The 278,100-nt window shown below is 39.1% G+C and overlaps 4 protein-coding genes and 1 long non-coding RNA gene across 5 annotated transcripts; 1 reads left to right on the top strand and 4 right to left on the bottom strand.

Moving 5' to 3' along the window:
- Positions 1-44,967: 44,967 nt before the first annotated feature.
- On the bottom strand, positions 44,968-52,396 carry LOC125240572 (probable NADH dehydrogenase [ubiquinone] 1 alpha subcomplex subunit 12). The gene is made up of 4 exons (XM_048148522.1): positions 52,280-52,396; positions 49,134-49,259; positions 46,538-46,730; positions 44,968-45,040 (listed from the first exon to the last, which is right to left on the bottom strand). Exons 1-4 carry the CDS (start codon positions 52,394-52,396, stop codon positions 44,988-44,990), a joined length of 489 nt encoding a protein of 162 aa, XP_048004479.1. The 3' UTR covers positions 44,968-44,987.
- A 10,646-nt stretch (positions 52,397-63,042) lies between these two features.
- LOC125241142 lies at positions 63,043-70,647 on the bottom strand. Its single transcript, XM_048149475.1, has 7 exons — positions 70,424-70,647; positions 68,284-68,411; positions 67,364-67,429; positions 66,381-66,653; positions 65,723-65,843; positions 65,249-65,266; positions 63,043-63,186 (listed from the first exon to the last, which is right to left on the bottom strand). Exons 3-7 carry the CDS (start codon positions 67,395-67,397, stop codon positions 63,120-63,122), a joined length of 513 nt encoding a protein of 170 aa, XP_048005432.1. The 5' UTR covers positions 67,398-67,429; positions 68,284-68,411; positions 70,424-70,647; the 3' UTR covers positions 63,043-63,119.
- A 21,505-nt stretch (positions 70,648-92,152) lies between these two features.
- LOC125240526 (inositol polyphosphate-4-phosphatase type I A-like) lies at positions 92,153-197,417 on the bottom strand. Its single transcript, XM_048148418.1, has 22 exons — positions 196,799-197,417; positions 144,126-144,281; positions 141,430-141,621; positions 139,656-139,807; positions 124,657-124,818; positions 123,027-123,370; positions 121,405-121,589; positions 120,733-120,889; positions 119,712-119,905; positions 117,731-117,843; positions 116,375-116,613; positions 115,675-115,771; positions 113,668-113,809; positions 110,516-110,688; positions 106,790-106,998; positions 105,536-105,629; positions 97,043-97,321; positions 96,549-96,636; positions 95,242-95,364; positions 94,582-94,749; positions 93,722-94,241; positions 92,153-92,711 (listed from the first exon to the last, which is right to left on the bottom strand). Exons 1-22 carry the CDS (start codon positions 196,914-196,916, stop codon positions 92,579-92,581), a joined length of 4,038 nt encoding a protein of 1,345 aa, XP_048004375.1. The 5' UTR covers positions 196,917-197,417; the 3' UTR covers positions 92,153-92,578.
- A 1,689-nt stretch (positions 197,418-199,106) lies between these two features.
- On the top strand, positions 199,107-265,674 carry LOC125240592 (importin-7). Its single transcript, XM_048148544.1, has 15 exons — positions 199,107-199,280; positions 207,044-207,592; positions 217,091-217,275; positions 222,525-222,698; positions 226,970-227,115; positions 227,928-228,142; positions 229,384-229,972; positions 233,164-233,387; positions 237,578-237,754; positions 238,996-239,132; positions 258,001-258,203; positions 258,893-259,032; positions 261,056-261,167; positions 263,412-263,555; positions 264,831-265,674. The coding sequence occupies exons 1-15, from the start codon at positions 199,197-199,199 to the stop codon at positions 264,884-264,886; spliced, it is 3,135 nt and encodes a 1,044-aa protein (XP_048004501.1). The 5' UTR covers positions 199,107-199,196; the 3' UTR covers positions 264,887-265,674.
- LOC125240594 lies at positions 224,866-226,267 on the bottom strand. The gene is made up of 3 exons (XR_007178643.1): positions 225,771-226,267; positions 225,579-225,693; positions 224,866-225,367 (listed from the first exon to the last, which is right to left on the bottom strand). It is a non-coding gene; the product is annotated as an uncharacterized LOC125240594 (long non-coding RNA).
- Positions 265,675-278,100: the final 12,426 nt, after the last annotated feature.

Raw genomic sequence — 278,100 nt, 5'->3', positions numbered from 1 at the left:
CTGATTGAGTGTTACGCGCTGTCAGTTTGAAGTCGCTTTAAACGATTCACTTCAATAGTAGAAAGTAAACTATTTTTTTTATAAAGCAGTGAAACGTCTACGAATTATTCGATTTTTACTTCAATTTGAAATGTAAGTGTACCACTTGGAGTAAATGACAAGTCAATACTCAGGGATAAATTGAACATTTATTTGAAGACACATCGGGTTAGGGTACACTGAGAGAAAATACAACCAGTTTTCATGTTCGTTCAACAAGTTTTTTGGTTAAAATAATTGATTTGTTTATAATTTGGATGTTTAGATTATTGCAATCTGATAAGAAATCTGAATTCAAAGGTTTGTTATTTTTGGCTTTTTAGTTTCTCCGTGTTTTGTAACGCGCTTATTTTTGAAGGCGGTTTTATTTTTTGTTAAAAAGTTAATTTATTTGTTGATTTTTAGTGGTTCCTAGTGATATTATATGTATCAGTCCGAATATATGTATAGTAGTGAAAGAATTATCCTTTAACTCCTAACCATTGAGGAGTTGACCTTCCATCATCAGCTCAGCCACATAAAATTACTACCGTCAGGCGTAAATACTGGTGTACCTTTGAAAAATACACTAAAAAAACCTTACATGTGCCTATAACATTTGAAGAGTTCCCTCGATTTCTCCAAGATACCATCATCAGACCCTGACTTGGTGTCAATGGGACCATCTCGGGGTTATACCCGTTCGATCAAAAATTTTGAAAATCGATCCAGGATTCTCGGAGATATCGAGTAACATACATACATAAAAAAAAAAAAAAAAAAAAAAAAAAAAAACATTCAGTCGAATTGAGAACCTCCTCCTTTTTTGAAGTCTGTTAAAAATAGCGCCTACGTGCTCTTTGGTTCAAACAACAAGCTACTTGTCATTTGAATCGGCAATATATTTGAATCAACAAGTCGATTTTATAAAAACAACCTGACACATATTGTTTTAAACATACGTTTGGCTGATTCAAACGGATAAACCGCAACAAGTCGAACTTGTTAAATTCACAATGCAAAGTTCTCTCAGTGTAATATCTAATTATCGACAAATGTGGGTTTTATCATGGTATCCATTTCAGAGGTTTATGCGTGTAAGGACTAAAAGGAAATATGGCGATGTATAAAAATGTCTACTTGAATAATTTCGTCTCTATATAATTTTGACAAAGTATAAAAATGTCCACATGTATATTAGACGAAATATAAAGATGTAGCATCAATGGACTATATGGAATTATGACGATGTATACTAATGTCCACTTGAATAATATTGTCACAGTGTAACTATGACAGAATATAAAAATGTCCACATTGTATTGCTATATACATATATCTGGCTTTAGTCCCTTATTTTTTGTTTTTCAGGCAATATTTAATTTCAGTGGATTTTATTAACCTCTAGCGGCCCACCATAAAAAAAATTTGCTAAACAAAGGATAAGGGAAGAAAAAATGCCCTTTAATGATTAGAAGCTGGTTTTTTTTTTCTATAGTTACTTACACTTAGTAGTACGATTGTGCAAAGTTTTGTTGAATAATTCCCAGTGGTTCAGCCAGCAGAAAAAAAAACCAAATTCATGAAATATGACTTTTCTCTAAAACTATTTAACTTTATCATACAATCTTTTTTTCATTTTGGTTAACTAAATAGTACTTATAACCTGGAAGAAAATTGAGTCTCCAACTATAATATTTCTGCAAAAAGTATGTAAGTCAACATTTAAATTTTTTTTTTAGTTTCTGAAGGAGCGACCACTCTAAGAAGTGATACTTCTAAAAAAGCCTTATTTAATGACCTGTCAGTCATATAAGTTTGACAGTTAAACTCGAAAAGCAAGTGTCGAAATTAAAAAATAATGTTGGTTGGATTTTGTTACATTTTATTGTTATACCGTTCTAACACCGCCAAATAACTTAAAAATTTATTTCCTGGTCTAATGTGTAAAAAAACAAATTTTCGACTAATTGGCTTTATAAAGATATACAGGGTATATTTTGATAGCGGGTCAGTGAGGGCAACTACCAGATCCCGTGCTGCTACGCGAAAACGGTCTAAGGAGACATTCCATCTATTTCAAATTGATGAAGATTGGCGTTTACAGATTTTGGAAAAAACCCTACCCTGTACCTAGGTACATAGGGTAGGGTGTGAGAAAAAAAGTCATTTTTCACCAACTTTTTTTTGATGCTAAAAGATCCCATTCCTCTCAAGGATCAAAAGTTTGTATGGAACTATGGAACCAAAAAAATTTCGGCTAGAAAATCCACAAATCGAGAAAAACTTTTCCCATACAATTTGTGTGAAAAAAATATTTTTTTATTTTCCAGGTTATAAGTACTATTTAGTTAACCAAAACGAAAAAAAGATTGTATGATAAAGTTAAATAATTTTAGATAAAAGTCATATTTCATGAATTTGTTTCTTTTTTTCTGCTGGCTGAACCACTGGGAATTTTTCAACAAAACTTTGCACAGTCGTACTACTAAGTGTAAGTAACTATAGAAAAAAAAACAGTTCCTAATCATAAAGGGCATTTTTTGTTCCCTTATCCTGCTACGGCCTTTGAATCAAATCAAATCAAATTTGTATAACAGGAGCCTTTTAAAGGGTTAATTTTATTTATAGATAAGTGACTATATTATGAACGGCTTAAGTAAAGAAAGTAGACGTTTTTATACCTAGTCATTTTTTATATAAGACATTTACATACTGTGAATGTAGACATTTTTATACTTTGATAGTAGTCATTTTTATATTCTGACTGGACAATATTTAAACGTTTTGAAGTACTGACTTTCTAATACTCAGACAAATTTATGTTTTTAAAGTAGACATTTTTATACATCGCTATATTTCCTTATAGTCCTTACACGCATAAACCATTTCAGATAGGATATACTCTTATTTCAAAGGTTTATAATTGTACTTGATACTCTTGATAGCATATCTTAATGTTAATTTAATGATCTTTAAAGGTTATCTATCTATGTGCGAGTGTATGACGCTGCTATGATTGTGACCTCGCTACAAATTTATAAAATAAGTAGTAATGCATTTGTTACTACTAGTAACAAATGCACGAGGGCGCCTCTTGCAACGTAACTGTCACATTTTTGACGAGAAATTCTTTAACATAGCAAAAATTTTGTATGGAATTATTGAAAACCATTTTTTGCAATTTCTCTATAACGACGTATTCAACTTTTGCGTTACCTACCAAAGAGAGTAGAGTAAAATACTTAGTACCTTATTCTCAAAACAATTCTTGTTAATCATTAATTCATCATACATTTACTGCCATATTTCGACGTAGAACCTCAATTGATTTTACCGACAAATGTGCAGTCGATGGCAAGCTTATTATCACAAAAAAAAATGTTTGAAAAACCTTATTTACTTTTCTTATTCAGTCTGCCACCATGCTGGCACCGCCGCCATATGCACGACAAGTAAAAGTAACGATGTTGAGTTATTACCCTCTTACGTTTTACCCCGAGACGTGCCTCGAGCGCTAACGCATACAGGGTGCCTCTTTCTTTATACAGGATGAAATGAAAAGGACCGATCTAACCACAGTATAATAAAGAGCACTATCGTGCAGTATGGCCACTCCCACTCCCCGCCGCCCGCCCCCCCTCTCGGTTACCTTACAGTTACCGCCTGTCAAAAACGCGAACAGTCGACCTGTCATATCTCACTCATACAAGCATGGCACGCGTTCACCTACACGAGCTTAGACTGTGTGCTAGGAACGCGCCTCTTTCATATATTTGATCGCCAGTGTCCGAGGTGTGGTTTTCACTTTGCATAGTGATGAAAGCTGAAATCACAAAAAAAAAATTAGCTGTTCCATAGAAATGAGCGGCATCACGACGGTCGAATCTCGAAATGTATGGGACAGCCGATTTTTTTTTCGCGATTTCACCATTGTCAAAAGTCACTTAGCAAAGTTTGAACGGTCCTTTTTATTTTACCGTGTAGGTACATCTTAACTTGGGGCGTAAATGATCATTTTGGACACACAGAGGAAGTCATTCTAGCCAAGCAAGCACAGTCACCATCAACTTATGTTATAGAATAGAATAGAATAGAATAAATTTTATTCGTAAACACACAAATGAGAAAAATATTGCAAATAGGAAGATAAGAACACATAAAAACGAGAAGGTGCCACGAAATGGTTTAACCTCAGCATATTGCTGGCGACTTCCAGCGCTGATCTATATCTGATCTGATATTGTACAGTCGCCATCAGATATATCGGAGCGGCCAGAACTGAACACTCTCAGTGCGTTTTCACATTATCCGATCCGATATCGGATGTAGGAAAGATTTCAACGGCAAAAATCCAAGATGTGCAGCTTTATCGGTCGTATATCCGCGATATCGATCTCATAATGTGAAACGTGTATAACGTCTTCACAATAGGACTGTACAAAATTCGAGTTGATAAGACTCATTTAGAAGAAAAGACGAAGTGACTGTTGTTGATGTTTAATAACCTTCTTACTGAAATGAACCGGCGTATGCATTTTTATTGATATTTCCAGGATACGTTTTTTTTTCTCAGCTTCGCTTGCACTATGTGTAAGTGCGTGTTCACATTATCCAATCCGATATCGGAATTTTGCAGATGTCGTCCACCCACCTCGGCAACGGATGCCAGGTGCCGTAGCCGAATGGCATTTCTGCGACGCGAAACGAAAACGAAACGCCGCGAAAGGTAGTCTGGCTCTGTCGCGCCAATACGCACAAACGATAGAGATAGATACCTACGAGCGTTTCGTTTCGTGGCATTTCGTTAGCGTTTGTGCCATTCGGCAACGTACCTACCCTGGTCTCATCCAGTTGTGATCCGCAATTTTGCGGATGTCGTGCACACACCGCGCCAACAGATGCCAGGCACTTCTTATATTTGTAAGGGGCCACCATTCCGTTAACATGTTTTTAGTCCACCTGCCATACCTATATGTCCCATACTGACCGCTAGCTTGTGTTTCCTGGCCGGCGCGGCGGCGGCGGCGGCGGCGGCCGGCGCGGGGAGTCGCAGCCTCCTTGCCCGCTGCCACATCCTCAGCACAGGCTACCCTGGAAACACACACAACTACCATAAACACAGAGACACTACAAATGAAGCTTTAGATTCGAAAATTGTGGAATGCTCCATACAAACTTCCACCCCTCATTTTAGGGAAGTAGAGGGTTAGAAACAGACAAAAAGTAGCCTATGTCACTCTCCATCCCTTCAACTATCTCCACTTATAAAATCACGTCGTTTCGTCGCTCCGTTTTGCTGTGAAAGATGGACACAAAGATGGCGGCTTCAATGTATGGGATATCGGTCCTACATCCGATATAGGATCGGATAACATGAAAACGCGCTAACTCGCTCGCACTATCATCACGTCTCTTTTATTTACACTGGAACGACAGTCATTTATTCGTTTCTATCGCTGATAAGTCATCGCTTGCTCGCTTTTGGTGAGACGAGTGGCTATCAAATAGCATTGTCAAAAGCATCTGATTAAGCTCTGTTTTTATATCACAAATACTAATGACAGTAGAGGACGAATATTAGTACACTTTTTGCTATCCAAGTGTGCCAGAAGTAGTTATCATAAAATAGAATAAATATCGTAACGAACACTCGTCAGACCCCAATGATATACTCTTCCTAAGTGCGTTTTCACATTATCCGATCCGATATCGGAAGTAGGACCGATATCCCGTACATTTAAGGCACCGTCTTGGATTTTTGCCTTTGAAATCCTTCCGACATCCGATATCGGATCGGATAATGTGAAAACGCACTAAGGATACTGGTATTACTGGTGCTGCCATGTAGCGGTCGTTTCAATATTCCATCCATACGTTTTATATGGAGACGGCCGTTATAAAATACCTATGTACCTATGTATTTAAATACCTATGTACATGTGACGTGTAAAAGTGCCCCTGTGGCCTATTTGCTGAATAAATTATTTTGATTTTGATTTTTTTGATTTTGATAATGACGGCACTGCTTACACTGCTATCTTAGGAACACGTTATTTTATAATTTTTCATTTTCCAGTCTGCGGGCCTTGAGTTTCACGCGTTCGAATTCAGAAAATTGTCACTGAAAATAAGTTAAGCATATCTACTAGCGTATCGTTTCGTAAGCCTTTGTGCATTCGGCTACGCACGCAGTTTAGTATAAGGAAAATAGTTGTAATGAAATTCCGCAACATGGCGCGTTAGTCATATATTTCAGGTCAGGCTTTAATCGCGGTCTATATCCTGGTCAATTTAAGTCTAATGATGAAACGTCAAACCCTCGTGGTAGCAGTCAACAAATTGGAACCCTAGGCCACCGTCACAGTATAATAAAGAGTACTATCGTACAGTATGGCCACTCCCGCTCCCCGCTGAAAGCGCCGCCCACCCCTTCTCGGTTACCTCACAGTTACCGCCTGTCAAAAACGCGAACAGTCGACCTGTCATATCTCACTCATACAAGCATGGTACACGTTCACCTACACGAACGCGCCTCTTTCATATAATTTGATCGCCAGTGTCCGAGATGTGCCACCGTAGAACGTCAGTGACGTTATAAATCAGATTGTAATGTAGAAAGATGTTACTTTGTCGATTCTATTATCGATAAAATACACGCTTACTCATGTTCTCACCTTAAAAATCATATAAACTTGATACATATAAAAGTAACGAAAACATACAATATCTATTATAAATATTTCATTAGGATTATTGTGGCTTTTTGACCATGAAAGTCACATATTCATACTGTATTCTTGGCTAACCAATCTAACCATACCTACGGATTGCAAATAAATGGTTTGTTTATGTACTCAGTACCTACATAACCGCTCATTATTCTTCTCTTACTAAGGCCCACTGGCCCATATCACATTATCATATATATTTCATCATAGATGTGTATGTCTCCCTTCTTCTTTAACGCGAAGAAAAAGGACGGCATGTTGTCTGTGATCATGTGATTTCCATGATAGTGCAATATCATAATATAAAAAATACGAGTATATGAGAAATAAATACATTCTTCTCTTCTCATTACGCAAAGACCTAAGTAAAATGCTTTTATTTAGCATCTATCTCATGTGAAGTCCACCACTCAGAATCTACTTACCTTCTCTACCAAATGGAAAATAAAACAAACGGCAGTGTAGGTGACATAATTTATTATTTCAATAGTTTCAACTATTTTTAGTTTCTTTTAATCATCTATGAGAATATCTGGAAAAACTAAAAAATATTAATGGTTGAGTTCGCTAGACCTGTTATATTACCAGGTCCGTGATGCCTACCAATAAACATTCATGTCCTTATTATTGAATGAATGTCGATAGGGTTATTATCCCTGACATCGATAAAAATTACACATTTTTACGCATCACTATCATATAAACATAACCTAAAAACAGTTTGAAGAAATATCGAAAAAACATGAATAAAACTATGCAGAATTTAATACGGCATTAGTTATATATAAACTATCAATATCGTTTTTTATGTTTCGTTTAGATCCTACAAATAATATTATCAATAATTGAACGAAATTCGCTAATGAAAGGTTACATGTTCTTGGCAGTTTTTTCACCATGTACGTGAATTACAGTCCTTAATCACACAGGTCACAGTCACATAAGGCACTTGAACACATCACAAATAGTAACACAGCAAGTTAATCAACTATCTATTAGGAATAAACACAATATAATTAAAAATCGGCCAGATGACCGCCGAGATATTTGACTTAATATAATACGACTATGTACAGTTGTCAAAGGTGGACACCGACTGTGAAAGATAAACACATATTTAATTTAGCCGTATTGTAACTACTAAAAGGCAACCAAAAGGCAACCACTTGACAATCGTTTAGTGACCACCTTCGGGAAAACGAAAGAAGTTCCGGATTTTTGTCGCATTCGCTCATAAACAAAACGTGATAGTGTGTTGTGAGTAAGATTCATGTCACCATGCTCTTATTTTAGCATGGCTTCCATGCTTTAGTTATACTTCCGTGGTAGGAACTAGTACCATTATCTATTCCAACGAGTAGATTGCGTCCACATGTTTGAACTGGGCGCGCCGCCATTACTCGATGGGCGATAACGTCACGTCATACTAATTTGATTACATTAAAGGGTAAGGACGATTTATACCGATTTAAGAATTTCACCACCCAAGGAAAGGTCCTCTCCTGGGTTTCGCTGTCGTCGACTGTGGGATAACGCAAAAACGCAAAATTATTAAAGGTTCCAGTGCTGACCTCTACAGGACAAGTGAGTAATAGAGGCAGTGTTATAAAAATAACGTGGTCGTGGGGGCACGACCTTTGGCGTAATTACTCCGAGTGGTACTGATGGGGCTTCCCTGATGATTAAGTGGTTCGACCACCAGCCACGAAGACGAGGATGTGGCACACACACTGCACGATTTCAACGTTAAGATAAGAGCGAATACCATGAATTTTTCACGTTTTAGTAATATCATTGTGTGGGATGATAATTATTAATTAATTAATAACATTTGTACTACAACAAAAAAAAATTTTTTCGTGATTTTTAAGCCATCGAGTAACGTCTTTTTCATCACACTCGCTCGTAAAAGGTCTTATTACATGCCTGCATACTGATACGTAAAGAGCGTGTTTTGGCGCCCATGGGCGGTAAAGTTTATACCTGGATGGAGGCTTCAACGACCTGTCAAAAATTACAAAATGGCGTACAAATGTTAGAAATGTCAGCGTAGGTATTTCGATACATTCAGTTTAGGTTATTACTTCGCGATTGTAATGAAAAACATTGTGTACTTATATCACGGGCAGCTGAAGGATTACAAACTCAAGTCATAATACTTTGCGCTCTTGTGGATAAAATGTAACTTTGTCATTCGTTTTTGAAGTGTCATGTGCCTTTTCACCACACCAACTGGTAAACGCTCTCTTTGCTATTCGAAAAGAGATAGCAAAATTCATTTTATCCACAAGAGTGCAAAGTCATTTCATACAAATTTTAACTTGATATCTTAAACTGGCTGGTAGATTTTACCTATAAATGATTTTGAATCATAAATATTAAATAAATAGATAGATTTGATTTAGTTTGATGTTTAGTCAGTATTTTGTTCGTGTTGGTGTGCTGAAAAATGTTGTGTTTCACTCGGTGGCAAAGTTTGTTTAATAACCTACGTGCCTTGAAATGAAACCCTCTCAACGCTCAAGATTCCACGTTTTGGAATTTGGAATCTTTCGCTTGCTCGGGTATCAATATTGGCACGATCGGTTAAACAACAACTTTGCCCCCTTGTAAAACATATAACTATTACCAGTTGGTATGTCGCAATGAAATATAATACCACATGGGGCAAACTGTAAATGTTAAGGTAGGTCTAGTGGGATCGTTAGAAAGAGCTCAAACTGTATAGTATATCAAAACTATTTTTTATATATTTTTTTGTAGTAGAAAAAAGAATACCGCATCCAAATTCACCAGCTGTATGTAAACAACGTGTTCGCCCCCGTGCCTTTTTCATCTCGCGCTACTCGTGATTGTTACTGCCTTCAAAACAAGGTATATATTACCGCAACAAGTGTTTATTCGAGCTTCGCAGCCATCAGCCATGTGAGCCATCAAACCTTATTAACAAAAGCTCTCCGAAGTTATGTGACACGTTTAGGGTTGCAAAAAAACGGTTTTTTTTCTGGCTTGAAAAAAAACATGATAAAAAAAAAAAAAAAACAGTTTTTTTTATGGAGTACTTATGTTTTTTTTCTAAAGTACGAAATCTCAAAATTTGAAAGTAGTTAATACTTTTATACGGTTTTTTAGACTTGATGTTAACTATTAAACGAATTTAATCAAATAACTTTAATTTCTGGTCTTATTAGTAACATTTACGAAATCTGTAGTTGGTAGTTATCACTATTTACTGTTGGCAACACCACCGCCTCTCCACGCTACACGCAGCATCGGGGATTCCCCAATAAACGTTTGTATACTGAATGTTAATTGAATTAAAATTTACGTTATTGTTATTGAAACACGTTACAACTCAAGAAAAACCGTTATTGTCGTATTATTTGTTCATCTGAAAAAAAAACATATTTAGAAAAAAAACCAAGGTGCTGGGTTTTTTTTCATGTTTTTTTTTACCATTCTGAAAAAAAACATTTGTTTTTTTTTCTATTTACAACCCTAGACACGTTAAAATATAAAACAATGCGACCTTACCGCATTACACCATAGATTAAATATAAGAAGATCATACCATCCCATTCATTGAAATGTGACCGCCTAACGCCGTGGCTTGCGTGGGCGACGGTCGCGCGATGGTCGCGCGACGGCGATGCGACGCATACGAAATCAAACCTTATCGATATGGAAGTAGACGATGCGATATGAGACGCGACGGCAAGACACGCTGTGAGAACGCGCATACACTATACCACACATAGATGGCGCCACAAAAAAATGCCTTGTTGCCATCGATTATTTGTAGATTGGCGTTAAATGTCACTTTCGAGTCATAAATCTATGTCAAAAGTGACACTTAACGCCATCTACAAGTATAATCGAAAGCTACAAGACATTTTTTTAGTGGCGCCATCTATGTGTGGTGCAGTGTACGCGCGTTCTTAGGCGGTCGCATTTTAATGTGTGGGATGGTACGATTTTCTTATATTTAATCTATGATTACACGTATGTCTAACAACTTTTCAACGAAATGGGTAGGGAGTTATATTCCTTGAATACATATGTAGGTATTTATTTCAATGTTGAGGTTAGAAAAATCTGAGTACCTACAAAGAAATACAAGTATGTCGAGTATGTCACCTCTTTTTGCAAAAGCTTTGCGGTGCACCATGTTAATTTGTTTAGAAGTTCTTAGGGTTTTAGAAATTATGTATGATTGATAACGTGAATTATTTGCTTTTCTAACTGTTTAATCCAAACGGAAATCACTAACTGTATCCTATACTTATAAATACAACTTTTTGTTATGAAAAGTACGATTAATCCGTTAACTTAAATTGAGTAGGGCGCTAGCGGCCGCTGCCTGTCATCAAAAATGGTCACGTTTTTTCATTAGTAGTCTGCCTCTTTTCCACTTTTCCACTTCAGCAGCCTTTAAGCGTAAGCGAAATGATAGGTCTGTGCTTTCGACCACAAAATGTGCTACACACGTAGATATGATTGATATCCACCAACCAATCAGCTGAGTTGAAATGTGCCATGCCATGTGGGCTAATTCCACCAACCAATCAGCTGAGTTGAAATGTGCCATGCCATGTGGGCTAATGATCATGATTGGTATGATAGCCAGCTAGCCAGACTAAGATAGCAACGGTTTTCATGATCCCGTCTGTGCAAGGGAGGGTTAAGTGAACGTCTTGTCAAGACTTTATCAAAGTTTCACGTTCAAAATCACTTTTTAACCCCCGACGCAAAAACGACGATTGACGTGTCTGCCTGTCTGTCTATCTGTTTGTCTGTCTGTGGCATCGTTTCGCTTCTGAACGGACAAAGACATATGTAACTCCGTATAGACAGATAAAGTCTAAGAAAAAAACGTACCTCGGAACCATAGAGAAAAAGGTACGGCGGTACGATACCTTTGGGGAACGCTCGACTCGGCTCGGCAGATGGCGCTAATTTGACATTTTAACACATATACAGCTAATAATATGGGCCAAATTGTCAAAACTGAGGTTCAAAAGTTTTAAGCCTGCATGTGTCGAGATATAATTATGCACTGTGACTACAGATTTTTCTTTGGCAGTAACTCTCTAGGAACTCGATCCTCTTTGGAACGGATGAACCAATTTATAGTTATTTCGTTTTTTTTTTTAAAGCTGAGTTAGTCGGGAGTGTTCTTAGCCATGTGTCATGAAAATCGGCCCACTATGTCGGAGGTTTTTCAAAAATATTATTTTTGTAGCTTGTAGGTACTTATATAGTTCTAAGATATCTTTAATGAAATGGGACCCTAATGCCATTGTGCTTTAATCTATGTTTGTACAAGTTGTTAAGCAATATGAAACAAGCACTATATTTAATTACGGGGACGTCGGCCAGTTAATAGTTAACTACTTTAACTAAATTGTAGTAAATTGGCTCCATAGTGTATAGATAATTATGTACAATGAAACCTGCTAATAGGACTATGAAGTTTGGGCTAAATATATATTAGGTAAGGTACCTACGGAGGGACAATTTCGACTGGGGGACAATTGGAACTGATCCATTTTTAGGGTTCCGTACCTCAAAAGGAAAAAACGGAACCCTTATAGGATCACTTTGTTGTCCGTCTGTCCGTCCGTCCGTCCGTCTGTCAAGACCCTTTTTCTCAGGAACGCGTGGAGGTATGAAGCTGAAATTTATATCAATTACTCAGGTCTACTGTCCCTTGAAGCTGTGAAAAAATCAAACTTCTAAGCCAACGCAATCAAAAGATACAGCCGTTTATGCCGCAAATTTTCGACACTTGCAAGGGAATCAAAACCTACAGGGTGCTTCCCGTGAACTCAGAATCTTGAAATTTGGTACGAAGCAACGTCTTATAGCATAGATAAAGGAAAAATTACGAAAACCATAAATTTTTAGTTACATCACATAATATATTTCTTTTAATAATTTTAACCTTACTACCCATTTCCTCATAAACGCGTAGAGGTATTAAATTGAAATTCTCAGGTCTATAATACCTTTAAGCTGTAACAAAATCAAACTTCTATGTCAACGCAATCAAAAGAAACAGCAATTTAAGCTGCATATTTTGAAACTCGCAAGTACTCGCAAGGGAATCAAACCTAAAGGGTACTTCCAGTCGACCTAGAATCTTGAAATTTGGCATGAAGCAACGTTTTATAGCACACATAAAGGAAAAATAAAAATACCATAGTTATGACTCGATTGTCGTAATGAACGAACTTTGTAAACCTTGCAGGTTTGTACGGAACCCTCGGTGCGCGAGTCCGACTCGCACTTGGCCGGTTTTTTACAATTATGACACTACTAGTGACATTACTAGTGAGCGATAAGTTGAGTTCCAGTGGTTAAAGGACCTGGGCCCATAACCTAATAAAACACCGCTTTGAGATTACCCCTCCCAGCTCTTAAGAACTACTTAAAAAAATCATTGATGTTAAAGGCTTATTACAGAGTCGAGGACTATTTGACAGACAAACATGCATGGCCCGAACCAGAAACTACAAAAAACGAATAGCAATTAAAATAATTGTATTATGTATAGAGGACACAGTTCAGATAAGAAAGCACATCAAATATTTTATATTTTATGTTGTGTAGGTAAATTACATATTTAATGATATTGAGATTCATATTATCTTTTTCTTCTGTGACAATTTGATATGTTTTCTCTGAAGAAGAACGACGTATTATTAAGCAATAATATAATTTATTGAAATTAATTTCCATAGAGTACCTAGTCTGTTCATATTCTTTGATGAATACTTTTGCATGTTAAATTGTATCTTGTTATTTAATGCATGTTAGTTATAAGATGTAATGTTTTGAAAAGAAGTTGCCCGCCGAGTTTCTTGCCGGTCCCATAGTGGATACCCCCCTCCCAACTGAGGGGGGACTGAAATCTTCTCGAGGCTGAGGCGTAGGGTTAGAGCCGGCGTAGCTTTATTTGACGTTCATATGCGCATTGTAATATGCCTACTTGAAAAATAAATATTTCATTTTCATTCATTTTCATTTCATTTTTCATTTTCCGTGAATATTCGCAACAGACTGATTTATTTGACAAGTAACGGTACTCAATAAGTTTCATACATTGGGAGCATAGATGGCGCTAGCAGTCACTAATCAACTACAATTCACATTTTGATATACATACCAATATTACCAATACTATTCAATAACGCAAACATTGTAAAACTTGGAAATAATGGATCAGCTGCAATTATCCCCCGGTCGAAATTGCCCCGCTGTACCTTATGTTAAATTTGAGACGTGAGACGTGTTTGAATATTTAAATAAAAGTAGGTACTCGCGTACTTGAATACATCCGTTTATTTAAATATTTGAATAATCAAACTATTTTTATTCGATTTAAGTTGTTATCTGTATAGATTAAATATAAGAACATCATACCATCCCATACAGTGAAATGCGACCGCCTAAGATACGCGCATACTAAGTACACCACACATAGATGGCGCCACAAAAAAATGTCTTGTAGCTTTCGATTATACTTGTAGATGACGTTAAGTGTCACTTTTGACTTAGATTTATGGCTCGAAAGTGACACTTAACGCCAATCTACTAATAATCGATGGTAACAAGGCATTTTTTGTGGCACTATCTATGTGTGGTGTAGTTATAAATCGTCTGCGGTGGTTGGGACACGTGCATAGGATGGAGCCCTCTCGTTTGCCACGTAAGACTCTCCTGAGTGAAATAGCGCACGGGAAACGACCGGTTGGGAGACCAATGCTTCGTTTCAAGGATAGTGCGAAACGAGACATGTTATCCTTCCGGATCGATCCCAGCGCTTGGGAAAAGGAGGCAGAAGACCGCGACCACTGGAGGAAAACCCTGGGCCACGGAGTTGCTGCCCACGATGAAGCATGGTTCAACCTCCTTCACTCTAGGCGAACACTGAGACACCAACGCGCTGATTTACCACCTTCGTCATCTGGCATGATATTCTCCTGCCAGCTGTGCGGCCGCGGCTGCCGCTCTCGCATCGGACTTACCAGTCATTTGCGTAAATGCCGCAATCTTACGGACGCTGCTTAATACATCAATATCTGGGCGACCGAGCTTCGCTCGGTTCTATTTTAATATATCACGTCTTTAGATAAAAAAAAACTCTTATAAATACAAAAACAAAAAAAAAAGACAAGAAACAAAAACTTAATTTCTGGCCGGGATTCGAAACCCTGACACCTACGATCTATCTGCGTACATTAGACCGACCTCGTGCGACTGAGCTAAGCGGAATCGATGCGCGCGCGGCGAAATTAAGGACCATATTTTACGTTTACAAATGCGAAAGAAAAACTCATGAAAACTCGAAAATTCGCGTTTTCCGGGATCTAAGGCTACGCTAGATCGATTTTTCACCCCCGAAAACTCCCACAAAACAAATTTCAGCGAAATCGTTAGAGCGGTTTCCGAGATCGTCGGTATATATAAATAAATAAATAAATAAATAAATAAATAAATAAATAAATATACAAGAATTGCTCGTTTAATAGTATAAGATATAATTGATGTCAAAGGCCCATGATGAGTTATAAATATTCTACTCTAAACATGACATCACGTAGACATTTGCACCTTGCTTGTCTTCTCTTCAGTGTTATAAATTGCAAGTCACCTGAATATTTGTACTCTAAAATAAATCAATCTTCTTTTCACCATCGACACGGCACTAGATCTACTCGACGCTGCATCTTAGAATCACATCCTCATAGGACGATTGCCTTTACAGGTTGTTTTCGATATCTTGCGACCAAGTGCTGGAATGATATCCCCCGCCTTTAAGAGACCTAAAATCCAAAAAATCATTTAAGATTCGATTTAAAAATATTCTCCTCAAGAAGCAAACAAATGGGATTCCATTCGGGTACTTGGTTGCAGATTTCAGAATATAATCTGGTGGGAACAGTAGTCAAACTAGGCTTACATACTTGCGATTTTAACATTAACACTATCCAGAAAACATCACACGATATGCACATAAGATAACATTCACACTATACACTTTACACTTGTTTCCATTTTAATGTTATAGAAATCGTTATTATATAAGTAATTATTTATCTATTGTGATTGTGACCTGTGTTCCGGCAGAAAATCAGTGCTTCGGTCGAAAGAGCGAAGCGTATCACTGAGCCGCGACCCTTTTGTCCTGCTGCAACGCACACAGTTTGTATTTTCTTTTTCTTTTCTCTTTTTTGTTATAGTTTTTTTTTTTTTACTGTCTCAATTGTATTTTACTGTTCTGTCTCTTTTTTATGTTGCGCCTAATTTGTGTGTTTTAAATTGTGTATTGTATTGTGTGTGTTTGCAGTCTGCCAAATAAATGACTTATCTATCTATCTATCTATCTAGTGTATGCGCGTTCTAGGCCGTTTTCACATTATCCGATCCGATATCGGATGTCGGACCGACATCCTACATCCGATAAAAGCTTCCGATAGTGTCGGATGTAGGTCCGATAAAACGCATTGTTCCAAATCAATGAAGTATGATTTTGTATCAAAAAATATTTAAAAAGTGTTTGATATTTAATAATTACGAGTATAAGCACTATATTCCACATATTATATTGTAAAATTAAAATAACGAGCATAAAAAATACTCAGAGTGTCAGGCAAAATAAATAATTTTACATTCAACTATATCTACTAAAATATGAAAAAACTAGTATCCGCAATTCGGACCGATGCATTACAACCTTTTTTTTTTCAATGGAAATTGTCAACTAATTTGAATTTCGATCATTAACAGCTGTTTAATAGACGCCATTTTTGTCACGCACACAAACAAATATTATCGGCCGACAACTGGCGGGGGTCCGGCATGCCAAAAATAGTCGGAAGCGTCCTGCCGATATCGGCAGTTCGATGGTGCCTCGTACAAAAACTGTTGTAGGAGAGTGCCATCGGCATTAAATCCGCAATATTTGCGTTTTATATCGTTTTTTAGTAATAATGATCTATTAAATACATAAATGAAGACCTGGAAGCGCATAAATCTTACATTTTACATCCTTCCTACATCCGATATCGGATCGGATAATGAGAAAACGGCCTAAGAACGCGCATACACTACACCACACATAGATGGTGCCACAAAAAATGCCTTGTTACCATCGATTATTAGTAGATTGGCGTTAAGTGTCACTTTCGAGCCATAAATCTAAGTCAAAAGTGACACTTAACGTCATCTACAAGTATAATCGAAAGCTACAAGACATTTTTTTGTGGCGCCATCTATGTGTGGTGTACTTAGTATGCGCGTATCTTAGGCGGTCGCATTTCACTGTATGGAATGGTATGATGTTCTTATATTTAATCCATGTACGGTGTTACAGTATATGTAAAACCAACAACTACTAATTATTTTGTTATCTCGCCCCACTCACGATTCTAAATGTACTCCTTGTATGCATTCTCACGTGGATCGAGATACGAGCGTACATCGTGAGAAATAGATCATTTGCTCTGAATTAAACATCAGTTTTATCTGTACGGTCAGCCAATACCAAGAAAGTGGTTTACCACTTTTCGACTCTATATATTTAACCCCCGATGCGACGTGTTATAAGTTTGACGTGTCTGTTTGTCTGTCTATCTGTCTGTGGCATCGTAGCTCTCGAACGGATGAACCGATTTTGATTTAGTTTTTTTTTGTCTGAAAGCTGAGTTAGTCGGGAGGGAGTGTTCTTAGCTTTGAGTAATTATGTTAACTAGAGAGGGCACCTCAACTTGATTTTGTGTAACAACACTTAGAGCCGATCGGCACAAACGCGTTTAGTCTGTGCCGAACGGCTGAGGTAGATTGACGTATCGCAATGAAAAATATTTCGTCTAAATAATGCCGTCATGTGTAGTGAGGTACTGTAGAAACTGCTCAGGAAAATCTAACAAAAGCCAAGGAGTGACTTATCATACGTAGGTTTACTGCATTTTTGTTTAAACACGCTTACTTTAAAAAAAATGTATTAATATAAACTCATGCCGATGCGCCATGTTGCGGCAGCCATGTTTCGTTGAAACCAAAGACTAAAAAATGCAACAAAAGTAGACGTGACAATATCGCAAGTTAGTTCAAGTTTCCTATCATACATTAAATTTATTATTTATCGACGCAAAAAAGGTTATTTAATTATTATTGTCAGAATTGCACAGTTTTCCGACATGTCCGTCTATAACAGATTCTCAATACGCGTGTCGAATTTCATGTGAGTATGTAAATGTAAGTGCAGTACCTAACCTGCCTGAATGAATTTGGGTAGGTAGACGGTCAAGCAAATTATGAGAGTATAAAAACGCGCGAAATTCAAATTTTCTATGGGACGATAAACACGCGCGCATACATACATGGATGTAGATAAAGTTATGTATGCGACTATACATAATTAGGCATTAAAACACTCATGTTATTAACACAACAAAAACAACACTCATGTTTTAATGCCTACCAATCCTACCATTATGCAAATGTCACATAAATAACTAATATCCAGTTGCGGCTACGTGTACACATGTACGCTCAGTCCGTATGCAGCTTTATATGTGGGCATTTAAAAAAATTGGGACTCACAGAGTTGTTAAAAAAAAGTTAAATCCCTGTCAGTTTTGCAACGATAATTAAGCATGGAATTTCAATAAAAACATCGTTTTTGTTTTAATTATGTAAATTATACTAAGCTATAATCTAAATTCAGAACGTGAAAAAAGTTTAGTTTTAAATACAGATTTCAAGCTTGATTGTCGTTACAAAACTAACAGCGATTTATGTTTTTTGTTAACAACTCACGCTAATTTGAGAGTCATAAATTAAAAAAAATGCCCATGTAAACCCATGTCACTTCTATACTACGACTTCTAATCTATGTACTCTATGCAGGGCTCATCATCGCGACCGAAACGTCGTAAGCGTCGAGTAAAATCGTAGCGCTTGCGACGTTACGGAAGCAGGCCATTGGTTAACACCCCGCCCCCTTCAGCTTACAGGCGGTGACACGTTCGTTGTTTGCTATAGCTCCTCTATACGAAGTAATAATTACTCAATGGTTCTTAGCCATCTTTCATAAAAATCGGTCCACTATGTCGCGGTCGGGGGTTATTCAGAATTTTAACTTTGTTTACAAATAAGGTCGAAAAGCCGTCAACTACTTTTTTTTGCTACTGTACCTACATGTACACTTGCCATTAGATATATTTCTCTTGAAATAGTACCTATAAAAAATAGAACAAGAAATTGAAATATATTTTATTTGAAGCTCCTAATTTTATTTTCATCAAAAATATCTAAATATCATATTACCCAAAATGTCGCCAAAGAAAACACAGAATCTTAAAGAAATAAAAGCAACCAAGGGTACAGTCAGCATCAAGAACAGAATAAAAATATAATTTTTCACCACACCAACGGTAAAGATCAATTTTGCTATTCGAAAACGGATGGCAAAATTGCATTTTATCCACAAGAGTGCAAAGTAATTTCATACTTTAAACTTGATGCCTTGAGCTGACCTATAAATAATTATTTTGAATCATAAATATTGAATAGATTGCTGGATTTGATTTGGTTTGATGTTTTATAGTCAGTATTTTGTTCGTGTTGGTGTGGTGAACATTTTTGTGTTTCACTCGGTGGCAAAGTTTGTTTAACGCGCCTTGAAACCCTCGCAACGCTCAAGATTCCACTTTTTGAACCACTCGTTCTGTTCGCGGTTCAATATTGGAATCTTCCGCTTGCTCGGGTATCAATATTGCGGTTAAACAACGACTGTGCCCCCTTACGCTAATACTAATATTATAAATGGGAAAGTGTGTGTGTCTGTTTGTTTTTCGGTCTTTCACGGTAAAACGGAGCGACGAATTGAAGTGATTTTTTTAGTGGAGATAGTTGAAGGGATGGAGAGTGACTAGTGATGTGCCGTTCCCGGGAATATTCCCTAGGTGGGAAAATACCCAGAAATATTCCCGGGAATATTCCCTCAGTAAGGAAATATTGGGGAATTTTGAAATTGAATATGTTTATATGTTATGTTGTCGAAGATTCTATTGAAACATTATAATAAATATATATACCGAGACATTAACTAGTGTAACTCGCATACAAAAGTAATTTCCCAATGTTCCCCGGTAAATTCCCATTCTTCCCGGGGTTTATTCCCAATGTTCCCGGGTAAATTCCCATAGTTGCTGGGAAAGTTGAAATAAAACCCAATTTAAAAAAAAATATTTTTTTAATTCACTAAATTAATACATATCATCACAGTTGAATTTAAAAATCGCAGTAAATTATGTGCCTTGTTTGATTAGATTAGATTAGATTAGATTATATTTATTTCTTGATGAAAATTACATGTTATTTTAACTTAAAAATAGCACCAATTCACAAAAAGATCGTCACAACATAATAATAAGAAAATAATTGATACAAACAATAATAACCATCAAATTAAAAAGTAAACCAATAATAATATGTCATAATAAAGCAATTAAATTAAAAAATAAAATTACATTAGTAATGTCCAAAAAACAAATGTTTGTATATAGTACTAGGGCTTCCTAGTGAATATAATGTCAAACGTCATAAGTGCTAAAAACAATGTCAAAAATCAAAGATAATAATAATAATATAAAAAAAGCAATTTTATCAATGTCCATTAATATTTGTACATTTCAGTGTACTCTTTAACTGAGTACAGTGGTGTCGATAGTAAAAGTTCTTTTAATTGGTGACTAAATATGTCGTCGGAGGTTACATTTCTGATACTGGCGGGTAGGCGTTCATAAAGTGATGGACCTATTACTCGCGGGTTCTTGTCGAGAAGCGCTAGTCGGCGCGGCACGGGCAGTAATCGCCCCGTTTGACGGGTTATTCCGCCAAGCATATTTGACCGTTTGAATTTATGAATATGTTTTCGCGTAAACATTATAATTTCGTACACGTAAAGCGAGTAATAGGTCATCATATTGAATTTTTGAAGAGCTCTCTGCACGAGTGCCTCGGATTCACACCAGCCAATATCCGTACAGCCCGTTTTTGCATCAAAAATACTCGGTCTGAATCTGTTGAGTTTCCATACAAAATTATGCCGTATTGCATCAGTGAAAAGAAGTACGCGTAGTATATTTGTTTTAGAGCGTCATTTGAGACAATTGGTTTCAGTTTGCGCAGAGCAAATAAAGCGCTGCCCAAACTTCCACACAAATTGTCTACGTGGTCTTTCCACTTCAGCTTGGCGTCAATTGTGAATCCGAGGAACCTGCATGACTCGCAGCGTGGTATCGGACTCTGTACCAGTGGAATGTGTGTGGTGTTTCCAGCTGAGAACAGCATTATGTTCGACTTTGTAGTGTTTAAGACAAGGCCGTTTGACGAGAACCACTCGTGTAGTTGGTGGTAAGCGTTTGAGATATTTTGCTCGAGTTGTGTATACGTGTGAGCAGTTACTACCACGGTGGTATCATCAGCAAACAACACTGTCATACCTTCGGTAACAGAGGTAGGGAGGTCATTTATAAATATCAAAAACAGGGTGTTTCCGAGCGCAGATCCTTGTGGGATACCTAATTTGAGTACTCCTGCCTTGGATCTAATGTTTTCAATGGAGCCTGATATCTCCATTTTGACCTCTACCGTCTGCCTTCTATTTTCAAGGAACGATGCAAATAAATCATGAACTTTATTTTTATTCCGTAATGCCCTAACTTTTCCAGAATCAGTTCATGACTTATTACATCGAACGCTTTCGATAGATCGCAGAATACCCCTGCTACCTTCTCCTTTGCATCTAAAGCGGTTGAAATGCAATCGTATATTTGATATGCCGCTGTTGTTGTAGATCTACTTTTTCTATACGCGTATTGTCTGTCCGTCAGTAGGTTATTTGTCTCGAGATGATGCATTAAAGTATTAGATATAATTTGTTCTATAATTTTAGATATATTAGGTACAATGGTGATGGGCCTGTAGTTGTCGACTGAACATTTTTCCCCTTTACCTTTATATACTGGACATACACGAGTGCATTTCAACACGTCAGGGTATACTCCACAAGTGAACATGGTGTTTATAAGATGTACTAGCAACCCTGCAACGATTGGCCAAACACACTCGAGTATGTCCAGAGATATGTCGTAAAAGTCCAAGGTCGTGTTTTTTCATCATGGACCGTAACACACGGTTGAGGTCTGTCAGAGTAATTTTAGGTAGGACTAATTCAGGTACGTTTGTGTTGTGTAATTGTTGTTGTACGTGATGTACAGAGTCCGATTTATTAATATTTAATTTAAACTTCGAAGCTACTGTGAGAAAGTGTTGGTTTAAGTGTTCTGGTACTTCCTGAGTTGGTATATTTTTTCCGTTGTCATCCTTTAGGGACATGGTATGTTGCGCTTGTTTTGTGGATGCTTCCTGGTTAACGACACGCCACATTTCTTTCGACGGATTTTTGCTGTTGACAATGCGATTTGCATAATAATCTCGTCGTGCTGTCAAGGTCTCGGATTTTATACGATCAGCTTGATAGCTGATGCGTTCCGTTAGGGTTTCCAGTTCCGGGTATTGACGTTTCATTTCAGTTAAACCGTTATAATCTAAAATGTGTTTCGCGAGGGTTTCATTAAGCCATGGGACCGACTTATTTTTCTTTAACAAAATATTTTTGATTGGGAAATGTACATCAATATAATACTTTAAAACGTTAAATAATTTATTAAATTTATTGTCAATAGAAATAATGTCGTCAAAAATAAAATTCCAATTGTAATTTTCAATGTCAATATAAAACAATAATAAGGATTGGTCAGTATATAGCCTCTTTTTGATGTGAGTGTTTGGCTTGATTTTTTGTCTCACCTCATCTACGGGCAAAGTAAACACCTGAGCGCTGTGGTCGCTGATGGGGGTGTCGAGCGGCGCGGCCGCGACGCCCCTCCACCCGCGCGCCACCAGCCCGCAGTCGATGCTACTTGCACTGTGCGCGGTCACACGGGTCGGAAACTCAACACAGTTTCTACACATGTAGCTTTGAAGGATCTCATCTACTCGCCGTTTAGAAATGTTATCCGATAAAAAATCGACATTATGATCTCCGACCAAAATGAACTTTTTATCCTCATTTGTAAGTTTATCTAATAATAAATCTAAGTTATTTAAATACATGTCAAAATCACCATTTCCGGTGCGATATAAAACAATAATAATCAAATTTAAATTACATATTTCAATTGCAGTGAATTCAAAATGAAACTCGATAGCTAATGTCTGTAGGTCATTTCGCGGCCGATATTCAACATCGCCCCGTGTGTACAGCGCGACGCCGCCGTGTGCTATGTTTTTACGACAGTAGCTGTTTGCGAGCCGATAGTCACATAACCTAACTCGCTCGATTTCGTAGTTTTTGCACCATGTCTCACTACAAGCTAGTACATCGGGCTTTTCTGAGTTTAATAATAAGTCTAGTAACCCGGATTTGCCGCATATTGACCTTACATTTTGGTGGATGACTTTAAAACGTGAAGATTGTGCTAGCGTGGCGGGCGGTCGCCGCTGGTCACTAGGTAGTTTTTTGGCTTAACCGTGTTGAAGTGCCTGATGGACACGCCAGCCGGCCAGTGCTTGTGACTACGTACTACACCTACTTTATTCGCCGCCACATCAATTTTGAAGGACGAGTAATGACCTCTCGTGACCTTCAGCTGTTCACACCTATCTACCTGGACTCCGATGCTGGTTTGGATGTGATTAACGACGTCGTCGCAGCTGGTTTCCTCGTTCAGGTTGAAGATGTGCAGGCTAACGGACCGCGGCGAAGCCGCTCGCAACCCACCGTGAGGCTTCACCGAAGCCATGACCGTCGACATCGGGGGTGCCACCGGCGCGCACGCGATGTCACGAGGTGCCACCGGCGCGCACGCAGCATCATGAAGTGCAGCTACTTGTATTGGAGCGTATGCAGCATCAGAAGGTTTGTTTTTGTAACGGTGTAGCACTAGCACTTAAATTAAATAATGAATGCCGGATCTGGCATTATTTTGTGCTGTCGTATTGCACCGTTATCCAACCTGAACAAAAAAAGAAATCATGTTATGTTGGTCCTGAAAAACACGTGATGGTAATTTTTTTATAACAGTGGCAGTGCAACATGTGATGTTTAATTTTATAACTACTGAATAGCGTAACATTCTATTTACATCAAACGACAATATTATGTTTATATATATACCCTCCTGTACGATTGGCATGTTTAGCTAGGCTGTTAATGTTAATTTAAGGAATAAATAAAGAATATTGTATTATTATCTCGTTTTTAACGCAGTTAAATTACCACGTGTTGCACTGTTGTGGACATTTCTGTCATGCAATTTGTAAACTTACTGTTTCTGAAGTGCTCATGCTGCTCATGGATGTACTTGAACTATCTGTGATATCGATCACAGCAGAGGCTTGGCTTGTCTCTCGATTTTGACTGCCGGGTGGTGAAGAACACGATTCACCGTACGATTCACTAAAATCACTGGTGGACTTAGGTCTTTCACGGTTTTTAAATAAACACTGAACGTCACAAGGTGTTTTGGGACATTTGCCTAAATGGCAAGCGAATTTTGTAGCGTTTTTAAATAAATACACATTATTGCAGTATTTACAACAATACGTGACTTTATTGTTCACTGTGTGAGTAGTAAAATGTTCAAACACTTTACTTTTCGGTCTCATGGTTTGAGCACATCTACGCACGTGTTACAAGCACCAGATATATTGGATAACTAAATAAGTGCAACACGGTAAATGCTTTTGGAGGAAGCGAGATAACCTATATATCGAAAGAAAGAGATAGAGACATGAAAGCTCTAGTAACAAAACAAAGAAATATTGCACATAAGTGCATCACGAAAGGGAAAAATTATTTTATGATTGAACAAAAACTTATATTTAATTATGTATAATATTAAAGACGTTGTTTTTAATGAGAGTCAGTTAATAATTGAACATACTATTAATTTCAACAATTTTTTATTTATTTTTAAATGTATTTAACTTGAATTGTATATTCCCCTGTTTTGGGAATATTCCCGGAAACAAGGGAATATACCCGGGAATATTCCCAAAGAGTGACACAGGCTACTTTTAGTATCTTTCTATAGCGAGCGAAGCCGCGCGCAAAAGCTTGTTTACTTATATATATATGAGCTTTCCTAACCTTTCTTGTGTCATATCGTAATACCTCCAGAATGGTTCAAAAAAAGTTTGGTGGCCAGATGGTGTTTTTTTTACGCACTAGTGCGAGAAGTGGTTCATTATATGCCAGGTCGAAACTTCGGAGGCTCATCTGTACTGAAAAACGTCGTACGATACACGTGCGAAAAGGAATTTCGTAACTCGTGTCGATTTAAACGACTTCTTTTTTTATGCACTTGTATCGTAATGTACTATTAGTTAAAAAAAAAATGACAGCTTATTCTGCGGACTGTACAGTATATTAGGTATAAGGCAGGCAGATTGGCTGCCTCGTCGATCGCTGCTCACTCGTCACCGAGCCCGCTTTGCATGCGAAAATAGACTATCATATATTCTAGAGAAATCATAATATGTGACGATTCGTAGCAAAAATTCTATTCCACTAAGATAACCCCTGCCCCATATTGAATTTTCTACCTACCGTGGTTGTCGTAGAAGTCGACAGTGAGATATGAGTTCAATAATTTAAGTGAAATTAACATCCTGTTATTGCAATATCACAAGATTTCGTTTCTTTCAACCCCTTTTGGATGGTGGCACTGACTACCAAAACGGCTATAGTTCCGAGCTCATATAACCCGGCAACCATCGAATCAAGGGTGAACAGGGTGGCTAGCCGAATGGCACAATCGCTCACGAAACGAAGCGCTAGTAGATATCTATCTCTATCGCGCTTGCGTATTGGCGCGACAGAGCCAGCGGCGTATCGCTTTCGTTTGGCGTCGGAGAAATGCCATTCGGCTACGGGGCCAGGTATCTTCTGGGCGAGCTCACATCGTAGGCCACGTCTTTGCCTTTGGCTAGTCTGTGGCCAAGAGTAAACCCATTAATAAAAATAGCAATGTACAAGGCAGAAAAATTCTCAGAATAATAAATTACTGGAAATTTTCATGAGAAAATTGTCATGCAAGTTACCATTCACATTCAGTTGACATTCTCTTTAATTTAAGATGTATTGCGCAATGTTCTCAATAGATGATGATGATGGTGCCTACAATTTTTTTTTTTTTTCAAAATGTGTATTGACATCATGATATTAAAATAAAGAAATATGTCATTTGTTCTTATAAAAAAAAACGCAAAAATATTTGGGAAAATATGATTTTGGCTACTTCCAGGCTGCGAAACAATGCCATCTAGTTTTAAGCCTAAAGGGCCCATACATTTCAGAGGTACACTTTTTTGTATGGGCTTTGTCAGTCCAGTATTAAATCGATCTTGCCTAGAACATTCCACGAGGGCATTCGCAATTTTGGAAACTTCGGTTTGGGCCATTGCTAGCACGGACACTTGAGCAGTATACAAGTTACGAAATTCTGGAATTACTTGCTTCGTCTGGTATGAATCAAACCGACTCTCGGAAAAATCATCTTTTTTTATGATACCAATCGAAAGAACCAAAAAATAAAGTATTTTAAAAGGAAGGAAGGAAATCGGACACGCCAAGCGATTTGTATTGCATTAGCCTGTCGCAAGCAATCGATTTGATGCTCCATAGCCAACACACGCTCAGAAGAGTAAGAGAGAGAGAGAGAGAGAGAGAGAGAGAGAGAGAGAGAGGGAGAGAGAGAGGTAATAAATAGGAAGGAAGGAAATCGGACACGCCAAGCGATTTGTATTGCATTAGCCTGTCGCAAGCTTTTGAACCCACACACGCTCCTATGATGCTCCTTTTGGGCTGTAGCTATAGCGCATAACATGCACATCATTTCCATGTATGTATGGGCGTTTTCAGAATTTGGGCCCTCCAATTAGCGTAAGTTGTTAACAAAAATTAACTCGCTGTCAATTTTGTGACGACAATTAAGCATAAAATCTGGCTAAAAATTTACTTTTTTCACATTCTGAATGTAGATTATCGCTTAAAGTTTATGTAATTAATACGAAAACAATATTTTTATTGAAATTTCATGATTGATTATCGTCACAAAACTAATAATTGGGGGGGTCCCAAATTCTGAAAATGCCCGTGTACGTGCGACGCAGCGAGTGGTGTCATCACGCACGCACACAGCAACTGTATGCTCAGTGAGCTAACAACTGCGACACACCCGCTTTCGGCTTGTCCGCTGCACCACTACGCGCTGACGATAGTTCTCTTGCCTACGGGCCCTGAGCCATTTGAGCGCTTACGATAAAAACTCATAAAACTTATCAGATGTAGTAATAAAAACTTGGATAATACCATAAAAACAACCGCCTACTAACATAAATACGTATTTGCTGTGAAATTAATCAAAAATAATGTATCGTGCCTTATTCTTCTGAAATTGCGTATGTAAGTACAGTCGAAGATATAATTTTGGATAAGTGGTGCATACTTTGATTTAAAATTGGAACCCTAGGCCACTCTACAACCATGTCAAAATGAGAAGCAGTAAGAGATTTCTTACAATCTGATTTATAGCGTCACTATGACACAGTTCTACAGTGGTCTAGGGTTCCAATTGGTTGACTGTACACAGATCACATTGCGAGTTCGCAATCCGTGTAAATGGACCATAAATAACTTTCGAGGCAATCATGCGCATATCCAAATTCGGCAAATTGAAAAAGTGTATGATCGTCGAAAGAAATAGTTATTTGTTATACAAGAATGCAAAGTTGTATTTTAACGCCGAGTGTGGAATTGAAAAACGAAGAAGTGAAAGGATTCTATAGTTGAACCACGAGCGAAGCGAGTGGTTCGAGAATAGAATCCTGAGCTTGCGAGTTTTTCAATACACGAGAAGTAAAATACATTTGCACTCGTGTGTAACACAAAACTTTTCCCCTCATCTACAGCGAGGAAAGTATAACGCCAAAAACGCGTTTATCATTGCTTCCAGTAGTTCCACAGGTGGTAAAACATCTTCATCACTAGATTAACCCACTTTTATCAATTTTAAAGCAGAAAATTTGCCTCTATTCAAGGTCAAATTACTTTATTCACTAGTGGATAAAATGCGTTTTTACCCGCTGGTATTAAAAGGACAAAACAACGTGTTTCCGAGCTAGTGAGGGGAAAATAATATTTTGCAGTCTCATTTGTGTAAGTATTTAATAATAATGATAGGGACCTATGTAGATTTAAAAAATACGCAACAAAACGTAAAATTTCACATTACCGTTAGTTCAAAACTCTTCATTTTCAGAACAACCAAGTACTTATGTACCAAAATACCTGAAATCATAAAGCCTCATCGCTCAGACCTTAACCTCTGTAATCGATTATCATTGGATACTAGCCACTTGTACTGAAAAAAATTAGGCATTTTGAGACCGTGACATTTTGCTTTTCCGGTATTCTCAGGGTATTCTAGACTTACGATATTTTAGAATTTAGCCCTATATCTCATTCTGTATTTGAGTTTTTAGGCATTTCGAGAAACGGTGGTTTTACGAAAAAATCAATGAGACTTTTTGTCATTTTAACAGTAAGACATTTTGTTATTAAGGATTTATAACACCATGGCTATTTTAAATTTTGGCGAATTAGAGAATTAGGCATTAAGCAATTTAGGTAGAATAACACCAAAGCAAACAAAAATTGTGAAGTAGGTAACAGGTTGCCAGCCACTCGCCTACGCCACAAACCCATATCCCGTATCCAATAGTTTACTTCTACGACACCCACGGGAAGAAACTCAACCCGGCATCACGCGGGGAATAGGGGTATGTCGTTCTCTGAGTACAGTCAGTCACAACCCTAGGCCACTCTACAACCATGTCAAAATGACAAGCCGTAAGAGATTTCTTACAATCTGATTTATAACGTCACTATGACATAGTTCTACGGCTAGCAATTTAAATTTCACTAATACAATAGAAACGAGTACATAGTCAAAACTACAATTTTCCGTGTGCTACTCTGCGGCGGCGCCACCATAATGAAATTCAACTAATTATATGTTAAAATGATGTTCGTAAGACGTACAGTATGTACGTATAATTTTATGACTGTACCTATAGCGGGAAACGAAATAATGGGCTTTTATTGTGGCGCCGCTGCAGAGGATGCTCTGCAGCGGCGCCACTCAGTTCTCATAGATAGATATGACATCATCTACTTTTTTCTCATGGAAATTGATGTACCAATGCTGTTTATTATGTACGTATTGAAAAAATCACTATAACTTAGTAAATTTATGTACTTTCAGTAATTCCGCATTCCGCCTGAACGGTATGAGCTAGTATGTAAGGAGGTGTACTTACGGGTAAGCGAGAGGGAGATATGTTCCTTCCCGCTCGCTCCCGCGCTCGGCGCGTTTCGTTCTAGGTTTCAATAATTATTATTAAATTTATGCCCCTGTTGTACACTTTGCTTTTTACTTCGATTGCGAGGAATTAATTATATTTTTCTCGGCAATTTACACCACGAAATTGTCGTAAAGCGAAAGAACATAATAGGTAGGTACATAAGATAACCAATTCCCGCCAACTTTTTTTCAACATGTGATCAGAGTTTCAGACGCTTGGTTTTTTGCCAAGTCAAAAAATTTTTAAACGATAAGTAATCGAATCCTATTTTATTTAATTTACTTAATTTAATGACAGAAAATACGGAATTCTAATAAATTATAGCAAAAATAAAATAACCTATCAAAGTTTTGTCACCTACACAATTTTATTGCTCAATAAAATTGTGCAATATGTTTTAACTGTTTGTCTCTTGAGACCGATTACCTTAGTCTTAGGCCGGCACGGCAACAGACAGTCTTAAAATTCATAATCTTAAAAAACAAGAGTGTGTGTGGACTAGGGCTTCCAAATACCGGACCTTATCCAATACCGGTATTCATTCCGGTATTGGCGATTTCAATTCCGGGATCCCGGTATTGAAATCGGGAAAATATAAAAACCAAGTAATTTGCTTAAAATAACAAATTTTATTCAAAATCTCGTTACTTTTCATGCGTGTTATATACTACAGCGGAATCTTGCCAATCCGACTTAGTGAGGTGTCAAATCGATTACATTTCCAACTTCATAAGTTTCGATTTCAACCCAAACGGTTCGCAAACTTATGTGGCCAAGTCCGTTCAACTTCTATTGTTTTTAAGTATACATAGTTCAAAGGGCTACGCCCTGTGCTCTTTATTTTTGTTATGAGTCCTCAGTCCCAAGTACGCAGTATAAAAGCAAACGGGAAAGAGCGCCAGATCTCTACTCAGGTGATTCTGTAAGTTAGATATCGCCGCCATATCGGACATTTCACAAGAAGACGCGGCTATAGCAAACCATGTTTTCTGCCAAATCGATCTCTTTAAGCTCGTGCGGAATAGAACCTTTTATATTTTAATAATAACAAGCCTTTGCATATATAACCAGATGGTTCAAACGGCATCCTTGCGACACTTACGTTTGTGGCTGTACAGCCCAATTCGATAGAGGATCCCTCGTCCGCACACACGGCAGGCGTATGCTCCCCCAGATGAGCGGGGTTTAGAGGCTTGCTCGTGACGCCTCATGCGTTTATCATTCAAGGAGGAGAACCAGGCATTGTCGTGCTTGGATTGAACGTCATGGACAACACGGCGCCACGTGGTTCGATCTTCGGCCAGTCGTTGCCACGGGTCGCATGGAATATCAAATGTGACCATGTCACGCTTCACGCAATCTTTAAAGCGCAGCGTTGGCCGTCCGACCGGTCTTTTTGCATCTACAACATCTCCCAGCGTGGCAAACGAGTCCGCTCCATTCGATACACATGCCCGAGCCACCTCAATCGCATCTTCTTTAGTATGGCTGTGATACTAGGAAGCTGCTGTGGCTCATTCATGCTGTGTTACATTTTATAGTCAGTGTTAATGGTGTAGTTGTGCTGTAGGTTTAACTATAATATCACTTTATTAAATAACAAGCATTAAGAAGCATTTCTCGATTATAGTTTCATCATTGACTTTTGAAATTAGAACATGAGATGATTTTTTTTAGAAACACATTGTAATCAATATCTGTGGTACAATTTAGTGGTATTTTTGTATTTCGTGGCGCTAGAGGCGCTAATGCACTAATAAAATAAATCCGCCAAATCATTGAACAATTAGCCAAAAAAGCTGAATTGTCCGACATAGATTATCAAAAATCACATTAATAAATAATCTATGGAATCACACATTACTTTGCGGAAATCCATGATAATCAAAATCAAAAAGATTATCCGCGGAATAGGAACACTTAATTTACGGATTAGAAAAGTATTTTTCTTGATTTTGATAGTTAAGGAGTGATTTCCCAATTTCGGTACTAAGTATAGGGAATGTTATGTACGACAAAGTTTTGAGCTAGATAGAGTTCAACACACTAACGCACACGCATAGTAAAAATAGAGTAGCTACGGTATACGTTAGTTCGTATGCATTAACCAATTTTTTGAAAAGTTATATCTATGATATAGATGCATCAAGGCGATTTGTTTACAGAGGATTTGTGTCCTGTTGCAACTACGTTTGATATGTTGCTCCTCTGTCACACTTACGTGCGAATTCACAAGTGCGACAAATGTGTCAAAAAATGTTCGCGGCCGACCCTCCTCAATGAATGCTTTTGACACGTATCTTTAATTCTTTATCTAGCTAATCATCGAAAAAACAATCATTTTCATACAAATATTGCAAAAACACCAAACAGAGAATGTGTCAAATCGAAAAACGAGAGCAAGAAGAAGATTTACGCGTGTAGTAACCATCGTGATGCAGAAATTTAACGTTTTTGATGAGTGATTTACGTTCATTTGGTAGTTACTAAAAATACCGGTATCCCGGTATTACTAAATTAAATACAGGTATTGAAATGTGCCCAAAAAAAGGCGTATTGGAAGCCCTAGTATGGACGGTCGCGAAATTGTATGGAACTCCGTGCACTCGATCTGATTTTTGTACTGATTATGGCTTCCCACAGACAGTCTTAAAAATTCATAATCTTAAAAAAAAAATTGTATGCAAATTGACACTGACAGATCTGTCAGTGTCTTGTCAGTGTCAGTTTGAACTGTCAGATTGCATACAAGTTTTTTTTAAGATTATGAATTTTTAAGACTGTCTGTGGGAAGCCTATGACTTTATCAAATTATGAATTTTAAGACTGTCTGTTGCCGTGCCGGCCTAAGACTAAGGTAATCGGTCTCAAGAGACAAACAGTTAAAACATATTGCACAATTTTATTGAGCAATAAAATTGTGTAGGTGACAAAACTTTGATAGGTTATTTTATTTTTGCTATAATTTATTAGAATTCCGTATTTTCTGTCATTAAATTAAGTAAATTAAATAAAATAGGATTCGATTACTTATCGTTTAAAAATTTTTTGACTTGGCAAAAAACCAAGCGTCTGAAACTCTGATCACATGTTGAAAAAAAAGTTGGCGGGAATTGGTTATCTTATGTACCTACCTATTATGTTCTTTCGCTTTACGACAATTTCGTGGTGTAAATTGCCGAGAAAAATATAATTAATTCCTCGCAATCGAAGTAAAAAGCAAAGTGTACAACAGGGGCATAAATTTAATAATAATTATTGAAACCTAGAACGAAACGCGCCGAGCGCGGGAGCGAGCGGGAAGGAACATATCTCCCTCTCGCTTACCCGTAAGTACACCTCCTTACATACTAGCTCATACCGTTCAGGCGGAATGCGGAATTACTGAAAGTACATAAATTTACTAAGTTATAGTGATTTTTTCAATACGTACATAATAAACAGCATTGGTACATCAATTTCCATGAGAAAAAAGTAGATGATGTCATATCTATCTATGAGAACTGAGTGGCGCCGCTGCAGAGCATCCTCTGCAGCGGCGCCACAATAAAAGCCCATTATTTCGTTTCCCGCTATAGGTACAGTCATAAAATTATACGTACATACTGTACGTCTTACGAACATCATTTTAACATATAATTAGTTGAATTTCATTATGGTGGCGCCGCCGCAGAGTAGCACACAATTTTCCCGCTCGTATTTTAAAACAATAGGATCTCTCCGTTTTCCACAGATTTTGAAAAAACAAAATCATGCGCACGAGTACTGGGGCCCATTCCTCGAAACTACAAGTGGTAGTCAATGTCTAATATGACAAGTTGGAAAGAGACTTCCGCTAGTATCTTTCAGTTTTGAGAAATGAGCCACTGATGTGCTGACTATGAGTGCGTTTTCACATTATCCGATCCGATATCGGATGTCGGACCGATATCCCATACATTACAGGCGCCATCTTGGATTTTTTGCATTGAAGTCCTTCCGACATCCGATATCGGATCGGATAATGTGAAATAGACTGACGGTAAATTTAAAAAATTGCGTTTTCGTTATAGGAATATTGTGAATTTTTCCCAGTTTTTGTATGGAAATACTTTCCATTTAATAAAATTTCTTATATTTCTACTGAAACTCATGGTATTTCCGAGAACTTTTCAATTTACTTTGAAAGCTTTCGCAATTTGCACATAAGTAAACAAGACATTTAAAAATCGACCTGGAACTCGAAGAAAAATGCCCAGCTGTCATTCGTCACGGAGCCAACGTGAAATTTAAAAAAAAGCTTACCTCAAAAAGTGTCATGAGCGCGCGAAAAGCAGTAGAATCGCGGTGCGTTCGGAAATCGCCCGACACGAGCGCGGAACGCGGCGCGAGCGTGTCCACTGGCCGAGCGTGCGTGGCCGCAGATCGCCTGTCAGTTGCCCTAGTAGATGGCACGTTGCTTAACCCTTTGCTGATTAAAAAAAACACGTGAAGGATTTCACTAGATATGTAGTGCGAAAAGATATGCCTTCGTATTGTTACGGAAAAACGTACGAACGTGTCATGCCATTTGGACGGTGTTATGGAATAGCGAACTAAGCGCCAAAATCCGAAAAAAAAGTTATGAATGCTGTTCGGATATAAATGTGATAATCTATAGTATTGACTATTTCTTTGTTGAAAAATCATGCTTACAGCCTTATTTTAAGGGGTAGAATCAAGCGACACGTTAAAATTTGTATGGCCCTATGCACTAAGTCGTTTCAAATTTCAAATTTTGTCAGTCTCAGTACAAGATGTACTGACATTGTGATTGACTGAACTAGCATGACAAATACGAACGTTTCCGCAAGGACCATTTAATACTAGACTGATATAGCCCATACAAAAAAGCGTACCCCTGAAAAAAGCTTAGTTTTTGCTTTAAAACTAGATGGCGTTGCTTCGTAACCCGGGAGTGGAAAAAAACATATTTTCACACATATGTTTACTTGTTTTTATATTATACTATGAATAACTATCAAAAAACTTTATTTTAATATCAAAATATTGGCTCAAAACATAATTTTTACAAATTATATTTTTTGGTCGGCCTCGACGTAGTTGTGATCGCTTCGCTGGCTAAGTTTGTTCGCATGTTGTCTAACTATTGCCAAATAAAATGACTAGATGACGTTGGTGGACTAGGAAAATGTCACATCCGTTTCGTTGTTCATTAATATAATATACTTAGTGATAATAAACCTATATGTTGAGCTCAAATACGTTCAACAAAACGCAATCATTGTGCCAACAGATGTGACATCCAGTGACATCTGACATCCATGTCACATCACAAATGTCATTGTATGATTTATTGAATATTCATAATATATGGATATTAAATATTTTAGAATCGCAGCAGCAATGCGAGTAGAGATACAGAATTAATAACTGTATAAATTAATAATTGTATGACCAATGACCTCATACATAAAATTACCAGTTTAGGTGACAGAAGGCGAATCCAATTTGTAAACATTAAATGTGCTAAGGAAAAGAATCTTTCCGATTTTCAACGGGACACGGCTGAAAGGGCGAGCTGGTTTCGACTGCGCCCATGCATCTCAATTGTCCAGAAAGTTCATTCGAAGATCATTTTGCTTATAATAATCTGAGTAATCACAGTGAATGGTTTGACAGTATTTCAGCTAACATGTAGAGAGACTTGCTAGCTTCGTCGGTCAGGCTTCGTCTTGGACACAACGCCGATAGTTAGGCCGCCAGGTGTGGCACTTTGGATTACGTTTTTATAATAAATTAATGATAGTTTGTATTGTTTTGGTAATATATTTTCTACTCGTATACTATACTCGTTTGGTACTCGTATAAACCTAAACTGAGATAATAAATGAATAAAAGGAAATAATTAGTGAAACTCTGATATAAGTAATAATTAATGAGACTAAATGCGTTTTCACATTATCCGATCCGATATCGGATGTAGGACTGATACCCCATACATTACAGGCGCTATCTTGGATTTTTTCCATTTAAATCCTTCCGAATAGATACCTTGTTAGTGTTATATACCTATGCCTATGTATATCCCACCAAAAACATTCTGTAAAAAATAGCCGTCTCGATGGAGCTGCTTGTTTATCTCTAAAAAGTAATGAAATCTACATAAAGTTCCTTACTGCGATTTCTTTATTATTATAGTTAACTAGCCTTTGCCCGCGGCTTCGCTCGCGTTAAATTCGAAAATCTCTCCACAAACTTCCATCCTCCATTCTAAGGAAGTGGGGGATATAAAAAGAGACAAAAAGTAGCCTATGTCACTTTCCATCCAGTCAACTATCTCCAGTTAAAAAATCACGTCAATACGTCGCTCCGATTTGCCGTGAAAGATGGACAAACAAACAGACACACACACTTTCCCATTTATAATATTAGTATGGATGTTGTGTGACTTGGCCGTTGAAGTGTAGCGGTGCTGGCGACAGATTGGTGCAATGGTGTCATGGAGCACCTGGTTATAAACTTCTTTATACCCTTGTGTATAAAGAAGTTTATAAGTTTCATATTCGATGGTCCGAGCTAAGGTTCGTAAAGCCATGAAGCCGAGCTGATAATCATTGACGCTAAACGCCGATCGAAACGCAGTCTGAAGTGGGTGATAAACGTACGATACGAGCAGGTATGCGTACTTATGGCTCGACCACCTTTTTCGATTGTGTGTCACCGTAAGTACGCGTAAAAACCGCTGCGCATAGTAGTCGACCATCCAACGCGTACTTGCTCGTACGCCTATCACCCACTTGACGTCGCGCCAACACTTTATGGAAAAAGCGGGTTTTCGACAACTAAGTACCAATAAGATTTTAGACATTCAAAAATCTTCAGTAATACTCAACTGTTTCGGTCGCACTCGTTCAAATATAGGATAGGATTGGTATGAGCGAGACGGTCAGGAGATTGATTGTCAACATGATATCTATCATAAACACCGTTCGAAATGGCCTCATTAAAATCTAAATTTTAAATATATTGAAAGTAATATTACTAATCATTGACGTCACGCTCAAAATGAAAGAGATAGAAAATTTGACAGTATGGTACTCTTTTGCATGATTGTCATAATTCAAAATAAGAACGATGGCTTGCGTTGTAAACAGGGAGTGAAACATGACACGGGCCCCTAGCGTCATCTATATACTTTTCACTGTATCACTTGTATTGCCGTTGAACTACCGCGGGCGTATTTTTAAAAAAAAAACGACATTTTTATTCAAATGACACTCTTAGTGACATCTAGTGACATAGATTTACGGCTGCCAACGGGGTACGGTATTTAGTATGGACTCTGCTGGTCCTTTATAATCGTCCTTGGTTTCCGGAAAAATATACGAAGCAAACCCTATTCGCACTAGATCTGTACCCCTTTTCCTACTGTGTGTTTCGTAACAAGATACATATATGGGTTAGCAACCTGATACAATACAATTTAGTTTTATTTCAACCCTTAAATTACTAAGAACGTCAACCAGACTAGTGATGTGCAAGTTGCGGAATTTTTACAAAAAAGAATCTTATATTTCTTGAAAAATCAAAAGCCGCGGTCCGAGGTTCGAATCCCAGTAAGGGCATTTATTTGTGCGACGACTTGACGAGCACAGATATTTGTTCCTGATGAGTCATGGGTATTTTCTATGTATGTAAGTATAATGTCGCCTAGCACCCATACCCATAGTCCCATAGTATAATCTTTGCTTGGCGACGCACGCACGCACGCACGCAAGCACACACACACAAACACACACGCACGCACACGCGCATAAAAGTAATAATGTAATAGATATTTTGATAATGTAAGTTACCATTATTATTTTATTTCACATCTCAAATGTTTAACTTTGTACAAATAAATGTAATTGAAAACTGAGGAAGAGCGGGGCGTCCTGTCACAGGTACGGCGCACCCAAAACTTACTAAATACTTACTAGGAAGTCTCAACCTGCGAGTGTTATGTTGTATATTAGTTTATGAAATAAATGCTTTTTGATTTTTTGATTGTTTGCTTGGTTTGGGTCTAGGTTGATACGTGTAAGGTGTCCCCCAATATGTATTTAATTATTTCTATTTTTTTACGATTCAAAATAGTAATACCTAATACCTACTGCAAATAATACTAGAAAGGTTATTTAGCCAACCCTTATTTTAAACGGAGCTTTACTTGACACTGTGCGGTCTGTGCGCAACTTTTATAAACAGATTATAAAGAGTCTAATAATGGCAGTCTGTGTGCGTATAATAAATGTATCTCCGTAGCCACGCTAAAGTTTCGCGACAACCAGTGTAATCAGAAACGTAGTTTACGTAGGACATTGTTTCAGTGCTCGAAGACCACTTTATTTTCATTCCGACTTCGTTCACCCGGAAACGAAAATTTTGTTTTCGTTTAATGTTTTTTTTAACCCCCGACGCCAAAAAGGAAGGGGTGTTATAAGGTTGACGTGTCTGTCTGTGTGTTTGTCTGTCTGTCTGTCTGTTTGTCTGTCTGTCTGTGTGTGTGTCTGTCTGTGGCATCGTCTCCCGAACAGATGAACCGATTTAAATTTAGTTTTTTTGTCTGAAAGCTGAGTTAGTCGGGAGTGTTCTTAGCCATGTTTCGCGAAAATCGGTCTACTATGTCGCGGTCGGGGTTTTTTTCAAAATTTTAATTTCGTGGTTAGGTTATTATGTGACGGGAGGCAAACGAGCACACAGGTCGGCTGATGGTAAGCAATCACTGCCGACTACCGCTGAAGGAGAAGGGCAGTTACCTTACCAGTGCATTTTTTTTAACATTTAAAAATTAGACGGCCAAATACCTCAACCACCATGACCGTGTAATAGCTATAGAGATGTCCTCTCACCCCTTTTCGCTTTGGCTTTGGGTTTAGGGACATCCGGTATGTATATTTGTATATACATCTTTAGTATTATAGCTTAGCTTTGCCCGTGACTTCGCTCTTATTAAATTTAAAAATTGCGGAATGCTTCATACAATGCAAAACTTCCTCTCACCCATTTTAGGGAGGTGGGGGATTAGAAAGAAACAAAAGCAGCCTATGTCACTCTCCATCCCTTCAACTATCTCCACTTAAAAAATTACGTCAATTCGTCGCTCTGTTTTGCTGTGAAAAACGAAAACCAAACAAACACACACTTTCCCATTTATGATATTAGTAAGTATATCGTCACTACTTTGAAAAAAATCTCGTATCTCACGCTGTTCCTCAAAGTTAAAACGCAGTAAGTCTATATATGCATTCCATACATACTTACTACAATTTTCTTTTCATTGACAGACGAAGATACAAGTTTTCAAAAGTAGTGACGATATGGATATTACGTAGGTACATTACACATAGATCACATACACCCACGCGACTTGTTGACGGGGCTAGCATGGACATTTATGACTGATGAGCTTCACTTAAATTGTTGCGCAACTAATCCCTGGGATTTTTCCAGACTAGATTAGATAGGCTGTGCCTAGATTACCTAGCATTTATCCACTATACATGCATCTAGGTATAAACTGTTTTTTTTTACGCACAAACGACGATTTAATACGGGACTGACAAAGCCCATACAAAAAAGCGTACCCCTGAAACGTATGGGCAATTAGGCTTAAAATTTAATGACTGATGGCGCTGTTCGCAGCCTGGAAGCAGTGGCCAAAATCATATTTTTCCCAAATAGTTTTTATTTTTTATAAAAACAAATCACATTTCTTTATTTTAATATCAGGATATCACGTCAATACACATTTCGAAAAAATCATTTGTACGCGTCATTAGTGTAGTTACGATAGTATTTAATAGGCGGCGCTAAAAAATTGAGCTACTTTTCTTAGTACGAAGATCGTCAATCCTTTTCGATGACCAATCGCCTGACGCGCATAGTGGTTAACGACATGATATGAACCTTCGTTAAAGTCAGCTGATGTTCCGTTGGTGGGTTCGGGAATGGGATCGGGATCATCGGGAATCCTAAGGAATGGAAAGCGATGATCGTCCATATTTTCACCCGGCAGGCGGTTTTTAGGTAGTGCAGTGTCAATCTAAAATGCTCACTATTTTTCTATGAACACTATATTGTCCGAGGTGATGTGAGGGAAAGCCGCAAATCTGTATTTGAATATATCGAACTACATAATATATACAAATCCAGATCCTTATTTATATGGTGAGACACCAGAGTTAATCGACCCACATTTATAAAGCCAGGAATGTAGGTATCCTGGCATTCCTGATCAAAGAGACGGGGTTATACAGTAATTATTACAGATTGGTCAACCAATAGGATGTATTGTTTTTATTGATTTCTGTTAATTTTGAGGGAAAGTTCTTTAGTCTTGATACAATTAATTTCTCTAAGAAACTATAGTGTCCTAACTTATTAAAACAAATCTTAAGTACAAATAAGGAATAAATCAAATTATTTTATTGAATATTTTTTGATTTGTTCTTTTTTCAAGTGGCGGGCGGGTGGTCTAGCGGAGAAGACGTTAGCCGCGTAAGCTGAAGACCCGGGTTCGATTCCCGGCTCGGCCACCAGTGGGCCTTGTCGTTTTTTCTTTCGTGTATGATATCTATTTAAATTTGTTTTTAGCTCGAGGCTCGGTTCTATGGAAGGGTGTACCCGAATATTTATACTAAATTGATATGTTGCGAAGGGTAACTAGAGGTCACATTTCAAGGGTCTATTGTTTGTCACATTCATATTAGTTGTTTTATCGGTTATTTACTATAACTGGTAAATTCAAACATCATATCATACTTATATTATAAATGAGAAAGTGTGTGTCTGTTTGTTTGTCCGTCTTTCACGGCAAAACGGAGCGACGATTTGACTTAATTTTTTAGTGGATATAGTTGAAGGGATGGAGAGTGACATAGGCTAATTTTTGCGAGGCGAAGCCGCGGGCAAAAGCTAGTAATTTATAAATGCAGACTTTGTGTATTTTGGATTTCGAAACTAATAAAACTAAAACATGGCTTCCTTCCATCAACAAATCAGCATACCACCACACCACCCTCGTCCCACGCCCCCTTTAACAAAATTTTGCTGCCCCCCATCAGTTTGATAAACGCTATTCTTGTCTGTACCAACCCACTATCAGTTATATATTATACATGTTCGCATTGTTCGCTGGCCAAAATGGCAACCGTTGACGCTAGACGCCTCTCGAAACGCAGTCATGTTCTGCCTCGTCAATACGGAAGAACAATCTATTGATCTAGATAGGAGATGAGATAGCTAGATAACGAAATTATCGTTAGTGACGTCGACGCAGTTGACCCTGCCTGCTACGCCGAGGTCCCGGGTTCGAATCCCGGTAAGGGCGTTTATTTTTGTGATGAGCTCAGATATTTGTTCCTGAGTCATGGATATTTTCTATGTATATTAAGTACATATTTATATATTAAATATATCGTTGTCTGAGTACCCACAAGCCTTCTTGAGCTTACCGTGGGCCTCAGTCAATCTGTGTAAGAATCTCCTATGATATTTATTTTATCGTAAGCGTTGTGCGTATGGCTACGTACCCTGGGTGCCTAGAGAGACAAACAGACAATCGCTCACACTTGAAACACACATATTGGAACGCTGTGAGCCCTCGTCCACGGCGACTTTTTGTTGCAGACCCTAAGTTTTGAACTCCCGGCGCAAAAACGACGGGGTGTTATAAGTTTGAAGTGTTTGTCTGTCTGTTTTCTGTGCGTGTGCGTCTGTATGCGGCATCGTAGCTCGCGACCGCAAGAACAAAAGAAGAAAGAAAGAAAAGCTGAATTAGCCGGGAGTGTTAGCTAGTCTTAGTCATGTTTCATGAAAATCGGTCCAATATGTCGGGAGTTATTTTAACATTTTTATTTTGAGGTTATTGTTTATGGGTTTAGAATAGCTGGTACAGTCAGCTGCTATAATATATTACACATCGAAAAATATCTGACAGGGTTTTATTTGTAGAGCCATAAAATCGCGTCACATATTTTTGCGACCTTCGAAGATGCATATTATCACAGACAGTTCAGTTTAGTATTAAGAAAATAGTTGTAATGAAATTCCGCAACATGGCGCGTAGTCATATATTTCAGGTCAGGCTTTACGTTACTATGACGTATACGTGACGGGAAATGTATGTAATTTTTGATTATATTTATTATAAACTTTACAGTAAGTACATACCTAACCGTTTGGGGGAGCTGCACCGTTCACTTTGTCCATAGTCATCAATGAATATCATTTTCCATGTCGTTCACGCTAATAACGTTTAACAAACTGGCAAAACATGAAAACAGAGAAATTAAAAAATGGCAACATCATGGTGTCTCATTTTACCACACATATTGATAAGAAACGGATGTCACGAGGATGTCGCCACATTGTAATGTCTACCCTTTTCACCGAGTTGTATTCCAAAACGTCAACACCCATGGTAGCGGCTCAGTGTGCGTAGCCAAATGCACAAACGCTCACGATAATATCTCTTTCGGAGCTATCTATCTCTATCGCTCTTGCGTATTGGCGCGACAGAGCTAGACTGCATTTCTGTCGGCGTCTGGCGTCGCAGAAATGCCATTTGGCTAACAGGCCTACGTGCGTACCCGAATGGCACAAACGCTCATGAAACGAAACGATTGTAAATATCTATTTCTATCGCTCTTGCGTATTGGCGTGACGGAGCCAGGCTACCTTTCGCGGCGTTTCATGCCATTCAAATGCCATTCGGCTACGGGGCCTGGCATCCTAGAGGTCAGTGGTTCCAGGTCGGTGGGCAAATCCGCAGGGCATGTAATAATATTAAACCAATACAATTGTTTATATTCAAGACAAGATTTATGGAGCCACGGTAATTTAGTTTTCGTTGAAACAGGTCCTCTACCGGTCAGTGGAATTTGTAGTATTGTCTTATTTCAATAAATATACATGGTGAAATGTAGAGGATCGTTCTAATTTTGCATAGTAACTTTTGAAGTTATAATGAACAACTTTTATTATGGGACCAATACTGAAATTGTGAATTTGGATGTTCCGTAGAAATGAGCGCCATCATGACTTTTCTTGGATTTGGATTTTTTAATGTGATATAATGATTTTATTCACTAAAAATCGCGAGCTCTTTCAATCCTTTCAATAGGAGAAAACACAGACCAACCCCTATAGACATCTATTACAAGACGACTCGCGGTGGCCAGCCTTCCTAGTATTTGCACTGATATAAGCGCGGGCGCTCGCCGTGCCCGATCAGTATCGACCAAGTAACAGACCCGAAAGCAGCGCGTGTTTTTCGCACAAAAAAATTGGAAAAGGGTATTTTGATGCCTTAAAGATGTCCACCTGTAGTGTGAAATGGTGTGGAAAGGTAACAAGAAGCTCAAATTTAAAAACAGACGGCATTACATTCCACAAATAAGTCATATTTATAATTTATTCAGAGCCGGCATAGGTCAACTTACATTGGCCACTTACGCGTCAGTAGAGGGACAGTCATACTTCTGTCCCTTTTCATCTGGCGCGACTGCCCGCCGTCCTTGAAACGGCCAATCACAGCGCGCTTAACACATTCCCCGCCCGCTCCTCGCACCCCAAACACTGGTGACTCGTATCGCGAACCAAATATACAAGACTGCCACTCTATAGGAGGTTCTCTGTGGGAGAAAAAAAGTGTCCCGGGCAAGGTATTTTTCCCATTCCGTTCATACATTTTGTATGGCGGTACCGGAATTGAAGGTTTAAAAATTCGACTGTCACGAAATGTATGAAACAGCCAAAATTATTTTTGCGATCAGCATTGGCCCCGTAATAAAAGTTGTTCATTATGACCTCAAAACTCAAAAGTCACTAAGTATGCAAAGTTTGAACCGTCCTTTTTATGGGCCATGCAGTTTTTCTAGTTGTCCATTCCACTTTTTTTTTGGGTAACATGGGTATTTTTTTACTCGATTTATACTCAGAATCGCGAGCTCTTTCGATCCCGATAGGAGAAAAAAAATGTCCTAAGATTTCAAACCTTCCATTCCGGTACCGCCATACAAAATGTATGAACGGAATGGGAAAAAAATCTTGGGACACTTTTTTTCTCCTATTGAAAGGATTGAAAGAGCTCGCGATTTTAGTGAATAAAATCATTAAATCACATTAAAAAATTAAAATCCAAGAAAAGTGGCGTGGACAACTTTGAAAAAAAATAGCCCATCTCAAAGTTATTTATATTCAACATCTGATAAAAACAAGTAGCATCACCCAAGCTACCACAAAGAAAACAGGAAAATCACTATCATGATTGTTTTGGAAGGAATACTGCCCGCGGCGATTGGCAAACGGATCGAGTCGACTTTCCTAATTCAATCATTATGTTTACCCGCCGAGGCCGAGGATGGCTGGAGGGCATTCGAATACCAATCTGTTCCAGCTATATTATAAGGTCGGTATACATAATATGTATTACATATGGAAACAGACGAAGAACAGGAGCGCTGGTGGCCTAGCGGCGGCGGTGATTGTCGCTAGATGTCACTTAACTATGCCTATACAAATAACCCGCATTTACTGATGTATGTACAACTCTTCTCTTACTTAGTCCTCTACTAGCTTTTCCCGTGGCTTCGCTCGCGTTGGAAAGAGACAAAAAGTAGCCTATGTCACTTTCCATCCCTTTAACTATATCCACTTAAAAAATCACGTCAATTCGTCGCTTCGTTTTGCCGTAGTACTAATAACAGAATTTTAAAGTAGTGCCTTATTTGACTGTTTTTTCGAAGTAGGTACAGACACACGAAAAAGGCTGCATAAATATCTGACTCGCTCCTGGTCTAGAAATAAGATTTTGTCAGAATTTTTTGCGGCCTTCTCTTTATGCGATGATTTGCCGGTGACTGTACATTGAGGTGCAAAATTGCATGAAGAAAATATGAATGAATTCATCAACAAACTAACCATGGACTTTTGCAGCTCACTCTACAGTCAACTAATCTGAATCCTAGGCCACTGTATTAATCCTTTCACAGTACTTAGCCACTGGTCCCACCGCGAGTTACTAAGATATGAACTATCGGCTATAAAAACGAACAAAAGATAATCACTCCCGCGTAAATAAAAGAGACACGGCGATGTTTATAGTTACTCGCCCAGCGGTGAGCTATCAATATCGCCGTGTCTCTTTTATTTACACGGGAGTGCTTATCTTTTGTTCGTTTTTATAGCCGATAGCTCATAGCTTACTAGCTCGCGGTGGGACCAGTGCCTTTAAAGTCAAAGTGACTGCTATATATCCATACTAATATTATATAAATGGGGAAAGCGTGTATGTCTGGTTGTTTGTCCGTCTTTCACGGCCAAAAGGACCGACGAATTAACGTGATTTTTTTAAGTGGAGATAGTTGAAGGGATGGAGAGTGGCATAGTTTACTTTTTGTCTCTTTCTAACGCGAGCGAAGCCGTGGGCAGAAGCTAGTAACAAATAAAGCAAAGTGTCAATACGACAGGGTTCTAGAGTGGCCTAGGATTGACTGGCTGTACCTACAAGAAGGCTACAAAATTATTTGACCCGAACTTATTTATTTCGTGGTCTCAAAAGAGCGTGTCACATATTTTTGCAACCTTCGAACCTATTAAATAGATTTCATTTAATTAATCACACAACAAATTTGAATGTATCTCTTTATTGTTCCACTATTGAATAATTGTTAAAATTAGGTAATAACGATGTCGGGCGAATTTTTATTTAGGTTCGCAGCAAGTGGGGGCACAGGGCAACTGGCATAGAGAGGAACCTGATGAAAAATATTCATTTTAGATGAGAAAAATGAACTTAAAATAAAATAGGTATATCAACCGTCAGGACAAAGTGAAAAACCCCCCGAAACGGTTACTTACTTACAGTCTGATCAAAAAGAGTAGAAATTAAAAACTGGCAACATCGTAGTGTCATCCCTTTCAAATCAATATGTGTGAGAAAACGGGACGACACTACGATGTTCCCACTTTTTAATGTCAACTCTTTTTGGTCAGAAATTATTTACTTCAAAAATTACTTACTCCAAAAAATATATAAACTCCAGGCAGGCAACTATGGTCGCTCGATAAATGATAAAACATCTGGCCGTTCCTATCGCACTTACTAATAGTGCGATAGGGACGGCCTGACATTTTATCGTCTATCGCGCGACCATGCTACCCGTGCTGCACGGGAAGCATGGTCGCGCGATAGACGATAAAATATCAGGCCGTCCCTATCGCACTTACAAATAGTGCGATAGGGACGGCCTGCTATTTTATCACTTATCGCGCGACCATAATTGCCTGCCTGGTGCAGATAAAGGCTCTGATGGATGTCAGCTTAGGTATTGGAAACCAGATTTTACTTCATACTGCTTTTTTTTACCTTTTTCTTTATGGTCTTTTATTAATAGTTTTATTTTTAATGGGACAGTTTCAGTCTCATAAAAATCACATGAAAATAAAAATCAAAATAGTTTGCCATTTCGGAGTTAAAAAAAGTACCGATTCCAAAACCTGGATGCTACTAACCGTCCCACACAGTAGTAGGTACCGCTTGGGGGGTAGCCATCATGTGTCCATATGTCCAGTAATAGCTCTTCTATCAAACGTATGAGAATGAACCAGAACGTATGAGAATAAGTGGATGAGAATGAACGAGAATGTATATTTCTCTTGCGCTTAGATGTGTTGCGTACGAACACGGCGCGCATACATACATACCGCGTGGCGTACGTTTGTTAGAAGTGTTACTACTGATCTTATACTGTTGTCATGTTCTGTAACCACGAGTTGTGGCTTGTGACACTACATACTAACCATCCCACACAGTGACAGCCTGTCTCACGGTAGAGTACGGGTAGTACTGCTGAGGGGTGGCAGTGAGGTTCTCTTCACCGGGAGTAGCTACTGTTGTGGCATGTGACACTAACCATCCCACACAGTGACAGCCTGTCTCACGGTAGAGTACGGGTAGTACTGCTGAGGGGTGGCAGTGAGGTTCTCTTCACCGGGAGTAGCTACTGTTGTGGCATGTGACACTAACCGTCCCACACAGTGACAGCCTGTCTCACGGTAGAGTACGGGTAGTACTGCTTGGGGGTGGCAGTGAGGTTCTCTTCACCGGGAGTAGCTACTGTTGTGGCATGTGACACTAACCGTCCCACACAGTGACAGCCTGTCTCACGGTAGAGTACGGGTAGTACTGCTGAGGGGTGGCAGTGAGGTTCTCTTCACCGGGAGTAGCTACTGTTGTGGCATGTGACACTAACCGTCCCACACAGTGACAGCCTGTCTCACGGTAGAGTACGGGTAGTACTGCTTGGGGGTGGCAGTGAGGTTCTCTTCGGGCGGCAGCATCCAGCGGTGGTGGCACGCAGACTGGCGGATGCAGCACTTGATGGGGTGGCAGTCGGGGACCTGGTCCGTCATGTAGTGAAGCCAGCCGAACCATTCGGGGGTCACCTTGGGGAAATTACGTATATGGATTCATGCGTAGAAAACAAGATGAAAATTAAAAAAAAAAACCTGGCATAGTGGACCGATTTCTAAACAACTGGTCTGACAAAGAGCGAAGAGACCCTGCCTGCTACGCCGCGGTCCAGTGTTCGAATCCCGGTAAGGACATTTGTGCGATGAGCACAGATATTTGTTCCTGAGTCATGGATGTTTTCTATTTTTCTATGATAAGTATCTGTATATTATATATATCGTTGTCTGAGTACCTACCCACAACACAAGCCTTCTTGAGCTTACTGTGGGATTCAATCTGTGTAAGAATGTCCTCTCGATATTAATTAATTTCTATCAAACATGGCTCCCGAATCGTAGCTCCCGAACGGATGAATCGATTTAGAAATCATGAAATAAAACTATAGAAACGGATTAAATCGCGTATAATGAATTTAAAATACATCCTGACGTTTCGAACTCTTTACAGCGTTCGTGGTCAACGGGTGACTGAGGAAAAATTAAAATGTGCAAAAGCTACCCACTTACAAGAAATATTAACGAACCATGACCACAAATAATATAGATTTCTAAGGCAGGTTCACACACTATTAATAAAGCTAGTTATACAAGATTCAAAAAATTTTACCATTACTCTGTTAAAAAAAATAATTAACCAATTAATCTACACAAAATTGACAAAGAAACAAACTGCAAATGTCCAACACCATACAACACAAATGCCTCACAGCCTTCGTCGTGCTTGTTCCATTATCAGATGTACTACTGGATCCCAAGCCGGTGGTAAAGTAAAGCCATCCTCTCTATTAAAGTTTGGATATTTCTTGATCTCAATGGCCTCTCGCAACATTCTGGGTATATATCGCTTCTCCTTAGCGAGAACCAGAGGCTTGTCAAACTTTATAGCATGATTGACTTTATCCATGACATGTTCAGAGACTGCAGACCTTTGCCGACGGTGCTTGACATCCGCTATGTGTTCCTTCACCCGTGTGGAAATGCTTCGTTTCGTCTGTCCCACATATCGTATTTCGTATGTTCGTTTTTTGAATCTTGTATAACTAGCTTTATTAATAGTGTGTGAACCTGCCTTAGAAATCTATATTATTTGTGGTCATGGTTCGTTAATATTTCTTGTAAGTGGGTAGCTTTTGCACATTTTAATTTCTCCTCAGTCACCCGTTGACCACGAACGCTGTAAAGAGTTCGAAACGTCGGGATGTATTTTAAATTCATTATACGCGATTTAATCCGTTTCCATAGTTTTATTTCATGAGTAACTATCGCGGTAACCGAAGACAATATTACGATTTAGAAATCGTTTTTTTTTTGTTTGATGGCTGAATTAGTCGGGAGTGTTCTTAGCCGTGTTTTGACGACTGGTCTGGCTCAGTCGGTAGTGAGCCTGCCTGCAAAGCCGCGGTCCTGGGTTCGAATCCCGGTAAGGGCATTTATTTGTGTGATGAGCACAGATATTTGTTCCCGAGTCATGGATGTTTTTCTATGTATATAAGTATGTATTTATCTATTTAAGTATGTATATCGTCGCTTAGCACCCATAGTACAAGCTTTGCTTAGTTTGGGGCTAAGTTGATCTGTGTAAGGTGTCCCCAATATTTATTTATTTATTTATTTTTCATGAAAATCTGTAAACTATGACGGGGTATTTTTTCTAAATTTTGATTTTGTGATCAGGTTAGGTTAGGTTATTAAACTACCGATTTTTTTTATTGGCAAGATTTAGTCGAGCTATTAGGAGCTCACATGCGGCCGATCATGTACCGCTGGTTCATTGCACATAGTTATAGGTACAAGGTACAAGATGTGGTCGAGCTGTTAGTCATTTTCCTACTACCATGCCCACGCTAGCCCGAGCTGCCGGTCGCCTTCACTGCGGCCCCGAAACCTGGCCCAGCTCAAACGGTATCACCAAGCTAGGGGTAGCAGTGTTGGATAACTAGCACTCACCATGCAGTAGGCCCAGTCGTCCCCAAAACGAACAAAAGATAAGCATTCCCGCGTAAATAAAAGAGACACGGCGATATTGATAGCTCACCGCTGCGCGTGTCACCATAAACATCGCTGTGTCTCTTTTATTTACGCCAGTGATTATCTTTTGTTCGTTTTTATAGCCGATAGCTCAAAGCTTACTAGCTCGCGATGGGACCAGAGCCTAACGGCTCAGCCACGACGTTGATCTAAGCGCGACATTGGAGCGAGACACAGCGATGGGACTTTTCATTCGCACGTATGGCTGCCGCTCACTGCTGTCGCGCTTAGACCAATGTCGTGGCTGGGCCGTAAGACCCACAAGGATGGGGCCGATACAGCCCTCCCAGCGCGGACGGGGCCACTCACACCCCAGCAGTGTCGAACGCCAACACAGCAGCAGCTTACCTGCGAGCCGTCGTACTCCCACTTGTAGTACTCCGCATACTCGACCCAGCGGCTGCGGCCGATCATGTACCGCTGGTTCTCGTAGTACTTGTTGCCGTTCTCGTCCCAGCCCATCAGGGTGCCGTGCTGGGGAATTGCATAACCCGTTATAGGCACAAGTATACACCGCGTGCCAGAATAACCCGATACATTTTAACAGTGTATTCCTGACCACATTTAAAAAATATTATGTGATATAAACTTTTCTGTATATCGCCTAGTTTCAGTGTTATAACCGAAAATAAAATTCTTATTGTCGCTCGGTATAAAAGGCCTATTTAACGTCGTTGATACCGTTGTGCAGTAATAGTCTTATTGTCCTCATTAATAGATGTCAAAAAGTGCCAAGTAAAACTATTCAAAAATGAGGGTTTTAGATAGAAAACGTTAAAACTAATTTAAGTGCCAGTTTTTTAAGTAACATTTACTTTCTATGTAAAAATACATTCAAAAATAGTAAAAAAATACAATTTTTTTTTTGTTAAAAAATTACAAAAGTTTCTTAACATTATTCTTCATCAAAAATGCGTGGTTAAAATCTTTCGGGTTATTTAGGCCCACGGTGTATACATAGGGATAAGTACCTAGGATACAAACATAAGCACTGGTCCCGCCAAATGAGCTATCGGTAACAGAACGGGTAAATAAAAAAGATGCGACGAAAGCGCGAGCAAGGTTTGTCGCCGAGCCGAGCGATGACCGATAAATCGCTCGCTCTCTCTTTTATTTACACGGGAGCGACTATTATTTTGTTCGTATTTCATCGCTTACTCGCTTCTGGTGAAACTAGTGCCTAAAACAGGTATCAAGCAAAACACTGCTTGGTTTCATAGGGGAACTGGGGAGACATAGAGGTTGTGCTACCTCGTCTATTTCACGCAAATAAATGCTCGCGGAAAATGCTCAAATAAAACCAACTAATCCTTTAAACGTCTCAGAAATCGGTAGATTCAAACTAAACAGGTAAGCATGGTCGAGTGATAAATGATAAAACATCAGGCCGTCCCTATCACCCTTATAAATAGTGCGAAAAGGACTTCCCGACGTTTTATCATTTATCGCGCGACCGTGCTTGCACGCCAAACCAAGTTAATATATCGCGATTGACGACATGTTTCCAGTCATTTAGGAGACCCGTTCTCAGGTGCACGAGTGCTTGTGGCAGCTAGACTTCATGCACACGGAGTCTCTATCGACGCGGAATCTTTCGCCAACCAAAAATCGCTCATTAGTAAGAACATGCGTAGTGTACGGCTGCGTTCTGCGTTCAGCGACGTGATGACAACGCGTAAGCGATTTTTGGTTGACTAGAGCCGTGAGTAACCATCTCCTAAATGACTCGAAGCATGTCGCAACAGTCGCGATAATAATAACCTGAGTAGGTACAACTGTATATTCATTAAATTTAGACAAAGGCACACAGCAAAGGGGAGTGTACAAGTTTCTAATGGGATGGCAACGCGCATGTGACACTCTTTGAGTTGCAGGCGTCCATAGGTTACGGTGACCGCTTTCCATCAGGCGGACCGTATGCTTGTTCGCCACCAACGTAGTATTAAAAAAAACGGTCAGGCGATGTTGGTTTGGCAGTGACCTTGCCCGCTAAGCCGCGGTCCTGGGTTCGAATCCCGGTAAGGGCATTTATTTGTGTGACGAGCACAGGTATTTATTCCTGAGTCATGGATGTTTTCTATGTACATAAGTGCGTGGAACGCGCCTGTTTTACGCTCACCCCACGCACACATGCATATAAAAAATGTTGCCAGAGAAAAATGATTTCGCTCGAAGTTGGGATTTTTACAAAGTCGTTGTACTTGGTTATAATAATTATTAATAATTTTAGTGCGTGTTCCATGGAAATGTTGTAAGTAATGGTTGAAATGAATTTATTTTAAAAATATACATATTGAGTGCCTATACAGATAAATTTCTGGTTGGTTACCTGTTAGGTATAGCCTGTCAAGCAAATTTTGGCAGTAGCAATGTATATCAAACTAAAGTATGGTATCCCTATGAAACGAACAAAAAACAGCAATGTACGTCGAACAGCCACAGATATTTTTTTTCAAGGGGCTCGCTCCTTCCTTACGAATTAGATAATGTATTAAAAAGAGACGGATATGTGCTAGTTATTTCTCTTTTTGGTAGGGTAGAGATTTCCACAGATAACATACAAATGACACGCGAATTTCCACCGATTTTCAAAACTAGTGTTGCTAGCCCGTGATTTTTCAAATTTGCCGCCTTTTTCTAGTGACAAGATTTGGTTGACGGTCTATATATAAAGTAAACAGGTACAACAACAGGCCGTCTGTATGTCTGTCACATTTCTAAATATCTTCAGAACTGTTCTACTTATGCTATCGATTTGTTTTTACCATCTACGAATTGGGAGTGTTATTATAGTGCTATTATGCTGTAATTCTTAGCTAGAATTAGAATTTCGATAAAACAACAAAATGTTTGTCTTTAAACTTAGAAAAATATTTTTTCATTGCAAAATGTATTTCATTAAATATACATACAAAGAACCTAAAATTGTTGTTACTTATATTTTAAACATCATTTGGCGGAAAAAAAAATCATTGGACTGGCAACATTTATAAGAAATGGCGAACGACGAAAATTTCAATTTTAGTATTTACTATTTCGTAAAAATATCACCTTAAACTCTATACTTTCACGTGGAATGTAATATCGGGCAGTTTCTTTTGTATTATATGTTGTGTTATAACATCCATTCTCGACACAAACTACCATATTACTCGCAAATTAATTTTTTTTCGGGAGATGTTTCTAGAACGACTTTAAATTGAGTACTGCGAGGGCCGTTCGGACACAATCACACAAGTGCGAAAAAAATTCGCACTTGGCATGGCTGCACTAGGATGTTCGGAAACACTATCTAGTGTTATAATTAATCTGAGTACATAAGTATTTATATAATTATATTATGTATATCGTTGTCTGAGGATACCCACAATACAAGCCTTCTTGACGTTGCCGTGGGATGTGGGATTGAGACAATCTGTGTAAAAATGTCCTATAATATTTATTTACTTTATTTATTTATTATTAAATATTTAAATCTATAAAATATTACCTACCTTAAAAGTATCAAACCTCCACAGCTTGTACAAAGTTGATATAAACCCGCCATTCGCCCGGACGGTGGCGAAAAAGTGCTTCAACTTACTGATCTGATGATATTCCGACAGCGACATATTTATTCTTTTAAATTGTTTATTTATTATTATTCCTGTTACTTTTGTTCAGAAAATATGTGACAAATGATTTCATTCAATGTGACACTGATTGACAAAAAAATGAAGGAATATATGTCAAATTATCATAGAGGTACAATATTAAGGTGCGACCACACCGCTGCTTAAAAAACAGCGACGGTACGGAATCGCAGTGATGCATCGTATCCGTACAGTTTTTATCGCATGCTCCCCACACCGCCGCTCAAAATACGTAGACGGTACAGAAACGCAGTGACTTTCGTATTAGACCCAGAGCCCAGGCCCGCCAGACCTTCCTCAAATTCTCAAGGATGAAACTTTGGGACAATGTAGAGTTCATATCGGCGGTTAATGTGTGCATATTTTCTAGTTCGGCCCATCGGCCAATTTTTTGCTATCAAGTGATGAAGGTGAAAAAAAAAAGTGCTTACTTTCCTTAAATTCTCAAAGCTGATTTTTATATATGTGTTAGAGCACGTTGTTAGAAATTGGTTATCATCAATGCCAGACTGTTTCCGCCGGCCATAACTTTTACCAGACGCGACAAAGTTGGCAAAAAACGACTCTAACTTACCTCATTTTCTCAAGCCTGATTTTGATATATGATACGCAGGGACCTGTAACTAGACCGTTTGTAAGCAGCCAGACCAATCGGATGGACCCAACCATCCGCCAGACCGACTTAAAGTTTCGATATGAGCATTAGTAGATTTGAAATATTCCGGGTCTATAAAAGCTAAAAACTTGAATTTTCTACATTAAGCTACGTGTATATTGTATACTTGACGTAATAAGCGACTTTCAAAAATTTTACTTCTAAGGAAATAAAAAAATGAAAGTTTATATGTGGTGCAAGATTAATTTTAAGCTATGAATTTTATTTACACTGCGTAAGTACATGTGTATTTTATTATAAATATAACTTTTACCAGACGCGACAAAGTTGGCAAAAAACAACTCTAACTTACCTCATTTTCTCAAGCCTGATTTTGGTATATGATACGCAGGGACCTGTAACCAGACCGTTTGTAAGCAGCCAGACCAATCGGATGGAGGACCCAACCATCCGCCAGACCGACTTAAAGTTTCGATATGAGCATTAGTAGAATTGAAATATTCTGGGTCTATAAAAGCTAAAAACTTGAATTTTCTACATTAAGCTACGTGTATATTGTATACTTGACGTAATAAGCGACTTTTAAAAATTTTACTTCTAAGGAAATAAAGAAATGAAAGTTTATATGTGGTGCAAGATTAATTTTAAGCTATGAATTTTTTTTACACTGCGTAAGTATATGTATATTTTATTATAAATATAACTTTTACCAGACGCGACAAAGTTGGCAAAAAACGACTCTAACTTACCTCATTTTCTCAAACCTGATTTTGATATATGATACGCAGGGACCTGTAACTAGACCATTTGTAAGCAGCCAGACCAATCGGATGGACCCAACCATCCGCCAGACCGACTTAAAGTTTCGATATGAGCATTAGTAGAATTGAAATATTCCGGGTCTATAAAAGGTAAAAACTTGAATTTTCTACATTAAGCTACGTGTATATTGTATACTTGACGTAATAAGCGACTTTCAAAAATTTTACTTCTAAGGAAATAAAAAAATGAAAGTTAATCAATGTTACAACGGTATATAACTAAACGAATTTCCTTTCTCCTACAAAACATGCTAACATACCTAAGTGACGAACTTTAGAATTACAAGTTTAGGAAGTTTAAACATTTTTACTCAATACGAACATCATCAACCCCGTTATAACCCATGTCGGAGATGCTGAATTTTCAGACACGAATACATTCTTCAAATACATGTATGCCGTTATAAAAAGTTTAGAATACTTTACGTGTGTACACAACATATACACTTAAACTTTCCACCTCATTTTAACTGAACTTATATAAATGCTTAAATAACTTTTGTAGTATGCGAGGGATTTGACATTATATGCAACATACCTACACATAGTGCCTTTATACATAGTGTGAGGTCCCTCGCCCACAAATTAAAAAGGATCGATCTTAAAACTAATTTTAAACCACCTTGTTCGACGATCGAAAAAAAAGTTTAATTTACTTTTCTTCTTTAAATTTATAATAAAATACACATGTACTTACGCAGTGTAAATAAAATTCATAGCTTAAAATTAATCTTGCACCACATATAAACTTTCATTTTTTTATTTCCTTAGAAGTAAAATTTTTGAAAGTAGCTTATTACGTCAAGTATACAGTATACACGTAGCTTAATGTAGAAAATTCAAGTTTTTAGCTTTTATAGACCCGGAATATTTCAATTCTACTAATGCTCATATCGAAATTTTAAGTCGGTCTGGCGGATGGTTGGGTCCATCCGATTGGTCTGGCTACTTACAAACGGTCTAGTTACAGGTCCCTGCGTATCATAATATCAAAATCAGGCTTGAGAAAATGAGGTAAGTTAGAGTCGTTTTTTGCCAACTTTGTCGCGTCTGGTAAAAGTTATATTTATAATAAAATACACATGTACTTACGCAGTGTAAATTAAATTCATAGCTTAAAATTAATCTTGCACCACATATAAACTTTCATTTTTTTATTTCCTTAGAAGTAAAATTTTTGAAAGTCGCTTATTACGTCAAGTATACACGTAGCTTAATGTAGAAAATTCAAGTTTTTAGCTTTTATAGACCCGGAATATTTCAATTCTACTAATGCTCATATCGAAACTTTAAGTCGGTCTGGCGGATGGTTGGGTCCATCCGATTGGTCTGGCTGCTTACAAACGGTCTAGTTACAGGTCCCTGCGTATCATAATATCAAAATCAGGCTTGAGAAAATGAGGTAAGTTAGAGTCGTTTTTTGCCAACTTTGTCGCGTCTGGTAAAAGTTATATTTATAATAAAATACACATGTACTTACGCAGTGTAAATAAAATTCATAGCTTAAAATTAATCTTGCACCACATATAAACTTTCATTTTTTTATTTCCTTAGAAGTAAAATTTTTGAAAGTAGCTTATTATGTCAAGTTTACACGTAGCTTAATGTAGAAAATTAAAGTTTTTAGCTTTTATAGACCCGGAATATTTCAATTCTACTAATGCTCATATCGAAACTTTAAGTCGGTCTGGCGGATGGTTGGGTCCATCCGATTGGTCTGGCTGCTTACAAACGGTCTAGTTATAGGTCCCTGCGTATCATATATCAAAATCAGGCTTGAGAAAATGAGGTAAGTTAGAGTCGTTTTTTGCCATCTTTGTCGCGTCTGGTAAAAGTTATGGCCGGCGGAAACGGTCTGGCATTGATGATAACCAATTTCTAACAACGTGCTCTAACACATATATAAAAATCAGCCTTGAGAATTTAAGGAAAGTAAGCACTTTTTTTTTTCACCTTCATCACTTCATAGCAAAAAATTGGCCGATGGGCCGAACTAGAAAATATGCACACATTACACGCCGATGTGAACTCTACATTGTCCCAAAGTTTCATCCTTGAGAATTTGAGGAAGGTCTGGCGGGCCTGGGCTCTTGATCTATATGGGGCACGTCGTGTACGGATACGATGCGTCACTGCGATTCCGTACCGTAACCGTTTTTAACCGCTACAAGTTACAATTTACAAGTTAGTCAATGTCTAATATCAAATCTAAGATAATTAGTTTTGAGCGCTTTAACAAGATAATTATGTGCTGATTGAATTATGACTGATGCCCTTAGCCACAGTAGGTATATTAAAGAGTAATATCGTACAGTATGGCCACTCCCGCTCCCCGCTGAAAGTGGCGCCCACCACCGCTCGGTTACCTCACAGTTACCGCCTGTAAAAAACGCGAACAGTCGACCTGTCAATATCTCACTCATACAAGCATGGTACGCGTTCACCTACACGAGCTTTAGACTGTGTGCTAGGAACGCGCCTCTTTCATATATTTGATCGCCAGTGTCCGAGATGTGCCTTAGCTATCCCTTAATCAAACAAGGGGAATATTATATTTCCCATCGCCATTTTGACTCTATCATACAAGTTGATTGGTTCAAATTTAATTAATTTTGACCACCTAGCTGTCTATCCGGTTAAGGTAGTACGATTCTGTCCTGTTTATCGAGTCAATTGTGAATAGGTATAGTTACAATTCACAATAATTGACTCGATAAACATAGATAAGGTACAGCGGGGCAAATCTCGACTGGAAGGGCAATTGTAACTAATCCATTTTTTCCTGAAATGTAGGAGGTACCGGAGGTAAATAACAAGACAAGACTGTGGTGAACTCTGTATATTTGACTGAAGATACATCGTGTTTATATGTATAGTAGGATATTATCTAATTATCTATTTATGTGGGAGTTATCATGGTATCTATTCCATGATACCATGTTCTCATATTTCAAAGGTTAATTGGTACTTGATACTTTATTATCTTATTGTTAATCTAATGTTCTCTAAAGGTTATCTGTTTAAGATGTGTGAGTGTATGACGCTGCTATGACTGTGACCTCACTACAGCTTTCCCTTTTTTTTTCAAGACAAAAATAGTTCAGTACTTAACTATTTTTGACTTACGTTTATGTACTTAATTCTATCGATTATACATTTTTGGTTAACACATTAAAATAATTCTTATTACTTAATTCTATTGGTTATACATTTAAATAAGTATTAAAAGAAACCTTAATGCTAACTGAATACATTATTCGCTTACAAGTATATTATTAACAATTCAGTTTTAAATATGGTTTATGGTTAATTGAATACATTGTTGCGATAGGGTTTTACTGTTACTGAGATGTGCACTTAGATATTTAATTTTTTCGAGTTAGAGATTCCTTATTTGGAATGTGTCATCCGACCATATGTTTTAATAACAATTCATAAAATTAATTATTGAATTTTATAGCTTTAATTTTAAATAAAAGTGTAACGTAATGTAACAATATGGACTGTTCTGTCTGAAATAAACGAATACAATACAATACAATAAATGTTTTATAAACTTCAATAAGATATTTGAATGTAATCTTTTGTCTTTATCTGTCCTATTTACTTATGTAGTTATGTGAAAGGGATTAAATAAATTAAAAAAAAAAACAATATAACCGTATTTTTGTGTGCAGTCTAAGTGCATCACAAACGGCAAGGGTACGCATTGTATTGTTTTAACATAGATATTAATTATGGTTCATTTAGGTCAGGCCTTTACAATGCTAAAACAATCTAGATCTTAAACATACAATTAAAAAAAAGTTAAAGCTATCGGTAGGTATACTTATAGTACATAATTTACTTACTAGTCTATATATAACACTTCATTCATAAGATGGTAAGTGATAACATTGTTGCATGACAGGTGTTTGCTTATACTGAGATATGTAATATGATATGTAATTGATGCGCTTTAGCGATTCCTTATTTGGATAGCGTCATCTGTTGATATGTTTTAATTACTAGTAACATTATTCAGAAATGCTTTATAAATCTTAATTAGATAATAATATTTTGTTATTATCTATCAATCTATTTTCTTTTTTTTTTCAATTAGGTATTTGTGCTAAGGGGATAAAATACCATCAGTAAGTGTGCTGCAGTCCAAGTGCATCACTAACGATAAGGGTACACAACGCATTAATGGCTGTTTCTCTGCTTAGTACCTTGGTCTGGGTACCGAAATAAAATATTTATTTGTCGCTCACGCTGGCAATTACAACATATTATATAATATTTCATATATTGTGGCATCACTTTTAAAACATCACACAATTTCACTAATAATTTCGTGTTTGTTCCGCGTTATGCTTTAGGTATTTTTTTTTAAAAGTATTTTCTATTCATAATTTTTTTTTTTTTTTTTAGCTGCGTTGTGTTTGTGATTTTAGTTTTACTACTACATGCTATAAAAGAAAGGATCTAGTTGCGTACAATTACACTTTTGGTTTTGGGTATTTAATATTTATATTGTGGTGAAAGTAGTTCGACTTCAAAAAAAAATTTTTTTTTTAATTTTTGATACCGATTAATTTGAAATTTATTGTTGGCTGCTTTTTATTTGTATTAAGTTGGTTGTTTTTTTTTTTTGTTAACGTGTTTGTACGTGAGTTGTATTCGAGTTATGTATATCTTTGTCATTTTATTTTAGTAAGGTCTGATTGTTTGTGGTATTTTTATAGATGATTTAAACTATTTGTATAGCGTAATCACGCTATAGTTTTTTTTTTACAAGAGAATGCCAAGAGGTGTTAATTTATTTGGTAGTTCAGTTGTTTTTATTTTTTTGTGCTCGAGATAAAATATAATACATTAGTTAGTTTATTTGAACTTTCTAATTTTGAGGTAATAATATATATTAACCCAATGGTTGACTGGTAGAGAATGCCTCAAGGCGTTAAGTCCGCCATTTGTACTCTTTTTTGTAAATTTGTGCAATAAAGTTTAAATAAATAAATATATGATATTTGTATTCTAGTTACTTTTGTGAGTTGTGTATGCAGCAATTCTGACTTGTGATTTGAGTTAAAAAAATGTTGTACGTATAGCGATTGACGTAGTGAGTATTGTGGTTATTTTTATTTTTCATATTCTTATCCCCTCTTATTTTTATGGTGTTTTTTTTTTTTAGATTTAGATAGATAAAAACTTTATTGCGTAAAAATATCATGACAAAAAAATTAAGAACTATAAGAATACAACTGAGGTCTACAGAACTAATGCTTACTATTTGACAATTTAGTTTTTTTTTCTTTTTATCACAATACAATTGCGAAAAGGCGCCGACTCAGCATGTGCTGCTGCATTGCTGTCGCAAGTGCCACAGCGCTGATATTCTGTCGGGACCTAGCAGGTGCGCGCGCTGATCTGTGTGGATCTATCACCAGTTACAAAACATACAAAAACAAGAGAGCGTAATGCATAACACGATCAGGAATTTCAATTTTAAATACCTACAATCTGATTACAAACTATGAAATAACAAAATATGTATGTCTAGCTATAACATAAAACATATCATAACAGATATCAATACATGAAAATTAGAAACAAAAAGTCGAAAATTGAAAATTGAGAGCTTTAAGTATTTGCCTGATTTTGGACTGTTAGTAAGTGTTGTTTGTATTTACGCTTAAAGGAGTATACCGAGGTCGCGTCGCGAATTGGTGGGGGAATGTTTCCTGTTTTAATTAATTTTTATACCTATGTCGTTTTGTGATATCAATTTTGTTTGGGATAAAAGTATTTGTTTTTTTTTTTTTTTTACTACTGGCGATTACAATTATACTTTTAGTATTGTTCATACATTCAGGCATTGCTTTTAAGCATCACACTATTTTGTGTGTCCAAGAGTCTCCACGATTGATTCTCGATCGAATCATGGTCAGCCATCAAGGATTTCATACCTGCTTGTATTATATAGAAATCAATTCCCATGAGCCATAGTACCTTAATGTCTGCATTGGGAAATAATGTAAGCTTCTTCGTGATACATAAAGTTCACTTTTCTTTTAAAGAGTACACTGCGCATTTCAGCGCATCCGGTCGGCCGACCCTACATTACAATATATAAATATTAAGGATACAAAAAAATATATTTATTATAGCGCGCTGATACATACTCAAAAATGTAGTATGTTTTTCCAGACATATGCTTTCACACATTAGAACACAATAGCTTTGCGTGTGCCCAAGGACCTTCACAATTGAGAGCTCGCTCGAATTGGTTTTGGTTTCAAGGGGCCTGTGTCTGGTTTGTATCCTGGTGTACTCTGCTTACATTATAATTTACTAGCTACCCAGTATTGTTAATAATGTCGGTTTGAAAACATAAAAGCATTTAAGAGTCACAATAACTTTTAGGTGATCAGGCTAATCGTTGTTTGCGACACTTAACTGATTTTGCTTTCCCGACAAGACGTTTATCTTATGTTTTTTTTTTGTTACTTGTAAACATACTTATGTATTTTTTTTTTAAGTTTATACAATTTATATTATCCTCTTTTTACTATCATTAAATAATATTAATTTTACCTATCAGCAGTTTAATTTTTTTTTATATATATATTGATATTGTCCTTGTCCTTAGTACCTTACAGCCTGAGATCTGTCCGATCTCGCTACTACTGAGAGAGAAAAAAATAAATTATAATATCTATACATTACTTTTTTATTTTATGAATATTAAGTGATTACAGGATTTAGGCTATGTCAGTTTTTTTTAACTGCCTGCCTGATTATTAAATAATAGTAAATACATACGTTTGATAAGGTGTTTTTTTTTTTTAAATATTTACGACCGGAACCGTACAATAAATTGGAAAGAAAAAGATCTATTCGATAAAAATCAGTCAATCTCAATAGCACGACTTTTATTTTGTATTCGATTACTTTAATTTTTATTACAGTACTTATAGTACTGCAACAAAACAGAATTATATGAAAAAAAAAGTTTTTATTTTCATACCAATGGCATGGGACCATTTCTCGATTTACGAATTTCTTTTGGGTCCCATATAAGCTTTTGATCCTGTACAGTAATGGGATATTTGAATTCAACAAGTTGTATGTTGTATAGATACTTTATATCTATATGATTTTTTTTTTATCATGGAACATGAGTCCTGATTAATTGATTATAAGATGTCCTGACAGAGTTGTTTCACCTTTTATAGGTAGTTATTAATTATGTGAAACTTGATAGTTTCGTATGAATTTTCCGCGATCTACTATTTTACTTTTAGAAATTTTTATTATGATTTGTTTATTGAGTCTGTTTGTCTTTTCTTTTGTTATTTTGAAGTATAGTCATTTATGAACTAATCGATTTCTGGAGTCTGATAGACTCAAATAGTCTTAAAAAAATCTAATGTTTTTATAACTCTCTATAAACATTTTTTTTTTTAATACCTACAAGAACTTTAATATTCTTATTTATTATATATATATATATATATATATATATATATATATATATATATATATATATATATATATATATATATATATATATATATATATATATATATAAGAAAAAAATTAAAATATATTATGGAAACATAATAACGATCAGTGTGAATATGTAATGGATTTTATATTTTACCATGATCCATCTTACACCTACGCGTCTGTGTGTATCGTGAATGTGTTGTCATTTGAGACGTCCAGGCCCCGTAGCCGAATGGCATTTCTCCGACGCCAAACGAAAACGAAACGTAGTCCGGCTCTGTCGCGCCAATACGCAAGAGCGATAGGGATAGATATCTACTAGCGTTTCGTTTCGTGAGCGTTTGTGCCATTCGGTTACGCACCTGCCTATCGTAATGATGGTGGACTATTGATATCTTTCTATTTTTAACTTTGTAACTACATCTTTACACTATTGAGTGTAATCAAATTCTAGATTTCTATTTAAAGATAGTTTTTTTTTTATATATAGTTAAGTGTCTTTTTAATAACTCCATTTTTGACTTTGATATTTAAATTAAAATTATTGAAAGTGTCTTTATATATCGTTATTTATATAACACACAACTAAAAAATTTTTTATTTAAATACAAGAACCTTGCGTATAAAAAAAAATAACTTGAAATATATTTGGCGAAAAATAATAACCACTATTATAAATATTGCGCTAGCTAAATTATAATAAGTTTTATAATATTATACCTCGATTCGGTGTATGGTCGGATGCGCTGGGCTTGGGCTGACACTGCGGCGCGGTGCTGTTGTAGTGCGAAGCCGTGGGTGGACGATGCTGCGGTGGACGTTGTGGTCCATGGTCAGCTTTTTTCGCGCTGGGCTGGAGCGGGTGCGGTAGCTGCGATGCGGGACGGGGTGCTGCCTGCGGTGCGGAGCCGTGGCCGGACGACGCTGTGGTGGACCGGCTCGGCTTACCCATCTTCATCTTCTTAGTTCGGCATTTCTTCTTTGATGTTAGTGCTGCTGGGGCGGCGAGGCTTAGCGTGGCTGGTGTGACTTGGCGGCGCTCGGCTTACTCATGGTCGGTTGGGGCGACGTAGTAGCTGGGTGATGTAGTCTTAGAGCGGGCGGCGTGGTGCTGGTTCGATGCGGGCCTTGATGTTGTGGTGCGGAGCCATGTTGCTGCGACGGGGCCCGTGATGATTGGTGAACTCTGTATATTTGACTGAAGATACATCGTGTTTATATAGTAGGATATTATCTAATTATCTATTTATGTGGGAGTTATCATGGTATCTATTCCATGATACCATGTTCTCATATTTCAAAGGTTAATTGGTACTTGATACTTTATTATCTTATTGTTAATCTAATGTTCTCTAAAGGTTATCTGTTTAAGATGTGTGAGTGTATGACGCTGCTATGACTGTGACCTCACTACATTCCATTATTACACTATGATGTTAAGATCTAGGTACATGTATCCACTGAACACGCGCCTACCATATTTAACCGGTGGACACTATTTAATAATGCAAACATTGTAAAACATGGAAAAAATGGACCAGTTACATTTGCCCCCCAGTCGAGATTTGCCCCGCTGTACCTTACTTTCGAGTTATGGCTACTTTTTTTGTACATTAATATTAAAATTGTACTTAGACGACCCTGTAAACCACAAATATTACTTATATGTGTTGCAGGAGTAAAAAAAAGGATTGAAACATAGTTCGACATCGTAGCCTTGTATTTATGTTATGCGCCGCCGTCTTATTCTCCAGTAGCCCAGCGCCGGACATTAATAGAACGGTCTCAGTAGCCTTCTCTTTTCACAAAATGGTTTATAGCGAATCCAGCGCCACCCGCTGCAAGCAAACAAACGTAATCGTGTTCATAAGGGCCCCTTGCATCAACGAAAATGGAGGGTTAACCCACCATTTTATTTGACGACCGGTCTGGCTCAGTCGGTAGTGACCCTGCCTGCTGAGCCGCGGTCCCGGGTTCGAATCCCTGTAAGGGCACTGATTTGTGTGATGAGCACAGATATTTGTTCCTGAGTCATGGATGTTTTCTATTTATCTATCGAAGTATGTATATCGTCGCTTAGCACCCATAGTACAAGCTTTGCTTAGTTTGGGGCTAAGATGGTCTGTGTAAGGAGTCCCCAATATTTATATGGAATAAGCCCATTAGCCCACTAACCCTGAGAGTGGTTGGTGCAAGTGGGTCTAAGAGAACAGAAGATTGACATACCCCAGATCACATTTATTTACCGTCCGAGGCGGAGACATGTGATCTGATCTGATCTTTCTTATTAACTGGTCAATGTGTAGTACCTATTTTGAGAGTTTTCAATGATTCACGTCTCGTTAGACTTATATTGACCGGGATATAGACCGTGATTACGTTTTTGATTTTTGTCGAACTCCCGATGTTTCGACGAAGTTGCATGCATCATGAATATCATGATCATCGAATTGATGATGCGTCGAAATATCGGGAGCTCGACAAAAATCAAAAACATAATCACGGTCTATATTCAATATTAAGTCTAATGAGAAGAAAAATACTACACTAGACTTAAATATATTGACCGGGATATAGACCGTGATATCCCGGTCAATATAAGTCTAGTGTAGTATTTTTCTGTTTGACGGAGCCGGTAAACGGTAACTTTGTTTAGCGCAGCGGACTGTAATGTAACGCTTTCCGGCCGTAAGACAGAATAGTTATTTGTTTTATACAAGGGTGCAAAGTTGTATTGTAACGGTGAGTATGCAATTGAAAAACGAGCAAGTGAAAGGATTCTATAGTTGAACCACGAGCAAAGAGAGTGGATCGAGCATAGAATCCTGAACTTGGCCAGTTTTTCAACACACGAGAACAACAACACCTTTGCACCCGTAGGTAACACAAAAGGTTTCCCCTCACTATAGCGAGGACAGTAGTTCCACAGATGATTACGTTGCCGCCATTAAGAGGATACGGTAGCGAAAATGCTAAAATGGAAAGGAACCCCCCTTTCAACTTGGGAATTTTAGTTAAATATACAAGTGTTATTAACTAGATTTATCGAAAAAAAATTGTCCATTAAGAACAACTCAGTCAAAAGATATTTCAAAAAAATCTTTAAAATCGAGGTTCCGCTCTCGACTCTTTCCTCCTTCAAAACTTAATCAATCAGAACGAAATTTGAGAATCTGAATAACAATGAAATAATCTATGTCGGACCGTTTAGCTTTTTTGGTTAATTGTTACCAATCTTGAGTATCACAGCTTTTTTTGCGCCACAATGAAAAAGGCCGTTTTTGGAAATTTTTGATTGGCTCTAGAGTCTTTAAAAAGCAGAATATCAAAAAAATCAAAACGGTCCGACACAGATAAAAATAATAACAATCTGTGTTGAAAATATCATTACTCTATCTTCAAAAACCAGGGAGGAAATAGTCGAGAGCGTTTGTATGGAGAATTGACCCCTACCGTATCGTCTTAAGTTCAGGGAGCGTTTCAGAGTGGCGCGGAGACAACAACATCAACTTCATACAAATTGGTCGCGCGGACAGTCTGCGTGATACTAACACCAGTCTTAATGTGTTCTATTCTATTCTACATATTAAATGGGTGAATCAATTTTTTCTTGTCTGTTATTGTCATGGTTACGGTCCCCTGAGTCACGCTGGTTGTATTATGCTACTATTGCGAAATTATGCAACTTACACTATGCCAACATGTATTTTTATATTGTTAACATGGCCTTTCCTTATTTTGCCACCTACAAACATGGACTACATGCATGCTTGCATAATTTCAGTAGCATAATTTTGCATAAAACCAGCGTGACTAAGGGGACCGTAACCATGGTAATAGCAGGCATGAAAAAGTGCAAAAGTTGATTCACCCATATTCTATAATGACTATGTAACTTACTAAGATCTATCCACGATCCTGTAAGTAAAACAAAGATAGTTTAGCGTTATTTCGACACTCTTGTTTTGTCTGGTTCGTCCGTCCAGTGGCGATTGTGGAAAAAAACCCGTGGTAAAAAAGCGTACCTAAATTGACTTACAGAAAAAAAAACTGGCCAAGTGCGAGTCGTACTCGCCCACCGAGGGTTCCGTACAAACTTTCAATAGTTGACTAATTCATATAACTCTACAGACTTGACTAAGAGCCAGTTGCATCAATCACATTTGACAGACACATCATCGTCATCACGCAGCAGACGTCTATGGAACTTCCCATACAATAAAATTTAACGAACGCTTTAACGGTGACAGACAATGATGCACTCAGGCCTTAGTCCCCCCCCCCCCCCCCCCCCCCCCCATCTAGCGTCTAGCAATCGTAACGTCGAGCCAACTGTATGGGCGTAATATCCTTGCCCCGGATATAAATGCTTACTTCTCATCGAGGAGACCGTCGCGGGTGCGCACTACCACGGCCGCGTCGTACCACTGGCTCTCGTTCAGACTGGTCTTGTCCTCCGCCCACGGCTCGTACCCAATTTCGTGGAGGCTCTCGTCTGGAACGCAACCAAACCTTCACTACAAGATGATGACAAAGTTGTTGCAGCTCATTTACATGCAGCCCCTGCCGCTGCCCCTCGCGCTGCCGGCAATAATTCCCTAAACAATGCTGCAGCAGGATCAAGAGTATGTGTGTTTATATACTGCCTTGTCGCTCACTTCGCTTCAAAGTTTCAGCAACGGCGGACGTAGAAGTAATTACAGAGACCGCACTCTGTCTATTTCCGATTCGAAATTATGAGAGATATCGGATACAAAAAAAGAAAGTTCGTCGTAGTGTAGATGATAATATTGATAATTATATATCCATTGCAATAGATTAGATCGAACTCTGGAAATTCACTAATAATTATCTCTCCCAGGCGCTAGACGAATTTTGACCAACGGAGCAGAATGTAAAGTAAACACGCACTACCGCATACCTACTCTGTGATAATTTTATTGAAGCTTAGAATGGATGTAGTAAGTTATCAGATAGATATACCATGGCAGACTTTTTTGTATAACAATAAAGGAAACTATGGGACACTTACTATATCTGGTTTGATACAGATGACAATTGCATTTCCAATCGGTATAATAATCATTGACCCGAAACAGATCCGTGAAAAAATACTGGTTTTGCGCTTGCGTGTAGTTCACCTCCCAGAGGATGTCTTTGACAACCTCGTGCTCGACCGCGTTGTCTATGACCAGCAGCTCTGCGTCCAGCTCGTCGCAAAACGCTTTAGCTTCATACCAGTTTATGTAATGTTGCAACAACAAGCGGTAGCAGCTCCCGGTGTCCTTGATCTTGTTGATCCACGCTGCAAGTTATCAAAACTTATAGACATAACCGTACGATTCCCTAGTAGGCCTATCACAGCCATACAGATCATCACGAAGAGACGACTGAGGTGGCTTAGGCATGTGTATCAAATGGAGCGGACTCGTTTACCACGTCAAATCTTTCTGGGAGAGGTTGCAGATGCAAAAAGACCGGTTGGACGGCCATTGGTGCGCCTTTTATATCCCATGCAACCAGTGGCAGCAACTGGCCGAAAACCGACCCATGTGGCGTCGTGCTGTCCACGACGTCATTGGTCAATCCTGTGGCTCTAATATAAAAGGTCCCAGGTATTTTTGGGTATGCCGATGATAGCACTGTAGCGGACAGATATCTCTCCAGCGCGCGCGCTAATAAAGAAGAGGTCCAGTCCTGTCGACGAGCTTTGGTAGATCGTATGAATTCATCACTCAGCGCGGTGTCTGATTGGGGTGATGCTAACCTGGTCAAATTCAACGCTACCAAAAGGGCACAAGTCTCGCGAGACTTGTATCCTGTTTCACTAAAGCCTCAGTTTATCCAGGCACGACAATGCCTGGTATTGGTGGTGGTGTCATTCGAAATAGTTCGCATGGTGCTTAAATCACCTATCACAAATAAAGGTCTTGTATTATATACCCTTGGGGAAGTGGGGTTCCCTACTGCACACCTTCAATATTGACTGCGGTGTTTGATGATAAGTGTACTCACGGCGTTGCTTTTTGTCATTCGGATCCGGATTCATTGTGTCGCACTCGGGGTCGTAATATGTGCTATCTGAAGTGAAAATGGCTTAGTTAGTTTATCTAAATATTATCCGCACAAGACGAGGGCCCACGGCGCGTGGAGCAGTGCTAACATTATAGCGAGGCTGTCGTTTCCCTCGTCCACGCTATCAGGAAACGGTTCTTGATCGTAGAACAGGTGTGTTCGAACGTGCACACACGCGAGACACATCGCCGACTTGCCAAGCGTCAGCCCGCGGCAGTCAGAGTTACAGAGACGTTAATGGTATGATGGGCACAGGAAAGTGGCAGGCTGGCAGCACACAGGTCTCGGCGCAGTCGTCGCATGTTGTGGCGGCTTGCTCGTCGCCGAGAGCACTGCCGGCAGCACGCCGCGCTGTTACAAGCACTAAACCTGTTCTGTTAATAACAACTGTCGCCGAGTGTGGTAGGCCGGGATGAATGGTTACCGTCGCCACACTCGCCGAGACAGCGTCTGAGGCGGGAGTAGCGACTACTGTGAACGAATGGATGATATAATATTGTTCTGTAGTGTAGTTCAGTGTAGTGTAGTGACTTGTCCCCCCCTGCTCGAACTGAGATAAATCCTACCCTACGTCTACGACCCTCACCCCCTTATTCATAAACGTACTCTAGTTATCACGCCGATAAAGTTCGTTTGTCCCTTTCCGACGCATTGGCGCGATAGAAAGGGACAAATGAATTTTATCGGCTTGATAACTTATAGAGTACATTTATGAATATGGGGGTAAGAGTTTATATTAAGTATAACCCTAGTCCAATACGCCCTAAATTAGTTTTAGATTTTTTTACGAAAAGAAGTATCATATAAAAACTTGTTTGCACTTGCACTGGATTCTTATAAACTAAAAGTCAATTACGTACCTTTAAGGACAGGAAGGTGAGGGATATCTCAGACGCCATAATCTCAACATACGTACATCATACGCCTTCTCGTTTACTTACTACCGAGGTACGACAGTTCCTGATCGACGAGCTGCGAGGCGGCAATCCTAAAACAAGTCGTGTTTTACTAAATAAAAGTCCACCAGCGGGGAAGAAAAGTGTCACTAGCGGGGAAGAAAAGTGTCACTAGCGGGGAAGAAAAGTGTCACTAGCAGGGAAGAAAAATGTCACTAGCGGGGAAGAAAAGTGTCACTAGCGGGGAAGAAAAGTGTCACTAGCGGGGAAGAAAAGTGTCGCTAGCAGGGAAGAAAAGTGTCACTAGCGGGGAAGAAAAGTGTCACTAGCGGGGAAGAAAAGTGTCACTAGCGGGGAAGAAAATTGTCACTAGCAGGGAAGAAAAATGTCACTAGCGGGGAAGAAAAGTGTCACTAGCGGGGAAGAAAAGTGTCACTAGCGGGGAAGAAAAATGATAGATGATAGATAGATAGATAGATAGATAAAAACTTTATTCATTTCCACAACATACATGGTTTAAATTACAAAACAATTAAGTACATGCAACTTAAAATTAAGAAAAAACAATCTATTCTAAAAAATCTAAACTAATAATGATACGACCATGTGTCGTGGCAGAGAATTGGCGCTGGCTCAGCATGATGATGCGGCAAGCCCATGGCAAGCCACTTCGCTGATATTCTGCCAGAACCTTTTATAAAAGTTTGTGCAACGCTTTATTATAAGTACGTTCATGTAAGTGTCTGTGTACATGTTGTGTTAGTGTGAGCAAGTCTCTATGTGTATGTATCTGTATGACAGTCGCAGCAAATATATAAATTTTTCAATAGTGTTATTTGTATTTTAAAAACATAGTGGCAGAAGTACGCAATGCAACCAAAACGAAATGTCACTTGGGACCTTCTAGTAGGGGAAGAAATGTCCCGTTTCCGAATAGTGATAAACATCTTACAACCTTTCGACATTCGTCATTTTCCTGATCATCTTTAGGCAATAGGTACGTGTATACAATATACATATATATACATACCATATGCCCTAGATATTGTGCAGTCCTTTTTAGCAAACCGGTACCAAATAACGGAAGTGGATGGCGTCAGGTCTGATCCAGGATCTATCGGTGACAGGTCGGTTCCCCAGGGCTCCAATGTAGGGAACACTATATTTGCGTTACTTATGAACGATCTCCCATTTAAAAACGCAACCGTTAAGTTTGTCATGTACGCAGACGACATATGTGCGATTGTGAACGGATGCGACCACGAGGAACTTCAGAGTAACATAAGGCACGTAACACTTAAACTCCAATATTGGTTCGACGTCAATGGCATGCAATTGAACATAGGTAAAACGAGCCTAATACACTTCTCACTCAGCTGTGTAGCGCAGTCGACACTCGATATCAATGTCGATGGTGATCGAATCGAACCTGTGCACCACGCTCGCTATGTAGGTTTCACGTTTGACAAAAGTTTGCAATGGGGAGAGCACATTGACGCCATATGTCAGAAACTAAACTCTGCCTATTACGCTATATCTCGCCTGAAGCGGACGCTAACTCGGCAAAATTTAATGACAGCGTACTTTGCCTACTTCCACACCCATCTCACCAGTGGAATTGATTTATGGGGATTAGCCGCCGACAGAGACAGGCCGTTCTTAATCCAGAAAAAAGTTATTCGCTTAATATGCGGAGTTCCTCCGGATGAGGTAGCCAGACCACTCTTCATCCACCTCAGAGTGTTGACAGTGCCTTCACTCTATATCCTCGAGGTGAGTAAGTACGTGAGAAGGAATCCAAATGAGTTCCCCTTAGCACGGAGTAACTTCGCAAGGAGGAAACTTGGGCTGGCAATCCCTGCGCATAGACTACAGAAAACGGGTAAGTCTCTCAAGATAATGGGCGCTCAAGTATATAATAAGATTCCTGAGGCAATTAAGAATGTTGACAGTGAACGTCAATTTATACAAAAGTTAAAAATGTTTTGCCTGACGAAGGCCTATTACTCAGTAAAGGAGTTCCTTGATGAATAAGAGTAGAACATCCCCCAAAACGACATAATTGTATTTATTAATTCTAATTTATTATTATAATTTTTATTACCTATTATTTTTAATTGTGATTTTTTTAAATATTATATAAATTGTCCTATTGATCTTTTTTATATGGTTTTGTTTTAATGTACAAATAATATTAAGACATCTTTTGTGTAATATTTTAACAATGTTTGACAGTGTATGATCAGTACCAATAAACGTCTATCTATCTATCTACACAACATTGTAATTATTTAAAATAATCGCATTGATTGAATTTATAATTCAAATATTCATTTGCAGAATCAATAAATTGTTTTTATTACTTAATTAAAAATAACATAAAATGCATATAACGGCTACTTTCAATTACAAACGCAGATTATTTTGTAACTAGATGAAAACCCGGCTTCGCTCGGGTGAAATGGGACTCGCACAAATATGTAGCTAGCTACTAAATGTGGGCACTTCTCAAGTTATCGGTTCTCAATGAATATCAAACTGCAAAAGTTTTTACATTAATTATTTTAATTTTATCAACTTGTATCAACAAATACGTGACAAATACCGTGCAAATACCTTTTAAGCTTTATTCTTTCTTCCACTCATTATTTCCACATCTTCTGTTTTTCCCATTTCGCTACCATTCATAAGTGTAATGAAATGAAATATTTTATTAGTAGGTAACATAATGTTATAGGTCGCAAAGAAAGAAAGTATCAATTAATAATATGACTAGTGTAGATACCAACAGCATCCCTCTATGTACACTGCACAGTTCACCTATCCTAAGTGCATTTTTTTTTAAATTGGAGACACCTTACACAGATCAACTTAGCCCCAAACTAAGCATTGCTTACTACTTGCGTACTATGGGTGCTAAGCGACGATATACATACTTAAATAGATAAATACATACTTATATACATAGAAAACATCCATGACTCAGGAACAAATATCTGCGTTCATCACACAAATAAATTATGCCCTTACCGGGATTCGAACCCAGGACCGCGCCTCAGCAGGCATATAATCAAATATTCTACTTTAAAATTAATAAAAGTGGGTGAATCTAGTGATGAAGATAATTTACCATTTGTGGAACTGCTGGAAACTGATAAACGCGTTTTTTGCGTTCTACTTTTCTCGCTATAGCGAGGGGAAAACTTTTGTGTTACACACTGGTGCAAATGTATTTTATTTACTTCTCGTGTTGAAAAACTCGACAAGTTCAGGATTCTAATTTTCGAAGCACTCGCTACGCTCGTGGTTCAACTATACATATACAATCCTTTAAGTTGCTCGTTTTTCAATTCCACACTCGGCGATGAAATACAACTTTGCACCCTTGTATAACTATATGTAGATCGCTAGAGGTATATGTAAAAAACACACAAATAGTAGAGGTTCGCATCTCTAAATATAATTGCAAAAGGTGTTTTATGATTACGCCACGGTATAGTTAAGTACAATTCCTGATTTATATATAACTACACTTTTAAAATTTATTCCGCATGTGCATCAGATGCCAGCGTTTACTCGAAGACAGGGTAACATAAACAATGAACAATATATTAACCCCCCTATTCATAAACGATCACTAAAGTTATCAAGCCGATAAAGTTCGTTTGTCCCTTTCTATCACACCAATATGTCGGAAAGGGACAAACGAACTGTATCGGCTTGATAACTTTAGTGAAAGTTTATGAATAAGGGGGTAGGAATCCAACGCTGGATTTTAATTAAATAGATAGTTGGTCAAATAGGTACTTCGATCGTTTGGTGTATGCAACAAAACAGTAACTAAAATATCCATTTGGATATAAATGATTTAAATACCCGCTTACCTATGAATTACATACATAACCTTACAGCTAAAGACACAAATTAGTACATGTTATTATACTATGATAAATAGACGCATGCCCCTCCAGACGGAATAGGGCATAACATAACATAACACAGATTTATATGTTGTACTTACAGGAACAAAAACAATATTGAACAAGCTTAGGTACTGATTTACAAATGAAACATACAGTATACTCGTCGTATAATAGAGGCATTTTCACAACTTGGGACCCCCAATTAGCGTATGTTAACAAAAATTAACTCGCTGTCAGTTTTGTGACGACAATTAAGCATAAATCTGTCTAAAAATTTACTTTTTCACATTCTGAATGTAGATTGTCGCTTAAACATTATGTAATATCAAAAACAATATTTTTATTGATATTTTATGCTTAATTATCGACACAAAACTGACAGTGAGTTATTTTTTGTTAAAAACATACGCTAATTGGGGGGTCCCAAATTCTGAAAATGCCCATAGTCTACATTATTTAATAACGATTAATATTTACAGAAAGTACTTATATCGGCATTTTCCCTTTGCCTTAAACAAACATATGTGTAACAGATACTTTAGCGCTCATCCTTCTATTTACGTAGATACTTCACTTATACATACATATTGTAATCAATGCAATCATATACGAGTAAGTAGTCTTGAAGGATACAAGATATTGTAAATATATTTGTGTAGAAACTTTACAGACAGTTGGTAAAGCATTAGCAGACTTCACAAAGAAAATACAGGAAGCGTAGTTTAGTTTCAAATTGGGACGTAAATGCCCCTCCCCGTAATAAAAAAAATATAGAAAATATCACAAAGTTCTTGATTACTAAATTTTGCAATTTAGGAAAATGATCGACACACGAATACGGGTAAAATAACACTGGTTGTAAGTACTCGAACCTTGGAACTGAACCTAAGGCCTGATTTAGACGGCGTGCGAACTCGTATGCGATTTTAGTTACATTGCGGGTTGTTGTGGTTACATACAATTTTGCACAGCCATCAAATACCGCAATGTAATAAAACTCGTATGCGAGTTCTCGTACCGTCTAAATGGGCCCTTACTACATAAATTACATAATACATATATCTCATCCAATCCAATGGGCACGAGCACATAGAGACTAAACTATGATATAAAACATATACCTCCTGTAACAGAGAATTAGTCAGACTTCCTTCGTGTACGAAACCTTAAGACTATGTGCTATGTATCAGTATAAATAAATACTATACAAGTGCTAAGGTACAGCGGGGCAAATCTCGACTGGTGTGATGTGGAGCGTAAATGATAACTACTTCGTATGGAGTATACGTTTAATGTGTCTTAAATAACAAGTACATGCCAATATATACTAAGCTATGCACATGTGTGGGTAAGGTGTGGTACACACACTACACCTTCCCCCTCAGAGAAAAAAAAATATTGTTCTATACTATGAGTAATTTTTTTTTTCTAAATTAAAAAAAAAAGAATTACACAAAGTAAAAAGTAAGGAAGACTATGTAATGTAAGCAAAAGCTCTTAGTGAACGTATGTATTATACAAAATTAAATCATTTTTTTTTACATGTATTAGGTAGGTACAGTACAAATTACTTTGAAATACAAAGATAGAATATTTGTCGAAACAAAAAAAAATCAATTTAAAGAGATACTTATACAATGGAATGATAATTACAAGTTTTACTTATAAAATGTGTCTAAAATAAACACAAATTTCCATTATACGCTCAGGGCACTATACAATATTTTTTAAGTACCATGGGTACCCATATATTTTTATAAAGGTTATACAACTTATACACTTAGTTATCTATGCTTGCTTTGATGACGAATCGTTTAATAAACAATTATACATATTTGTATAAAAATAACCAGAATACAAAATGTAAACAACATCAAAGACTTAACACAAAACTTAAAACTACACTAAGTAAATAAAAAAAAAAATCCACAGTGAAATAAGTATCCGTCGATACAATTCAAATCCAAATAGATAGTACGTACAGTACGAGTATGAACTCCCAATCTAGGACACCTTGGGTGAACAGTCATATTTATTCATTATTAACTTGCAAGTCTTACTTTCATTCATAGACGTCTTAACTTTATTTTTATCATAATAATAACATTGTATTTACTTGTGCATCTAAAGCGTGCTTCTCTTTTTTATGGCAAGGGTACACAACGCATTTACTTACCTGGCCGGCCGACTTTACATATTTATTTATTTATTTGCTCAGGATACAAGGATATTTATTTTTAAGCGCGCACACATACAATATATTTACTCACACAGGCAGTTCTTTTAACACGTCCTTACATAATAACCTTCCATGTGTCCAAGGAGTCTTCACGATTGATGCTCGATCAAATCATGATCAGATCTCCAAGGATTCCCTACCTGCCTTGTATCCTGGCGTACCCTTGCTATACCATATCGTTCATGACCCCTCTCGGGCTGCCGATGATACGATAGGCATATTTATAAGTATATCGATTCAGTAACACTAATTAAAAAAAAAACATTCAATTACCAACCACAATCAAACCAATACCATAAAACTTCAACAAATAAGAATTTCAACAACCTTTGGTTGATCAGACCAGTCGCTCTTTGAAAAACTTACCTGCTTCAGTTTACTCGACTTCCAAAATCTCGCACACATACCTAATTTCAAAAAACAAACCATTCTTTTCTATTCCATCCTTTACATTAATAAAACCTCTAGCCATAACTCCGTCGCAAAATAAAACAAAACTTGAACACTCCTATACCTAAATAACAAAAACATTTCATATACCAACAATTCACTTTTAACATTTTACAAAATCATTAAATCTCAAATATATTTATTTTCCACAGTATAATGTCATTTGCCGTGATTATTATAATGATAATTCCGTGTAAACATATTATAGTCAATTCCGAGAAAAAAAAAATCTGAAACATCCAAGTACATTATTATTATTTCTTAACAATCTAGTTCTAAATACTAATTTTCAGTTTAATATGGTCAAAAGTCGGTAAGATTATAATTATATGCAATTGCCAAGTTAAATACGATAAATTTGAAATAATCTAAATTATTGCACAATACATTAATAATGCATTATGTTGAAATTGAAATTCGAGACGTAATAACAGAAGCTACATACCGATCCCTTATATGTGAACACGTGTCACGGATGACACGGCCCACCTGTACGCTATGACGAATGTTGTATCCAAGTGCACGAAATCATTTGTTAAGTTTACCAATTTGAATTACTGAATGCAAAGTAGAGATCGAATGATGTAATATTAAAACGTGCCGTACTTTTAACCATATTACTATTTCGTCATCAAACAGCATATTAAATCTTAAAAATAACAATTCTCAAAATAATTTTCCACATTTTTATCACCTATTACGAATTAATATTAGTACTTATTATTTCACATTACAGAAGTAGCAAAAAAAACACAGTAAAATAAAAACAAAACAAGGAATACTCGTATGTACGAAAAAGCCGCAATGTCATGAAATATTGGAAAGAATCGAAACCACTGAATTATCAACTGCTGCTCCTTACTGCCGGAATGATCCCCCGTGAACCAAACACACGTAGATGACGCAGGCCTCATAGTATCAAGGACACAACACCTTTCAGTTCTTTGAAGTACTTACTACATATATTATTGTCATCACTTTGAGAAGTCATTTAGAATTATCCATTTTTAATAAGTTGTATACATGTCACTTACAACTGTCCACCAATTATAATGTTTTTATTCACCGCTGAATGTCAGTACTTAGGTACGCACTTTATTTCCCATGTACTTTTATATTTTTGTAAGGAACTGCGAATGTCTATTTACATTGTTTGACGGAGAACATTTATTTTTAAAGTTCCGCGTTTTCACCATAACTTCATCGATCACTTTTTAATCAAAATTTATCGTCCTGTCGATTGAATCACTTTCACCGCTCGAAAATGTCAAAGTATTGCACAAAAAAAAAAGTATTACTTATTTACTAGACTGGCTGGCGCAGCGCGCCGCCAGTGCGGCCCAAGGCCGCACTGGCAGGATCGCCATGTGATGTGGAGCGTAAATGATAACTACTTCGTATGGAGTATACGTTTAATGTGTCTTAAATAACAAGTACATGCCAATATATACTAAGCTATGCACATGTGTGGGTAAGGTGTGGTACACACACTACACTGGGGGTCAATTGTAACTAATACATTTTTTTCATTATTACACTATGATGTTGAGTTCTACATGTATCCACTGAACACGCCTACACTTTTTTAACCGGTGGACACTATTTAATACTGCAAACATCGTAAAACATGGAAAAAATAGACCAGTTACATTTGCCCCCCAGTCGAGATTTGCCCCGCAGTACCTTATAGTATTTATTTATTTTTACACAGATTCAGCCCCACGGTAAACTCAAGAAGGCTCGTATCGTGGGTACTCATACGATATACACATATAATATACAAATACTAAGATACATAGTATGGCTTATGCGTTTGTTACAGTATTGGCACTACTTACATCTATCTATTATTCAGCATAATGTACATTATCTACTACAATTACTGACTTACCTAAGGAACGTTATACCTGCCATATTGTGCCGATTAATATAAATGGAATTATATTCCAGAAGAGAACAAATAACCTATATAGGTAAAAATCGAGGCAACAAAAGAGTTAAGTAGGAAGACAATTGTATTAATATCCTTACTGATAATCATGCTGTAAGGTTGAAATAAGCACATTTTCTTTGAATCTAAGTAAAACGGGTCAAAATCATTCGTGTAAAGAAATCTTTTCCTTAAAAAAAAGTGTAACAACATCGGCCTAAGAATTTGATGTCTGAGTAATAGCACAGTGTAATAAAGAGAACATCGTACATCGTACAGTATGGCCACTCCCTGCTTCCCGCTGAAAGTGCCGCCCACCCGCTCTCGGTTACCTCACAGTTACCTGTCAAGGAGGCGGGGTTATATTTATATACATTAAATTAATATTGTAAACAGAAATAAGTAAAGTAAAATAGTTCTAACGTAGTTCTATTTAATTAGGTACTTAACTAACAACAAAATGTAGACCGAACATTGTGTTTTGATAAATAGATGAAATGTATTTAACATTGCATTGCATCCCTGTAGATTTCAGGAGAGAAGTGTTTTAACTAAAATTGCTTAATTATAATGCCCCATCTAGCGACCTAAAGGCGACTACACACTACACAGTATATGTATACTAACTAAACTGAAGCTACTTTAAGTGAAGAAAAATATACGATGACACTTAGCGCGATATGAAATAAAAAAATAATGATGAATGGGTGTATCCATTTATTAAATAAATAACAACAGAGACTTCCCGTGTTATTTGACAGACTTTATAACAACTATACACTGTAAATATGTACATACTTACTAGCTTTTGCCCGCAGCTTCGATCGCGTTAGAAAGAGACAAAAAGTAGCCTATGTCACTCCCCACCCCTTCAGCTATCTCCACTTAAAAAATCCCGTCAATTCGTCGCTCCGTTTTACCGTGAAAGACGGACAAACACACAGACACACACTTTCCCATTTATAATATTAGTATGGATACACCGGGAGCGCGGGGGGATCGCCATTGTCCGAGGTGTCAGTTGTCGTCCCGTTCTTTAAAACTACTCTTTTCAAGCGAAACTACTCTTTACCGAAAATAAAGAAGAAGGAAGTTATATACACCGTGTTTCACTTAACACTAAAAACCTGAAAACAGTTTGTTCAGAATCGAGAGTAGAATCGATTGAGCTATATCTTGATGGGGGTAATATTTTTATTTAAATTAGTATTATTAGTTATTTTTTACGTGCCCATTCTATTGTACTCGTAATACAACATTGTGTACATCGCATGGCTAGAGGTTGTTTACCTTTTTCAGTATTTAGGGGTATTAATACTGGCTGGTTACTTGGACGATTATTTTTTCCGCTACTAGTTTGACGTTGTTTGTCAGTTTAATCTTAATGTTTATCATAAGTCATAACAAATTGAACTCGTACCTAATTACAACCTTGTCATTTTGAATATTGGGTTTAAATTTGCTTACTGCGATTACCTGTCCAATTTGAAGTTTACTGTGACGAAGCTTTATAGTGTTTTACAGTGACATCTTAGCTGTTTATTGGTAAACCTTATGTCGTTGCAGTAACGTACACAAATAAATAGTCTTATGGTTTATGATGGTAGTTAGCAATTATTTTATTGAGTGTAGAGCTAAAAGTCAAGTAGAGCTGTACAGAAAATTAAAAATTCAATTTAAAAAAAAGTAACCATCAGATTAAAAGATGAATACTCTAGATGAGTTTAAAAAAATAAAAATCAGTTGGGGTGTCTGAGGTTTTGAGTGATACCGGAAACACGTTGTATATAGGGTTCATGTTTCTTCTGCCAGAATGTACGTTACGCGACCAGGCCCCGTAGCCGAATGGCATTTCTGCGACGCGAAACGAAATCGAAACGCCGCAGAAAGGTAGTCTGGCTCTGTCGCGCCAATACGCAAGAGCGATAGAGATAGATAGCTACGAAAGAGATATCATCGTGAGCGTTTCGTGAGCGTTTGTGCATTCGGCTAAGCACACAGGAATATTCTACGCTATAATTGCTGAGTGCACGCTCATATTGCGCGTGCAGCGGAGCGGGGCGTGCGGCGTGCATGTCAAACAATTGAAGCTCATACAAAGGGCCGGATTAAGGGTAGAGCGAGTGGAGCGGCCGCTCTAGGCGCCACTTGGTAAGGGGGCGCCAAAATCGAGAATAATGAAAAATCCATACAAAAAATATATACATTGCGTGGGCGCACACATAATTATCACAAACCGGCGAAAGGAGTCGGGAATTAATCCAGCTACTTATTGAAAATCTAGATTCAGGTTGTGGAAAGTTGCACCACATTGCCAACATACTCGTATACCAACATTCATAAGGGCGCTGTTGCTAGGGCGTCGTAAAAGGAGGATTTTAGCCCTTGACGAACCACATTGTTGTGCGGCACAACGACAAAGTTACGTTATCCAAATGCAAAATTATAAGTCTATCCGATAGTCCATAGCGGAGTTCCTCATACCTAAAGCCAAAGGCGCGAAACGTCTCAGAGAGGCGCAATTTTGTGAGTCACAGGAGATGATGAGCGAACTTCAAAGGACTCAGATCCCGAAGGGCACTTAGTGGCAAAATACCGAAATGGGCATCCCGATGGTGACAATGTCTTAATTATAATAGTGATGGCGAAATATTAGCGCTGTGAAGGAACATAACATAGGTGCTGTGAAGTCAAAATACCCAAATATGCCAAAGACCGCAGCTCTGCAGTTGATCAAAGCTTGAAAGCTCGCTGCTTCCCCGCTAGCGGGTTGTCTCAATAAATTGCGTCAATAGGAAAAAAATCGCGCTCACTATTTAAATCAGTTCTCTTTTAGTTACTTAGGAAAAAATCCGCGCTCGCTTTTTCATTTCAACTCTGCTTTCCTGACTTGGCCACTATAGTACTCCATTTTGTTCGTTATTTTATGTACATGATATAAACGTTCAGCCCCACAACCATACTAGGGTGCGACTGCGAAATATCAACCCTTGCCCCTTTCGTACTCTGTATGATGAAATCCATAAATTCTGTAGGTATTGCGTTAATCTTCAAATTACGGTAATACTATGAAAAAAATTTCGCGCTCGCTACGCTCGCGATTTTTTTATCTGCATCGTAAGACTTCTTCCCAAGGGCGTCGAAACTCAAACTCGCTCTACCCTGATTGAGTGCACGGGCCGGCGCTGATACAAGTGTCCTCAGTCAACGCTGCATAGGGTGGCCACTGGCCACACGCTCGCCCGCGCCGCCGACCGCTCCGCTCCGTGCGGCCACTCAGACCTTACCACTAACGAATATTTTAAAGTTTATAAACACAAACACACTTTATGATCAAGAAAATATATGAAATTAGGACAACTCGGTTCACGCTGGTTAATTACCTACCTGCCGAAAACCATCGGGAAACGTCTGTCAAATAAACTAGGGGCCTCATATAAACTATGTGTCTGTATTTGAATTCAGAAAATATACAAATATGCCCAGGAATCCCAGGATGCATAAAACTTCAAAATGCATTACAGTATTTACAGTGGGCCGATTTTTGAGTCTCACAGCCGATTTTTGAGTTTAAACAGGCCAAATGTGAAAGCCATACTTCTCCTTAAGACACACTTACCCGTATTGACCTTAACTACATTTTATTTTGCATATCTTACTAAGACTTGTGAGAATCAAATAACTATGTAAGGTCATTACGGTTAAGTGTGCCATAAGCTGAAGTGTGTCTGGCCTCCACATTCGGCCTGTTTAAACCAATGATCAGTCCAAAGCCCGGATGACGGGAGAAATGATGTGTTGACATCTCAATAGTACGAGGAAACACATTTTATAAGTCGATAAAATGTCGATAAAAAGCACGATGTACTTGACCACCATTACGAAATAAATAAAAAAATTGGTAGTCGTAAATAATTTTAAAAAGAGCTGTTTGTATTTTTTTTTTCAATACTTTATATAATTTTCGTAATAAACAAATAGTATTATTTAATATATATTTATCAATTATTGATGATTATTATAGTATGTAATTAGTTTACTGAAATAATAAATAATAAGCTTACACATTATGTAACAATATGACATGTAAGATAATAACTATAATAAAGATCAATAAATTTCTGATTCAAAAATTGTTCGTATGGATGTCGATAAAATAGTCGATATTTAATTAAGCACTATTGAAAAGTGCATTTTTGCTCCCGTCGTCCGGGCTTTGATTGATCACTGTTTACAACTAATCGTAAGTAGCAAGTAACAAAAGTATGAACTCGCAAAAACACCTGTGGCAATGAGTAAAACGGTCAAATGTGAAGGCCAGACACACTTCTCCTTATGACACACTTATCCGTATTGACCTTACCTAAGTAGCTTTTGTTTTGTGATTTTTTTACTTGCAAGTGACCTCGAAGATTTTGAAATGAAAATGAAAATGAAATATTTATTTTTCAAGTAGGCATATTACAATGCGCATATGAATGTCAAAAGTTTTAAAAGGGAACCTCTGGTATATTGGGTAATATTCAAAATACATACCCGTGTATATTTTCTGCATTCACACAGACAATGCGCCACTCTCAAATAAAAGGTACCACATTCCGGCTTGTATAAAAAATACAATATTCAACCTCATTCAACCTTATAGCAGAATGGATTTACCCAGTTTTGAACTTAAGTGACACAACTGTGTGTAATTTTATTTTTCCCCTCACTAGCTCGGAAACACGTGTTTTGTCCTTTAATACCAGCGGGTAAAAACGAATTTTATCCACTAGTGGCGAAAGTAATTTGACCTTGAATAAAATCAAATTAACTGATTTAAAATTGATAAAAGTAGGTGAATCTAGTAATAAAGATGATTTACCACCTGTGGAACTACTGGAAGCAGTGATAAACGCATTTTTTGCGTTGTAGTTTCCTCGCTATAGTGAGGGGAAAAGTTTTGTGTTACACTCGGTTGCAAATGTATTTTACTTCTCGTGTGTTAAAAAACTCGCAAGTTCAGGATTCTATTCTCGAACCACTCGCTTCGCTCGTGGTTCAACTATAGAATCCTTTCACTTGCTCGTTTTTCAATTCCACATTCGGCGTTAAAATACAACTTTGCCCCCTTGTATAACAAATAACTATTATTTTGACCACCGAAAACGCTGTCAGCGTGTAGTGCCGTCATCGAATTCGAACTTACTTAATGTCAAAACAATCACTGACATAATGAACTTTATGCCTCATACTAAAAAGTCAGAAAATGTTGTTTTCGAGTAGAATTACCTGATGCAGATGCACAGATAATCTATAGATTAAACATGACTGTGTTGTTTTCGCCTGATTACGTAAAATTATACCCACTTTAAAAATATTTTTTTGTTTTTAGGTCCTAATAAAAAATGTTACCTAATATTTTATTTCGGTTAATTGGACATTACTTATACATATAAGTGTGTTTTCACATTATCCAATCCGATATCGGATGTCGGGCCGATATCCCATACATTACAGGCGCCATCTTGGGGCGTGTCCGATCTCCTTCCTAGATCCATGAATGGTAAGCGAGCACGTGGTAGGTTTTAGGCGAGAGTGGCGAATAACACTTAACTAGCAGGTGTTGTGCCCGCGGGCGAGTAGGTTGTATAGCCCCTGTACGGCGGCGCCCGAGCGCGGCCGTACAGGGTGACTTCTAGCATGGCCGACCAGGCAAGCGCTTAACCTTCCAAGTTGCTGGATTTACTTAGTAAGACATGCCGTAGGACTGTGGTACTAACAGCAACACTCTTAGCTAACCATCGCTAGACGTTATGCCCTTGTAATAAGGATTACAAATGTACAGCTAACAGTGTTGCCAATGGTAAGGTCAATACTGGTAAGTGTGTCACAAGGGGAAGTGTGTCTGGCCTTCTCATTTGGTTTATTTAAACAATGATCAGTGTTTTAACTATAAAACTCCCGTGAGACTCAAACATATTTAAAAATATTTTAAGCGGGTTACTCACGCGTTAAGTCGATATAGCGTTCGACATGTTTCGGTCCATTTTCGAGGATCTTTCTCAAGAGTAGCGACCCCGCCTTTACATATCGAGACAAGCAAGCGCCCCCAGTATGCGTCGCACTCTCGATGTGTAAATAATGATCAGTGTTTATTGAGAGTTCAATACGACTACCACTAATCGTGACTAGCAAGTAGCAACTGTATGAACTCGCAAACCCACCTGTAAGAATGAGTAAAAAGACAAAATGTGAAGGCCAGACAGACTTCTCCTTATGACACACTTACCCGTATTGACCTTACCTTATATAATTTTGAACTTTGTTATTTATTCCGTATTTTGTTTATTATAGGATCAGAACGATCTTCATTGTGTAACAATTATTTAGGTGCACAAATTCAACTACATCCAGCAACTTATGATAACAAATATGTAACTAAGTACGAAAACAACTAAAGCCAAAAATGTAAACAAAATCTACTCTCAGCAGGCTCCATAAGCCACTGAGGATAAATGAAAACATTACACGTCCAAATAAGAAAGACAAGTCTGTTCTGTATGTAACAGATCCACTCGGTTTTGTGTTTGGTCGGTTAACCAACAAATGTAACTACCGGCAAATGTACAAATTATTTGTTTACGTTTTTAAGGTATCTAAAAGTACATAAAATAGGTACTAAACAATTAGTAGGTAAAAAACATTCTCAGGTACTTAAAATTAAACTACATAATGACATATAACATTTATGACGTAACATTACATACAGATGTAGTGCGAAAAGGTTTTCCTTCGTATTTTTCCGGAAACGTTCGTATTTGTGATGCTAGCTCAGACAGTGTCAATACGTCTTGAGACTGACTCAAATAGCATAACACTTTCGTATGTTCCCGTCACAACACGAAGGAAAATATTTTCGCAAAACATCTGTATACTATTAAAACTAAAGAAATGTACCAAATAATGTACCAAAAATGAAAAAAAGGTACTGGCATCGCCCCGTGTCATCCCAAACATTTTTTGTTGTTCTTAAGACGCAACAGGAGGGGTTAATTCTTTATACAAGCGCTCTCGACTTCCTCCTTGGTTTTAAAAGCTAGAGCAATGATTTATTATTTTTATCTGTTATCCTAATATCCTATCCATCAAACATTTCCAAAAACGGTCTAATTGATTATGCCGCACAAAAAGGTGTAATATTTTAAATTGACTACAATTACACAAAAAACCTAAACAGATTATTTCATCGTTATTCACGTTCTCAAATTTCGTTCCGATTCGTTAAGTTTTGGAGCGAAAGCGCGAATAAAAGTAAGAAACAGCGAATCGACTACCATGGATTAGATATGTAAAGCGAAGGGGTAAAACTCATGTCATGTGACGAGAAACGTATAACGAATAAATGTGGAAGGAAGTAACGGGGAAGGGAAACCGAGGAAGTGGACTGTGTGAGAATGATATGAAACGGAAGCAAGTTAATGATGAGATGACAGGTGACAGAGATGTATGGCGGATGGCAATCTGCACCGACCCTGGACTGTGCTAAGGGCAAGAGAATGATGATGGTTAAGTTTTGGAGGAGGAACAGACGAGAGCGGCACCTCAATCTAAACTTTCCAAATTGAAAGGGCTCCTTTTCATTTTTAGTTTTTTCGCTCCTGTTGCCTCTTAATGTCGTCATTATGCTTTCGTCAGCCATTCTTTATTCGTCAGTAGTTTTACTCTTTAACCGCATGAGTTGTGCGACTTTTCCTTATTCGGGCTCGCTTCGGACGATCCACGATTTCCAAGAATTTATATATATAAGAAAATAACGAAATCTGAATATAGAATAATAAGTATTAAGTACATAAGGAATAAGGATGTTAATTTCGTTCCCGGTCGTCCAATACTACAAGAAATTTAATAACTAATTAATAGTATTTGCTTATAATATTATAGTAATTGATAATATACTCGTATTCACATTTATATGATGTGAAGCCAATGTCAAACGAACTCAGTCGGCATCGTATCGGAGCAACCGTGGTGCTCACAAACATCTGAACATACCTTTATTTTGTTTATTGCATAAAAGAGAAAATCTTACAGTACAAAAAGGCGGACTTAATGCTTACGACATTCTCTATTAGTGAAACTCGAGGCTAAAAAATTGTGAGCGGGGCTACAAATACTAACAGTAAAGTCGCCATCAGATTTATCTAAGCGGCCGGGGCGCGCAAAAACATCTGAACACGCCTTATCGCCTTCACAATAAAGGCATGTTCAGATATTTGTGAGCACCTCGACCGCTCCGATATATCTGATGGAGACTGTACAACGAAAACCAATTTAATACGAAGAATTTTTTTTGAAAACAATTAGGTAAGGTCGATATGGGTAAGTGTGTCATAAGGACAAGAGTGACTGGCCTTCACGTTTGGCCTATTTAAACCAATGATCAGTGTTTATTGAGAGTTCATAAGATTACCACTGACTGTAAGTAGCATGTAGTATGAACTCGCAAAAGCACCTGTGACTATGAGTAAAAAGGTCAAGGCACTGGCCCCACCGCGAGCTACTAAGCTATGAGCTATCAGCTATAAAACCGAACAAAAGATAATCACTCCCGTGTAAATAAAAGAGACACGGCGATGTTTATAGTTACTCGCCCAGCGGTGAGCTACCAATATCGCCGTGTCTCTTTTATTTACACGGGAGTGATTATCTTTTGTTCGGTTTTATAGCCGATAGCTCATAGTTTACTAGCTCGCGGTGGGAACAGTGCCCAAATGTGAAGGCCAAACACACTTCCCCTTATGACACACTTACCCGTATTGACCTCATTAGACATTGGCTTCGATGGCATAAATACACCATTTAAATACATTATACACCTATATGCATATGCACATAGCCCGGATTATACATGTCCTACGATACTGTAATTGTACTAACATTATATACATACACGCTTGTGCTTGGCATCTAATGTGGAAGCGCTCTAGATTTCGATTGCAATGTACATTTTCAACTCAAAATGAACACGAGGTGGCGCTGCTGTTTCATACAAAACGAATCCTCACTTTTCCCCGGCTGACTTATACACGGTGCCCATGAGGAAACGAAATAATTTTAACAGCATTCCTGATCCCATTTTAAGACTGAAATGCCACATAAACTTTTCTGGATTTCACCTAGTTTCAGAGTTATTACCAAATAAAAAAAAATCTTGTTGTTACTCAGTACAACAGGCTTTTTAAAGGAGTTGATGCCATTATGGAGAATACTCACTATCAATAGATGTCAAAAAGTGACCACTAAACCGTTTCAAAAATGAGGTTTTTAGAAAAAAGAACGTTAAAACTCATTTTAAGTGGCAGTTTTCTGAATAAAATTTACGTTTTATGTAAAAATACAGCCATTCATTCGCTCCAATATTTTTTGGGTATAATTTCCTCATCAGTATTTAATACATGATAAAAACTATTCCGTTCCCTTATGAACACCGTGTATGTATTCGGTCTTCCCCCATTTCCTTCAGTTGAACATGACAGAATAGGTTTATCCCGGACTTTTCGTATAAAGCGAAGTAAAAAGACGAGTACTTTCACCACGAGTCAATGATATTATCCTTAAAAAAAAATCACTTAATAAAAAGAATGTTTTTTGTTAAGTTAGTGTGGTTCGCGTATTGTAGTCTTGAAATAATACGTAAATGTACACTTTCCAAGTTATGGCACATTGATTTTTTATATATTTTTATTTAAAACCTGAATATTTGGCACAATCGGTAAACAAAGTAACAATAAGAAGTAGAAACGTTCAACTTTTCCGTATACTATAATAAAAAATTTTCATTATTTCTCTCTTTGCAATACTCCAGGGCCTACCTCAAATAAGTCATAACAACTACATCATTTACAATGGATATGACAATATGTTGAATATTTTCTACTCATATTACACTTTTACATTATAAGTATAACCTTAAAAGTGGCAAGAACTCGCCACCAAAGCTATCAAATTTATGATCATCAAAATGGCGGATAAGTAAACGTGATCCCTTATTTGCCAGATATAAACTCATAAGATATTCATTCATCATTGGACTTAGTGTGTAAGCCATAGGCACTGGTCCCACCAAAAGCGTAAGCTATGAGCTATAAAAACCCACAAAAGATAGTCGCTCTCGTGTTAATAAAATAAAGAGTGAGCGACTAGTTCACCGCTCGGCGACAAACTATAGCTCGCTCACGCTATCATTGGTGGGACGAGTGTCAATCAGGGGCATTCAATCGTACCAGACACATGTACACTCACCAGCATAAATAAGTGATGGTTTCTGTACCTTGTCACTTTAACGTCGTGTTTGAAATGTCGTACGAAATTGTCAAACGATTAAAAGCGACATGGTACAGAAATCATCACTTACTTATGCCGGTGACTGTACAATAAATTAACTGCCAACGAGCGTTTAACGCGCGTGTGTTTGCATTACATTGCGGACCGAATTCTTTTGTATGGATACAATTTTAATTTCAAGAAGTCATTTTCTTATTATCACCGTTAAGAAATTCACCCGTACTGACTTACACGCTGTATATTGACCGGGATATAGACCGTGATCTTTTTGATTTTAATCAAGCTGCGGTCAATATAACTAAAAACTAATCGACAATAATTCAAAACTCTTAAATTTATTAACCAATGGGAACACCATATAATCTATAAGTGTGTCTACTAGAACTATAATAAGTGTACGCACAATCATATAGACACACGGGTACCCCCGGAGGGGGCATTGGCACAACCACCAGTGACGCATTCCAATGCACAATGTACACTTATATCTACTGAAGAAACAAACCAAGAAAAAAATATTCCTAGTTCCATCACAATTTCTTATCAAAATGAAATCTAAAATTAGCAATCTTTAAGAATCCACTCGTATCGGGTGAATCCACGTCAAAGTAACGCGAGTCACGACTTCATTGAGTGTTTAACTACAGCTGCGAATGAAAGAATCTATGCATATATCGGGAAAGTAACACTTATTTAGAGATAGATTATCACTTGAACTTGTATCGTGAATAAATGGAACATGCCATAAAATCGTGACTCGCGTTACTTTGACGTGGATTGACCCTATCTACTTTGAAATAAATATGTACCTCTATAACAGTCTACTATCTAGATAATACTAAATGCACATAGCCTTATTCATTACCAGGTAAACGTCTATAAAAATCGCGGTCTGAGAGGCAAATACCTATTTCATAAGACCGATTTAAATAAAACTATTGATCCCTATTCGATTAAGTACGATTAACAGTATAATAAATATACTGATTAAATTACATTAAAAAATATGGTAACTTATGTTTATACATATATTATAATTTTCAATAAATTATAGAAACGGATATCATTTCACTACATAAGGGCGATGGCCCTTTTAAAAAGTTTCCAATGAGGCAAAGTCCCTGGCACTGCGATGGAGGGCTTAAGAGCGCTATGACAAAAAAAGGCGATATATTGTAAAATGCACAATATTTATCGACAAAATTGTACACTTTACTCATACTAAAAGACAGTGAAAGTACTTGTTTCAGTTAGAACATCTTATTAACTGTCGGTTAATTAAAAAACATATGGAAAAAAAGCTTTTCCAATTAGTAATGATTGTTTTCCTGATGCTCGTTTAGGAAAAACCGCGTGAAGCACAGAATTCGGAGCTCTTATTATCTACAATTTGATAAGCTCACTCTCATAAATGAGGTAAATTTAAGTTCCAAATATCTTGTACTTAAGGCCCATTAAACAATATTTATCATTTAATCCTTTGAAATTGAGAAATTGAAAGTAAAACGAACTCAATTTTGTCTTGAAAATACATTGAAACAAGTGATCATTTCTCCGAAAATCTACATGTTATCGAAGTTATTTTAGTATATAAATAATCTGTACAATCTGCTTAAATTGCTGTTATCCATTTGTCGTTATAATATTATATAATGATTTTTTGCCAATTTTTTGAAAACTAGCCTTCCTGTCGCTATTTGACCGGCGACGGACGCCTGCGATTTCAGTGCCGCGCCGGAGCTCGTATAGGTGAGACGTATGTCACTTCGCTCTCCGAGTTTTGATCGCAAACGTCGAGAATATTTATCGTTGTGTGGGTCGGACGCCTTGTTTATACACGGGCTATCCTCGCATTGTGTGTGTGTAAACAGCGACCAACGAATTTGATCCTAGATCCGTAAATATTTGCTTTTGTAATATTTTGTTATGTTTGAATGTTAAAGTATTACAACGTTATGATGATAAATATGTAAAAATTACAATACGGTCAAGATGATAAGACACATCAAGATGGTACTCGGGATCTGATGATGGAGCCAGAAGGTGGTCACCAGTACCAGTGAACCATGTAAGTAAACGACTTCGTGTTTAGGCTCGTTGGGTTCGTCTCAACAAGACCTTTGACAAGAGGTGGTACTCAGGGTCTGATGATGGAGCCAGATGGTGGTCACCAGTACCAATGAACCATATAACTAAACCCAGAGATGGGGAAATCGTAATCGATTCCGGATTACACGATTACTTGATTTTACTTTGTAATCCACTACTGGGTGTCAGATTACTTGTAATGTAATCTAGTGAAACGGTAAATTACCATTACATGTAAAGGAATCACTAATCATCTATACAATAATTACTATTACCAATAATTCGGAATCATAGTCGATTCAAAATAACTGAAATTATTGACTTGATTACTTTCAGATTACAAATATGTAGTACCTCAGATTGCTGACTGTCACTTTGACACAAAAGTCATCATGGGTGTCGTAAAATAGGTTTTAGGGGTGCTGATTCCAAAATTAATGACCAATGTGGAATCTGACATTGCTGACTGTCACTTTGACACAAAAGTCGTCATGGGTGTCGTAAAATAGGTTTTAGGGGGTGCTGATTCCAAAATTAATGACCAATGTTCAATCTGACGTTGCTGACTGTCACTCTGACACAAAAGTCGTCATGGGTGTCGTAAAATAGGTTTTAGGGTGTGCTGATTCCAAAATTAATGACCAATTTGGAATCTGACATTGCTGACTGTCACTTTGACACAAAAGTCGTCATGGTTGTCGTAAAATAGGTTTTAGGGGGTGCTGATTCCAAAATTAATGACCAATGTAGAATCTGACATTGCTGACTGTCACTTTGACACAAAAGTCGTCATGGGTGTCGTAAAATAGGTTTTAGGGGGTGCTGATTCCAAAATTAATGACCAATGTTCAATCTGACATTGCTGACTGTCACTTTGACACAAAAGTCGTCATGGGTGTCGTAAAATAGGTTTTAGGGGGTGCTGATTCCAAAATTAATGACCAATGTTCAATCTGACGTTGCTGACTGTCACTCTGACACAAAAGTCGTCATGGGTGTCGTAAAATAGGTTTTAGGGGGAGCTGATTCCAAAATTAATGACCAATTTGGAATCTGACATTGCTGACTGTCACTTTGACACAAAAGTCGTCATGGGTGTCGTAAAATAGGTTTTAGGGGGTGCTGATTCCAAAATTAATGACCAATGTGGAATCTGACATTGCTGACTGTCACTTTGACACAAAAGTTGTCATGGGTGTCGTAAAATAGGTTTTCATGGGTACTGATCTCAATATTAATGATCAATTTGGAATCTGATATTGCTGACTGTCACTTTGACATAAAAGTCGTTATGGGTGTTGTCAAATAGGTTTCCAGGGGTACTGTGCAATGTCAGGTTCCAAATCGGTCATGACTTTTTAAATCATTTCGTTAATTTTGGAATCAGTACCCCTAAAACTATTTGACTACACCCATGATTCCTTTTGTGTCAAAATGACAATTAGCACTGTGAGATTCCAAAATAGTTATTAATTTTGGAATCAGCACCCCGGAAACCTTTTTGACGACACCTATGACGACTTTTGTGTCAAAGTGACAGTCAGCAATGTCAAGATTCCAAATCGGTCATTAATTTTCAAATCAGCACCTCCGGAAACCTATTTGACGACACCCATGACGACTTTTGTGTCAAAGTGACAGTCAGCAATGTTAGATTCCACATTGGTCATTATTTTTGGAATCAGCACTCCCTAAAACCTATTTTACGACACCCATGATGACTTTTGTGTCAAAGTGGCAGTCGGCAATGTTAGATTCCATATTGGTCATTAATTTTGGAATCAGCACCCCTAAAACCAATTTTACGACACCCATGACGACTTTTGTGTCAAAGTGACAGTCAGCAATGTCAGATTCCACATTGTTCATTAATTTTGGAATCAGCACCCCGCAAACCTATTTGACGACACCCATGACGACTTTTGTGTCAAAGTGACAGTCAGCAATGTCAGATTTCACATTGGTCATTAATTTTGGAATCAGCACCCCCTAAAACCTATTTTACGACACCCATGACGACTTTTGTGTCAAAGTGACAGTCAGCAATGTCAGATTCCAAATCGGTCATTAATTTTTAAATCAGCACACCCGAAAACCTATACTCGTGGTATATGCACTTGAAATGTGAAAGTGAAAATGCTAGAATGACATGTAAACCAAAAACAATTTGAGTGACATAAAGAAGTAAAGTAATAAGCCTGGAATCGAAGTAAAGTGGAATTCAGATTACTTAAGTACTTGATTACCGAGGAATCCATATTACAGGAATCTATATTATACCGATTCCAAAGGAATGGATTACAGAGGTAATCATAATACAGCATTACAGTAATTTTCATATAACAAAAGCAAATATTTGGGATGGGATCTACTTTTATAATTAATTTTTTAAATAAATTTTAACATAATTGATATTATTTTGCGCTACATTCTAGTATTTTCGTACAAAATAATGTTTATTAGAAATCAAAAGTTTATATCGAGATAGTAGATTGTGGTTGTTATCAAAATTTCATAGAAAGGATCAAGATTGTTTTGTCCATTATTGTAGTGCGAGCGAGTGATAAGACGTGCTAGAAAGGGTCGGCATATTGGGCTCGCGCGGCGGGTAAAATACCTAATTTCGCCCGACGCCGAAATGTTATAACGCTCTTAAGCAATTGAGTTTACGAAGAGTTGACACCTTCACCAAGGAACAGTATAATAAAAAGTACTATCGTACAGTATGGCCACTCCCGCTCCCCGCTGAAAGTGCCGCCCACCCGCTCTCGGTTTCCTCACAGTTACCGCCTGTCAAGAACGCGACCAGTCGACCTGTCATATCTCATACAAGCATGGTAAGCGTTCACCTACGCGAGCTTAATGTTTGACAGATGACAGCCCACTAACCCTGAGTTAAGTGATTGGTGCAAGGGAGCCTAAATGAATACTAAAGTTAATAATAAATTAATAAAACACAGTGCAGGGAATAAAATGAACACTGTAAATAAAATTTTAGGTATTCTGAGAAAGTGTCATTTAGAATTTTGGTTATTATGAAACTTTTCGGATATTGGATGTACATAATAGGCCAATGTCATTTCTATGTACTGAAAATTGATATTTTTGTAATTTTACTACTAATCCATTTTAACATTGTGATATTCTAAGAACATCGTATTATAAAATTTGGTTGTAACGAACCGTGATCCTTCACAGACATACTTAGAAGAGTGCTTGTTTCAGTACTGGAGTTTGCGAAACCTAAATACCAGGGGCCCATAGCCATGTAAAGCCATCTGCTTCGTAAACCTCGAAGGGTGCTTAAGTTTGCGAAGAGCTGAAGGTGCCAGGGGGAGGCCTGTACTCCTCGGGCAGGGCTGCCACCTGCTTCTTCGTGAAGGCGTATTTCCTCACGCCGATGTTCTTGTATGTGTTCTCTCGTCGGCAGCCCTCGCTGAAATTACGATGGGGGTTTAAATTATATAACACTATAGATGTCTTCGATAAGTGTTTTTAAATAGGCTAGTTTCCTACTAGTCAAATCAGCTTCTTTTAATGAACTTTCAAAACGATTTGCTAATATGGAATTACTATGAAATACCGAGGAGTGACGTCACGATCAATTCATTTACTTTATATCTTTCTCTTTGACTTATTAAATAGAAATTATGTTTAAAAATAACTACTGTCCATATTTATCTTCTAATTATGTGATGCTTTATTTCGTGCACTGCATAAAATGTTTTATTTTGAGTATAGGAAACTAGCCTATTGCTGAACATGGATCGTTGAGATATTGGCCATATTAGGTATGTTAAACGCTAAAAAGTTAATGACATAATGACAAAATAATCACACTTCACACTCCCACAGTAAATGTACAATTGCACACAAGCGGAGCGGGAGTTATAGGTCAAATATCCTTGTCCCTAGGGAGTAATGAACTTTATAGCATCGTATTTTTTTTAATCATTTTACATATTCAAACGTCAATTACGTAAACACTTCTCGCAGGTACACCAACGTTGTTAGACAGTAATGGTTAAATGGGTACTATATATATGTATATATATGTATATTATATATTTTAGTTAGTTTATGTATGTATATGATTGTACTTATTTATGTATGTATACTGATGATGCATATAGTATTTAGATAGTGACTTATATCTATTTAAATTTCTGTTTTATTTTCCGCACCAATTGTAAGTTTCTGTTTGGTCCAATGGTTGACTGGTAGAGAATGCCTTAAGGCATTAAGTTCGCCATTTGTACTTTATGTTGTGCAATAAAGGTTAAATAAATAAATAAATAAATAAATAAATATTCATTATATTCAAAATGTAATGAAAAACATTAAATGTAAATCGGGGCGTAAGAATATATAATTTAGCAATAAATCGAGTCTTTAAATCACTGTTCCAGGGTCCCGGCCTGTGTATGTATGTATGTATGTATGTACCTCCTCATGATAGCCAGCGCCTTGCTCGTCTCGGTGTCGGCCAGGTGATACTCGGCCTGCAGTATGGAGCACTGTTCCAAGGTCCCGCCAGCCTGTGTATGTATGTATGTATGTATGTACCTCCTCATGATAGCCAGCGCCTTGCTCGTCTCGGTGTCGGCCAGGTGGTACTCGGCCTGCAGTATGGAGCACTGTTCCAGGGTCCCGCCAGCCTGTGTATGTATGTATGTATGTATGTATGTATGTATGTATGTATGTACCTCCTCATGATAGCCAGCGCCTTGCTCGTCTCGGTGTCGGCCAGGTGATACTCGGCCTGCAGTATGGAGCACTGTTCCAGGGTCCCGCCAGCCTGTGTATGTATGTATGTATGTATGTATGTATGTATGTACCTCCTCATGATAGCCAGCGCCTTGCTCGTCTCGGTGTCGGCCAGGTGGTACTCGGCCTGCAGTATGGAGCACTGTTCCAGGGTCCCGCCAGCCTGTGTATGTATGTATGTATGTATGTATGTATGTACCTCCTCATGATAGCCAGCGCCTTGCTCGTCTCGGTGTCGGCCAGGTGGTACTCGGCCTGCAGTATGGAGCACTGTTCCAGGGTCCCCCCAGCCTGTGTATGTATGTTTGTATGTATGTATGTATGTACCTCCTCATGATAGCCAGCGCCTTGCTCGTCTCGGTGTCGGCCAGGTGGTACTCGGCCTGCAGTATGGAGCACTGTTCCAGGGTCCCGCCAGCCTGTGTATGTATGTATGTATGTATGTACCTCCTCATGATAGCCAGCGCCTTGCTCGTCTCGGTGTCGGCCAGGTGGTACTCAGCCTGCAGTATGGAGCACTGTTCCAGGGTCCCGCCAGCCTGTGTATGTATGTATGTATGTATGTATGTACCTCCTCATGATAGCCAGCGCCTTGCTCGTCTCGGTGTCGGCCAGGTGGTACTCTGCCTGCAGTATGGAGCACTGTTCCAGGGTCACAGACATGCCCGTACGGTCTTTGGCGCTTTTGCACGACGTGAAACGTATCCCTGAGGAAAGATAAATGACGGTTATTAACAAAAATTAACTCGATGTCAGTTTTATGACGAAAATTAAGCATGAAATTTCAGTAAAAATATTGTCTTTGTGTTAATTGGGTGAATCAACTTTTTATTGCTTGTTATTGCCATGGTTACGGTCCCCTGAGTCACTCTGGTTTTACTCGAAATTATGCTACTTAAACTATGCAAACATCAACACATAATTTAAACTATACATAGAAAACATCCACGACTCAGGAACAAATATCTGTGTTCGTCACACAAATAAATGCCTCACCGGGATTCGAACCCAGGACCACGGCTTAGCAGGCGGGGTTACTACCGACTACGCCAAACCGGTCGTCTCGGCTTATAAGTAAAGTTAGCGACTTGCCTCGGCTAAGCATGATTTTTTTTTTATAAGACAGACTCAAAAATACAATATTTGTAAACTTTTTTTTTTATAATAAGGAAATGACACAATACAATTGGAATAGTCACCGTTCATAAGCCTGGTGGCCAGCGCGGCCAGGTGAAGGACCTCGACGTTTTTCGGCACCTTCTTGTGCACCGCTATCCTGAGGTTCTCCATTACTTCTTCCAGCGGCTTCGTTCGCGACGATGCTGAACAATTGTTACTATTACAATATTTATAACGGAAGTGCACTTACTTAACACCAATCCATACTAATATAGGCTACTTGACCCTTTTTTAAAGTCTGTCTTATATGATTAAGTACTGTCCAATTAACCGAAATAAAATATTACCATATTCTCTCTCTGATTAGCCTCGAGGTTGACTGGTAGAGAATGCCTTGAAGCATTAAGTCCGCCTTATTGTACTGCAACATTTTTCTTTTGTGCAAAAAAGATTAAATAATAAATAAATAAATATTTTATAAAGACTTAAAAACAGCAGCAATAATTTTTAAAGTATACTTTTACGTAATCAGGCGAAAACAACACAGTCATGTTAATCTATAGATTATCTGTCATTCTAATCAAAAACAACATTTTCTGACTTTTATTGTTTTGAGTTTTGACATGAGGTAAGGTTCCTATTCGATGGCGTCATTATATCTTTGACAGCGTTATCGATGATCAAAAAAATTACACACATTTTTAATCGGAAATACGTAGTCAACCACAGATGTCATATATACCATAGATCAAGCAAACGTATCTACTTAGCGTGTCAAATGAACTCAGTGAAATCCACTGAGTTGTCCGTCTTTACTCGTAGCTTGCAGCTTTCGGGCGTCAATTTTTGTAAGTTGAAGTCAACCAAAACATAAAAAAATGCCTCGTTACGTGATATTAAATTGCAACAACATAAAAATTATGAACAATCAAGAGCCTGAGACATATTTAAAATTACAGGCAAGAATCAACTTCAGTACAAAATTTGACACGCTCGGCCCCTATACAAATATATGAATTTGTTTCTTCTATCTAAATTAAGTTCTGTGTAGTCAACTAGTCATCATACACTTTTAATACCCAAAATATATAAATATTGTTTACTTTATGATAAATACTACAGAAGACAATCATTTATTGTGCCAAACAAATTCGATATGAGTCTAGTAGCCTATTATGGATGGAGAAGTGTGTGTGTCAGTGCAGACATAGAACAATAACAATAAACGCCAGTGGCGTACAATTTTTAGAGCGATTTTATTTATAGCCGGTCAAACAATTTGTCTTTTGGAACTAAAAACATTCGTGTCTGTCTACATTTTAAAATTTGACCAAAATATAAAACATCACTCGTGAATGAGCATTCCGCCCACCAAAACGCGTGTTACCTCTCGCCGTGTGGTCCTGCGGGCACACCTTGCAGTACTTGAGGTAGTACTTGTGCAGCCGGTCGAAGTTGTCGCAGTTGAAGATGTACTACAGTGCGGTCTCCTTGTTAACTAGATATTACTCAACACTCCGGCCACCAACATATAAAACATCCACTCATAAATGAGCATTCAGCCCGCCAAAAGGTATCATATCAGTATCATTTAATAACTGACCACTCCGCCCATCAAAATATAAAACATCACTCGGGGAAACGTTTTCATTAGTTGATAGGGTAGGAGATTTCTGGAACGCGTGCCACAGGGCCCGCATTCGGGGAAATTAAATAGTAATAGTAACTTTCATTGGTCATTATCTCGCCTGCGGGGAGTCCCCGTATGCTGCATAACGACCAATTAAATTGCACCACTTTCATTGGTTGTTATCTCGCCTGCGGGGACTCCCTGTATGCTGCATACCGAACGAGTTAACGACCAATTAAATTGCACCACTTCCATTGGTTGTTATCTCGCCTGCGGGGACTCCCCGTATGCCGTATACCGAAGGATGGGTCGATAACGACTGATGAAATTGCGCCAAAACGCGTGTTACCTCTCGCCGTGTGGTCCTGCGGGCACACCTTGCAGTACTTGAGGTAGTACTTGTGCAGCCGGTCGAAGTTGTCGCAGTTGGAGTGGTACTGCGGCGTCGTCTCGCCGAGCGCCTCGGCCAGCGTCGCCTTCTCGTTCACGCCGATGTTGAAGAATACGGCCGTTATTGTGAAAGTTAGGTGCTGAAAAAAAAACAGTGCGTGGAGCCCCTCCGGTCGGAAGAAGTGAAACTTCCTAACATAAATTTTGTTTTTTTATCATGCAGAAACGTCCGCGAGCGATATTACATATTTTTAAATTAAAGAAAAATGGAAAAAATCACACCTCCGCCTCCACAGAACTAGATTTAGATAGAAGAAACAAGTTCATCTATTTGTATGGCGGCCGAGCGTGTCAGATTTTGTACTGAAGTTGTTACTTGCCTGTGATTTTAAATATGTCTCAGGCCTTTAAGTGTTCATAATGTTTGTGTTGTTGTAATTAAATATCACGTAACGAGGCATTTTTAATGTTTTTGTTGACTTCAACTTACAAAATCTGACGCACGAAAGCTGCAAGCTGCGATTAAAGACGGACAACTCAGTGGATTTCACTGAGTTCATTTGACATGCTAAGTAGATACGTTTGCTTGATCTATGGTATATATGACATCTGTGTCCGCCTCCGCCTCCGTGGCGCAGTTGAAAGCGCGATGGCCCCGGCAAGGCCAAAGGTCGCAGGTTCGAGTCCTGCCGGAGGTGTGAATTTTTCCATTTTTCTTTTATTTTAAAAATATGTTCCTAACATAACCTCAAAAATGTTTTGTCAAGTGACCATCACGTTTTTACGTTTAGTTACGTCCATCTTTTTACTGTTATCAATAATTTACATTGCTATTTGCGCAAATTATTGAAAAATAAACATAAACTCATTTCGCATTCGATCTAAATATAAAACACACATTCCAACCAACCATTCCACCATTCAAAATCATTCTGGGCATTATGTTCTGTCACTGACTGTGTGAATAAGTGAATGAATGGAATGAGTGAGTCGCGTTGAGACAGAATGTTACGCGCTGAGTGAGCGGCATTCCACGCAAAGTAACAATGACTGAGTGTTACGCGCTGTCAGTTGGAAGTCGCGTTAGAACTTTCACTTCAAAAAGACGTTTTAATGATTTTTTCAGTACAGATGGTGCTTTTTTACGCACTAGTGCGAGAAGTGGTTCATTATATGCCAGGTCGAAACTTCGGATGGCCATCTGTACTGAAAAACGTCGTACGATACACGTGCGAAAAGGAAATTCGTAACTCGTGCCGATTTAAAACACTCCCTTCGGTCGTGTTTTAATTTCATTCATCATTCCGCGAGAGGGCGTGCAACGCTTAACACTGCTCTCGCGTTGCTGTGTAATTTTATATCAAGTTAACACGTTTAAACCTTAAATTTCAGTGCAAAATATATTCTATACGGTAAAGTGAACATTATTGTATCTAAATTTTGTAAAAGACTAAATAAATATCAGTGAATAGTGAAATAATGAAGCTAAAAATTAAAAAACGATTCATGGAACGGTTATAACAAGTGTTGTGTGCTGGCACTGATAAGAGACAGTGAATCGAACGTGTAACATGTATGGACTTCCGCGGCGCTAAAGACCTTTTTGCCACACTACGCCGCCGCTGTATTACTTGTGACCCAGTGCAATAATAAACTCTAACGCTACTATTTTAATGTCGGGAAGAGATTGTTGCAAAGCTACACACGAATTTTAAAGTGCTACCATCATATTTTGTTTTCGTTTTTCTTATACAGACTTTTGAACAATTACAATAAATATGAAGTGCTCTCGGCGACTCTGATCTGCTTGTTTGCTCTCTTTGTAAGCAAAATTACCACTATAAATGTGTAAACATGACGTGCGAGGAATATAGTGAAAATATCGTTCGCTTAAAACGAGACTGGCAGTGTCCGTCCTGTAATAATGTCACGGCTCGCAGGCGATATGCGGACCACACACCAGTCCGAAGCCTTCATCAACAAGTTAGCAAGGATGAGGCGGGCCACATCCACCTATCGGAGTCCCAGCAGACGGATATGTCCTGCGATACATCTCTACTTGACCTTGATAATGACTCGTCAGACATGGGAAATTTGCAAGAAGCGTGCCGTGGGGATGACGGCGGTGAGAGTATCTCGTACGGTGCTTTTGCGGCACTATTGAATTTGAAATTCACGGAACTCAAGCTGGAGCTAAATACACACTTTAGTAAACAAATCGATACCTTGAGGTCTGAGTTTAATAGTAGCACAACTTCACTTATGGCTGAACTCAAGGGTTTAAAACAGAACCTAAATTCAGTGAATGAAAAAGTAAGTGCCCTTGAGTTAGAGAACAAAACATTGCAATCTAAGCTGGCTGAACGAGAACCGGATCAGAGTTCCGAGTTTCGAGTTATGCATGATACAATCGCCCGGTTGGAAATTGAGATAAATGATAAGGACCAGGCTGCGCTTTCGAATGACCTTGAGGTCTCAGGAGTCCCGGAATTCAAGGAAGAGTCGACCGTGAATACGATCATGGCTCTGGCGACCAAGATAGATGTAAGATTGGAAGAGCACGACATAGTGAGCGTGGAGCGGGTCGGGCCCCTGCGTGAAGCGGTTCAAGTGGGAGACTCGGAGTCGTCGCGCCCGCGCCCGCGCCCTCTTGTGGTGCGTCTGGCGCGCCGGGCGCTCCGTGACCAGCTGCTCAAGAGCGCGCGAGTCCGTCGTGGCGCTACCACTGAAGGGATCGGCCTGCCCGACCATGCTCCGAGAAAATTTCATCTACACGACCGTCTCACCAAGAAGAATAGAATACTTTTTAATAAGACACGTGAAAGAGGTCGCTCCGAACAGTGGCGATTTATTTGGACCAAAGAAGGCCGAATTTATGCTAGAAAATCTGAATCATCGAAGGTGCATCGGATTAGGACTGAGGGCGATCTGGACACTATTTTTCCTATGTCAACTAACAACTCTATTTCATAGCATTCATGACAGTTTTTGTGCTTTTAACGTGTTTAAGATAAATAATAGTGGCTTGAATATTGTATTTACATTGAGTTCTCTAATTAAGGTACTTATATTTGTGTTTTGTTTAATGTTATGTGTCCGCTGGTACGAAGAAAATATTTCAGATTATTTAAAAAATATTGTTATATAGAATTTTTAACTATATTTCTCAGTGATATTGTTATAAATATTCTACAGAAATGTGTATTTAGATTTGAGGTAATTCATACATTTTATAGAAATGAGATTATATTGGCAATGAAACTACATTTTTCGCTACTTGACATGTACTCTATTATGTTCTACATAGCATCCTGCTCACACAAATATAATAATCCCCTATTTCATATTTTAAGTACTTATTTTAATTTAAAATAAAACACAAACATTTTAAATTTGGTCATTTCAATGCAGGATCTTTATGCAGTTTGCGCAAACATGATGAGTTCTTAGTGGCAGTTGAGCAACACAAACCTGATATTATTGCTATTAATGAAACCTGGTTGCAAGCAGGACAGGAGGGTCGTGCGCCGGCTGTGCCTGGGTATAGGCTGCGCCATTCTCCTCGCACGCTCGGGACGAGAAAGGGTGGTGGTGGAGTTGGTTTTTATATTAAAAGTCATTTAAATGCGCGTACCTTTGAATACCCTACTCATCCAGACGTGGAGCAAATGTGGTTTAAAATAAAATTAAATAGAAAAACATTTATGATAGGCACAGCCTACCGTCCACCCTGGCTTAGTTTGGATATTTTTTTGGACGCGCTTAGTGAAACAATCGTGTCGTTTTCACAGTATGACCATATTATTCTGAGCGGTGATTTTAACGTTAATATGCTGGACGCTAATGACTGTAAGACCAAGCGGCTTCAACAATTTTTGGCGTGTAACGATTTACTAAATTATATTACTGAGCCAACGCATTTCACGGAGCACAGTTCAACTCTGATCGATTTAATTTGTTCTAATGCTGCGATTATGAGTGCCGAGGTTGACCACATTGAAGAACTTGGTGGCCACGCTTTGGCATTCGTTAACGTAAACATGAAAACACTCAAACCCGTCCCAAGAATCTCACTAAATAGACGGCTAAATGAAGTTAATATGGAACATTTTAATCATCACTTAAGCCAATTACAATGGCAAAATATCGCATGTCAGAAGTCCGTTGATAACAAGGTAGATTTATTTAACACTTATGTATTGGACATTTTTGATATTTTTGCTCCAATTAAGAAAATAATCATAAAAGAAACAGCTAAACCATGGCTTACTAAGAACGTTCGTTACATGATGAGTCTTCGAAACAAGGCACATAAAAAATATAAAAAAAGCAAGCTGGACTTAGATAGAGATAATTATAAATCATTAAAACATCTAGTGGAGACTACTTTATATTTTGAGCAAAAAGCCTATTTTGAGCAGCATATAAATAACAATAGGCTAGTTTCCTATACTTAAAATAAAATATTTTATGCAGTGCACGAAATAAAGCACCACATAATTAGAAGAAAAATATGGACAGTAGTTATTTTTAAACACAATTTCTATTTAATAAGTCAAAGAGAAAGATATAAAGTAAATGAATTGACCGTGACGTCACTCCTCAGTATTTCATAGTAATTCCATATTAGCAAATCGTTTTGACAGTTCATAAAAAGAAGCTGATTTGACTAGTAGGAAACTAGCCTATTTGAAGAATCCAAAAACTCTTTGGAAAAATTTAAAAGAAAACGTAATTCCTAATGACAAGAATAAATCTAGCTTGCCTCAGATATTTAACGATCCAAACGTTATAAATGACAACTTTTTGAAAGTTCCAGGCGGTGACATGGTTGATACTGTCACTTTAGCGTACTTTGATACCCTTCGATACGGATCTTTTACTTTTAGTTTCCATACCGTTGATGACTCGTTTGTAACTAAATTGTTACTTAATACCAAATCTAACGCCATGGGGTATGATAGGATTACATTCGACATGATATTGATGACACTTCCACTTACGTTACCAATTATAACGGACTTAATAAACACATCCTTATTGACAGCCGAGGTGCCTCTGGTCTGGAAGACTGCCATAGTTTGCCCAATCCCAAAAGTAAACGACCCAAGGGATCTAAAAGATTTGCGTCCTATTAGTATCTTACCTTACCTGTCGAAAATTATGGAGAAAGTAGTGTACGATCAAGTGTCAAAATATTTAGAATCTAATAATATTCTACCTGAAAACCAGTCAGGCTTTAGGAAGAAACGAGGCACCTCCACAGCCCTCCTTGACGTTATTGATGAGGTCCTTGCAGCGCAAGATATGCGAAAGGGTACGATAATGGTATTATTAGATTTCTCGAGGGCATTTGATTGTATCAACATTTCGTTTCTACTTTCGAAATTACGTTATTATGGTTTTGATGATCATTCAGTGCGCTGGTTCGAAAGTTACTTCAAAGATCGTAAGCAAATCGTTAAATTGACAGGTGGGGATGGTTCTTGTTTGACATCTCATCCATGTGCAGTGAATAGAGGCGTCCCTCAGGGATCCATTCTGGGGCCCCTCTTGTTTATTCTTTATAGCAGTGACATCATAAATTGTGTAAAGCATTGTAGATACCATCTATATGCTGATGATTTACAAATATTTTTGTCTTTCCACCCTGGCGATACTATCTCGGCTGTAGATAAGGTAAACGATGACTTGAAACGTTTATCCGAATGGTCTTCTTCCAATTGCCTCGTATTGAATCCAACAAAGTCTAAATATATGGTGCTTGGGTCTCAAAAACAGGTAAAGGCTATTATTAGTAATGACCCAATCATACTAGTTAATGACGTAAGAGTTGATCGTGTCGATGAAGCAAGAAATCTAGGACTTTTGTTTGACACTAATCTGCGCTTCGAAAATCACGTAGTGGAAACTGTACGAAACTGTTTATATCACAGAACTTTATTTAGATAGAAGAAACAAGTTCATCTATTTGTATAGGGGCTGAGCGTGTCAAATTTTGTACTGAAGTTGTTTCTTGCCTGTAATTTTAAATATGTCTCAGGCTCTTGATTGTTCATAATTTTTGTGTTGTTGCAATTGAATATCACGTAACGAGGCATTTTTTATGTTTTGATTGACTTCAACTTACAAAAATTGACGCCAGAAAGCTGCAAGCTGCGATTAAAGACGGACAACTCAGTGGATTTCACTGAGTTCATTTGACACGCTAAGTAGATACGTTTGCTTGATCTATGGTATATATGACATCTGTGGTTTATATCGTTTGAAGCTTTTATATAACATCCGTAACTTTCTCAGCGTCGACCTTCGACTGAGACTCTGTGAATCATTAGTGTTATCTAAAATTAATTATTGTCTCACAGCATATGGCTCATGCCTTTTGGCCCGTTCACAGCGTCTCATTCAAAGAGTACAAAATGCTTGCGCTAGATATTGCTTCAAAATACCACCTAGGACACACATAACGCCATATTTAAATAACTCGGATATGTTAAAAATGGCTGCTCGACAAGAACTTATGTTTGCATGCTTGCTATTCGATACCGTCCAAACGAAACAGCCCTCGTATCTCTTTAAAAAACTTGTATGGCACTCTAACACCCACCATCAACCTCGATCGTCAAGAGCGGCCGTACTACGGGTACCCAGACACAGTTCTGCTGCTTTTAGGGGGAGTTTTCGGTACCGTGCAAGTAAATGCTGGAACAATATTCCTCCACCCATTCGTCGTTTAAGAACCAAACTAAATTTCAAGCATAAGTATCGATTACACCTTTTAAAGGAGCAAAAAGAAAAAGGCTGAAACTCCTCTTTCTTTTTAAATGTATATATATATTTCTTCGTTTTGGTTGCATTGCGTACTTCTGCCACTATGTTTTTAAAATACAAATAACACTATTGAAAAATTTATATATTTGCTGCGACTGTCATACAGATACATACACATAGAGACTTGCTCACACTAACACAACATGTACACAGACACTTACATGAACGTACTTATAATAAAGCGTTGCACAAACTTTTAAAAAAGGTTCTGGCAGAATATCAGCGATGTGGCTTGCCATGGGCTTGCCGCATCATCATGCTGAGCCAGCGCCAATTCTCTGTCACGACACATGGTCGTATCATTATTAGTTTAGATTTTTTAGAATAGATTGTTTTTTTCTTAATTTTAAGTTGCATGTACTTAATTGTTTTGTAATTTAAACCATGTATGTTGTGGAAATGAATAAAGTTTTTATCTATCTATCTAATTTATCGCCACTCGTTTCGAACTTCCTTTTTTACGCACTTGTATCGTAATGTACTATTACCTATAAGTGGAATGAAAGAGAATCACTTTTGCACTATTTTGCCTTCACCGAAGTAGCGTGCGAAAAGTTTTCCTTCGATTTTTTACAGAAACGTGTCATGTACAGTGAGCTGCAAAGTGCATGGTGAATAAATCAATGAATTAAATAAAAATAAAAAATAAATATTGGGGGACACCTTACACAGATCAACTTAGCCCCAAACTAAGCAAAGCTTGCCCTATGGGTGCTAAGCGACGATATACATACTTAAATAAATAAATATACATACTTATATACATAGAAAACATCCATGACTCAGGAACAATAATCTGTGCTCATCACACAAATAAATGCCCTTACCGGGATTCGAACCTGGGACCGCGGCTCAGCAGGCAGGGTCACTACCGACTGAGCCAGACCGGTCGCCAATTCAATTCATTCATAATTTCACCATGCAATTTTGCAGCTTACTGTACATACGTGTACATGACAGATACGAACGAACCTTTCCGTAAAATACGAAGGAAACGATTTTCGCACTACGTCTGTATGAGCAGTTCCCGTCAACTTTGTACATAGCCACGTCAGCAAACTTAATTGATCCTATTTTGTTACCAACATTTAGTAATATACTCTACTACTATATCGACTTTCGTAACATATATACAGGACTAGCTTTTGCCAAAAAAGTAGCCTGTGTCACTTTCCATCCCATCAACTATCTTCACTTAAAAAATCACGTCAATTGGTGGCTCCATTTTGCCGTGAAAGACGGACAAACAAACAGACACAACTTTCCCATTAATAATATTAGTATGGATAATTGTTGTAATTAAGAAAATATAGATATTATAGAACCTTAATGACGAAATAAAACTTACTAAAATCTGAATTCATCAAAAATATCTTGGTAACAAATTAGGAATAATAAAAACAAATTTAACTTTTTCCTTAATTTTTGTACAAACTTTTCGAGAACTGCTGGTATTATTTACCACCGAAATCTGAACTTTTGCATGATTACAGTATTCTAATGACCAACATTGGAAATCTTACCTCCTTGTTCGTAAATTTGGTGTATAAGGAGTTTGAGATCGGTATGTGCACGACTAGGGAGCCCCGCGTTCCCGACACGTGAGGCAGAACGTTGCTGCAATACAAAAATTAAAAAAATATTTTTGAGTATTGAGTATTGATACTCAATCACAAAATCACGACATAGTTCAAAAAAATCGCTTCCCTGTATGTCCCTAGTATAAATTGCTTACAAAGTGGATCGAATATATAGAAAATTACTGTCAAAGTAAAATGTGTAGTCACAACGCATAGACTGCCATCTCTCGACCAGGCTTAAAACTTTTGAACCCCACTATTACCACTTGGCCCATATTTTTAACTTGATATGTGTTTAAATCGTCAAATATTAATATTAGCGCCATCTAGACGAGAATCATCCGAAGGTGTAGCGCTATCTTGACGACCGCACATTTTTCTTGATGGTGCGGTAAGTTTTTTAGACCATCTGTCAATACGGATTAAAATGTCTTTGATATAAACACTATCTCACTTGTGGTCGCTCTTGGTCAGCGTAATCTACACGACTAGACGTCTGCATTCGCCCCGCACAGCCACGAAACTAGGCTTGCAGTCACTGTAGTCTGCTGTAGGGGTGACTATGAACACTAACTCACCTGTGGTCGGTCTTGGTGAGTGTGAACTGCACGACTAGACGTCCTCATTCGCCCCGCACAGCCACGACACTAAGCTTGTAGTCACTGTAGTCTGCTGTAGGGGTGACTATGAACACTAACTCACCTGTGGTCGGTCTTGGTGAGTGTGAACTGCACGACTAGACGTCCTCATTCGCCCCGCACAGCCACGACACTAGGCTTGTAGTCACTGTAGTCTGCTGTAGGGGTGACTATGAACACTAACTCACCTGTGGTCGGTCTTGGTGAGTGTGAACTGCACGACTAGACGTCCTCATTCGCCCCGCACAGCCACGACACTAAGCGTGTAGTCACTGTAGTCTGCTGTAGGGGTGACTATGAACACTAACTCACCTGTGGTCGGTCTTGGTGAGTGTGAACTGCACGACTAGACGTCCTCATTCGCCCGCACAGCCACGAAACTAGGCTTGCAGTCACTGTAGTCTGCTGTAGGGGTGACTATGAACACTAACTCACCTGTGGTCGGTCTTGGTGAGTGTGAACTGCACGACTAGACGTCCTCATTCGCCCCGCACAGCCACGACACTAGGCTTGTAGACACAGTAGTCTGCTGTAGGGGTGACTATGAACACTAACTCACCTGTGGTCGGTCTTGGTGAGTGTGAACTGCACGGTGTGCAAGTCCTCGACCGCGACGGCCATGTCGCCCCACATGGCGCGCTCGGCCGCGTACAGGCTGAGCAGCCCCTCGAACCCGCACAGCGGGCCCAGCCCTGATGACAGGAGGGTGACTATGTGCGCATTCGCCCCGCACAGCCACGATACTAGGCCCGTTGTTACTGTTGTCAACTGTAAGTATAGATTAATCTGTTATCATGGATAAAGTAGTGTTAGAACACTAATAAAAAAAGTGAACAAGACTTAAAATTACTTTTTATCAATCTGTCCACAAAAGTGACGCTACCCCACAGATGTCATATATACCATAGATCAAGCAAACGTATCTACTTAGCGTGTCAAATGAACTCAGTGAAATCCACTGAGTTGTCCGTCTTTACTCGCTGCTTGCAGCTTTCGGGCGTCAATTTTTGTAAGTTGAAGTCAACCAAAACATAAAAAATGCCTCGTTACGTGATATTCAATTGCAACAACACAAAAATTATAAACAATCAAGAGCCTGAGACATATTTAAAAAACCGGCCAAGAGCGCGTCGGGCCACGCTCAGTGTAGGGTTCCGTAGTTTTCCGTATTTTTCTCAAAAACTACTATACCTATCAAGTTCAAAACAATTTTCCTAGAAAGTCTTTATAAAGTTCTACTTTTGTGATTTTTTTCATATTTTTTAAACATGTGGTTCAAAAGTTAGAGGGGGGGGGGACGCACTTTTTTTTCCTTTAGGAGCGATTATTTCCGAAAATATAAATATTATCAAAAAAACCGGCCAAGTGCGAGTCGGACTCGCGCACCGAGGGTTCCGTACAAACCTGCAAGGTTTACAAAGTTCGTTCATTACGACAATCGAGTCATAACTATGGTATTTTTATTACAAAATGAAATTCATAACATTACAATGGGGAAAGATGGAGGAGCATAAATTTAAGACAAAGATCTAAGTATTTGATATGAATTTCAACTTGATAGCTCTACGCGTTCATGAGGAAAAAAGTAATAAGTTTATAATTATTAAAAACCCTAAAAATATATTGGGTTGGTAAGAAAGTAATGAGCGATCGATTGAATTCCACATAAAATTTTTGAGAGAGTTCTAGAATCTTCTATGGTCGAAAGTATATAAAGGGCGAGTCGCACAGTTTCTCGTCAGTCATTCACTAGCTGTCGCCGAGCTAATATAAGGAAGAAAATGCACGAATCAAAAGTGCATGTAAGGCATTGCTTACTATATGAATTTCAGTCTGGCCATTCAGCCGCCGAAGCAGTGCGTAATATATGTCAGCGTGTTGCTCCTGAAGTTGTGTCTGAGGCCACGGCGAAACGATGGTTCCAGCGGTTTCGTAGTGGCGACTTTTCATTATCAGATCAACCTAAGTCTGGTCGACCGGTGAAGATTGATGTAGCCAAATTAAAAACCTTAATTGAAGGAGATCCGAGGCTAACGAGTCGTACTGTTGCTACCGAGTTAGGCTGCTCTCATGTCACCATAGAAACACATTTACACGAGTTGGGAAAAAACTACAAATACAGTGTTTGGATACCGCACGAACTTGATAGAGATCAACTAAACCGCCGTGCCGATATCTGCATACAACTTCTGTCTTTTCGCCGCACATTCAACTGGTTGGACCATCTTATCACTGGAGATGAAAAATGGGTCTTATATATAAATCACACACGCAAACGTCAGTGGCTAGCTCCAAACGAAAAAGGAATAGAGGCACCAAAAACAGAGCCTCACCCGAAAAAAGTTATGCTGTCCGTTTGGTGGGATATTCATGGTATTATTCACTGGGAACTCCTACCAAGTGGAATGACTGTTACCGCATCAGTATACTGTAATCAGCTTGAAAATTTAAACCAAAAAATCTGTCAGAATCGTCCACAGCATGCTAAAGTTTTTTTCTTACACGACAATGCTCGCCCACACATTGCAAAAGTGACTCGGCTAAAGCTATTGTAGCTAGGTTGGAAAGTGATACCTCATCCACCGTACTCTCCAGACTTGGCACCTACGGATTACGCATTGTTCAGATCGCTAAGCAATGCCTTGAATGAAAAAAAGTTCGATGATCAAGCCCATCTACGACAGTACATAGCTGAGTTTTTTAAATCTAAACCTAAGAACTTCTTCGCCGATGCTATTCATTCTTTACCAGAACGATGGAGACAAGTAGTAGATAACGAAGGCCGTTATATTTTTGATAAATGATTAAAATAATAAATTAAATAAAAATTACAATATTGGTTATGATTCGCTCATTACTTTCTTACCAACCCAATATATTTTGTAATGTAACTAAAAATTTAAGGTTTTCGGAATTTTTCCTTTATGTGTGCTATAAAACGTTGCTTCATGCCAAATTTCAAGATTCTAGGTCGACTGGAAGTACCCTTTAGGTTTTGATTCCCTTGCGAGTACTTGCGAGTTTCAAAATATGCAGCTTAAATTGCTGTTTCTTTTGATTGCGTTGACATAGAAGTTTGATTTTGTTACAGCTTAAAGGTATTATAGACCTGAGTATTTGGTATGAATTTCAATTTAATACCTCTACGCGTTTATGAGGAAATGGGTAGTAAGGTTAAAATTATTAAAAAAAAATATATTATGTGATGTAACTAAAAATTTATGGTTTTCGTAATTTTTCCTTTATCTATGCTATAAGACGTTGCTTCGTACCAAATTTCAAGATTCTGAGTTCACGGGAAGCACCCTGTAGGTTTTGATTCCCTTGCAAGTGTCGAAAATTTGCGGCATAAACGGCTGTATCTTTTGATTGCGTTGGCTTAGAAGTTTGATTTTTTCACAGCTTCAAGGGACAGTAGACTTGAGTAATTGATATAAATTTCAGCTTCATACCTCCACGCGTTCCTGAGAAAAAGGGTCTTGACAGACGGACGGACGGACGGACAGACGGACAACAAAGTGATCCTATAAGGGTTCCGTTTTTTCCTTTTGAGGTACGGAACCCTAAAAACGATCTTAGCAAACCCTTATTCATTTTTAAATACCTGTCCAACAATATATCACACGTTAGGGTTGGAATGAAAAAAAATTTCAGCCCCCACTTTACATGTAGGGGGGGTACCCTAATAAAACATTTTTTTCCATTTTTTATTTTTGCACTTTGTCGGCGTGATTCATATACATATTGGTACCAAATTTCAGCTTTCTAGTGCTAACGGTTACTGAGATTATCCGCGGACGGACGGACAGACGGACGGACGGACGGACGGACGGACGGACGGACGGACGGACAGACATGGCGAAACTATAAGGGTTCCTAGTTGACTACGGAACCCTAATTACAGGCAAGAATCAACTTCAGTACAAAATTTGACACGCTCGGCCTCTATACAAATATATGAATTTGTTTCTTCTATCTAAATTAAGTTCTGTGCGCTACCCAAATTTGCTAACAACCGAAAACAAAGCTACATAATAAAAACAAACATATACTACCTCTGTTTTTGGGGCAATCGTGTAAAAATAACTGAGTAAAAGGTAATAAGGACCACAATTTGACAACTAATGATGTATCCTCTTACATTTACGTAGTTTTGCAGAGTAGACGCAGCACGAATTTAATCAAAAAGCGCCACCGTCAATCTACTAAATGAACATTCCGCCCACCAAATTGACATAAGCGAACATTCCGCCCACCAAAATTATCAAAACGCAGGAATACTGACCGCCTGACTGAAGCACTTGTCCCTCCTGGCCTGCAGATGGGCGTGGTCGCGCGTCCACTGCGCGGGCTCGCAGCGTAACCGCAGCGCGGCGTGCGCGACGCTCGCGCGGGACGCTAGTGCGCGCGCCCCTGTTAGAACACGGGCGGCGTGCGTCTCTAGAAGCTCAAGGGAGGCTGTAACAATAATCAATAGCTTTACTTTTTATACTATATTCTAATGTTTATTCTTTAAGTAGAGCCTTCTTATAGGAAAACAACATACAAAGAAACGGGCTTGTTTACAAGTCAATAAAGCAAAGAGGATCGACTATACTCGTACAATAGAGAATAGGGATGACGGCTACATAAAAAATGGCATTCTGTTTAGTCCGTCAGTTGACTCAGTTGGGTCGTAAAAATTCTGAACACATATTTTTCGCTTTTTCTAATTAATTAATAATTAATATATAATTAATATATAATTAATAATAAATAATTAATAATTAATAAACTGCGACTTAAATATATTCCTAGTAAAATAATTCATGACGATAGTTTTCCTAAGTGGTATTCGCCCGCACTAAAAAAAGCGATCAAAGAGAAAGCTAAATATTTTAAAAAATTTCGTATATATGGCAATATATCAGATCAAATCTCTTTTAATTTTCAACGGGACAGGGTCAAAAAACTTGAACAGTCATGCTTTACTTCCTATGTTCGCAAGCTCGAAAGCAACATCGTTAAAAACCCCAAGCAGTTCTGGTCCTACATTAAGTCACGTTCTAGCTCACATGGTATACCAAATTGTTTAAAGTACGAAGATAGATTAGTTAACACAGCCCAAGATATATGTGAAGCTTTCTCTAACTATTTCTATACAACATTTTCAGCACCTAGTACCGACCAAGTGGTCACATCCGTGGTTAGTCCATATTCACACATATGTAATGTAGAGGTTAATTCGGATGCTATTGTTAAGTTACTATTAAAATTGGATCCGTCCAAATCGGCTGGACCTGATGACATGCCAGCTCAATTTTTGATTAACTGTGCGGATGCTATTGTAAAACCCATATCTCTCCTGTTTAAGCGCTCGTTCACTGATTGCCACGTCCCCTCGATTTGGAAATCAGCCTATATTACACCCGTTCATAAGAAGGGTTCAAAAACTGAAGTAACTAATTATAGGCCAATTTCTAAACTTTGTATACTTGCTAAAGTACTTGAAAAGCTAGTTTATTCGCAAGTATATGAGGCAATTAAGAATTATTTTAGTCCTTTTCAACATGGTTTTTTGAGATGTAAGTCTACCGTTTCAAATTTGATACTCCTTAATGATTATGTAACTACGGCCATGTCTGAGGGTAGTCAAGTCGATGTAGTGTACACCGACTACAGCAAAGCATTTGATAGGATTGACCATAAATTACTAATTTTTAAATTAAATAATATGGGTATTCATGGGGATCTATTGCGATGGTTCACATCTTATATTGATAATAGGTCGCAAGCTGTTGTCATTAACAACTATATGTCAGGCTGGGTAAGTGTTCCCAGTGGCGTTCCTCAAGGATCGTTGTTGGGCCCTTTGCTTTTTAATATATTTGTTAATGACATCAGTGACTGCTTCCAGTCTGCCAAGTTGCTATGCTTTGCTGACGATATGAAGATTTTTACCAAAGTTAGCTCAGTACATGATTCTACCCTTTTACAAAATGATCTTACACGACTTGTCGCATATTGTCAAATTAATAAACTAGAATTAAATGTTTCCAAATGCTTTGCTTTAACTTTCACTAGACAACGCAATATAATCCCGACTACATATAAGCTTAATAACCATGAGCTTGAAACTCTATCATGTATGAGGGACTTGGGAGTCATCCATGATTCTAAGCTTCTATTTGATAGTCACATAGACAATATAGTAACTAGTGCTACTAAGACATTAGGGTTTATTATGCGTAGTTGCCAACATTTTACTCAAATTAAAACTATGAAAGTCCTTTATTGTACATATGTCAGAAGCAAACTGGAATATGCGTCTCAAATTTGGAACCCTTCTTATAATATATACATTAACAGAATAGAACGTATACAGAAAAAGTTTGTTAAATATCTCTGCTTTAAACTAAACACCGTTTATAATTCATCAAATTATGAAAATATTTGCAAAAAACATCACCTTATTCCATTATATAAACGTCGTCATATTGCTGATATTTCCTTTTTACTTAGCATTTCAAATGGCAATATTGATTGTCCCGAATTGCTCGCTAAGCTTTCCTTCAATACACCATCTAGATCGAAAAGATACTTCCCTCCCTTATCAATCCCACTTACTTCACGTAACTATAGGAAAAATAGCTTTCTATTACGAGCTGGTAAAAGCTTAAATGAATTATCGAGGAAGCGTGATATTGACGTTTTTAATAGCAACATAACTACCATAAGACGGATCTTGACAGACGAGTTACTTAAGTGAGCAAGCCACGAGCGACAACATGTTATATAGATTGTTAATGTTGAATACTATATCGGTATAACTTGTTAATGTACTTATATATTAGTTTAGTTCTAAGTTTTGCTTTTCCAAGACATGTAATAATCATTACGTGTTAGTGAGATACACGTACATAGTTAGTAATTTAGTACTAGCCACCATTTGTTTGATAACCTGTTACTACTGGTGGGAACCTATAATTGGCTGTTTGTTACTAGGGTTATATTATCTATCCTGAATTGTAAGCTGTTGGTTCTCCAAATAATAAATAATAAATAATAATAAATAATAAATAAATGAAAAAATACATAGATATAGAGCATCAAAGTTCCGGAGTGGGGGCTTGTGACGTCACTTCTAAGTAAAAATTGTACCTAGGCGTGACGTCATGCGAAACTTCAACCCACTGTACTGTCGTCAAAAAAAAATACGAAAAAAATACGTAAGAAAAAATACGTGTCAAAAATTCTTTGATAATCTAATTGACGGACTAATTAGTGTGTAGTCATTTTGACAATTTGGCCCATATCCTTGACTAGATTATGTGTTAAAATTGGCAAATATTAATACTAGTGCCATCTAGCCGATAATCACCGGAAGGCGAAGTACCATTTCTTATGGTTCCGAGGTACAATTTTTGTCGACTTTATCTGTCTCTCTATTTGACTCACCTCTGGACTCCGCGGCGTCGGCGGCAGTCGAGCCGTAGGCCTCCGTCGCCTGCTGCAGCTCGGCGGCCAAGTGTTGCAGACAGGACAGGTTGCTCTCTTTCGTTGCGGAGTCTGTTTGACCCGAATCTGGGCTTTGGGAGCTCTAAAAATATACAAAATTAGTCGTAACGAATAACGATAAATATGGCATTGTGAAAGAAAGAGTGATTTTTTTAATGTTTGTGTTAGGCAAAAAAATGCGCGGCTTCTTACATGTACAGGGTGTATTTTAATAGCAAGTCAGTGAAAGCATTAAAAAGTATGTGATTCTGAATTGTAAGCTGTTGGTTCTCCAAATAAAATAAAAAAAAATCATACAAATTGTATAGGAAACGTTTTCTCGATTTGTGGATTTTCTAGCCGGGTTTTTTAGCTTTTGATCCTTGATAGGAATGGAATCGATTGGTGTCAAAAGAAAAGTGAAAAATGAGCTTTTTTCTCACACCCTGTAAGTATGTTTTTTTTTCCAAAATCTGTAATCGCCAAATTTCATAAATTATAAATCAAAGGAAGGTCTCCTAAAACAGTTTCCGGGAGCAGCTCTCACTGACCCGCTATCAAAATACACGCTGTATCTTAGTATGGTTAGGAGTAGTAGTGTGAGTGTGGCGTGTCACAATAGGCTACTTGACGCTTTATTAAAGTCTGTCTGTCTTATATGATTAAGTAATCTTCTAGAATTTCATATCCATATCCACATCCTGTATTAATCATCTGATCAGCTTTGTCTCATCATAATATTGGATGTCATCAGATCTCTAAATCCAGAATAGGGCCAAGTTTAGCTTCAAATCTTGAATCCGACACTAAGAAACTACTATATGTACATATAAAAGCATATAATAAAACTCGCGAAAAGCTATATCGACTTTAATATTAGTTATTACATATGAAGCAACTAATTAAGGAAATTTGCCGAGGCAGCTATTTCTCAATAAGTTTGAGCAATTGCATCACATAAAAATAATATATTATTCAAGCAGGCATATTACAATGCGCTTATGAACGTCAAACACCCTCACTTGGTAGGTATTCCACTAATTCGCATGAAGCGCTTTGCTTTTTCTTTTCTTATACGCTCTGCCAAGGAGTGGAAATCCTTGCCGGCGTTTATATTTCACAGCAACTTTCAAATCAAGGGTGATCCTTCTGGGTGAGTTCCAATAAAGATTTCAGCCAAAGAAAACGCACTTATGAGACCGTCAAGAAAGGTGTCCCATGTTATCACTAAATTTCCGAGTTCAGCTTCCATCTTTATTACATCAATTTGATCAAAGTTCAAAAATCTGTAATTGCTTAAGAATATTTCATTCGCAAAGCTGACTTCATAAAATCGCATCGCTAAACTTAAAAAAGAAAGTCGCTTTGGCCTCAAATTCAATTTGATAATTTGTATTATTTGCATAGCATTTTTGCAATTAACAGGGAACAAAGTTTTGATACACAATATCGTATTTCTAAAGTAAACATGTACATTTGGTGTAACCGGGTTAAGAATTTTACCACCCCCTTTCTTCCCGTGGGTGTCGTAGAAGTAGACTGTAGGATATGGGTTAAATTGTGGCGAAGGCGAGAGGCTGGCAACTTGACATTGCAATGTTACAATTTCGTTTTGTTTCAACCCCTTAATAGCCGAGAGTGGCACTGAAACTTGAGTAGTTTCATGTGCTCCGGGAAATACAGTCATGATTATATGTGTGTGTTTAGTGTCTGTCACACGATTCAATCGATGCCTATTACCAGACCTAACACTCTATCAAGTAGGTATAATTGTAGATATACAATTAAATACACATAAAATTCGCTCGCTCAGCCTTGCCTGTTATTTATGTAAGTTAACATTATGTAAATAAAACTTAGCAATAAGCATGCCAATAATTACATGACTTACACGTCATTTTATTTATCAAGTATAAAACGAAATTCATTTATTGTATGTATGTATGTAATTAGGTGTTATTTACTTACCGTTTTTCTTCCCGTACTGAGATCCAAGCTCTTGTAAGGAAGCTCGACGCTCCCAAACTCGTGTTTGGCGTCCAGCGACCGACACTGCTCGTTCAACCTGTAGTTAAATAAATCCATCCAAACATTGGCTAATATGGACAAGACATTTTTTTTAATACTACGTCGGTGGCAAATAAGCATACGGTCCGCCTGATGGAAAGCGGTCACCGGATTAACCTATGGACGCCTGCAACTCAAAGAGTGTCACATGCGCGTTGCTACCCCATTAGAAACTTGTACATTCCCTTTTGCTGTGTTAAGTACACAGCAAAAAGGAGATATTTATTTATTAAATTTAATTAAATTTATTTATAAACATTACCTGGGAGTGCGCGGCGAAGCGCTGGTGGCCTAGCGGTAAGAGCGTGCGACTTTCGATCCGGAGGTCGCGGGTTCGAACCCCGGCTCGCACCAATGAGGTTTTTGGAACTTATGTGCGAAATCTCATTTGGTATTTGCCAGTCGCTTTTCGGTGATGGAAAACATCGTGAGGAAACCGGACTAATTCCAACAAGGCCTAGTTACCCCTCGGGTTGGAAGGTCAGATGGCAATCGCTTTCGTAAAACTAGTGCCTAGCCAAATCTCGGGATTAGTTGTCAGCTCCCATGAGCCGTGGCAAAATGCTGGGATAACGCAAGGAGGATGATGATGGATCAATACCTGGGAGTCTGCGAGCGCACAGACCGGAACGAATGGTTGAACAGCCTCCGTTCACTCTCGAAGTAGTCGTTGTGGAACTCCAGGTTCTTGATGTCGGGCGCGCTGGAGGAGAAGGGGGGCGGGTCCGCGGTGGGGGAGGCGTCCTTGGAGGAGCAGCAGGAGGAGAGCTCCTCGCAGTCGGAGACGGGCGCGTCCGCGGCGCTCAGCTGCTCGATTAGACGCTTTATTGTGCACGTTGTCTGGAATATTAGAGTTGGTCAAATATTGAGGAATGTACTAGTAAAGTACCTGACCCAGGATGTAAGGCCCGGTGCTTAACAATGCTTTTTCTAATACATCTTTGAGCAGTTCCCAAAAACTTTGTACATAGCCACGTCAGCAAATTTTAATTGATCCTTTCTTTTTTACCAACATTCAGTAATATAAGTCGATAAGATATATACAGGATAATTAAGAAAATATAGATACTAGAGAACCTTAATAACGTAATAAAAGTTACAAAAAAATTTAATTCATTAAATAAATTTTGGTAACAAAATAGGAATACAAACAAATGAGTAACTTTTTCCTTAATTTTTGTACAAACTTACTGAGAACTGGTGATTAAAAAAAAAACATGTCAATAATATATTAACCTGTCGATGGTTTAATTTTTTTTTTCATTACATCTGGTCCTTTTTGTACGCATTAGTGCGAGGAGTGCCATATGTACTGAAAAATTGCTATGTAATGATATTATATTGTTATGTAAATTTATCAATTTCCGCTACCTTAAGGTTATCTGGAAGAAATCGCTCTTTAGAGATAAGACCGCCTGTTGTTTACCTTTGTTCGTGTTGCTTCCTTGTTTTGTTTTGTATTGTTGTATTTTATCAAGGTGTGCAATAAAGAGTATTGTATTGTATTTTTAGGGTTCCGTACCTCAAAAGGAAAAAACGGAACCCTTATAGGATCACTTTGTTGTCCGTCTGTCCGTCCGTCCGTCCGTCTGTCAAGACCCTTTTTCTCAGGAACGCGTGGAGGTATGAAGCTGAAATTTATATCAATTACTCAGGTCTACTGTCCCTTGAAGCTGTGAAAAAATCAAACTTCTAAGCCAACGCAATCAAAAGATACAGCCGTTTATGCCGCAAATTTTCGACACTTGCAAGGGAATCAAAACCTACAGGGTGCTTCCCGTGAACTCAGAATCTTGAAATTTGGTACGAAGCAACGTCTTATAGCATAGATAAAGGAAAAATTACGAAAACCATAAATTTTTAGTTACATCACATAATATATGTAAACCTTGCAGGTTTGTACGGAACCCTCGGTGCGCGAGTCCGACTCGCACTTGGCCGGTTTTTTGTTATATACCTGTATTTCTGACTCGCTGCTGATTTTCTGAGGCCACCCGATGACCGAGAGAGACTCCTCGATGGCGTTGGGGTCCCACAGAGTTATCATTCTATTCACCTTGCTCTTTATATCTGTAATAAATAATAAACATTAATAAATAAATAAATATTATAGGACATTCTTACACAGATTGACTGAGCCCCGCGGTAAGCTCAAGAAGGCTTGTGTTGTGGGTACTCAGACAACGATATATATAAATGTATACATCGAAAACGTTCATGACTCAGGAACAAATATCTGTGCTCATCACACAAATAAATGCCCTTACCGGGATTTGAACCCAGGACCGCGGCTTAGCAGGCAGGGTCACTACCGACTGAGCCAGACCGGTCGTCGAAATCTGTAAACATTCATAACTTTTCGGATATAAAGCTCTTTATTGAAAGCCTGGCCAGCAATGACTACGCGCCATGTTGGGAATTTCATTAGAACTATTTACTTCATACCATAGAGGAATAAAGTATTATCAGTACTGCTACTTGTCAATAGATGTCGCCACGAACGAAGAGTCTAATGTTCACCAATTTTAGCTAATATTACAATAGTATTAATCAGTATTCTGTTTTCAATTCCTTCTGATTATAATTTAAGTTGTAAACTGTTCTAATATTAAATTTTTGGCAGACGAGACACTGTGACACCTAGTATTGTACTGTACTGGTACTGTAGTGTAGAGTAGTGGCACTGATAATTCACGCTATTTGACGCGTGATTGTCGCTAGATGTCACTATAACTACGCCTATACAAATAACTCGCATTTACTGATGTATGGAGTTACAACTCTTCCGTTACGCATTACTCTATGGCATAGAGTTCAGTATAGTATGAAGCATAGAGTCTATGCTTCATACTATATTTAACTGTCACTGCACGCGTCAAAATAACAGCGCCCTCTCGGTAGTCATATATTTTTTGCCAGGCTTTACATTACAGAGTTTAAATCGCGTCAGAGTCTAAATAAAAAGAGGTTTCATTAAACTTGGACTTATCTCAGATATAAAATTGAACAAACCGTAATTTTTTACACGCACATTGTAAGAAGATTGCACGAACGTGCCAATTTGAAGATTATCTAAGTAGGCAAACATTACAGGCTCTTTATAGTTAAGTTTCAAGTAGTATCTCGTCCCGGGGCACCGCCACACTGTCGCACCCAGCTCGGGTCTGGTCTGTAGTCTGTCTAGGGTTGCAAATAGAAAAAAAAACCAAATGTTTTTTTTTTTTCAGAATTATTAAAACATGAAAAAAACCGAGCACCATGTTTTTATATTTCTAAATATGGTTTTTTTATTTATTTATAAATATTATTGCACAACATAAAGTACAAATGGCGAACTTAATGCCTTAAGGCATTCTCTACCAGTCAACCATTGGACCAAACAGAAACTTACAATTGGTGCGGAAAATAAAACAGAAATTTAAATAGATATAAGTCACTATCTAAATACTATATGCATCATCAATATACATACATAAATAAGTACAATCATATACATAGTTTAGGTTTTCTTTCAGATGAACATATAATTCGACAATAACGGTTTTTCGTGAGTTGTAACGTGGTTCAATAACAATAAACGTACGTTTTAATTCGATGAAGATTCAGTATATACAAACGTTTATTGGGGAATCCCCGATGCGGCGTGCAGCGTGGAGAGGCGGTGGTGTTGCCAACAGTAAATAGTGATAACTGCCAACTACAGATTTCGTAAATGTTACTTTTATAAGACCAGAAATGAAAATTATTTGATTAAATTCGTTTGATAGTTAACATTAAGTTAAAAAAAACATAAAACAGTATTAACAGCTTTGCAAATTTTGAGATTTCGTACATTAGAAAAAAAACATACTCCAGAAAAAAAAACTGTTTTTTTTTCGCGTTCTTTTTTTTTCAAGCCATGAAAAAACCGTTTTTTTGCAACCCTAAGTCTGTCATACCTGCGACCAGCGCCATAGCCTCGCCGCCCCGGCCCGCCTGCACGCACGAGCAGACGCGCTCCGCGGCGGCCGCTACCTCGTCCCGGAGCGCCCGGATCGCCACCACACTGTCGTACTCCGCTTGGATCTTGTTGGCGGTCGCGGAGTCTATGGCGGCCTTCGTGCTGTTCACGTCTTTGGCTTGCTGGACTAGCCTGAGGACACACACACACATAATCTATAGCTAGTATACCGAAAAGGCGTTGACGCAGTACATGATTCTGCTCAAGTTCGATCTTTTGAAAAATGAAAAATGAAAATGAAATATTTATTTTTCAAGTAGGCATATTACAATGCGCATATGAACGTCAAATAAAGCTACGCCGGCTCTAACCCTACGCCTCAGCCTCGAGAAGATTTCAGTCCCCCCTCAGTTGGGAGGGGGGTATCCACTATGGGACCGGCAAGAAACTCGGCGGGCAACTTCTTTTCGGCGGGCAATTTTTTGTCAATTTGTGCTATTTTTAAGTTAAAATGCCATGTAATTTTCTATAAGGATTTATAAATATTATTAATAAAATAAGGATCTTTCACAGGTTGATTGTGTCCTATGATAAGCTCGAACCGACTAGGCCAAACCGGTCGACAAAATAAATGGCGTTGTATGTCTCTGTTTGCCTGTTGTCTGTTTGTCTGTTTCAGTATGCACGGCGCACAATGTCGCATCTGTCACTTACATGGCGACCCTGCCAAGATTCTTACCAGATGCATGTGTGAGCGTTACCGTATAAGCCCTCCCGTCCGTCAGTTCTTATTAGCACGACGCACATCTCGCCAGCGATGAAGTCGCATAACTACGTCACTTACATGGCGACCCTGCCAAGATTCTTACCAGATGCATGTGTGAGCATTACCGTATAAGCCCTCCCGTCCGTCAGTTCTTATTAGCACGACGCACATCTCGCCAGCGATGAAGTCGCATAACTACGTCACTTACATGGCGACCCTGCCAAGATTCTTACCCCATGTATGTCTGAGTTACCGTATAAGCCCTCCCGTCCGTTCGTTCTTGTTAGTGTGCACGGCGAAGGCGCCGGCGGTGACGACGTCGTGGAAGCCGGACTTGTTGAGCGTGTCGTTGTGCACCCACATGCGCTGCAGGTGGAGGTTGATCGGCGCGAACTCGAGGCTCGCGTGCTCTGTGGACAGTGGAGGGAGTGACGACTCTATGATAGCGCAAGTTCCTACTCGTATTACATATAGCCTGTCAACCAAATTTTGGCAGTAGCAATGTACATCAAACTAAAGTATGGTATCCCTATGAAACGAACAAAAACCAGCAATGTACGTCGAACAGCCACAGATATTTTTTTTTCAAGGGGCTCGCTCCTTCCTTACGTATTAGATAATGTATTAAAAAGGAACGGATATGTGCTAGTTATTTCTCTTTTTGGTAGGACGGAGATTTCCACAGATAAGATACAAATGACACGCGAACTTCCACCGATTTTCAAAACTAGTGTTGCTAGCCCGCGATTTTTCAAATTTGCCGCCTTTTTCTAGTGACAAGATTTGGTTGACGGTCTATAAATATTATATAAGCTACTAGACTCATATTGAATTTGGCACAACAAATTATTGTTTTCTGTAGTATTTGACATAAGTTCACAGTGCCTTAGTTTTTAATGTTATGCTGACTTATTTCAGGGCTCACCTTTCTTGGCGCTGGGCTTGAAGTGCTTGTCGGTGGCCAGGCCGCGCCGGCAGCGGCAGTAGTGCTGCAGCAGCGCCACGTGCGCGCCCACCAGCTCCAGCTGCTTGCGCTGCCAGTGCCCGCAGATCTCCCCCACCGAGAGCAGCTGCTCCAGCAACTCCTTCTCGCGCTCGATCAATATGTCCCTGGAAAATTACTTAACTCGATTTTGTGTCGATATCGTACAATATGGCCACTCCCGCTCCCCGCTGAAAGTGCCGCCCACCCCCTCTCGGTTAAATCACAATTACCGCCTGTCAAAAACGTGAACTGTCAACCTGTCATATCTCACTCATACAAGCATGGTACGCGTTCACCTACACGAGCTTAGAATGTGTGCTAGGAATGCGACACTTTCATATATTTGATCGCCAGTGTCCGAGATGTGGCACTGGCCCCACCGCGAGCTAGTAAGCTATGACCTATCGGCTATAAAAACGAACGAAAGATAATCACTCCCGTGTAAATAAAAGAGACACGGCGATGTTTATAGTTACTCGCCCGTGAACTATCAATATCGCCGTGTCTTTTATTTGCATGGAATGCTTATCTTTTGTTCGTTTTTATAGCCGATAGCGCATAGCTTACTAGCTCGCCCTGGGACCAGTGCCTTAGGGCCCATTTAGACGGTGCGAGAACTCGCATACGAGTTTTATTACATTGAGGTATTTGATGGCTGTGCATAATTGTATGTAACCTCAACAGCCCGCAATGTAACCAAAATCGTATGCGAGTTCGCGAGCCGTCTAAATCAGGCTTAAACACTCAACATGAGTAGTTCGCGAATGAAAGATTACTTCATGTATCTCTGTTTTAGTGTCACGCGGAGCGACCCGCACGACCAATTTGTATGAAGTTGATGTCCGCGCGGACCCGTCCGCGGTCGCGCCACTCTAAAACGATCCCTGAACTTAATACATATTCGTCCGATGCGGATCGCTCCGCGCGGTCGGTCCGCGTGACACTAAAACCAGCCTTATTCTGCGCAAATCGAGTTTTGTCAGACATAAAAAAACCGGCCAAGAGCGTGTCGGGCCACGCTCAGTGTAGTGTTCCGTAGTTTTCCGTATTTTCCTCAAAAACTACTGAACCTATCAAGTTCAAAACAATTTTCCTAAAAAGTCTTTATGAAGTTCTACTTTACTGATTTTTTTCATATTTTTTAAACATATGGTTCAAAAGTTAGAGGGGGGGACACACTTTTTTTTTCCTTTAGAAGCGATTATTACCGAAACTATTAATATTTTCAAAAAACCATTTTAATAAACCCTATATTCATATTCATTTTTAAATACCTATCCAAAAATATATCACACGATGGGGTTGGAATGAAAAAAAACTCTGTCCCCACTTTACATTTACCCTAACAAAACATTTTTTTTTACTTTTTATTTTACCACTTTGTCGGCGCGATTGATATACATATTGGTACCAAATTTCAGCTTTCTAGTGATAACGGTCGCTGAGATTATCCGCGGACGGACGGACGGACAGACAGACATGGCGAAACTATAAGGGTTCTTAGTTGACTACGGAACCCTAAAAATCGGGAAAACTTCGAGAAAAACACAGTATGTACTTACAAAAGTTGAGAGGGCAGTTGGAAGCAGATCTTCGCCTCCGCCATAACTTCATGCACAGTTATATCCCCGCCCAGTCCCGAATGGAATCTGTACGTCACTTGGTGACTGTTTACAAAATTCTGCTTCAAAACGTTTCCATAAGAAGGAAATTTTAGTTTGAGGCCTAATCTTGGCGGGAGGGATTGTGAGCGCCTGTGGCATTGTATTCTGTGCAAATCGACGGTCTTGTCCGAGTGCGCGGGGCTGCCGATGTAGGAGGGCTCCAGGCTCCAGCCGTTGATGGTCACGAACCCGACCGTCTTGTTCTCGCGAGTTGACAGGGCTACTCGTAGACGTTGGGAATCCTGTTCGAACAAGTTTACGCTCAATGACAGTGCCAAGATTGATACCCGAGCGAGCGATTCCACTTTTTGAATTTTTCGCTTGCTCGGGTATCAAATGTATCAATGTTGGCACCTGCTGTTAAACAACAACTTTGCCCCCTTGTAAATCAAATCATTATTATCAAAGACATTTATGTAACTCCGTATAGACGGATAAAGTCTAAGAAAAAAACGTACCTCAAAACCATAATGAAAAAGGTATGGTGGCCAAGATGGCGTTACACCTTTAAGGAACGCTCGGCTAGATGGCGCTAATAAAAAAAATTGTAATTTTAACACATATCAAGCTAAGAATATGGGCAAAATTGTCAAAACTGAAGTTCAAAAGTTTTAAGCCTGTGTCGAGAGATGGCAGTCTATGCACTGTGATTACACATATTACTTTGACAGTAACTCTCTATAATACTCGATTCTCTTTGCTATTATCGATGCATTGCATGTATTCAACAAACTTTACTAAAAGCCGATACCTAAGTCTATGAATAAAGAGTGCCTAAGTCGATACTGTCATACGGAACCCTCAAAAGTGAGTCAATACTTTAGCAAGTCTCAAGAAATTATAAAGCTGAAAAGTTGAGGTGCGCCAAACTAAAAGTACCGCGGCAACGTGAGGAAGCCCTAGCGAATTTCGCAATACGAGAATATTTCAAGATATTTGACGCTTCCCGACCGGATCACAGAAAATCATTTTTAATTTTATAAGTTATACCTTTTTCATATTCGGATCATCATCATCCTCCTTGCGTTATCCCGGCGTTTGCCACGGCTCATGGGAGCCTGGGGTCCGCTTTGAAAACTAATCCCAAGAATTGGCATAGGCACTAGTTTTCACGAAAGCGACTGCCATCTGACCTTCCAACCTGGAGGGTTAACTAGACCTTATTGGATTAGTCCGGTTTCCTCACGACGTTTTCCTTCACCGAAAAGCGACTGGCAAATATCAAATGACATTTCGCACATAAATTCCGAACAACTCATTGGTGCGAGCCGGGGAACCCATTTGATTTGACAGACTTGTACTTGTACCTTTCGAGAAACGGGCCCCAGCGCTTACTCATATTCGGATACTGTCCAAAAAAACTTTACGGTACACACCTTATATCTTGACATACATGTATAGTATGGCAGACTACGTAGGTAGGTGGTCACGGCGGTCTCCGAGACCCGCTCCTTGACGTCATAGACCACTATGCGGACCAGCGCTCCGGTGAGACCGTCGCTCGGAACACTTGTCTTAGACTACGCACCTGTATAGTGGCGAGCGTGAGCGAGGTGTACCCCATGGGCACGGCGGTCTCCGAGACCCGCTCCTTGACGTCATAGACCACTATGCGGACCAGCGCGTCGCCCGTGAGACCGTCGCTCGCTCGGAACAGTATGGTCTTCGAGAAGCAGGGATTACTGCACGTCTGTACAAAAAAGGTATATGTATAGTCGCCAGCATATATCGAAAGTAATTCTTCAGGTTAATTAATTTCTCTCAGAAACAAGCGTCTTAACTATTATTGTTACCAAATACAATTATGTACAGATGTAGTGCGAAAAGCTTTTCCTTCGGTTTTTTCCGGAAACGTTCGTATTTGTCATGCTAGTCACATCACAAGGTGTCAGTTCTTCTTCTTCGTAAAAATACGAGTCCTGGGTCGAGAGATGACAGTCTACGTACTGTGACATAGAGTAATCAATACTAATATTATAAATATGGGAAAGTGTGTGTGTCTGTTTGTTTGTCCGTCTTTCGCGGCAAAACGGAGCGACGAATTGACGTGATTTTTTAAGTGGAGATAGTTGAAAGGACGGAGAGTGACATAGGCTACTTTTTGACTCTTTCTAACGCGAGCGAAGCCGCGGGGAAAAAGCTAGTTCTCTATATACTCGATCCTCTTTTGTACGCGCCAGTTGACGGTACTGTCAGAATCCCAGGAACCCATAAATAACTCACATTTTGTTGTTAGCCATAGTCTTTAATGCACTGATTTTTGTACTTAATGCAATTAAGTTACAATATCATGAAATTATCACGAAGCAAGAAAATATTATATAACAGAGAAATATAGGTATAATTATATCATCAGTCATTAAAAATTCAAATCCATGTACTCATTTACAGAGTACATGGGGTTATCTAACAAAAGGTTTCTCAATTTGCGCTTAAATGCTTCGTCACATGGCTCATTTCTCAGATCGGCAGGTAAGTGCTCATAGTAAGTAGGACCGATGACTCGATGTAACTAAGTACGTATAGACGGATAAAGTCTAAGAAAAAAACGTACCTCAAAGACCTAGAGAAAAGGTACGGTGGCCTAGATGGCGTTACACCTTTGGGGACCGCTCGTCTAGATGGCGCTAATATTATTATTTGACATTTTAACACATATGAAGCTAACAATATGGGCCAAATTGTAAAAACTGAGGTTAAAACTTTTAAACTTGTGTCGAGAGATGGCAGTCTATGAACTGTGATTACACATTTTACTATGACAGTAACTCTCTATAATACTCGATCCTCTTTGCTTAAAATAATAGTAGTTGGAGTACTTGGAGTGTTAAACACTTTATTGTATAAGAAATAATTCACACGAGACAAATGCTTGTCATTAGTCCAAAGGCGAACTAATAGTACAGTCATCCAATCAGAATCATAGGCCACTGTAGAACCTTTGTACAATAAACGTCAATGTGACTTCTTATGGCAAATAGAACAAGGTTTAAATGAGACAGGGTTCTAGAGTGGCCTAGGATTCAAATTGGTTGACTGTACAGTCACCGGCATAAATAAGTGATGATTTCTGTACCTTGTCACATTAACATCTTGTTTGGAATGTCATACGAAGTTGTCGAATGATTAAAAGCGACAATGTACAGAAATCATCAGTTATGCGACATATACATTATTTAAATTTAGAATATAAAAACCGACATAGTGGACAGATTTCCATCAAACATGAAGAACACTCCCAACTAGAGATGGGCCGAATATTCGGTAAATATTCGGTATTCGGCATATTCGGCAAGTTTCCCAATGTTCGTATTCGGCCGAATAGATCGATTACCTTGCCGAATATTTACCGAATAAACAAGTAAACAAAAGCGTTGTTTCGTAATTCATCGGATAATGACATCCTATTTCAGCATTCTAAGGTCCCTTTGCTTTGGTAGTTAAAGAGAGTAAAAAATGCGTTAAAATATAAATATAATAATTTTGTGAAAAAGTAAAAATAACGTAGCACGTAAACGTAACAAATGTGTACATATGGCAACTCTAGAAACATGAATGTAAAAAACAAATTTAATCAAAATTTTCGTTTTTTAAATTTGACAGTGCAGTGTACAATTCACATCAACTACAACTGGAATATTAGAGAAAAGCCTTAAAGTAAGATAAAATAAATGTAAATCCAAACATTACAAATTAACTGACAGTACCACTCAAATGTTGCCAGTCATAATTTATAGTGGTAAAAATATTTACAAAAAACAGCGCATTTAACATAGACTCAAACGACACGAATGCTATCTGCATGCACTACCCGTAAGATTGTGCTACGCGCTACGCAGTAGAATAAAGGATATTGCACCTTATCTGTAAACCCAGTAGCCCCAATATGGATAAAAGCGACTCCAGTAAACATAAACCATTCACTTGCAAACATTGCAAGAGAAATATAGGAGAAAAACATTTCCTCTTGTGCTCGCAATGTACATCAGCTTTTCACATTACGTGCACATCGATAAGCAATAAGCTGTATGATTTAATGTCTGTTGTGAGCCGTAGGGCATGGAAGTGTAAACAATGCCTAAAAAGATATGTCAACCCAAGGACGGTAAATACAAATAATCAACCTAGTACGTCGAGCCTGACCTCGAATAAATTACACGTCTCACGAAGCAATTTAAAAATAAAACCAGCTTTAAATGTAAGGACCCGAAGAGGTTTAAGGAATGCTATTTTAAGTAAAGCAGGAGAGAACTATGAAAATGGAGCATCCGAAACAAGTACTTTGCAAGACAATGATTGCACAGAAAACACTGTCCCAGCTAACACAGATTGCGTACAAACACCGAACATTGCAATTAATGCACAAAAGTATAACGATAAAAATGACAACATGACTAGTATAGAGAATATCACAAGCACACCAACAGAAAATCAGAAACAACTCAGTGACTTGTCTAATTCACCAAACACCAGGTCCCCACCACCAACAACAATGGACAATATTATAAGCCAACCAGAAGACAAAGAGCAACAGCCAACAGAATCGTCCAGACAAAATCAACTTAACGCGTCATTGTCATTATTAATAGAAAGTGACACCAGTACACCAAAAGGAATTGATAAGCAACCTATAGGGCTGGCCTTGCAAAGTCCATGCGACTCGTCCATTACATCGTCATTCTCGTTATCGTTTTCGCAGGACGATACACTCGGAGAATCGGAATCTTCTACAGATATGATGAATCCAAGAACTTTAGCTTCAAATATCCATCCAAACAGAAGCCTCCCGGATTTGAGTACAAGTATCCAAGTTTATGATGAGCTTGAAAGAGCAAAGGAAAATAATGCGCTTCTCCAGGAAAAGTTAGATATAGCTGAAAATGAAATCGCAATACAAGTATCAGAAAATTATGAACTTAAACGCAAAATCGACAAATATAAAAGGAAAATCCGCACTCTTCTAAAAGTATGCACTTCCGCGCCTGGCAGTAATAATTCTATAAGGAAGTCTATAAAAAAGAACCACAATATACCCAGAACGGTGCCACAACTCAATATCACACAGACTACGCAAGATGAAAGTCTCGATAAATCCAATCCTGTGCCAGATATTCCAAACCCAGAGTATGCTACCTTGATTCTGTACCAAGAAAAGATATACGCCCTCACGGAAGAAGTGAGCCTACTACAATCTAGATTAATTGAAGCACAAAATAAAATAGAGGCTCTAACAACCGAAATTAAAATCTGGGAATCCTCAGCAGCTCAAGAAATTTTCAGAAAGGAAGTAGCTCCTGAAAATCTACCTTCGATATTTGACATACCGTCTTACCGTCCAAAAGTGTGCCTAATCAGTAGTTCCTCAAACGGTATCCTACAAATTGCAGAGCGACATCTAAGGAATGCTTATTGTTGCCACTATAAGATCCCAAATGGTGGCATTACCCAATTGATGGAAAACATCGAGGACAAATTAAAAAACTTCACATTATTGGACTTTGGCATTATATTGATAGGACATACGGACTTTGAATCAACTAAAGATTACGCTGAAATAGTAAACTTTATAAAAACCAAGCTCAAAAAAGTACAACACACGAACATTATACTTTGCTTACCAACTTTCAAGTGTACAAACCAAGTGTCTTTGTTTAATGCTCGCATAGATGACTTTAATTATAAGCTGTATCGTAATAATCTAGAAAATAAGTATGCAATCATCTTGGATTCGAACATGTGTCTGTCGCATGATCGTAATTATTACTCATTATTTAGCAGGAAAACTAGTCAAATAAACCGAAGGGGCGTCGAACGCATTTTCGAATCCATTATACAACATGTTAATTTACAAAATGATTTCTCTCTATCGAAAACTCAGCAAGACAATTCTCTACAAAAAACTGATGATAACGACTTAAAAAGTGAAATTAGTCAAAAAAGTAAAGAAGCTACAGTGGCAACACCAAACCCATCAACATTTTTTCGTCCATCACAAAAGTAATGCTAGTACAAAATTCATAAATTGCAGTAAGTCAAATCAAATTTGCGTGTTACACCAAAATATTGCTGGACTTCGAAACAAAACTGATCAACTTACGGTCTGCCTGGATAACTTTATTGATGACCAAACAAACATTGATGTACTATGTATCACAGAACACAATATAAGTGCAAGCTGTAAAGACATAGTTCTTATTGAAAACTATCAAATGGCAGCATCCTTTATGAGGGACAAAAAGAGGGGAGGTGCATGCATTCTGGTAAAAAACGGCCATGTTTTTAAAGAGATCACTGAGGTGAAAGATCTATCGGTTAGCGGAATTTTTGAATGCTGTGCTATAGAACTAGTAAGGCATAAGTTAGTAATAATATGTGTATATAGAGTACCGAAATCAAACCAAATGTACTTAAATGTATTTTTTGAAAAACTCGATTTAATTTTGTACAATGTGTGCAAAAAAACTCGACATCACATTGTTTTGTGTGGGGATTTTAATATAAACACTTTAAACAATAATAATATAACTCAGGAATTTGTCAACTGTTTACTGTCATACAATCTTCACTTACAAGTTAAGCAACCCACAAGAATTTCCTCGGGCACTTGTATAGATAATGTGGCCCACAATATAACGAGGAACTGTGAAATTAACGTTATTGAACTTGCTTTATCTGATCATACTGCGCAGTTATTAAAAATACCTATAAAATGCACTTTAACGGTTGATAAATGGCAAGTACAAAAAAGAGACTATAGTACAGATAATCTTAGGAAATTTAGACATTGTATAGAAAATATTTCGTTTATTGAAATGATGGATGCAAAAAATTCGAATGACGCTTTTAATAGTTTTCATACTACTTTTAAATTGTTTTATGACCTTTGTTTCCCTCTGAATACAATTACTATAAGAAGTACTAAACGGCCTGCATGGATCACACAAGGCATCAAACAATGTTGTAAAACCAAAAGAAAGCTTTTATGGGAATACAGGACTAATTCTTCGGTGGAAAATAAAATAAAATTAAAAAACTATTCCACCAAATTGAAAGCGATCACTAAATTGTCTCAACGCATGCACAATACAAAAACAATTCTTGCGTCTGACAACAAAACTAAAACGGCATGGCAAGTTATAAATAAATCAAAGCTTAACCGCCCTAAGGATTATATTAAAAAGGTAAAATATGAAAACTCTGTCATATGTGATCCAAAAGACATAGCAAATGCATTCAATAGTTATTATAAAGAAAAGGCAACTGTAAATAGCGGTAGTAAGACCAACCACAACCTTATTAGTAACAGATTGGCATCTATGTTTATGTTACCAAGTACTCCAATGGATATATACAAAATCATAAGAGAATTAAAGAATAAGAAAAGTGTAGGGCACGATGATGTATCAACGATAGTAATTAAACATGTGGCAGATTGTATTTCGCCACATTTAAGTTATCTTATTAATATCTGTATAAGTGAAGGTGTTTTCCCTGATGTTCTCAAGACAAGTATTGTAAAGCCAATGTTTAAGAAAGATGATAAAGAAGACGTAAAATCATATAGGCCTATAGCCCTCTTGTCAATATTTGCAAAAATATTTGAAAAATATATCCACAAAGAACTGTACAGGTATTTGGAAAGTAAAAGTATATTAACAAAAGAACAACAAGGATTCCGCAAAGAGAGATCCACAACAATGGCAATATTTAATCTGCTCAGAATCGTCACAGAAAACATGGACAAAAGAAGGCCAGTTTGTAGTGTTTTCATGGATATGACCCAGGCGTTTGACTTTGTTGACCATAACCTCCTTCTTAATAAATTAAATAATTATGGAATTCGAGGGAATATTCTTCAATTACTACAATCTTATTTGACCAATAGACATCAATATGTAGAAATAACTAGGCTAGATCAAAAATCTAAAAAAGAGACTTCTTTCCTTTCTGAGAGCCGCATTATTAAGTATGGAGTACCACAAGGGTCTGTGCTCGGTCCTTTGTTATTTATCATTTATATTAACGACCTACCGAAAATAGTAGATTATCCAATGACTCTATTTGCTGATGACAGTACAGTAATTATAGAATGTAAAGATAGAACGACATATAAAACCGATATCAATTTAGCAGTAAGTACTATCATCCAATGGTTAGAAAATAATAATCTTAAAGTAAATCTAACTAAAACGAAGGTAGTGCATTTTAGTCAACGCAAACCTAACATACCAAGCATTCATATTTCATACGAAAACTGCAAATTGGATGAATCAGAAAATATAAATTTTTTGGGAGTGCACATTGACAAAAGTCTGAACTGGAAAAGTCACGTACAATTTATTTGCTCAAAACTAGCAACATCAGCATATGCACTTAACCAGTTGAGACAAATAGTAAACATAGAGGTAGTCATATCAGCATATCATGCGTTAGTAGCATCTGTTCTGAGGTATGGGGTTATCTTTTGGGGGAATAGTACCGACCGAGAATGTGTTCTGAAATCTCAAAAGAGATGTATTAGAGCAATGTTTGGACTGAAAACGCTAGATAGTAGTAGACCGTATTTTGCAAAATATAATATTTTGACATTTCCCTCCATTTATATCTACGAAGTAGCTTTATTTGTCAAAAATAACCCTGACATATTTCAGAGGCAAAACTCGGTGTGTGCCTCTTTAAGAGAACGAGATAACAGCAGAATTCATAATCAACTTGCTAATACTGCCTTGTTGAGGAAAAGCATACTTGGTACAGCACCTAGAATATATAATAAGATACCAAAGGAAATTAGGGATAGTAGTATTAATTTATTCAAGCGACATTTAAAGAATTTATTATTAAAGAAATGTTATTATAATGTAAATGATTTTGTTAATGATGTTAGCTTTTAAGTCAAATGTATAATTTATATTATATTTGTAAATTAATTTTAAGGCATGCGTAAAAGCTAGACTGCTTTATAGGTACTATATAGAGTTATAGATGTATTATAAGTAGAATAAGCATTTGTACGCCGAGAGGCATATCATGAAGGACTATTACCCTGTATACAACATCATAATTTTAATTTACTCATGTTAACAAATAAAGCATCTTATCTTATCTTATCTTATCTTAAATTATTGGAAAGTTTTTAACTTAGTTACATTCGGCCAAATGTTCGGTTCGGTAACAGCTGAACCGAATGTTCGACCCACTAGATCAAGCAAACGTATCTACTTAGCGTGTCAAATAAACTCAGTGAAATCCACTGAGTTGTCCGTCTTTACTCGCAGCTTGCAGCTTTCGGGCGTCAATTTTTGTAAGTTGAAGTCAACCAAAACATAAAAAATGCCTCGTTACGTGATATTCAATTGCAACAACACAAAAATTATGAACAATCAAGAGCCTGAGACATATTTAAAATTACAGGCAAGAATCAACTTCAGTACAAAATTTGACACGCTCGGCCCCTATACAAATATATGATTTGTTTCTTCTATCTAAATTAAGTTCTGTGGTTCGACCGAATATTCGTATTCGGCAAAGTCCGTATTCGGCCCATCTCTAATCCCAAGTCCCAACTAATTCAGTTTTGAATGAAAAAAAACTAAATCTAAAGAGGTTCATCCGTTCGGGAGCTACGATGCCACCGACAGACTGCCTGCGTGCAAAAGCACATTTAGTCTGAGAGTGTGATGAAAAAGTTGTTCGGTAAGTACCTAGATAATTTTTGACATCCACGTAAAACAGTAATGAACGTATTTCCCGGTGATGCTGTGGCGAGCGCAGTAATCTCATCGCGTCTGGCGCCGGCCAGGAAATCTAACTGACGGTCAAGGTATTATAACCTAACCACAAAATTAAAATTTTGAAAAAACCCCCGACCGCGACCTAGTGAACCGATTTTCATGAAACATGGCTAAGAACACTCCCGACTAACTCAGCTTTCAGACAAAAAAAAAACTAAATCAAAATCGGTTCATCCGTTCGAGAGCTACGATGCCACAGACAGACACACACACAGACAGACAGACACACACACAGACAGACAGACAAACAGACAAACAGACAGACAGACAGACAGACATACACACAGACAGACACGTCAAACTTATAACACCCCTTCGTTTTTGCGTCGGGGGTTAAAAATACAGTACCTACAGTCGCCGGCAAAAACATCGCACTAAATGAAGGCCGCATAAATATCTGACACGTTTTAGAAATAAGATTGTGTCAGATATTTTTGAGCCTTTTCTTTTTTTTTTTCAAAGTAGTCGGGGTGGACTTCTTTTGGATTTGGAAATTTTTAGGTGGTTTCCACTCAGAATCCCGAGCTTTTTCAATGCTAATAGGAGAAAAAAAGTGTCCCAAGGTTTTTTCCCATTCCGTTACCATTTTTAGGGTTCCGTAGTCAACTAGGAACCCTTATAGTTTCGCCATGTCTGTCTGTCCGTCCGTCCGTCCGTCCGTCCGTCCGTCCGTCCGTCCGAGGATAATCTCAGTAACCATTAGCACTAGAAAGCTGAAATTTGGTACCAATATGTATGTCAATCATGCCAACAAAGTGCAAAAATAAAAAATGGAAAAAAAATGTTTTATTAGGGTACCCCCCCTACATGTAAAGTGGGGGCATATATTTTATTTCATTCCAACCCCAACGTATGATATATTGTTGGATAGGTATTTGAAAATGAATAAGGGTTTACTAAGATCGTTTTTTGATAATATTAATATTTTCGGAAATAATCGCTCCTAAAGGAAAAAACCGGCCAAGAGCGTGTCGGGCCACACTCAGTGTAGGGTTCCGTAGTTTTCCGTATTTTTCTCAAAAACTACTGAACCTATCAAGTTTAAAACAATTTTCCTAGAAAGTCTTTATAAAGTTCTAGTTTTGTGATTTTTTTTATATTTTTTAAACATATGGTTCAAAAGTTAGACGGGGGGGGGGGACGCACTTTTTTTTCCTTTAGGAGCGATTATTTCCGAAAATATTAATATTATCAAAAAACGATCTTAGTAAACCCTTATTCATTTTCAAATACCTATCCAACAATATATCATACGTTGGGGTTGGAATGAAATAAAATATATGCCCCCACTTTACATGTAGGGGGGGTACCCTAATAAAACATTTTTTTCCATTTTTTATTTTTGCACTTTGTTGGCATGATTGACATACATATTGGTACCAAATTTCAGCTTTCTAGTGCTAATGGTTACTGAGATTATCCTCGGACGGACGGACGGACGGACGGACGGACGGACGGACAGACAGACATGGCGAAACTATAAGGGTTCCTAGTTGACTACGGAACCCTAAAAAAGTGCGTCCCCCCCCTCTAACTTTTGAACCATATGTTTAAAAAATATAAAAAAAATCACAAAAGTAGAACTTTATAAAGATTTTCTAGGAAAATTGTTTTGAACTTGATAGGTTCAGTAGTTTTTGAGAAAAATACGGAAAACTACGGAACCCTACACTGAGCGTGGCCCGACACGCTCTTGGCCGGTTTTTTTTCATTACGTTTTGTATGGCGGTAACGGAATGGAAGGTTTGAAAAATGTATGGAAGTCTTGGGACTTTTTTTTCCTAGCAGGATCGAAAGACCTCGCGATTCTGAGTGTGAATCGCGTAAAAAAATACCCATGTTGCAAAAAAAAGTGGGGTGCACAACTTTGAAACAAGGGGCCCTTTTACGGCATCTTTTTGCCGAAAAGTTGGCATATACTCGTACTTTTGGTTCGTTTTTTCATTCGTTACTATTGATGCTGACATTGCTGACTGTACAAGTGTACACTTATTGCATTGTAGTGAGGTGAAAAAGTGGATACATCTCTTTGAAGTCGACTGTACCTGGGGAACTAAACTACGTAAGCCAAAAGTCGACTAACATGTCATTTTGGCAGTTTATATCAAAGTTTCTAGTTATTTATATACCGGGTGCCCGGTAATTAATGGACAACCTTTTAACCACCAAGAGGGCACCTTATACTGGTCCAGAAAATCGACATTAAGGTTTAGTAAAAGTCGCCTGGTTTTCGAGATTTTCACACTTTTTAAAATTTTAGATAGTATTAAAATTTTAAAAATTGTGAAAATCTCGAAAACCAGGCGACAGGCCTTTTAACCACCAAGAGGGCACATTATACTGGTCCAGAAAATCGACATTAAGGTTTAGTAAAAGTCGCCTGGTTTTCGAGATTTTCACACTTTTTAAAATTTTAGGTAGTATTAAAATTTTAAAAATTGTGAAAATCTCGAAAACCAGGCTACTTTTGCTAAACCTTAATGTCGATTTTCTGGACCAGTATAAGGTGCCCTCTTGGTGGATAAAAGGTTGTCCATTAATTACCGGGCACCCGGTATACATATACTACAGGTAGGTATTTACGCTAGTTTACGTCCAGTAAAGGAACATAGCGAATAATTTAGTCTAGCAATATGCTAAAGACGAAATATATTTTATTTAGATCGATATAATTATGTACATAATTATGTATTATTTAGGGCCACTTGCACCACCTGCTTAGCTCACGGTTAGTGGGCTGTATATAAAATGGTGGGTTAACCCTCCATTTTCGGTGGTGCAGGTGACTCTTAGTGCGTTTTCACATTATAAATAAATAAAATAGATATTGGGGACACCTTACACAGATCAACTTAGCCCCAAACTAAGCAAAGCTTGTACAGTCACCGGCATAAATATGTGATGATTTCTATACCTTGTCACATTAACGTCTTGTTTGAAATGTCACACGAAATTGTCAAACAATTTAAAGCGACAAGGTACAGAAATCATCACTTATTTATGCCGGTGACTGTACTATGGGTGCTAAGCATTGAACTACTATGTACTACGTACTAGAAATGACAACTCGAACATATTCTGTGCGCCGCATGCGCGTGAAGCGAACCGTGTCATAGAGTAAGACTTGACCACCTAGACGCGACACTTTTAGTGTAGACCTTTGTTTTATACTTTGTGTGTGAAATACTAAGTAGTTTATTTTTAGCACTATTGTACATTGTGTTATATTTAATTTCTACTCAGTGAAATAAAAATAAGTAATTGTTTTTTTCATAAATTTTAATTTCCTTTGAATAAAATTAGTTTTGTAAGTTTCTGTCGCTCAGAATAATAATCGCGCCATTCACCTTGTTTTACCTCCCTTAAACACCGGTTGCATTAAATACTTTAATACTATTTCAGTTTTGGTGTCACTATTTTTCGTCAATAATGAGAATTATAATTCAGAAATAATTCAAAATCATGCTTATTGTATAATATTATCGACTAAAATTCGTATTAGAACCGTGTAATATTCAAAACTATAAATTGAAATAAATATTTTTATATTATATATTGAAAACAGAATATGATCACAATTATTATACCTTATTACCTACATGTCATGTCTGCGCGATTCATCTATGATTCCAGTTGTCAAAATGGCGGCCATAGCATCGCGTTTAAGGAGCCCGTCCCTTCATTATAATAATTACTTAAATTAAGTTAGATCAAAATAGCTTGTCTACTAACCGATGAAATGTGACACCGTCACTTTTATTAGATTTTCTCGTATGACTTCAACAGTATCTTATAGCACAGGAAGGCATTTTTTCATTTTATTTGTGTGCAGTCAGAGACAACCTCCTCCCACCACGCGCAGAGACTGACTGAGGCAACATAAGTCCACTGGACTTATGTTTGTGGCGCAAACTTTTTGTTCGCCGTGTCCTCTCTAGTACATTATACCTCAATGGTGCTAAGCGACGAAATACATACACGACTCAGGAAGAATCTTTGCTCATCACACAAATAAATCCGATCCGATATCGAATTTCGGACCGATATTCCATATTAACGCCGCCATCTTTGATTTTTTTTCCTTTTAAAATCCTTCCTACATCCGATATCGGATCGGATAATGTGAAAACGCACTTAGGGAACAGAAGTGCAGAAAAGATGTTCTATTTTCAACATTTCGACAAACGCACGGAAGCACACTGTCATCCCTATTTTAAATACTTCAAATAGTGTATTCATCCTCATCATTTCAGCCGTTAATCGCCCACTGCTGACCATAGGCCTCCCTTCGTGTACGCCACTTATCCCGCTCCTGGGCTAATCTCATCTCTCTCAAATAGTTTATTGATCTGATTGAAGTATATTGCGTCAATTATTCGCCGATAATTATCTAAATTAATTATGTTACTTCTAATTGCGACACCGAGTTACATTGATAATCAATAATTTAATAAACTACAATACTGAACGTGAACTACGTGATACAATTAATGTCGAATACGATTTGGAGCATTCCGAAGTGCCAGGTGGCCTAGCGGTAAGAGCGTGCGACTTTCAATCCGGAGGTCACGGGTTCGAAGCCCGGCTCGTACCAATGAGTTTTTCGGAACTTATGTGCGAAATGTCATTTGATATTTTCCAGTCGCTTTTCGGTGAAGGAAAAACCCCAATAAGGCCTAGTTAGGTACCCTGCAAATATCAAAATGGCATTTCGCACATAAGTTCCGAAAAACTCATTGGGTACGAGCCGGGGATCGAACCCGCGACCTCCGGATCGAAAGTCGCACGCTCTTAGGTACCGCTAGGACACAGCGCTTTTTTTTAATAATGAAAAATGTATTATTATATTATAATTAAGTGTACATTATTAAATTGAATTCAATATAATTTATTTCAGAAATAAACTCTCATATTATTAAGAATTTATAAGCTTGTAATAAAAAAACACATTTAAGGTACGGACTGCAACTCTGCATTTAGTTGCAGTCAGTATGTACAGTTAGAATCCTAGGCCACTCTAGAACCCTGTCGTATTGACACCGTGCTTTATTTGTTATAGCAGTCACTTTGACTTTCACTGTGAAAGGGTTCTGGACATTTTCGCGAAAATTTTATTTCTAAAATAGGTAAGTTTAATGTTTTTCCTGCTCAGAATCATGAGCCATTTCGATCCTACTAGGTAAAAAAAAGCGTCCCAAATTTAATTTTCCACTTCGTTACCATTTTTCAAACACTCTGTACAGCGGTTACACGTGGAAATTATGCAAAATAATAGAAAATGTTGGGATCATTTTTTTGTCCTAGCTCAAACATATTTTGAACTCAAACATTATTGGCTGACCGTAAGTGCATAAAGGGGTAGGTACTTGCCTACGAGTAGCCCGCCGCCTCACCTCCCCCGCGGCGCGAGGCTGGCGGCCGTGCGGCGCGCCCGGCCCGCCCTTATCAACTGGCGATGCAGGGCGGCTCACCTGGGGCCTATTGCATAACAATTTACAACTTGTATTACAAGTGGAACTCTCTTTCTTATAAAATGAATTGGAGGGGGATTACCGCTTGTAATATGAGTTGTAAATTGTTATGCAATCACCTGGTGCCGCAGCCGAATATCATTTCTACGACGCGAAACGAAAACGCCGCGAAAGGTAGTCTAGCTCTGTCACGCCAATACGCACGAGCGATAGAGATAGATATCTGCTAGCGTATCGTTTCGTGAGCGTTTGTGCCATTCGGCTGCGTACCCTGGCGGCCCTACCGCGGAGGCTCGCGAATCGGGAATATCGTAGGCGATGTGGATAAACCCCCGACGCAAAAACTGGGTGTTATAAGTTTGCCGTGTCCGTCTGTCTGTCTGTCTATGGCATCGTAGCTCCCGAACGATGAACCGATTTAGATTTAGTTTTTTTGTTTGAAAGCTGAGGTAGTCGGGAGTTTCATGAAAATCGCTCCACTATATCGGGGTTTTTTGAATCAGTTGTCAATATATTTTCAGAACGGGTTAAGTCCCGTACTAAGACCGTGTATCTGGAGTCAAAATATTCTTCAATAAGCACTTTTAAATCGTCTACAATACATAGACTACCTATATAAGTACTCTCAATGATTAACCCCTAGTACGTTTCAAAGAAGTAGTAGAAGTAGTGATGTGCAAATTGCAGAAACTTTCCAAAAAAATCTTTAATTTCTTGAAAAATTCACGAAACTTTCACAAATAAAGGAAATTTAAATTTGTGAAATGGAAAGTTTCCATCCATACAATTGTCCATACAAAGTATGGAAAGTTTCCGAAGTGTCTATGTGAAAATTTCAGAATTTTGGAAACTTTCCGTCGGCACATCAGTAAGTAGAAGTATAGTAGTGGTCCTTAGAGAGAATCCATTGCGAACGGCGTCGTCAGTGGTAGGCCTCTGAGGCCATTCGGAGGTTTGGTTTGATGTGATTAGCAGGCGTAGAAGCGAATTCATTAAGTATATCATTTATATATTTTCGAGTTCAAATGACGCTTCAACTCTTCAAGGCTCGATTTTCGCTTTGCTGCAAATTCTAATAGGTTGATTCAAGAGTTTTATTTAATAATTAATCATTATTTATCAATCATTTTAATCATGACTTCAATACTAATCTATATAATAATTAATACCTACTTGATACGTGAATAGTAAATTAAATGGGGGATGCGTGTCGCAGGAGAACACTATCGCACCTACCTACAGTTCTTAACCATTGTAAGACTCACCTCAACAACCTCGGTGGTACCGTACCGAACGCACAGGCCCTTCGGGTACCGCACGTACAGTACCACGAGGGGGGAGGGGGGGCGGCCGTGCGTGTCGCACAGTAGGTTGTCGCAGGAGAGCGCCAGCTCGCAGAGAGGCACCTCGTTCATGTCTGCCGAAACAAAATGCTGTTCATAACACTACAAGTATAATTAACTCGCTTGTATTCCCATACAAACTTTGGACCCCCTTTCACCCCCTTAGGAGGAGAATTTTGAAAAATCCTTTCTTAGTGCTCTTCTACACGTTAAAAGGAACCTACGTGCCATATTTGGAATCTCTAGGACCAGCGGTCATTGATTAGTTTCTAATTTGGATGTTTAGAGAGAAACCTCACCAGTAAGGATGCCCCTCTGCAGCCTGTAGGTGGCTATGTCCACGTGTGGCCGGATCTTGTTGAGCCGGTCCTTCAGGATCTGTTGATGTTGCAGGGCGCCACCTGTGTGTCTTCAGATAAACCTCACCAGTAAGGATGCCCCTCTGCAGCCTGTAGGTGGCTATGTCCACGTGTGGCCGGATCTTGTTGAGCCGGTCCCTCAGGATCTGTTGATGTTGCATGGCGCCACCTGTGTGTCTTCAGATAAACCTCACCAGTAAGGATGCCCCTCTGCAGCCTGTAGGTGGCTATGTCCACGTGTGGCCGGATCTTGTTGAGCCGGTCCCTCAGGATCTGTTGATGTTGCATGGCGCCACCTGTGTGTCTTCAGATAAACCTCACCAGTAAGGATGCCCCTCTGCAGCCTGTAGGTGGCTATGTCCACGTGTGGCCGGATCTTGTTGAGCCGGTCCTTCAGGATCTGTTGATGTTGCAGGGCGCCACCTGTGTGTCTTCAGATAAACCTCACCAGTAAGGATGCCCCTCTGCAGCCTGTAGGTGGCTATGTCCACGTGTGGCCGGATCTTGTTGAGCCGGTCCTTCAGGATCTGTTGATGTTGCATGGCGCCACCTGTGTGTCTTCAGATAAACCTCACCAGTAAGGATGCCCCTCTGCAGCCTGTAGGTGGCTATGTCCACGTGTGGCCGGATCTTGTTGAGCCGGTCCTTCAGGATCTGTTGATGTTGCAGGGCGCCACCTGTGTGTCTTCAGATAAACCTCACCAGTAAGGATGCCCCTCTGCAGCCTGTAGGTGGCTATGTCCACGTGTGGCCGGATCTTGTTGAGCCGGTCCTTCAGGATCTGTTGATGTTGCATGGCGCCACCTGTGTGTCTTCAGATAAACCTCACCAGTAAGGTCGCCCCTCTGCAGCCTGTAGGTGGCTATGTCCACGTGTGGCCGGATCTTGTTGAGCCGGTCCTTCAGGATCTGTTGATGTTGCAGGGCGCCACCTGTGTGTCTTCAGATAAACCTCACCAGTAAGGTCGCCCCTCTGCAGCCTGTAGGTGGCTATGTCCACGTGTGGCCGGATCTTGTTGAGCCGGTCCTTCAGGATCTGTTGATGTTGCAGGGCGCCACCTGTGTGTCTTCAGATAAACCTCACCAGTAAGGATGCCCCTCTGCAGCCTGTAGGTGGCTATGTCCACGTGTGGCCGGATCTTGTTGAGCCGGTCCCTCAGGATCTGTTGATGTTGTAGGGCGCCACCTGTGTGTCTTCAGATAAACCTCACCAGTAAGGATGCCCCTCTGCAACCTGTACGTGGCTATGTCCACGTGTGGCCGGATCTTGTTGAGCCGGTCCCTCAGGATCTGTTGATGTTGCATGGCGCCACCTGTGTGTCTTCAGATAAACCTCACCAGTAAGGATGCCCCTCTGCAGCCTGTAGGTGGCTATGTCCACGTGTGGCCGGATCTTGTTGAGCCGGTCCCTCAGCGAGGATATCTGCGCCTTGATGTTGTCGTAGGGCGCCATCTGTATGGCCTTGAGCCACAGCGTGCGTTCAGACTCGTGGTGGGTCGCCATGCGGTAGCTGACGCCGTTGTCCCATACTGGAATGAACATATTATGAGAACATGCCTACATTTTTTATAGTAATATCAAATATAACCAGAAATCGTAACTTTTCCGTTTTATTAACCCCCGACGCAAAAACATCGGGGTGTTAAAAGTTTGACGTGTCTGTCTGTCTGTTTGTCTGTCTGTGTGTGTCTGTCTGTGGCATCGTAGCTCCCGAACGGATGAACCGATTTCGATTTAGTTTTTTTTGTTTGAAAGCTGAGTTAGTCGGGAGTGTTCTTAGCCATGTTTTATGAAAATCGGTCCACTATATCGCTGTCGAGGTTTTTTTCAAAATTTTAATTTTGTGGTTAGGTTATTTTTTTTATCGTATATTTTTATCATTACACACATAATATTATTTGCATTTATATAAACTTAAAATTTAGAAGTCTGCAGATACAAAACAAACACGCAGTTTGTGTCAGGTTTTTAAAATCCTCAGCTGGTCCATTGGTGGAGCATGGTAGAAATAAAGGAATTCATGCATCATGTGTTTTCTAGGTATATAGTTAGATGGTTTTACTGTTATTAATCCCAATCAACTGTTTCAACTGGTTACAGACATATAAATACGACAACGCTGCACCGCGTATATAGGGATAGGTATACATCATCATCATCCTCCTTGCGTTATCCCGGCATTTGCCGCGGCTCATGGGAGCCTGGGGTCCGCTGTGACAACTAATCAAAAGATTTGGCATAGGCACTAGTTTCACAAAAGCGACTGCCATCTGACCTTCCAACCCGAAGGGTAACTAGGCCTTATTGGAATTAGTCCGGTTTCCTCACGATGTTTTCCTTCACCGAAAAGCGACTGGCAAATATCAAATGACATTTCGCACATAAGTTCCGAAAAACTCATTGGTACGAGCCGGGCTTCGAACCCGCGACCTCCGGATTGAAAGTCGCACGCTCTTACCGCTGGGCCACCAGCGCTTCTGTTTCGGGATAGGTATACATATAGGGACTGTAATGTAACAAGATAAGTTGGCGCATACTAAAGCTTACAAAATGTAGAGTATTGTAGAGCCATTTAATGTAGCTTTGCTTTTTATAAAGTAATAAAGCCATCGAGGGCATTGAGAGTTGAGAGGCTTGCTCTATTTACGTCGACTCTCCTAGAGTTGTTTTTGTCCTGACTAACTCATATCGTATTACGTTTGACATTTACTAAATGAAGCAAAAGCAACGATGGAATATTGTAAGACTAGGTTGTGCCCACGGTTTTGTCTGCATAGAATAATAAAGATCGTATACAGTCAGGCACGACGAGGATCGCCTTTTTAACCACCGACACAAAAACCACGGGGTGTTATAAGTTTCACGTGTCTATTTGTCTGTCTGTCTGTTTGTGTATGTGTCTGTCTGTGGCATCGTAGTTCCCGAACGGATGAACCGATTTAGATTTAGTTTTTTTTTTTACCATCCGTGGTGCGAACCATTCAGTAGATTAGAAACGACTCAAAATCTGAAGTGGCTAGTGCCCGAACTCATCAGGTGGCATAAGGCACTGGTCCCACCGCGAGCTACATAGTAAGCTATAAATATGAACTATCGGCTATAAAAACGAACAAAAGATAAGCACTCCTGTGCAAATAAAAGAGACACGGCGATATTGATAGCTCACCGCTGGGCGAGTAACTATACGAGTAAACATCGCCGTGTCTCTTTTATTTACGCGGGAGTGATTATCTTTTGTTCGTTTTTATAGCCGACAGCTCATAGTTTACTAGCTCGCGGTGGGACCAGTGCCTCATGCTGTGTTGGCTTTTCGCAATGGGCCCTCCAGCCCCTTTAGCACAACTTGCCTTGCGCTGCTCTAAGTCGTTCCCTTAGTATTAAGTTTTTAAGGTTCTGACGGAAGATCAGCGCTGCGGCTTCCGTAATCCGTAGCATGTATGTGGAGTCAGCGCCTATTCTATACCACAATGTACATTCCATAACCAATACTTTACTTAAAATAATAACTGTGCATCAAGCGCCACTTCAAGTATGGACTCGCGCGCGACAAGGCAAGTTGTGCTAAAGGGTCAGAAAGCAGTAGAATCTTACTTACCTATCTGAAAGGGCCAGTGTCCGTTCTCGTCAGGCGGCTGGGTCTTCACCTGACCACAGTATAATAAAGAGTACTATCGTATAGTATGGCTACTCCCTCACCCCGCTGAAAGCGCCGCCCACCCCCTCTCGGTTACCTCACAGTTACCGCCTGTCTAAAACGCGAACAGTCAACCTGTCATATCTCACTCATACAAGCACGGTACGCGTTCACCTACACGAGCTTAGACTGTGTGCTAGGAACGCGTCTCTTTCATATATTTGATCGCCAGTGTCCGACGTGTGACCTGACGGTGGCCTAGGTCTATGACTCCCATGGGCTCGTACCAGGAGTCCAGGTTCTTGAGAACAGCAGGTTGTTTTAGCAACAGCCCAGGAGCATAACAATGGCGTGGAATTTCACAATGGGCACTCTTGAAAGCAGTAGAATCTTCCTTACCTATCTGAAAGGGCCAGTGTCCGTTCTCGTCAGGCGGCTGGGTCTTCACCTGATGGTGGCCCAGGACGATGACCCCCATGGGCTCGTACCAGGGCTCCGGACCCTTCAGGTAGAAGAGCAGGTTGCCGCGCAGGCGGAACCAGCGGAGAGAACAACCTGGAACAAAGAGACGCTAAACATGGTGGAACATGAGGAAATGTAAAGATGCTGAGACCCAAAGAAAATTTATATTAATAGATAATTGACAATAGTAAGAGCGTGCGACTTTCAATCCAGAGGTCGCGGGTTCGAGCCACCAATGAGTTTTTCGGAACTTATGTGCGAAATGTCATTTGATATTTGCCAGTTGCTTTTCGGTGAAGGAAAACATCGTGAGGAAACCGGACTAATTAATTCCAATAAGGCCTAGTTACCCTTTGGGTTGGAAGGTCAGATGGCAGTCGCTTACGTAAAACTAGTGCCTACGCCAAATCTTGGGATTAGTTGTCACAGCGGACCCCAGGCTCCCATGAGCCGCGGCAAATGCCGGGATAACGCAAGGAGGATGATGACGAATTGACCACAGCGAGAGCGTAGGATCTACGGTTTAACTCGATTGGCTTTGGTATGTCCGGATGTTCTCCTCTACAGGGCGCAATTATCAACCAGTTCTCATACAATTTTGTAACCAGATTCTATGGTATACTCTTGGGTCGTCTCGTTCGTTTTCGTCACGTTCCTAAATTTGTCCGATTCTGCTTTCGTCGGCCATTCTTTATTCGTCATGATCGTCGATGGTCTTTCTCAACTACGGTCAATTTCGTTGTTCATCTTTATCTTAATCCGTCTCGTCCTTTACTCGTCATAATCTTCTTTCGGCACGTTCGTGTTAAATCCATGTTTTTCGTGTTTTTTCGTTGTCTTAGATCTGTGCTCGTCACGCTAAATCATGTTACATTATTGTACTTGGAAGCGGAAGCATGTGAGGGAAGTATTTTTTTCACATTACCATTTCGGAAAGAGGCCCTTGTTTCTCTGTTAGGATCCGCAAAGGGGCATTTTGCTGTTCAAAAATATAATGTTGCCAGTATAAAATATAAACAAATAGTACATTACATCAGAGGCCGGGAAAATGAGGATTTCCGGCCAAGTGGGTATATGTGGGATAGGGATACGAGGCCGGGAATCCGTTTTCACGCCGAGGCATGTATAGTGCTTTTCTCAAACATACAATGAAATAAAATAAAAAATGCTCTAAAGGACAATATTTTATAAAAAAAAGTTACTTTGCAGGCCTAGGCCTGAAAAATAATATGAAATCCCTTTACAGTCCTCTCGAGTTGTTGCGCCCAAAAAGCGATACTTCCCAGCCCATTTTAAGGAACGTAAAGACAATATTTCATTGCATGTTTGAGAAAAAGAGTTTTGCACATAGTATAATGTATAAAAAAATTGTGACGATTAAGTGCGTAATATTTTTACAACAGCGTTACAAACATTTTGGGATTACTTCATAGGTGATGTGAAAAACAGTATGGTAACAAAATTATATCTACCTTGGGCGTTACCACTTGAATCCCTTACTAAGGTCAGGAATATATTTCTTCTCTGCGCACAGGATTCAATTATGGAATCATTCGCTTCGTTCAGGGTTCAATTACCGCCCTCGCTGTAAATACGTAGTTTTGCTCCCTACCAGAAATTTATACTAATTATAATTTTATTAAAACCAAGAATTTGCAAGAGTGGCTTTATTCAGTATTCTTTGAATTTTCTCGGTACGTAAAGAAACAAGAGAGGTCACTTTTTATTACAGGTCTGATTGCTAGTTCTTCGTAATTAGATTTCGCAGAAATAGCCTTTGATCTAGCCTAGAACCTACCTGCGTCTGCCGTGTTAAGACTCAACAGGAACGAAAACGCTAAAAATGGTCAGGAATCTTTCTTTCTTTTTGAATTTTGTTTAAATAAACTGTGTATTAAGGAAGGACAATTCAGGTGAAAGATATTGCGAAATATCGAGGTGCCGCTCTCGGTTTAGTACCGCTTGGTAGCCAAAATTTCGTAACCGGCTACAAACCGGGAATCCTGATTCCAAATTTGTAGTCGGTTACGTATGGGGCCAGAGTAGTACCGTTTGGTAACTAAGTTTTGTAACTGGTTACAAATTGGGAATCAAGATTCCGTGTTGTTAGGTATTGGGCCGGAGTTATTGATTGAAGATTCTACCAAATCGAAGCTAGGACAGTGTACATATAGGACGGACAGAGTGAAACTATAAGTTAGTCAACCTAGTTGACTACGGAACCCTAAAAAATTACTCAATGTCAGCATTATTCGAATAAAACATGTGTTCATGACGGCAAAACAAATCCCAGTTTGTAACTATTTACAATACGGGATATTTTTTCCGTTTGGAAGCTGGTTACCAACCATGGCTACGAATCGGTAATGAAATAGTCTCATTTTATAACCAGTTACAACACGGGATTCTTTTTCCCGTTTCGATGCTGGTTACCAAACGTGGTTACGAATCGGTAATGGGAAAGTCCCAATTTGAAGCCAGTTACGAATTGAGATTTTTTTCCGGTTTCGAAGCTGGTTACCAATTTTTAGTTTCGAAATGGTACTAAAGGCCGCTCTCGACTGTTTATGTTTTCTCCTCCAAAATTTAACGAATTGGATCAAAATATGAAAATCTCAATAATTTTTTAATAATTGTTATCAATTTTGAATTATTGCCACATTTTATAGTGGCAGAATCTATTACTATTAGGCCGCTTTTATGACCTCTAGAACCTTTAACCCTTAGAGTCGCAACATTTTTTTTAATGTAAAGCAGTTTTCAAATGTTTTTTTAGATTTATTATAGTGACAAAGTAAGTGTAAAAAATACAAAAAAAAATCTATAACTTGTAAATACCTAAATAATCTACGTATAGAATAATATACGTTGTCAACAACTCAACAAAAAACGATCCTGGGTATATGTATACTATTCTAAGCAATACTATACTTCCTATGCAATGCGATGGTAAGTAACAAAGCAGTTTCTTGTCTTCACGTAGCACAAATGCACATCACATTTCGTGCATTTTCTACTTGCCTGACCGTTCATAACGGATTTTTTTCAGGCGGTCATTTTGTTTCTTTATATTAGCCAGTTTATAAGTGACGTCGTCTCAGAAGCCATGCATGCGTTATTGATACACGTAACTATATCAATAATTTGAGAAAAAATATTTAAGGTTGTACTTAAATATTTTTTCTCAAATTATTGATAACGCATGGAAATTAATTTCGGTATTATACAATGCTATCAGCTTAGCTGTGAGATCCACCCCTCCCGTGGCGATTGTAATGAATGACGAACAGATTGTCCTTTAGTACCGTTTCGTGACTAAAACTTGGTAACCGGGAAACGGGAAAAAAATCCCACTTCGTAACTGGCTTCAAATTAGGACTTTCCCGTTACCGATTTGTAACCACGTTTGGTAACCAGCTTCGAAACGGGAAAAAGCATCCCGTGTTGAAACTGGTTACAAAATGAGCCTAAATCATTACCGATTCTTATAGCCATGGTTGGTAACCAGCTTCCAAACGGGAAAAAAATGGTTACAAAATGAGACTTTTTTACCGTCATGAATACCTACATGATTTATTCAAATAATGCTGACATTGAGTAATTTTTTAGGGTTTCGTAGTCAACTAGGTTGACTATAGGAACCCTTATAGTTCGCTCTGTTCGTCTGTCCGTATCTACACCGTCTTAGCTTTTATTTGGTAGAAATTCCGATCAGTACCTAACTCGGGCCCAATACGTAACCAGCTACAAATAGGGAATTCTATATTCCCGTTCTGTAGCCAGTTAAAAAACTTAGTAACCAAACGGTACCACGCTGGCCCAGTTCGTAACCGGCTACAAACCGGGAATCTTGATTCCCATTTTGTAGCCTACGCGAATAGGCAAATTCCCATAAAATGATGGGCTCTTTGTATTGAGGCCATTAAAATGCAGTTTTGCCAGGATTTGTAATTAAACATAGGTATTAATAAGTCTAATAACACTATAAACAGTTTTAAAGTTATTTAGAGTGGTAGTCGCAACGTATAGTATGCCATACGGAACAAATCAGACTTCATTCACAGGAGTGTTGGCAACGTATAGTATACTAAACCGTGTTGGAAATATGAGAATAAAACGTAACTACAATATATCCGACACAAAAATATTGCATTGAAAGATAGGTTATTATCATTCCAATAAAGGGCACTGCTTTCTTTGGTTGAATTCTAAGAAATTCTATTAAATTATGTTAATTTACCTTATGACTCCGCAAAGATTTTCTCATGGTCGCACAATTCGTCCAATTGTGTTATTATCGAGCACTTATACACGTCAAGGTATTTTAATGCAAATTCTACCCACCTTTATAAATTGTACTACAAAAGTCATTCCTCTTTAAACATTGGCGCAGTACCCTTTTTATTTTTTTATTTGTTTTGTATAGCATGATATACAAAGTGACTCTAAGGGTTAAAAAAATATCTAAACAGTACGATACATATAAAACAATAATAATCCGTATTAAAAAATCATTGGTCAAGCGTCAAGCTTCAAAAACAAGGGAGGAATGGACGAGAGAGTTTGAATGGAGAATTGATCCCTCCTGTTGCCTCTTAAAGTGACGTCGTTGTATAATCAAAAAATGCAGCATTGCATGTTATGCGAAACTCAAGCTCATCCCACTACTTCGCGCACAGTGAATATACCTTTGATGTGAGGTAGCTTAGGCACTAGTCCCACCGCGAGCTAGTAACTATGAGCTATCGGCTATAAAAGCGAACAAAAGATAATCACTCCCGCGTAAATAAAATAGACACGGCGATGTTTATACTCGCCCACCTATAAATATCGCCGTGTCTCTTTTATTAGCACGGGAGTGCTTATCTTTTGTTCGTTTTTATAGACGATAGCTCATAGGTTACTAGCTCGCGGTGGGACCAAGTAGCTTAGGGTGGAATCACATCTATCAGCATCGCATAAATCGCTCGTGAGTATGAAATGAACATGCGTGCGTAAGTTGTCAGCTTTCCGGTGCGTAAGCGTCTTCATACTAGCGAGCGATTTCTCATAAGTACATCAAATGCGGCTGACAGATGTGACCACCTTTATTCTACAGGGTCGTCATATATGTAACTCCGTATAGACAGATAAAGTCTAAGAAAAAAACGTACCTCAGAAAGACGTTATAAATCAGATTGCAAGAAATCTTTTACTGCTTGTCATTTTGACATGGTTGTATGTATGTATGTACGTAAACACTTTATTGTACATAAAACAAGTTAAGACATAGAAATACAGTATAGTTATGGTTGAAGAGTGGCCTAGGGTTCCAATTGGTTGACTGTACGGTATACGCGTTGCCATTTTATTTATTTAGTATTTATGTTTGAAGTGCATTAAGAATTGATGAAGTATAATTGAATTACCAGTATTGTTTAATGTCAAATAAGAAATAACAAATCGACTGAAAACTGTTATTATAGACTTATCATTTAATATTAAACGAAAGAGCTGAAGGTTGCAATTCTACTGCAATTCACAATACAAAGTATAGTTGTGCCTGCTCGTTCACTGAAAAGATCGCTCCCAACTAGTACGATCTCCGAAGTGTACTAGTTCGTTCTTTTAGGACATTTAGGACAGTAGTACACCGAGAGAGCGAGAGACAAATTGTGCATATGGCGTACAGTAACGCTCGCTCGTACTAGCCGAGAGCTGATCGGCCGTTATCGCGCGCTCTCGGTCCGAGTCAGTCGGTTCTAGTTCGGTTGCTGTCGGATCACACTGTCATTGTCATTTCTCGGCTCTTCGCTACTTTCGCTCCCATTCTGTTGCGCGTGTGTGAGTGTACTAAATGTACTAGAGAGCAGAATCATTTGGGAGTAGTTCGGTCTAGTACAGTGTAGGGAATCGTGTATTTTGTACTATTAGTACATGTACTACACACACACGCCTAATACACTAATACAAAGCCTAAGGAGTGGAATTCCTTGCCGGCGGTTATATTTCCGAGCTCATATAACCCGGCAACCTTCAAATCAAGGGTGAACAAGCTTCTTCTGGGCGAGCTCACTCCAGCGTAGGCCATGTCTTTGCTTTTGGCTAGTCTGTGGCCAAGAGTGGGCCCATTTATAATATTAAAAAAGGCTGTAAAGTCGCCTTCATATATCTGAGCGGCCATGGAATATTTGGTTTCTATCATAGACGTATCATGTTGTAGAAGTTTTGTGGAACATTCTGCAATTCCGAATTGAACGCGGGCGAAGCCGGCCGCGGGCCAACGTAGTATTATAGACAGTATCTCTTGTGAGATAAACTACCCGTCTTTTTCTGATGGTATAACTTACAATTAGAGAGAGACGGAATCTATCCTGTGAGCGAGAATGAGACAGTCGGGCCCCTTTTTATGCTTGTCCTGCAGCACAGTATAATAAAGAGTACTATAGTACAGTATGGTCACTCCCGCTTCCCGGTGAAAGTGCCGATGCCGCCCACCCGCTCTCGGTTACCTCGCAGTTACCGTTAGCGGCTTTCAAGAATGCGACCAGTCGACCTGTCATATCTCACTCATACAAGCATAGTACGCGTTCACCTACACGAGCTTAGACCAGGCCCCGTCGCGTGGCACGTAACTAATAGTTCTTGGGTAAATTTTCTTCAATAAAACTTAATCGCAAAGTTAACTTGTTTAATCAGTTAAAATTACAAATTGTCCCGACAATAATTACCGATTGATCGGTACCGAGCGCGTCCGAAGTTGGGAACGAACTGTCGACGGTCGCGTCGATGGCTTAAAAGCTACACTACTTAATCAGCACGCGCACACACATAACACCCCCCTTATCACTGAGAAGACCTTCCCGTGAAGAAGGGCTGGCCAGCAGGGGCCAACTCGACGTCCTGGACATTCGGGATCGTGGTTGACCGACGTGTTTTTAGTTTCCTCCAAAGCAGTATTCCGGCGGCTACGGCGATGAGTGCGTATAAAGGTATGATCCAATACAGGTGGTCATTATCCTTGATGTCAATTGTTCGCAGTTGTTGCAATGGTTCCTCCTTTTCTAGGAGAGCTTCGAGTTTATACAATTGTTCCAGCGGAATTCTTTCCAGTTTCAACGGTTGTGCAGTATTTCTAATACTAATATTTGACATTTGGAAGGAAATAAGCTTAATAGCCTGGCCTTTAATTTCATTTTTGTAGTTTTTAACAGATGAACTTGCGGTGGTGAACATACAGCCTTCGGGGACTTCAATCAGGTAGGTTCCTTGGATAAATCTAATTTCTTCGCTGTCGCATAAGAGTTGTAATTTTGTTCGTCGCGAACATGTTATTGCGTAATGGTAGTCGTCTAATCTTTGAAGCATCTCAAAGTCACTCGTAAATGCTGTATATTGGCAGGTAGCAGAAATTTCTTGGTTTAGGATCAGCGAGTAGATGCAATCGTCGGGCTTTGATGCCAAGGTAAAAAAGGTTTCTTCACAGTAATATGTTTCTTGGAAACGTTTACATTCTTGTTCCATGTACTGGTGTTTCTCGTCGTTCATTGCCATATAAGGTTTAGGAGGGATCAGAATGGTCGAATTATAAGTCGGAGTGGGAAATAGATGGTAGTAGGTGTATGTATTCTTGTACATTACAGGAAATTTCAATGCAAACACGACTCTATTCTCTGCATAAAAGGAACCACAAGTAATGATGTCATAATAGTCTCGAAACGCGGTGTTTTCATTGATAAGCATTTCTTGTTCCTTGTAAAGTTTAAACAAGACGTTTGATATAAACATGATATTATCAGTGCCGACTACACTGTGGTGGGTTATACCCAGTTTAGAGAAAGCAATTGCATTTTCAAGCATGGTAACAAAGTCAAGAAGACTCCGTAAATTACTTTTTATCATGTTACATAGACTGTTAATTTTGATATAGTCTGATAAGCGGTAGTTAGTCATATTCACATCAATTATGATTTCGTTCAAGGCAACATGAATTTTATTTTCGTTAGAGATCATAGCTAACAACGTGTTATTGAATGATTCTAACATTTGTTTATTAATGCTAATTCCAGAATTCAATTTATTTCCAATTAGATTTTGATTTTCCTGTAATGTTTGTATGGCTTGGTTATAATGACGTGCATCGTCGTGATCCAAATTTCCAGTAATGCTTTTTATGACAGTACCCAAACCGTTAAAAAGGCCGCGTTTTTGCTTAGGGTGAATCGCGTACAAGGCATTGAATTTACCATAAATGGTGTTGAGGTCGTTCAAGAAAATCTGGGTGGTCGTCACTGAGTTATCTCTAAAATAAAGGGGGTCGGCAGATTTCATATAATCTAAGTAACTACCTATATAGTTCTCTATATTACTAATACTATCCTTAATACTATTTAGTTCATAGTAGTGTAAAAACACATGTTCAGTCATCTGAATCTTAGCGGTGCCCAGTTTAAATGGCAGGACTCCGGGGTTGTTATCCAGCTCCGTGAGGGTTACTTGCCGGCCCTGGGTCGCTCCTATCAGGAGGGTCCTGGAACAATGGTCTTTGTTGTTTTAACGGCACCCTCAGCGTTCTTTTATGATGACTGATATCCTTATCGTCTATAACTTTTAATTCCAAGTTTCTCTTAATTCTACGACCTAAATAACGTGGTTTCGTCTTTTGACGAGCAGCCGCGGGGTTTTTAATGTACACGGCTCGGTTTTCTTCGTATACGGGAGGTTCGGATCTATCCTTGTTAGCCCTCGAAATAGATTTCTCTTGATATTCTACAAGGGATTTGTTAAGATTTGCATATAACTCTTTCGTCACATCTTTATGCCTATTAACGTAATTTTGTAGATAAACGTCTTCAATATTAATGTCAAATAGATCGCGGTCGTTAAAATGCCCATTAATGATTTCAATAGGTTTTTTCTTGGTCGCTGAATGGATACTGTTATTATAGCCAATAATTGCATAGACCATGAGTTCATTAGTTGTAAGTTCTAACTGGTTTTTGTTTATGATTCTAATATGTTCGAGTATAGTTGAATGGAACCGTTCAATAGCACCATTAGATTCAGGGTTATTAACGCTGATAAAATGAAGTTTTATTTTATGTAATTTTGCTAGTTCCTTTATTAACTGATTTTTGAACTCCGTGCCTTGATCAGCAGTGATACACAAAGGTGGGCCATGATGGGACATATATATGGAAAGGGCGTTTAGCACGCTTAATCCAGTGCATGATTGTAAGGGGTATGCCTGAGCATATTTGGAAAATATGTCAATGATAGTAAGGAACTTTTGGCCATTGACTGTAAATGTGTCTACGTGAAGGACAGTATAAGGATATTCGAACGGTTTCGTAGCCACAGGTACGAATTGATATAATTGTTTATTACGTCATGGTGTCTTTCATATTTACTGGTTTGGCAGATATCACAATTGTTTATAAATTCTGTTACGCTATTGTTTATATTTGGCTATGCTAGTAGTACTGTAATTTTATTCTTCGTTCAGTTTCCTGTATTCCTCGCTGATTAGTTGGACCGTTATGTATGCGTTGCATGATTTCGATTTGTTTTTCGAACTCAAATCAGTTACATCTTCGATGTGGGTTTTGCAGAAAGTTAAATTATAAGCCATATTTCTGAAGGTCATTTGTAACACTGATGTAAGCCATATTTCTGAAGCCCCTCTGGGATGAATTCGTGGGGCATGAAGATGCCATATTTAGTTTGGGGTTTTACAAATTCTTTGAAAAGGTTTATTATGTCGGCTTGAATATTGTTTTTATTTATTTGGACTAATATTCTAATTTTGGTGGGAAAAATCTTGATTAATTTTGGTTTTGTCGGGGAGTGATGCACGAAATCCAAGAAGAGCTGGTTGTTGAAAACATTTATTGGCTTGTCAGAGATGGGTATTTCCAGTATCGGATTTTCTAGTTGTGAGTGAACAGTACTTTGCGGCTGATCAGGTGTTTGTTTATTCATTTCTCGGTGTTTTAGCACGGCCAGAGGTAAGTCATCTTCATCAGATGAATCACTTTCAGGGAGAGCAGTATGGCGTGCCAGGGCTGCTAAAGGTAAGTTATCTTCTTCATCGCTTTCGCTTTCAGAGTGGTTTACGACCATGGACGATGGCCCGTCGTCTGGGTCCTGGTTAGGGTGATCAATATTTAAATTTATCTCATTGTTTTGCAGCTCTATTCGTGATAACGCGTCGGCGTTCGAATTAAGTTTTCCTTTCATATAGGTGATAGTATAATCGTACTCTTCTAGTCGTAAGCGCCATCTTGTCAATCTACTATTAGGTTCTTTTACGTTCATCAAATATTGTAAAGGTTTGTGATCGGTAATTATGTTGAATTTTCGACCGTATAGATAGGGTCGGAAGTATTTCGTAGCGTAAACTATTGAAAGAAGTTCTTTCTCAATCGTGCTATATTTTACTTCACTTTCGTTAAGCGTCCGGGAAGCATAGGCAATCGGAAGGTCAGATCCGATCGGCCCTTGTGAAAGTACGGCACCTATAGCGTAATTCGAAGCATCCGTGCGCAAGTTAAAAGGTTTTTCGAAATCCGGATACTGTAAAAGCGGGTCGTTTGTAAGCAAATTTTGACAGTGTTTAAAGCAATTTATATATTCGGGGGTAAGTTCAATCTTTGCACCCTTTTTTAAACATGAAGTCAATGGTTTAGTCAATTTCGCAAATTGGGGAATAAATTTTCGATAATAGCCGAGTAATCCCAAGAACGATTTTATTTCTTTGCTGGTTTTTGGAATAGGAAACTGCTGGACTGCTTTGATTTTATTAGGGTCGGGCTTAATACCTTCTGTGGTAATTATATGTCCTAAGAAAAGAGTCTCACGTTTCATGAACTCTGATTTGTTTATCTGTATCTTGAAGTTGGATTCGCGGAGTCTTTGGAAGACGTCTTCTAAATTTTGGATGTGTTCTTGGAGGGAAGTGCTGTAAACGATTATATCATCCATGTACACCATTATATTCTTTAAGCCGCGTAACACGTTGTCCATGACACGTTGGAATGTTGACGGTGCATTTTTTAAACCAAAAGGCATGCGCAAATAGGCGTAAACACCGCGGTATCCGTCATTGTTAGTATCTACGCTGAATGCAGTTTTTTCTATATCATCGGGGTGCATTTCTATTTGATGAAACCCTGAGGCAAGGTCCAATGTCGTGAAATATTGGCATCGACCAAGTTTGTCTAAAATATCATTGATGTTAGGGATCGGATACTTATCACTTATTGTTTTTTCGTTTAACTTTCTATAATCTACCACTAATCTCCATTTAGTTTGGCCTGTTGCGTCTTGTTTCTTTGGGACAATCCAGATTGGGGATGACCATGGGCTATTGGATGGACGTATTATGTTTTGTTGAAGCATCGATTCAATTTGCTTGTCTACTTCTGCTTTATGTATTTGGGGATATCTGTAAGAACGCGTATAGATTGGGATCTCGTCCGTTGTATTTATCCGGTGTTTAATCTGATTCGTGAACGTAAGCGGAGTGTTTTCAGTATAAAAAACATCGCTATATGCTTCGCATAAATTTGAAAGGTTCCATTTCTCTTCTATGTTAAGATGATCCATTCTAAGAAATGATAGAGCACTATCATTTTTCTCGCAAGTCGTTTCTAAGTTATAAATTTCATAATCATTATTCAGCGTCTGGGCTCTAAGGGGCGACGATAACATAACAATGATGTCATTATTAGTCGGGTTTGTTATTTGCAGGTGGGCCTTACCTGCCTCTGCTCGGGTTACAGTGTCGGGAATGTAACAATTGTTTACATTAGTGCGTGGGATGTAGATATCACCGTTGCGGATGTTGACTGGTACCATCAAATCCTTTGTTGAGTTTGATTTTATAAGGGCTTCGAATAGAGATTTTGTTTCAGAAGTCAAAACCTTTATTGGTATATTAGCGTTTGGTGTAATAAGTAATTTATTTTCCAGGTCAACTTTAGCTTTTAAATGTTCCAGCATTTCGAAACCAATTAATCCGTCAAATACGTTATGAAACCTATAAATGTAGTATTTAAACAAAGATTTCTCCTTTAGTTCGGCGAACGAAGGTATCTCCACAGCGTAGTTAAAAACAGTAGTATAATCTGAGTTTACAGTGAATGGTTCAAACAATAGCTGATGCTTGTTGAAATGCTTTTCGAAAACTTCTGGTGACAAGAATGATTGATTAGCTCCGGTATCAATCAGTAATTTCAGGGGAGGCTCTTTAATTTCGATATAGGGTAGCCGTCTTTTTAAGTGAGCGTGTATTTCTAATGCTAGGGGTCTTTGGTCGTATCCGAATCCTGAGGAAAATCCTGATTAATTTCCTGTTCATTAAAATTTAGTTCATAATTATCGTGGTACTGCTGGTAGTCTAAATAGTCTGTGCATACATTGTCGCACTGCGCGTTCTCAGAACTGTGGCCGCCAGTGATAGCGGCGTATTCGCGTGGGTCCGCGATAAGCGTCTCAAGCGCCGGACATTGTTGTTGATACATAGTTTGGCAGGTATGATTATTTAAAGGGTTATTTATAGCTGGCATGTATGGTCTCAATGGTACCTGAGCTGATCGATATGAAATTCCACTCATAGGTTTAGGTTGTTCTACATTTTTGTTGGTTTGTTGTCCAGAAAATTGCCTTGATGGGTTGTAGGGATATTGAGGCCTGTTCCACGGATTATTTTTGTATGGATTGGGATAGAAAGGTCTGTAATTATTTTGATGAGATGAGACGTTTTGTCGTTGTGAAAATGACGGTTTATTTAAGTTGGCGAAGGGCACCGGTCTTGGGGGTAAATTGTGAGGAGCAAACTTGTTTAAGTCCAATGGTTTTTGGAAATTAGTTTGAGGTGCTTGCCTTTTTTGGAGATAATGTATATTTTGTTCCTCTTTGATAAATTGCAAGGCCGTTGGCATGTCCGAAGGACGCATGGTTCTGATCGTTACACCCAGAGGGTCCTTAAGGCCAGTCAGGAAAGCTTTCAAGGTTTGAGATGTAAAGAAATCTCGCTTGCAAGCTTTCTTGTTTTCGTCAGTTTCGTGCAAGTTAACGTAATTTATAATAGTACTGAGTAAATGCATGCAGCGGTTATAAAATTCTTGGGGGTCTCGCTCTCTTGGCGCAAATTAACAAGGTCTCTATTAAGGCAGTTTTCGTCCCGTTGGTCGGCGAAATTTTTTAGTAACACCTGTTTTACTTCCACCCACGATGCAACACCATTTATAGTAACGACCTCTTCGGCTTTTCCTTTCAGCTTATTAAGAACGCTATGCAGCAATATTTGATTGTTAAAATTATTGGGTTGTGCTACGTCATAGTATTGGGTCAAGACGGTTTCACACGTAGTTATAAATCTGTGTAACTGATTTGGACTTCCATTGTATTCTGGTATAACACTAAGAGCTATCTTAAATTGATTAATATTATTATTATTTGCTTCCGCCATTATAACAATTAAAGGAAATCGAATACGGGAAAATTGGACAAAACTTGTGGATATACAATTAAGCAGTTCGAAAGAAAATTAATAAATTTCTGTAAAGTACAAAAACACTAAGGAAAATGGAAAGGACTCACAGTATGGCGACGGCAAACAGCATTTTCGGCTCCGGAGGTCCGGTGACTAGGCTTTTGAGGTGGAAAAGCTCTAGCTATCCTTTTAGACTGCGCCACTAATAGTTCTTGGGTAAATTTTCTTCAATAAAACTTAATCGCAAAGTTAACTTGTTTAATCAGTTAAAATTACAAATTGTCCCGACAATAATTACCGATTGATCGGTACCGAGCGCGTCCGAAGTTGGGAACGAACTGTCGACGGTCGCGTCGATGGCTTAAAAGCTACACTACTTAATCAGCACGCGCACACACATAACACGTACCTACTATTCTTCTGAGTATTACATCGTAACTTATTGATGATGATGATTATGTCCTGTTGTCCCTCATCATAGGGAAGGATTTCTCTCTTAGGAAGGATTTCCACTATTCCCGGTCCGATGCGGCCTCCTCCAGGCGCGCCCAGCCGAGGCCCGCTGAGCCAGCCTCCTTTTCCGCCGTGCGCCTCCATGTAGTTCGCGGGCGACCTCTCCCCCTTGATCCGGGAATATTCCAAGTCAACCCTTGCTTAGACAGGTGGTTGTTTGGCCTCCGTAAGACAAGTCCTATCCAGCGCCATTTCCGCAGAAGTATCTCTTTGGCTATAGGGTTTTGTCCAGTCGATTCCCATAATTTCGCGTTAGAGATGGTCCGTGGCCAGAAGACTCCAACGATTCGCCGCAAAAACTTGTTTACGAACACCTGAAGTAGTAACTTATTAGTATTAGTTCAATAAAGCGTATAGGTATTTGTCGTTTTGCGGGCAAGTGAAGGATCTGTTACGTAACTTATTAATAATCTGTGCTTTCATATATTTGATCGAAATTGTCCGAGGTGTGCCTACAGACGCACTTCACTTGTTAGCAGCCGTTCACCCGCGCCCGCGTTAACTCGCATAAGCATTCCTCAGCATGTTACACGCATTGCTGCACTTGTACGCATTTAACGCTGCACGCTGACCGAATCGATACGGAATCCACCCTGAATTGATGCGGAATTGCGAAAATGTTGATACATGTGATTCCACCCTAACGATATTTTCGTCTGCAATTTCAGCCGTTTATACTCTGTACTTTCAGGTACATAACATTAAAAAAAACCGTAAAAAAATAGGGTGACGGGGGCGCTTGGAAAAGTGCAAGCGACAGGGTTGAGTCACGTCGCAGTAGGACGACTCAGTTAATCTGCGGCAGCGGCGACGCGATCAGTATTTGGCTCTCTCGCACGCGCCGCGCGCGACACGGCAGAGCCACGCAGCGCGGCGAGTACTGACGCGACCAGCATCCTCCAGTTTCGCATATACTCTCTGCACTTCGCTGCGTGCGAGCGCTACTCAAGGAAAATTTGTTACAAGAATTATTACCGGTTTTATACTGTGGTCACGTTGAGTGTAGGAAAAGAGGTATTTCACGATAGTTATTTTACTGGACTTTTTGACCTCTTTTAACTACCGGTTATTATTAGATTAGACGCCTTTTAATATCATAGTTTGACTATTAAAATAATATATACAATTTAAATTTTTATTTGCTCTTGGTATTTACCTATATTAGCAATTTAAATAGCACAAGTTGTTAAACTGGGCTTTTTTTTATGTGCGCTCATACATAATCCTCCAAATAGAAAACTATAAGAAATAAAATATTTCAAAATGGAAAGAAAATTGGACCATATTCCCTGAGCAAAGATTTCAAATTACATCATATTTAAGGAGGCATCTTGTATTTGAAAGGTCAAAAGGGGACACCAGGCCTGGCATTTACGAAATTAATAGAGCATAAAAGTTGAACCCTTACAGTTAACTCTAATTACTCTGCATCTTACTGTATTTAAGCTGAAAAAAAATGGTTTTTAGAAGTATACAGGGTGCCCGGTAATTAATGGACAACCTTTTATCCACCAAGAGGGCACCTTATACTGGTCCAGAAAATCGACATTAAGGTTTAGTAAAAGTCGCCTGGTTTTCGAGATTTTCACAATTTTTAAAATTTTAAGCCAAAACCCTGACAAAAGTTAAGCAAATATGGAGTCTTCTTAATTAAATTATTTTAGTAGTATAATTTACGGTTTTCAGGGATGATAATGCATTTAAAAATATGTTTAGTTAATGGCTATTTATGACTATATATTATCACTTACAATGCTCGGCAGATGTTTGTAGGTAACAATATGTGTAACTTAGTCTCATAACTGCCGTGCAAAAAATTCAGATACATTTAATAAAATCTTCTTTGTAGAATAAATGGAGCTTCAAAAAATTAAATAATAATATGTACTTAATGAATAAATAAAACAAAATAAAAATAAGAGAATAATAAAACAAGCATTGTTTTCAACAAAATATACATTTCAGAGTTACTGTTACTAAAATTACAAATTACAAACTTACAAATAGTGCGAAAAGGATGGCCTGATGCTTTATCACTTGATCATGCTTGCCCGTCTGATATTTTAAGAGCCTAAAGTGAAAGTAACACCTGTAAAGTAGGCATGTTACCTGCTTAAGGCACTATCGGCTATAAAAAATGAAAAGATAATCACTCCCGTGTAAATAAAAGAGACACGGCGATGTTTATAGTTACTCGCCCGGCGGTGAGCTATCAATATTCACGTTTGTCTTTTAACCACCTATTGCAAGTTTTTTGATCTCAATCGACAGATATTCATAAGTTGACGTTTGTTCACATATTAGAATCTTTAGGACCTCCTTAGATTTTCCAAAAAAAAAATGAAAATTTGAAAAATTCAACTTACGCTCCTGCATGATGACATTATGATGCTATTTTGTGCATACCTTCATAACACAATCGGGTCCTAACGATGCCACTTTGTGCATACCTTCATAAGACCTTGCTGATTGCAGACAGTTAAGCCATTTGCGGGCACTCGAACTAGATTCGCCGAAAAAAAAAAAACTTGAAAATTTGAAAAACTCAACTTATGGTCCTACGTCGAAGGCCGAAAAAATTGCTTGGAATCGGGTCCTAACGATGCCACTTTGTAAATACCTTCACAAGACGTTGCTTAATCAAGATACACAGGTCATTTGCGAACACTCGTAGAAGATTCGCCACAAAAGCAGAAAACTTAAAAAAATTAAAAACTCAACTTATGGTCCTATGTCGAAGGCAGAAAAAAATACTTGGGATCGGGTCCTTACGATGTCACTTTGTGAATACGTTCAGAAGACGTTGGTTAATCATGATACATAGGTCACTTGCGGGCACTAGTAGAATATTCGTCATAAAAAAATAAAACTTAAAAAATTTAAAAACTCAACTTATGGTCCTATGTCGAAGGCCGACAAAAATACTTGGGATCGGGTCCTTACGATGCCACTTTGTGAATACCTTCACAAGACGTTGCTTAATCAAGATACACAGGTCATTTGCGAGCACTCGTAGAAGATTCGTCATAAAAAAATAAAACTTAAAAAATTTAAAAACTCAACTTGTGGTCCTATGTCGAAGGCCGAAAAAAATACTTGGGATCGGGTCCTTACGATGCCACTTTGTGAATACCTTCAGAAGACGTTGCTTAATCAAGATACATAGGTCATTTGCGGGCACTCGTAGAAGATTCGTCATAAAAAAATAAAACTTAAAAAATTGAAGAACTCAACTTATGGTCCTATGTCGAAGGCCCAAAAAAATACTTGGGATCGGGTCCTTACGATGCCACTTTGTGAATACCTTCAGAAGACGTGGCTCAATTAAGATACATAGGTCATTTGCGGGCACTCGTAGAAGATTGGTCATAAAAAAATAAAATTGAAGAACTCAACTCATGGTCCTATGTCGAAGGCCGAAAAAAATACTTGGGATCGGGTCCTTACGATGCCACTTTGTCAATACCTTCAAAAGTCGTTGCTCAATCAAGATACACAGGTCATTTGCGGGCACTCGTAGAAGATTCGCCATAAAAAAATAAAACTTAAAAAATTTAAAAACTCAACTTATGGTCCTATGTCGAAGGCCGAAAAAAATACTTGGGATCGGGTCCTTACGTTGCCACTTTGTGAATAACTTCAGAAGACATTGCTGAATTAAGATACACAGGTCATTTGCGGGCACTCGTAGAAGATTCGCCATAAAAGCAGAAAACTTAAAAAAAATAAAAACACAACCTATGGTCATATGTCGAAGGCCGAAAAAAATACTTGGGATCGGGTCCTTACGATGCCAGTTTGTGAATACCTTCACAAGACGTTGCTAAATCAAGATACACAGGTCATTTGCGGGCACTCGTAGAAGATTCGTCATAAAAAAATAAAACTTAAAAAATTTAAAAACTCAACTTATGGTCCTATGTCGAAGGCCGAAAAAAATACTTGGGATCGGGTCCTTACGATGCCACTTTGTCAACACCTTCACCAGACGTTGCTAAATCAAGATACACAGGTCATTTGCGGGCACTCGTAGAAGATACGTCATAAAAAAATAAAACTTAAAAAATTTAAAAACTCAACTTATGGTCCTATGTCGAAGGCCGAAAAAAATACTTGGGATCGGGTCCTTACGTTGCCACTTTGTGAATAACTTCAGAAGACGTTGCTGAATCAAGATACACAGGTCATTTGCGGGCACTCGTAGAAGATTCGCCATAAAAGCAGAAAACTTAAAAAAATTAAAAACTCAACCTATGGTCCTATGTCGAAGGCCGAAAAAAATACTTGGGATCGGGTCCTTACGATGCCACTTTGTAAATACCTTCACAAGACGTTGCTCAATCAACATACACAGGTCATTTGCGGGCACTCGTATAAGATTGGTCATAAAAAAATAAAACTTAAAAATTTAAAAACTCAACTTATGGTCCTATGTCGAAGGCCGAAAAAAATACTTGGGATCGGGTCCTTACGATGCCACTTTGTAAATACCTTCACAAGACGTTGCTTAATCAAGATACACAGGTCATTTGCGAACACTCGTAGAAGATTCGCCACAAAAGCAGAAAACTTAAAAAAATTAAAAACTCAACTTATGGTCCTATGTCGAAGGCAGAAAAAAATACTTGGGATCGGGTCCTTACGATGTCACTTTGTGAATACGTTCAGAAGACGTTGGTTAATCATGATACATAGGTCACTTGCGGGCACTCGTAGAAGATTCGTCATAAAAAAATAAAACTTAAAAAATTTAAAAACTCAACTTATGGTCCTATGTCGAAGGCCGACAAAAATACTTGGGATCGGGTCCTTACGATGCCACTTTGTGAATACCTTCACAAGACGTTGCTTAATCAAGATACAAAACTTAAAAAATTTAAAAACTCAACTTATGGTCCTATGTCGAAGGCCGAAAAAAATACTTGGGATCGGGTCCTTACGATGCCACTTTGTCAACACCTTCACAAGACGTTGCTAAATCAAGATACACAGGTCATTTGCGGGCACTCGTAGAAGATACGTCATAAAAAAATAAAACTTAAAAAATTTAAAAACTCAACTTATGGTCCTATGTCGAAGGCCGAAAAAAATACTTGGGATCGGGTCCTTACGTTGCCACTTTGTGAATAACTTCAGAAGACGTTGCTGAATCAAGATACACAGGTCATTTGCGGGCACTCGTAGAAGATTCGCCATAAAAGCAGAAAACTTAAAAAAATTAAAAACTCAACCTATGGTCCTATGTCGAAGGCCGAAAAAAATACTTGGGATCGGGTCCTTACGATGCCACTTTGTAAATACCTTCACAAGACGTTGCTCAATCAACATACACAGGTCATTTGCGGGCACTCGTATAAGATTGGTCATAAAAAAATAAAACTTAAAAATTTAAAAACTCAACTTATGGTCCTATGTCGAAGGCCGAAAAAAATACTTGGGATCGGGTCCTTACGATGCCACTTTGTAAATACCTTCACAAGACGTTGCTTAATCAAGATACACAGGTCATTTGCGAGCACTCGTAGAAGATTCGCCACAAAAGCAGAAAACTTAAAAAAATTAAAAACTCAACTTATGGTCCTATGTCGAAGGCAGAAAAAAAATACTTGGGATCGGGTCCTTACGATGTCACTTTGTGAATACGTTCAGAAGACGTTGGTTAATCATGATACATAGGTCACTTGCGGGCACTCGTAGAAGATTCGTCATAAAAAAATAAAACTTAAAAAATTTAAAAACTCAACTTATGGTCCTATGTCGAAGGCCGACAAAAATACTTGGGATCGGGTCCTTACGATGCCACTTTGTGAATACCTTCACAAGACGTTGCTTAATCAAGATACACAGGTCATTTGCGGGCACTCGTAAAAGATTCGCCACAAAAGCAGAAAACTTAAAAAAATTAAAAACTCAACTTATGGTCCTATGTCGAAGGCCGAAAAAAATACTTGGGATCGGGTCCTTACGATGCCACTTTGTCAATACCTTCAAAAGTCGTTGCTCAATCAAGATACACAGGTCATTTGCGGGCACTCGTAGAAGATTCGCCATAAAAAAATAAAACTTAAAAAATTGAAGAACTCAACTTATGGTCCTATGTCGAAGGCCCAAAAAAATACTTGGGATCGGGTCCTTACGATGCCACTTTGTGAATACCTTCAGAAGACGTGGCTCAATTAAGATACACAGGTCATTTGCGGGCACTCGTAGAAGATTCGCCATAAAAAAATAAAACTTAAAAAATTTAAAAACTCAACTTATGGTCCTATGTCGAAGGCCGAAAAAAATACTTGGGATCGGGACCTTACGATGCCACTTTTTCAATACCTTCAAAAGTCGTTGCTCAATCAAGATACACAGGTTATTTGCGGGCACTCGTAGAAGATTTACCATAAAAACATAAAACTTAAAAAATTTAAAAACTCAACTTATGGTCATATGTCGAAGGCCGAAAAAAATACTTGGGATCGGGTCCTTACGATGCCAATTTGTGAATACCTTCACAAGACGTTGCTTAATCAAGATAAACAGGTCATTTGCGGGCACTCGTAGAAAATTCGCCATAAAAAAATAAAACTTAAAAAATTTAAAAACTCAACTTATGGTCCTATGTCGAAGGCCGAAAAAAATACTTGGGATCGGGTCCTTACGATGCCACTTTGTGAATACCTTCACAAGACGTTGCTCAATCAAAATACACAGTTCATTTGCGGGAACTCGTAGAAGATTCACCATAAAAGCAGAAAACTTGAAAATTTTAAAAACTCAACTTATGGTCCTATGTCGCAGGCCGAAAAAAATACTTGGGATCGGGTCCTTACGATGCTACTTTGTGAATACCTTCAGAAGACGTTGCTAAATTAAGATACACAGGTCATTTGCGGGCACTCGTAGGAGATACGTCATAAAAAAATAAAACTTAAAAAATTTAAAAACTCAACTTATGGTCCTATGTCGAAGGCCGAAAAAAATACTTGGGATCGGGTCCTTACGTTGCCACTTTGTGAATAACTTCAGAAGACGTTGCTGAATCAAGATACACAGGTCATTTGCGGGCACTCGTAGAAGATTCGCCATAAAAGCAGAAAACTTAAAAAAATTAAAAACTCAACCTATGGTCCTATGTCGAAGGCCAAAAAAAATACTTGGGATCGGGTCCTTACGATGCCACTTTGTGAATACCTTCAAAAGACGTTGCTGAATCAAGATACACAGGTCATTTGCGGGCACTCGTAGAAGATTCGCCATAAAAGCAGAAAACTTAAAAAAATTAAAAACTCAACCTATGGTCCTATGTCGAAGGCCAAAAAAAATACTTGGGATCGGGTCCTTACGATGCCACTTTGTAAATACCTTCACAAGACGTTGCTCAATCAATATACACAGGTCATTTGCGGGCACTCGTATAAGATTGGTCATAAAAAAATAAAACTTAAAAAATTTAAAAACTCAACTTATGGTCCTATGTCGAAGGCCGAAAAAAATACTTGGGATCGGGTCCTTACGATGCCACTTTGTAAATACCTTCACAAGACGTTGCTTAATCAAGATACACAGGTCATTTGCGAGCACTCGTAGAAGATTCGCCACAAAAGCAGAAAACTTAAAAAAATTAAAAACTCAACTTATGGTCCTATGTCGAAGGCAGAAAAAAAATACTTGGGATCGGGTCCTTACGATGTCACTTTGTGAATACGTTCAGAAGACGTTGGTTAATCATGATACATAGGTCACTTGCGGGCACTCGTAGAAGATTCGTCATAAAAAAATAAAACTTAAAAAATTTAAAAACTCAACTTATGGTCCTATGTCGAAGGCCGACAAAAATACTTGGGATCGGGTCCTTACGATGCCACTTTGTGAATACCTTCACAAGACGTTGCTTAATCAAGATACACAGGTCATTTGCGGGCACTCGTAGAAGATTCGTCATAAAAAATAAAACTTAAAAAATTTAAAAACTCAAATTATGGTCCTATGTCGAAGGCCGAAAAAAATATTTGGGATCGGGTCCTTACGATGCCACTTTGTGAATACCTTCAGAAGACGTTGCTTAATCATGATACATAGGTCATTTGCGGGCACTCGTAAAAGATTCGCCACAAAAGCAGAAAACTTAAAAAAATTAAAAACTCAACTTATGGTCATATGTCGAAGGCCGAAAAAAATACTTGGGATCGGGTCCTTACGATGCCAGTTTGTGAATACCTTCACAAGACGTTGCTAAATCAAGATACACAGGTCATTTGCGGGCACTCGTAGAAGATTCGTCATAAAAAAATAAAACTTAAAAAATTTAAAAACTCAACTTATGGTCCTATGTCGAAGGCCGAAAAAAATACTTGGGATCGGGTCCTTACGATGCCACTTTGTCAACACCTTCACCAGACGTTGCTAAATCAAGATACACAGGTCATTTGCGGGCACTCGTAGAAGATACGTCATAAAAAAATAAAACTTAAAAAATTTAAAAACTCAACTTATGGTCCTATGTCGAAGGCCGAAAAAAATACTTGGGATCGGGTCCTTACGTTGCCACTTTGTGAATAACTTCAGAAGACGTTGCTGAATCAAGATACACAGGTCATTTGCGGGCACTCGTAGAAGATTCGCCATAAAAGCAGAAAACTTAAAAAAATTAAAAACTCAACCTATGGTCCTATGTCGAAGGCCGAAAAAAATACTTGGGATCGGGTCCTTACGATGCCACTTTGTAAATACCTTCACAAGACGTTGCTCAATCAACATACACAGGTCATTTGCGGGCACTCGTATAAGATTGGTCATAAAAAAATAAAACTTAAAAATTTAAAAACTCAACTTATGGTCCTATGTCGAAGGCCGAAAAAAATACTTGGGATCGGGTCCTTACGATGCCACTTTGTAAATACCTTCACAAGACGTTGCTTAATCAAGATACACAGGTCATTTGCGAGCACTCGTAGAAGATTCGCCACAAAAGCAGAAAACTTAAAAAAATTAAAAACTCAACTTATGGTCCTATGTCGAAGGCAGAAAAAAAATACTTGGGATCGGGTCCTTACGATGTCACTTTGTGAATACGTTCAGAAGACGTTGGTTAATCATGATACATAGGTCACTTGCGGGCACTCGTAGAAGATTCGTCATAAAAAAATAAAACTTAAAAAATTTAAAAACTCAACTTATGGTCCTATGTCGAAGGCCGACAAAAATACTTGGGATCGGGTCCTTACGATGCCACTTTGTGAATACCTTCACAAGACGTTGCTTAATCAAGATACAAAACTTAAAAAATTTAAAAACTCAACTTATGGTCCTATGTCGAAGGCCGAAAAAAATACTTGGGATCGGGTCCTTACGATGCCACTTTGTCAACACCTTCACAAGACGTTGCTAAATCAAGATACACAGGTCATTTGCGGGCACTCGTAGAAGATACGTCATAAAAAAATAAAACTTAAAAAATTTAAAAACTCAACTTATGGTCCTATGTCGAAGGCCGAAAAAATACTTGGGATCGGGTCCTTACGTTGCCACTTTGTGAATAACTTCAGAAGACGTTGCTGAATCAAGATACACAGGTCATTTGCGGGCACTCGTAGAAGATTCGCCATAAAAGCAGAAAACTTAAAAAAATTAAAAACTCAACCTATGGTCCTATGTCGAAGGCCGAAAAAAATACTTGGGATCGGGTCCTTACGATGCCACTTTGTAAATACCTTCACAAGACGTTGCTCAATCAACATACACAGGTCATTTGCGGGCACTCGTATAAGATTGGTCATAAAAAAATAAAACTTAAAAATTTAAAAACTCAACTTACGGTCCTATGTCGAAGGCCGAAAAAAATACTTGGGATCGGGTCCTTACGATGCCACTTTGTAAATACCTTCACAAGACGTTGCTTAATCAAGATACACAGGTCATTTGCGAGCACTCGTAGAAGATTCGCCACAAAAGCAGAAAACTTAAAAAAATTAAAAACTCAACTTATGGTCCTATGTCGAAGGCAGAAAAAAAATACTTGGGATCGGGTCCTTACGATGTCACTTTGTGAATACGTTCAGAAGACGTTGGTTAATCATGATACATAGGTCACTTGCGGGCACTCGTAGAAGATTCGTCATAAAAAAATAAAACTTAAAAAATTTAAAAACTCAACTTATGGTCCTATGTCGAAGGCCGACAAAAATACTTGGGATCGGGTCCTTACGATGCCACTTTGTGAATACCTTCACAAGACGTTGCTTAATCAAGATACACAGGTCATTTGCGGGCACTCGTAGAAGATTCGTCATAAAAAATAAAACTTAAAAAATTTAAAAACTCAAATTATGGTCCTATGTCGAAGGCCGAAAAAAATACTTGGGATCGGGTCCTTACGATGCCACTTTGTGAATACCTTCAGAAGACGTTGCTTAATCATGATACATAGGTCATTTGCGGGCACTCGTAAAAGATTCGCCACAAAAGCAGAAAACTTAAAAAAATTAAAAACTCAACTTATGGTCCTATGTCGAAGGCCGAAAAAAATACTCGGGATCGGGTTCTTACGATGCCACTTTGTCAATACCTTCAAAAGTCGTTGCTCAATCAAGATACACAGGTCATTTGCGGGCACTCGTAGAAGATTCGCCATAAAAAAATAAAACTTAAAAAATTGAAGAACTCAACTTATGGTCCTATGTCGAAGGCCCAAAAAAATACTTGGGATCGGGTCCTTACGATGCCACTTTGTGAATACCTTCAGAAGACGTGGCTCAATTAAGATACACAGGTCATTTGCGGGCACTCGTAGAAGATTCGCCATAAAAAAATAAAACTTCAAAAATTTAAAAACTCAACTTATGGTCCTATGTCGAAGGCCGAAAAAAATACTTGGGATCGGGACCTTACGATGCCACTTTTTCAATACCTTCAAAAGTCGTTGCTCAATCAAGATACACAGGTCATTTGCGGGCAATCGTAGAAGATTCGCCATAAAAAAATAAAACTTAAAAAATTTAAAAACTCAACTTATGGTCCTATGTCGAAGGCCGAAAAAAATACTAGGGATCGGGTCCTTACGATGCCACTTTGTCAATACCTTCAGAAGACGTTGCTTAATCATGATACATTGGTCATTTGCGGGCACTCGTAAAAGATTCGCCACAAAAGCAGAAACTTAAAAAAATTAAAAACTCAACTTATGGTCCTATGTCGAAGGCCGAAAAAAATACTTGGGATCGGGTCCTTACGATGCCACTTTGTCAATACCTTCAAAAGTCGTTGCTTAATCAAGATACACAGATTATTTGCGGGCACTCGTAGAAGATTTACCATAAAAACATAAAACTTAAAAAATTTAAAAACTCAACTTATGGTCATATGTCGAAGGCCGAAAAAAATACTTGGGATCGGGTCCTTACGATGCCAATTTGTGAATTCCTTCACAAGACGTTGCTTAATCAAGATAAACAGGTCATTTGCGGGCACTCGTAGAAAATTCGCCATAAAAAAATAAAACTTAAAAAATTTAAAAACTCAACTTATGGTCCTATGTCGAAGGCCGAAAAAAATACTTGGGATCGGGTCCTTACGATGCCACTTTGTGAATACCTTCACAAGACGTTGCTCAATCAAAATACACAGGTCATTTGCGGGAACTCGTAGAAGATTCACCATAAAAGCAGAAAACTTGAAAATTTTAAAAACTCAACTTATGGTCCTATGTCGCAGGCCGAAAAAAATACTTGGGATCGGGTCCTTACGATGCTACTTTGTGAATACCTTCACAAGACGTTGCTAAATTAAGATACACAGGTCATTTGCGGGTACTCGTAGGAGATACGTCATAAAAAAATACATTACAGGCGTGGACAGCAGAATGGGACTCGAGGTCTATGCCTACAGACCTTTTTGAGCTACAAGCTGGGATCCGGCCAGTGGGATTTGAGGAACCTCGACGACTTTGGCGTCGGTTAAATCGGATTAGGACAGGCGTCGGTAACTGCGCGTCGCTGTGGTGTAAATGGGGGTGGCGCGAGTCATCGGAATGCCAATGTGGCGACCCGGATCAGACAGTACACCACATTGTCTTTGAGTGCCCCATCACCAAATTTAGCGGAGAATTGGCAGATCTTAAGACCTTGTCGACGACTGCAATCGAGTATCTGCAGTCTGACTTTTTAAACATTTAAAAGTAGAGAAACGATATATGCCATACGATAAATAAATAAATAAATAAAAAAATAAAACTTAAAAAATTTAAAAACTCAACTTATGGTCCTATGTCGAAGGCCGAAAAAAATACTTGGGATCGGGTCCTTACGTTGCCACTTTGTGAATAACTTCAGAAGACGTTGCTGAATCAAGATACACAGGTCATTTGCGGGCACTCATAGAAGATTCGCCATAAAAGCAGAAAAATTAAAAAAATTAAAAACTCAACCTATGGTCCTATGTCGAAGGCCAAAAAAAATACTTGGGATCGGGTCCTTACGATGCCACTTTGTAAATACCTTCACAAGACGTTGCTCAATCAATATACACAGGTCATTTGCGGGCACTCGTATAAGATTGGTCATAAAAAAATAAAACTTAAAAAATTTAAAAACTCAACTTATGGTCCTATGTCGCAGGCCGAAAAAAATACTTGGGATCGGGTCCTTACGATGCCACTTTGTGAATACCTTCAGAAGACGTTGCTTAATCAAGATACATACGTCATTTGCGGGCATTCGTAGAAGATTCGTCATAAAAAAATAAAACTTAAAAAATTGAAGAACTCAACTTATGGTCCTATGTCGAAGGCCCAAAAAAATACTTGGGATCGGGTCCTTACGATGCCACTTGGTGAATACCTTCAGAAGACGTGGCTCAATTAAGATACATAGGTCATTTGCGGGCACTCGTAGAAGATTGGTCATAAAAAAATAAAATTGAAGAACTCAACTCATGGTCCTATGTCGAAGGCCGAAAAAAATACTTGGGATCGGGTCCTTACGATGCCACTTTGTCAATACCTTCAAAAGTCGTTGCTCAATCAAGATACACAGGTCATTTGCGGGCACTCGTATAAGATTGGTCATAAAAAAATAAAACTTAAAAAATTTAAAAACTCAACTTATGGTCCTATGTCGCAGGCCGAAAAAAATACTTGGGATCGGGTCCTTACGATGCCACTTTGTGAATACCTTCAGAAGACGTTGCTCAATCAAGATACATACGTCATTTGCGGGCACTCGTAGAAGATTCGTCATAAAAAAATAAAACTTAAAAAATTGAAGAACTCAACTTATGGTCCTATGTCGAAGGCCGACAAAAATACTTGGGATCGGGTCCTTACGATGCCACTTTCTGAATACCTTCACAAGACGTTGCTTAATCAAGATACACAGGTCATTTGCGGGCACTCGTAGAAGATTCGTCATAAAAAAATAAAACTTAAAAAATTTAAAAACTCAACTTATGGTCCTATGTCGAAGGCCGAAAAAAATACTTGGGATCGGGTCCTTACGATGCCACTTTGTGAATACCTTCAGAAGACGTTGCTTAATCAAGATACATACGTCATTTGCGGGCACTCGTAGAAGATTCGTCATAAAAAAATAAAACTTAAAAAATTGAAGAACTCAACTTATGGTCCTATGTCGAAGGCCCAAAAAAATACTTGGGATCGGGTCCTTACGATGCCACTTTGTCAATACCTTCAAAAGTCGTTTCTCAATCAAGATACACAGGTCATTTGCGGGCACTCGTAGAAGATTCGCCATAAAAAAATTAAACTTAAAAAATTTAAAAACTCAACTTATGGTCCTATGTCGAAGGCCGAAAAAAATACTTGGGATCGGGTCCTTACGTTTCCACTTTGTGAATAACTTCAGAAGACGTTGCTGAATCAAGATACACAGGTCATTTGCGGGCACTCGTAGAAGATTTGCCATAAAAGCAGAAAACTTAAAAAAATTAAAAACTCAACTTATGGTCCTATGTCGAAGGCCGACAAAAATACTTGGGATCGGGTCCTTACGATGCCACTTTGTGAATACCTTCAAAAGACGTTGCTTAATGAAGATACACAGGTCATTTGCGGGCACTCGTATAAGATTGGTCATAAAAAAATAAAACTTAAAAAATTTAAAAACTCAACTTATGGTCCTATGTCGAAGGCTGAAAAAAATACTTGGGATCGGGTCCTTACGATGCCACTTTGTAAATACCTTCACAAGACGTTGCTTAATCAAGATACACAGGTCATTTGCGAACACTCGTAGAAGATTCGCCACAAAAGCAGAAAACTTAAAAAAATTAAAAACTCAACTTATGGTCCTATGTCGAAGGCAGAAAAAAATACTTGGGATCGGGTCCTTACGATGTCACTTTGTGAATACGTTCAGAAGACGTTGGTTAATCATGATACATAGGTCACTTGCGGGCACTCGTAGAATATTCGTCATAAAAAAATAAAACTTAAAAAATTTAAAAACTCAACTTATGGTCCTATGTCGAAGGCCGACAAAAATACTTGGGATCGGGTCCTTACGATGCCACTTTGTAAATACCTTCAAAAGACGTTGCTTAATGAAGATACACAGGTCATTTGCGGGCACTCGTAGAAGATTCGTCATAAAAAAATAAAACTTAAAAAATTTAAAAACTCAACTTATGGTCCTATGTCGAAGGCCGAAAAAAATACTTGGGATCGGGTCCTTACGATGCCACTTTGTAAATACCTTCACAAGACGTTGCTTAATCAAGATACACAGGTCATTTGCGAACACTCGTAGAAGATTCGCCACAAAAGCAGAAAACTTAAAAAAATTGAAAACTCAACTTATGGTCCTATGTCGAAGGCAGAAAACAATACTTGGGATCGGGTCCTTACGATGTCACTTTGTGAATACGTTCAGAAGACGTTGGTTAATCATAATACATAGGTTACTTGCGGGCACTCGTAGAATATTCGTCATAAAAAAATAAAACTTAAAAAATTTAAAAACTCAACTTATGGTCCTATGTCGAAGGCCGACAAAAATACTTGGGATCGGGTCCTTACGATGCCACTTTGTGAATACCTTCAAAAGACGTTGCTTAATGAAGATACACAGGTCATTTGCGGGCACTCGTAGAAGATTCGTCATAAAAAAATAAAACTTAAAAAATTTTAAAACTCAACTTATGGTCCTATGTCGAAGGCCGAAAAAAATACTTGGGATCGGGTCCTTACGATGCCACTTTGTCAATACCTTCAAAAGTCGTTGCTCAATCAAGATACACAGGTCATTTGCGGGCACTCGTAGAAGATTCGCCATAAAAAAATAAAACTTAAAAAATTTAAAAACTCAACTTATGGTCCTATGTCGAAGGCCGAAAAAAATACTAGGGATCGGGTCCTTACTTACTTAGATTTTTTATCGGATTATTCTTATCGGATTGCAATAATCTAAACATCCAAATTATAAACAAATCAATTATTTTTGGAGTCGGGGCCAGCCTGTGTATGGTTGGGTGGGGCAAACGGGTAATAGCAAGGCGACGAACAGGTCTGGTATCGACTACAAAAATAATTGATTTGTTTATAATTTGGATTAGAATAAATTTAAAAGTGGAAAATGTCTGCCTTGGGTGAGACTTGAACTCACGGCCTCTGGATAAACTGACTGGAGTTCAAGTCTCACCCAAGGTAGACATTTTCCACTTTTAAATTTATTCTAAGCCTAGTGGCATTGATTGCAGACGTTTCTGCTAATCAGAAGTTAAAATATAATTTGGATGTTTAGATTATTGCAATCCGATAAGAAATCTGAATTCAAAGGTCAAGTATTTTTGATTGAGCAACGTCTTGTGAAGGTATTCACAAAGTAGCATCGTAAGGACCCGATCCCAAGTATTTTTTTCGGCCTGCGACATAGGACCATAAGTTGAGTTTTTAAAATTTTCAAGTTTTCTGCTTTTTTTGCATAAGTTGAGTTCTTCAATTTTTTAAGTTTTATTTTTTCCTTTAATATAAAAATGTATAGGACCATGAGTTGAGTTCTTCAATTTTATTTTTTTATGACCAATCTTCTACGGGGCAAATGACCTGTGTATCTTAATCGAGCAACGTCTTCTGAAGGTATTCACAAAGTGGCATCGTAAGGACCCGATCCCAAGTATTTTTTTCGGCCTTCGACATAGGACCATAAGTTGAGTTTTTAATTTTTTTAAGTTTTCTGCTTTTGCGGCGAATCTTCTACGAGTGCCCGCAAATGACCTATGTATCTTGATTAAGCAACGTCTTCTGAAGGTATTCACAAAGTGGCATCGTAAGGACCCGATCCCAAGTATTTTTTTCGGCCTTCGACATAGGACCATAAGTTGAGATTTTAAAACTTTCAAGTTTTCTGCTTTTATGGCGAATCTTCTACGAGTGCCCGCAAATGACCTGTGTATTATGATTGACCAACGTTTTGTGAAGGTATTCACAAAGTGGCATCGTAAGGATCCGATCCCAAGTATTTTTTTCGGCCTTCGACATAGGACCATATGTTGAGTTCTTCGATTTTTTAAGTTTTATTTTTTTATGGCGAATCTGCTGCGAGCGCCCTCAAATGACCTGTGTATCTTAATTGAGCAACGTCTTCTGAAGGTATTCACAAAGTGGCATCGTAAGGACCCGATCCCAAGTATTTTTTCTGCCTTCGACATAGGACCATAAGTTGAGTTTTTAATTTTTTTAAGTTTTCTGCTTTTGTGGCGAATCTTCTACGAGTGCTCGCAAATGACGTATGTGTCTTGATTGAGTAACGTCTTGTGACGGTATTCACAACGTGGCATCGTAAGGACCCGATCCCAAGTATTTTTTTCGGCCTTCGACATAGGACCATAAGTTGAGTTTTTAAATTTTTTTAGTTTTATTTTTTTATGTCGAATCTTATACGAGTGCCCGCAAATGACCTGTGTATGTTGATTGAGCAACGTCTTGTGAAGGTATTTACAAAGTGGCATCGTAAGGACCCGATCCCAAGTATTTTTTTTGGCCTTCGATATAGGACCATAAGTTGAGTTCTTCAATTTTTTCAGTTTTATTTTTTTATGGCGAATTTTCTACGAGTGCCCGCAAATGACCTGTGTATCTTGATTAAGCAACGTCTTGTGAAGGTATTTACAAAGTGATTGATGAAGTGATGAAATTTTTTTCGGCCTTCGACATAGGACCATTAGTTGAGTTTTTAAATTTTTTAAGTTTTATTTTTTTATGGCGAATTTTCTACGAGTGCCCGCAAATGACCTGTGTATCTTGATTAAGCAACGTCTTGTGAAGGTATTTACAAAGTGGCATCGTAAGGACCCGATCCCAAGTATTTTTTTCGGCCTTCGACATAGGACCATAAGTTGAGTTTTTAAATTTTTTAAGTTTTATTTTTTTATGTCGAATCTTATACGAGTGCCCGCAAATGACCTGTGTATGTTGATTAAGCAACGTCTTGTGAAGGTATTTACAAAGTGGCATCGTAAGGACCCGATCCCAAGTATTTTTTTTGTCCTTCGATATAGGACCATAAGTTGAGTTCTTCAATTTTTTCAGTTTTATTTTTTTATGGCGAATCTGCTACGAGCGTCCGCAAAAGACCTGTATATCTTAATTGAGCGACGTCTTTAGAAGGTATTCACAAAGTGGCATCGTAAGGACCCGATCCCAAGTATTTTTTACGGCCTTCGACATAGGACCATAAGTTGAGTTTGTAAAATTTTTCAGTTTTCTGCTTTTATGGCGAATCTTCTACGAGTGCCCGCAAATGACCTGTGTATCTTGATTCAGCAACGTTTTATGAAGGTATTCACAAAGTAGCATCGTAAGGATCCGATCCCAAGTATTTTTTTCGGCCTTCGATATAGGACCATAAGTTGAGTTCTTCGATTTTTTAAGTTTTATTTTTTTATGGCGAATCTGCTGCGAGTGCCCGCAAATGACCTGAATATGTTGATTGAGCAACGTCTTGTGAAGGTATTCACAAAGTGGCGTCGTAAGGACCCGATCCCAAGTATTTTTTTCGGCCTTCGACAAAGGCCATAAGTTGAGTTTTAAATTTTTTTAAGTTTTATTTTTTTATGGCGAATCTTCTACGAGTGCCCGCAAATGACCTGTGTATCTTGATTTAGCAACTTCTTGTGAAGGTATTCACAAAGTGGCATCGTAAGGACCCGATCCCAAGTATTTTTTTCGGCCTTTGACATAAGACCATAAGTTGAGTTTTTAAAATTTTCCAGTTTTCTGCTTTTATGGCGAATCTTCTACGAGTGCCCGCAAATGACCTGTGTATCTTGATTCAGCAACGTTTTATGAAGGTATTCACAAAGTGGCATCGTAAGGATCCGATCCCAAGTATTTTTTTCGGCCTTCGACATAGGACCATAAGTTGAGTTCTTCGATTTTTTAAGTTTTATTTTTTTATGGCGAATCTTCTACGAGTGCCCGCAAATGACCTATGTATCTTGATTAAGCAACGTCTTCTGAAGGTATTCACAAAGTGGCATCGTAAGGACCCGATCCCAAGTATTTTTTTCGGCCTTCGACATAGGACCATAAGTTGAGATTTTAAAATTTTCAAGTTTTCTGCTTTTATGGCGAATCTTCTACGAGTGCCCGCAAATGACCTGAGTGTCCTGATTCAACAACGTTTTATGAAGGTATTTACAAAGTGGCATCTTAAGGATCCGATCCCAAGTATTTTTTTCGGCCTTCGACATAGGACCATAAGTTGAGTTCTTCGATTTTTTAAGTTTTATTTTTTTATGGCGAATCTGCTGCGAGTGCCCGCAAATGACCTGAATATGTTGATTGAGCAACGTCTTGTGAAGGTATTCACAAAGTGGCGTCGTAAGGACCCGATCCCAAGTATTTTTTTCGGCCTTCGACAAAGGCCATAAGTTGAGTTTTAAATTTTTTTAAGTTTTATTTTTTTATGGCGAATCTTCTACGAGTGCCCGCAAATGACCTGTGTATCTTGATTTAGCAACGTCTTGTGAAGGTATTCACAAAGTGGCATCGTAAGGACCCAATCCCAAGTATTTTTTTCGGCCTTTGACATAAGACCATAAGTTGAGTTTTTTAAATTTTCCAGTTTTCTGCTTTTATGGCGAATCTTCTACGAGTGCCCGCAAATGACCTGTGTATCTTGATTCAGCAACGTTTTATGAAGGTATTCACAAAGTGGCATCGTAAGGATCCGATCCCAAGTATTTTTTTCGGCCTTCGACATAGGACCATAAGTTGAGTTCTTCGATTTTTTAAGTTTTATTTTTTTATGGCGAATCTTCTACGAGTGCCCGCAAATGACCTATGTATCTTGATTAAGCAACGTCTTCTGAAGGTATTCACAAAGTGGCATCGTAAGGACCCGATCCCAAGTATTTTTTTCGGCCTTCGACATAGGACCATAAGTTTAGATTTTAAAATTTTCCAGTTTTCTGCTTTTATGGCGAATCTTCTACGAGTGCCCGCAAATGACCTGAGTATCCTGATTCAGCAACGTTTTATGAAGGTATTTACAAAGTGGCATCTTAAGGATCCGATCCCATGTATTTTTTTCGGCCTTCGACATAGGACCATAAGTTGAGTTCTTCGATTTTTTAAGTTTAATTTTTTTATGGCGAATCAGCTGCGAGCGCCAGCAAATGACCTGTGTATCTTGATTCAGTAACGTCCTCTGTAGGTATTCACAAAGTGGCATCGTAAGGACCCTATCCCAAGTATTTTTTTCGGCCTTCGATATAGGACCATAAGTTGAGTTCTTCAATTTTTTCAGTTTTATTTTTTTATGGCGAATTTTCTACGAGTGCCCGCAAATAACCTGTGTATCTTGATTAAGCAACGTCTTATGAAGGTATTCACAAAGTGGCATCGTAAGGATCCGATCCCAAGTATTTTTTTCGGCCTTCGACATAGGACCATAAGTTGAGTTTTTAAATTTTTTAAGTTTTATTTTTTTATGGCGAATTTTCTACGAGTGCCCGCAAATGACCTGTGTATCTTGATTAAGCAACGTCTTGTGAAGGTATTTACAAAGTGATTGATTAAGTGATGAAATTTTTTTCGGCCTTCGACATAGGACCATTAGTTGAGTTTTTAAATTTTTTAAGTTTTATTTTTTTATGGCGAATTTTCTACGAGTGCCCGCAAATGACCTGTGCATCTTGATTAAGCAACGTCTTGTGAAGGTATTTACAAAGTGGCATCGTAAGGACCCGATCCCAAGTATTTTTTTCGGCCTTCGACATAGGACCATAAGTTGAGTTTTTAAATTTTTTAAGTTTTATTTTTTTATGTCGAATCTTATACGAGTGCCCGCAAATGACCTGTGTATCTTGATTAAGCAACGTCTTGTGAAGGTATTTACAAAGTGGCATCGTAAGGACCCGATCCCAAGTATTTTTTTTGTCCTTCGATATAGGACCATAAGTTGAGTTCTTCAATTTTTTCAGTTTTATTTTTTTATGGCGAATCTGCTACGAGCGTCCGCAAAAGACCTGTATATCTTAATTGAGCGACGTCTTTAGAAGGTATTCACAAAGTGGCATCGTAAGGACCCGATCCCAAGTATTTTTTTCGGCCTTCGACATAGGACCATAAGTTGAGTTTTTAAAATTTTTCAGTTTTCTGCTTTTATGGCGAATCTTCTACGAGTGCCCGCAAATGACCTGTGTATCTTGATTCAGCAACGTTTTATGAAGGTATTCACAAAGTAGCATCGTAAGGATCCGATCCCAAGTATTTTTTTCGGCCTTCGACATAGGACCATAAGTTGAGTTCTTCGATTTTTTAAGTTTTATTTTTTTATGGCGAATCTGCTGCGAGTGCCCGCAAATGACCTGAATATGTTGATTGAGCAACGTCTTGTGAAGGTATTCACAAAGTGGCGTCGTAAGGACCCGATCCCAAGTATTTTTTTCGGCCTTCGACAAAGGCCATAAGTTGAGTTTTAAATTTTTTTAAGTTTTATTTTTTTATGGCGAATCTTCTACGAGTGCCCGCAAATGACCTGTGTATCTTGATTTAGCAACGTCTTGTGAAGGTATTCACAAAGTGGCATCGTAAGGACCCGATCCCAAGTATTTTTTTCGGCCTTTGACATAAGACCATAAGTTGAGTTTTTAAAATTTTCCAGTTTTCTGCTTTTATGGCGAATCTTCTACGAGTGCCCGCAAATGACCTGTGTATCTTGATTCAACAACGTTTTATGAAGGTATTCACAAAGTGGCATCGTAAGGATCCGATCCCAAGTATTTTTTTCGGCCTTCGACATAGGACCATAAGTTGAGTTCTTCGATTTTTTAAGTTTTATTTTTTTATGGCGAATCTTCTACGAGTGCCCGCAAATGACCTATGTATCTTGATTAAGCAACGTCTTCTGAAGGTATTCACAAAGTGGCATCGTAAGGACCCGATCCCAAGTATTTTTTTCGGCCTTCGACATAGGACCATAAGTTGAGTTTTTAAAATTTTTCAGTTTTCTGCTTTTATGGCGAATCTTCTACGAGTGCCCGCAAATGACCTGTGTATCTTGATTCAGCAACGTTTTATGAAGGTATTCACAAAGTAGCATCGTAAGGATCCGATCCCAAGTATTTTTTTCGGCCTTCGACATAGGACCATAAGTTGAGTTCTTCGATTTTTTAAGTTTTATTTTTTTATGGCGAATCTGCTGCGAGTGCCCGCAAATGACCTGAATATGTTGATTGAGCAACGTCTTGTGAAGGTATTCACAAAGTGGCGTCGTAAGGACCCGATCCCAAGTATTTTTTTCGGCCTTCGACAAAGGCCATAAGTTGAGTTTTAAATTTTTTTAAGTTTTATTTTTTTATGGCGAATCTTCTACGAGTGCCCGCAAATGACCTGTGTATCTTGATTCAGCAACGTTTTATGAAGGTATTCACAAAGTGGCATCGTAAGGACCCGATCCCAAGTATTTTTTTCGGCCTTCGACATAGGACCATAAGTTTTGTTTTTAATTTTTTTAAGTTTTCTGCTTTTGTGGCGAATCTTTTACGAGTGCCCGCAAGCGACCTATGTATCTTGATTATGCAACGTCTTCTGAAGGTACTCACAAAGTGGCAACGTAAGGACCCGATTCCAAGTATTTTTTTCGGCCTTCGACATAGGACCATAAGTTGAGTTTTTAATTTTTTTAAGTTTTCTGCTTTTATGGCGAATCTTCTACGAGTGCCCGCAAATGACCTGTGTATCTTGATTCAGCAACGTCTTGCGAAGGTATTTCCAAAGTGGCATCGTAAGGACCCGATCCCAAGTATTTTTTTCGGCCTTCGACATAGGACCATAACTTGAATTCTTACATTTTTTAAGTTTTATTTTTTTATGGCCAATCTTCTACGAGTGCCCGCAAGTGACCTATGTATCTTGATTAACCAACGTCTTCTGAAGGTATTCACAAAGTGACATCGTAAGGACCCGATCCCAAGTATTTTTTTCGGCCTTCGACATAGGACCATAAGTTTAGTTTTTAATTTTTTTAAGTTTTCTGCTTTTGTGGCGAATCTTTTACGAGTGCCCGCAAATGACCTATGTATCTTGATTAAGCAACGTCTTCTGAAGGTATTCACAAAGTGGCATCGTAAGGACCCGATCCCAAGTATTTTTTTCGGCCTTCGACATAGGACCATAAGTTGAGATTTTAAAATTTTCCACTTTTCTGCTTTTATGGCGAATCTTCTACGAGTGCCCGCAAATGACCTGTGTATTATGATTGACCAACGTTTTATGAAGGTATTCACAAAGTGGCATCGTAAGGATCCGATCCCAAGTATTTTTTTCGGCCTTCGACATAGGACCATAAGTTGAGTTCTTCGATTTTTAAGTTTTATTTTTTTATGGCGAATCTGCTGCGAGTGCCCGCAAATGACCTGCGTATGTTGATTGAGCAACGTATTGTGAAGGTATTCACAAAGTGGCGTCGTAAGGACCCGATCCCAAGTATTTTTTTCGGACTTCGACAAAGGCCATAAGTTGAGTTTTAAATTTTTTTAAGTTTTATTTTTTTATGGCGAATCTTCGACGAGTGCCCGCAAATTACCTGTGTATCTTGATTTTGCAACGTTTTATGAAGGTATTTACAAAGTGGCATCTTAAGGATCCGATCCCAAGTATTTTTTTCGGCCTTCGATATAGGACCATAAGTTGAGTTCTTCGATTTTTTAAGTTTAATTTTTTTATGGCGAATCAGCTGCTAGCGCCAGCAAATGACCTGTGTATCTTGATTCAGCAACGTCTTCTGAAGGTATTCACAAAGTGGCATCGTAAGGACCCTATCCCAAGTATTTTTTTCGGCCTTCGACATAGGACCATAAGTTGATTTTTTAATTTTTTTATGTTCTGCTTTTATGGCGAATCTTCTACGAGTGCCCGCAAATGACCTGTGTATCTTGATTCAGCAACGTCTTCTGAAGGTATTCACAAAGTGGCAACGTAAGGACCCGATCCCAAGTATTTTTTTCGGCCTTCGACATAGGACCATAAGTTGAGTTTTTAAATTTTTTAAGTTTTATTTTTTTATGACGAATCTTCCACGAGTGCCCGCAAATGACCTGTGTATCTTGATTTAGCAACGTCTTGTTAAGGTATTCACAAAGTGGCATCGTAAGGACCGTATCCCAAGTATTTTTTTCGGCCTTCGACATAGGACCATAAGTTGATTTTTTAATTTTTGTATGTTCTGCTTTTATGGCGAATCTTCTACGAGTGCCCGCAAATGACCTATGTATCTTGATTCAGCAACGTCTTCTGAAGGTATTCACTAAGTGGCAACGTAAGGACCCGATCCCAAGTATTTTTTTCGGCCTTCGACATAGGACCATAAGTTGAGTTTTTAAATTTTTTAAGTTTTATTTTTTTATGACGAATCTTCCACGAGTGCCCGCAAATGACCTGTGTATCTTGATTTAGCAACGTCTTGTTAAGGTATTCACAAAGTGGCATCGTAAGGACCCGATCCCAAGTATTTTTTTCGGCCTTCGACATAGGACCATAAGTTTTGTTTTTAATTTTTTTAAGTTTTCTGCTTTTGTGGCGAATCTTTTACGAGTGCCCGCAAGCGACCTATGTATCTTGATTAAGCAACGTCTTTTGAAGGTATTCACAAAGTGGCATCGTAAGGACCCGATCCCAAGTATTTTTTTCGGCCTTCGACATAGGACCATAAGTTTTGTTTTTAATTTTTTTAAGTTTTCTGCTTTTGTGGCGAATCTTTTACGAGTGCCCGCAAGCGACCTATGTATCTTGATTAAGCAACGTCTTTTGAAGGTATTCACAAAGTGGCATCGTAAGGACCCGATCCCAAGTATTTTTTTCGGCCTTCGACATAGGACCATAACTTGAATTCTTACATTTTTTAAGTTTTATTTTTTTATGGCCAATCTTCTACGAGTGCCCGCAAGTGACCTATGTATCTTGATTAACCAACGTCTTCTGAAGGTATTCACAAAGTGACATCGTAAGGACCCGATCCCAAGTATTTTTTTCGGCCTTCGACATAGGACCATAAGTTTAGTTTTTAATTTTTTTAAGTTTTCTGCTTTTGTGGCGAATCTTTTACGAGTGCCCGCAAATGACCTATGTATCTTGATTAAGCAACGTCTTCTGAAGGTATTCACAAAGTGGCATCGTAAGGACCCGATCCCAAGTATTTTTTCGGCCTTCGACATAGGACCATAAGTTGAGATTTTAAAATTTACCACTTTTCTGCTTTTATGGCGAATCTTCTACGAGTGCCCGCAAATGACCTGTGTATTATGATTGACCAACGTTTTATGAAGGTATTCACAAAGTGGCATCGTAAGGATCCGATCCCAAGTATTTTTTTCGGCCTTCGACATAGGACCATAAGTTGAGTTCTTCGATTTTTAAGTTTTATTTTTTTATGGCGAATCTGCTGCGAGTGCCCGCAAATGACCTGCGTATGTTGATTGAGCAACGTATTGTGAAGGTATTCACAAAGTGGCGTCGTAAGCACCCGATCCCAAGTTTTTTTTTCGGACTTCGACAAAGGCCATAAGTTGAGTTTTAAATTTTTTTAAGTTTTATTTTTTTATGGCGAATCTTCGACGAGTGCCCGCAAATTACCTGTGTATCTTGATTTAGCAACGTCTTGTGAAGGTATTCACAAAGTGGCATCGTAAGGACCCGATCCCAAGTATTTTTTTCGGCCTTCAACATAGGACCATAAGTTGAGTTTTTAAAATTTTCTAGTTTTCTGCTTTTATGGCGAATCTTCTACGAGTGCCCGCAAATGACCTATGTATCTTGATTCAGCAACGTTTTATGAAGGTATTCACAAAGTGGCATCGAAGTGGCATCGTAAGGATCCGATCCCAAGTATTTTTTTCGGCCTTCGACATAGGACCATAAGTTGAGTTCTTCGATTTTTTAAGTTTTATTTTTTTATGGCGAATCTTCTACGAGTGCCCGCAAATGACCTATGTATCTTGATTAAGCAACGTCTTCTGAAGGTATTCACAAAGTGGCATCGTAAGGACCCGATCCCAAGTATTTTTTTCGGCCTTCGACATAGGACCATAAGTTGAGATTTTAAAATTTTCCAGTTTTCTGCTTTTATGGCGAATCTTCTACGAGTGCCCGCAAATGACCTGAGTATCCTGATTCAGCAACGTTTTATGAAGGTATTTACAAAGTGGCATCTTAAGGATCCGATCCCAAGTATTTTTTTCGGCCTTCGATATAGGACCATAAGTTGAGTTCTTCGATTTTTTAAGTTTAATTTTTTTATGGCGAATCAGCTGCGAGCGCCAGCAAATGACCTGTGTATCTTGATTCAGCAACGTCTTCTGAAGGTATTCACAAAGTGGCATCGTAAGGACCCTATCCCAAGTATTTTTTCGGCCTTCGACATAGGACCATAAGTTGATTTTTAAATTTTTTAAGTTCTGCTTTTATGGCGAATCTTCTACGAGTGCCCGCAAATGACCTGTGTATCTTGATTCAGCAACGTCTTCTGAAGGTATTCACAAAGTGGCAACGTAAGGACCTGATCCCAAGTATTTTTTTCGGCCTTCGACATAGGACCATAAGTTGAGTTTTTAAATTTTTTAAGTTTTATTTTTTTATGACAAATCTTCCACGAGTGCCCGCAAATGACCTGTGTATCTTGATTTAGCAACGTCTTGTTAAGGTATTCACAAAGTGGCATCGTAAGGACCCGATCCCAAGTATTTTTTTCGGCCTTCGACATAGGACCATAAGTTGAGTTCTTCGATTTTTTAAGTTTTATTTTTTTATGGCGAATCTTCTACGAGTGCCCGCAAATGACCTATGTATCTTGATTAAGCAACGTCTTCTGAAGGTATTCACAAAGTGGCATCGTAAGGACCCGATCCCAAGTATTTTTTTCGGCCTTCGACATAGGACCATAAGTTGAGATTTTAAAATTTTCCAGTTTTCTGCTTTTATGGCGAATCTTCTACGAGTGCCCGCAAATGACCTGAGTATCCTGATTCAGCAACGTTTTATGAAGGTATTTACAAAGTGGCATCTTAAGGATCCGATCCCAAGTATTTTTTTCGGCCTTCGATATAGGACCATAAGTTGAGTTCTTCGATTTTTTAAGTTTAATTTTTTTATGGCGAATCAGCTGCGAGCGCCAGCAAATGACCTGTGTATCTTGATTCAGCAACGTCTTCTGAAGGTATTCACAAAGTGGCATCGTAAGGACCCTATCCCAAGTATTTTTTCGGCCTTCGACATAGGACCATAAGTTGATTTTTTAATTTTTTTAAGTTCTGCTTTTATGGCGAATCTTCTACGAGTGCCCGCAAATGACCTGTGTATCTTGATTCAGCAACGTCTTCTGAAGGTATTCACAAAGTGGCAACGTAAGGACCTGATCCCAAGTATTTTTTTCGGCCTTCGACATAGGACCATAAGTTGAGATTTTAAAATTTTCCACTTTTCTGCTTTTATGGCGAATCTTCTACGAGTGCCCGCAAATGACCTGTGTATTATGATTGACCAACGTTTTATGAAGGTATTCACAAAGTGGCATCGTAAGGATCCGATCCCAAGTATTTTTTTCGGCCTTCGACATAGGACCATAAGTTGAGTTCTTCGATTTTTAAGTTTTATTTTTTTATGGCGAATCTGCTGCGAGTGCCCGCAAATGACCTGCGTATGTTGATTGAGCAACGTATTGTGAAGGTATTCACAAAGTGGCGTCGTAAGCACCCGATCCCAAGTATTTTTTTCGGACTTCGACAAAGGCCATAAGTTGAGTTTTAAATTTTTTTAAGTTTTATTTTTTTATGGCGAATCTTCGACGAGTGTCCGCAAATTACCTGTGTATCTTGATTTAGCAACGTCTTGTGAAGGTATTCACAAAGTGGCATCGTAAGGACCCGATCCCAAGTATTTTTTTCGGCCTTCGACATAGGACCATAAGTTGAGATTTTAAAATTTTCCACTTTTCTGCTTTTATGGCGAATCTTCTACGAGTGCCCGCAAATGACCTGTGTATTATGATTGACCAACGTTTTATGAAGGTATTCACAAAGTGGCATCGTAAGGATCCGATCCCAAGTATTTTTTTCGGCCTTCGACATAGGACCATAAGTTGAGTTCTTCGATTTTTAAGTTTTATTTTTTTATGGCGAATCTGCTGCGAGTGCCCGCAAATGACCTGCGTATTTTGATTGAGCAACGTATTGTGAAGGTATTCACAAAGTGGCGTCGTAAGCACCCGATCCCAAGTATTTTTTTCGGACTTCGACAAAGGCCATAAGTTGAGTTTTAAATTTTTTTAAGTTTTATTTTTTTATGGCGAATCTTCGACGAGTGCCCGCAAATTACCTGTGTATCTTGATTTAGCAACGTCTTGTGAAGGTATTCACAAAGTGGCATCGTAAGGACCCGATCCCAAGTATTTTTTTCGGCCTTCAACATAGGACCATAAGTTGAGTTTTTAAAATTTTCTAGTTTTCTGCTTTTATGGCGAATCTTCTACGAGTGCCCGCAAATGACCTATGTATCTTGATTCAGCAACGTTTTATGAAGGTATTCACAAAGTGGCATCGTAAGGATCCGATCCCAAGTATTTTTTTCGGCCTTCGACATAGGACCATAAGTTGAGTTCTTCGATTTTTTAAGTTTTATTTTTTTATGGCGAATCTTCTACGAGTGCCCGCAAATGACCTATGTATCTTGATTAAGCAACGTCTTCTGAAGGTATTCAAAAAGTGGCGTCGTAAGGACCCGATCCTAAGTATTTTTTTCGGCCTACGACAAAGGCCATAAGTTGAGTTTTAAATTTTTTTAAGTTTTATTTTTTTATGGCGAATCTTCCACGAGTGCCCGCAAATTACCTGTGTATCTTGATTTAGCAACGTCTTGTGAAGGTATTCACAAAGTGGCATCGTAAGGACCCGATCCCAAGTATTTTTTTCGGCCTTCGACATAGGACCATAAGTTGAGTTTTTAAAATTTTCTAGTTTTCTGCTTTTATGGCGAATCTTCTACGAGTGCCCGCAAATGACCTATGTATCTTGATTCAGCAACGTTTTATGAAGGTATTCACAAAGTGGCATCGTAAGGATCCGATCCCAAGTATTTTTTTCGGCCTTCGACATAGGACCATAAGTTGAGTTCTTCGATTTTTTAAGTTTTATTTTTTTATGGCGAATCTTCTACGAGTGCCCGCAAATGACCTATGTATCTTGATTAAGCAACGTCTTCTGAAGGTATTCACAAAGTGGCATCGTAAGGTCCCGATCCCAAGTATTTTTTTCGGCCTTCGACATAGGACCATAAGTTGAGATTTTAAAATTTTCCAGTTTTCTGCTTTTATGGCGAATCTTCTACGAGTGCCCGCAAATGACCTGAGTATCCTGATTCAGCAACGTTTTATGAAGGTATTTACAAAGTGGCATCTTAAGGATCCGATCCCAAGTATTTTTTTCGGCCTTCGATATAGGACCATAAGTTGAGTTCTTCGATTTTTTAAGTTTAATTTTTTTATGGCGAATCAGCTGCGAGCGCCAGCAAATGACCTGTGTATCTTGATTCAGCAACGTCTTCTGAAGGTATTCACAAAGTGGCATCGTAAGGACCCTATCCCAAGTATTTTTTCGGCCTTCGACATAGGACCATAAGTTGATTTTTTAATTTTTTTAAGTTCTGCTTTTATGGCGAATCTTCTACGAGTGCCCGCAAATGACCTGTGTATCTTGATTCAGCAACGTCTTCTGAAGGTATTCACAAAGTGGCAACGTAAGGACCTGATCCCAAGTATTTTTTTCGGCCTTCGACATAGGACCATAAGTTGAGTTTTTAAATTTTTTAAGTTTTATTTTTTTATGACAAATCTTCCACGAGTGCCCGCAAATGACCTGTGTATCTTGATTTAGCAACGTCTTGTTAAGGTATTCACAAAGTGGCATCGTAAGGACCCGATCCCAAGTATTTTTTTCGGCCTTCGACATAGGACCATAAGTTTTGTTTTTAATTTTTTTAAGTTTTCTGCTTTTGTGGCGAATCTTTTACGAGTGCCCGCAAATGACCTATGTATCTTGATTAAGCAACGTCTTCTGAAGGTATTCACAAAGTGGCAACGTAAGGGCCTGGCCACATGGGCGCGTTGCGGCGACGCACCGCAAAAATTCTGCGTTGCGTTGCCGCGCCGCCAGTTTTTGCGGCAGGAAATCTGCGGCGCGGCACCGCGACGCAAGAACTCGCGGTGCGTCGACGCACCGCAAAAACTCGCGGCGCGGCACCGCAACGCAGAATTTTTGCGGCGCGTCGCCGCGCTGCCAAAACTGGCGGTGCGTCGCCGCGCCTCGATAACTATACACAGTGCAGAACTTCACGATCAGTTTTTATCCAGAGTCCAGACATGGATCCCATTACGCGCATTCTGCTCTTGCTCGTATTACGGAGACGAAAAGAAGATGCCGGGTCAACCCATATATGTATATATATAAAATGAATAATGACGGAACTCATTTTGAAAGGAAATATGCGGCATTAAAGACAAGTGAAGTGAAGTTCAAAGAATATTTCAGAATGACAATAGCAAGTTTCGAAGAACTGGTCTTTAAAATCTCACCTCGAATAAAAAAAAAACAATATATATTTAGAAAACCTGTCGGACCTCTGGAGATGCTGGGATTAACTAAATATGCCGAATACCGAATATTTACCGAATATTCGGCCCATCTCTAATGTGAACGAAGGACGAAAGGACAGCCTTATAGACAGCAGGCAGGCACAGCTTCTTATTGCTATCGGTGTCGAGTACTTATCTAAGTTAGGTATCTATTTTAAATATGACGGTGTAATTGTGTGCAGTACAGTACCTACAAAAAAAATCGTACAGAAATTAAAAATAATTACAGTACGCTGAACCAAAATAATATATTACTTACAATACTATATATCATATCATTTTCCTCAGAGCATTTTTCCTGTCTTTGTGTATACTACCTACGGTTGGCAACCCTACACCGCTCAATGTGGCATTTGCACGATACGGCAACGTGCCGCGGCGGCCGGCCGTGTCGCAGTTGTTAGCTAAGCTACCCTTGTGTGCGTGCGTGATGACACGATTCGCTGGTTGTTCTTTTAGGTATTTAAGTACTTTTAGGTGTTTAAGTACTTTTAGATATTTAAGACGCTACAGGAGCGAAAATGGAAAGGAAAGGGAGCCCTTTCAATTTGGGAATTTTAGTTAAATATACTAGTGTTATTAACTAGATTTATCGAAAAAAATTGTCCATTCAGAACAACTCAGTTAAAAGATATTGCGAAAAAAATCTTTAAAATCGAGGTTCCGCTCTCGACTGTTTCTTCCTTCAAAACTTAATGAATCGTAAGTGCGTTTTCACATTATCCGATCCGATATCGGATGTAGGACCGATATCCCACACATTAAAGGCGCCATCTTGTATTTTTTCCATTGAAATCCTTACGACATCCGATATCGGATCGGATAATGTGAAAACGGCCTAACGGAATTTAATTACTAACAAAAATAATTGATTAGTCTATAATTTGGATGTTTAGATTATTGCAATACATTAAGACGCTACGGGAGCGAAAATGCTAAAATGGAAAGGAGTCCCCCTTTCAATTTGGGAATTTTAGTTAGATATACTAGTTTTATTAACTAGATTTATCGAAAAAAAAATTCCATTAAGAACAACTCAGTTAAAAGATATTGCGAAAAAATCTTTGAAATCGAGGTTCCGCTCTCTTTTCCTCCTTCAAAACTTATTTAAACGGAACGAAATTTGAGAATCTGAATAAAAATGAAATAATCTGTGTCAGACCGTTTAGATTTTTTGGACAATTGTTACCGATCTTGAGTATCCCTTTTTCGAGCCATATTGAAAAATGCCGTTTTTAGAAATTTTTGATTGGATCTAGCATCTTTTAAAATAAGAATAGCAAAAAATATCAAAACGGTCCGACTCAGATAAAAATAATAATAATCTGTGTCGAAAAAATCATTGCTCTATCTTCAAAAACCAAGGAGGAAATAGTCGAGAGCGTTTGTATGGAGAACTGACCTGTATCGTATCGTCTTAAGAAATCTGATTTCAAAGGTTTAGGTAGGAAATCTAATCATCAATATTATTGTTGCAATGTAAAATTATTTTTTTCTTTTTTCTCCGTGTTTTTTAACGCGCTTATTTTTAGGAGGCGGTTTTTTTTTCATGGTTTGTTTAAGGTACACACCGACATGCTGTAAACATTTTTTAGTTTTTCGTAAGTTAGTCGTTAACGGTGGTCTACAGCTAAAATTGATCTACGACAGAAATGATCTGTACATATTAAAGTAAGTAGGGAAGAAAACCGCCATGCTGAAGTGTATTTGTGCATGCCACGTCTGGTCTGTCGCATGCATGGTGAGACGACTTGGACGCCTTTATGAGTGACTGCATGGCCGGAAAAATAACACCAGAGGGAGTTGAGAAAATCAAGGGGAGAGGCCTTTGCCCAGCAGTAGGGCACTATAACGGGCTAATTAAAAAAAATCTGTACCAGTTTAATTTTAATCTATTTTTAAGAAATGTTCCTACTAAAATGTAGATTCTAGCGAAAAAACGTACCTAGGTTTTTCCAGTTGAACATTATTTTTAGCTGCAAGCCACTATTTACGATATAAATAAAACTTGCCTACTAAATTATCCATTTGCATATTGATCGTAGCGAAAACACGTACGAAAACGACGTACGTTTTTCTGTTTTACTCTTTTAAAGGCACAGGTCACACGTTTTTCATCAAATCTATGTCGTACCGTTTAGGTTTTTTGGCTAATTGTTACCAATCTTGAGTATCACTTTTTTTGCGCCATAATGAAAAAGGCCGTTTTTGGAAATTTTTGATTGACTCGAGCGTCTTTAAAAATAAAAATATCAAAACGTTCCAACACAGATAAGATTAATAATTAATAAGAATCTGACTGGGAACAAATCAAATTATTTTATTGAATATTTTTTTGATTTGTTATTTAATAACCTAACAAAATTAAAATTTTGAAAAAACTCCCGACCGCGACATAGTAGACCGATTTTCATGAAACATGGCTAAGAACACTCCCGACTAACTCATCTTTCAGACAAAAAAACTAAATTTAAATCGGTTCATCCGTTCGGGAACTACGATGCCACAGACACACACACACACACACAGACAGACAAACAGACAAATAGACAGACAGACACGTCAAACTTATAACACCCCTTCGTTTTTGCGTCGGGGGTTAAAAATAGTCTTTCGCTATATCGTAATGCTGCAAAAGGATTCATATGGGAGGTGCAAGCACTAATTGTTGCCTTGGGCCTTGTCGTTTTTTCTTTCGTGTATGATTAGGGTTGCCAGATGGTCGGGATTTGACGGGATTCTCCCGATTTACGTCACGTTGTCCCGACTCCCGACAAAATGAAAAATTTCCCGAGATTTTACTTTGCAAAAACAACAAACAAAATCGAAACGTCGCACGCGTCGCTGCTTCGGTGCTTAGAAATAACAAGAAATGTTAACTTACTGAAAATTTACACTTAGTCTGATCATAGGTCTGTATGCCTCTCTTTTTCTTTAACGTGAAGAAAAAGGACGGCATGTTGTCTATGATCATATTTCTATAAAATGATAGTCTAAATCGACCTTAAGCTGAAATATATTCAGGAGGAGGTAATTAACATTTGATAATATAAAATAATTATAAGAGACAAAAATATCATTAACATTTTTATTATGAAAAGTTGGAAAAATAACTTATTTGATTTTATTTCGCATTTCTCGACAAAAGTCCCAAAATCCCGATAAAATGTCCTTTTGTCCCGATTTTCGGGCAATTCGATCTGGCAACCCTATGTATGATGTCTATTTCAATTTATAGAATAATCTGTGTTGAAAAAATCAGTCTACCTTCAAAAACCAGGGAGGAAATAGTCGAGAGCGTTGGTATGGAAATTGAACCGTCCTGTATCGTCTAAAAAATATAATCGATTGTCGATTTAGCCCCGCTCCCCAGCTGCCAGCTTGCAGACCTGAGGTTGACTATGATAAGAGAAGCATCTTAGCAGGTTGCCTCAAAGGCCTACTCCAAAATCCTGCCAGATTTCCGTCCATAGTCCATAATAGTGCGTAATTTTATTTTCACGAATTTATCGGATTCGGATCGGACGTAGTTCGAAAGCGCTCTATTTTTAACGTAAGTACGTACCTATCGTCATATTCAGATAGAACGAATATTTTCTTTACCTATGTATTTACAAATTGTCAAATATTTGGGAATTACATAAAAGTCATAAAATTATTTATTTAATTAAATTTTGAAAAAAACCCCCGACCTCGACATAGTGGACCGATTTTCATGAAACATGGCTAAGAACACTCCCGACTAACTCAGCTTTCAGACAAAAAAATCAATCTAAATCGGTTCATCCGTTTGGGAGCTACGATGCCACAGACAGACACACACACACAGACAGACAGACAGACAAACAGACAGACAGACAGACAGACAGACAGACAGACAGACAAACAGACAGACAGACAGACAAACAGACAGACAGACAGACAGACAGACACGTCAAACTTATAACACCCCTTCGTTTTTGCGTCGGGGGTTAAAAATGTTATTATTTAAATCTACCCATCGATGTACCCATTGCGGAAATATAAATTAGAGAGGCACTCCATAAATGTCAATAAACCAAATTTAAATATTACTTTTTTTTAATTTTACTTTTTTTAACAATTTGAGCACTGGAAAAATAATGAAAAAAACCGGCCAAGAGCGTGTCGGGCCACGCTCAGTGTAGGGTTCCGTAGTTTTCCGTATTTTTCTCAAAAACTACTGAACCTATCAAGTTTAAAACAATTTTCCTAGAAAGTCTTTATAAAGTTCTACTTTTGTGATTTTTTTCATATTTTTTAAACATATGGTTCAAAAGTTAGAGGGGGGGGGGACGCACTTTTTTTCCTTTAGGAGCGATTATTTCCGAAAATATTAATATTATCAAAAAACGATCTTAGTAAACCCTTATTCATTTTTAAATACCTATCCAACAATATATCAAACATTGAGGTTGGAATGAAAAAAAATATCAGCCCCCACTTTACATGTAGGGGGGGGGGGTACCCTAATAAAACATTTTTTTCCATTTTTTATTTTTGCACTTTGTTGGCGTGATTGATATACATCTTGGTGCCAAATTTCAGCTTTCTAGTGCTAACGGTTACTGAGATTATCCGCGGACGGAAGGACGGACAGACAGACATGGCGAAACTATAAGGGTTCCTAGTTGACTACGGAACCCTAAAAATCTATCACTATTTTTTTAATATGAAACAACGTAACTAAAAAAAGATGATTTTTAATAGCATATTGAAAAATTCGAATATTGCTTAGTATTTTATCGTGAAAACCTGTACTAAATCTACTATTGATTCAATGTTTGTGATGCTTGGAAAAAAATCCATCACCAAGTAAAGAAGGGTTAAATATAAACGACACGAAGTTTAATTCGAACACAACAGTTCACAATTGCGAGCAGCGGAGACGCACCGCCAGTTTTGGCGGCGCGGCGACGCGCCGCAAAAATTCTGCGTTGCGGTGCCGCGCCGCGAGTTTTTGCGGTGCGTCGACGCACCGCGAGTTCTTGCGTCGCGGTGCCGCGCCGCAGATTTCCTGCCGCAAAAACTGGCGGCGCGGCAACGCAACGCAGAATTTTTGCGGTGCGTCGCCGCAACGCGCCCATGTGGCCAGGCCCTAAGGACCCGATTCCAAGTATTTTTTTCGGCCTTCGACATAGGACCATAAGTTGTTTTTAATTTTTTTATGTTTTCTGCTTTTATGGCGAATCTTCTACGAGTGCCCGCAAATGACCTGTGTATCTTGATTCAGCAACGTCTTGCGAAGGTATTTACAAAGTGGCATCGTAAGGACCCGATCCCAAGTATTGTTTTCGGCCTTCGACATAGGACCATAACTTGAATTCTTACATTTTTTAAGTTTTATTTTTTTATGGCCAATCTTCTACGAGTGCCCGCAAGTGACATATGTATCTTGATTAACCAACGTCTTCTGAAGGTATTCACAAAGTGACATCGTAAGGACCCGATCCCAAGTATTTTTTTCGGCCTTCGACATAGGACCATAAGTTTAGTTTTTAATTTTTTTAAGTTTTCTGCTTTTGTGGCGAATCTTTTACGAGTGCCCGCAAATGACCTATGTATCTTGATTAAGCAACGTCTTCTGAAGGTATTCACAAAGTGGCATCGTAAGGACCCGATCCCAAGTATTTTTTTCGGCCTTCGACATAGGACCATAAGTTGAGATTTTAAAATTTTCCACTTTTCTGCTTTTATGGCGAATCTTCTACGAGTGTCCGCAAATGACCTGTGTATTATGATTGACCAACGTTTTATGAAGGTATTTACAAAGTGGCATCGTAAGGATCCGATCCCAAGTATTTTTTTCGGCCTTCGACATAGGACCATAAGTTGAGTTCTTCGATTTTTAAGTTTTATTTTTTTATGGCGAATCTGCTGTGAGTGCCCGCAAATCACCTACGTATGTTGATTGAGCAACGTCTTGTGAAGGTATTTACAAAGTGGCATCGTAAGGACCCGATCCCAAGTATTTTTTTTGGCCTTCGATATAGGACCATAAGTTGAGTTTTTAATTTTTTTAAGTTTTATTTTTTTATGGCGAATCTTCTACGACTGCCCGCAAATGACCTGTGTGTCTTGATGGAGCAACGTCTTCTGAAGGTATTCACAAAGTGGCAACGTAAGGACCCGATCCCAAGTATTTTTTTCGGCCTTCGACATAGGACCATAAGTTGAGTTCTTCGATTTTTTAAGTTTTATTTTTTTATGGCGAATCTGCTGCGAGCGCCCGCAAATGACCTGCGTATGTTGATTGAGCAACGTCTTGTGAAGGTATTTACAAAGTGGCATCGTAAGGACCCGATCCCAAGTATTTTTTTCGGCCTTCGACATAGGACCATAAGTTGAGTTTTTAATTTTTTTAAGTTTTATTTTTTTATGACGAATCTTCTACGAGTGCCCGCAAATGACCTATGTATCTTGATTCAGCAACGTCTTCTGAAGGTATTCACAAAGTGGCAACGTAAGGACCCGATCCCAAGTATTTTTTTCGGCCTTCGACATAGGACCATAAGTTGAGTTTTTAAATTTTTTAAGTTTTATTTTTTTATGACGAATCTTCTACGAGTGCCCGCAAATGACCTGTGTATCTTGATTGAGCAACGTCTTGTGAAGGTATTCACAAAGTGGCATCGTAAGGACCCGATCCCAAGTATTTTTTTCGGCCTTCGACATAGGACCATAAGTTTAGTTTTTAATTTTTTTAAGTTTTCTGCTTTTGTGGCGAATCTTTTACAAATGCCCGCAAATGACCTGTGTATCTTGATTAAGCAACGTCTTCTGAAGGTACTCACAAAGTGGCAACGTAAGGACCCGATCCCAAGTATTTTTTTCGGCCTTCGACATAGGACCATAACTTGAATTCTTAAATTTTTTAAGTTTTATTTTTTTATTACCAATCTTCTACGAGTGCCCGCAAGTGACCTATGTATCTTGATTAACCAACGTCTTCTGAAGGTATTCACAAAGTGACATCGTAAGGACCCGATCCCAAGTATTTTTTCGGCCTTCGACATAGGACCATAAGTAGAGTTTTTAAATTTTTTAAGTTTTATTTTGGCAAATGGCTTAACTGTCTGCAATCAGCAAGGTCTTCCGAAGGTATCCACAAAGTGGCATCGTTAGGACCCGATTCCAAGCAATTTTTGCGGCCTTCGACTTAGGACCGTATGTTGAGTTTTTAAAGTTTTCAAGTTTTATTTTTTTTTCGGTGAATCTGTTTCGAGTGCCCGCAAATGGCTTAACTATCTGCAATCAGCAAGGTCTTATGAAGGTATCCACGAAGTGGCATCGTTAGGACCCGATTCCAAGCATTTTTTTCGGCTTTAGACGTAGGACCATAAGTTGAGTTTTTGAAATTATAATTTTTTTTTTCGGCGAATCTGTTTCGAGTGCCCGCAAATGGCTTAACTATCTGCAATCAGCAAGGTCCTATGAAGGTATTCACAAAGTGGCATCGTTAGGACCCGATTCTAAGCAATTTTTTCGGCCTTCAACGTCGGACCATAAGTTGAGTTTTTAATATTTTCAAGTTTTTTTTTTTCGGCGAATCGGTTTCGAGTGCCCGCAAATGGCTTAACTATCTGCAATCAGCACGGTCTTCTGAAGGTATCCACAAAGTGGCATCGTTAGGACCCGATTCTAAGCAATTTTATCGGCCTTCGACGTCGGACCATAAGTTGAGTTTTTAAAGTTTTCAAGTTTTATTTTTTTTCGGCGAATCGGTTTCGAGTACCCGCAAATGGCTTATTTGTCTGCAATCAGCAAGGTCTTCCGAAGGTATCCACAAAGTGGCATCGTTAGGACCCGATTCCAAGCAATGTTTTCGGCCTTCGACGTTGTACCATAAGGTGAGTTTTTCAAATTTTCAAGTTTTATTTTTTTTCGGTGAATCTGTTTCGAGTGCCCGCAAATGGCTTAACTATCTGCAATCAGCAAGGTCTTATGAAGGTATCCACGAAGTGGCATCGTTAGGACCCGATTCCAAGCATTTTTTTCGGCCTTCGACGTAGGACCATAAGTTGAGTTTTTCAAATTTTCAAGTTTTATTTTTTTTCGGTGAATCTAGTTCGAGTGCCCGCAAATGGCTTAACTGTCTGCAATCAGGTGTCGATTTTTTTTTGCACATGTGGAGTAATTATCTTTTGTTCACGTTTATAGCCGATAGCTCATAGTTTACTAGCTCGCGATGGGACCAGTGCCTAACTAATATAACATTTTCCATAAAAAAGAAATGACCAGCCATCATACAAAACAGTCCCAGTTGTAAAGACAATGGTCGTGTGATCATATTTCAGCACCTAATGATATTTATATGTGCTGTAAGACTTGTTAGTACAAATATTTATTCCTGGATCATAGGTTTTTTTCTATGTGCATTTATTATTATCTAAGTACCCACAAAACAAGTCTTATTGAGCTTCTCATGGAGTATATTTTTGACTGACCCTTTATTTGTATATACTTAAATAGCTAACCTTCAGATCTCCGAAAGAAACCATCTTGCCGCTCTCTGAAGATGAGCACTCCTTCTTTATCGAAGTTCTGCGACGTTTGCGATGCCAGCGCCACCAACTCTTGCTTGTTGAACCTCATACTTTTCTTCTAACACAACATTATCACACCTAAATACTGATAAACAACAGATGAGTCCCAAGGCACACGCCCAGCCGCATTTCCAGGAGTTATTAACAATAAACAATAAAATTAAGCACTAATTTTCCAGTTATCACTTGTAATTTGGCAATAGGATTAATCAAAACATAAAACATATTGGAAGAAGGTTGGAAGATATTTAAATTTTATAAACTAACTTCTACCTAGGATTTTTTTATGTTTTTTTTTTTTCAAAACACTAATAAGTAAATGTCAGTTTTATCACGCATTTTTTTGCGGAATTACGAATCGCGTACATCTTAAGGGAAGAAATACAGGAGAAAGATAAAAATAATATCAAAATTTCGTGTTGAGATATTTTCAAGATGAAAATAATGACATTTCGTATCTACAAATTGAGTTTTAAAATTAAACAAGTTAACAGGGAGCACAAACACTAACTTAATCAGCCACTGATAAAATAATGCTGTCTCTTCAATGTCCAGCATAGTATCGAGCATTTATCAACAGAACAGACCATAGACTTTAGTTAGTTCATGCAAACAGAGTGAGACGAGTATAGTAAGCACAAACTACTAAGAAGATACTCAGTGAGTATTCTCTTGTATATAGTCTCGTATATTCTTTGGACGAGTAAGTGAAAAAAGTCCGAGGTCACCGCACGGTGCGGTCGTTTGGTTAACTATCTATTGGCGGCAATTTGAAAATTGTAGGGCTCACCGACCAATTGTCTTCATAGAACGCGTGCCTCTGCCTTCCTAAACTGTGTTAGTGCTACTACTTGTGCTAGTGCTAGTTAGGCAGTCTTAAAATTCATAATCTAAAAAAATCATAATCTTACAACAATCAGATAGAGTGCACGGAGTTCCATACAATTTCGCGACTATCCACACCTTTGGTCCATACACAATTACACACTCTTGTTTTTGAAGATTATGAATTTTAAGACTGTATGTGGCCGGCCTAAATGATTGAAAATGTAATGGCCGCTGTACACAACTACACATGTGGCCAACGGTTCCACCAACCCTTGGTGGAACCCCTTGGCCAAGACAAGAGCCGCTGTTTACACATTGGCGAACCAATCACTTGGCATTGGCTCTTCATGAAAGATGGACGTGGAATGAAAAAGGCTAGGAAATTCTAGGTCATTTACGTTGTCAGCAAAATTTTATTAAAAAATAATAACCCCGTAGTAAAATTGAATTATTTTAAATATTAGCAATTTTTTGAATATTCTGATAAGCACATTTATCTTTTTAAGCAATACATTAAACATTTGCAAGGTTATTTTATTTCCTAAAATCAACACTATTATTGGCATAGATAAACTTATTATTTTCGTAAATATTTCACTACTGTCCTCTCTGACGGCTGACGACAAACTGAATGAAGCGCCAACGTGTAAACGCAGTTGGCCATTGGCGCCAAGATCCTTTGATGTGTGGATGAAAAACCGACACCAATCGGTTGGCCGGCCAGCGCTAGCGCCAACTGCCAATATACGGCCAAGTAGTCCTCTACACGCTTGGCCAAGGGGTTCCACCAAGGGTTGGTCGAACCGTTGGCCACATGAGTACAGCGGCCATAATGTAGGGACAAACTTTTAATTCCTATACAAAATTTGGATCTCGCGCCATTTATTAGTGCCAAGATTTAATATAATATACGTAGGTATTAAATAGATCATATTCATCATATGATGTTCCTTCCGCCCGCCAACACACACGTACTTAAATTGCGAGCGTATTTTCCTTTTGCTCTCGAACTGAAGTGAAAGATTGTTGGTTGCTTAGTGATAAAGAAAATGACCGCATTTTACACATTTTTAATGTCCACGATATCCTAACCGTGTATGACAGTTGGATTAATGTTCAACATGTTTTCTCATGAATAGGAATCATTAAAGTGCGTTCAGATTGACATCCCCGAGGACTGATTTTCTCTAGAGAAGTTTAATTACCGCTTTCATTATTAATCGATCTCGAACAGAATGGTTTTTAACTCTAAGGTGAATACTTTATTTTTCCAAAATTATTTTCTTTACGTATGGTGTACGACGTATTAAACAATTTTATTTTATGTTGTCAAAATGTATCACAATGCCTTGTGTATAATGGTAGCTGAACGGTCTCTCATTAGTCACGTGACCAACAGACAATCGACAATCTGTCTTTTTTACTCCACGCCCCTGGCGGCAGTCCATGCCTCCAGTTAAGAAATATTATATTTGGGAAGTAATATAGTTAAAACCGCAAAATGGACACAAGGAAGCTGATCGAAATATTGCGCGCCACCATTGACCCTAACCAGAGGGCGCAGGCGGAGGAGCAGTTATCCCAGGTACACTTTTATTGCATCCATCATGTCACCCATGTGGTTGAGAAATTTGCAAACCGACCAAATATCAAAGCACCCCGTATTGGAGCGAGTCCCATTGTACTGGGAGCTCTTTGACTTGAGATGTTTCTAGACATGCCGCGCTGGGTCGCTTTTCGGGAGCATGTTTTCGGGTTTTACGCGAAATAAATGTTTTTATTCAGAAACCATAGGCGGTATTCGCATATTCTTGGATGATTTTACGAAGTAATTTGTTTATTTTAGTATATTTTGGGATATCGTGGTCCGCAACCTGAAAGTGTCAGGATTAGTTTTTTTATTACCTTTATTGCATTCTACTTCGGCTAAAAATAGATAAATATTCAATGTACAGGTTGAGAATTGGTTAACAATACGCTGTAGTTGTACAGAAGAAGTGTGGAGACGGTCTCCACAGTGGAATGCATTCAGTGACATGAGATGTTTATTTATATTAGTAGATAGGTACCTACATGTTGCTTAGTTTATGCTTTGGTTATCTTGAAGCAATGAAGTTTATTTCTACCTACATTCATTTATTATTTAAATAGTAAGTAAGCTAAAAGTCTATCTATAAATTTAATATAGGGTCAACTCATATATGGTTTTTGTTTAATTGTATATTATATTATGTTATATTGATACGTATATCATTACATTGTGTATTCTTGTTATATGTATAACTACTTTCAAATATTAGCGAAATTCAAATGACTTTGTAGGTTATGATTTAAGTAACAGTTTCTGTTCAATTGTACCTCATTTTATAAAGTTTGAAATGCTATATGATAAGACAGGATAAGTGGCAATAATAAAAATAATGTAAACAACAATTTTCATAACACATTTAAGCTAAATTGTTTCCATTTAAATATGAATTAAAAAACAGTTCCTGGCGTTCCTTTTATTGGCAAGGCATTTTTATAAGCACATTGTGATATTGAATAATAGAATGCATTTTTAAATGACACATCAAATTATGGTACAATCTCAATAATCCGGTGCTGTTGGTGCCAGAATGGTGGAAATTTTGATTACAAGAAATTAGAAGCATTTGCCATATGATATTGTATGTATGTGAGTAGTTTTTGCACATTGTAATTGAACCATGTACGCTGTAAAGTGTTTCAAACATTGGTATGAATTCACTATACATGATATAATCCGTTTCCATAGTTTTATTTCATTCTCCTTATATGTATAAGAATTTTTTAAATGTATGTTCTTATTAAAATAATAAGTCCAAAGAATATTCAAACATCTTGTTTCTAAGCACTTTTAAAGTGAAGTCAGACTGCTGATTTATGCATAGATGATAAAAACCGGCCAAGAGCGTGTCGGGCCACGCTCAGTGTAGGGTTCCGTAGTTTTCCGTACCCTAATAAAACATTTTTTTTCCATTTTTAGGGTTCCGTAGCCAAAATGGCAAAAACGGAACCCTTATAGTTTCGTCATGTCCGTCTGTCCGTCTGTCCGTCTGTCCGTCTGTCACAGCCGATTTACTCGGAAACTATAAGTACTACAGTGATGAAATTTGATGGGAATATGTGTTGTATGAACCGCTACAAAATTATGACACTAAATAGTAAAAAAAAGAATTGGGGGTGGGGCCCCCATACATGTAACTGAGGGATGAAAATTTTTTTTTCGATGTACATACCCGTGTGGGGTATCAATGGAAAGGTCTTTTAAAATGATATAAAGTTTTCTAAAAAACATTTTTCTTAAAGTGAACGGTTTTTGAGATATCAGCTCTCAAAGTCGTAAAAAGTATGTCCCCCCCCCCTCTATTTTTATAACTACGGGGTATAAAATTCTAAAAAAATAGAGGTGATGCATGCTAATTAACTCTTTCAACGATTTTTGGTTTGATCAAAGTATCTCTTATAGTTTTTGAGATAGGTTGATTTAACTGTAATTTTGGTTAAATATTTGCTGCTACGGAACCCTTTGTGCGCGAGCCCGACTCGCACTTGGCCGGTTTTTTTATTTTTGCACTTTGTTGGCGTGATTGATATACATATTGGTACCAAATTTCAGCTTTCTAGTGCAAACTGTTACTGAGATTATCCGCGGACGGACGGACGGACGGACGGACGGACAGACAGACAGACAGACAGACAGACATGGCGAAACTATAAGGTTCCTAGTTGACTACGGAACCCTAAAAATGAACTTGAAATGACCACTTGCACTATTTTTGAGTCAGATTACTGGACATTTCGGACCATAGGAGTACCGGATTATCAACATTTTACTGTACATACAATTAGATGACAAATTTCAGAAATAGGGTACAGCAATTAACGTAAAATGTTGGTGTCAGATTTGTTACCAATGTTAAGCATGAAATATTTAGAAAAACGAACTATTTTTGCGTTTTTATATTGTTATACATGTAGCTTATACTTAAACACACAACAAAACTGACACCGACTTCTCTTTAACTTTTTATGCTAATTGCTGTGCCTTACTTCTGAAATTCCCCAGACAAGGTGCCCAACATTATCATATTATGCTTAAGTTACATTAATTTTAATAGCAACATATTTCTGAAAATCTGTTTGACATAGAAGTTCCCAGAATTTACTGGTATTTTTTTTACAATTATTCCACACACAAGTCACAGTTTCTAAGTTTTCCTTTATATACTAAATCAATTTGAGTAGCTATCACTTTTCGATATCCCTCATAAAAGACCATATACCCTAAAGGCTGGCAATGCACCTCACTTTTGGCTGTCCATGGGTGACCTGTCTGATCCTTTCTTCCCTGTTGAATAATAAAAATAGTCCTGGCAGTGTTTACACACTTTGAATTCCAGAATATCCACCCAAAGTATTTCTTTGTCACAGTCGTCACATATTATTTTTATTTGGCATGTTACCTTCAACACGGATCTCCCAAATTTTTTTTCAAATGTAATTTTGTATATTTTTTTGTCCTACATTAACTTCAAAATACAAGTTGCATAATTATTAGTTATATTCAAGGTTTCCGTAAAAGAAACTTCAAACAAGATGGGAGGACATACTCAATCTCACAGTGGGCCCGAAGTGGAGAAGAGTGGCCCAAGATAGACCCCAATGGAATTGGAAAGAGCTAGAGGGGCCTTTGCCAAGGCACACTGAATTAAGAGTTTTTTTTTTATTTTATACTACGTCGGTGGCAAACAAGTATACGGTCCGCCTGATGTAAAGCGGTCACCGTAACCTATGGACGCCTGCAACTCAAACAGTGTCACATGCGCGTTGCCACCCCATTAGAAACTTGTACACTCCCTTTTGCTGTGTTAAGTACCTACACAGCAAAAAGGAGTGTACAAGTTCCAAGGAGGGTTCGGGTTGCCGACGACTCAAAGGACAATAGACGGAACAAGTTAGTTCCGTAAGTCCTCCCGTCATCAGCACACCGCACCCTCGTTGAGCTCTGGCAGTCTTACTCACCGGCAGGAACACAACACTATGAGTAGGGTCTAGTGCTATTTGGCTGCGGTCTTCTGTAAGGCGGAGGTACTTCCCCAGTTGGGCTCTGCTCTAGATTCGAGCGAGACGATATCCGCTGTGCTGTGCCCTACCACACAAAGCGGAATATCATTCGCTATGCCCTACCTCCTACTAGAGATATACTCTAATTAAGAAAAAAGGGGCTAAATAGATAGACAGACAGATAGATTAGTTATATTGGCAATGCAATTTTGGCTATCTTAGCTGTAGAGGTGTAGCTTATGTTAAGTTCATTATTGTTAGGGTTACAAAGTGCTGCAGACGGGGCACTAAATACAGAATTTGATCCTTATTGTTTAAGCCTTTCGCTGACAGTGCTCCACGTGTACTGTGCGACGTACAGTACACGGAAAAGACATATACGGGTATGTCCTTTCTGCAGCAGTAGTTCGGCTGTTGACATAGTGATGTCTTAAATGACTTCAATGATGATGATGATGATGTATTCCTGTTATCCCTCACTAGGGACATAGGGCTCTTAGAAGAATCTTCCACTTTTCACGATCCTGGGCGACTGCTTCCAAATCCTTCCAGCCTAGTCCACTTGCGCCAGCCTCCTTCTCCACTGACCGCCTCCACGTGGTACAAGGCCGTCCCGACCGTCTACTGCCAGGTGATTGCCAGCAGATACCCTGCTTGGACAGGTGGTTATCTGCTCTGCGTAGCACGTCAATGACTTCAATACATACTTATAATTAAGGCTGTTGAAATATTAAAATACTTACTTAAAAAATGGGAGGACCCAGTAAAATCATGTCATATTTTCTGCTCAGATAATGATGATGATGTCCATGCCCTGTGCTATCTCTACACCAATGGCTAAGGACGAATTCGGCCTAAAAGATAGAGAGGGACGGACGGAAACTGATGGAAGCGAGGTTCAACAGGTGACAGTCTCGGATGACAACATTTCAAAACTGGTTGAGACTTCCAAGGAAAATTATTATATTTGACTTGAAATCATGTTTACAAACAAATGTGGATGTTAAACACTGATATTGAGTTTAAAGCTACATATTCACTTGAAACATTTTTGAAGTGTAACTTCTAATGCGACTTCCAACTGACAGCGCGTGCCGCGTAGTCAGTCAGTATTACGTAGCGCAACGTAACATTGGCAGAACATAACACTTAAATTTGCACCCATTCGTATAAACCACGGTGGTCCAGTGCTCCAGTGGCATTCATGGTACATGCCCTCACGCTAGCCATAGTTCTAGGTTCGATCCCCAGCATATGCAAAACTTTTTGTATTTTTTTTTCTTCTGGTTGCCCCCAACTATCACAATTATGTTACGAAGTTTCACTGCTTCCGCGCGGAGGGACTCCACGCACTATTTTTTGTTTCTAAACTTTGTTTCGTAATGAATACTACACACTGAGATATAATGTCTATAAACCGTGTTGATGATGATGTGATCCTGTTATATCCTCATTACGGACGTAGGGGTCTCAGAAGAATCTTCCACTTTCACGATCCTGGGTGACTAATTCAAGCTCCTTCCAGCCTAGCCCACTTGCGCCAGCCTCTTCCACTGATCATCTCCACGTGGTACAGTCGATTACAAAGAGATGTATGTATCCACTTTTCACCAACAAAAATCAACAACAAAAATGGATGCATCTCTTTGTAGTCAACTGCACAAGGTCGTCCTGGGCGTCTACTGCCAGTTTATTGCCAGCAGAGACCCTGCTTGGACAGGTGGTTGTCTGCTCTGCGTAGCCCTATCCTCGCCAATCGATTGGTGACGTCTTCCTCACAAAAAACAGTCTTGAACCATACCCAGTGATATAAAAAACCAACATTGTTTTTAATACAATTCTGTCAAAACTAGACAATACTATAAAACAAAGATTAACATTTTTTTTTGCTGAACTTTCTTTTGAAATGTTGTCATTGGCGGTTTATGTGTCATGTTAGACTGTTCTTGCCAAAAATTGTTTTTTTTTTAAAGCAGCGGTTCCAAACCTAAGAATAATTCTCAACCCCCTGACTCCAAAAGGGTGTTTAGGTCGAACTGTCGAATATTTTTGTAGCAAGAGTTTGAATAAAAATATGCCTCACAACAGTTTCGGAGCAACATAAGGTTGGAGCCTCTGCGTCGCCTATACCTTGATTTGCAAGAGCTATAGTCGTCGTCAGATACATCGGGGCTGCCAAAGCTCTCACAAATATCGCAACACGCCTCTATTGTCAAGACGTTAGTGCGTTTTCACATAATCCGATCCGGTATCGGAAGTTGGAAGGATTTCAAAGGAAAAATTCAAAGATGGCGAAGATATCGGTCCGACATCCGATATCGGCTGGGATAATGTGAAAACGCACTTAGAGTGCGCGTTCCGATATTTGTGAGAGATTTGGCAGCTCCGATATATTGAATGGCGATTGTACAGTGCGACATAAAAATGTTAAAAATAAATGAGGACACCAGTTTCTACGTCACTGTCACATTTAAATAGTAAATAAATGTGTTAATAAATTATGAGATCTTCTAAAAAACTCCCAGAAGACGTGATCTCAGCACAAAACGTGAATCAGTTTAGAAATAAACTAGATAGGCATACAACATCTACAACTCGATTATGAAAACTGTCAGGATGTGCATTGCTTAGGTTAGGCGATGACAGAAATTACAAATTTTTTTACGGTATTCGATGGCTGCCATTTCTCAACCCAACAACAAAGTGCCAGCTGACTGCTTCTGCTAATTACTACTATTATACAGTATCGCGCGGGAGGCGGTTGGTCATGGAAACTTGTTCGTGGCTCGGGGTCTAATATTTTTGGTGGTGATTGTTTCAATACTACCACTTTATGTCGGACTATTCTCTACGTGCACGACTGGTACTACCCTCATTTTGTCGGCTTATCCATGTTTAGTATGATGTCATATTAGTTCCAACAGCCGCCGCTAGTATTAGGCTTGATTTAAACGGCGTGCGAACTCCCATACGTTACATTTCGGGCTGTTGAGGTTACATACCATTTTGCACAGCCATCAAATACCGCAATGTAATAAAATAAAACTCGTATGCGAGTTCTCGTACCGTCTAAATGGGCCCTTAATGTTGGACTTGCCCATGAAATGGAGTGTGTTTGTTGCAATACTTGCAATCAGCGCTCTGTCACACGTTCGCCCGCGTAATAAAAGTATTCATTAAGATTTTCATTTGAATCCTTAGGTTTCTCTGTAGGTATATTTATCTGCGATTATTTCGATTGCACATAATACTTTTGCTTGCAATGATTGTAGAAATATTACACATCGACCACAGCGTAGGTAATTCTGTATACGCTGGGGAAACCTTTATAAACATCCCACATAGCCCGTATTTCGACACTATGATCGGTGGGTAAAAAGTACTTTTTTCTATTATCCCTTACAATTTTTTACATTTTGCTTATACTTATCGCAAACGTAATCTTCAAGCAAGCAAACAACGATCGTCTTAGAGCACATTGATTGTAAGAGACCGCCGACCGATTATCCGTATCCCTCTAACGATACCCATATTATCCGTATCCGTATCCCTATCCCTATCGCTATCGCTATCGCTATCCCTATCGCTATTCCTATCCCTATCCCTATCGCTATCCCTATCCCTTATCAAGATGTTTAATGATATAACACTTCAAGTTCTCGCTATGTACACATATTTAAAGTCACATACAGGTCGAACGCGATTAATTAACATTATTTTTACCTTTTTTCCCAACGTTTCGGCCAGGTTGCACTGGCCGTGGTCGCGGAAGACTGACGTCCCAGCAAAATGTCACCGGAGATGTAAACAACACAAAACTACCCGATATTAATTTATATAAATGTTCGGGGTAGACAAATAAATATAATCTACCCGCTTTTAGTTAATGTTTATTTCCCACCATGTTTATTTTAAAGGTAAAAATAATGTTAATTAATCGCGTTCGACCTGTATGTGACTTTAAATATATGTTTAATGATTTCTTATCAAGTGCTAAAATATAAAGTTTCATGGTTTTATCTTTTAAAATTAAGAAATCCCATACAAACTTTAAACCTCTTTTTCAACCCCTTCATCCCTTTTTTTCGAAATAAAAAGTAGCCTATGTTTTGTCTCAGGGTTTAAAGATTGTCTGTTCCAAATTTCATCAAATTAATTGCCTTGTCCTTATTTTGAATTTGTTGGTGTTTACATTTATGTTTATTTTTATGCCACGTGCAGGACATATAACGTATAATTAACGAAATCCATCCGTTTCAGATCCACAAAATAATCGGCTTCGCGCCGACGCTCCTCCAAGTCGTGATGATGAACGACGTAGCGATCCCCGTGCGGCAGGCCGGCGTGGTGTACCTCAAGAACCTCATCACCTCCGGCTGGCAGGAGAAGGAGCCCGACGACTCGGAACCCCACTTCTCCATCCACGAGCAAGACCAGGCCATGATCCGGGACAGTATAGTGGACGCCATCGCGCAGGCGCCCGACATCATCCGCGTGCAGCTCTGCGTCTGCCTCCAGACCATCATCAAACACGACTTCCCCGCGCGGTGGACGCAGGTCGTCGACAAAATACACATATACTTGCAAAACCCTGAGCCTAACGGGTGGATGGGGGCGCTCCTGTGCTTGTACCAGTTGATTAAGAACTATGAGTACCAGTTGGCCGAGAAGAGGGTGCCGCTGATCGAGGCCATGAACCTGCTGCTGCCGATGCTGTACAACCTGATCGTGACGCTGCAGCCCGACCAGTCGGCCGAGTCCGTGCTCATTCAAAAGCAGATCCTCAAGTGCTTCTATGGACTGGTTAAGGTAACATGCTTATTTCAACATTTTTTTAACCCGGGGGCATCGGTATGGGAGCTCCCGAGGTGCTCTAAAATATCTAGCTTGATAATAAAGGCCTGTGTGCGTGCGAGACAGAGCCAGACTACCTTTCTGTGGCGTTTCGATTTCGTTTCGCGTCGCAGAAATGCCATTCGGCTACGGGGCCTGTTAGATATTTGTGAGCACCCTGACTGCTCTAATACATTTGATGGCGATGGTTACACATGTACATGAATATAGTGAACGTTAGTGTTAAACTCGTGGTTAGGCCACAGCTAACGTTTGTAAATTGTCCCAGGGGGCGGACTGTGCCAGGTTTTACCCCGAGGTATGTCAGGTTTCCACTAGACAGGAAAAACGCCTGTTTGTACGCTTTACGGCTCAGCCACAACATTGGTCTAAGCGCGACAGCGGTGAGCGGCGGCCATACATTGGAGCGAGACACAGCGATGGGACTTTTCATTCACACGTATGGCTGCCGCTCACCGCTGTCGCGCTTAGACCAATGTCGTGGCTGGGCCGTTAGTGTGAGGCCTGAGTGGACACTTGGTCCGCGACGCGTGCAGCGGGGCGAGCGATGCAGCGTCGACTTGTATGAGCGTCAATTGTTTGACATGCACCCCGCACGCCCCGCCCCGGCCCGCTGCACGCGCAATATGAGCGTGCACTCAGCCCTTACACTTATTCACTTCTAACCGTGTGGTTTGTATTCATTACAAATACTAATTACGCATAAAACTTAAATACCACCCCCAAAGTTTTGTTATTATATCACTTTAAACTGTAGAGAGAAATGTCGCCTGGGGTCCAATGGGATGCAATCTACTAGATTTCGATAATAGGCTAGTTTCCTACTAGTCAAATCAGTTCTCGTACCGTCTAAATGGGCCCTATTTCTTATGAAAGGGTCGTGTAGGTATGAATAAATCCAGAGCGCATGAAAAATTCAAAGCTTTGAAAATAGGCCGCACGCACTTGTCAAGACCGACTTAATATCTTTCGAGAATGTGTTTCATAAGTTTCCATGGTATATTTTCTTTAGATAGTATAGGCTTGTCTTCGGAAAGACAGAACATGCAATGTGAAATTAATAACACGTTTTCATCACACCAACTGGTAAAGGCTCTGTTTGCTATTCGAAAACGGATAGCACAATTGCATTTTATCCACAAGAGTGCAAAGTAATCTCATACAAATTTTAACTTGATGTCTAAAGCTGGGTGTTGAAATTCACGTATAAATGATGATTTTGAGTAGATTGCTGGATTTGATTTGATTTTCAGTTCAGATAGTCAGTATTTTGTTCGTGTTGGTGTGGTGAAAAATTTTGTGTTTCACTCGGTGGCAAAGTTTGTTTAACCTACGTGTCTTAAACCCTCGCAACGCTCAAGATTCCACTTTTTGGAATCAATATTGGAATTTTTCCCAGGGTCATTATGAGGAACCACCTGACATATCTGTTTTTCATGAAATAAAACTATGGAAACGGATTAAATCGCGTATAATGAATTTAAAATATTGGGTTGGTAAGAAAGTAATGAGCGAATCATAACCAATATTGTAATTTATTATTTTAATCATTTATCAAAAATATAACGGCCTTCGTTATCTACTACTTGTCTCCATCGTTCTGGTAAAGAATGAATAGCATCGGCGAAGAAGTTCTTAGGTTTAGATTCAAAAAACTCAGCTATGTACTGTCGTAGATGGGCTTGATCATCGAACTTTTTTTCATTCAAGGCATTGCTTAGCGATCTGAACAATGCGAAATCCGTAGGTGCCAAGTCTGGAGAGTACGGTGGATGAGGTATCACCTTCCAACCTAGCTCCAATAGCTTATGGTTATGGTTATGGTTATGGGCTCCGGTTTCCGCACTTAGCCTCAAAGATAGAGGCCATTGTGCGTGCTGTATTTGCCAGCTAGGGGTCTAGCCAGCCTAACTCCGCCCAGAAGCGCAGGATCCTCCTGGTGTCTCCACAGGCTTCTCGGAGTGACCTCGTCGTTTTGAGGATTTGAGCCCGTTGTGTGTTCACTCCCTCGCACTCCAGGATGACGTGGGCGACCGTTTCTTCGGCCGACAGGCATCCTCGGCATAGAGGGCTGTCGGTCTTACCTATAACATGTAAATGTTTGTTAAGTGGGCAGTGTCCAGTAATGTTGCCTACGATTATTCGTAGCGATGCTCTATTCAGAGTTAGTAGGCGCTTTGTTAAGCGCGCATCCGGGTGTGGCACTACTTCCCGGGAATGTCTACAGGTACTGGTGTTTGCCCATTGCTCAGCGTGTTGTGTTCTGGTTTTTTGACGCATCCATGACCTGAGTTGACCAAACGGTAAGGGAAGCATCGGGATTGGCCCAGTCGCTTTCTGGTCCGAACCTTTTCTGGCCAGCTCGTCTGCTGCGTCGTTCCCTAGAGAGCCGCTGTGCCCCTTTATCCATTGTAGCGTGACTAGGTTGTTTGACCCTATCACCTCCAATGCTCGGTGGCACTCTAGTATGAGCCCGGACTGAATGGTCTTGCTATCTAGGGCTCGCAGTACTGCAGCGCTGTCAGACACGATGCGTATCTCTTGGTTTGTGATACGCCGCTTAGCTACTGCGTTGGCAGCCTGTATAATGGCGAAGCATTCACATTGGTAGATGGAGCTATACTCGCCTAAGGCTGTTGAGATATGCGTGTTTATTTCGGGAGAATACACGCCCGCACCCGACCCTGTCTTGGTTTTAGAACCGTCGGTGTATATGCGTAGTTCGTGTATTCTCGACCAATCGTTTTCCTCCTCAACAAGTTGTATGTTGTATTTTCTGTTGAAGATGTATACTTTGGGTACCCTGTCGTTAGGAGCCATCATTAGTGGTTGGTATTCAATGGCGTTCCTAAGGATCATGGTGTGAGCCCCGTTCGATGCACCCCAGAGGTTGAGTGATTTAAGCCTCACCGCCGCGGAGGCCGCCTCTTGCTGTATGAATAGGTCCAAGGGCGGTAGTCCTAAAAGGACCTCCAAGGCCTCTGAGGTTGTAGTTCGCATGCAGCCCGTGGTAGCAATGCTTGCTAACCTTTGGAAACGCTGCAGTTTATTCCTCGCTGTGGTGAGTTTGGTTCTAGGCCACCAAACCACAGCGCCGTATGCAATAATAGGCCGTATCACTGCAGTATATAACCACATGGTAATTCTTGGGTGAAGGCCCCAGGTCTTACCCAGAAGTCTCTTGCACTGCCAGAATGTGATGCGGGCTTTATCTAGTTTATTCTCAAGATGTTTATTCCATAGCAGTTTGTCATCCAGTGTGATACCTAAATACTTTACCTCTCTGGTAAGTGCTAGTGTCACTCCCTGGAGCTTAGGTAACTGAAGGTTCCTTATACTACGCTTTTTCGTGAACAGTACTAATTCAGTTTTGGATGGATTTACGGATAGTCCCTGCTCCGAGCACCATTGTTCGACGATTTTGAGCGCGCCCTGCATTAGGTCGCATAGGACTGGCTCGAACTTCCCTCTAATGAGGATAGCTACATCGTCTGCATAGCCCACGGTATAATAGCCGGCCTCGTTGAGCGCTCTAATGAGGCTGTCTACCACGAGGTTCCACAAGAGTGGCGAGATTACCCCTCCTTGCGGGCAGCCTCTGGATACAATGGCTCTTGTGTTGCTATTCACGTTTACCTGCACTGCTCTGTTCCTTAGCATGCTGTCAATCCATGAGGATATGGTCTGGTCAGCGCCATGGTTTAGCAGTGCTTGGCTTATGCTGTTGAATTGCGTCTTGTCGAAAGCCCCTTCTACGTCGATGAAGGCTACAAGTGCTGATGATTTAGTTGATAGAGCATCTTCTATTGGTGATATCACACTATGTAGTGCAGATTCCGTTGATTTGCCTGAGGAATAGGCGTGTTGTTGGTGGTGAAGAGGACTACGCAACAGTGCCCCGTCTCTGAGATCGCGATCGCAGAGCCTTTCCATTGTTTTTAGTAGGAAGGATGTCAGGCTTATCGGCCTATATGCCTTTGGTTGCGTATAGTCGTTCTTACCTGGTTTGGGTATGAATACCACTTTTACTTCTCTCCATTTCACAGGGATGTAACCGTGAATTAGGCAGGCTCTGTAGATTACTATTAGGTGCGGCGCGATGATGTCCTTACCCCACTGGAGGAGTCCCGGAAAAATGCCGTCTAGCCCAGCTGCCTTGTATGGAGAGAAACTGTTTATTGCCCATAGTACCTTTTCCAGTGTTACGGCTCTAGTGGCAGTGTCCACGGCGGCTGCAGTTGGTTGTACTAACCTTTGCCTGTCCGCCCCTCCCCATGAAGTCTCCTCCGTGACGGAGCAATCGGGGAAGTGTGTGTCGAGTAACAGCTTGCAAGTCTCACTGTCGGTAGTCGTGTAGCTGTTATCAGTTTTCCTCAGGGAGCCTATATTTCTGGCGGGGTCGCTGGAGAGGATGTTTTTTACCCTGGCAGCCTGAGAGTTGGTCTCGATGTTGGTGCAGAAGGCCCTCCAGCAATCGCGTTTCCGTTCTCGGATGCGGTTTTTGTACAGCGCTTGGGTCGCCTTGTATGCTTCCCAGTCTGTCGCCCTCCTAGTATTCTTTGCTCTATTGAACAGTTTGCGAAGTTTGCCTCGCAGTTTCTCGAGTTCAGGTCCCCACCAGCCTTTCCGGCTGCCGGCCTTAGTCGAGGGTGTTGTTAGTGGACAAGTGCTAGTAAACGTTTCCGTTAGTATCTCTGTTAGTTTATTTACGTGTGCCTCTATGTCAGCAGGTTCCGCGTAGCTTCCTGGGAGTACTGCGAGTTCCGGATTGCTAGACAATAACCTGTTGAACTTGACGCGGTCCGTACGTCTCGGGTTGCGCCAGGGTTCTGGTTTTGGAGTCTCAACGCTTAGTTTGTATCTTACCCATCTATGGTCGGAGCATGACAGGTCCTTTGACACATGCCAATCAGAAATCATTTGCGATGCTCTTTCCGTAGCGAGTGTGATGTCGATAATAGTTTGGAATCTGGAGGTCACGAACGTGGGTTCCGACCCCCTGTTCATGAGCTTAAGGTTGGTGGAAAATAGAAACTCTACTAGGTCCTCACCTCGTCTGTTGGAAGATTCGCTGCCCCACAGCCTGTGGTGCGCGTTCGCATCCGCCGAGACGATCAGCTCAAGCTTCTTGTTTTCGCAGTGTCGGATGAGGTTTGCCAGCTCGACCGTCGGTATGTCCGCGTCGCCCGGCAGGTAGGCAGACGCTATGATGATCTCTGGGCTGCTGGCGCAGTTACTCTGGAGCCTGACCGTAGTCAGGTCTCTGGAACAGAACTCATTCATTAAAACTGCGTTGATTTGTTTGGGGAGATATATGCAAGTGCGTGGATTGATTACGGTTGTGTCCAGAAGTAGCTTACCTCCGATGTTGTTTAGACCGCAGATTCTGCCCTTCCTTATCCACGGCTCCTGGATAAGGGCGACGGTCTCGTTGTTGACCTCCAGCATTCTCCAATAGCTTTAGCCGAGTCACTTTTGCAAAGTGTGGGCGAGCATTGTCGTGTAAGAAAAAAACTTTAGCATGCTGTGGATGATTCTGACAGATTTTTTGGTTTAAATTTTCTAGCTGATTACAGTATACTGATGCGGTAACAGTCATTCCACTTGGTAGGAGTTCCCAGTGAATAATACCATGAATATCCCACCAAACGGACAGCATAACTTTTTTCGGGTGAGGCTCTGTTTTTGGTGCCTCTATTCCTTTTTCGTTTGGAGCTAGCCACTGACGTTTGCGTGTGTGATTTATATATAAGACCCATTTTTCATCTCCAGTGATAAGATGGTCCAACCAGTTGAATGTGCGGCGAAAAGACAGAAGTTGTATACAGATATCGGTACGGCCTCTATCAAGTTCGTGCGGTATCCAAACACTGTATTTGTAGTTTTTTCCCAACTCGTGTAAATGTGTTTCTATGGTGACATGAGAGCAGCCTAACTCGGTAGCAAGAGTACGACTCGTTAGCCTCGGATCTCCTTCAATTAAGGTTTTTAATTTGGCTACATCAATTTTCACCGGTCGACCAGACTTAGGTTGATCTGATAATGAAAAGTCGCCACTACGAAACCGCTGGAACCATCGTTTCGCCGTGGCCTCAGACACAACTTCAGGAGCAACACGCTAACATATATTACGCACTGCTTCGGCGGCTGAATGGCCAGACTGAAATTCATATAGTAAGCAATGCCTTACATGCACTTTTAATTCGTCCATTTTCTTCCTTATATTAGCTCGGCGACAGCTAGTGAATGACTGACGAGAAACTGTGCGACTCGCCATTTGTATACTTTCGACCATAGAAGTTTCTAGAACTCTCTCAAAAATTTTATGTGGATTTCAATCGATCGCTCATTACTTTCTTACCAACCCAATACATCCCGACGTTTCGAACTCTTTACAGCGTTCGTGGTCAACGGGTGACTGAGGAAAAATTAAAATGTGCAAAAGCTACCCACTTACAAGAAATATTAACGAACCATGACCACAAATAATCTAGATTTCTAAGGCAGGTTCACACACTATTAATAAAGCTAGTTATACAATATTCAAAAAATTTTGACCATTACTCTGTTAAAAAATAATTAACCAATTAATCTACACAAAATTGACAAAGAAACAAACTGCAAATGTCCAACACCATACAACACAAATGCCTCACAGCCTTCGTCGTGCTTGTGCTTGAAACGTCGGGATGTATTTTAAATTCATTATACGCGATTTAATCCGTTTCCATAGTTTTATTTCATGAGTAACTATCGCGGTAACCGAAGACAATATTATATCTGTTTTTATTCAATTCCATTTTTTTTACATTTCATACGTAATAAATAAACTGATTAGCGTGAGGGAACCGACAGTGACATGACATGCGTGCATGACATGACATCCATGCATGTTTAAGAAAGACCTAAAAGTTTGTGTCAAAAATCTGACGGCACATGTCTATTTGTCTAAATAAATAACATAAGGACATAGTAAAAGTGGTCATGCACCAGCGCCCCTCTAGCACAACTTGCCTTGTCGCGCGCGAGTTCATACTTGAAGTCGCGCTTGATGAATGGACTCGCGCGCGACAAGGCAAGTTGTGCTATAAAGGGTCTGATGTATAGTGGACACAAATATTTAACTACTAAAGGGATGAATGGTGGACGATGATGGGACCAATTTAAGAGCTTGGCAAAAACGAATCAGGCGACCCGATAACAAGAATGTTTATTTTCTCCAAAATGTCTCGTTAACCTGCTTCATGCAAGGCCTAGTCGAAAAGACAATCGTTGACGTTAGACGCCGACCCAAACGCAGTCTGTCTCTGTCGCGCCAATGCGGAAGAGCGATAGAGATAACGATATTATCGTGTGCATTTGGCTAGGTACCCTGGGTAATAACTCCGTGTTCAAGGACAGAAGGAGCGAGTGATTGCCTACGACTGCGGTATCGATTGGTACGTGGGTGGTGGAGATGGGACGTCTCGTACTAATGCCCTTGCCCAGCGAACGTTACTTAAAAAAGATAGCTCGTTAGAATCACAACGCAAACCTAGAGCAATAACAAGCTATTTTGAGAGACCCGCCTCTGCAAAAATTAAACGTCAGATGAGCGGTTTTTGTCCACTTTTTTAAAATGTGACATTTTTGATAAATTTTGTTATTTCGACTCAGAATTACTAGCTATTTCAATCCTAACAGATCAAAAAAGAATCCTATACATTTTTTTTTGATGTATTACCATTTTCCATAAAATTTCGTAATTTCTATGAGGCTACGGGGTAACAAAAGAAGAAAGTAAGTGTATGGAAATTCTGGGACAGTTACAGTTGTCTCCTATTGTGATTGAAAGTGATCGTGATTCTGAGTAGAATTGAGATAAAATTTACTAAAAATGACAAAATAAAAAATTGGACAGAAAATATTTTGCTCAGCTCAGAAGATTCGTGTTAAATTACATTACGAATAACATGTTTAATACATCGGATAAATAAGATCAGTGCCCTGTTTATCAAACTTACAAGTCTACAAGTTCACAAGTTACACTTTATGTACAGGCAAATTTTTACAAGTACGTTTGTAAGTTTTGGTAAACAGGGCACAGCACTAGCAATTCGGTCGTGGGGAATAAAATGGAAACTTTATCAAGGTCAAACGGGACAAATAAGGTTGGAGGGCTTCACAATATGAGTGAACCAGCATTACTGTGGAATATGACGTTCGCAAGTAACTTTATAGGAATAACTTGCCACGATTATTAACTTTTAGGGCCCATTTAGACGGTACGAGAACTCGCATACGAGTTTTATTACATTGCGGTATTTGATGGCTGTGCAAAATTGTATGTTCTCAACAGCCCGCAATGTATAGTATGAATTTTCTGAGATGCACTTTTCGCTTTTGCCCTAATCTGTTAAACAAAGGGCTTTGTTTCTATTATTCGCCGCGGTTAGCTCCACGAAACACGCCGACCGAGCGTTTATTCAGGCCACAGAATTAGATTTAGTTAGAAGAAACAAGTTCATCTATTTGTACTGCGACCGCGCATCGAACTTAGTACTGAAGTTGTTACTTTCCTGTGATTTTAAATATGTCTCAGGTCCTTTAGTGTTCTCAATTTTTGTGTTGTTGCAATTAAATATCAAGTAATGAGGCATTTTAAATGTTTTTGTTGGCTTCAACTTACAAAAATTGACGCCCGAAAGCTGCAAGCTGCGAGTAAAGACGGACAACTCAGTGGATTTTACTGAGTTCATTTGACACGCTAAGTAGATACGTTTGCTTGATCTATGGTACTAGTATATGGGTGAATCAACTTTTCCTTGCTTGTTACGTCCCAGCCATAGGTCTGAGCGACAGCGGTGAGCGGCAGCCATACGTGCGAATGAAAAATCCCATCGCTGTCTCGCTCCAATGTACGGCCGCCGCTCGCCGCTGTCGCGCTTAGACCAACGCTTGTTTTATGCAAAAGTATGCTACTTAAACTATGCAAACTTGCATTTTTCTGGTGTTAACAAGCCCTTTCCTTAATTTGCCACCTACAAACATGGATTACATGCTTGCTTGCAAAATTTCAGTAGCATAATTTTGCATAAAACCAGCTTGATCTAGGGGTCCGTAACCATGGCCACATCTCGGACACTGGCGATCAAATATATGAAAGAGGCGCGTTCCTAGCACACATTCTAAGCTCGTGTAGGTGAACGCGTACCATGATTGTATGAGTGAAATATGACAGGTTGACGGTTCGCGTGTTTGACAGGCGGTAACTGTGAGGTAACCGAGAGGGGGTGGGCGGCGCTATCAGCGGGGAGCGGGAGTGGCCATACTGTACGATAGTATACTATTTCTTATACTGTGCCATGGCAATAACCGGCAAGAAAAAGTTGATTCACCCATATATGACATCTGTGACTCAGACATACTCGTGCGCAACCAAGTATCTGACTAACCTGAGCAACGATTCCCCAGTACATCCTCCCCCTGGAGCTGATCACGAAGGAGGTGTTCACCAAGTGGATGGAGGTGCTGCGCAAGGTTATGGAGCAGCCGGTGCCGGAGCACACGCTGCAGGTGGACGAGGACGAGCGGCTGGAGCTGCCCTGGTGGAAGTGCAAGAAGTGGGCCGTGCACACCCTCTACAGACTCTTTGAGAGGTGACACTATTCTATATTCATTTAAACTAGAGATGGGCCGAATATGGACTTTGCCGAATACGAATATTCGGCCGAACATTCGGTTCAGCTCTTACCGAACCGAACATTCGGCCGAATATTCCGTTACGCCATATTTTTAAAGCGAATGTTAAGATTAAAACTATGAAATGATTGATAATGGTTATACATACTACAACTATGTTCTTATGATTTAGTGGATAACTAAAACTTAGTTAAATAAAACCCTCCCGGACCACCAGGTTGAATTCCTAAAATGTTAAAATCCCGAAACGTTGACTTTCCCAGAATGTTGACTTTTTTCAGTTTCGCAAAATGTTGAATTCTCAGAACGTTGAAATATCAAAAAGTTGAATTCTCAAAATGTATACTTTCAACATTTCGGGATTTCAACATTTTAGGAACTCAAGTTTATATTCCTGGAATCTTTTTTTAACATGGGTATTTTTTAATATGATTTCTACTCTGAATCGCGAGCTTTTTGGTCCTAATAGGAGAAAAAAATGTACCTTTGATGGTCATGAATTTCAGTCTTCAGACTGTATTTAACCCATTGCTGTAACGGGGAACAAAATTTTAAGGCATTATGCTTCGAAAAGGCTCATCAGTGGAGTCTTGGAACTTAAATATGCCCTGAAACTATATAGCATGTAACAAAAGTCAATAGGGTGCTTTGAGATAATTTCGACATACAGATATGCTCGGGTAATTTCGAAAGGGGAATCTTGATATGATGGAAATAATGGTGATTTTTATGTGACTTTCAAAATTAGACGACGTTCGAAATTACCCCAATGCACCTTACTTCAACAGCCCACAAGACCAATACCCTGATTGCTATTTAAGCGGAAAAAATCGAAACTCATTTTTTTCGAACTACGAATTTTTTTCACTTGTATCCTAAGGGTCATTAGTAACCCTATCAGCTGTTAAAGTATCACTCGGGGCCTTTGCTACACCCTGTAGGTACCTACTGCAAATTCAATCTTATGGAAATTCAAAATTTTAGGGTTCACCATACCGCAAAGTCAACTTTCTGCAAATTCAACATTTTAGGATTCAACAAGCTGCAAATTCAACTTAATGCAATTTGGACATAAAAAGAACTCAACATAATGCAAATTCAACATTTTAACATTCAACATCCTGCAAATTCAACTTTTTGCAAATCCAACATTTTAGGAATTCAACTTGGTGGTCCTGGAGGAATAAAACAACTCTGAACTCTTCTCAACCCTTAAACTACGGTTTTTTTTACTTTTTTACAAAACAATTGTGTTTATAACTTTATATTTTGACGCATTTTTAGTAGTTCCTTAGAAAGCTACTAAAATAGGAGCTTAAGGTGGCTCGCTTTCCATACAAAAAACATCTACCATTTATTTAGTCACCGCACACTACAACTAAATAAAAATATGCGCATACATCTACTATACATTATCCGTCGTCGCGGTAGTGAATGAAATACATTGTTTCATACAGAAATCATGGACAAATCCTTGTGAATTTTTTATTAATTTTAGGTAAATGTGCGTGCCAAATTTTGTGTACAGACACAGAGCCGTCATATTTCGCGCATTTTTATTTGACATTGTCATCAGTGACATTTGGCTCTTGACAAGTAATTATTTAAAGATATTGGTTTAGTTAACTCAAGCAGACTCAGAAATAATGACGCATTTTGTCAACAAAGATACATATCGTGTATTTCGACACTGCTAATGTAAATCGAAATGGCGTCTCGGTCAAACGACTGACTATGATGCAGAAGATCGAGAAGAGGGTTCGAATCCGAAGTTTTTTTTAATCATTTGAACTTTTATGGATTTATTAAGTATTTTTTATTTTTTTAATGGAATATTTGACTATTACTATATTGCTTTCCTATTTTTTATTTTCATACAAAAATACAATACAATCCTTTATTATGCCTTTGTTGATAAAATAAAATATTACACGTCTGGTATAATACATTATACATAGGTCATAGTGTGGGCATAGTATTAGTAAAGTATTGCATTTACTGAGCTGGTTGACCTATGTTATTGTTGTGTGAATGTTTTTCTTCAACAACTAAATGGTTATATACAAGAATATGGGTAGCTTTTGTACATTGTAATTTTTCCTCAGTCACCCGTTGACCACGAACGCTGTAAAGTGTTTGAAACATCGGGATGAATTTTAAACTCATTATACGCGATTTAATCCGTTTTCATAGTTTTTATTTCATAAGTAACTATCGCGGTAACTGAAGACAATATTAACTAAATGGTTACAAATAATAATTATCATCAGTATAATCTGGTCCAGGCAGGTAATTATGGTCGTGCGATAAATGATAAAACATCTGGCCGTCCCTATAATCGCGACAGGGACGGCCTGATATTTTATCGTCTATCGCGCGACCATGCTACCCGTGCTGTACTAGCTTTTTCCCGCGGCTTCGCTTGCGTTAGAAAGAGACAAAAGTAGCATATGTCACTCTCCATCCCTTCAACTATCTCCACTTAAAAAACATGTCAATCCGTCGCTCCGTTTGGCCGTGAAAGACGGACAAACAAACAAACACACATTATCTTTGGTGAAACAACGAATTCTTCCACTTCAGATTATAGAGTAACCAGCTTTTCCCATTTATAATAAACTAGCTTTTGACCGCGGCTTCGCTCACGTAAGAAAGAAACAAAAAGTAGCCTATGTCACTCTCCATCCCTTCAACTAAATCCCCTTAAATAATCACGTCAATTCGTCGCTCCGGTTTTGCCGTGAAAGACGGACAAACAAACAGACACACACCCTTTCCCATTTGTAATATTAGTATGGATTTGACATTATTATTTATATTTAATTAATTATATATGTATAGCCCAATTTCGTCGGGAACAGCGTGTTATGTAATGGCGTCGTTGGTGTACAGTCGTCCGTCACGCCGTGAAGGTGCGTTCGATTCCCAGGATTCTATTAACTTTTTGTATTTTTTTGGATATAAATTTCGTATTTTTTATTGACCGAGCAAGAATGGAGAGCCGAAGGTATCAATTTTATCTTAGAGAACCTATTGATATTTTTATTGTCATTTTGATTTTCTATTTATTAAGTTGAGATATAAAACACCACTTTTAATACCCTCGCTAAATATAATAATTATTTTATCGAAATTACTCCTTAGATAAAAAAAGTCCACTTGAGTTTTTAAAGCATTACGTTACTCAGTTAACTATTGCATTTTCATTTACTAATTTAAGATTTCAAAAGCGATTTGAATACCCTTGCTCCATCGAAAATAAACAATTAGAAAAAAAAATCATTCGAATCGTAGTTTAGAAACTAAAATTTATCTATACTTTTTTGGAATTTTTAAAAATATCAGATTAGGATAATTATGTTAGAAATTCTGAGTTCGACGAACCCAATAGTTATTTGTTATACAAGGGGGCAAAGTTGTATTTTAACGCCGAGTGTGGAATTGAAAAACGAGCAAGTGAAAGGATACTATAGTTGAACCACGAGCGAAGCGAGTGGTTCGAGAATAGAATCCTGAACTTGCGAGTTTTTTAACACACGAGAAGTAAAATACATTTGCACCCGAGTGTAACACAAAACTTTTCCCCTCACTATAGCGAGGAAACTACAACGCATAAAATGCGTTTTTCACTGCTTCCAGTAGTTCCACAGGTGGTAAATCATTTTTATTACTAGATTCACCTACTTTTATCAACTTTAAATCAGTTAATTTGACTTTATTCAAGGTCAAATTACTTTACCCACTAGTGGATAAAATGCGTTTTTACCCTCTGGTATTAAAGGACAAAACACGTGTTTCCGAGCTAGTGAGGGGAAAAAATTATTACCATGTAAGAGAATAGGTTTTTAATCTTTTTTGTGGAAAACGCTCAGTAACTACTGTACGAGTACATATACATTTATGTATAATAATAAAACAAAAAATAGTGTCTCATAGTGTTGTGTTCCTGCCGGTGAGTAAGGCTGCCAGAGCTCAACGAGGGTGTGGGGTGCTGACGACGGGAGGACTTACGGAACTAATTTGTTCCGTCTATTGTCCTTTGAGTCGTCGGCAACCCAAACCCTCCTTTGAACTTGTACACTCCTTTTTTCTGTGCACACGCAGCAAAGGGGAGTGTACAAGTTACTAATGGGGCGGCAACGCGCATGCGACACTCTTTGAGTTGCAGGCGTCCATAGGTTACGGTGACCGCTTTCCATTAGGCGGACCGTATGCTTATTTGCCACCGACGTAGTATTAAAAAAAAAAAGAGAAAAAGTCCTGGATTCGAACCCAGTACTTCCATGCAAATCATGCGATGGCACGTATTTACCGCAAGGCTATTTAAACAAGCTGTCGCCGCGTGAAATTATCGACTAGAAGGAATACAAAAACACTGTTTGTATGTGTGAGTGGTACTTAGAAATAGTATAAAATAGTAAATTTATCTACATTAAGGGGATTAACGTTACAATGAGAAGTTGAATGTTTGTTGTAATACGTCAATTTTAATATTAAATGTTCGCGAAGCATAATTGAAAGTATATAAATGCCTGTACGACTCCACAAAAAAAATAAGACTGGTAATTTGAAGATTAACGCCATCTAACGCAGCCTGAGCTTCGGGTAACCTAAGCGAGCCACCTTAATAATAATAACCAATGGAATACGTAAGACCTTCATTCGTTATTTACTTTGTTTATTCGGTAAATATTCGGCAATGCAACCGAATTATTCGGCCGAATACGAACATTGAGAAACTTGCCGAATATACCGAATACCGAATATTTACCGAATATTCGGCCCATCTCTAATTTAAACCAAAAACAAATGTAAAAAAACGTACCACAAAGCCATAGAGAAAAAGGTACGGTGGCCTAGATGGCGTTACACCTTTGGGCAACGCTCGGCTAGATGGTGCTAATATTAATATTTGACATTTTAATACATATCAAGCTAACAATATGGGCCAAATTGTTAAAACTGAGTTTCAAAAGTTCTAAGCTTGTGTCGAGGTAGTCTATGCACTGTGATTACACATTTGACTTCGACAGTAACTCTCTATAATACTCTCCTCTTTGCCCCAGCTAATTTAAAAATTCGCGTTTGTACAGGACATTGGTAGACTTTTCCATGGAATGCTCCTGTTGCGCTCTGCATGCCGCCACTACTGATCAGATTGTCTAAGATTATACATGTAGCTAAATAAACGCTCCACCTGGCACAGATACGGCAGCCCCGTGAACACGCGCAAGGAGTACGTGCAGTTCGCGGAGTGGTACCTGACGACCTTCACCGGCGGCATCCTCGACGTGCTGCTGCGCGTGCTCGACCAGTACCGCAACAAGGTGTACGTGTCCCCGCGCGTGCTGCAGCAGACCATCAGCTACATCGACCAGTGGTGCGTACTGTCTCACTAGACTCCATGTCACCTTCACCGCAGCACCCTGCACGTGCTCCGCCAGTACCGCAACAAGGTGTACGTGTCCCCGCGCGTGCTGCAGCAGACCATCAGCTACATCGACCAGTGGTGCGTACTGTCTCACTAGACTCCATGTCACCTTCACCGCAGCACGCTGCACGTGCTCCGCCAGTACCGCAACAAGGTGTACGTGTCCCCGCGCGTGCTGCAGCAGACCATCAGCTACATCGACCAGTGGTGCGTACTGTCTCACTAGACTCCATGTCACCTTCACCGCAGCACCCTGCACGTGCTCCGCCAGTACCGCAACAAGGTGTACGTGTCCCCGCGCGTGCTGCAGCAGACCATCAGCTACATCGACCAGTGGTGCGTACTGTCTCACTAGACTCCATGTCACCTTCACCGCAGCACCCTGCACGTGCTCCGCCAGTACCGCAACAAGGTGTACGTGTCCCCGCGCGTGCTGCAGCAGACCATCAGCTACATCGACCAGTGGTGCGTACTGTCTCACTAGACTCCATGTCACCTTCACCGCAGCACCCTGCACGTGCTCCGCCAGTACCGCAACAAGGTGTACGTGTCCCCGCGCGTGCTGCAGCAGACCATCAGCTACATCGACCAGTGGTGCGTACTGTCTCACTAGACTCCATGTCACCTTCACCGCAGCACCCTGCACGTGCTCCGCCAGTACCGCAACAAGGTGTACGTGTCCCCGCGCGTGCTGCAGCAGACCATCAGCTACATCGACCAGTGGTGCGTACTGTCTCACTAGACTCCATGTCACCTTCACCGCAGCACCCTGCACGTGCTCCGCCAGTACCGCAACAAGGTGTACGTGTCCCCGCGCGTGCTGCAGCAGACCATCAGCTACATCGACCAGTGGTGCGTACTGTCTCACTAGACTCCATGTCACCTTCACCGCAGCACCCTGCACGTGCTCCGCCAGTACCGCAACAAGGTGTACGTGTCCCCGCGCGTGCTGCAGCAGACCATCAGCTACATCGACCAGTGGTGCGTACTGTCTCACTAGACTCCAAGTCACCTTCACCGCAGCACCCTGCACGTGCTCCGCCAGTACCGCAACAAGGTGTACGTGTCCCCGCGCGTGCTGCAGCAGACCATCAGCTACATCGACCAGTGGTGCGTACTGTCTCACTAGACTCCATGTCACCTTCACCGCAGCACCCTGCACGTGCTCCGCCAGTACCGCAACAAGGTGTACGTGTCCCCGCGCGTGCTGCAGCAGACCATCAGCTACATCGACCAGTGGTGCGTACTGTCTCACTAGACTCCATGTCACCTTCACCGCAGCACCCTGCACGTGCTCCGCCAGTACCGCAACAAGGTGTACGTGTCCCCGCGCGTGCTGCAGCAGACCATCAGCTACATCGACCAGTGGTGCGTACTGTCTCACTAGACTCCATGTCACCTTCACCGCAGCACCCTGCACGTGCTCCGCCAGTACCGCAACAAGGTGTACGTGTCCCCGCGCGTGCTGCAGCAGACCATCAGCTACATCGACCAGTGGTGCGTACTGTCTCACTAGACTCCAAGTCACCTTCACCGCAGCACCCTGCACGTGCTCCGCCAGTACCGCAACAAGGTGTACGTGTCCCCGCGCGTGCTGCAGCAGACCATCAGCTACATCGACCAGTGGTGCGTACTGTCTCACTAGACTCCATGTCACCTTCACCGCAGCACCCTGCACGTGCTCCGCCAGTACCGCAACAAGGTGTACGTGTCCCCGCGCGTGCTGCAGCAGACCATCAGCTACATCGACCAGTGGTGCGTACTGTCTCACTAGACTCCATGTCACCTTCACCGCAGCACCCTGCACGTGCTCCGCCAGTACCGCAACAAGGTGTACGTGTCCCCGCGCGTGCTGCAGCAGACCATCAGCTACATCGACCAGTGGTGCGTACTGTCTCACTAGACTCCATGTCACCTTCACCGCAGCACCCTGCACGTGCTCCGCCAGTACCGCAACAAGGTGTACGTGTCCCCGCGCGTGCTGCAGCAGACCATCAGCTACATCGACCAGTGGTGCGTACTGTCTCACTAAAAATAAGAAAGCCTCGGATCGGATGTTAGTTGCCCTCTGTTACGCCTTAGCTTACAATTACATGAACATGAGATCTGAGAAATTTCGTACTTTGCTTGCCTATGCATGTAATTAAATTGTTACAATATTTAATTTTATGGGGGGTTTCCTTTAGCTGACGACACAATAAAAAATAAAAAATCAAACAACCATTGAAGGGGTACCAGGTATTTATTTGTATTAAGAAAAATCTAAATTGGTTATGCTAGTTTGTTATCTTAGGTACCGTTAACAATTGTTGGCCGAGGGCTAGCTCACGAGAACAATAATGTTGGGTTTATACTTTTAAGGGAACAAATGTGGGTCAGCGAGCTCTAAATTATTATTACTGGTAGAAACGGATACAGCGGTCAATATATATTAAGGGCAGTTACACGGAAGGGCGCCAGAACCGAAGGCCGGTTCATTCAGTCAATAAGTAAACGTGGAAAGATCTGACCTCGAAACACCACAACTGCCACGGCAGCAATCTGCCGCCCGAAAGTTACCGGGACACCAGGGGAAGCTCTCGCGGCCGGCGCGAGGTTTAGGCGACGCGGCGTGAACCCTGGAATGGTTATACCAGTCTGTAAGGAAGATTCCTAAAAACGGTGCCCGTAAGGGTGGTTTATACCGCCCACAGGACACGGGGGTTACCTTGGAATTTGAATTTCGAACGTCAACGCGTTCTGTGAAACGACCTACTGCTAATTTGGGAGATATACATAACCTACGGAACAAGTTGGCTGCCAACAAGGTTTAAAGAATGTATGACTTACCGTTGATGGATAAAGGGCCAGCAGAGGGCAAAATTGCACCCATTTCGACACCCGGGCACGCTTGGCGCCGCCTCATATCAAGGGAACATAATTCGATCAACGTCCGATTCCGGGGCTGGAAAATATGTAACGCATCGTTAGAAAATAAACAACTATATGGAATTAAACGGCAGAATCACTAGGGAAACTCACTCGAACGGGCGATTGCGCCCGATTTTGACTAGGACCAAAGATCCCTCACAATTCTTCTGCGGCACCGAAAACTCGTCTCATCATCGCCATTTTTGACAGCCAAGTGTTGCTAGCCGAAATCGGCCCGCGCCGTGAACAGCCGGCTCCGGACGTTCAATCGAAATTAAGTCAACAAAAAAAAATATAATACTAAACTCTTCGCGATTAACGCGGAGCTTAAAAAAAACATAATTAAGTCTGGTTACGAATAAAAGGAAGGAAGGCAAACGCCCGATGACGATTTACTTCTATTTTTAAAAATGGCAACTATGATCCACGTAAGTCCATGAAGGAATACAAGAGTGCAGCTATCCCACGCTAGATGGCGGGGAAGGCCGATCCAGGATCAGACAACTCACGGTCGATGACTTCCTGCCGATTTCCGACAGAGGGCGGTAGAGGGCGTAACCTACGCCTTGCATTCTTAAATTTATTACTTTATTAAGGAGAATGAGATTTTATTGTTACAAAATTTACTATTTGTCTGGCTCAGTCGGAAGTGACCGTGCCGCACCGCTTCTAAACCGCAGTCCTGAGTTCGAATCCCGGTAAGGGCATTTATTTGTGTGATGAGCACAGATATATTTGTTTCCGAGTCATGGACGTTTTCTATGTATACATTTAAGTATTTGTCTAATATATACACGGTGCTCGTGAGCATTGCGAGAGATTTTAACCACACATTTATGAGGCTAAAGGAAACATTTATTTTAATTCACATAAGGAAATTTTGCCAAAAAAAAATCTTTTTAAATTTTTTTTTACTGCTTTCGAATGTATTTTCACATAAAAAGTAAATGTTATTCATAAAACTAGCACTTCAAATGAATTTAGACCTTTTTTTTTCTAAAAACCTAATTTTTGAAAGCATTTATTTCGTAATTTTGGACATCTATCAATGAGGATAGTGAGACTAATTCTCCTTAATGGCATCAATATCGTTAAAAAAGCCATACTAACAATAAGAATTTACTCTGAAACTAGACGAAATCTAGAAAAGTGTATATGACATTTTAGTCTTAAAATGGGATGAGGAATATGCTCTTACTGGAGTACCCACAATACAAGCCTTCTTGAGCTTACCGCGGGGCTCAGTCAATCTGTGTAAGAATATTGTATAATATTTATTTATTTGTTATACATTTAACTTGATGTCGCAGCGTGTCCCACTCGCACTCGTGGAAGATCCTGAAGCCGAACATGTTCGAGATCATCAAGGACGTGCTGTTCCCGCTCATGTCCTACTCGGAGGCCGACGAGGAGCTCTGGAACACGGACCCGCACGAGTACATACGGATCAAGTTCGGTGAGTAGGGTGAGACCATACTCTGTACGCTCGCGTTAGAAAGAGACAAAAAGTAGCCTATGTCACTCTCCATCCCTTTAACTATCTCACTTAAAAAATCACGTCAATTTGTCCCTCCATTTTGCCGTGAAAGACGGACAAACAAACAGACACACACACTTTCCCATTTATAATATTAGTATGGATACATATCTAGTTTACTAACACCATAGAGGAAGAATTGTAACTCCATACATCAGTAAATGCGACTTATTTGTAGTGACATCTAGCGACAATCACGCGTCAAATAGCGTAAATTATCAAACACACACTACTACTACCGGCCTTAGCGTCTATTTCAGACGATTTATGGTGCAATGTCCGAGAGACATCATTTTTGATGACTAAAGAGACCTATGCGAGAGCGGACACATTTTGCCACATAGCTGACAAGGGAAGCTTGCAACCGATTGCGACGTTTCGCTATGGTGTCCTCTTTCCCTTTTGTCAGCAAGTGCCGCCAACCAGGTCTCATCGACGAACTTGCGACCATCTCCAACGCACTTTCGCCAATCCGTTCGCTTCTCCGCAAGCTTCTCCCAGTCACAGTATAATAAAGAGTACTATCGTATAGTATGGCCACACCCGTTCCCCGCTGAAACTGCCGCCCACCCCCTCTCGGTTACCTCACGGTTACCGCCTATCAAAAACGCGAACAATCGACCTGTCATATTTCACTCATACAAGCATGGTACGCGTTCACCTCCACGAGCGTAGACTGTGCTAGGAACGCACCTCTTTCCCATTTATAACATTAGTATGGATTGTTACAGACATATTCGAAGACTTCGTGTCGCCCATAATCGCCGCGCAGACGCTCCTGATATCGTGCTGCAAGAAGCGGAAAGAGATGCTGGAGCGGACGATGCAGCTGTGCATGCAGGTGCTCGCCAGCCGGGGCGGCGAGTACAGCCCGCGGCAGCAGGACGGCGCGCTGCACATGGTGGGCACGCTGAGCGACCTGCTCATCAAGAAGAAGTTCTACAAGGTATGTCTGCAGACCCACAAACAACTCTAGTGTAAGGCCGGAGCGTTCGGTTCAAGAACAGCTATGGCTATTTTCAGAATTTGGGACCCCCCAATGAGGAGGCACACTCAAAGGTTATGACAGATGACGCCACCCTATTAGTACATTGCACAGTTAAAGAATTTCATACGTGAGAGCGAGATGATGATATGTTCTTTCTCTCTCTCACATATGAGTGACAGTGACATGCCTAGGCACTTGCAAGAGACAACATATGTGCGAAAAGGGTTTCCATCGTATTTTTTCTGGAAACGTTCGTATTTGTCATGCTAGTTCAGTCAGTCTCAGTACACCTTGTACTGAGACTGACTGAAATAGCATGACACGTTCGTACGTTTCGGTAACAATACGGAGGCAAATCTTTTCGCACTACATCTGTATCTTGTCTCTTGGTTTAGTTAATTTTAGTTATGAACAGTTGAACACTTAAACCCCCTTTCCGACGTACTGGCACAGAATATATAATAGTACAAGTACAGAAGGCCCACTGCTTTGATGTTCACAAAATGCCGCCTTTTAAATACCTACAAAATTCTAACAAAGAAACGAGCCGCACGTGCGCAGCGTCGGACGATAGGGTTGCCTATGGATTAAAACGAATTAATACTCATATAAAATGTTATACTATTATATTCAAGTCTTAGGTACTTTCTAGGTATACATCTATATATCCATACAGTATTTATATATTTTTGTTTGTCCCAACATCACAAGCCTAGTTGAACTTTTCCGTGGGACTTAATCAATATTAGATCTGTGTAAGATTGTCCTATTCTATTCATGATGTCTATTTAACTAAACATTATTTGCCATTCACACGCGGACATCACATATGAACCTAAAAAAAAACTCGCGACGTAAAGTAACAATAGAAAGTGCGAACGTGCGTTCCGTGAGAACGCGCGCCACCCCTGATTAGGCCGCGAACTCGCGGCCGCCGGCATGTACTTGTAGCGCGGCGATAAAATCGCGGAGTGAGCCGCCCCTGGTACTGGTGTGAAAGGGACTAACGAGCTTTATCGGCTTGATAACTTTAGTGATCGTTTATGAATGAGGGGGAAAGACTATACACATTTCTATGAATGAATTATAATAATTATAGTCCTTATCTTAGATTGAATACTGAATTGTTAATTTTCTGTATAATGTTGATGTGTAAAAGTGGCATATTTGGAAAATAAATGATTGTATTTTATTTGTAGGAGGAGATCGACTCGCTACTCAGCCAGTACGTGTTCCCAGAGTACAGCAACCCGCTCGGCTACATGCGCGCGCGCGCCTGCTGGGTGCTGCACTGCTTCGTCACGGTCCGCTTCAAGAGCGAGCCGCTCCTCGTCGAGGCCGTCCGACTCACCGTCAACGCGCTCCTCAACGACACAGACCTCCCAGTCAAAGTAGAGGCCGCCATCGCCCTCCAAACCCTCCTCGGCTCACAGGAAAAAGTCCACAAACTACTCGAACCCCAAGTCAAAGCCGTCACCACCGAACTACTCAAAGTCATCCGAGAAACTGAGAACGACAACATCGCCAGCGTCCTACAGAAAATAGTCCCCCTATACACAGAGCAGCTCATGCCAATGGCGTACGAGATAACCGAACACCTAGCCACGACGTTCCGTAAAGTCATCGAGACGGACTCGGGCACGGACGAGAAGGCGATCACGGCCATGGGGCTGCTGAACACGATGGAGACCGTGCTCAACGTGATGGAGGACAACCCGGAGATCATGGCGCAGCTCGAGAAGACCGTGCTCACGGTCGTCGGGCACATCCTGCAGAATAACATTATCGGTGAGTCTTAACTGATTGTACTGTCCCCCTATGCACAAGCAGCCAATGGCAATGGTGAACGAGTTAACCGGACACTTAGCGACAAAGTTCCACAAGCGAGCCGGGGATAGAACTTGTGTCTTCAGCTTACTATTACTATAAACGAGTGTTGGCTTGTTTTAAGATTAGATAATTCGAGTGTTTTAACGCCTAATTCTACAGTTGCATTATGCGTACATAAATGGGCCATTTTTCTTTTACAAAGTTGTCCCCACAAAGACTTTTTTAACATCACATTGGTCCAGTTGTCCACCCCACTTTTTTGTAACATGGCTATTTTTTACGCGATTTTTACTTAGAATCGAGAGGTCTTTCGATCCTGATAATAGAAAAAAATGTCATACATTTTTCAAACTTTCCTAATGTTATGATGGTGATGAATTTAGCAATTTCCGACCATACAGGCCAGATTATAAAAATTCCAATTAGTGAAAGTTACAAGGAAAAATACTGGTTTGTACGCATTAGAAAGGTAGAGCAAAATATGGACATTTTCATGAGATATATTTCTCAAATTAGTTTCGAGGAAGTTTATCACTACTCTGATCCCAACAATGCATATAATACATTTATACATTTATTTCAATTAATATTTAACTTGTGTATACCAGAGGAGACTATTAAAAAAACACACAAAAGAAAATCAAATTGGATAACCGAAGGAATAAAGAAAGCAAGTAAAGTAAAACGAAGATTACATTTAGATATACAACAACGGAAAAATACAGTTAATAAATATAAATATAAAAAATATTGTAAATTATTAAGAGTAGTAATTCGTAAAGCGAAAATATTAACTAATGATTCTTTTCTTAAAAATAGCTCAAATAAAACAAAGGCAACATGGAGTATCATAAAAAGTAATACGTGCGCAAATAATTTCATTGCCTCCTCGATTGAGAAAATTAATCACGACAACAACATTATTACCGATCCAACCAATATGGCTACACAATTCAACACTTTTTTTACAAACCAAACCTCAAAGCAACAGCTAAAATCTACAGAGTATAAGCCAATTGGACCACGGATTACTAACAGCATTTTTCTTATGCCTGTCGATGCACAAGAAATAAGGAAGACTATAATGTCATTAAAATCAAAAAAAAGTACTGGCCACGACGAAATACCAATGCAAGTTATAAAGGCATCTGTAGAGTATATTGTCCATCCCCTTACCTATATAATTAATCTCTCACTAGAGAAGGGCATATTCCCTGACGAGTTAAAAAACGCCATCATAAAGCCACTATACAAGAAAGGAGCTAAGGATGACATGAGCAATTATCGGCCCATTGCCTTATTATCAAACTTTTCTAAAGTATTTGAGAAAGTAATTTATAATAGACTCATTAAATACTACGATGCGTTTAACATCCTAAATCCTAATCAGTATGGTTTCCAAAAAGGTAAGTCGACCTCATTAGCTGTATTTAGGATTTTCAAAGACATATGGGATAAAATAAATGAGAAACAACTATGTGTTGCCTTATTTATAGACATGTCCAAAGCTTTTGACTGTGTCATTCACAGGGTCTTATTACGGCAACTGGAAAACACAGGCATAAGAGGTCATGCTTTGAAATTGTTTGAAAATTATCTTTGTAATAGAAAACAACGTACAGTTGTCTCAAAATATTGTAAAAATTCTAAAACTATTGAAAAATATCAATCTGAATACCAGATAGTAAATACAGGCGTGCCGCAAGGTAGCGTTCTTGGACCTCTTTTATTCTTGGTTTATGTGAATGAGCTCCCGAATGTAGTCAATGAACTCTGTGTACTATTTGCCGATGATGTAACTATTCTTTTTCGGATGCAAATTGTAATGTATCAATTTTAGAAAACAATATAAATTGTACATTAAGGAAAATTGTAGAATGGTTGGGACAACTGAATCTAAATGTAAACTTGACCAAAACAAATGTTATGCAGTTCAGGAGCTACAATACAATCCCGATGTCATTAAACATTAATAAAGCGGGGGTAGCCATTCAAGCAGTAGATAGCATCAAATTCTTAGGAGTAAACATTGATTCACACTTAAACTGGAAGTCCCATATAGAAAAAATAAATAAAAACATATCTAGTCAGTGCTACGCTTTATCTATTTTATCAGAAACCTGCTCAGAAGAAATCACTAGAAATGCATATTATGGAAATATATATCCATTGCTCACATATGGAATTATCTTCTGGGGAAACTCGACAGACGTCCAGTCTACCTTTATCTTACAAAAGAGATGCCTACGTACTATCTACCGTATTAATATCAATGAATTGCTATCCCATAGAGCCCTCTTTAGAGAAAAGGAATTTCTTACGTTAACTGGAATTTATATTCTGGAAATATGTACTTTTGTTAGAAATAATGCCGCATTTTTTGTTAAGAAATCTCAATTGAAAAGTAACTTACGTAACCAATATAAGCATGATCTAGTTCGACCTAGAGTAAATACCGCAATTTTAAAAAAAAGTACATACATAAGTGCTATAGATATTTATAACAATCTCCCTGATGAACTAAAAACTCTGGAGGGCAATAAGTTCAGATGTAAATTAAAACAATGGTTAATACAAAAAGTATTTTACAACATTAAGGAATATTTTGAACATGATAGTGATAAAATTATGTAACCACCTAGCTTCACTTCAATTCGCGGTATTACCTAGTTATTTATTTATATTTAAGATTACAACTGAACTAACCATAAGTTTAGGTATTACCTAATTAGTTTAGGCATAATTTGCATGATAGTTAATAAAAGTTACGAGTAATATAGATAATAAGTAGATATAAGTTATACATTGCACGCCCATGTCGGGTAACTGTTGGGACTATACTATATACATTATACATACCTGCTATCTTTTGTACACAGTTTGTCAATAAAGTGTTTCTATTCTATTCTATTCTATTGTTACCGCCATACAAAATGTATGAAAAAATGGTAACGAAATGGGGAAAAAAACCCTGGGGCACCTTTTTTACTCCTATTCGGATTGAAAGAGCTCGAGATTATGAGTGGAAACCACATAAAAAAATCCAAATCCAAAAAAAAAGTGGGGTGGACAACTGGACCAATGTGATGTTAAAGAAGTCTTAGAAAATCTTTTTAAGGTGGCAATAATTAAATAAACGGCCCTTTCAGAATACTACGAGGAGGCCATGACACTGCTGTGTAACCTGACGGCGAAGCAGATCTCGGAGGACATGTGGAAGGTGCTGGAGCTGCTGTACCAGGTGTTCGAGAAGGACAGCTTCGACTACTTCACCGACATGATGCCCGTGCTGCACAACTACATCACCGTCGACACCGACGCCTTCGTCTCCAACGAGAACCACATACTGGCCATGTTCAACATGGCTAAAGCGGTCAGTCCAATCATCATCCTCCTTGCGCTTTCTAGCCTTTTGCCACGGCCACAGTATAATAATACTTTCAATTTGTAGAGATTAATGATGTTCATAAGTATTCCAAATTTCAAAGCGATAGCATAAGTACATGGAATTGAATTTGTGATAGCATGCATTTGATTACACTGACTTCGGATTTTATTTCATTTCTTAATTTTATTGTGTTTTGTGTATTTCTATTTGTAAATGACGATCCTTATTGGGAGAAAATATTCATTTTATTATTTTCAATTTATAATGTAATTTTCGACGATCATGATGAGAAGATAAACATAACTTTGGCATGTAACAAATTTATAGTGTAATTTTTATCATGAAATAAAGAAATCTAAATCTAAATCTAAGTAGTTCTCGAGATATTTAATAATGTGACAGACAGACAGACAGACGGACAGAGCGGCGCCATAAGGGTTCCTTTTGTACCCTTTTGGTACGGAATCCTAATAAAGAGTACTATCGTACAGTATGGCCACTTCCGCTCCCCGCTGAAAGCGCCGCCTACCCCCTCTCGGTTACCTCACTGTTACCTCCTGTCAAATGTAAGATGTGTGTAACTCGGGGTGTAAGCATTTTGACAAGTCGAGTCTTTAAATCGGTCAGGCAAGCCGTCGCGTTTTACTTACTCTCGTTTGCAATATTTAAGTTACGCCCCACATTGTACAATGTACTATTGTCTCCTCGCTGATGGGACGGAATAAGCAGTTTTTTAAATATTTATTCTACAAGTAGTTCTTTCTTTTGCCTATTTGCTCTGCCTTTGCATATTGTTGTGTGGAAACCTCTTGCGTTGCGAATGTTTATTTTCATCAGTATCAATTTTTAACCCCCGACGCAAAAACGACGGGGTGTTATAAGTTTAACGTGTCTGTCTGTGGCATCGTAGCTCCCGAACGGATGAACCGATTTAGATTTAGTTCTTTTTTTTTGAAAGCTGATTTAGTCGGGAGTGTTCTTAGCCATGTTTGAAAATTGGTCCACAATGTCGGCTTTTTTTTTGTGGTTACGTTATTTATAATACCGTGGACAGGGTCACTAACAGTGTAGTTTATCTTCAGACTCGAACGCTACCCATCATAGTTTCATTAATTACTAAGAGAAAGAAAAAAGCTAGTCAAAGCATTGGAGAGATTGCTTTGACTATAGTCTGTGTTTTTAGGTATATCAATGTAAACAAAATCTTTTTTTTATACCACGTCGGTGGCAAACAGGTATACGGCCCGCCTGGTGGAAAGCGGTCACCGTAACCTATGGACGCCTGCAACTCAAGGGGTGTCACGTGCGCGTTGCCGACCCATTAGAAACTTGTAAACTCCTTTTTTCCGACTTATGACAGTTGAGGGTAAATTAAAGATTATACCATCGGCAACACTGTTAGCTGTACATTTGTAATCCTTATTACAAGGGCATTAAAGTCTACCTATGGTTAATCAAGAGTGTTGCTGTTAGTACGAACAAATCCTCCTGTGGTCCTGGGTTCGAATCCCGGTAAGGGCATTTATTTGTGTGATGAGCACAGATATTTGTTTCTGAGTCATGGATGTTTTCTATGTATATACGTATGTATTTATCTATTTAAGTATGTATATCGTCGCTTAGCACCCATATTACAAGCTTTGCTTAGTTTGGGACTAAGTTGATCTGTGTAAGGTGTCCCCAATATTTATATTTTTTTTTATAATAAATAAGTTGGGTAAAGACTGGTCATAAGCATAATGGAGGAAACATTTACATCATTTAATAGTATTCTATTGACGACTGATGCTAATGCGAATTTTAACTGTCTACATTTGATTATACTACATTGTTCTGCCATTTATGAAATAATTATATGCAATACATAGTGTAATTTAATAAACCGAGTATGGCATCTATGGTTAGAAGCTATAGCATTATTTGGTTCTTGTTTTTGCATATGTATAGTTTGGTGCCTGCTTGCGATTTAATATTATATCATACCACAGATGTCATATATACCATAGATCAAGCAAACGTATCTACTTGGCAAATGAACTCAGTTCCAGAGTTGTCCGTCTTTATCGCAGCTTCAGCTTTCGGGCGTCAATTTTTGTTTGTTAAAATGCCTCGTTACGTGAATTCAATTGCAACAACACAAAAATTATGAACAATCAAGAGCCGGACATATTTAAAATTACAGGCAAGAAAACTTCAGTACAAAATTTTCGGCCCCTATACAAATATATGAATTTGTATCATACCAATGTGGCATGTTCAGACATGTCATATTTGTTAAAACACGTGAATCTAAAACTAAGTTCGCGGTTAAATGTTTTCCTTTTTGCGTTATCGTGGTATTCGCCACGATTCAAGAGAGCCGGGGGTCCACTTTGACAACTAATCTCAAGAAAGTGACTGCCAACTGACCTTCCAATAATTAGGCTTTATTGAAATTTGTCCGGTTTCCTCACGATGTTTCCCTTCACCGAAATGCGACGTGCAAATATCAAGTGACATTTCCCACATAAGCTCCGAAAACTCGTTGGTACGAGCCGGGGTTCGAACCCGCGGCCTCTGGATTTAGTCGTGCACGCTCTCACCGCTAGGTAAGGCTATGTAATGGTTTATAATAGGATATTTAACGTGTCCTATTACACGATGTATTGGTTTCGACGTCTCGCGTTTGTTCAACAATAAACGGCGAGTGAACAGTGAGTTGTATATTTAACATTATTACATTATTATCATGGACCAAATTTATTCTGGAAATTCTTTAGTTTTCTGTTTAATGATATGAACAGTGACAAGTTTTTTTGCAAAACATATTTTAAGCATTTTTTTTATGAGCTTGCACCCGTGTTTTATTTCTTGAATACTATACATTAGTTATTTAGTCGCTTTGCGCAATTGCCATTGACGATCTTACAAAGTCGTTCTTAACACTTTCGAAACCGGGCTCTACGCGGCGCTACGACATTTTCGCTACATACGGGGAAACCCATGTAATCGGCTACGCTTCTACGAGCGGTGTACCCGACAGTCGGGTTCTTGGTAGCGAAAGTGTTAATATTCAAAAAAACCGGCCAAGAGCGTGTCGGGCCACGCTCAGTGTAGGGTTCCGTAGTTTTCCGTATTTTTCTCAAAAACTACTGAACCTATCAAGTTCAAAACAATTTTCCTAGAAAGTCTTTATAAAGTTCTACTTTTGTGATTTTTTTCATATTTTTTAAACATATGGTTCAAAAGTTAGAGGGGGGGGACGCACTTTTTTTTCTTTTAGGAGCGATTATTTCCGAAAATATTAATACTATCAAAAAACGATCTTAGTAAACCCTTATTCATTTTTAAATACCTATCCAACAACATATCACACGTTGGGGTTGGAATGAAAAAAAATATCAGCCCCCACTTTACATGTAGGGGGGGTACCCTAATAAAACATTTTTTTCAATTTTTTATTTTTGCACTTTGTTGGCGTGATTGATATACATATTGGTACCAAATTTCAGCTTTCTAGTGCTAACGGTTACTGAGATTATCCGCGGACGGACGGACGGACGGACGGACGGACGGACGGACGGACGGACGGACGGACAGACAGACATGGCGAAACTATAAGGGTTCCTAGTTGACTACGGAACCCTAAAAAGTACACTCATGGACCCTAAGGGAGTTATGTAACTTCTAGTACCATACTTAACTTTTTTATGTCTATCAAAGAGGATCGAGTATTATAGAGAGTTACTGTCGAAGTAAATTGTGTAATCACAGTGCATAGACTGCCATCTCTTGACTAAGGCTTACAAACTTTTGAACCCCAGTTTTGACAATTTGGCCCATATTCTTAGCTGGATATGTGTTAAAATGTCAAATATTAATATAAGCGCCATCTAGCCGAGCGTCTCCTAAATGTGTAACGCCACCTAGGTCACCATACCTTATTCTGTATGGTACTGAGGTACGTTTTTTTCTGAGACTATCTGTCTAAATGGAGTTATATATGTCTTTGATGTCTATTTACATATGTTTTACTTTGCGAGTGTGTAGTAAACGTTGTGTGTACCTAACTTAACAGTCTTTAAATCGTTTTAGCAATCCGTAGCGACTTTTTGCAATATTCTTCTGCCCCAAATTGCGCAATGTGCTATAAACGCTTAAAAATGTCCAGAGTCTGACTAAACTCCTCCTTACAGGTCCTGAACTCTGACTCGGAAGACGAATCCGAGATCTACGCGGCGAAGCTGCTGGAGGTGATGGTGCTGCAGTGCAACGGCAAGATCGACAACTGCCTGCCCTCCTTCGTGGAGCTCGTGCTCAACCGGCTCACGCGCACCGTCAAGACCTCGGAGCTAAGGACCATGCTGCTGCAGGTACACCGGACTCCATTCATAGCCTACTTGACCCTTTAAAGTCTGTCTTTTATGATTAACTACTGTCCAATTAACCGAAATAAAATATTACCATATTTTTTTTATGACCTAAAACAGCAAAATAGTACATTTCGAAACAAGTGCGTAAAAAAGGAAGTTCGAAACGAGTGGCGATAAATTAAAACACGACCGAAGGAAGTGTTTTAAATCGACACGAGTTACGAATTTCCTTTTCTCACGTGTATCGTACGACGTTTTTCAGTACAGATGGCCCTCCGAAGTTTCGTCCTTATATATAATGAAATTAATGAACCACTTCTCGCACTGGTGCGTAAAAAAATCACCATCTGTACTGAAAAAAAAATTCAGTACGGATGGTGATCCCTTCGGTCGTGTTTTAATTTATCGCCACTCGTTTCGAACTTCCTTTTTTTTCGCACTAGTATCGTAATGTACTATTAAAGTATACTTTTACGTAATAAGGCGAAAACAACACAGTCATGTTAATCTTTACATTATCTGTGCATCAGGTCATTCTACTCGACAACAACATTTTTTGACTTTTGAGTATGAGACATAAAGTTCATTATGTCAGTGATTGTTTTGACATGAAGTAAGTTTGAATTCGATGGCGAAAAAACAGCGTTTTCGGTGGCCAAAAAAAATTACACATTTTTGATCGAAAATACATGGTCATCATCAGGGCCCGATGACATCAATTTGACGTCACGCTGCATATAGGATGATTCAAGAGTTTTATTTAATAATTAATCATTATTCATTTTAATCATGACTTCAAAGCTGGGCTATTCATATAAGTGAAATAATTAATACCTACTTGATACATCAAAATTATTTGTTTATTTTTGATACATACATATTAATATATAGTTTTGTTACCACATTTCAATAAATTATAAAAACAAAACAAATTGTTTCATTTTCGTTTCGCGTATCAAGTAGGTATTAATTATTCCACGTATGAATGGCTTACTTTGGAAGTCATTTGTACATGATTAAATTGATTAATGAATAATGATTAATTATTACAATAAAACTATTTGAATCATCCTATATGCAGCGTGACGTCAAATTGATGTCATCGGCATGAAAGTTACGGGCCCATCATACACTTTTAATACTCAAAATCTATAAATATTGGCCAATCATTTATTGTGCCAAATTCGATATGAGTCTAGTAGGCTATTACGTATAAACTAAGAAGAGATATTATTCGGCAGGTTCTAATAGCTATACTGTACTGCAACCCCGTCCTGCTGTTCACGATCCTGGACAAGCTGCAGCAGGCCGTGCCCAACGCCTCCATCACGCAGCACTTCATCAAGCAGTGGATACACGACACCGACTGCTTCATGGGGTAATACTACACACTGTCCCGCAGGTCCTATAGCGATACTGTACAACCCCGTCACACCTCGGACACTGGCGATCAAATATGTGAAAGAGGCGCGTTCCTACGCACACAGTCTAAGCTCGTGTAGGTGAACGCGTACTATGCTTGTATGAGTGAAATATGACGGGTCGACTGTTCGGGTTTTCGACAGGCGGTAACTGTGAGGTAGGTTGTACAAACCAGGGATCGGAACCGGTTTCAAAATATCGGTTAATATTGTTCGTAAACAGTTCAAATTTCTGTTCTGTCATTAACCGATAATCTACAATAACGTTTTGACAGAGAACAAATCAATTTCGGTTACCTGTATTCAAGATGAACAGAATTTATTTCGTTCCGTGAAGTTTATTGAACGGGTTAATAAAATGACATGCTGTGTCAAGTTTGACAATAAATTTATTTACATATCTATAACAGCCTCTTCAACCAGCAATACACTGATATTGCACCTTTTTATTGTGAAGTTATAAATCGGTATGTCAGACATTGACTTAAATGAGGAGGCACACTGACATTTTATCCCACACTAGCTTTTGCCCGCGGCTTCGCTCGCGTTAGAAAGAGACAAAAAGTAGCCTATGTAACTCTCCATCTCTTCAACTATCTCCACTTAAAAAAGCACGACAATTCCTCGCTCCGTTTTGCCGTGAAAGACGGACAAACAAACAGACACACACACTTTCCCATTTATATATTAGTATGGATTAAAATGCGACCACTTCACTACACCACACATAGATGGCGCCACAAAAAAATGCCTTTTGCCATCGATTATATGTAGATTGAGAACCCACATAGCCAGTATCTCGACGCTATGGTCGGTAGGGTAAAAAGTACTTCCTTGCGTTATCGCTTACAATTTTTTCCATTTTGCTTATACTTATTGCAAACGTAAACATATAAAAGGAGCAAACAACCATCTTCTTACAGCACATTGAATATAATAGTTATCACGGATGCAGGATACTCGCCGATGCCTATACTTACTAATAATCCCTTCCCACTGAGCCACCTGCATTTTATACTGCCTAGATTGCCGACCGATTATTCCGACCCCAATCCCTATTCTTATCCCCGTCCCTATCTCTATCCTTGTCCTCGTCCCCGGCCCCGTCCCGTCCCTATCCCCGTCCCCGTCCCCGTCCCCGTCCCCGTCCCCGTCCCCGTCCCCGTGCCCGTCCCCGTCCCCGTCCCCGTCCCCGTCCCCGTGCCCGTCCCCGTCCCCGTCCCCGTCCCTCCCCTATCCCTATCCCTATCCCTATCCCTATCCCAAAATACAAAATACAAAATACAAAATCATTTATTCAGCAAATAGGCCACGGGGGCACTTTTACATGTCAACATTACAGAGTATTCATTAAAGTTAAACAAATGAAATTAATAGAAATATTAACTAAAAATATTAATCATAAGCAAAGTAGCTATACACTGATATAGAATTAGAGATGTATAAAGTCTCTAAATGTCATATTATTACTAACTATAATCAATACATAAAGAAAGTGCAAACAGATACAAAGATAAAAGAAATCTATAATACTTCAATAGTTGTAAAAGACTGAATATTACTAGTAAAAATATTATACTTAATCAAATAATCCATGGAGATGTATAGCGTCTCCAAGAGTCAAATTTTATAAAATTAAAATATTTAAAAGTAAAAACCTTTGTCAAATAATGCAAAAAAAAAATAAAAAATACAGAAAATGAACAGCTAAATTACACATTTCAAGGGATGTACAAGTCTCTAGTTGTCAATCATTAAAGAACAAATCAAGTTTACAAATAAGGGCCAATCAAGGTTACAAATTAAGTTTAAAAATATAATCAAAATCTCAGAGATGTATAAGGTCTCTAAGTGTCCAAAAAACTAACATTAACTTAATCAAACGACAACAAGGTCATTAAAGTAAGGAGTCTATTTTAAAATAAAATATAATCAAAATCTCAGAGATGTATAAAGTCTCTAAGTGTCCAAAAGCTAAAATTAACTAAATTAAACGACAACGTGATGGTCTCTAGTGTCATCCTTAAGACATTACTTACTTAAGTTTAATTCTTACAAGAACCGAATGTAGTGTCTCGCAATCCGCTCAAAAGTAAAGTTAAATAATCTAACAAAACATGTGGCCCAGGTAAGCTTGAACAGACCAGTCTCCACAAACAGCACCCGTTCACGAGTATGACGCGTATCTCAGCCATCGCCTCCCTCAACCTCCATTCGGGAAGGTGGCGACCCGATCAACACGCCACCGTAAGCAAAGACTTTTAAGCGAGCATGACATGTTCAAGCTAACAGCAAATTGACAAAAGAAAAATCGACACAGTGAAACACGACATTAAGCTTGTAGGTGACATTAAAGAGGGCAACAATGCCTAGTATAGCTATACATAACTAATTACATGCTCAACGTGACTTAGAGATGTAAAGGTCTCTAAGGGTCAGTGTACTATCATACTTTAAAAACTTTATATAACTACGCTATATAATGAAAACAAAAATCTTAGAGGTGTATAAGGTCTCTAAGCGTCCTACTAACATAACTAATGATACAATACAATCACATAAAAAAAATTACGCTGTGTCATTTTTACTGGATACTAGTACGGTTGTATTACAAACTTCTGCTACCATAATCAAGCTACTGGCTTAAAGGCATTTTTATCATTTATAAAATCATTTACCGTATAGTAAGCTTTACCTAGCAAACAGCGCTTAACATGTGACTTAAATTTGCCGAGTGGCAAGTTCACTACATCAATGGGGATTTTGTTATAAAAAACGTGTACAGTTCCCAACGAAAGACGTACTAACCTTACGGAGACGGTGGTTATGGATATCACTGTTAAGCTTGTATTCATGGATGTTTTTCCTAGCATACATAATATTCTCAAGTATGTACTGAGAGGCAACGGTAAGAATGTTCACCTCTTTGAATTTCTCTCTTAGGGAAGCTCGAGCGCCCAGTCCATATATGGAACGTACAGCTCGCTTTTGCAGCACAAATATCGTCTGAATATCTGCGGCTTTACCCCATAACAGAATTCCATACGACATAACACTATGGAAGTAACCAAAGTATACCAGCCTGGCCGTCTCTACGTTTGTTAGCTGTCTGATTCTCCTTACTGCGTAGGCAGCTGAACTAAGTTTGTTAGCTAAAGTAGCAATATGTGCGTGCCATTGCAGTTTTGAGTCTAAAGTGACTCCCAGGAAAACAGTTTGGTCTTCAAACTCCAGCGTATCACCTTTTATTTGGATTTTGCTGTTATTTATCTGCTTGACGTTAGGTAACGCAAACTTGATGCATTTGGTTTTCTTGGCGTTCAAAAGTAGATTGTTTACCGTAAACCAGTTAACTATAGTTGATAGGGCATCATTAATACTGTTGAAGCTATTTTCCTTCCTGTCCACTTTGAATATAAGAGAAGTGTCATCCGCAAATAACACTATATCATGTCTGCCTTTAACAAGAGTGGGTAGGTCATTAATATATACTAAAAAGAGGAAGGGACCAAGAATTGAACCTTGAGGCACTCCGAGGGCTACCGGGGACCCCGCCGAATGAGTTCCATTAATAACTACTCTCTGAGTCCTATCCGACAGATATGATGAGACTAAGTCGAGGGCACCGGCTTTTATCCCGTAGTGGCTTAATTTTCGTTTTAAATTTTCGTGATCTACGCAATCAAATGCCTTGGACAGATCACAGAAAATTCCAACAGCATCTTGAGCTTTTTCCCAAGCGTCAAAGATGTGCTTTAGGAGTACCGCACCAGCGTCAGTGGTTGATCGACCTTTGGTAAAACCAAATTGATTGCTATCCAGCAGTTTATTTCTGTTGAAATGCGACAGCAGTTGATTTAAAATAAGTTTCTCAAACACTTTGCTTAATGCAGGTAGTATTGAAATCGGCCTAAAGTTCGTAGGATCTGTCTTCGTTCCTGATTTAAACAACGGGATAATTTTGCTATGTTTCATAATATCTGGAAAAGTGCCAACATCAATGCATCTGTTGAAAATCTCAGCTAAATATGGTGCAATAGATTCAATAATGGAATGCAAAACTTTGACTGACAGGCCCCATAGATCTTCAGTTTTCTTTAAATTCAGTGATCTAAAAGTCTTAAGAACTATGTTCGGAGTGATATGGGCCATTTTATTCAAAGTTGTCCACCCCGAAAAAAGTTGATATGAAAATGAAACCGATAGAAATTTATTAAAAGCTATTTTTATAGATTCTTTAATAAATAAATTTATATAAAATATAGAAGGTTCACTTGACTTTTAAGTAATTAATGAAAAAAATATGTTTTTGTTGAGTTGAGGGGAAGCGAGTGTTCCGTTCCGCAACCAAATTTAAACGCAGATAATGTAAATATAAAAGGTTTGGGAATTTTACAATATTTTTATTATTCATTCTAAAATAACAAATGAAGAAATTACACTTTCATTTTCACATAAATGCGGACTACTATTTTTTTAAACCCATATATATATCCATTCCGTTACTTTCAGTACAAAATAGAGGAGAATTTTTAAGATTACTATACTGTTTCACAAGTTTATAGGATGCCATCACTTGTAATCAATAGTTTAAACGTTACTATTTCAATATAAAATAACGGAAACGTAGTTTAATAACAAATTGTATTTAATTTTTGCAAATAAAACTATTTGAAACATGGGACAGTAACGGATCTGACTGTATGGGTAACGGATGAAAGCTAAGGTCTCGTCTACACTTGAACGTGGGTACCTAAGACCTCCAAAGCATATCGCGAGTAATGACTAAAACAACCGGAGTGTGTAATCCGTGATTGATTACCATATTTTAGATGAGTTAGTTTTAATCCCATACGTTTTTCTTTTATTTCCCGCAATCAAATGAAACTAAAACATCACATTAAAACCACGTGAATACCGCTTTATACTTCCATTCCGATACGTTTTTCTTTCCGCCTATACGAAACCAACGATCTAGTATCGGATCGGAAGTAACGGAACGCTACCTCCGGCGATATTTTACTTAATTATTTATTAAATAATCACAAATCTTGTTTTTAATTGGCTTATTTGGTTTCAATATTAGTACTTTGTTTTAGGAATCGATGTTAAAAGGTTGCATATTACGTATTTACCCGCAAATTTGGTTTCGGGAGGTGGAATGAGAAAATGTTACCCCTGAGTACGAGCTACTTTGATGCGTGTTTGGCGGCAACTGGCAAATGCAAGATGACGGTATTGAGTAGTTTTAAATTAATTTTGCCAAGCTGAATAAAATGCTACCAAATGTTAGGAACTTTCTTTTAATTTTAACAGTCATTCTGCGGTTTCGGAATGGAAAATTCCACAAGTACCAGATTCCGTCTCGGCAAATTATACTTAATTTTAAATAGTACGTTTATTTATTAACATGAAATATTTTATAACATAATAGCGTATAACTCAATCTTTTCAAATTATGCCGTCATCAATATTTAGTACAATTAGTTATAGAATAAAATCCATAACAAAAACGATATTTGACGTGGGACAGCAAAAAATTGCCCATTTTTTATCACATTATAATTTTTAACAAATACATAATTATAATAAAAATTTAAATGAATATTGTAAATTACTGTCAACTAAATTTGGGTTCGAATAAAAAATTGTCTTCAATAGTTTAGACTCTTTAAATACGCTAAATATTATATCAAAAGTATGGGACAAGCCAAAAACGGGGTGGACAACTTTGAAAAAAATGGCCCATATACGAAAATTTGAAGAATTCTGTACATTCCGCTACATTTCTCTTCAAAATTTCTTCAGCGACATCTGGCGACGAATTAAGAGACTTTGTTGTTTCTACCGGTATATTCGAGAAAAACTGCTCAAAATGATCTGCCACTTCACGGTCGGAACTTACTAAAGCGTCACCAATTCGTAGCTTGTAGTGCGGATCCTTCATTTTACGTTTCCCAGTTTCATTGCCGATCACCTGCCAGGCAGTTTTAACCTTATCACTAGAATTTAGGATCTTTTTAGACAAGTGATTAGCTTTCGCGGCGACACACATCATCTTAAAAGATTTTGAAAAATTCCGAACATGCTCCAGAAATTCCGGCCTTTTATCAGTGGCTTTTAAATCGTATAAGTCGTAGAGTTGGCGTCTTGTCTTATGAATATCCGGCGTAGCCCAGTCGCTAAATTTAGTCTTGGTCCTGCTTTTTACTTTCTTTTTAGTGAAACAGACATCAAATTCATTTTTAATGCAGTTAAATAAATCAGAACTCAAACAATTGGGGTTTTCTTGCGTACATGAAAGACAACATAATCGTTTGGTAACATTACGATTAAATAAATCTAGGAGCCTTTGAGAGATTGGCCTACATAAAGTATCTTGCGGAATTTCTTCTGTTTTCTCATTGAAAGAAGCTTTTAGACCACAGTGATCAGAACTTAGGTTGTTAATAACAGATTTACTAATCGCATCCTTGTTACTAAAAATGTTATCTATACATGTAGCACTGGTTGCTGTGATTCGAGTGGGTTCGCAGAATAAGTTAACCAAGTTAAAGGATTTGAAGGTGTTTAATAACCTTCCACATAATGGCGAATGTTCAAGTATGTTGACATTAAAATCGCCACACACAATTATACTTTTTTGGGTTCTAAAAACACTACTAAGTACGTCATCTATTACTGATTCAAATACATTATAGTCCGCCGAAGGGGGCCTGTACACGCATATAATGATAAATTGGTCCATCTCAACACAAGAAAGTTCAATATGGCGTTCTACAGACATGTCAACAATGTCTCTGCGCTCTTTACTTTTTAAGTTATGCTTAACCATTATTAATGACCCGCCACGGTTACTAGATTTCCTAAAAAAAGAACTAATTATACTATGATTCTTAAAATTAAACATAAATTCATGTTCTTTAAGCCAGTGCTCAGTAATACAGAGTATGTCAATATTCGACGACTGCAAATACAAATCAATTTCAAGTTCCTTACAAGTGAATCCTTGGATATTTTGGTGAACCAGGTTCAATAAATTGGTTTTACCTATCATACTAGCATCGCAGTGATCAATAAAAATGGAGCCGGCTGGTGCACTCGTTGTCGGAGCTGTTAGTTTAAATTCAAATCACCAGACGGCTTCATCTCGAAACCCTCGCTACCGGGGCATGAAAAATTAAACCGTTTCATATAATTATTAAACGCCGTGCTAGCCACGTCGGGGCCTTTAATGTTATACGCTAACAGGTCAGCACATTCTACTAAACATCTCCTCGGTAGGTAGGTTTTCTTATAAGGCATAACAAACTCATCTATAAATTTATTCGTATCAAAATACGAAATCGTACTACTGTACAACGCCAAATTATATAATAAAGAGTTGTAGTGAAACACCCTCTTGTTGACTTTGCTAGACATTCTGTACGGGAGCGCACAAATAATGATCTTCGCAACCTCTTCTCGGTCGACCTTCGACAGAGTAGCGGATAGTTTTAAAATATCTCGCTTAGTACAGTCGACACCGTTCCCTATGAAAACTACGAGCGTGGAGTCGCAGTCAAACTCGCCTGCAGAGATACATTCGATCAATCGATCGACGGTGGCCCCCGGGTGACAGTCGTCGATGACTCGGTGGTTGAGGCGCTCCGCCAGCAGCGCGCCCAGGCCGACGCCCGCCTCGTCACTGTACAGCACGGTGCGGGCGGCGCGCGGGCGCGGGCGCGGCGGCGGTGCCGGGGCAGTGGCGGGCGCACGGCAGGGTGCGGCGCCCGGCGGCGGCGGCGGCGCAGTGGCGGGCGGCGACGGAGAGGGCTCGACGTAGGTCAGCAGCGCCAGAGCCAGCTTGGCGAGGCTCGGCGGCGAGGGAGCCGACTCGACGGCGCGCGGCGGCGGCGGCGGCGGCGCAGTGGCGGGCGGCGACGGAGAGGGCTCGACGTAGGTCAGCAGCGCCAGAGCCAGCTTGGCGAGGCTCGGCGGCGAGGGAGCCGACTCGACGGCGCGCGGCGGCGGCGGCGGCGGCGCAGTGGCGGGCGGCGACGGAGAGGGCTCGACGTAGGTCAGCAGCGCCAGAGCCAGCTTGGCGAGGCTCGGCGGCGAGGGAGCCGACTCGACGGCGCGCGGCGGCGGCGGCGGGGCCGGCTCCGCGAGGCGCGACCGTGACGGCGGCGAGGCCGCGGTGCGGACGGCGGGCTCGGGGTCGCGGCGCGGCTCGGACGCGAGGGAGAGGCGCTCGGCGAACAGGGCGCGCAGGAGGGTGTCCCCGGCGCGGCCAACGCGGCACGCAGCGCGGGCGACTCCGGCTCGACGGGGCGCGTCATAGGCCGCGGTGACTCCATGCGCAGCGGGTACCCGCTGCCCGGCACTAGAACATCATTCATAAAAGCTATGTATTCCTGCAATGCTTTACTTGAGAGTTCCTCTTTATTATTGAGGTCTTTTAACTTTAGTTCTAATTTTCTTATTTCATTAGAGCGATGATTCAACTCTTCGACTGTCTGGTCCAATTGATGCTGACAAATTAAAAGTTCATCACTTAACTTGGAGTGAAATTTCTTGAATACTAAATTATGGCGTTTCAGTAAAAGTTTTGATTTCCTTATGAATCTACTTAATTTTAGATATTTTTTGATTTTGTTGGATCCCTTCATACTAATTTTTTTTCCCTATCCCTATCCCGTCCCCGTCCCCGTCCCTATCCCTGTCCCCGTCCCTGTCCCCGTCCTTGCCCCTGTCAAATTATCATGCTAGGAGGTGAACTTTGAAAAATCCTTTCTTAGTGCTCCTCTTATGGCTATTTTGGATATTTTAACCCTAATAACACTACAACAGGGGAGAAAATTACTTTTCCACCTCATTAGATTTTAAAATCGTTCTATTTATCGTGATCAGCCACCCGATAAACCTTAAAAACGATACCCATATTGTGTTTTTGACGTTACCCCCTTTGCACCCCTTTAGAGGTCAAATTTTCAAAAAACCTGAAACATGTATTTAGTCATATGTCTTTAGGAATCCTCCTATGAAGTTTCGTATAAAATAGTCAAACTAATCTTGTTTCCCCATACAAACTTTGAACCCCTATTTGAGCCCCTTAGGAGGCGATTTTTGAAAAATCCTTTCTTAGTGCTCCTCTACACTATATAAGGAACCTACGTACCAAATTTGACATCTCTAGGACCAGCGGTTTCGGCTGTGCGTTGATATGTCAGTCAGTCAGTCAATATCTTCTTTTACATATATTTTTGATATTTAAACCCCATTGCACCACAACAGGGGAGAAGGTATTTCACTTCCGCCTCGTTAGATTTTAAAAACGTTGTATTTATCGTGATCAGCGACCCGATAAACCATAAAAACGATACCCATATTGATTTTTTGACTTTATCACCCCCTTTTCACTCTTATAGGGGTTAAATTTTCAAAAAACCTGAAACACGTATTCAGTCATATGTCTTAAGGAATCTTCCTGTGAAGTTTCGAATAAAATAGTCAAACTAATCTTGTTTCCCCATACAAACTTTGAACCCCCATTTGACCCCCTTAGGAGGTGAATTTTGGAAAATCCTTTCTTAGTGTTGCTCTACACTACATAAGGAACCTACGTGCCAAATTTGAAATCTCTAGGACCAGCGGTTTCGGCTGTGCGTTGATATGTCAGTCAGTCAGTCAGTCAGTCAGTCAGCTTCTTCTTTTATATATTTAGATTGAGTAATTATTAACATAAGGCCTGATTCGTAACGGATTTGTCAAATTCAGAGTGCTTTTTCTTGTATAATTTCTAGCTTACATTATATATACATTACACCATTCAAATTGCCAGATTCACAAAATTATTATGTTAGAATCATGTTTAAAAGCAATTCTCAACTAACTAGATAGATAAAATTAAAGTGATCGCTGAAAATAATTCGGCGACAAATTGCTGTCAAAAACTTGATTCCTGTTGACGAAACTTGCATTTAAATCATTTTCAACACTACCAGGCAACCAACATTATACCTTATCTGAAAGGCAATTTCTTTACGATTCCTATGAAACAATGATAATGTAGATGAGTCTCCAAATATCCACTTTACTAGGAATTCAGTCGATGCAGTGTCCGTTACTAAGCATTTAAAGCAAAGTAACCACTTTTCGATAAAAAATCTACAACAAAAACTGCTGAACGAAGCTGTTCGCAGATTTTATTTAATAATATGATCTTTCAACTTTATTCTGACAATAGCTGGATATCATCCACCACGGCTATGAAGCCAGCAGCCTGCTAAAGCCAACGCTCTTCAAATCGGGTAAAAAACTTAATTTAACGAAGTCTCATAGTATTCACCTATTAACCGGAATAGGATGGAGTGTCTAAGAAATTCATTCATTTAAATGACACCAACCATAAGCCACCAAAATATTTAAAAAAAGATAGTCCTTGATAGGACTAAAACTAAGAATGTGTCGAAAAACACTGTCGGATGTACGATGGAGGGCATACAACAAAACTTACTACAAAATGAGCGAGGAGAAATGGAGAATGATGAATTTACTAATAAGCAATAAATTTTAAATACATTTTAAACACATTATAGAAAAACATACTTTGATTCGGCCGGCTCTGGTACCGTTAAAACAGTTTTGAATTTGACAAATCCGTTACGAGTCAGGCCTTAATTACTAAAAGTTATCCCACCAGGCGGCGCCTGTGCAAGTGTCTAGCCATGTCACTGTCATTCATATGTGAGAGTGAAAAAACAAATATCATCTTCTCTCTCTCACGTATGAAATTCTTCATCTGTGCAATGGAAGGACGGGACGGCGCCATCTGTCATAACTTTTGAGTGTGCCTCCTCATTAAATGCAATAATTGATACCTTTAGCCAGAGACTTCGGTAGAAAGAGGTTATATTCATTTATTACATTTTAACTCGAAATTATGAAAAAAAAATCATATTTTATTGTACAAGAAAAGAAAATAAACACCGTGGGCCTGAATAACCCGAAAGATTTTAACCACATGCATTTTTGATGTAAAAACAAAAAATATTCTATGACTTTTTTATTTTTTTGTGTTTTTTTACTCTTTTTGAATGTATTTTCACATAAAAAAGTAAATGTTAATTTTTTTGAAATGTTTTACTTGTCACATAATCTGCTTAAAACTACTAGGAATCACATTACACAGTGTAACAACATTAAATTTTAAAATCTAAATTATAAAATGCAAACATGGAAAAAGCTTGCCCACTACGAGGATCGAACCCGGTACCTCCATATTCCTAGTCCATGTCCCAGACCGCTAGACTACGGAGAGAGATTACTGACCGGACCAAATTATTGAACCGTACCGGAGTGCATTTACCTACACCGAAAGATACGCCTTATATACATAACTATAAGGTCCATTTCAAAGATACTTTTAACATAATAGTTTGTAGCTTGACGTCATAAAATTGTCATTCGCACCAAAGTTTCGCTGCCTGCAAATGAGAAAAGAGTCGTTGTATCTCTGACGTTGACATCTCTGACGTAGAAACCGGTTAATTTCGTTCAACAGAAACAGATCTGCTGAAGAACAGTTCTCTCATATTAACCGGTTAAAAACCGGTAACCGAAAACAAGAACACTATTTTTTCGGTTTGACGTCTAGAGCCAAAACCGGTTTGGTTGAAAATACCGGTATCCGATCCCTGGTACAAACGCGAACTTATCCCTTATCTATTATATGGGTGAATCAACTTTTTCTTGTCTGTTTTTGCCATGGTTACGGTTCCCTGAGTCACGGTGGTTTTATGCAAAATTATGCTACTGAAATTTTGCAAGCATGCATGTAGTACTCCATGTTTGTAGGTGGTAAATTAAGGACAGGGGCTTGTTAACACCAGAAATATGCATGTTTGCATAGTTTAAGTAGCATAATTTTGCAATAAAATCTCACGTAAAATTGTCGAAGATCGCTCGACATGTTTCGCTCCGTAACGACCCGCCCCGACGCAGACTGCGGGCCGCAACTCGCTGCTACTCGCCGCGATCTTCGACAATTTTACGTGATATTGTCTTCGGTTACCGCGATAGTTACTCATGAAATAAAACTATGGAAACGGATTAAATCGCGTATAATGAATTTAAAATACATCCCGACGTTTCGAACTCTTTACAGCGTTCGTGGTCAACGGGTGACTGAGGAAAAATTAAAATATGCAAAAGCTACCCACTTACAAGAAATATTAACGAACCATGACCACAAATAATCTAGATTTCTAAGGCAGGTTCACACACTATTAATAAAGCTAGTTATACAATATTCAAAAAAAAAATGTTTACCATTACTCTGTTAAGAGGCCATTCAACGAAAACGTCGTAATAATGTAAAATTGATAGTTTTAGTCGGCAAAATGCTATACTTTCCGTCATCTAACAGACTTATTAAGTTCAAGATTCGATTAGGACATCTTCTTAACTTACATGTTGTGAGACTGGATTTTTGAAAACTAACTCACTTAATTAATTATGATTTTTTTTCTGGTGCATGTTTAGGAAAACCCGCGAAAAGTGCTGACTTAGTCCGTCTAACACTTTCGAAACCGGGCTCTACGCGGCGCTACGACATTTTCGCTACATACGGGGAAACCCATGTAATCGGCTACGCTTCTACGAGCGGTGTACCCGACAGTCGGGTTCTTGGTAGCGAAAGTGCTAATTTGTAAAATTTGGATAGTTTTGAATGCTTCAAGTGGTAAATTTGTATTATGTATATCCTGTACTACAATCTTATGAGACTACTTCTTTGTTATAAGGCTTTAGAATAGAGTAAATGAGGAAATGATGAATCCAATTTGTTTCAGAAATCACCTCAGAATAAGTGTCAATTTCTTCGAAAACTTACGTGTTTCTGAAGTAGTTTTAATATAAAAATAATCTGCAACGCTTACTTAAACAGATCTATGCAAAAGTTTTCTATTACTTGCAATTTAATATTTTTGACGATTTTTTAAAAATGCCTCCTTATTACCGGTTACGCGCGCTTGCGATGTCAGTACCGCGGCAGAGCTTGTAGAGGCAGGACGTATGACAGTCCGCTCCGCACGCGGCTCGACGATCGCGAAGTTATTTTGTCATTGTGTGCGGCACCCGCCGTGTCCAAAACCGCACTTGTGTGCGTGTTTGGCTGCACTGTTGCATGTATACTGCGACCGAAAACTTTGATCCTTGGGTTGACGACTTTGGTAACTAACTAATTAACTTGACTAATATTTTTAGTAGGTATTATTTATTATTGAATATCATTTTAGGTTACTGACTCGTGTCAACAAAATCTTTGACAATAGATGGTACTCAGGATCTGATGATGAAGTCAGATGGTAGTCATGAGTTCTCATCAACCAGGTCTGGAAACCATTTCGTGTTTGGGCTCGTTTGATTCGCCTCAACAAGATCTTTGACAAGAGGTGATGGTACCCAGGATCTGATGATGAAGCCGGAAGGTAGTCAAGAGAATTCAACAACCAGGTCTTGAAACCGCTTCGAGTTTGGGCTCGTTTGATTCGTCTCAACAAGATCTTTGACAAGAGATGGTACCCAGGATCTGATGGTGAAGCCGGAAGGTAGTCAAGAGTATTCAACAACCAGGTCTTGAAACTCCTTTATGTTTGGGCTCGTTTGATTCGTCTCAACAAGATCTTTGACAAGAGATGGTACCCAGGATCTGATGATGAAGCTGGAAGGTGGTCAAGAGAATTCATCAACCAGGTCTTGAAACAACTTCGTGTTTGGGCTCGTTTGATTTGTCTCAACAAGATCTTTGACAAGAGATGGTACCCAGGATCTGATGATGAAGACAGATGGTAGTCAAGAGTTCTCATCAACCAGGTCTTGTAACCACTTCGTGTTTGGGTTCGTTTGATTCGTCTCAACAAGATCTTTGACAAGAGATGGTAATCACTCTTTTATACTCTGGCGCATCCACTGTCTCAGTGTGTCACCAGTCAATTAAAGCAGGTAGGCGTAGCGTAGAGTTGTATTTCTTTACAAAAAACTAATATATAGATGTGGACCGTCCTGTGCTCCATGCAATTAAAACAACATAATATTTAATAACCGGCCAAGAGCGTGTCGGGCCATGCTCAGTCTAGGGTTCCGTAGTTTTCCGTATTTTTCTCATAAACTACAGAACCTATCAAGTTCAAAACAGTTTTCCTAGAAAGTTTATAAAGTTCTACTTTTGTGATTTTTTTAATATTTTTTAAATATATGGTTAAAAAGTTAGAGGGGCGGGGGGTACACACATTTTTTTCCTTTAGGAGCGATTATTTCCGAAAATATTAATATTATCAAAAAACGATTTCAGTAATTAATTTTTAAATACCTATCAACAATATCACACGTTAGGGTTGAAATGAAAAAAAAAATCACTCCCTACTTTACGTGTAGGGGGGGGGGGTACCCTAATAAAACATTTTTTCCACTTTTTATTTTTGCACTTTGTCGGCGTGACCCGCGTGACTGATATACATATTGTGGTACCAAATTTCAGCTCTCTAGTGCTAACGGTCACTGAGATTATCCGCGGACGGACGGACAGACTACGAAACCCTAAAAACACAATAACACATTTTAAATATAAAAAAACTACTTAAAATTAAAGAAAACCGATCTTAGTTCCATTGTACATAATGTACCTAGAAAACATACCATATACAAAATGAAATAAAACTAAGAAAACGGATTATATTCATTATACGCGATATAATCTGATTCCATAAATTTATTTCATGAGTAACTATCGCGGTAACAGAAGACAATATTATATACACAATTTATTATATTATAAAAGTTTTTTAATTTATTTCTTCCAAGGCTACACACGTTTTAAAAGATAATTTTTAGGAAAAAAAAACCGCCTTGGACTGGCCAAGAGCGTGTCGGGCCACGCTCAGTGTAGGGTTCCGTAGTTTCCCGTATTTTTCTCAAAAACTACTGAACCTATCAAGTTCAAATCAATTTTCCTAGAAAGTCTTTATAAAGTTCTACTTTTGTGATTTTTTTCATATTTTTTTAAACATATGGTTCAAAAGTTAGAGGGGAGGGGGGGACGCACTTTTATTTCCTTTAGGAGCGATTAGTTCCGAAAATATTAATATTATCAAAAAACGATTTTAGTAAACCCTTATTCATTTTTAAATACCTATCCAACAATATATCACACGTTGGGGTTGGAATGAAAAAAAAATATCATCCCACCACTTTACATGTAGGGGGGGTTCCCTAATAAAACATTTTTTTCCATTTTTTATTTTTGCACTTTGTTGGCGTGATTGATATACATATTGGTACCAAATTTCAGCTTTCTAGTGCTAACGGTTACTGAGATTATCCGCGGACGGACGGACGGACGGACAGACAGACATGGCGAAACTATAAGGGTTCCTAGTTGACTACGGAACCCTAAAAACTGTGATAAGTTTAATAATTAAACTAAAAGGTCAAGTATTGATGCACGAAATCATGTATGCAAATATGTAATATATATGGTGGTATTTTTACGCAAGTATCAATAATGGTTAGTCCGCTACGCTACTGACGGGGTGGCGGTACCGACCATGAATGCTATCCCTTTCGCTCTAGCCGCACGTAAGGTTGGTTCGAAGAGGATCGCACGCTATATGTCTGTACCGCAGGCTACAATCGTTATGCTTCTGGTTATAGTGTGCGTCTGCACACAGGCGCACGCCAGCGCCGCCGGCGCCGAAATGCGAGCAAGCAGATTTTTTGAAAGCGCTCTTAAAAAATAATTAACCAATTAATCTACACAAAATTGACAAAGAAACAAACTGCAAATGTCCAACACCATACAACACAAATGCCTCACAGCCTTCGTCGTGCTTGTTCCATTATCAGATGTACTACTGGAGGGATCCTTTTAATTTACCGAAGATTTTTTTGTCGAATTTCATTTCCCAAACGAATTTTGCCAACTGCACGTTTGTCAACTCAATCTTTCCCATAATAACATTTGACAACGTTAAAATCCGTCAAATGATAATTTCCCAAACTGTTGTACTGCAACTTTTATAACCCCAACTGTTAATTCCGCAAATGTTTCACTTAGACTAGAAAAGTTTGCTCAACTTTACTTTCGTTAAATTAATTACTGGACAAAATTATTTTGTCAAATAATTTGTTTAGTAAAAAAATGTTTCTCTAAAAACACACCGTGCAAAACCACTTTTTGACAAATGTTTTAACATGATTGTTTTCATTTACCGAATTTCATTTCCCAAACAGATTTTAACAACTACTTACACGTTTGCTTCCCACAAATACTTTTGACGAAAATACCGAGAAAATGACGAGTCAAATAATCTTTAAAAACCTAAACATAACCTAAAAACCTAAAAGTAGGTTTAGGTTAGGTTAGATTGGAATCGCGACCCTCACTAAAAACTGTTGCTAAGAAAGTAGGTTTAGGTTAGGTTAGAACTGCGACCCCCACAAAATCTGTTGCTAAGAAAGTAGGTTTAGGTTAGGTTAGAACTGCGACCCCCACACAAAACTCTTGCTAAGAAAGTAGGTTTAGGTTAGGTTGGAACTGCGACCCCCACACAAAACTGTTGCTAAGAAAGTAGGTTTAGGTTAGGTTAGAACTGCGACCCCCACACAAAACTCTTGCTAAGAAAGTAGGTTTAGGTTAGGTTGGAACTGCGACCCCCACACAAAACTGTTGCTAAGAAAGTAGGTTTAGGTTAGGTTAGAACTGCGACTCCCACACAAAACTGTTGCTAAAAATGTAGGTTTAGGTTAGGTTAGAATTGCGACCCCCACACAAAATATTTCTAAGAAAGTAGGTTTAGGTTAGGTTAGAACTGCGACCCCCACACAAAACTGTTGCTAAGAAAGTAGGTTTAGGTTAGGTTGGAACTGCGACCCCCATACAAAATTAACTGTTGCTAAGAAAGTAGGTTTAGGTTAGGTTAGAACTGCGACGCCCACACAAAACTGTTGCTAAGAAAGTAGGTTTAGGTTAGGTTAGAACTGCGACCCCCACACAAAACTTTTGCTAAGAAAGTAGGTTTAGGTTAGGTTAGAACTGCGACCCCCACACAAAACTATTGCTAAGAAAGTAGGTTTAGGTTAGGTTGGAACTGCGACCCCCACACAAAACTGTTGCTAAGATAGTAGGTTTAGGTTAGGTTAGAACTGCGACCCCCACACAAAACTTTGCTAAGAAAGTAGGTTTAGGTTAGGTTGGAACTGCGACCCCCACACAAAACTGTTGCTAAGAAAGTAGGTTTAGGTTAGGTTAGAACTGCGACCCCCACACAAAATATTGCTAAGAAAATAGCTTTACCCGCAGCAGCGCCGGAGCAGACGCGGAGTCCGACTAGTCACTAGAGCCTGACTGTTTTTTATATTTTTGTCAACTGCTCATTTTGAGTAAACGAGATTTGTTAAAATAAAAAATGCCCAAGAAATGTTTTACTAAATGTTAGATTTGGCTTTTTTTCTTTTGGGATAATATTCGTTGGCAATTAATTATTTTGAGTAATTAAAGTTTGGTAAAATGAACATTGCCAAAGAAAGGAAATGTCTAAATATTTATTTGGATATCATTATTTTGGCAAATATGTATATGGCACATGATAAGTTGGGAAATGATGAGTTGCCTTTTAAATTTTTGGGATAGATTGTTTGGGATGTGAAAGTCTGGCAAATAACTTTCGGTAATACATTAGTAACCCACTACTGGATCCCAAGCCGGTGGTAAAGTAAAGTCATCCTCTCTATTAAAGTTTGGATATTTCTTGATCTCAATGGCCTCTCGCAACATTCTGGGTATATATCGCTTCTCCTTAGCGAGAACCAGAGGCTTGTCAAACTTTATAGCATGATTGACTTTATCCATGACATGTTCAGAGACTGCAGACCTTTGCCGACGGTGCTTGACATCCGCTATGTGTTCCTTCACCCGTGTGGAAATGCTTCGTTTCGTCTGTCCCACATATGACAGGCCGCACTCACAGTCTAGCCTGTACACTCCCGCGCTTTGTAGAGGAGTTTGACATTTCACAGGCCTCAGGGTGGCTAGCCGAATGGCACAATCGCTCACGAAACGCTCACGAAACGAAGCGCTAGTAGATATCTATCTCTATCGCGCTTGCGTATTGGCGCGACAGAGCCAGCGGCGTATCGCTTTCGTTTGGCGTCGGAGAAATGCCATTCGGCTACGGGGCCAGGAATTGGGACATCTTCTTCGATCGAATTGGTTCGTTAATATTTCTTGTAAGTGGGTAGCTTTTGCACATTTTAATTTTTCCTCAGTCACCCGTTGACCACGAACGCTGTAAAGAGTTCGAAACGTCGGGATGTATTTTAAATTCATTATACGCGATTTAATCCGTTTCCATAGTTTTATTTCAATTTGACGTGAGTTACCCGATTTTACATATTGTTCAATATGTCAGTGTCTCACGGTAGTTTTGCTATTATAACAGTATGATAAAATGAAACATACCAGCCTGGGGATCTTACAGCAGATGAATCTATACGTGCCCAATGGCTACTTGGAGCGGAGGCGGCGGCCGCAGCTGCTGGTGGAACCGATCGGCAGAACCAACCTGCTTGTGTGTACCCTCAACAGCCCGCAATGTAACTCGCAAGGCGCCTCTCGGTCGCACCGTCCGTACATTGAATTTAGTGGCTGATCACGATCAGGCTGACTTGTTTAGTTTTCCAATGTCCGAATTTGTAAAAGTTATATGTTATAATTGAATGTAGGCACTATTATGTTAGGGTTACCTGTGAGGATAGTTGCTAAGTGACAATAATATTTCCCCTCAGGCTCCACGACAGAAAGCTGTGCGTGCTGGGCATCTGCACGCTGCTGGAGATGGGCCCGTGCCGGCCGCCGCTCGAGCCCGTGCTGCCCGACATCCTGCCCTCGTGCCTCGTGCTCTTCGACGGCCTCAAGCGCGCCTACGAGGCCCGCGCCGAGGCCGACGAGGACACCGACGAGGAGGACGAGGACGACGACCAGGACGAGGGTAACGTGACTTGTTTATGACCATTTGAGACAAAAAACATTCTTAAAACTTTTTTTTTGCAAAATAGTCGCCTAGTAGGATATAAAGGCCTCGTGATTCAGAGTAGGAAAAACATAAAATGTTGTAAAAGGTAGGCAACCTGAAGAAAAAATTGTGATTCTTCTCGCGAAAATGCCCTTATTTACTATCTAGCTGTTTACCGACAACTCCCTAGGCGTTCGGCAAATGTGACCAGCTTAGTCCCATTATAGCTTGGCCGCCTTCCTAGCTACATCTACAATTTGAGTTTTGGAGCGTAGCGTGGTGTTCCGGACTTGGGCTTTGTCCGCGTATACTAAAAGTAATATTATTCAAACGTTGAACCTTAGACCCCCATTTCACCCTCTTAGGATGTGGATTTTGAAAAATCCTTTCTTAGTGCTTCTCTCCATCTTATAAGGAACCTACGTGCCAAATTTGGCATCTCCAGGACCAGCGGTTTCGGCTGTGCGTTGATATGTCAGTCAGTCAGTCGGTTTCTTCTTTTGGCACGTAGGTTCCTTATAAGATTTAGAGGAGCACTAAGAAAGGATTTTTCAAAATTCACCTCCCTAAGGGGGAGACATGGGGTCCAAAGTTTGTATGGGAAAAGAAGATTAGATTAGTACGGGGGCGGGCAAAAGCTAGTAATTGATATATTTTGGTTGCAGAAGTCCTCTCGAGCGACGAGGACGACATCGATGACATGAACAACGAGTACCTGGAGAACCTGTCGCGCATGGCCGTCAAGAACGCGGCGCAGCAGGGCATCAACATGACCGCCAACATCGAGGACTACGACTCCGACTCGGTGAGTGACACACGCGACACCTGCACCACACTATAATGAACCTGCGCACATGGCCGTCAAGAACGCGGCGCAGCAGGGCGTCAACATGACCGCCAACATCGAGGACTACGACTCCGACTCGGTGAGTGACACACGCGACACCTGCACCACACTATAATGAACCTGCGCGCATGGCCGTCAAGAACGCGGCGCAGCAGGGCATCAACATGACCGCCAACATCGAGGACTACGACTCCGACTCGGTGAGTGACACACGCGACACCTGCACCACACTATAATGAACCTGCGCGCATGGCCGTCAAGAACGCGGCGCAGCAGGGCGTCAACATGACCGCCAACATCGAGGACTACGACTCCGACTCGGTGAGTGACACACGCGACACCTGCACCACACTATAATGAACCTGCGCGCATGGCCGTCAAGAACGCGGCGCAGCAGGGCGTCAACATGACCGCCAACATCGAGGACTACGACTCCGACTCGGTGAGTGACACACGCGACACCTGCACCACACTATAATGAACCTGCGCGCATGGCCGTCAAGAACGCGGCGCAGCAGGGCGTCAACATGACCGCCAACATCGAGGACTACGACTCCGACTCGGTGAGTGACACACGCGACACCTGCACCACACTATAATGAACCTGCGCGCATGGCCGTCAAGAACGCGGCGCAGCAGGGCGTCAACATGACCGCCAACATCGAGGACTACGACTCCGACTCGGTGAGTGACACACGCGACACCTGCACCACACTATAATGAACCTGCGCGCATGGCCGTCAAGAACGCGGCGCAGCAGGGCGTCAACATGACCGCCAACATCGAGGACTACGACTCCGACTCGGTGAGTGACACACGCGACACCTGCACCACACTATAATGAACCTGCGCGCATGGCCGTCAAGAACGCGGCGCAGCAGGGCGTCAACATGACCGCCAACATCGAGGACTACGACTCCGACTCGGTGAGTGACACACGCGACACCTGCACCACACTATAATGAACCTGCGCGCATGGCCGTCAAGAACGCGGCGCAGCAGGGCGTCAACATGACCGCCAACATCGAGGACTACGACTCCGATTCGGTGAGCGTCCACACGCGAGACACCTGACCCTTTAGCGCAACTTGCATTGTCGCGCGCGAGTCCATACATCAAGCGCGACTTCAATGGACTCGCGCGCGACAAGGCAAGTCGTGATAGAGGGGCTGCAGCACAGTATAATAAAGAGTACTATCGTACAGTATGGCCACTCCCACCCCCGCTCGGTCACCCCACAGTTACCGCCTGTCAAAAACGCGAACGGTCAACCTCACTCATACAAGCACGGTACGCGTTCACCTACACGAGCTTACGGCCCAGCCACGACATTGGTCTAAGCGCGACAGCTGTGTGCGGCAGCCACACGTGCGAATGAAAAGTCCCATCGCTGTGTCTCGCTCCAATGTATGGCCGCCGCTCACCGCTGTCGCGCTTAAACCAATGTCGAGGCTGAGCCATTAGAATGTGTGCTAGAAACGCGCCTCTTTCATATATTTGATCGCCAGTGTCCGAGATGTGCCTGCAGGCAGCAGGCCAAATGCACAAACGTTTACGATAACATCGTTATCCTAGCCAGCTATCTCTATTGGTCGTCCGCAATGGCGCGACAGAACCTGACTGCGTTTTGATCGGCGTTTAGCGTCAAAGGTTGTCATTTCGACTAAGCCGGCAGGCATGACTGCCAACATACAGGATAGCACTTTCAAACTTCGATTTTGTATGTAGGTTCTTTATGCACATTAGTACTGCATCAAATATCTGAGCTCATCATGCGCTATGAATACTGCGACTAAGGGCCAGTTGCATCAACCACATTTGACTGACACATCATCGTCACGCAGCAGACGTCTATGGAACTTCCCATACAATAAAATTTAACGAAAGCTTTAACCACCATTAGATTAGATTAGATTAGATTAGATTTTTAAATTAGATAGACGGTTTGACGCAACCGGCCCTAAATATGTTATAATTCCAGGACGACGAAGATTACGAGCCCGACGAGACAGCCATCGAGTGCTACACGACGCCTCTAGACGACCGGGACTGCCCCGTCGACGAGTACGTCAAGTTCAAGGCCGCGCTCTCAGGTGACGACCACACACACACACACACACACATACATACATAGATACATACATACATACATACATCATCATATAGGACCATCCACACTCATGAGACGCGCATGTCTTGCGGCTCGCAACGGACGTCTCCGCCACGCCTCCCGAATATAATTCAAAAAACGTCTCAGTACATTTTGTATAGGAAGGACGTAAAATGCGCCTGGAGGCGCTTTTTAACCGTCGCCTCATATCTCAAGAAGGACGGTTATCAAGTCGTCTGTATGTTTTTTTTTTTATTTTTTTATTTTTTATGTTTGTTCCTCGATATCTCCGTCGTTACTGGACCGATTTTGAATTTTTTTTTTTTTGATTGAATGTATATGCATACAGATTGGTCCCATTTTTCTCAGAACCCAGTTCTGATGATGGGATCCTGGAGAAATCGAGGGAACTCCTCAAATCTGAAAGGCATACATATGGTTATTTTTGTGTTTTTAAAGGAACAGCATGCATTTAGGTACGGAACAGTGACATTTGGTGCAGTGGAACTGCTGATGATGGCCAGAACGGAACTCTTCAAATCTGAACGGCACGCTTATAGTGACTTTGGTATTTTTATACGAACAGCATGCACTTTCGTCCAGAACAGTGACATTTGGTGCAGTGGAATTTCTGATGATGGTCAGAACCGAACTCCTCAAATCTGAACGGCACGCTTATAGTGACTTTGGTATTTTTATAAGAACAGCATGCACTTTCATCCAGAACAGTGACATTTGGTGCAGTGGAACTGCTGATGATGGCCAGAACCAAACTCCTCAAATCTGAACGGCACGCTTATAGTGACTTTGCCATTTTTATAAGAACAGCATGCACTTTCGTCCAGAACAGTGACATTTGGTGCAGTGGAATTTCTGATGATGGTCAGAACCGAACTCCTCAAATCTGAACGGCACGCTTATAGTGACTGTGGTATTTTTATAAGAACAGCATGCACTTTCGTCCAGAACAGTGACATTTGGTGCAGTGGAACTGCTGATGATGGCCAGAACCAAACTCCTCAAACCTGAACGGCACACTCATAGTGACTTTGGTATTTTTGTAAGAAAAGCATGCATTTAAGTTCAGAACAGTGACATTTATTTAGTTATGTTTGTTAAGTTATGCTTAACAAACATAACTAAATAAATGTCACTGTTTTGAAGTCAAAGTTTGTCAAGCTTTGATTTCTTATAATATAATAGGATTCATGAGGAATTGAGGAAACTCCTCAAACCTTAACGTTATACGTATATTCATTTGTGTTGCCATCTAATAATTAAAGCATTAAAAGCAGTTTAAAAAAATACTTACACATTTTTACATAATCCAACATTCGCAAGTAGCTTTCACCAGAACCCGAAAGGCGACGGTTTTTTTTTCTTAAAAATTATTTTAATTACATTCGGGCGGCGTGGCGGAAACGTCCGTTGCGCGCCGCAAGACATGCGTCTCATGAGTGTGGATGGTCGCTAAGGCCTCGTACATCTTGACAGATGATTTAAACAGTGTCTGAATGTGAGAGACTCCTCTCGTGACTATAAAGACCTATCCGGGAGCGATATGAACGTCCACACCATACATACATCATTAATAAAATAGGCTTGGCTTGACATCTATGAGTAAGGTTTTAAAGATGTATGCACGACCCTGTAAATGACAAAAGTATGAGTATAGGATAAAAAAAATAGTGCGTGTAGTCTTGACAGTGACACTTCGTAGTGTGGAGATGTAAACGACCTTAGAAACCAATCTGTCAAGTCGTTTTCGTGTTTAGTTACTTTCATCTTTTTACTGTTTTAACTATTTTAAGATTGCTAATTAGTCTAATTACTCAAATTATTGAAAAAACATACATAAACTCATGAAATACGGACAAGTTGAAGAGTTTCACTTCAAAACTTGTCATATTCCTGGTATCAGTCTAGCTTTTATCAAGATTCGAGTTGGCGACACTGAACGTTTAACGCTGTCAGTTGGAAGTCGTATTAGAAGTTTCACTTCGAAAATATATGAGGATGAAATTAGATATAATAAAAAAAAAACACTTCTATTTCTTACTATTTGGTACTTAACATTAATTATAATACAAAGTTTAATAAGTTAATCTGTAAGAACCCCTCCTGTGAAGGTGAAGGCATCTTCCAGTGATGACCATTGTTCTCGGTCCCTTGCAGCCACCATCCATTTTTTTTTAATTAGATATATTTGGTTATATTACGATTGCAGGCATATCGACGACAGAGCCGGCGCTGTACCACGCGCTGACGCAGGTGCTTGACGACGAGCAGCAGAAGCAGCTGAGCGCGGTGCTCGTGCTGGCCGACCAGCGCAAGGCGCAGATGGACAGCAAGCGCATCGAGCAGAGCGGCGGTGAGTACACACCACAGGGGGTGAGGATCCACTATTATACACACTTACTGTCACTGTAAAATTTAAATTTTGAAAAAACCCCCGACCGCGACATAGTGGACCGATTTTCATGAATCATGGCTAAGAACACTCCCGACTAACTCAGCTTTCAGACAAAAAAAAAACTAAATCAAAATCGGTTCATCCGTTTGGGAGCTACGATGCCACAGACAGAAACACACACAGACGGACAGACAGACAGACACGTCAAACTTATAACACCCCTTCGTTTTTGCGTCGGGGGTTAAAAATGTGTAATCACAGTGCATAGACTGCCATCTCTCGACACAAGCTTCAAACTTTTGAACCTCAGTTTGACAATTTGGCCCATATTCTTAGCCTGATATGTGTTAAAATGTCAAATATTTATATTAACGCCATCTAGCTGAGCGTACCCCAAAGCAGTAGTTTTTTTTTTTTTTTAGTATGAATAGGTAGACGTTTGACCACGATCACACCTGATGGTAATTGATGATGCGGTCTACGGCGGATCACGCTTACTTATTTACTCTTGCTTTAAAGAGACCTGGATTGTACTCATGTGGGAACACTTAATGCCATCTAGGTCACCGTACCTTTTTCTGTATGGTACTGAGATACGTTTTTTCTTAGACTTTATCTGTCTATATACGGAGTTATATATGTCTTTGGTAGCCAGGGAGCCGCCACCCCTCAGCCCACAGCCGGTTTGACAACTATGGCACTGTTCCCACCGCGACCTAGTAAGCCATGAGCTATCGGCTATAAAAACGAACGAAAACATCACTCCCGTGTAAATAAAGAGACACGCCTATTTTGATAGCTCACCGCTGGGCGAGTAACTATAAACATCGCCGTGACTCTTTTATATACACGGTAGTGGTTATCTTTTGTTCGTTTTTATAGCCGATAGCTCATAGCTTACTAGCTCGCGGTGGGACCAGTGCCTAATACGTCTAAGAACGCGCATACACTACACCACACATATATGGCGCTACAAATACGATCGATCATACTTGTAGATGGCGTTAATTTTCACTTTTGACATAGATTTATGGCTCGAAAGTGATACTTAACGCCAATCTACAAATAATCGATGGCAACAAGGCATTTTTTGTGGCACCATCTATGTGTGGTGTAGTGTATGCGCGTTCTTAAACGGTCGTATTTTAATGTATGGGATGGTATGATCTTATATTTAATCTATGCTTTAACTGTGTTTGCCGCCTGGAGATGTAATCTAGCATGTGTTTCCAGGTTACTCGTTCACCGTGCCCGCGCAAGTCCCGACCAAGTTCAAGTTCGGCTCGTAATGGGCGCGCCGCTCGACACGACGCAGTCCGACGTTAGTTATGCTTATTTATTACCACCACTCCGCGGGGCCGAGCGTTCTGAACGCCTGTTATGTAGTGTTAGCATTTACAATGGAATGTTTCGATAGGTTACATAGTGTATTTTTATATTTCTGTTACGAAAAACCCCGAGATTGATCGCTTGTATAGAGGACTACTAGTTTGTTGGTGAAACAGTGTTAAATAGGGTATTTTACTATAAATGTGAATGAATTTGATTCTTACAAAATATTGTGTCCAAATTTGCCTTATAAGCTATTACTATTTCACATATAAATAAGAAAAATTTTGATATTTCAAATGAAAAATCGTTGACGAATAATCGCAGGAGCACTTCGTCACGCTACTATTACAGTTTACTTACGAAGGATACTTTTTAGTTTGCCACGCATAGTAAAACACCCTATTGGAAGCTAACTCGAATTGAGAATGAATGCAGAAGGCTGTTGTATTTCATTTCCATGGTGCAGGCACCGCGCAACTCATGAACTTTGCATTTAGCTATTGATGAAGTTGGCCGCCGCACGCCCTGGCCTACTAACTTTCGGCTCATTTGGCGGCCGATGTATCTAGACAAAATGTTTCCAAAAGGGCTTACTTCTCTATCACAATCATACAGAAATAAGCCTTTGAAAATACATCAAATACTGCTCTCAACTCATAGGCAAAGATACATTGAATGTACCTGGGTGGCTAGCCGAATGGCACAATCGCTCACGAAACGCTCACGAAACGAAGCGCTAGGAGATATTTATTTATTTATTTATTTAAACCTTTGGGAAACAAACAGGCAAAACAATACATCTAGTAAAATCAGATTACACATTCACAAGCCACACAGTTTCCACTAATGAATAATAACAGTTATGTTGCTCAGAATTTGACATTGTAACAATTTAAATTTAGCACATGCAAAACTCAAGTATCTACAACAAAATTATAGAAAATTATATTGTTAACTTAGGAAATAAGTACTTACTAAAGACATAATTTTAATTTTTAACTTTACGTTTTATTGCAGAAACAAACTGTGGTAACGATAAATGGAAAATATCAATATCAGAAAATTTCTCATTATAAGTACTGCAAGCTCTAGCTAAGAATCTATTTCTTGCATATGTAGTACGCCCAAAATTAATAGAAAAGAGGTTAGTGGAGCGTGTTCGCCTATCGGGACATCGAATAGAAATTTTAGATAAAAGATCAGGTGAATCAATAAGGCTCTTTTACTTGGGATACAACCCTTAAATTTTTTTGTTTAAAGAATAATCATAACTTATCTCTAGCACAGCACTTATCGCGCTTGCGTATTGGCGCGACAGAGCCAGCGGCGTATCGCTTTCGTTTGGCGTCGGAGAAATGCCATTCGGCTACGGGGCCTGTTCAGTCAGCATAGAGAACCAGCCAAATATATCGTAGTTACAAAGGCGTCCTTCCAGATACTTGGCGGCCTAGTATCCATTTTAATGTATAAATAATCGAATTGGTGTTTTTATAAACGAGCTAGGAGCCTAAATGAGGTATTTATACCGTCACCCGCAATAATAAGTTACAGTTCAAAGGCCGTCGTGTAACATCTTAATGCAGGTGAGTGTAATAATATGTTTTTAAATAAAATATGTATTTTTTAGTTGAGACTCATTCCTTTTTATTTGCACAGTATAATCAGTGAATGTTTGCCGCGGGTTGGCAGTTAGTGGCGTCTCTTTAGGTTAGTAATTGAACTCGGTGACTAGTTGTAAGAGCTCACGGACTGTTTGTGTTGGTCGCTGAACAATATCGTTGGTTTCTCATTATTTATTGTTTGTTCGCTGTGGCCTGTTTCACCACTGGCAATGGTCGCCCGACAGTGGCACTTCGCCGTTCATTCCCTGTGGCGGTCAACAATGAGATGACGCTGGGTGGTAACCCCTGAAATAGGCGCAGAATTGTCAGTGTCAAAAGTGTCAGTGTGGTGAAATAGGCAACTGAAGGAGAAGTTATATTTTGTACTCGACGAATACTGCGCAAAGCTAAGCGAAGTAGTTCGAACCACTTCAACTAGCCTTTGATTTGACAGATCAAAAGGTGAAAGGTTTTTTTTAATGTTTCGACGTCTTTTCGTCGGATATTGATAAAATTTGGTACATATAAACCCGATTTCACTTAATATTCACTTAATAATTTTACCGGGCAAGTCTGAAAACTCCTCAGTTCAAGCCTGATAGGCGTAGTCCTAAAAATCGTGTTTGTCCCACAGGGTAAGGTGTTCTAAGTAACCAAATTTTATTTAAATCAAACGAAATAAAATGTCTACAAACTTTGTTTTTGCAGAAAAACCTTTATTAACAATCTTAAGAGAATATTATTTTTGTTTTTGCGAGATCATTTCGTTCATAAGTGACATCTGACTACGAAAGGAATAATTTCTGAGAGCTACGTTATTCGATAATAAGTTGATTACCTATATGCAGTAGTGTTACGTTTTACTGTATACAGTCGCCGTCAGATATATCAGGGCGGTCGAGGTGCTCACAAACATCTAAACACGCCTCTATTGTGAAGGCGATAAAGCGTGTTCACATATTTTTGCGCGCCCCAGCCGCTCAGATAAGTCTGATGGCGACTATACATGCATGAGATTACCAAATCAGGGTGTCCACTTTCTGGAAAGTCAGGGAAAGTCAGGGAAAAGTCAGGGAAGCTCATAGTGGTCATGGAAAGTCAGGGAAAGTCAGGGAAATGATTTGGAGGTCAGGGAAAAATTTGGCACCAAGAAAAAAAAAACAAAAAGTATTGAAAAATGTAAATGATTTCTTGGGTTGGCCACATCTATGACAGCAAAGATGGATCCCGGTAGAGATTTAAAGGCAACTTAGAATTGTCTCTTTAGACTTTTTATGACAAGTATAGTGCCTGGCCTCCATGCCAGTGATTACTAATGAGGGATATCTTCATGCTCTAGCTGACCTTAATTTATTTATATATATTTGTACAACATTCATAATGGGCGACGTGAAAACGACAAAGTTACGTTACGTCGCTGTCCAAATTCTAAGTATCTATCCGACGTTCCAAAGCGGAGTTCCTCATAAAGCCAATGGCGCAGAACACACAGACACATAGAGGCGCAGTTTTGTATGAGTCAAAGGAGCATAGGAGGATAATAAGCCTGACGATAAGAATCACTTTGTAACCTAAAGGCATGTTGTGGCAAAACACCCAAATGGCTTAATGGGCATCCCGACGCTGACAACAGACAAAAAATTTCGCGCTCCCTTCGCTCGCGTTTACTACTTTTACATAGGTCATGTTTTCAGTTCTTGGTCAATACTTCGCGCTCACTACGCTTGAAATCTCGTTTTCATTTCAAGCCTGATTTCCTGCTCGCTCTGGTACTACTTTTTGTTTGCTATGTTATGTGCTATCAGCTGCAAAAATGCATGGCGAATTTATCAATGAGTTCATTTATACTTTCTCCATGCAATTTTGCAGCTCACTGTACGTAATAACTACTATCAGCCCCAGGGACGTATAAAAGGGGAAAAATTTTCGCGATATTTTTTTTGCTACCATATCCACGGGTGCCGAAATTCAAACTCGCTCTACCCTGATAGAATGCACGGGCCGGCACTGGTATAGCCAAAAGTAAATGGCGATAACTACCAACTACAGATTTCGTTAATGTTAGTTTTATAAAACCAGGAATTAAAGTTTAATAATTAACAAAAAGGTAAAAAAGCCGTAGGTATAAAAGTATGAACTGCCTTGCAAATTTTAATATTTCGTACTTTACGTACGTGAGAAAACAAACATATTCCAGAAAAAAAATTGCTGTGACAGACGGACAGACAGACGCACAATGATATAACGGTTCCGTTTTTCTAAAAAAAACTGCTTTTTTTCAGGTTTTTTTTTTCAAGTCAAAAAAAAAACCGTTTTTACACAACCCTGAGCAAAAGTGTTAAAAATGTCATCATAAAATGAAAATTAGGTCAGGGAAATTTTCTTAAATGGTCATGGAAAGTCAGGGAAAAGTCAGGGAATTTTTTTTGGGTTTAGTAGTGGACACCCTGCAAATGCACAATTTCCCCCATAGTCCAGTCAATGAAGTAATATAATAAGTTTATTGCCAGGTATAGACGTACTTTTTACTCAGAAGTCTAAGGTGGCTATGTTTTCGATTCGAGTGATATGAACTGACCGGCCATATAAGATGGTGCTTTATACAATTATTTAATGTAAGAATAACTTACAATTATATGTAATGAAATACGAAAGAATTTATAATATAGTTTGTAGTTTAGAGTCAGCAAGTCAAAAGTTGTGAAGTAACGTCGAGAGTTATTTTGAGCGTGGCGTGACCGCATCTCAAATCGGAGGAACAAACTGACTAAAAACAAAATGATTTTTCCCCTCACTAGCTCGGAAACACGTGTTTTGTCCTTTAATACCAGCGGGTAAAAACGCATTTTATCCACTAGTGGGTAAAGTAATTTGACCTTGAATAAAGTCAAATTAACTGCTTTAAAATTGATAAAAGTAGGTGAATCTAGAAATAAAGATGATTTACCACCTGTGGAACTACTGGAAGCAGTGATAAACGCATTTTTTGTGTTGTAGTTTCCTCGCTATAGTGAGGGGAAAAGTTTTGTGTTACTCTCGGGTGCAAATGTATTTTACTTCTCGTGTGTTAAAAAACTCGCAAGTTCAGGATTCTATTCTCGAACCACTCGCTTCGCTCGTGGTTCAACTATAGAATCCTTTCACTTGCTCGTTTTTCAATTCCACACTCGGCGTTAAAATACAACTTTGCCCCCTTGTATAACAAATAACTATTTCAAAATAGCTTTTACGTCGAAAGTTATCTTCGTTGATTGGACTATATACTGTCGGTCGGTCGCATTGTTTTGTTATACAAATGCTGACTGTACTGCACATTGGAGGCTACACATCACATACATACTGACATGTTACAATGATTTTCTTCACTGAAACAAACACAACGGGTCACTGCGGGTGTTTTGAAAAAGTTATCGGATACCTAATTAGATTTTTTTTTGTAAAGACAAGTCAATGATTTAAAGTGACCCATTTGGTTTGTTTACAAGTGTACAGTGAGTTAAGTACATTTTTGTTTTTATACGTATATTTAAGTGTAAGTGTTTATATGAATGTTGTACATTTGTTTTGAAATGTCACCTATAGTTTGCCCGCATTACTTAGTTGATATCGGTTTTGTACCACTTATGGCACTGGTCCGATTTCTGAAGATGCCCTCACTCGCTTTAGGCGGGACGAGTGCCTAAGTGCGTATATTTTAGCAGTTGTCATAATAGGCTAGTTTCCTATACTTAAAATAAAATATTTTATGCAGCGCAAGAAATAAAGCACCACATAATTAGAAGAAAAATATGGACGTTCTGTTTAAACATAATTTCTATTTAATAAGTCAAAGAGAAAGATATAAAGTAAATGAATTGACCGTGACGTCACTCCTCAGTATTTCATAGTAATTCCATATTAGCAAATCGTTTTGACAGTTCATAAAAAGAAGCTGTTTTGACTAGTAGGAAACTAGCCTATTATTATTATAAATATTATAATACGATTATTATCAGTATGTTATAATAACTAATAAGCTAAACTAAAATCCATAATCCTACGGACCAAATTGACAAGTAGGTGTGAACAAATGTTGCCACAGTTTGGCCAGTGTCGTTCTTATCGATATTGAAATTATTATTACACCGTAGATTTAAGGTGCACCCAGACGGTACAATCAAATTGGCAATTTGATCTTTTAATCAATATACCAACTTTTTTGTGATTTCGACAGATCGAAAGGTCTGTAGACCCCTAATTAGATATAAAATGTTAATTTCAAACCAGCAATAATGTAAATGAAATTTATATATTTATTATGATAGTTTATTGAATCTTTACAAATGAATTATTACAATAATTATTGTGTTACAGCCGAAAGATGAAAAGATTGTGTAAATCACATAGTAAAAACCAAAGACAAAATGTTACAACTCGACCATTTAGTGGACAATGTCTCGGATCGTTTTATCATTAATGTAACTGATGATGATGATGAAGATGACGAAATAACGGAGCTTAGAAATGAATAATATTTTATAATAAAGACTACTCATTTTTGGACAACATATTTTTTTTTACTTACTGGTTCGGATACCTTTTTATGCTATAAAACTAGTGGGTGAAAACGCATTTTATCCATCCTCGACCATCCACTACCTCGAAAACCGAACAAACCAAAATGTTTACCTTGTATTTAAAAATAACATTCGTATTTTTTTTATTTAAACTAGTCTGTTATTTGTACTTTACAACTTGTCGATATATTGTTATCGACATATACCCTTCACTATTTTTATTTCACTGTTCCTGGTAACATTTCATCTGTCAGTCATTTGTCAATTTAGTCCGCAGAATTGTGAATTTTAGTTTACGTTTGCTTCGATTTGTTACGACGGTATTTCCTACATTAATATGTTTCTGTCTTGTGTGATATATGTATGTATACACGGTGTAACATGAGGATGTAGAATATTTTAAACATCATGTTCCTAATGACAAACTAAAATGTTATTTGTATTTACTTTTATTCGCCTAATTTCTTAGAGTTACAACTATTTGAAATATATTTCTTTTAATACTTGTACGTGTGAACAGCGAATGGAACGAATGACAATTATTATTGCCGTTAACTGTTGGGTGGATATTTGTATTTTTTTTTGTTTATTTTCGGTTGTCGTTCGCGATCGTTCGCCGTGCACGGCGCGTCTCGACGGGACATTGCAGCGGCGGTGTCAGCTGTAGCAGATTTTGGTTGGGCGGTATTATTAGTTGACTTTTTGTTTATTATTTATTATTATTTTTCGGCTGACACGCGACACGCTCACTGAAGGATGTCTCAACATTGGACAAGTAGACAAGTATATAAATTTGACGCTAAAGGTAAATTATATTGAACTCCAGCAACTCTGAGAAGAACTAAGTCATATAAGACTTACAATTGTTTGTCGGACTTTGATGACTGCTACGACTCTCTTAGCAGCCGTAATGTAGGACCATGGAACAGTCACCATAATGTGTTACGCAACGGAGGCCGCAACAAGTCGGACACCGGCTTGTTTGTAGGCTGCGGTAGAACAACGGGGACTGAAACTCTTAAGTCTGAGCAGGCACGTTAATAGCGGAGTGAAGGCGGTGTCGACTTTTGCAGACGACAGGCGGGAGCTTTCTTATTTATTTTATTTTATTTATTTTTTCTTTTATTTATTACTATTTTTTGTCGACACTCCTGAACACGCTCATCGTCTAAGATATCTCAGATAAGTCCTAAACCCTGTATGCCATAAAAGGGTAGGCAGAGCACATGAAACTACTCAAGTTTTAGTGCCACTCGCTAGTACAGTCAGCAGCACAAGTTCCGTAGCGGGCAAGGTGTTCACAATGATCCTAAGATCGTGTCAAGTTCATTTTGAACACCATGCCCGCTACGCAACTTCTGCTGCTGACTGTAACAGTTACACAATAAGTTGAATCCTTAGTTATTATATCAAAGTGGATTTTGAAAGTAAATGATACAACATTAGAGTCAACGGTGACTGATATTGATGTGAGTTAGGTAAAATTTGATGCAATATGGTATTGGAATAGCATAGATTTTCGAGGGACTACTATTGGTGAGCGTCAGGCAGTCCACTGATAACGAGAAATCGAGCGAATAAAGTGGCCAGACATTCTGACGTCAGGATGTCTGGACCATTTTTGGTTTACATAGTTCTAGACAACACTACTAATTGATATCTTAGTCAATATTTACTACCTATTTGGTACCTGACAATATATTTTTTTCAAATTTTTTTGGCGTACCAGAAAAAAGTTATGATGGAATTTAAAGTTGTGAGCCCAGCCGTGGCGTTGAAGTATGTAGCGCAAGTCAAAAGAATAGAGGCAAATCCGCCTGCCCTCCTGCGCGTCAACTTAAATAGGAATTTATTTTTAGGCACTCGCACATCATCTCTACTGACTAGTGGCATTAATATAGTCGAAATATAAAAGTAACAAAACAGTGTCAAAACAGGCGCTACATACTTCAACGGCACGGCCGGGCTCACAACTTTAAATTCCGTCATAACTTTTTTCTGGTATGCCAAAAAAATTTGAAAAAAATATATTGACAGGTACCAAATAGGTAGTAAATATTGACTAAGATATCAATTAGTAGTGTTGTCTAGAACTATGTAAACCAAAAATGGTCCAGACATCCTGACGTCAGAATGTCTGGCCACTTTATTCGCTCGATTTTTCGATATCAGTGGAGGTACCAAATATATGTACTCAGGTACCAAATAGTATCAAATAGGTACTAAATTTTAGTATGTACTAAACATCAAATATCTGTAGTGGTCCAGGGGTCCTGACGCTCACTAAAATTGTTAAGTAGGTACATAACTACACCATGATCGTCAATCGTTCAAAACTGACTAGAAATATAAAATGATTGTACGTCATGTTGCAGAATTTCAGGAGGACTATTATTTTGAAACTATATATTGAACTGTCATCGCATACATGAGCTTAACACCGCTCTCTTGACAATGCGCGTATATTTCTGGTCTGGCTTTTACTTTGAAAATAAATACGGCAACTGTAGTGGTGTTATAAGGCCTGAGACATTCAAATACAGGGTCGTTTCCCTTTTGATTTGTACACGATGTAAGATGGATCAACGAAAATAAAATACGGACCAACAATTGACGTGTCTCACGCTCGATTCTTCATTGTATATTACCACTATAGATGTCTGTGTTTGTTTCCTTCTGCCTGCGCTATTACATCTTTGAGTTTTTATTTTACGCATTGCTTATTGGCTATGCGCATAATCAAATAAATCTCACGAGAACCGTAATCTATCTCTTTTGTAACCGTTCACAGAAAAAGTTGAATTTAAGCAATTTGGTAACTTAGTTTAGATGTCTTCCAAAGTCTGGGTTGTAAATACGCTTCGGAACACGTTACGCTTGTACGTTTAAAAGGACTAATGTCCAAAAACTAAATTTGTTAAACAAACGGTGCACTTTATTGTTGTAAATGCTATTTAATGTTTAAATATTAAGATAATTATGTAACGCAGCTCAAACCGTCGTTAGACCGCAGAACGCCGTTTTGTTACGCCGAGCGGCCATCTTGTAAAAAAATCAAGATGTCGACATGCGATAGCAGAAAAAAATCCTAATAATCTGAACGCAGCAATATAAACGATGTGGTTGTGTAAATGTAAATTGTATTTTGGTCGGCCTATAGTCTACCGACGGGCAGTCGACGAGGCGGCTGATCAGCTGCTGCAAGATGCATGGATACGTGATAACACTTGTCAAATGCGGGCGAAGCTCTATATTTTTGTGATAATGGTAACTATGGGCGAATCGTCCATATCATTTTTTTTTATTAGTCAGGGAAAACTACCCAACGATTGGCACTACGTTATGACCTTTTTTTGTAGGAATCACAAGTGTTAAGTGCGCGCCAGTGGCGAGGTGTCGAGAGAGGGTAGTTTTCCCTACTGTCGACTTGTTTTCGACGCGCGCGTTACAGCGGTGAACGCACGAGTTTTCTAACAATTATGGTTTGTATTTAACTTTTCGTATTTGAGTGTGGTCCGTGTATAGTTCTCTTTCGGAAATATCATGAATTAAAAACAAGTATTATACAAACATGGGTGTCGCAACTTTGAGATATAATTTATTAAAGCTTTTTTGAGCTATCTGACACCTATTATGAGTAGTTCAGCTATATGAAAAAGTAAATGAAGAAAGTGAAGTATGCACTGGACTAGTCGGATCGGCGGGCGTGGAGCCGAGACATTGTAAATATCACGTAACGAACTATACAATTGTAAGAGATATTTCACTTCATGTAAATAAATGTGATTCATAAGAATCAAGTGTTTGTTTTTAATTCACTGGGCCCTGGAATTTGGTGGATCCGCTTGTTAGTGCTTGCCAGCGAGTTTGATAGCATAGACCGATCATAGACTGACTGCAATAGTTATTTGTTTTACAAGGGGGCGAAGTAGTTTTATAACCGCACGTGTCAATATGGATACTCGAGCAAGCAAAAGATTAGTGAATCCGCGAGCGTAGTGAGTGGTCAGAACGGTGTGTGTGTGGATTGAGTGAGCACCTTCCGAAAATAAAAAAAAATATGCTGATCATTTAGTAAAAGTTCTAAAACAATTGTAAAACGAATCTCTGAATTTGTAAAAAGATAAATCAAAAGATACAGCCATTAACATGTGCTCACTCAGTTCTCACAAACTACCAACGAAAACAGTGAATATATTCATTTAACATATAATATTTATATACTAACATTTAGTAAAAAATAGGCCAACCTACCTCTATAAATAGGGTAAGTAATACGAGATATAAGAACGTATCGTATATTACTTATAACATATACGCTCACTTTGTATAAGCTTGTTCAGCATAACGTTCACTGGACATAATGCTCAGAATCGATAATAGCAAATCATCTAATTTCGAAGTGAATAATGTTTATTCTCTATAATATCATTGTATATAAAGATTAATGTATATAACGTTCGGGATACCTAATATTTATATCATATATTCATCAATTATTCTAACATCAAAAGGTGTAATGTTGTTAATATCTAAGATCTATGTTTATAACGTTTAGGATATCTAATATTAATAACATATATTTTTCAATTAATCTAACATCAAAAGGCTAACATAAGAAATGTTCATTCTGTATCTAAGATTTGAAATGCATAATAACATAACCTAACCCACTTTCTTAGCAACAGTTTTGTGTGGGGGTCGCAGATCTAACCTAACCTAAACCTACTTTCTTAGCAACAATTTTGTGTGGGGGTCACAGTTCTAACCTAACCTAAACCTACTTTCTTAGCAAGAGTTTTGTGTGGGAGTCGCAGTTCTAACCTAACCTAAACCTACTTTCTCAGCAACAGTTTTGTATGAGGGTCGCAGTTCTAACCTAACCAAAACCTACTTTGTTAGCAACAGTTGTGTGTGGGGGTCGCAGTTCTAACCTAACCTAAACCTACTTTCTTAGCTACAGTTTTGTGTGGGGGTCGCAGTTCTAACCTAACCTAAACCTACTTTCTTAGCAACAGTTTTGTGTGGGGGTCGCAGTTGTAACCTAACCTAAACCTACTTTCTTAGCAACAGTTTTGTGTGGGGGTCGCAGTTCTAACCTAACCTAAACCTACTTTCTTAGAAACAGTTTTGTATGGGGGTCGCAGTTCTAACCTAACCTAAACCTACTTTCTTAGCAACAGTTTTGTGTGGGGGTCGCAGTTCTAACCTAACCTAAACCTACTTTCTTAGCAACAGTTTTGTGTGGGGGTCGCAGTTCTAACCTAACCTAAACCTACTTTCTTAGCAACAGTTAAATGTTATATATGGAGAACGGTATGGTATATAAACTGTTATTATTTATGGTGGACGGTATACTTAGTGTATGGTATATAAACTGAAATTAGCTAATGTAAACGTTATATTAAGAAATGTTATGCATGGTGAACGATATACGTAGTGTATGGTATATAAACTGAAATTAAGTAATGTAAACGTTATATTAAAAAACGTTATGTAAAACTAATATTATTGCAATTCAGCGTTATTTCTTACAAAAGTATTGATGTTGGAGTTATATCTAACGTTCATTATTGCTGCTGAATGTTAGTAACATGAAATTATATATATTACAGTTATATCTCGTGGGACGCACCCCTATAAATATTAGATCACCTAGTGATGTATTTAATTTTTTACAAATAGTTTCTTATGCTCACTCAATCCTCACACTTTTGAAAAGCCGAATTTTGATGAAAAACATAAGATTTAGACCGCTATTATATGTGTATAGTTTAGTAAAAGTGAAATGGGAATTTGTAAAATACAAAACGAACCACTAACGTGTCAGGTTTTTTTATAATAAATTTTTGTAAGTGCTCACTCAGTCCACACATTTTGAGAAAGTTAAAAATGTAAATATCTTACGATTTGTAGCACCTAAGACACTCGAAAGTACAAAAAAAAAATAAAGTAAAATTTAGTAAAATTTTTACTAAATATCCACCATCTAATATTTTATATTCGTTGTCTGGTTTTAAAGATATTCAGACATAACTTTTCTCATACAAATGTATCAAGTAGGGTGACCACACTATGGGTGACCACACATATTGAGATTATGTCAATTTTGATAATAGTTTATATTAAACTAATACCATATTAATTCTCCATCTGCAAACTGATTTTGGCCTAGTGATGATGTGTATTAAGGTCCACCTTCCCATTGTCATATTGAGATTTGTGGGAGCCTATTTCGTTCAAGTGTTTTTGATAATAGCACCCCTTACCTATTATATTAAACTAATAGGCGCCATATATAATAATTAACCTCCATCTAAAATGCAAACTGTTTTTAGCTAAAAACCGATTGGACGCGAGTGCGCAATAAATTCAAAATCTGAGTCTCGGTTTTATTTTGGCCGAGAGCCGAGACCGAGATCTCGGCCCGATTTTTGCCGAGACCGAGACCGAGACCGAGATCTCGGTCGGACCTTAATGTGTATTGTGTAATTTTTGTCGACGTCAGGATAATAACCATATCGACATTCATACATTAAAAAGGACATGAATGATAATTGGTAAGAAACAAAGAATATAATACTTCACTAGTAAGAAACCAGAACCTGGTAATCTAATCGTGCTAACAGATGAGCGTACCGGATTTGTAAGTGGGAGCGAGAAAATAATAACTATTTCTCGCTCCCATTTATAAGCTAGCAAGCATCCATATGGATGACCTTGGTGCGGTACGGTGCTCGTACGGTCATGTGTTAGCAGCTTTACAGCGTGCGTAGCCGAATGGCATTACTCCGACGCCAAACGAAAACGAAACGCCGTGCCAGTTAATCTGGCTCTGTCGCGCCAATACGCACGAGCGATATAGATAGATATCTACTAGCGTTTCGTTTCGTGAGCGTTTCGTAATTAGTGCCATTCGGCTACGCACCCTGATCTGTCTGGTCAAACTCAGAAATAGTTATTATTTTCTCGCTCCCACTTACAAATCCGGTACGCTCATCTGTTAGCACGATT

Source organism: Leguminivora glycinivorella, chromosome Z (assembly GCF_023078275.1).
Source record: "Leguminivora glycinivorella isolate SPB_JAAS2020 chromosome Z, LegGlyc_1.1, whole genome shotgun sequence".
NCBI lineage: Eukaryota > Metazoa > Arthropoda > Insecta > Lepidoptera > Tortricidae > Leguminivora > Leguminivora glycinivorella.
This window is presented reverse-complemented; position numbering and strand designations above follow the sequence as displayed.

What these genes read in the sequence shown, in the direction of transcription:
- LOC125240572 (XM_048148522.1), bottom strand. Translation starts at nt 52,396, where the DNA reads ATGTCGCTGTCGGAATATCATCAGATCAGTAAGTTGAAGCACTTTTTC. An exon ending in GGAGGTTTGATACTTTTAAG is followed by an intron (nt 49,260 to 52,279) that starts GTAGGTAATATT and finishes GCAATTCCCCAG; the next exon opens with CACGGCACCCTGATGGGCTG. An exon ending in GGCTGTCACTGTGTGGGACG is followed by an intron (nt 45,041 to 46,537) that starts GTTAGTGTCACA and finishes ATTTTTCATCAG; the next exon opens with GTTCCTCTCTATGCCAGTTG.
- LOC125241142 (XM_048149475.1), bottom strand. Translation starts at nt 67,397, where the DNA reads ATGAATCCGGATCCGAATGACAAAAAGCAACGCC. An exon ending in GAATGACAAAAAGCAACGCC is followed by an intron (nt 66,654 to 67,363) that starts GTGAGTACACTT and finishes GATAACTTGCAG; the next exon opens with CGTGGATCAACAAGATCAAG. An exon ending in TCTGTATCAAACCAGATATA is followed by an intron (nt 65,844 to 66,380) that starts GTAAGTGTCCCA and finishes GTTGCGTTCCAG; the next exon opens with ACGAGAGCCTCCACGAAATT.
- LOC125240526 (XM_048148418.1), bottom strand. Translation starts at nt 196,916, where the DNA reads ATGAGGTTCAACAAGCAAGAGTTGGTGGCGCTGGCATCGCAAACGTCG. An exon ending in GTACCACCGAGGTTGTTGAG is followed by an intron (nt 124,819 to 139,655) that starts GTGAGTCTTACA and finishes TTTTTTGTACAG; the next exon opens with ACGTGCAGTAATCCCTGCTT. An exon ending in ATACATACATACATACACAG is followed by an intron (nt 94,242 to 94,581) that starts GCTGGCGGGACC and finishes TATCATGAGGAG; the next exon opens with GTACATACATACATACATAC.
- LOC125240592 (XM_048148544.1), top strand. Translation starts at nt 199,197, where the DNA reads ATGGACACAAGGAAGCTGATCGAAATATTGCGCGCCACCATTGACCCT. An exon ending in AGGACTACGACTCCGACTCG is followed by an intron (nt 259,033 to 261,055) that starts GTGAGTGACACA and finishes TTATAATTCCAG; the next exon opens with GACGACGAAGATTACGAGCC. An exon ending in GTTCAAGGCCGCGCTCTCAG is followed by an intron (nt 261,168 to 263,411) that starts GTGACGACCACA and finishes TTACGATTGCAG; the next exon opens with GCATATCGACGACAGAGCCG.